Here is a 288,358-nt window from a genome sequence, read left to right on the forward strand (position 1 = left end):
CTCCTGCCTTGTGGAAGAAGTGGAGATGCCCTTATATAGATAGTGGTGAAGGTGGTTGTTCTAGTTTGCTAATGCCGCAGAATGCAAAACACCAGAGATGGATAGGCTTTTATAAAACGGGGGTTTATTTAGCTACACAGTTACAGTCTTAAGGCCACAAAGCGTCCAAGGTAACACCTCAGCAATCGGGTACCTTCACCGGAGGATGGCCAATGGAGTCCGGAAAACCTCTGCTAGCTAGGAAGGCAGCTGGCGTCTGCTCCAAAGCTCTGGCCTCAAAACGGCTTTCTCCCAGGACGTTCCTCTCTGGCAAGCTCGCTCCTCTTCAAAACATCACTCACAGCTGCACTCCGTTTCCTCCCTTTGAGTCAGCTCATTTATATAGCTCCACTGATCAAGGCCCACCCCGAATGGGCGGGGCCACGTCTCCAAGGGAACATCTCATCAAAATTATCACCCACAGCTGGGTGGGGCACATTCCAAGCAAATCTAACCAGCACCAAAATTTCTGCCCCACACAACACCACAAAGATAATGGCATTTGGGGGACCCAATACACTCAAACCGGCACAGTGGTGAACACATAAATATATGACCATACAGAGAACCATCTATTATTTACTTAGGATGGAATGTATGGTGTGTGAACAAAACCATATTAAAAAAAAAAAAAAATGGGTTGATGACAAAACCTCGAGGACAATATACTGAGTGAAATAAGCCAGACACATAAGGACAAATATTGCAGGGTCTCATTGATAGGAACTAATTATAATATGTAAACTCATAGACATGAAATATAAGGTTCCAAGATATAGGACGAGGCTTAAGAATGGGAAGCGGTTGCTTAGTATGAGCAGAATGTTCAACTAGGATGAACTTATATGTCTGGAAATGAACAGGGGTGTTGGTAGGAAGATGTGAGAATAACTAACAGTGCCGAATGGTGTGTGAATGAGGTGGAAAGGGGAAGCTCAGAGTCATATATGTCACTAGAAGGAAAGCTGGAGATCAAAAGATGGGAATGTATAAAACTGAATCCTTTGGTGGGCAATGTCCATGATTAACTGTACAAATATTAGAAATCTCTTCCATGAACCAGAACAAATGTATGACAATACAATTAGAAGTTAATAATAGAGGAGCATATAAGGAAAAAATATATACTTATTGCAAACTATATATTACAGTTAGTAGTATTTCAACATTTTTTCATTAACAGTAACAAATGTACTATACCAACACTACGAGTCAACAATTGAGGGGGGTTGGTTAGGGATATGGGAGGATTTGAGTTTCCTTTTCTTTTTTTCTTTTTTCATCTTTGACTTTATTTCTTGTCTGGAATAATGAAAAGGTTCTTAAAATTGAACAAAAATTAAGTGTGGTGATGGATGCACAGCTGTATGAGGGCACCAGGGGCAAATGATTGTTACGAATTCCCAAAAAGCAGACACAGGCTTTTGGTGACGATTGACCTTGGAGAGTGGGAGGACCTCTCTGGGAGGGAGGGGGAGCCCAGAAGACTGGGTGCTATCTCAGGCCAATGGGTGAAAGTGAGGGTGTCTGCAGACTTGGCCCTGAAGGAGGATTTCTGTCCCTTTTTTGGCTCTGTGGAGAAAGCCTCAGCCATTTTCAGTTCCCAATGCTCTGACCCAGACAAGGGTGGAGACAGCACAGGCAGAGAGACTATTTGAATGTAAATGACCTCTCCCCAGGGGGTGTATCTTCCCTAAGAGGAAGAAGGTGGGACCAAGCTCTACTACCTGCCTTCCATTCAGAACCACAACCCAGAGCCTGGGGGAAAACAGTCATGGGCCATACCTCCTTACATCAGTCTGGAGCTACAGGCTGACAGGTGCCACCTGCTGGGCAGAAAAGTATAGTGACTTGAGGTGTCACAGGGTGTATCGATCGAAGACACCCTCAGGGAAAAGGATGTTATTGCCTCCTTCTAGACCTGAGCCCCTTCTAGACCTGAGAGAACCTGACTGGGGTAACCAAGGAAACCAGATGCTCAGACAACAGAAAACTACAACCTACACTAAGAAAAACGAAGGTATGGCCCAGTCAAAGGAACAAACCTACACTTCAACTGAGATACAGGAATTGAAACAACTAATACTAAATCAATTCAAAAAGTTTAGGGAAGATATGGCAAAAGAGATGAAGCATATAAAGAAAACACTGGGCGAACATAAGGTAGGAATCGAAAGTTCAAAAAAACAACTGGCAGAATCTATGGAAATGAAAGGCACAACCCATGAGATGAAGGACACAATGGAGACATACAACAGTAGATCTCAAGAGGCAGAAGAAAACACTCAGGAACTGGAGAACAAGGCACCTGAAAGCCTACACACAAAAGAACAGACAGAGAAAAGAATGGAAAAATATGAGCAACATCTCTGGGAACTGAATGACTAGACGAAATGCAGGAATGTATGTGTCATAGATGTCCCAGAAGAAGAGAAGGGAAAAAGGGCAGAAGCAATAATAGAGGAATAATCAATGAAAATTTCTGATCTCTTATGAAAGACATAAAATTACAGATCCAAGAAGCGTAACATACTTCAAACAGAATAGATCTGAAAAGGCCTATGCCAAGACACACAGTAATCAGATTATCAAACATCAAAGATAAAGAGAGAATCCTGAAAGCAGCAAGAGGAAAGCAACCCATCACATACAAAGGAAGCTTGATAAGACTATGTGCAGATTTTTCAACAGAAACCATGGAGGCAAGAAGAAGTGGGGTGATATATTTAAGATACTGAAAGAGAAAAACCACTAACCAAGAATCCTCTATCCGGCAAAACTGTCCTTCAAATATGAGGGAGAGCTTAAAATATTCTCTGACAAACAGAGAATGACAGAGTTTGTGAACAAGATACCTGCTCTACAGGAAACACTAAAGGGAACACTACAGACCGAAAGGAAAAGAGAGGAGTGAGAGGTCTGGAACACAATTTTGGGAGATAGTACGCTGAACAAAGATGACTGTGAGTATGAAAGAGGAAGGTTAGGAGCCTGTGGGACACCAGAAGGAAAGAGGAAAGATAGAGACTGGGACTGAATAACTCAATGAAACCTAGGGCGCTCAATGATTGTAATAAAAGGTACAAATACGATTTTACATGAAGTATGTTCTAGTTTGCTAATGCTGCTGGGATGCAAAACACCAGAAATGGATTGGCTTTTATAAAGGGGGTTTATTTGGTTACACAGTTACAGTCTTAAGGCCATAAAGTGTCCAAGGTAATGCATCAACAATGGGTACCTTCACTGGAGGATGGCCAATGGCTTCTGGCAAACCTGTTAGCTGGGAAGGCATGTGGCTGGCATCTGCTCCAAGTTCTGGTTTCAAAATGGCTTTCTCCCAGGATGTTCCTCTCTAGGCTGAAGCTCCTCCTCAAAATGTCACTCTCAGTTGCTCTTGGTGTATTTGTCCTCTCTTAGCTTCTCTGGAGCAAGAGTCTGCTTTCAACGGCCGTCTTCAAACTCTCTCATCTGCAGCTACTCTCTCAGCTTCTGTGCATTCTCCCAAGTGTACCTCTTGGGTATAGCAAGCTCGCTCCTTCTGTCTGAGCTTATACACTGCTCCAGTAATCAAGACCCACACTGAATGGGTGGGACCATGCCTCCATGGAAATTATCTCATCAGAGTTATCACCTACCATTGGGTGGGTCACATCTCCATGGAAACGAAACACTCAAAGGATTCCATAATCTAATCAACACTAATATGTCTGCCCAAACAAGACTGCATGAAAGATAATGGTGTTTTGGGGGACATAATACATAGAACTGGCACAAGGTAGAACAAATGAATGTCAACATTGCAAGGTGTTAAAAATAAGGTGGGATTGGGGGAAAAATACAATCAATGCAAACTAGAGACTATGATTAACAGAAAAATTGTATGTGCTTTCTTTAATATAACAAAGGCAATATACCAAAGCTAAATGTATATGGGGGGAGGGGGGGACATGGGGGAAGGGTGTGGGACTCTTGGCATTGGTAATATTGTCTGACTCTGTTCTGCTTGGGTTTGATGCTATCTTTCCTTTTGGTGTTTCCTGGCTGTTATGTTCTTTTTTGGGTTTTTTTTTTTTTCTCTCTCTTTTTTCTTGCCTTTCTACCTTCTTTGACTCTTCCTCCTTCTTTGTGGAAGAGATGGCGATATCCTTATATAGATAGTGGCGATGGTGGGGAATACATAAATACGTGACTATACAGGGAACCATCGATTGTTTACTTAGGACGGAATGTATGATGTATGAACAAAACCGTTTCAACAAAAATGGGTTGATGAAGAAATCTCAAGGACACTATATTGAGTGAAATAAGACAGACAGGTAAGGACAAATATTGCAGGGTCTCACTGATAGGAACTAATATAATATGTAAACTTAGAGACATGAAATATAAGTTACCAGGATACAGAATGAGACTAAAGAATGGGGAGCAATTGTTTATTATGAGCAGAATGTTCAACTAGGGTGAACTTAAACATTTGGAAATGGACAGAGGTGATGGTAGCACATTGTGAGAATAACAACAGTGCTAAATGCTGTGTGAATGTGGTGGAAAGGGTAAGCTCAGAGTCATGTATGTCACCAGAAGGAAAGTTGGAGGTTAAAAGATGGGAATGTATAAAACAGTGAATCTTGTGGTGCACAATGTCCGTGAATAACTATACAAATATTAGAAATCTCATGAACTAGAAGATATATATGACACTATAACTACAAGTTAATAAGAGAGGGGCATACAGGAAAAAAATATACCTACTGGAAACTATATACTACCATTAGTAGTATTTTAATGTTCTTTCATCAACAGTAACAAATGTACTATACCAATACTATGAATCAATAATGGAGGGGGTGTGGTTAGGGGTATGGGAAGATTTGAGTTTCCTTCTTTTGTCTTTATTTCTTTTCTGGAGTAATAAAAATGTTTTAAAAATTGAATAAAAAAATTGTGATGATGTATGCACAAGTGTACGATGGTACCGTAGGCAACTGATTGTATACTCTGAATCTTTGGATAACTTTATGGTATGTGAATAATCTCAATTAAAAAAAAATTTTTTTAGTACAAAAAAAAAAAATCTAATATCAAAGACCTAACTGGACACCTAGAAGAACTACAAAAATAAAAAAAAGCAATAGAATTAACAAAACCAAAAGTTGGATCTTTGAGAAGATAAATAAAATTGACAAACCCTAAGCTAATCTGACAAAAAAAAGAGAAAAGACACAAATATATAAAATCAGAAATGAGAGGGTGGACATTATTACTGACCCCACAGAAATAAAAAAGGATTGTAAGAGGATACTACAAACAACTATATACCAACAAATTAGACAACTAGGATAAAATGGACAAGTTCTTAGAAACACATGAACAAACTCCATTGACCCAAAAAGAAATAGAAGACCTCAACAGACCAATTACAATTAAAGAGATTAATGAGTCATCAAAAACTTCCCAACAAAGAAAGCCCAGGACCACATAGCTTCCCAGGTGAATTCTACCAAACATTCCAAGGAGAATTAATACAATCCAGCTCAAATTCTTCCAAAAAATTGATGAGGCAACACTACCTAACTCATTCTATGACGCCAATGTCACCCTAATACCAAAGCCAGATAAAGATACTACCAGAAACTTACAGACCAATTTCTCTAAAGAATACAGATGCAAAAAATCTACAACAAAATACTTGCAAATCAAATCCAAAAGTACATCAAAATAATTATGCTCTGTGATCAAGTGGGTTTTATCCCAGATATGCAAGGGTGGTTCAACATAAGAAAATCAATGTAATACATCATGTTAACAAAATGAAGGCAAAAAACCACATGAGCATCTCAACTGATGCAGAAAAGGCCTTTGACAAAACAACACTTAGAAAAATTCAATGATGAAAGACTGAAAGCTTCCCCTCTAAGATCTGGAACACGACAAGGATGCACACTGTCACCACTGTTATTCAACACTGTACTGGAAAGTCTAGTCAGAGGAATTAAGGCAAGATTTATTCAACATTGTACTGGAAGTTCTAGCGAAAGCAATAAAGGCAAGGAAAAGAAATAGGAAAAGTAAAGTTTTCATTATTTGCAGGTATCATATATATATATATATATATATATATATATATATATATCACATGTATATATCATATATATATGTGATATATATATTTCTTGATCAACTTTGTAGTCCCTCCTCCACTGTGTTTCCGCTTCAAACAATATATATATTCCCTCCCCAAAAAACTACAACAAAGCTACTAGAGCTAATAAACAAATTCAGTAGAGGGATGTGGTAGAAGACCAACATACAAAAACAAATAGTGTTTCTATACATTAGTAATGAGCAAGCTGAGGAGGAAATCAGAAAAAACAATCTAAGAATAAATTTAACTGAGGATGTAAAGGAAAACTATAAAACATTGTTAAAGAAATCAAAGACCTAAACAAACGGAAGGACATTTCATGTTCATGGACTGGAAAACTAAGTATCATTAATATGTCTGTGCTATCCAAAATGATTTACAGATTCAATGCAATCCCAATCAAAATTCCCACAGTCTACTTTGCAGAAATGGAAAAGCCAATTATCAAATTTATTTGGAAAGGTAAGTGCCCCAAATAGCCAAAAATTCCTTGAAAAAGAAGAATGAAGTTGGAGGACTCACACTTCTTGATTTTAAAGCATATTACAAAGCTACAGCGGTCAAAACATCATGGTACTGGATGGAACAAGGACAGATTTATCAAACAATGAAATCAAATTGAGAGTTCAGAAAGAGACCCTCACACCAACAGTCAATTAATTTTTGACAAGGTGCCAAGTTCAGTCAACTAGGACAGTCCAGTGTCTTCAACAAATGGTACTGGCAAAACCGGATATACATATGCAAAAAAAAATGAAAGCAGACCCCTACCTCAAACCAAATACAAAAATTACCTCAAAATGGATCAAAAACCCAAAATACAACAGCCAGGACTATAAAACACCTAGAACAAAATGTAGGGAAGCATCTCCAGGACCTTGGTTTCCTTAGACTTGACACCCAAAGTACAAACAATGAAAGAAAAGAAAAGAAATGAGACCTCATCAAAATCAAACTTAAAAAAACTTTTGTGCAAGGTACTTTGTGAGAAAATATTTGGAAACTACATATCTGATAAGGGTTTAAAACCCAAAATATATAAAGAAATCCTGCAACTCAACAATAAAAAGACAAACAACCCAATTACAAAATAGGCAGAAGACTAAAATAGTTCTCCAAAGAGGATATACAAATGGCTAACAAGCACATGAAAAGATGATCAACATCACTAGCTATTAGGGAAATACAAATCAAAATCACAATGAGATATCATTTCATACCTACTAGAACAACCATTATTAAGCAAACAGGAAACTACAAGTGTTAGAGAGGATGTGGAAAAATAGGAAGACTCATTCATTGCTAGTAAGAATGTAAAATGGTACAGCCGTTGTGAGGATGGTTTGGCAGTTCCTCAGGAAGTTAAGTACAGAATTGCCTTATGACCTGGGAATTCTGCTACTCAGTATATACCCAGAAGATCTGGAAGTAGGGGCACAAACAGACATTTGCACACTGATTTCCATAGCGGCATTATTCACAATTGCCATACAATGGAAACAACCCAAGTGTCCAACAACTGATGAACGGATAAACAAAATGTGGTGTAAGCATCTGATGGAACATTATTCAGCAAAAAGGAATGAAGTCCTGAAGCACGCGACAATATGGATGAACTTTGAGGACACAATGTTAAGTGAAATAAGTCAGACACAAAAGGACAAATATTGTATGATCTCACTAACATGAATTAATTATAATTACATGTAAGCTTATACACATAAAATATAGAATATAGCTTACCAGGATATAGAATGTGGCTAAAGAATGGTGAGCAGTTGCTTAATATGTGCATTCAGAACGTTTAATTAGGTCAAAGTGACATGTCTGGAAATGGATAGAGGTGATGTAGCATGCCATTGTGAGAATAATTAATAGTGCTGAATTGTGGGTGAATGTGGGGTAAAGGGGAAGTGTAGAGTCATGGATGTCACCAGAAGGAAAGCTTTTCCAAAGCATATTGTATGCAGATCAGATACACTATATACAAAAGGCACTGACTATATATTTTTATATAGTATCCCTTGCCCATCACAGAAGAGTATGACTAGTAGCCAATTGCCTTCCAAATGTCTGGAAATTATCTCTGGAGCTTCAGAAAGGAAATGGCTCCAATGGGTAACATTTAGGGGAAAAATGTAAATATATATTTACACACATATTATTGTTTCCCCACAAGTAAATTTATAAGCTGCAGAACCACAAATAGTGACCTTCCCATTCACATACGGAAAAGAGTCTTGACTCAAAGGGCGTAAATGCAGAGAAACCAGACAACCTGTTTAGCTGATCAGTCCCGGTTTATTCTTGTTTTCAAGTATCATTATTAATAGTGCAGCCTCCCACCCACCCCCATATACACTCACATGTGGTCCAGATTGGACAATAAATTATAATTTATTATAACTTTGTTACGGAATTTTAAGGTTTGGCTATGAAGTTGGCAAAATTAGTACCATAATCTGTCATTTTCCCCTAAGGAAATGGATGGTCGAAGTGGTTAAATCACTCTGCCTTTTCCCTTACAGAAAAGACATGAATCTGGCAATGTAAACAAAATGAGGGCTTTAAATAACAAAAGAATCAGCTATTCTATATTCTTTTGACTTTGCTTTTCATAAAGAACTGGCCGTGACCATTTCTGAACAATGAGGATTCTCTTGCCAGCCACCAGGGACTTTAAATGCCACCAATACTTATGAGAAAATGGTCTCATTCATTTTCTTATATTTCCTTATCTTATCCCTGGGTTATTAGACAAAAAGTAGAAGTAGGGCTTTGAATCAGGAACTATTTATTTTTAAGTTGATAGTACAACTTTCCATCAAGCTATCTTTTGGGTGCTCTTCCTTAGTGAAGCACTCTTCCTCCCTTCCCCCCTTAATAGGAAAGTCATCTCCACAGAGAGAAAAGCTGACATTAAAGCATTTGCCTGAAATCCAGGGTTTCCTGCTACACTTTCCTCCTTTACTCTCCCTCTCCATCTTACTCTGAGAAAATTAGTGGAGCTATTGGAGATAGGGTAAGAGATTAGTCAGCATTCACGTAGGGCAGTAATTAGCAAGGCAGCAGATCTACTTACCCACACTCCAATAGCAGTCCCCTTACCCTGGGGATTGCCATGGATTCCAGAGCCCTAGTCTCCCACCCCTACAACTGTCCCAGCAAATTCTGGGCATGTGTGCACAAGTTCGAGTCCTGCAGGAAGCAATTCTCTCAAAGCATGTCTCAGAGTTCAGTCCCATAGATGGCCTTATAATATAAATATTCTTCTAAGCACTGGAGAGCATTATCATCCACCCTTGGGTCAAACTTGTTGGCCAACAAATGATGGTTCTGAAGCATCCACTGCAGGTCCCCAGTCCCATAAATACAAATAGCCTGCTGGTGGATTCCAGTGCAAGGTGCATAAGGTGCCCCCTCAATGATGTTTCCCTCACGGCCCTGCCACTTGACCAGCCTGGCAATGGCAGCCATGTCTGAGATGTCACACTTAGGATGGTAGGGAACAAAGCCAGGCATCCACAGTGCATGCTGAAGGGTGGCCCAGAGGTGCTCATCAGGGCTATAGGTATCTTTTACCCATTTTATCAGTTGTTGGGATTTGGGGTTCTCTGATGGATGAAGTCTCAAGAAGCCACAACACAGGCATTCCTTGTGAACATATGTAAATTATAAGGGGGAGGGTCCTTCTGCTTGCTGGTCTTAGACAGTGCATTGTTATCAAATAGTGATACAGCAATTTTTTTTGTATTCGGAAGGAATCTCTGACTCCATACTATTCTTCCCATTCAACATCTTGAGGGCCTGAACCATCTCGGCATTGGTCTTTAGAGGAAAGTCTGTCTCACATGTATTGAGGAAATACTTCCATGGCTCTGAGCTCTGGAGCAAGTCTTCTATGCAGGTGAGGTCAGCCTGCATCATAGACCAGGAGGCATAAACCACCCGGACCGGCTTACTGGCCATGAAGACATTTGGGAAGCATGAAATAATAGACTTGATGGTCTTTTTGAAAGTTTCTGGAGACTTCTCATCCACATGGATGCAGTATATGTTCTGTGGGGCATATACAGCTTGCAGCAGCCTTTTAAAGTTTTCAATCTTCTAATGGACCACCACAGAATATGCAATAGGGAAGTCTGATTCTTCTTTGCTCAAGGGGAACTGTATAAACTTCCTTTTGGCCTTAAAGTGCTCGCAGTCTCTAGTTAGGATGAGGTAGTCAGCAGCTGTGAAAGGCTTCTGCTTCTTCTTGGTCTCCAGGTTGTCCAGGTGAGCCTGGATCAATGCTGCCTGGCCCCTTGGATGATCCCAGAACAGTTGATGTACCTCTTTGCTGGCAGCTTCAGGGAGTTGTACAATATATCCCTATAATGCCGGCTTAGAAAGTCCTTGGATTCCAGATCAGATGATCAAAGTGAAATTTCAATTTGAGAGAAAGTCTCAGCGCAATGATGGCCAGCAGCATATAGCAGTCCAGACCCCACAGGTAATGTTTTAGGTAGGAGTTCTTCCTCCACAAAATCATCTTCATGGAATGGAGACCAGGGAGAGTCTGGACACAGAGAAGGAAAAGGAGAATGGAATCCTTTAATAGCTTCTTTCCTGCTTGGGGAAGATCACTTGCCAGGGTGTAAATCCATTTCCAAGGGGAAACTTATTGGGTTTCATGAAAGCAAACATGAACACCATTTTCTCTAGTCTTCTTCTAATCCCTCCAAAATATATACTGTTTGATAGTCACAGGATGTCTAGGAAACCGACTCCAGCTCCTCTTTAATATCTGTCAGGGAGGCACAGGGTGGATGGCCGCACAGGATGGAGGTCACAGGGACTGATCATGGTCCTTAGATCACTTCCAGGCCTCAAATAATGTGGTTCCAGCTCAGCAGATACAAGCTCTGTCTTGGAGCCATGTTTCCTGGCATGACCCCAGCCAGATGAGTTCTAGAGGTGCAGCCTGCATCAGCCAGAGTATGTACCTACTTTGGATAATTTATAGTTGGCTTGAGCCGATAGTGGAATGGTTGAAGAATCCAAGGAACCAAGTGAAATTGTAACTTTCTTTGTCCTTGGGAAGCTTCTGGATCCATTGTATCCATTTCATCTGGTTTTTTGACTTTGGAGTCTTGTGACCACTAAAGACAGCCCTAAAGTTTATTAATGAAGGGCCCTGAGTTAGCCCAGAACTAGCCCATCCCAATTCCAAAGTTATCTTGATAACTGAAGCTGGGTCTAATGAAAATGGGCCTGTCTGACAAACACAATGACAAACACAGTAGCTTTAGACTTTAACCTATAAATCATCTATTCCTCATTATAATACTAAAAATCATACCCATCATCATATTAAGGCCACCATTTTCTTACGTACGTTCTGTGACTAAACAAGTAATCAATCTTCATCTGCTCAGTAATTAAATCACCTCTAATTATATCATCTGACGGTATTGTGCTCATTATCCTAAAATATGCCCATCTTTTAGAACTATAAAACTATCAGAATTACTGCAGTTCAGGGAGACAGATTTTTAGGCTGACAGGCCATCTGCTCTCCTGCTTTGTGCTTAGCAATAAGCCAATTCTCTCTTTGAAAACCCGGTGTCTCAGGAATTGGTCATTTGAGTGCACTGGGCAGAGAATCCACTGCTTTCGTCTGGTATCAGTGTTAATTTAAAAACTATATTAAATCCTCTTTCAGATTACTGTTATTTCAACACTAAAACCAACTGTAGAAGAAATAGTCTCAACTTCCAATAGTTTAATCATGACTAGTTTAAATCAGTGATATTTCTAACTATACACTTAGATGAACAATATTTTTTAAAGCATGGTTTGTTTGTTTTTTTTTGAAATAAGAAAACTCTTTAAGAATTATGAATTTGAACTCATATGTAGGAGACATTAAGACTGCATGGAACTGTGCTTGCTTCAGCAGCACATATAATAAAACCGGAATGCTACAGAGAAGGTTAGCACAGCCCCGCTCAAGGATGATATGTAAATTCACGAAGTGTTTCTCAAGAACCACTCTCAGTACCAAGATCTGTATTAGTCAGGGTTTTCTAGGGAAACAGAACCAACAGGAGTTAAATATTATGAGGTTTCAAAAATAGGAATTGGCTCATGCAGCTGTGGGGATGGGCAAGTACAAATTCCATAGGGCAGGTCATAAGCTGGGAACTGGAATAAGTTCTTGATGAATTCCCCAGGGGAAGCTGGCTGGCTGAAGTAGAGAAGGCTTAAGGCCTTCAACTGATTGGATGAGACTTTTCTCATTGTTGAAAGCAAATTCCTCCTATTGATTGTACATGTAATCAGCCACAGATGCAATCAACTTACTGATGATGTAAGTCAGTAACAATCAGGACAATGCTTGCTTGACCAAACAACTGGATACCATAACGTGGCCCAGTTGACACATGAACTTAATCATCAGATTAGGAACAGAAGGAAAGTGCCTCAACATGATTAAGAGCATATATGAAAAACCCTCAGCTAACATCATACTTAATAGTGAAAGACTGAAAGCTTTCCCTCTAAGATCAAGAACAAGACAAGGATGCCCAATGTCACCACTGTTATTCAACATTGTGCTGGAAGTTCTAGCTAGAACAATTAGGCAAGAAAAACAAATAAAAACCATCCAAACTGGAAAGGAAGAAGTAAAACTTTCCCTAATTGCAGATGACATGATCCTATATACAGAAAATCCTGAAAAATCCATAAGAGAGCTCCTACAGCTAATAAATGCATTCAGCGAAGTGGTGGAGTACAAGGTCAACGCCCACAAATCAATATGTTTCTATACACTAGTAATGAACAATCGGAGAAGAAACTGAGAAAAAACTTCCATTTACAATAGCAACTAAAAGAATCAAATACCTAGGAATAACTCTAACCAAGGGTATAAAGGACTTATATGCAGAAAACTACAAAACATTGCCTAAAGAAATTAAAGAAGACCTAAATAAATGAAGGATGTTCCATGTTTAAGGACTACAGGACTAAATATTGTTCAGCGGTCAATTCTACCAAAAGTGATTTACAGATTCAATACAATCCCAAACAAAATTCTAACAGCCTAGTTCTGGGAAGATGGCAGAGTGGGTAAGGCAGAGCAGGCTTCTCCTCCATGAAAGAAACTAGAAAGGGGCCAGAGGATGCCCAGGACCGCAGTTTCGGGGTGTAACCAGCCATAAAGGGAACCCTACAGTATGTGGTGAGGATGCAGACAAAAATTCGGACAGACGGTGCCGTGAGGGACACTCCCAACTCTGCAAATAAATTCATCACCTTCCCCCCAACATGGGACAGGACCCCCCAGGTGAATGAGTCTCCCTGGTGACATGGGACACAGATTCTGGGAATGAGCCTGATCCTGGCATTGAGGGACTGAGAATGCCTTTTTGACCAAAAAGGTGTAAAAGGCAACAAAACAAGGTTTCCATGGCTAAGAGATTTCAAATAGAGTTGAGTGAGTGTCCTGGAGGTTACTCCTACAAAGTTTCAGCTAGATATGCCAGATGGCCACAGCATGATAAGCCCAAGTCAACAGTAGCCCCGTAACCCCTAAAGAATACCCGGATCCTTTTTGCATATATATTTCACAATAAGGAAATAACTGAAACTGTGGAACTGTAACCCATAATATTCTTTGAAATTTGCTCTCTAACTACTTGTTAAATTGCACTTGGAAAGTTATCACTCCTATGTATATATGCTATATCCCACAATAAAAAAATATGATTATATAAAAAAATTCCAATAGCCTTCTTTGCAGCAAAGGCAAAGCCAAACATCAAACTTGGGGTTAAGAGCCCTGAATAGCCAAAATCATCTTGAAAGAGAAGAACAAAGTTGGAAGACTAACATTTCCCAATCCTAAAACATCAGAAAGCCACAGTAATCAAAACAGCATGGTACTGGCACAAGAACAGACATATAGACCAATGGAATTGAACTTAAGAGTTCAAAAATCAGCCCTCTCATTTATGGCCAACTGATATATACCCTTTCCCTTTCTCTTCCCTTTCCTTCCAACTGATATATACCCTTTCCCCTTCCCACCCCACCCCACCCCACCCCACCCCACCCCACTCCATTCCATTCCATTTTTGTGATAGGTAATACTATTACTTTTATTGTAAACATGAGGAACCTAAGTCACAGGGAAGTTGAGAAACTTCTCCAAGGTTACAGGACTAGTAGGTGGTAGAGCAAGGATTCATCAGCAATATTTTGACCTCGAACCTTCTAAGTCTTCTTGGTTGATACTAATGGATTTTAGACAATTCTAAAATGTGACAGATGGATAAAACGCCTTCCAACAAAAGCAAATGAAGAGCTTCAAAAAGATTTAATAATACTGCTCTAAGCTACATATTTTTTTGTTTTTCACTCCCTATTCATTACCAACATCCCATCCTGTGGTAACCTATATTCTAGATTCTGACTCTATGAATTTGCTTATATTCTAAGCTATCTGACATTTAATGGGTCCCCACAGTTCTCATATACTGAGGTGGCACAGGGGCCAGTACTACTTTGCAGACTGATTGACCTCAGTTGTGACCATCAGCCTGTTTATGATGGACAAAAGCTAAATGAGTGGCAACTCTTTTAGGTTAAAAGAACCACTATAAAAAATAATAACCCTGACAGATTTTAATGCAAAGCTGTAGTGGATTTTTATAATAGTGTCTTCATTTACTTAAATGACTTCTAAGCTGGAATTTTCAAACACTGTTGCTTTTCCCAGCTCTGTGGAAGATGCTGTAAGAAAAATAAAGAACATTTGCTCTAATTTGTCCCCCAATTTTGTGGACAGAATAGATCAAGAAGACAATGACTAAATGTCAAACATTATATAATGCAGCCTAAAAGTGCAATGTGAATTTAAATAAAGGAATTCAGATTTTTTATTCCGTTTTTATAACTGTACTATTAACTATAGTCCATTGTTTATAATAAGCTTCTAAAATTTCCCCTTTTAATCACATTTACATATATAATTCAGAACTTATGGCCAACTTATTTTTGACAAGGGGCGAACACCATTCAATAGGGAAAGAATAGTCTCTTCAACAAATGGTGTTGGGAAAACTGTATCTCCATTTGCAAAACAATGAAGGTGGATCCCTATTTCACACCATATTCAAAAATCAATTCCAAATGGATCAAAGACTTAAATGTAAAAGGCAGAACTATAAAACTCCTAGAAGAAAACGTAGGGAAGCATTTTCAGGACCTTGTGTTAGGCAATGCTTTGTTAGACTTTACACCCAAAGAATAAGCAATGAAAGAAAATAGTAAATGGGACTTCATCAAAATTAGAAACATTTGTACATCAAAGGACTTTATCATGAAAGTAAAATGACAACCTACACAATGCAAGAAAATATTTGGAAACCACATATCTGATATGGGTTTAATATCCAGAATATATAAAGAAATCCTACAACTCAACAATAAAAAGACAAACAACCCAATTTAATAGACTTAAATAGACATTTCTTTCAAAGAATATATACAAATGGTCTAAAAGCACATGAAAAAGACATTCAACACCATTAGCCATTAGGGAAATGCAAATCAAAACTACAATGTGATAATATTTCACACCCACCAGAATGGCTACTTAAAAAACAAAACAAAACAAATAAACAAACAAACAGAAAATTAAAAGTATTGGAGAGGATGTAGAGAAATAGGAACACTCATTCATTGCTGGCGGGAATGTAAAATGGTGCAGCTGCTTTGGAAGACAGTTTGGCAGTTCCTCAGAAAGTTAAGTATAGAATTACCATATGACCTGACAATCCCACTTCTAGGTATATAACCAAAAGAACTGAAAGCAGGGACTCAAACAGATATCTGCACATTGATGTCCATAGCAGCATTATTCACAACTGCCAAAAGATGGAAGCAACCCAAGTGTCCATCAACTGATGAATAGATAAACAAAATGTGGCATATACACACAGTGGAATATTATTCAGCCATAAAAAGGAATGAAGTTCTGATACATGTGACAACATAGATGAACTTGAAGACATCACGTTGAGTGAAATAAACTATACACAAAAGGACAAATGTTATATGATCTCACTGTTATGAAATAAAAGACTAAGCAAACTAATAGAGTCAGAATCTATAATATAAGTCCTGGGATGGGGTGGCATTATGGAATAGGGAGTTAATGCTTAAATGGTACAGAATTTCTATTTGGGATGATGGAAAAGTTTTGGTAATGGATGGCGGTGATGGTAGCACAACATTATGAACATAAGTAACAGCACTGGATTAAATATCTGAATGTGGATAAAAGGGACATTTTAGATTGAATGTATGTTATTAGAATAAAAAAAGTTAAAAAAAATTCCATGGGACTGTAAAACACCATGAATGCTGAGGTAAACCATGGAGCATAATTAACGATACATTTATAAAAGTGTGCTTTCATCTAAACTTTGAGATGCTGATCCCCTAGCGTATGTTGTCACAAACATTGGGACTGGTGGTTTGATGTGCTGAGCCCTTGAGCATGGGACCTTGCCCTTATGAAGCTCATTACCACAAAGGAGAGTCTAAAGTTGTATGTAATGGTGCCTAAGAGTCTCCCCGAGTACCTCTTTGTTGCTCAGATGTGGCCCTCTCTCTCTCTAACTGAGCCATCTCGACAGGTGAACTCGCTGCCCTCCCCCCTACGTGGGACCCGACTCCCAGGGGTGTAAATCTCCCTGGCAACGCAGAGTATGACTCCCGGGGATGAATGTAGACCCGGCATCGTGGGACTGAGAGTATCTTCTTGACCAAAAGGGGGATGCAAAATGAGACAAAATGGTTTCAGTGGCTGAGAGATTCCAAATGGAGTCGAGAGGTCACTCTGGTTGGACATTCTTATGCACTATATAGATAACACCTCTTAGGCTTTAATGTATTGGAATAGCTAGAAGTAAATACCTGACACTACCAAACTCCAACCCAGCAGCCTGGACTCCTGAAGACAATTATATAATAATGTAGATTACAAGGGGTGACAGTGTGATTTTGAGGACCTTGTGGATCACACCCCCTTTATCTAGTGTATGGATGAATGGAGGAATGGGGATAAAAACTAAAGGACAAATGGGGTGGGATGGGGGGATGATTTGGGTGTTTTTTTTTTCACTTTTATTTTTTATTCTTGTTCTGGTTCTTTCTGATGTAAGGAAAATGTTCAGAGATAGATTGTGGTGATGAACGCATAACTATGTTATCATACTGTGGACAGTGGATTGCATATCATGGATGATTGTATGATGTGTGAATGTATTTCAATAAAACTGAATTAAAAAAAAAAAAAAAAAAAAAAAGTGTGCTTTCATCAATTGTGACAAATGTACCACACTAATCCAAGGAGTTAATAATAGGGTGGTGAATGGGAACTCTGTATTTTATGCATGATTTTTCTGTAAATTCACAACTTCTCTAATAAAAAGAATACATAGAATTAGTATTTGGCACACCATGCCCTAGCAGTTAATCCATCACTCGTAGGTTACTGGGGCAGGAAGCAGACGGTTCATGCCACTTAAGGACATCCCCCCAAGAAACCTTGCCAAGAAAACTTGAATGTCTGATGCTTTTAGATGGGAAGATGCTTACATTGAATCTGTTATTCAATGGGTGAGACTTATCTGGTTTCTGTGATCCTTTATTAAAGTAATCTCTTTACAATAAACAGGAACTCCAAAACTGGAACCAATATTAGCTCTTCAAAGTTCTTTGGATTATAATCCATCTTGGGTCAAGCTAACCCCAGATCAGTCCTCTTCTCAAATGTGCCAAGCTCATCTCTAATGTCTGTGTGGGGATGGGGAAAGCAGAGATGCTACTAAAGGAAACCAGGTCTCACTGCCAAAAACAGAGCTATTTTAATAGCAATCTGTTGTACAGTCATTTCTAAGATCCTCTTTTGAATAAAACTTTGGTGATTTAAGAAATCAAAGATTTTCCATAGTAAGAATTCTTGCTGACCATAGGCTCAGGAGGCATATACACAGGTCAGGCTCTGTAAGGACAGGTGTTTGTGAGATCAGTGGTAAAACATCATCAATAGAATCACCTTAAAACAAAAAGCATTAGGATAGTTCGATACCTTTTGTACACATCTTGAGACACAGGCAGAGATCATAGTTGTGGAGGTACCAGGACGAACTACTAGTGAATGTAAAGTAATTGCCACATCCTGAATTGGGGATCCAAGCAATGGTCCTAGGCAAGGGAAAAAAAATTGCATTGTATTAGGACTTCAATACGCAGTGAGGCATAATGGAGAAATGATAGGAAAGAAATGGGGAGAAAACACCAATAGTGAAGTGAGAATAAAGACTGAAATAATCCATAATATGAGGAGTGATTAAACAGTTAAGTATGATAGTAATGTTTATTTATTTATTTATTTATTTATTTATTTATTTTTGAGTACCTTACCTTGGAGGCATGCACTGTGAATTCCATTTTCAAGAGCCTCTTGTGAGGCCTGCAAAAGGTCTTCACTAATATTCTCAGCATACTTGATAACCGGCATAACAGATGATATTTCAAGTGGCCTTGCTTCTAGTTCTATAGTCACAAAATGCCGTTTGTCTCCTAAAGTTCTATCTAAGGTATCTGTAATCAAACAAATTGAATACAGTACCTCAGAGATTTTGTTCTAAAAGTGTCAGTGTTCTACAATTGGTGAAATTACAACCAACCAGTTCAAGATCTCATAGAGGATACAATGGGAAAAAATATTAACAATGGCATTAGCATAAGAAATCAGAGTAAACAGAAATTCTACCAAGAAACCACCTGCTTCCATGTTTATCATTGTTCAAAAACTGCTCTGAATTACCTGTTAATGTGTTGAGGCAAGCTGATCACACCAGCTTTATGATATACAGATTATATTTTAAAGTTTTTGAAAAACCTCTTATTTGATTGAAATTCTTTTAATTACAAATTTTCAAAGAAGTAATAAATAGTAAAAAATTTAAAGAGTACAAAGGATATCAATGAGAATTTAAAAGTTTACTAATGGAAATGTCTTTTTTAAGACTGAAAACAGTATCCATTAGCTAATAACCAAGAGCTGTTACCAACTGCTAATATTTTACTAAAACAAAACTATGCAGTATTTACATGAGTGACCATGTAAAGCAGTGACTCATGGCCTAAATTCAAAACTAAGAATTATAGTCTAAATTCTCCTTCATAATTCCTTTTATAGCTAACTTTTATATTATGAACTCTTTTATACTAAAAAAATATGCATAAGCTAAAAATAAAATGAATATCCTTGAAACCTAATAGATTACTAGTACCTAAAAGACTTTTGGCTATCATATTGTCTTTTTAAATCATTCTTTGATTTTCTTTAGAAAACGTATAATATGCATGTATCTCTAAACAATATAGTTTACCTATGCTTCATTTTGAATTTGTTATTATACTGTATGAATCCCTGCAACTTGCCTTTTTTTTGCTTCACTTTTGTAAGTCTTCTGGGTTGTGTGTTGATGTAATACATTGCCTTTCGCTGCAATAAAGTATTCCAATGTATGAGCACAATACATTTACCCATTCTTCTGTGTACAAATATTTGAGTTGGCTTTTTCCTATTAACAGTTTTTTTCCTTTTAAAATATTATGAAAATTCTTATACTTCTCTCTCGAAGCACGTGTAGGAATTTCTCTAGGGCATATATCTGAGAGTGGAATTGCTGATTTGTAAGGTGCACACATGTTCAATTTCGTAAGAAAGTTGCCAAATTATATATAATTATAATTATATAACCATTACAGTGGTAATATAACTTATATTCACACTAGAAGTTTGTAAGTTTTCTTTGTTCCATATCTCAGCAACACCTGGTATTGTCAGATTTTAATTTTGCCAATTTGGTAGGTGTAAAATGATATCCCTTGTACTTTTAATTGCTATGTCCTTAATCATTATTGAGATTGAGAATCTTTTAAAATGCTAACTCTTTTGGGTATCCTCCCGTGAAATATCTGTTCACTCTCTTTTGCTTACTTTTCCACTAGGTTGTTTGTTATATACTTACTGATTTTTAGAAGTTTTTATATATTCTGGATTCTAATCTTTCGTTAGTTTTATGTGATGCAAATATCTTCTTCTAGTTTTGAGCATGTCTTTTTGCTGTTATAGAGTATTCTAAAGAACAAATTCTTAATTTTAACATCAAATTTAGCAATCTTTTAATTTATGTTTTTAACTTCTATTTAAATCCTACCCTATCATGGTTAGTGAGACAATTCTGTATTTTCTTCTAAAAATGTCAGTTTTGCCTTTCATATTTAAGTCAGACTTTTTGTGTATATGTATCTATAGGCATTTCCTTCATATTTCTGTGCTCCAAGTGAAGTTTTGCAACTTATTTTCATACTCTTTAAAGCAGTTTTATTATTTTAACATATACAATCCATCTAGTCTACAATCAATGGTTCATGGCAATATCACATAGTTGTGGGTTCATCACCACAATCAATTTTAGAACATTTGCATTACTCAAAAAACAAACAAAAAACAAAAAAGCTGATCACATCCCACACCCTGTATCCGCCCCCCCTCACCCCATTATTGACTCCTAGCACTGGTGTTGTACATTTGTTATTGTTGCTGAAAGAGTATTAAAATATTACTGTTAACCACAGTCCCTAGTTTGCAGCAGGTGCATTTTTTCTATATATCTTGTAACAGAGTCGTATATTTGTTCTAGTAACGCCAAGAACATTTTTATATTTACACTACTAATCACAATCATCGCCTACCACAGGGGGTTCACTGTGTCATACTGTCCCATGTTTTGTCCTCTAACTTTCTTTCTACTGATATACTCGACTCTAAATCTCCTCTTTCAACCACAATCACACATAATTCAGTGCTGTTAATTACACTCACCAAATTGTGCTATCATCACCTCTATCCATTTCCAAACATTTAAATTCAACCTATTTAAAAATTCTACACATTAAGTATTTACTTCCAATTCTCTACCCTCATTCTATTTCCCGGTAACCTATATTCTAGATTTTTATTTTATATGAGTTTCCTTAGTAAAATATGCTTATACTAGTGAGATAATATCATAATTGTCCTTTTGCTTCTGACTTATTTCACTCAATATAATGTCCTCAAAATTTATTCATGTGGTTGCAATGCTTCAGGACTTCATTCCTTCTTACTGTTGAATAATATTCCATCATATGTATATACCACATTTTTTAATCCATTTATCAGTCAGTTGACAGAAACTTGGGTTCTTTCCATCTTTTGGAAATTGTGAATATTGCCTCTATGGATACCGGTGTGCAAAAGTCTGTTTGAGGCCCTGCTTTCAGTTCTTCTGAGTATATACCTAGTGACAGGACTGCTGAATCATATGGTAGTTCTATACTTAGCTTCCTGAGGAAATGCCAAATTGTCTTCCACAGCAGCTGCACCATTCTACATTCCTACCACCAGTGAATGAGTGCTCCTATTTTTCCACATCCTCTCCAACACTTTTTTCTTTTTTTAACAGCCGTTCTAGTAGGTATGAAATGATATCTTGCTGTGGTTTTGATATGCATTTCTGTGACAGTTAGTAATACTGAGCATCTTTTCATGTTTTCATCTTTTTAGGCACTTGTATATCCTATTTGGAGATATGCCTATTTCTCACTTTAAAACTGAGTTGTCTGTCTTTTTTATTGTTGAGTTGCAAGTTTTCTTTATTTATTCTGGATATTAAGCCCTTTGGCTATGTGGTTTCCAAATATTTTCTCCTGGTGAGAAGCTACCTTTTTGACAGTCCTTTGATGCACAAAAGTATTCAGTCTTGAGGAGGTCCCATTTATCTGTTTTTTCTTCTGTTGCTTGTGCTTTGGATGTCAAGTCTGAGAAACCTCCATCTCCCACAAGATCTTGGAGATGATTCCCTTCACTTTCTTCTAGGAGTTTTATGGCCTTGTCTCTTATAGTTAGGCCATTGATCCTATTTGAGTTAATTTTTGGATAAGATGTGAGAAAGGGGTCCTCTCCCATTCTTTCGGATATCGATATCCAATTCCAGAAGCAACATTGTGGAAAGACTGTTCTGTCCCAGTTGAGTGGACTTAGCTTCCTTGTCGAAAATCAATTGAACATAAATACGTGGTTCTATTTCTGAACTCTCAATTCCGTTCCATTGATCAACATGTCTATCTTTAGGCTAGTACCATGCTGTTTTGACCACTATAGCTTTGTAATAAGCTTTGAAGTCAGGCAGTATGAGTTTTTCAACTTCGTTCATCTTTTCAACATGTTTTTTGCTATTCAGGACCTGCTGCCCTACCAAATAAATTTGATAATTGGCTTTCCCATTTCTGCAAAGTAGGCCATTGGAATTTTGATTGAGATTGCACTGAATCTGTAAATCAGTTTGGATAGAACTCACATTTTAACTATATTTAATCTTCTAATCCATGAACAAAGAATATCCTTCCATTTATTTAGATCTTTGTTGATTTCTTTTATGAATGTTTTGTAATTTTCTGAATACAGACCCTTTACATTCTTGGTTAAATTTATACCTATATATTTGATTCTTTTAGTTGCAAATGGAACTTTTTTCCTCCTAAGAATGTTCATTACTAGTGTATAGAAACACTGATTTGTGCCTGTTGATCTTGTACCCCGCGCCACTTTGCTGAACTCATTTATTAGCTCTACCAGCTTTGTTGTACATTTTTCAGGACATTCATGTCATCTGAAAAATAGTGAAAGTTTTACTTCTTCCTTTTTGCTATTTAGATGCCTCCTCTTTTTCTTGCCTAACTACTCTAGCTAGCACTTCTAACACAATGTTGAATAAGAGGAGTGACAATGGACATCTTGTCTTTTTCCCGATCTTAAAGGGAAAACTTTTAGTCTTTCATTCACCATTGAGTATGATGTTACCTGTGGGTTCTTCATATATGTTCTTTACCATGTTGAGGAAGTTTCCTTCTAGTCCTATCTTTCAAAGTGTTTTTATTAAGAAAGGATGCTGGCTTTTGTCAAATGCTTTTTCTGCGTAAATTGATACAATCACTTTTTTCCCACTTCGATTTGTTAATATGGTATATGATACTGATTGATTTTCTCGTTTTGAACCACTCTTGCATACCTGGAATAAAACCCACATGATCATGGGGTATGATTCTTTAATGTGCTGTTGGATTTCATTTGCAGGTATTTTTTTGAGGATTTTTGCGCCTATATTCATTAGAGAGACTGATCTGTAATTTTCTTCTTTTGTAGTATCTTTCTCTGTCTTTGGTTTTAGGGTGATGTTAGCTTCATAGAAAGAGTTAGGTAGTGTCCTCTCCTCTTCAATCTTTCTGAAGAATCTGAGCAAGACTGGTTTTAGTCCTTCCTGGAATCATAGGGAAATTCACCTGTGAAGCCAAATGGTCCTGGACTTTTCTTTGTTGGGAGGTTTTTGATGACTAATTCAAAATCTTTCCTTGTGATTGGCTTGTTGAGGTCTTCTATTTCTTATGTGGCAGTGGAGGTTGTTCACATGTTTCTAGAAGTTTTCATTTCATCTAAGTTGTCAAATCTGTTGGCATACAGACATTCATAGTAAACTGTTTATTATTTCATGGGGTCAGTAGTAATGACCCCCTTTCATTTCAGATTTTAATTTATTTGCATCTTCTCTCTTTTTTCTTTGTCTATCTAGCTAAGGGTTTGTCAATTTTATTGTTCTTCTCAAGGAACCAACTTTTGGTTTTATTGATTCTATTGCTTTCTTGCTCTCAATTTCATTTATCTCCACTCTAATCTCTATTTCTTTCACTCTACTTGCTTTGGGAATAGTTTGCTGTTCTTCTAGTTCCTCCAGGTTTGTAGTTAGTTCTTTCATTTTAGTTCTTACTTTTTAAAATATAGTTGTTTAGGGCTATAAATTTCCCTGGCAGCACTGTCTTCACTGCATCCCATAAGTTTTGATATACTGCTTTCTCTTTTTCATTCATCTCAAGATATTTACTAATTTGTCTTGCCATTTCTTTTTTGACTCAATGATTAAGAGTATGTTGTTCAGTCTGGGAAAATGGAGTAGGTGAGGAGGAATGGGCTTCTTCTCCATAAAAGTTACTAGAAAGGGGCTGGAGAACACCAGGGACCGCAGTTGCAGGGTGTGACCAGCCACAGAGGGTCCCGCGCAGTATGAGGGGGTGACACCAACTAAAACAGAAGAGAGACGGCAGCCTGAGGGACACGGTGAGTTTGTTCCCCTTAGGACCACCTCCCGTGCCAGGAGTAGCGAGATCGCTGCCAGGCAAGAAGTGAGCAGTGGCATTGCATGCCCATGCACCTACCTTGGCAGTTAGCTGAGGAAGTCGTCCTCCACAGCCAGAAAACAGGGAACTCCTGTGAGGGAACCTGGTGAGCAGTGTTTGCTCTTCCCCCCACAGAAGTCCAGGGGTTTACAACAGTGAGAAGCAAGGAAGGGAGAGGCGCCATACTGACAATCAAGAGTCCCTCCCACAACCCAGAGACTCGCAGGTAGACAGCAGGCAAGATGAGGACAGGCAGGGCCCATGTTCCATCTCTGGGGTGTCCTTGAGTGGACTCCATGCCTACCAGCTCAGGGCCCATGTCACAGCCCCAGGACAGGCAGTCCCCAGTGTACATGGAGATCCAGTGCACGGATGGGCACCTCACCTGGCTTGGATTCCGCCCATTGCACAGGAGGAGTTCAGGGAAGACATACTTGAGAGCGCCACCTGCTGGTAGGATTGGGAAACTGCATTCCAGCAAGCTATAGTTTTACCAAATTCTATATAAATACTCAAATAATCCTGCATTTCCCAAAATAACCCTAGCAAGACAAGCAAATGCCCCAAAGCCAACAGAAAATCATAAAGCACTTGAAGAATCTACAAGATATGGATAAGCCAAATGAATGAATGAAAAAGCCAGGAGAGACACAAAATTTGGAGCAATTAATTAAAGAAGTACAAACAAATCTCCAAAACAACTTCAACGAGATGGCTAAAGATAAAGGAAATCAAGAAGACTCTACAAGAGCATAAAGAAGAAGAATTTGAAGGGGTAAATAAAAAATAGCAGAACTTATGGAAATGAAAGACACTATGGATCAAATTAAAAACATACTAAGACATAAAAGCAGATTTGAAGAGGCAGAAGAAAGGATTAATTGAATGAGAGCACACAAAAGAACAAACGGGATAAAAAAATTGAAAAATTTGAACATGAAGCAAACAAACAGAAGGATCATTGGTGTCCCAGAAGGAGAAAAGAGTTTGGTTAAAGCGCTAGGAAGAGTGTTTCAAGACATAGTTGAGGAAAACATCCCAAACCTTCTAAATGACATAAACATGCAAATCAAAGATGCCCAACCAACTCCAAATAGAATAAATCCAAATGAACCTACTTTGAGACATATACTGATTAGATTGTCAAATGCTGATGAGAAGAAGAAACTTCTAAAAACAGCAAGAGAAAAGCAATTCACCATATACAAGGGAAACAGCATAAGACTAAATACTGACTACTCAGTGGGTACCATGGAGGCGAGAAGGCAGTGATAAAACATATTTAAGATTCTGAGAGAGAAAAATTGCCAGCCAAGAATTCTTTATCCAGCAAAGCTCTCCTTCAAAATTGTGGGAGAATTTAAAATTTTCACAAACAAATGCTGAGAGAATTTGTTAACAAAAGACATACCCTGCAAGAAATACTAAAGGGAACTCTATCAGCTGAAATAAAAAGAAAGGAGAGAGAGGTCTGGAGAAGAACACAGAACTGAAGAGTATCAGTAACGGTAACTTAAAGGAAAAAAATTCATTACCCTCCCCCATGACACAGGACAGGGCCCCCCAGATGAATGAGTCTTCCTGGCAACATGGGATGTGGAATGAGCCTGACCCTGGCATCTAGGGATTGAGAATGCCTTTTTAACCAAAAGGGAGAAAAGAAAGGCAACAAAATAAGGTTTCATTGGCTAAAAGAATTCAAATAGAGTGAAGAGGCTGTCCTGAAGGTTATTCCTATGCAAGCTTCACCTAGATATGCCAAATGACCACACTATGATAAGCCCAAGTCAACAGTAGACCCGAAAACCTTAAGAATATCCAGATCCCTATTTGAGACTCTATAAAAGTTTCACTCACTACGTTTACTCTTCAGAAACTTAAATTCTTCAGAGAACTCCTATGCCAGTTAAGTCCCCAAACCCAGAGGCAATAGCCTCTTCAAGATCAACTAGATGTATCCCCTTTTCTCATAAAGTTGACACCCCTTTTTAATATAAAGAACTTAGGGTGGTCACTGCCTAGACATCCCTGAAGATTGGAAAGTGATTAAACTAGAGGAAGGAGTAGCAACAGACAAGATGGAATTTAACAAAGGATTATGAATGCTGAATCTTTATATAATTTTCTTTTTCTTAGTTGCTGGTGTATTAGAATAGCTAGAAGGAAAGAAATGAAATGGTAGAACTGAAACACACAGTATCCTCTGAAATTTGTTCTATAGTTACTTGTTAAACTGTAATTTGAAAGCTATCACCTTTTTGTATATATGTTATATTTCACAATAAGGAAATAATTGAAACTATGGTACTATAACTCATAACAACTTTGGAAATTTCCTATATAACTACTTAATGTAGCATACTTTGAAAGATATTACTTTTTGTATGTATGGTATATTTCACAATAAGGAAATAACTGAAACTGTGGAACTGTAACATAATATTCTTTGAAATTGTTCTCTAACTACTTGTTAAATTTCACTTGGAAAGATGACTTCTATGTATATATATTCTATAATAAAAAATATGATAAAAAAGTGCATTGTTCAACCTCAATATATTTCTCAATATTCCTGTCCTCCACATGTTACTTTCTTCCGGCTTCATTCCATTATGATCAGACAAAGTGCTTTGTATTATTTCAGTTTTCTTAAATTTACTGAGACTAGTTTTTTCACCCAACATGTGGTCTATCCCAGAAAATGATCCATGGACAGTCGAGAAGAATGTATATCCTGGTATTTTGGGGAGTAATGCTCTTAAATGTCTGTTAGGTCTAGTCCATTTATCATGCTACTCAAGTTCTTTGTTTCTTATTGATCCTCTGTCTAGATGTTCTATATATTGATGAGAGTGGTGTGTTGAAGCCTCCAACTGTTATTGCAGAGACGTCTATTTCTCCTTTCAGTTCTGCCAGTGTTTGCCTCAAGCATTTTGGTGCATATATATTTTTCATTGTTATTTCTTCTTGGTGGAGTGCCCCTCTTATAACATTTTTCCATTTAATGTCTATTTTATCTGATATTAGTATAGCTACTCCAGCTCTTTTTTGGTTATTGTTTGCATGGAATATCTTTTTCCAATCTTTTACTTTCAACCTATTTGTATCCTTAGGTCTAAGGTTGAGCCTCTTGCAGACAGCATATAAATGGATCATATTTTTTTTTTCTATTCTGCCAATCTGTGTCTTTTGACTGGAGAGTTCAGTCCATTAACATTTAGTGTTTTTACTGTAAAGGCAGTACTTACTTCAACAATTTTATCCTTTGGCTTTTTTATGTCAGAACTTACTTTTGTCTTTTTATTCTTTCAGTTACTCTTACTGATAATCATCATTTCTACACTCTACTCCAAGCCTCTCTCCTGTCTTTTTCTTTCAACTTGCCAGAACTCCCTTTATTGTTTCTTGTAGGGCAGGTCTCATGTTGACAAACTTTCTCAGTTTCTGTTTATCTGTGAATAGTGTAAATTCTCCCTCATTTTTGAAGGACAGTTTTGCCAGATATAGAACTTTTTACTTAAGAAAAGCAAATCAAATTGAAACTATTATACATATAAACATCATGAATTCTTGTATTTTGGAATAGAAATATAAAAACTACACTTTCTCAAGAATAACCACCAGCACAGGATTACCATATTTATTAAACAGTGAAACTAATCTGCCATTCACTTTATACAGTAAACATAACACATTGATTAAAATTCTTATACATTCTAGTAGTAAGGATTAGGATGAGCCATCCACTTCAGTGGCTTGCTCTATCCCATGACCACTGAAAAATACACTTGCTTGATGAGTGGCTCATCCAGCAGATGTTACAGGTGGTAATGGAATAGATTTTTCTGTGTTTTTAACAAAAGCATCCTAAAAAACAAAAAACAAACAAAAAAACTGTTTCCTCTGATGGAAGACACTAGTGACTATGAATACTGCTTTAAGCATCTAAACCAACAGATCCAGAAAACATACCATGGAAAGAGAGAAGACAAACAAAATATAGCAAGTCCTAAATGTTTTACTTTTTACCTGTAGCATGAACTGAGTTCAAGATGGTCTCTCTATATGCCACCTGGAGAGGCCCTAGATAGGTCTCCAGTCCATATTCCCTCTTTATTCGATCATGAATAATCTCAATATGTAATTCCCCCATACCACATAGGATAGTCTGGTTAAAAGAGGAAGTAAAACAAAGATTAGGAAAAAGTTACATTATCACAAAATACTATATAAACGTATGATGTCAGTATACATTTAAGTTATTTTTTATTAATTACAAACTGAGTTTCTTTTCCCTTTTGTTTTGTGCTCCTATATCTAAATACTGTTTTTCGTTTTTCTGATTGGAATAATAAGCCAATTAGAAGTGAATTACTTGTATGATTGTCATACTTCAATAAAAAGTTTAAAAAATGAATTATTTGGGGAAAAAAGCAAGTTATAGAATATTACAAATAGAATGGCTGTGTGTGTATATATATACAAATACATTATATGCATACATACATTGTACATTATATATGTATTAATGTATATAATGTATAATGTTAATGTATATAATGTATATATTCTATATATACACGTATTTATATACATATATTTGGAAAAAATCTGGAAGGCTAGTCACTAAGTTTTCACAGTGGCTACTTGTATAGGAAGAGACAGACACGGGGACATTAATTCTTTACTTTATAGTTGTTTGGTGTGGTTTTTTTTTTAACAACAGGTATTAAAATTTTTTAATCAAAGATTTCTAAAAAAAAAGTGTTTAGAAGTACTGCTATTGTAGCCTTCAGGTTCAATTAAACTAAATTACTACCTTATTTGTCTGGCATTTTTGGAAAATAAAGCATCTCATATTTTCCAGATTAATTAAATTATATTAACCCTTTTAAAGATAAAACTAATTTTTAAAGGAATTGTTTTCAAAATGTTATATAAACTTTTTCCCCCAAGAGACATTACCACTTAATTTTAATTAAAATAAACAGTTCAGATGCAGAAAAGGACCAGAAAAGTGATGAACACAAACTTATGAAAAACGACCTTTATATAAAAGAAAAAAAAAACAGAGCAGCAGAAGTCCCCAAAAGGAGCAGACTGTATTACTGCACTTGGATGAAATATGTTTGTTATGGTAGCATAATACTCAGATCACAGGTCACATAAGACAAGGAGAGGGGACAAACACAGAGGAGGAATTTCCATGCAGTATTTATCTGAATTCCAAACACTCCTGTAGTCTCAAAAATAATCAGCATCTTCAAAACGTTCAATAAGAACGCTTTACAAAAACAACTGCAGTGTCTTCAACACATTTTAGTTGCACACATGCACTTTGCTCCAGACCATGTTCATGCCCAATATATTAGCTCCACCTCTCATAAAGGAACAATACTGTGGCTATAGTTTACCCTTTTGTTCCAGGTTTGCTAATGCTGCCAGAATGCAAAACACCAGAAATGGATTGGCTTTTATAAAGGGGGTTTGTTTGGTTACAAAGTTATAGTCTTAAGGCCATAAAGTGACCAAGGTAGGGCATCAACAATAGGGTACCTTCAATGAATGAAGGCCAATGGCATCCAGAAAACCTTTGTTAGCTGGGAAGGAACATGACTGGCATCTGCTCATTCCGGGTTGTGTTCCAGCTCCTCTCTCAGCTCCTGTGCATTCTTCAAAATATATCTCTTATGGCGTTTTTCCTCTCTTAGCTTCTCCAGAGCAAACTTTGGGCTAGCATAAGTCTGCTTTCAAGGGCCATCTCCAAAATGTCTCCCTCAATTGCTCTCCAAAATGTCACTCACAGCTGCTGCTCTGAGGTCCTTCTGTTTGTGAGCTTTTATAGGCCACAGAGAACTAATCAAGACCCACACTGAATGAGCGGGGTCACACCTCCCTGGAAATAATCTAGTCAAAGGTATTACCCACAGTTGGGTGGGTCACACTTCCATGGAAACAGCCTAATCCAAAGATTCCAACCTAATCAACACTAATACATCTGCCCCCACAATATTGCATTAAAGAATATGGCTTGTAGAGGGATGTAATATATCCAAACTAGCACACCTTTCAAAACAAGCACCCTTGATTTTGGTCATTTATTTCTGAACATGAGAAAAAGTTAAGAGTAGTACAAGTGATTCCTAGGCTGTTGCTAGAAAACAAAAAGTCCCCTGCCACATTCATGAAGGTCGCAATAAGTGTAGGTATAAGAAAAAGACTGTACACTTGTAGAAAAGATGAACTTCAGGCTTCTAGACAAATTACAATATTGATTTCTGACTTTACCCTTGAGAGTTATACAGAAAAATGTAAACCTGTGGACTTAGCTACCAAAAAGAAACCTTAGCATCCTAGGCCGAGGTATGATCTTAAAGTGTGGCCTGAGCTAGTTTTATTTTCAAGTGTTCTCCAAGTTTGTCCATGAACTCAAATGTATTCAAATAGAATGTTTCACATTGGGTAAACCTTTAATGCAAGCAGCCAAGTCCTTGGTCATGGAACCAGCCTCAAGGGTCTCAACACAGACTTCTTCCAATGCCTTTGCCAAGTAGCTATGCTCTTTGTTGTTAACAAGGTTAGCTCTGTGCGCTAACCCTCTGGTGCAGGCAAAAATGGAAGCGATGGGATTGGTGGATGTCTCCTTTCTGGTACATGGATAGTGACATGCCACAGTCCCATGAGTAGCCTCTGCTTCTACTCTCTTGCCATCTGGACAAACCAGCACACTGGTCATAATGCCAAGAGAGTCAAAAACTTGGGCCATGGAGTCCAACTTATGTCACCATCATGGTTTTTACAGGCCGAGATGAATCCTCCCTCTGATTTCACAGCTTGGGCCACCATGTCATTGTTGAACCTATGTTCATACCACATCTTCTGGGCTTCAAATTGGAATTTATACTTTTTGTCATATATCTACTGAAAGATTTTTTAAAATGCCCATTGTATTTCTTCAGAAAAGGGATTTTGGTGCTCAGATACAAAGGTCAACCCTTAGATAGAGCCATCTGAAAAGAACTGTATGCAAAATCTTCAATGGACTTGTCCTGACTGTACATCCTCATGGCATCACCACCACACTCTTCAAAGTTATGTACTAAGTATGTCACCTTCTGGGCTCTATCACTTGTGTACAGATCATCTCTACTTTGCAGGCCTGGAAACAACAAAATTTTAGCTCTAGATTGATCCCCATAAGCGTGGCAACTTATGACGGGTTTTACCCACCCATTCACAAATTGGTGGATATTTTTGCAGATAACAGTTTTCATGAAGATGGTGCCACCCAGAGTATTTCAGATAGTGCCATTTGGTGAGCTTCACATTTGTTTCAACTTGAACTCTTCAACCCTCTTCTCATCAGGGGTGACGGTAGCACACGTGACACCAACGTTATACTTCTTTTTAGCTTCTGCTGCATCCTTGTGACCTGGTCATTGGTGGCATCACAATTCTCTATGCCCAAATCATAGCTGTGTAGGTCCAACTCCACGTAGGGTAAAATGAGTTTTTCTTAAATCGTGTCATTCCATCTCCTTGCATCTCTACTACAGAACCATCATGGATTTTGGGGGACATTTTGACTTTGATAAGCTAAACCTCTACAGTGAAACACCTCCTAATCACACCCCAACACCACTCAATTTTACAGACTCAAGTGAAGCAGAAGTGCGGTGGTGCCACAGCCACTCACGCTCAAACTCAAGAGCACACACAGGCAATCCCAGTGAGGCACAAGCTGTTTGCTTGTCTCTGCAGAAACCCTAAAATGTTATAAAAACTGTACTGTCTTCCTAAAAAGAGGATGCAAAATGTAACAATCTTTTCTTGAAGAACCAAGAACCACCATTCTTCTAGGTGTTATATACTTTGAAACTCTATCTCCTCCCACATGGTTAGACTGCAATCTCACTCATTTCATGTGCATACCTGTCACTAAAAGTTCCTGCCCATCCTCCCTCTAGTATGCTTCTTCTATAAGTCTTTGTATGACAGCCTTAATGCTTTGTTTTGAAGTTGAACCTTATCTCAAATTTTCAGAAAAAAAACTGTTGAAAATGGAGGGTTGAAAATGTTAGAAAGCAGTTTATGTAGGTAAGGTATAATTATATTGAGGAATTAGGAGACTGTGTTTGTTTAACTTGACAGTAAACATAAATAATCAGAAATGAGGAAACCAAAAAAAGAGAAGAAAAAACATTTTTCTTTCAATTGGACAGCGCAATCAATGTTTTAGATATATGCACTTACACACACACACACACACACAAATGCTATTACCGAAAGGCTTCTGAGGTTAAGGAATAATATGCTTACTTGTCCAGAGTCAGGATCTAGCCTCACTTTCAAACTGGGATCTTCACGTTGAAGGCACTTCAATGCATGATCCAAATCTATGGTATAGACAATAACAGTTAGCGTCACATTTCATTTTTTAGATAACTCATTCAACAAATACCCAAGTGCCTTCTGTATTCCTTGTCCTTTCTAAATGCTGTGAATATAGCTAATAAGACTGACAAATTCCCTGCTCTTCTGAGCTTATGTTCTAGTGGCGAAAACAGATGAACAAGCAAATTTTGAAAGAGAAAATTTTGCAGTTATAAATATTTTGCAGAGAATAAAACAAGGTGATGTGATAGTACAGGAGGCTACCTGAGATTGGGTGACCCAGGAAGGCCTCTCAGGGATGAGTTAGGTAAAGACACAAAAAATAAATAAGGAAACTGTAAACAAAATCCTGGATAAAAGGCATTCCAGGCAGAAGGAAAGGCTGAGCAAAGAATAGCCTGCTCTTCAAAAAAGAGCAAGAAGGCCAGTATGGCAAGAGATTGGTGGGCAAGGGGAAGAGTAGTATGAGCTACTGAGAGAGATGTGTGGCAGGGTTATATCATGAAAGATCTTGAAGGCCATGGTGAAGAGTCTGGATTCACAATGGGAAGCCACTGGAAGGTTTTAAGTGGGACAGTAACATGATCTGATTATGTTTTACAAAGATCATCACTCCAAGAGCTAACACAAAAGCAAAACCGCCTTCAGACACAGAGGCAATAATCAGAAACTGGCAAAAGGGGCTAAAAGTACATGCTGAATAAAGAAGCTCCTACATAGAAATGCTATGGTGTTCAGTCTATGATAAAAAATCAGTCATCAAGGAAATAAGAATATATTATTTGCATCCAATATGCCATTTAAAGTTAAGTGATACTTTAATACAATATATTAAGTGACAAGTCTACTTTCCCTCTTTAAATAAAAAAAATGTTAGACGTTCCACAGGCACAAAATGTAATGAAGAAAAGAGGTGAGCAATGGATTAATGAGCTAACCTTATCAGTAACACATTTAAGTGTTCTTAGGTATATAAACTAGGCCTTCTAGACCAGTGCTATCCAATATGGTAGCCACTAGTCATCTGTTCCTATTACTAGTCCAAACTGAGATGTGTTGTAAATGTAAAATAAACACAAGGTTTCAAAGACATAATATGAAAAATAAGAATATAAAATATGAGAATAATTTTTATATTGATTACATGTTGAAATAATGTTTTTGATGTATGGGATTAAATATTATCAAAATTAATCTCACCTTTTCTTTTTACTTTATAAAAAGTGGGTATAAGAAAATTTAAAATTATACATGTGGATCACATTATATTTTTACTGGATGGTGCCATTCTAGGCTCTGGATACACAAAAGTGTATCTAAGGACCAGCAGCAATGGCATCATCTAGAGCCTGGGAGATATGCAGCATATTAAGTACCAGACCGAATAAATCAGAATCTGAACTTTAACAAGATCTCCAAGAGATGTGTATTTCCACTGATGTTTAAGAAACATTGTTTTAGATAACATTTTATTTTTAAGCACTTACAGATAAAACAATGCTTGTGATACCATATGGCTTTTGTATTAAAAAAAAACAGTATTAATTTTTGTAAATTAAACAAATCTGTTCAAAAATATTTACAAAGAATATCCTTTAGGGAGTTTATTGCTGCAAAAACATTCACAGTGTTGGAGCACAGGGTATCAAGTGTTGTAACAGAAGAATGGGGCAAGTATAATCAAGCACTGAAAAAAGAACAGGTAGATCTGTTTGAAAGACTGTCTAAGTAAGGGATTTCTGGAAAATCCCCTCCTTTCTGTGGCCTAGACCCTCCAAGCTTATTAATGTTCATTAATAAGACCTTCTTTAGTCACCAAACTTTTTCTCCTAAATTACTTAAAGGCTTGAGACTTTGCATCTAAAACTGGCTGGTGTAACGTAATTGCAATTCTGCAATTTGAATTTAGGTGCCCATGCTATGTTTGAAATATAAACTGACTTTCAAATATATTTAATAGAATTCATAGGTTACTTCGTTTGGGCAGCCCCTGACCTTAAGTGTCTGGCCACTCTAGATGTAACTGGCTTGGTCAACTGTGATGTAATTGGGCAGCCAGATTCACATCACCTGGTACCTAGCTGGCCTCAGGGTAAGGCAAAGGTAAACTGCTGCTACACCCATTTAATGAAACAGTGCTCTTTCACCAACTAGAAAGTAGAAAAGACATAGACCCTACTTTCTTTAGTACTTGCTGGCTGTCTTACATCTGTACTCAGATTTCTTTTGTGCTGGCATGAATTCAGTGAACCTCATCTTGAGAGGTAAGAAACTAGAAGGCCTACTTGGCTAGGGATTTTCCTTTTTCTTTCCCAGTGGGTCCTCAAGAAGCCATGGAGAGGCAAAAAAGATTGCTTTTGTTTTAACTGTATTCTGTGAGTCCCACTTGTTTTCCAGGGATAAAATGGCTTCTAATGCCACCTCTAGAACTAGAAGGTTTGACCATAAATAGTCTAATATAGGAATTCAGTGAAGGTCTCATAAAGAAGTAATGCTTGAGCTGAGACCCAAAGGAAGGGTAAACAGACAAATTTAGGGGATACCATTATAATGCAGAAAGAACAGTTGAAAAGAAATGGAAAAGCAGAAAGAACATAGCATGTTTCAGGAAATCAAAACTATTATGGGAGTGTAAAGAGTACCGGGGTAGTAAATGTTTTTAATTTTATTTGGATGAAAGAAGAGGGTTCAGAAGGAAGGAGGAAGAAGTTTCAAGAGGTGAGGCTAGGCAAGAGGGCTGGTATGACAGAGACTGCTAGTAGCCTACAATCTCGTCTGCTACCACCTAGCTGCAAGACTGCATTTAACAGACTTCTTGCAACTTGGTGGCTACATGTCTAAGTCTTGACCAATGATGTGTAAGCAAACATAAGAAGCCTCTTAAAAGGGTAGGGGCACATCTTCTTTTCTCCTCCCCCTTACTCCTTTCTGCTGTCATGAACTCCAATGTGATGCTCAAGGCTCTAGTAGCCATTGTGAGATGACTGAAGATCAGTCTTGGCATTGAGAAAAGGCCAAGCAGAAAGATAGTTTCTCACCCTTGGGCTACAAACTCAAGGCTTAATGTTTACATGAGAGAGAAATAAAGTTCTGTCTTACTAAAGCAATTGTTATTTGGGAGATTTCTGTTATATGTAACCAAATCTAATTGTAAATGATAACAGCTGAAATCATAGGCTTTATATATCATACTAAGGAATTTAGGTTTGCCCTGTATGTAATAAGCCACTGAAGAATTTTGACATTAACCACAGTATATAAATATCTACACTGAGTTCTAGAGGTGACCTAGAAGATAAGGAAAAGTAGCATTTTTATACATGGTAGTGAGGACCTGAAAAGGTCATTGTCCAATCTGAATATACCAGAATGGTGGTCCTGAGACCAATTACTTAGAATAGCACCATAAATACAAGAGTATAGAAGGAGATAATGAGAGAAAAGTGGCCAAGATATAATAAAAGAAAAATCTGCAAGGAGTTGGTAAAAATAAAAACCATTAAAAAAAAAAAAAACCTGGACAAACCATAAGAAATGCTTATCAATAAATTCAGATAAAATTTAACTCAGTAACATCAAGAAATCTTTTGAAAGAATACTGTAATTTTTTAATATAAACTATCAGTGCATAATTAATTGATATGCCAATACTATTTGTACCTGCCTGCTTGGCCACTGAAGGAGGTTCTATAGTACAGAAAAAAACCGGTTCTGGAATCTCTACTCCAGCCAATAAAAGTCTCTCTGCTTCATTATTTTGCCTGCGCTTCTTGTCTCCCTCCCTTTCAGCTCGACGAGCTGCAGCTAATGCAGAGGACTTGGATGAGACAATGGTGTCTCCAGTGGCAGTCTGCAAGCAAACAAATTGGCTTAGAACAAAACAAGCTGTCACCAATCACTCAACCTCCATCAAGAACAACAAAATAAGAAAAATTTTAATAACACTTTCTTTTCATTAGAACTTAAAACAGAGATAAATCCACCAAGTTCAGTAAAATTTTGCATAAGCCAAGCTAACTTAATTTCCAAAGTTTAACAATTCTATCCAAAATATTGCTGAGATAAATTTTTTTAAAATGAAATAATAAAATACACACAAACAATATACATCAAAAATTCATTTGGTAAAACAAATGTCTCTCTCTAAATTTTTAATCATGTCAAGACAGGTTATGTAAAAGTCCAGTAAGAATTTATTACTGTTTAACAGAAAAGCCTTCATTAGCTAAAATATTAAATTAACCAGAATACCCTTGACCACATAGAACTGAAAGCTTGTTTGTAGACACTAGGTAATTTTTAAAACTGTAATTTCAGTTTGAAACTTTTATATCATGAACTTCTGTGCCCATTTCCTTCTCTGTAAAAATAGTCTTACTGAAACAATAGTATTTGTGTCGTTTCTTCAAATGTATACAAGGAGCTCCTGCCTTTGGTTGGACAGAGGAGAGACTTCAATGCTAGAAGCTCAATATCCAGACTGTAGGAATTTGCTACTAAAGGATCTTGAAACTTGCAATTAACCACAAAGAGTTACAAATGTTAAAAGTAACAATGTATCAAAGTTTAAGAAAACTATTTGACTTAATTCATACACAAGTGAAATACACTTAGTTTTAACCCACCAAAAACATATACAGCATCAAGTATTTTCATCCATTCATTCTATAAATAAGTATCTAGGGAGTATCTACTATGTATAATGCACTGATCTAGGCATTAAAGACAGAGCAGTGAACAAAATACACAAAAATCCTTGCCCACATTGAGCCTTTATTGGCAAAATACCTTTAGTTACTACCTGGTTAGTTACAAAGTTAGAATACATTGTCTGCAATGACCAAGGTAGGGGAAAAAACCTAAATGGGAATAACACAATATTTTACATTAACTTAAAATACATGTAAGTATCCATAAATAGTATATTTGATATACTATTGGTTTTGAACTTTGTATGAACTTTATATATGGATTTGAACATTATATGATCCATTGTTTGTATTTTCCATAATTTCCTTTTCTTTCTTTACATTATACTTATGAGACACACGTTGATGAACATGCCACAATATTCATTATTCTATTATTCACGGGCCATGTGGATTGTTTATGGGTATTTTGCTATTATAAAATACCTAGTTTTCAATTAAACATTTAACCTATTTCCCAGAGAAACCATTTGGTTACTTACGTGTTTAAGTCCAACAGTCAAAGCAATATTACCAGCAGTAAGAGAAGAGATTTCTACATGTTGATCAGCAAATGGCAAAAGCAGACGACTTACTCTCTCCCTATAAAACCGTGATTTATATTATTAAAAGTATTTTAAAGAAATGAATGCAGTTTAAAAAATAATCTAAACTTCTACTTACGTGCAGTTTCCATTAATATTATGGATGGCTAACTGGGGTTTTATTGTGCCAGAGTAAACGCGCATAAAAACCAATGGTCCACGTTGCTTGTCATGGAGAACTTTAAATGCCAGTGCACATAAGTCACCCTTATACCACTCCCTAAAATAAACATTACAGAAAGGTCTGTAAAATATACTTCCCATGCGGCAATACAGATCAGGTGAAAATCACTGCAGAAACTTAACTTGATGTCTTCCAAAGATCCCTCATATCTTCAGGTTGAGTTACCCAGGCCCAATAAATAATGTCACTACAACATACCTCTTTCTTCCTCTAGTGGACCAAATTCTTTAATGGAGATCTTACCATTAGTTCCTCAAAACTAGAAATAACAGATTCTCTTCCAAATATAACCTCTATTAAAATAACTCTATTGCCAAGAGCTCCCTCCTCAAAAAATTTACCAGGGACCATCACACCACTTTTCAAGAAAACTGCACGGCATAAACAAATAGGTACTTTCCAATTAACACTTTCACTCTCTTCCACTTTCTGTCCAGGTGCATAGTATAAATCTACATTATAAATTTGGACTTGTTTGCATAGTCAACATTTTTAGAGAATTATTTCTTAAATTGGCATTCATTGAGGATTCAGAATATTTGAATCCTCTGGAAACTGCCAAATTTTGTGCATAGGTGCATCTCTCTGAGGCGAGTCTCCATTTTTTCATTAATTTTCAAGGAGTGCATGACTCCAAGTAGATTACACTTCTACTAAAGAACTTCTCCAATATTGCTCCTACTCCCTCCAATCTTTAACCTTATTTAGCAAACACTTAGAGAGGTTACTATGAATGTCAGGCACTGTAACATGTGCTTTATAAATATTAATTCACTTAATCTTTATAACAACCCTAAAAGGTAGATCCTATCAGTCTCTATATTTTATAGATGACAGGTTAAGCAACTTGCCCAAAGTCACACAGTAAATGAAAGAGCTGGGATTTAAACCTAGATACTACAAAGTCCATGCTCATTGTCACCTCACCATGCTGCCTGTCCAATTTAGAGATATGAAACAAAGTTATTAATGTCTTAGTTAAGAGAACTAACGTCCACTTTGCAAATTTGCACAATGCTCACTCAGACGTTAGAGGACTTATATGCTAAGTACAAAACTGTTAGTGACGAGTAAAACAACCACTCTTCTTTATAGCCACAAAAGATCTGAGCTTATGAAAAATCTTGAAATCTAGATGAACATAAATATATCAACAGAACATTTATCAAGCAACCCCAGCATATTACTAGCATTTTTTTTTTAAACTAGGACATCAGGGTTAACATTTACACTTTTACACAGTGAAAAGTCAAATATTCTTAGCTTCATCTGTAATCATGACACATTACAACAGATATCAAATGTTCCTTTACAGTGACATCCTCTACCATTTTTAATTATTCAAAAAAGGTGATTTAACTACTCTTTGTAAATAAGACCTCCTGTTTCCCTACTTGTTTTTTAAAGGTTATGGAATTTTAATCTATGTGCTTGTATACTTACAGAAATTCATAGTTGTGCTCTTCAGGTGACGGTAAGTACATAGTAATAGCATCTAACAAGGGCTGTATACCTTTGTTTTTCAGGGCACTTCCACAAAGCACAGGCACTGCTGTCTGAGCCAGTGTTACTCTGCGTATTGCAGTCTGTAGCTACAAAACAGAGATATAAGCATTTTGTGTACAGAATACTGCCTTTGCCAAAACCTCTCAGAATTAAAGGTCTTCCCTAATCACACATCTGAAATACTCCTCTGCATACTTCCATCATTCTTTATTGTCTTATTCTTTACTTTTCTTTTTAATATTAATCACTACCTAACATATTAGAAATTCACTTATTACTTTGCTATTTTACCATTCACTAAATGCAAAATCCATTTGAACACTATAGTAATTCCCATAAAAACACTGCTACATCTCCAGAACCTAGAAAGTGCTCACAATATGGTAGGTGCTAAAATATTTCTTGAATGAATGAATATTCCTGTGACTTAACTTTGATGATCTAATAGAGAAACTAGTCAAAAATAAAAGATTGAATCTTAGTTAATAATTTCTACAAATGAATTAGATCCACACTAAACAAAAACCAAAGGAAAATAAGAAATCAAAGTAGTGAATTTTTTTTAAAGAACCTCAAAAACCAAGAAAAAGCTTAGATAGATCAATCTAACTTTAGATTGTGAGTGGTCTGAAAAATGAAATCATGTTATGCACTTATAGGACATAGTACCTATTACATTTAAGCATTCAAACACTAAACAAAAACTGACAAAAATGATGGCATTTCATTCAAAAGAAAAAAATAACTTTTTTTCCCACTTCTATCTTTAAGTGGCTCAAAAATAATCTATGTATCTTATATTTTCCTTTAATTCTTTTCTTGAATAATAACTGAATGAATTTGCTGGGCTCATCTTAGCCCCATTTTACATACCATCACTTAGAAACACTTTACTTGGCAACTCTTATGTTTCATAAAGGAAAAATAAATAGGAAGTTTGCCAAATTCATGGGGGAAGGTCCCTGGCAGAACAAAACAAAGATGCCTTGAAGAAATCAGTCATAATAGAATTATCATCAGTGCTTACTTGCCTATTCTCTGATATAGTACATTTCAAAAGAAAACAAAAAACCTTTAAAGTTATGCAATGAGTTTCCATTAAAAACAAAAACAGATTCAGAAAAAATGTTGAGAAAAATGATCACTGTTGTAGCCTGAAAAACCAGTAAATTTACTACGTGTGATTTCCCAAAAATCCTTACAGAAATAATCAGAATAAAAAGAAAAGGCTAAAGAGAATGAGAAATTACCTGATCCTGATACAATGTAAGTAAAAGAGAACTTCTGGTTTTATAAAGAATCTATATCAGAAAACAGTATATCATTGCTATTGTTTAAGTAAATGTATTAGAAGTGATTTTATCTTATTGCTCTTCTAATTTTTGTTAAGTCAGTATATTCTAATGGTATACAAAGTTTAAAAAAAAAAACACCACAGAAATCAAGCCAATCAAATTATATCTAATTAGTAAAACTTGGTCAAAGTAATTGAATAACAAAATTTACCTTTTCAGCTGGAAGCAAATCAAAATTTTCACTAAATTCTCCTAGAACTAAGTCAGCAAATTTGTCATCCAAATCTGCAACCTATAAAGAAAGGCTTTAGTTCTATAGCTTACATTTATTCTTGCAACTATAAGTCTAAATATCATAAATACACATTACCCAAATATTTCAAAATGGTTACATGATCTACCTTATCTGGGCCAAGCAACTCCTCCTATCTCCTAAAAAGATGAAGAAAAGAGTTTTTCTTTGAAAGAAAAAGAGATTAAAAACTAAAGATATGCTATTAAGAGTTTCCTGAATTCATGGGAAGCCAAGAGCCTGATAAAACATCTAAAGAAAGTAGCAGGTGTAAAGATAACATCTACATCTTTTGACTGTGCTCAAAAGAAATGAAAGAAAATGCACAATTTCAGCCAATGATAATACATGCAATGGGGTGCTGTTTTTAGGTTAATTTAGAGGTTTTAGTTCACACAAAAAGTTTCCTTTCAAATTTCTCTAATATTCTGAATGTCACCGCATCTCCCAAGACAGTCAAACTAAAAACTAATTTTACTGCTGTCTTGCACTGAAGCAATACATTTAAGTGAGGGGAAAAGTATCATTTCAATAATAAAAATGCATTCATCTTGCTTATCTTCTTTTCATGAAAACCTGCCTATACAAAATAAGAAGAGAATTCAGCTGATAAAAAAAATTAATAAGTCAGTTTCAGAAGTTTATAACAGTGCAAGGGAACAAAACATTCAAACTCAATGAGAGAAACACACTCGTAGAGCTAATTACAGTAGAATGAACCTATAACCACTCTTCTGACAGGAAAAATTCAAAGCTTTTTCATCTACATGATAGGTAAGAGCATAGCTTCTGGAGTCAGACTGCCTGGAAATGGCTCCACCACTTACTTACTTGTCCTAAGACTCTGATCAAGTTACTTATCTCTCTGCCTTGGTTCTTGATGGAGATAATAATAGTATCTATCTAATGGTTTGTCACAAGGATTAAATAACCAATTCAAATAATGTTTTCAGAATATGTTGCAATATACAATAACTATTATTATTATTATTGCTATTATTATCATTACTGTTTGCCTTTAGAACATAAGATGATTCTGGTCCACAATGATCTTTCTAATCTCTAATTTTATACATACTTATGCATTCCTTATAATTAGCAGCTTATTATTGATTATGGAATTTTCTTTATTTCCATTATATACTGCTACATCTAAAAGAATTTAGGATGTATGTGCAAATGTGTGTTCACTCCTCAACTAGATTATAAGATCCTTATTAAGTTTATCCCTATAGTTCTTTTATATTAAAACAAAACAAAAAATCTCAAAGACGGACGCATCCTTTGACCTAGTGATTCTACTTTTAGGTTTAACCCTAAAGAAACTCTTGCACATGTGTACAAGGAGATACATACAAAGAAGATCACAGCAACATTGTTTTTAACAGCACAAAAATAGGACACAACCTCAAAGTCCACCAACAGGAGTGTAGATAATAAATTATGGTGTTATTATATATTGGAACACTACACAAGATTGAAATTGAATGAACTACACCTATATATACCAACATGAATGAACCACCAACATAATGTTGAACAACGTAATAAAATACAAACAGTATCATTCCTTTTATGTAATGTTCAGAGCCTTGCAAAACTAAATCTTTAGGGATACAGTCATTTGTGGTAAACTATAAAGAAAAGCAAATGAAAGCTAAACACTAAAATCAAGATAGAGGTTATAAGGGGAGACAGATGATCAGTGGAAGGAGAGAAATGACCAGGAAGTGACACAATGAGTTTTAAAAGTATTCTATTTCTTAAGCTGGGTGATATATACATCAGTGTTCCTTTTTAAATTCATTATCCTTTACATATTCCACACAAAATTTTATCTAAAGTTTCACAATAACTAAGATATTTTTTAAAGCTTCTAAATACTTAAGCAATTTTAAAGTCAAAGCATTTGTTTTACTTGTTCAATTAAGGCATTTCTTGCTTCAGTTGTCTCTTTCAGTAATTCAGGATCACTAATTTCCAAGAGAGGTTTTCTGTCAAAGATTTTTCCATCATCTGAACTGGGATTCCAAAGAAGTTTTTCTTTACTTACTACATCCACCAGTCCTTTGAAAGATTTGCCTTCACCTACTGGTAACTGTAAGTCAGAATGAGATTAACATAATTAAATGATCACTAGATTAGAACTGCATTGCTGATAAAACATACCTAATCACACCACTTTCTCCCAAAATGTTTATTATTTTTATTACAATTCTCTATAGCTATTTTTATTTATATCCCATTTCTTCCAAAAAGGATTCGAGATAGCTTCAAAAATGTTTATGTCACTAATGTGAATTCTGTGAAAAATGTACAATGTTTTATACTGTAGAATGTAGGGGACCTAGAGATACCAATTAGTGGAGGGGGAATGATAATCTAATAAGAACAGATAAACTATGGAGGGTAATCTCAATGTTATGGGAATGCTCAGGAATGATTATGGTTTGTAAACTTTCTTGGATATAGTAAGATCATGTTGGAAGCAATAGAGTTATTTTAGGTTTTTTTTTTTCTCTTATTCCTTTGTTTTCTTAGGGGTTGTTAATTTTCTTGGGGTATGGTAGGAACATGTTGGAAGCAAAGTAGTTATTTTAGGATATTTGTTTTCCTTAATCCATTGCTTTGTTTGAAATGTTGTGGGGTTTTTTTGGTTGTTGTTTGCCTGTTTTTTTTTAATTTTTTGATAAACAAAGTTAAAAAATTGAAAAAAAATCAGCAGAAAAATGGGAGTAAAAACTAAATGACAAATAGGGTGGGATGGGGGATGGTGTGGGTATTCTCTTTTCACTTTTATTTTTTATTCTTATTCTGATTCTTTCTGATGTAAGGAAAATGTTCAGAAATAGATTGTGGTGATGAACGCATAACTATATGATCATACTGTGAACAGTTGATTGTATACCATGGATGACTGTATGGTTTGTGAATATATTTCAATAAAACTGAATTAAAAAAATAAATAAATAAATAAATAAATAAATGGTAAAAAAAAAAAAATGTTTATGTCACAATAAAATAAACCAATAAGCAAACTGAGAAGGACTTGTTCCTACCAACTAACCAATTTACCTGTAAAAGCAAAGGCTTTGCCTTCAACTTCTCTCTGATGCTCTCTACTGCATAGTTAAAACTGCAAAACGGAAAATTATTATAATTATAAATGTTAAGATCCTTAAAACAAGTGTAAGAATGTCTTCTAGAATCTTAACCCTTTTAATTCTTCCTAATGTTCAACATTTAATAGTTTTCTACAGCACAATATGTTGAATAAACTTTTAGTATCAGTTTCAGCTAACAGTGATTGTCTACCATAATCCTGCTGTACAAGTTTTTAGGATGTTATAACTGTGAGCTTCACAAAACTAAGTTAGGTTAAGGATACATGGATTGCTCAAAGTCACATGAGTAATAAATTGCAGATAGGAATCAAATACAAGATTTATGGTTACAAGTCTAGGATTCCTTCTTCTACAACTAGATTTGCCACCATACAAAGCTACTAGCTTTCTTCCAAGAGACAGTTTGATGGACTAATTTTCTATATTTTTAACTTAGGCATTCTTAATATCATATGCTAAGCTATTTATTTCTTTGCTAACACTGGGGTTCACTACCTATGGCACATGTGCTATCTTTGGCATATTGGCTGAATTATATTATATACATGCAGATTATTTTGGTCCCAATGTCTTTGACAATGAGCCTACTATCCAGTCATCTCCTGCCCCGCCATCATAGACACTGTCAGTCAGTACATAAGAAGTTACTTCCAAATACCTCAAGGAACTCCAGACAGAAAAGAGTCAGAGCTTGAGCCTAACACATTTTAAGGTTGCTTTACTACAATTACTAATCAAGGCAGAAGTTCTTTAAACAAATAGCTTTAAAATACTGTAGAGAGTTACAAAATGCAAAGCATACTACTGTGTGGTTTTAGGGGAGGATAGTTTATGTTTTGCTTTTGACTCTCACATTAAAGATCAAAATCGATCCCTAAAACATTTTCCCCAAATCCTTCATATTCTTGATTCATTGAATTCTGTTCCCTAGTGAACAATGTATTCATTTTGGATTACCTCTCTCTAAGTTTCTGAGCCTGACCGCTACTTCTCAGCATTAATTCCTTTGCTCTTTACGTAGATCTTACAACATCTACATTCTCCTCTCCCAGTTCCCTTTTATGGATAAACAGCAAGTTATCCAGTAGCTAAGGAACATCAGGAGAGAAGGAAGAACAGCCTTTCTCTGAGCCAACTGCAGGAAACAATTTTCTCTTCTCTAAATTTAACAATGATCCATGCAGAACCAATGGAGTCAGCAAGACATGACTTTGTCAGGATCCTAGAAAATATGATTGAGCTTCTCTATGTAGAATCAAGACAAAGCACCATCTCTCAGCTCTCTATTAATCCCAAACTGTTATTTAACCTATGAGTAAGCTGCTTTGAAATTCTTTTTTTAAAAATGGAAATGAACTGGAATTACACAGAATATTTATACCCTATAGGCTACAGTTGTTTTTAAATTTAAGTTATAGTTCATTAAAAGCTCAAATTGTATTCTCATTTTGATAAACCAAAGAAACACACTTTTAAATACCTTACTCCAGTTTTGTCCATCTTGTTTAAAAAACAGATTCGAGGTATACTGTGTTTATCAGCTTGCCTCCATACTGTAAGAGTTTGTGCCTAAAGCAAAGATAAGGAAAAATATATATATACTGAACATATAACTGTTACTAGACATGACATATATACATCCAAGAATCTACTGTAAAATGGAATTGGCCATTATTCTAGCACAGAATTAGTGCCACTGTCCTTATGCTTATAGGTTCAAATTTTTCTATCAAGTTATCATAGCTGAGAATGTGAAGAGTGTGCCTCTAACAGTTTGAGAATAGTACTTTGGGTGAACTATGTTGTCACCTGTGCTGGTTTGACTATATTTTATCCCCCAAAAAGCCATGTTCTTTAATGAAATCTTGTAGGGGCAGATTTATTAGTCTTCTGATTAGGGTGGGAATTTTTTATTGTTTCCATGGAGATGTGACTCGCCCAACTGCAGGTGATACTTTTGATTAGATTATTTCCATGGAAGTGTGGCCCTGCCCATTCAAGGTGGGTCTTAATTAAATCACTGGAGTCCTGTAAAAGAGCAGCTGAGGGAGACATTTTGGAGACAAGCTAAGAGCTGACACTGATGCTGACCTTTGAGGACGCCTGGAGATGTTTGGAGATGCTAGCCCAGAGTTTGCGCCAGAGAAACTAAGACAGGACCCCCAGACAGTTAGATGCACAGAAGCTGAGAGACACAAACCCAGGGACATTTTGGAGAATACCATTTTGAAACGCAACCTGGAAGCAAAGGAACAGCAGACACGTGCCTTCCCAGCTGAAAGAGGTATTCCAGATGCCAACAACCATTCTTCAGTGAAGGTATCCTCTTGTTGATGCCTTAGTTTGGACACCTTTACGGCCTTAGAACTCTAAATTTGTAACCAAATAAACCCCCTTTACAAAAGCCAATCCATTTCTGGTATTTTGCATAATGGCAGCATTAGCAAACTGGAACATTACCAAAGAGAAATGACACCTGGGAGGTATTTATTTAGAATCATGGAAAGAACATGTTCTAGTTTGCTAAACTAGACTGATGTCACACAATTCCGAATTTGTTTAATGTCAGTTTTCTGATCTTAGAAATATGGGCTTTACCTTAATTTACCAGGCAATTGCTGCAAAGTAATAGGAACAAATAAGAGTATACCATAAAAAGGTGATTATGATAAAAGTCATATTTTTTATGGTGAATGCTTGAATCTTCATGTAAACTAAAGAGGACTTGGGGGGTGGGGGGTGGTCAGACAGCACCTGTATTTAGAAGTTCCCATTCTCATAAGTTTTGCTTCTATTTGACTTCTTCCAATATCATTTTTGTACATTAAATATATATGGTTTGAGTCTAATATCTGTACCTACTTGAGTCCAATTCTTGAAGCAAAGCATACGAAGCCTAATGTGCTAACACTAGTTACAAAAGAGGTCAGTTTGTTGTTCATTTTGTTTTTTTAGATAAAATTAACATACAATAAAATATACAGATATTAAGTATATAGCTCAATGAGTATGATAAATGTATACATTTGTGTAACTTCTATCCTAATCAAGATACAGAACATTCTATCATTCCAGAAATTTTCCTTGTGCCCACTCCCCATAAATAAACTGTTCTGATTTCTATTACCAAAAATTCATTCTGCCTATTCTTGAACTTCTTCATATAAATAGTATAGCTTCTTTAGTTCAATGTACTGTTTTTGACTTTCATTCATGTTGTTAGTATATTGTTTTTTTTCTTTTCTTATTGCTATATTCCTTTATATAAACGTACCAGTTTCTTTCCCTATCTTTCTGTTGATGGACACTTTGGTAGTTCCTAATTTGGGTTTATTATTACTTTAGCTGCTAAAAAATTCTGAACAAGCCTTTTATGGACAAATGTTTTCATTCTCCTTGAGTAAGATATTGAAATAGAACTATTGTATTATGGGGTAGGTGTATATTTAACTTCATAAGAAACTGCCAAACAATTTTCCAAAGAGATTGCATTATTTTACACTCCCACCAACAATATATGACAGTTCCAGTTGCTCCACATCCTCTCCAACATTTGCTATCGGTCTTTTTTATATTATACACTCTTGTGGGTATGTAATAGTATCTCTTTGTATTTTAATTTGCATTTCCTTGATAACTAATGATATTGAGAACCTTTTCATGTGTTTACTGGTCACTCACAGGTCATCTTTGGTGGAGTATCTGTTCTAAGTCTTTTGCCTATGTTTTTTTTCTGGGTTGTTTACTTTTATTATTGATTTGTAAGAATTTTATATTCTGGATACAATTCTTTGGTCATATATATATTGTACAAATTTCAGCATGTATGACTTAAGAACAAGGATAATCTCTTACATAATCAAATATTACATTCAGGAAATTTAACATTCATATGATACTTTTATCTAACATTGCAAATATTTTCTCACAGTCTGTGGCTTGCCTTTTCATATTCTTTACAGTTTTAATGAGCAGAAGTTTTAATTCCAATAAGGTTCAATTAATTAATTTTCTTTTATGTTTTATGCTTCTTGTGTCCTTTCAAAGAAATTGTTACCTACCCTAAGGTTGTGACAATAGTTCATTATTTTTCTAGAAGCTGTACAGATACAGCTTAAAACTATGATCCACTAAAAATTAATTTTTGTTAATGGTATGGGGTAGGCGCGTCCAGGTTTAATATTCCTGTGTATTTATCAAGTTTTTCAGGCACTAAGTCAAGTTGTTTAAATGGGTATAATTATAATACACTCCCAGATTGGTATTAGTAAATGAACATACATTATAAATTTCCTAAGAATAAAAAACATACTAAAAACAAATCAAACAAAAAAAACTCCCATCATCCCCCTGCCAGCTAAAAAGCCCATTTATTGCTTTAGTAAACAAGACTTCTGCTTCTTGTTTATAATGCAATCTGTCTGAAAGACAAAGTGTCAAATTTATGTAAAGAAGCTATAATGACAGAAAGAATGCAACCATTAGGAAATAGTAATCAGAAAGAAATAGAAATAACAGTTTATAATTAACCTTAGGCCTCAGTGTTTGTCTTTTTATCAAGCAAATGCCACTGGCTGTCTATTAAGGACCAAAGGAAATCCAGTCAAGTAAAAGTCCTTAATTACCAGTTCAGGGGACTCAGGCAAGGTTTTCAATAATTGTACTATTTCCCCCCTAACATTTCATTTGGGAATTTTCAAATCTACACAAAAGTTAAAAGAATAGTACAATAAATATCCATGTACTTCTCACGAAATTCCCCAAATGTTAACAAATTACCACATACGCTTGTTTTCTCTCTCTCTCTACACACACATGCACATGGGTGCATTATATATGTGTAGTGGCTGTGAAAATGCACCACCCAGATCTGCTACTATGAGGAGCATAACAACTGATCGCCCCAGTTGCTACCCTTGTGGATCCACCACTATGTTCTCGCCAAGCCCAGCCTCCTATGGACTGCTTCTAGCTAATAACTCAGCACAGTAGAGGTACTCATATAGGCCTATTCCTGCAAGCCAATGGACTCCCCTAACAGGTGACTTTGATTCAGGGACTCCCTATCTTGGCTAAATCTTTTCTGGAACTGTGCTGCAGTCCTAGACTCTTTCTTTCTCAATCTGCCTTCCTTCTCCCTCTCCCTCACAGATGTCAGACCTGCACTGTACTCTGAATGCTCCTCCCCCTTCTCTGCTTCTTTCCCATCTTATTTTTTACAGGCATTTCCCCCAATAAATCTCCTGTACATATAATCTTATTTTGGCATTTACTTCTCAAAGGACCTGAACTAACATTATGTGTGTATGTGTTTGGGGTGGACAGGGGCTGAATAATGACAGCAAGTTGAAGATGCTGTGACACTACAACCCTAAACATGTGTTTCCTAAGGACTTTCTCATACATAACCAATTACAATTCTCACATTCAGAAAATTTTAAATTTGAAATAATACCTTTATTTACAAAATACAGTCCATATACAAATTTTCCTGATTTCCCAGTGAAATTCTTTGTAACTTTTTGGGGGGGGGGATCTAGGATCCAAACAAAAATCGTATATTACATTTAGTTATCTTGTCTCTTTGAAGAAACTTTTAATCTACAACAGTTCCCTAGTCCTCCTGCTTCCAATCATTCATGATGCTACAATGAAAGAAAAATTCAGTGTTTGAAAAGTCCTGGCCAGTTGTTTTGTGGAATGTCATTCAATTTAGATTTGTCTGTTTTCTCATGATTAGATTTAGGCTAAACATTTTTTTTGGGGGGGGGGGACAGGAATACAACATAGGTAATGTTGTATCTCTCAGTACACCCTATCAGGAGGCGCTTAGGGTCAATCTGCCCCATTTTTGGTGACGTCAATTTTGATGACTTAGGTAAAATAGTATTACTTTTAGTATTTTTAGGATTAGAAGAGCTAATGTGGGTTCTACATTCAACATAAAGCTAATCTTGAGATTACAGGACAATGAGGCATCAGCTAAAGAGAGCATAACAATAAATGAGTAAGTTGATTTTCAAAATTTATTTATTACTTTTTATTTATATATTATTTATTAACTGCTGGGAGACAATTCTTCATGTTTCTCATGTTTCTGAATGTTTTGGGAGAAGTCACCAACTGCCAGTGCTCTGGACTATCTTTTCAAGGGTGTTTCTATAGTGAACAACCTTGAAAGACAGAGATTGTGTCTACTCTGGAGCAAAGGGCAGGGATGCTTATGCACATTATAAAATATCTGCCTTCTATAAGCTCAGGATTCCTCTCCTGTAACACATGAGAAGCTGTCACCTGGCTCTCTTCATGTCACCCTGTGGGGAATGGAGCTCTGGGAAACAGGACAAGAAAATGCTGATCATCTGGCTACTGCTATTTCTACAAGTAATAAAAGTCCTTTGTCTCTGACTCAGGAGTCTCATGTTTTCTGCCAGAATCTACAAAACCATGGCAAACTAACTTACTTGTTAGCTTCAAAGTAGAGTAGAATCTCAGACCCTTCACAGTTTGACACTAACTTTATTTCATACAGAAAAACAAATTTTATTTTCCTTTTACAATGAAATAACTGAGATGAGAAATAGATCACATCTCAATATTAAATTTCAACTTCCTTTAGCCATAATTTGATTTATATGAACTCACCAAGTAAAGAGTTATAGTTAACTAAACCTAATTTAAAAAAAAAAATCATGCTGTTGTATCTTTACTTTGGCAATATTATTTTTACCTCTACACCAGCAGATGCATCAAATACAGCCACTGCACCATCCAACACTCTAAGGCAGCGCTCAACCTCCAAGGTAAAGTCCACATGACCTAAGAAAAAAGTAAGAAATGTAACACTTAACATATTTTACGAAAAACAAAAACAAACAAAAACCCCAAAATGAAGCAGCACCTTTGCACTGTCAGAAAAGCAGCATACCTGGTGTATCAATTAGATTGACTCTATACCCCTTCCAATCAAATGTGACAGCAGCAGATTGAATAGTAATGCCTCTTTCTCGCTCTTGAGCCATGAAATCTGTCACTGTGTCTCCATCATCAACATCTAACCAGGAAAAAGATGATGTGACATAATTTAGTCTTAATGGCAAATGCATTTTATTGGTACTCGATATCTATCTGGCATGATTTAATGCTTTAAAAACCCCTTCATAAATTATTTGGTTTAATATTTAAAAGTTCTTAATCTTTCTCTAAATAAATCCTGATTCTAGAAAAAAATTTTTTCAGTGAAATTAGTAATTTTGCTATCTAAATAATTTTTCTTTAACAAATAAGATGAAAATCTCAGTTTAAATATTTTAATTTTACTGAATCATATACTTCTCTTCCATTTTTCTCTTTCTTTGATTTTGATTATCCCTTTTTTATTTGATTTTCCTTACTCCTAACCCCTTTACAAGAGGCAGAGTAGTGTAGTGAAAGAGCCCAGGTATTTTTTGAGGTCAACCAGATGTAGATTTAAACCTAAACTCTACCACTTATTACTCTATGATTTTGAGCAAGTTATTTAATTTAGTTTGCAAAATAAGGCTAATAAAACCAACCTTGCTGGGCTGTTATAAGGATGAAATGAGACAATCAATCAATAAATCAACAGCCTGTACATAGCCTGGTAGATGATTAATAAAAAGTAGTTATATGGAAAAAGGTAGAGAAAAAATTCTTCCAAAGTTTAAATTATCCTTTACAAACCCTCATCATACTAAATTTCCCCCTGAAAAGGGATTTCCTTATACAAATGCAAAAGAAGTCTTGGTAGAAATTCTACAGCACAAAGTTATGGATGAAATTCATCCTATCAAAAAGTTTGCTTAAATTACTCTGCAGTAAAATTCTCGAATTATGCATTTTGTTCTGATTAAATTTTATTCTGACAATAAAATAAATTTGAAACAGATGAATTTTACCACACAAAATCTAAGAACACAAGTTATCATGGCCTACCATTATGTCAGCATTGGACCCCCAAAATGCCTTCTAGTTTTCCCATATCATGTGTGTATGTGTGTGTATATAAATATACACATATATAGTAATTTATACACTTAATACTTAATAATTTAAGTAATTTAATTAAGAGGGGGAAATAGCAGGAAAGACATATTTGTCAGCCACTCCAAAAGAATTAAAGGACTGTATTAGTGTTGCCAGTCATTCACATTACCAAAGAAAGCAAACACCAACAAGGAGACAAATGCCAAATAAATAATAAAAAGTTGTAAATGAGGCAGTCAGTTTTTAAAACACTTATATGATAATAGCAAGGTTTTTCAGAAGGACAAAGATCTTTTTTTCCTATAATCTCTTTATGGTTACTCATATGACTAAAAAAATAATCTTGGATGAGCAAGCTCTGCCACAATTTGGGTAGTTCTAGGTCTGTGGCCTGAACCAGAAGAGGACCTCAAAGATAACTTTAAGGTTGCCTAAGGCTTGCCTCGTCTGGAACCTCACTTCAGGGACACCAACTGGGGATATGAGGAAAAGAGTCTCATCAGATTTGTGACACAACAGAGAAAGTTAAGTAATGTTCCATGTTTTCCTATTTGTCATATCCCCATTCAAAATAGCAATAATTCTATTAATTCTAATAATTCTATGAGAAATTAAGATGCTTATATATTTAAGAACTTATCATCATGAAGATTCTAATCCCGGGTGTCCTTTTCCTCAATAAACATCACATTACATTTCAGTGAATTCTAGGCACCTACTGAATCTTAGTTTCCAGAATGGGGATAGGGCATCATTATTTAAAAACAAAACAAAACAAAACACTAAAAACAAAAACAAAAAAACACTGCCATAGGGGATTCAAAGTGCATGCCTGAACAAGAACCCCACATTTTGAGAAGTTATAGTTAAAAAATAAATTTAAAACTTAAATACTACTGTACCTGGGTTAAACATCAATGAAATCTTTTCCTTTTTTGCATAAGAATTTAACTTTCCAGTTCTTTTCTCCTAGAAACTTGGTAACAGAGGTATGTCAACTAAGTTGCTAAGCAATGTATCATATGGAAAAATTAACTTGATCACAAAACTTCATCTGAATTGGGAAGAACTATAAATGAATTATAAATACTTAATGGAGACACACAGCTTTGGGCTTCCCTGAATGGAGTATGGCATGTCCCTTGCGAGGCACTTGGAAGCTATGCCCAGGGGCTGTAAAAAGAGTTGTTCATTCTGTGGGGAATGAATCTTCTAAGCTCTAGATGTAAACCTTGTCACCCAACTCCTAAGCTATCACTTTTGTGGGGGCCAAAGAAGATGGTTCCCAGACAGGTATGTGGACTACTAAAGGATTCCTAAACAAAAGAAACACTTAAAGCTAGCCTCCTGGTAAAAGGTTCTATATCTTTCTGAGTAGACTAATCCTGAATGTTTAGGTGAATCTTTGAAGACCCTTTGATGGGTATTGCAACTACCTTATCTTTATGTTGTGGTTTAGTTTTCAGTGTCTCCATACAATATGCAAGGTCTCTAGGCTGATTTCTTAATCAAAATGTTTTCCAAAGCTGCTTCTGCTAATGAGGGTTGGGGACAGGAGGAATCCATTCTAACCTCCCAGTGATCTTGTGTATCCAGAATAATACAATATTCTTTCTGTAGTGGTAGTTTTGCCTGCGTCGATATGGGCCATAATTCCAATATTACGGATTCTGTTTAAAAGGAAAAAAAACATGCCTTATAAGATGGACATTACTAAAATTTTAAAATCCAAATATCAGTGTTGTGCAAATTTCAAAGCTAGTTAGGATTTCTATAGTTTATATAATGGTGTAAACACTAGAAAAATGGAAAGGATATTTAGAGTATGCCCTACCACATTATTCTGACAAAACAGCTAAATAAAAAATGAGGTAACTACAATCTTGAGAATATATTACATTTATTTCCATGAAATCTGTGCTGTTGCTACATTAAAAATTTTTAGGATTGAACCAAGAAAAGAAAATAGCTTTAAGATACATATCAACATATAATTACCTAGAGCAGAAAGTCACAGAAATTATAGCATTCTCTAATAATATTGAATCAAGTTCATGAAAGAAAACTTGTAACTTTTCATTGTAGCCTATAGAAAAGAATTATCAATGATGGTACTTACTTAGCCATAGGAGGACTGATGATAGAATGAAGGGATTTGATATCATTTCCTGGTAAGACTAATGAAAAGAGGGTTAAAATTGGACTGCTAAATTAAGAAATTTTCCTTTAATGTAAAAATGAAAGAATTTTAAATAATCTTTAAGCAAGTATTATAATTCCAAATAAAGTAAAAACCAAGTTAAATAAAACTCCCATTTATCTAAAATTTGTTTTCCTACAACCTATATGGAAAGGCTATGGATGATAAAACAAGCTAAACATTTTCAAACATCATTTCTAGGTCATATCCTTAGAAAAATACAGATTTACCCCAATCTCTTCCAACTTTTACACCTATATTTATAGAACTGTACAATTAAGATTAATTTTCATAATGATAATTTTAAGGCACTGTCAGATCCTGAATCACAGAAAAATGCACAGGCCTGTAAACCTGTATTTTCCCAAGACTAGCGATGAGTGATCCTTGCATCAGCTGATAATGAAATTTTTACCAGTCCCAGGAACAGTATCTTTAAAGACAGCCTAAGAGGTATCACTGAACAGAAGTTATAGGAATCTAATACTTCTAAAAGACCAAGTAGTATTTCTAGAATAAGAAAAGCCCATAATGACTTACTCCATGTTTACAATATGCTTTATTAACAAATGATATAAAGCAACAACGCAGTCATAGTTGTAAGTTTAATTTATACCTTCCTGCTAGGTAAACCAGTTCTCTTAAATTTCTATAATAACCCAAGAATTTTATTATATATTATAAACCCTATGGCTGTTTGAGATTTCAAAGATAATCTATACTGTTACAGTTAAATTCATGTGGGCAAAAACTAGAAACCTAAGTACATATCAATTACGCACATTAAATCCTTGCAAGTCAATAGCCAATCCGCATTTTTATTCTATTATTCTTACATGACAAACATGGTAGTGAGAACAGAATTAAACTAGCTGGAGTCTACTCTATGCTTGCTTACTTCAAATTCAAGGTCATTCAGAATTATAGTCAGCTCCTCAGCCATCCAGCTTCTAATAGACACACACCTAACCTAAAATATCCATGATAAATGTTTACCTAAATTACTTTTAAAAACCTTACAAAAATTATTCTGGTAAATCTCTGACATAAAACACCTCTATAAAAACCAGAAAAAGACTAGAAAAATATTTTACAGCACGGGCACTTTACAAGTAGACTTAATGCTAAGCTAATGAGCCAGCCACTAAAGCCACCAACCCTTCCCTTTGCTCATTAGCACGTCCAGCAGATGAGGAACACACCTATACTGGTGTCCCCTCCTGGCTTCTATCACAACACTGGGACCCACAGTTTACTTTTAGCAGATTATTCCCATAGTAATCTTCAGGAAACAGCCAAGAAGTAAAAAGGAGCTACTCTTCACAAAATAGTTGCAATTCCAATTCAAGGGAGATATTTATAAACAAAGGAAAGGAGGAGAAAGAGAAAAAGAAAAACCAGGAAGCAAGCAGTTTGGGTAAAATGAGAAGAATCTAACATTTGTACCTGGTACGGAACTGTAATTTCTTTCAACAGGTATATGCAGCTTTAATCTCTTTAAATTTGTTTTTATGTTACAGCAACACATATTCTAGTGAGGAGAAAAAAAACCTGACATTAATTTCATTTTAGCATTGTAACAATGATTTGTCAGAGCATAAAATACTTCACATTTTCTTAAGGTAGTCCTAACTTACTAAAGCCAATTCTTTTAAAAACTGACAACCCAAAATTATACTACAGGAAAGAATAAGGATAAAATTAACACTGATTTAATATTTTGAGCTAATCTTAAAGGAATGGTTCTCCCAGGTTAGCAGCATTAGCATTATGAGGGAACTTGTTTGAAATGCAAATTTTAAGGCCCCAACCCAGACTTACTTAGTCAAAAACTCAGTAATCTGAGTTTTAACAAACCATCCCAGTGATTCTGACGATTAAAGTTTGAGAACCTTGGCCCTAAAGTTTAGATAAGAGGAAAGGTACTCAGAAAGGTTAAGTAAGATCCACTGAACCTGGATATTCCTTGGTTATCCTCCACAATACTAAGAGCTCTAAAACCACTAGCTGCTTATAGGGCTTATAGCAGTAGCTACATACTAGAATCACCTGGAAGGCTTTGTTGTTTTAAATACAGGAGCAGGAGAATGAAGGCCGATTAGAGAAACTGGGCACTGGCATTTTTACAAGTTCCCAGGTATCTCCAATGTAGGCTTACAATTAAGAATCAATGAATTGGAGCAGGTCTGCTTAAGCCTAATGCCTACCTTTTATCACAGGTGCTTCCTTTATCTTCTCCTAATGTTCCCAATTAAGGGCTGAATGTTTTCCAGCCCAATTTATCCTAGACCACTAGATACACATAGTAGGAACCAACATAGTAGGAATTATTATAGTTGGTCCATGTATGATATTGTAGAATGCATGCCTGTGTGTTCTATATTATTTCTACATTAGTTACCAAGTTTTTGGCAATGATACTCTACTCTCCTAAGTAAATACATGAGAAGAAACTAAAGCTATCTAAATCTTCACTGCATAATGACTGGGTCAGAAGACCCCAGTATCTACCAGTAACGGAGTATATAGTCTGAAAGTATCAGTAATAAAATCACTGAAGAAAATCTATGCAATTCCTTTAGCCACTATGACTTCAAAATGAAATATAGATATATTCTTCAAAATGCTACACAGGTGATTTTAAAGTAGGAAAAATGAATTTACAAACTAATGGTAAGGCATGCTTCTTCTTGGTTGCAGGTTCTCCCATATTCCCTCCCTGTTAAAAAGCCAGTGAAGTAAAAGAGAAATGGCTCAGACAAACTTTAGTCTGTCACTCAACTGTAAATAATAAAGGGCATGATTTTGAGGTTAATATCTCTAAAGTACACTAAAGGTGTGACAGTTTACAAAATAAGTTATAGTACTTTGGAGGGGCTTCAGGAATGAGACCAAAACTTAGAGACTAAGACTACATTCCTGAAATAAGACTACCCAAGAAGTTAGCTTCCAACAGGTCTCCAGAAGACCAAAAGTAGTTTTATTATACCATCCACTGCATGGTGACTTGTTATACCTTGACATTAATTGATAATACACTTTATTTTACAGGAGTCTCACACTGTGGATAACAACAACATATGGGTATAAAGCACATTTTTAGTTAGTTGTTTAAAGATGTGCATTAAATGCTGTTATTCTTAGAAGAGACATAGGGTCCCCCAACTCCAAGAGGATGCTGCAGCACCTTAGCACTCCATGAAACCAGCACTTTATCTTTTTTTTTTAGGTTCTTTTTTGTTAAATTGCTTATTAAATTAATATAATTTCTTTTAAGTCAGTTTGCCTCGAGAAATGGCTCCAGAGAGGGAATGATTTTACTAATCCTGAGTAAACTTAAGTTTGGAATCAAAAGCTGATGAGATAAAGTAGGCCTTTTTGCAACTAGGGTTGTTGAAATACATTTAATTTATATGAAAAGCTCACATTATTGTGCAATCTGGATATTTTCTGATGAGTCACTGCAAATATTCTCAAGTTGGACAACATCTTGATCCTCTGAACTGCAATTCTAAGAAAAAAGAAATATGCAAAATTATAAAACCGAGTTTATGTACTACACGTCAGTAAGGCATTTGTAAGTAAGGCATACGTAATATACATGGTAAAAATTAATGTCTTTTAAAAAGTAAGAACAGTATATCTCGCTATTAAAAACTCAATGCATCATTCAGAAAATGAAGATTCTAACTATATACGAGAAATATGGTTCTCAAGCTTAAAATGTCCTTTATTGTTCAACATACTTTAATTCTAAAAAAAAGATATGGAGATACTGTAGAAACAGATTTAACTACAAAAAATATATCATAACATCTAAAATGCACTTTAATGTAAATGTATACAGAATTAAGTATAGAAAGGTAAGCAGATCATATTAGTGGTAATTTCTCATTAGTATAACTTTTATCTGTATATTCTGATTTTCTACCATAAACATTTTAAAAATAGAATCATGTAAAAAATACACAAAAGCAAGTCCTCTACCTCTACTGATTACAGACACTAAATATCTTTAGTTTAAAAACATTTACTAAATACTCGCTTATGTTTCAAGTATAATGCCAAAGCTATGAGAGAGGCACAGAAGCATCTGAGCCTGGTTGGGAAAGACAATTAGTGTCAAAACACTGAACTTCGTATTATGGGAGAGACCCTGTCAAACTCATTATCCTTCCTAAATCTACTCCTTTCTATGTATTTTAGGTAAGATAGAAACATTCACTATCCTTATTTAGGAAGTCACCAAATCTTTTTAGATTTTATTTTCTAAATATATCTTGAATCCACACCCTCCTCTCCATTCCCAATGCCCAAGTTCAGGGCCTCATCATCTCTCTCCAGTTACCTCTGTTAACTGTTCCTATAATCCTTTGTTGTCAACTACCTGGCAATGATTTGGTTTGTCACAACTGGGAGGTGGGGGAGCAGATGCTACCGGCACACAGTGGGTAGAGGCCAGGATGCTGCTAAACATCCTACAATGCACAGGACAACCCCCCACAACAAAGAATTATCTGGTCCAAAATGTCAGTAGTGCCAAGAATGAGAAATCCTGCAATCCAGTGATTCTCAAAGTGAGATCTACATTAACCTTAAGTTCCTAAGACCTTTCAGGGGATCTGAGAGGTCAGAACTATTTTCATAATAATACTAAGATCATAAATGCTTTTTCACTATGTGGAGATTTGCACCTATCCACACGTGTGGTGGGCAAACAGCTGGTAACTTAACTAATCTAGGCAGAGGCACCAAAATGTACTAGCAGTAATTGTATTCTTCACCACCAAGCACTTGCAGTTAAAAAAAAAAAAAGTTTCATTTAGGAATGTTTTTGATGAAGCAGGAAAACTTATTGTGTTAAATCTCAACCCTTGAGGGCACAAGTTTTTTAAGAGATGGTGTAACAGAATGGGAAGGACAAATAGTATTTTCATGAACACCATTTTTTCTTGAAAGACCAACTGACAGACTACGTTATTCAGACTTGAATATTTAGCAGACATTTCCTTTAAAACTAACCAATTAAGGCTATCAATTCAAAGAACACAGATGACAGTATTTACTGCCATTGATAAAATTCAAGCTTTCAAATAAAAATTAGGATTTTCAAAAATTGAGATCTGCCATTGGGAGCTTCACAGTTTACCAATACTTACAGACTTTTCTGAAGAAATTAGTGGTAACATTGGTCAATGTTATTTTTTGATACTGTACAATGAAAGGTGTCAACATTTGAAAGAGATGCATAACTCGGTCAACCAATACTCTCTAAGTGACCATGTAAGGGTAAAGATCCATTCTAAAATAGACCAATGGAATGTAACATAAAGTACAAAAGGTTCACTAATATGATTTGATTCCATATTGTAACTAGCCTTTAAGCAACTACCACTTGTCAAAGTTTGGTATAGTATCTAAGAAGTTTAACCACAATTTTCTAAAAGGCTATTAAAATATTACTCCTTCTTCCAACTACATGTCTGGGTGAGGCTGAATTTTCTTCATATATTTCACCACCCACTCCCCCACCCCCAAAAAATATAACAGAGTGAATACAAAGGTGACAGCTGTTTTCTACTAAGCTAAACATTAAAGAGACTCGCAAAACTGTAAAACAATGTCACTCTTCAAACTAAGCTATTTTATTTTGGAAAATTATCATAAAAATATATTACCATCTAATGAGTTTATTATTTTTAAATGAATTAACAAACTATTTAAAAATTTGCTTCATTTTACTTTCTAACATTTAAATATCAGACATAACTGACATAAACAAAACTCTTTGGAGTCGTGAATCATTTTTATGAGTGTAAAGGGGTCCTGAGACCAAAAGTTTGAAAACTTATTCCAACCTTGTGTTTTCCAGTGTGAACTGTCCATGATTAGTTAGGTCATAGATAGACAAAACTCACTCATTTTGATATGATAAAAGTCTTAAAAGGCTCAAATCACCAAGGTGGGAAACACTACTTTAACCCATTCTACATACATATCCTTCAAATGAACAACTTTATCTCATCACTTACCTATTTTAAAACTTTTAAAGGTTTTTCATACAACAAATCTGTTCCCTGCCCCCAGACTTTTATAGCCTAGTACGCTCCCCTTCCATACTCTATACCTGGAACTCTATCCAAAATTCCCGACACACCATATTCTGACACCTCCACAATCTTTGCAAATAATGTTACTACTGCCTGAAAGTCATCCTGGAATCCCCAAACTTGGTAAAATGTCTATTGACCCTTCAATTCCCAGCTTGGAAGCATTTTCTATTCTCCTAGAATCTTCTCTGTGTTTTTCACAATACTCGGAACTCATACCTACTTAAGACAAATATGACAAATTATTTCCACTATTGTGAGCTCTCCAAGAATAAGGATCTTCTACTAGTAATGCCTAGCATCTTTTTTTTTTTTTTTTAATCTATAAAGTTATTTATGGTTCACTGATGTTTTTCTTCTTTCCCAGGGGTCAATGAGCTTCAAGGAAAATGTTTTCTTACTGGTGCTATCAAGTTAGTTATTTATAAGGCTCAGACCTCCTTAGGCCTTGGAGAATACACACATGCTTACCAATAGTTTTAAGACCTGATGTCATAAGGACAGTGATGAGAAAAAAAAAAGGATAAATAACCATTCTACCTTATTTAGCAACAAGTAACACTACCAACAAACAAGAATCATCTATGGACTATTAAAAAAAAAAATCAATGGATTATCATGCCAGTAAGTCTTTACACACAAAAACATGAATCACAGGACACTTAAAGACAATCACAAAATACTTACGCAAGCAAAGCATCAAGTCAAAATCGTGGGCATTTGCATATGATATTGTTACTGCAGGTAGTAATTTCTCCTACAAAACAAGTAACTTTTCCTAAATTAGAAACTTCATTTCAGATTTGGGTCACAGCCAACGTTCTTAGAAAAGTATCAGCTAGTATGAATTAGGTCAACATGTTCACTACCAGTTAATGTCAATCCTTAAGAATTTTTTTTGCTTTTTCCTCTTTATGTTAAATAGATCATCTCAAGTTATCAATCTACAAACTAGTTTTTTCATTACAAAATTTATTTCTGACATAAGTTCTAAAATAAGTCATTTCATCTTTATTTTTAAATTTAGTTTTAGCCTTTAACTTCATTTGAGAAAAAAGTTTCTCAAATTAATATTGATTTGCTAAGAAATGCTCGGTAGTTAAGAATATACTCTTAAATTTAGGTCAACTTGACAGATAAAGCATCTTCCCATTCCCTTGTTCATCTAATGTTTACTGGAGCAACACAAGGACTCAGTTATTAGAAACATAAAAATGAGTAACGTGATTCCCAACTTCAAGAAATATGTTACCGTTAAAAATTCTAGACCATCTCCTGTATGTTACAGAAGACAAACAGACCATTCAGAATACTTTTTGCAAATACTACTGCATCTGTTCCTCCTCTTTACCAAAAATTAACTTGATTCACTTACCATACACAACCAATTAATAAAGGAGCCCCCACATTCTCATGGTTTATCACTTGTAATCTTATCTGTTGCAATAAATACAATCTAATGTTTCATCCAGACTAGAGGTAGACATTTTTATGCTTCCAGTTGCCAAAATGCAAAGACTGGGTACCTAGTATAGTGATGACAGTCAATTGGCTACTAACACGTATATAGAAAGTGATTTTTTTAAGAGATCTGTTTGGTCCATTTTTTATCCCAAAATCAGAACTGAAAGTAAGAACAAATGACAAACATAGCAAACCAACCACTCTGCCTCTGTATTCTATACAAATCAAGGTATGACCATTGCTTAATCTTTAAAACTTCATTTCTTTTTCTATTTCTGATTCAGAATTTTAAAAGGGCACTAGTGGGTCCCGGGGCAAGATGGTGGCATAGAGAGGAGTGGAAGCTTAAGTAGTCCCCCTGGAACAACTAAAGAAAACCAGAAACAACTAGTAAATAATCCAGAATAACTGTGGGGGGACAAACGAGACCATCCACTCATCATACACCAACCTGAATTGGGAGGAATGCCCAAGATCACAGCATAAACTCTGTAAGTAAAACCTGTGGATCCAAGTCACGAGACCCCCCTCCCTCATAGCCTGAGCTGAAAAGCCTTGTGGTGCCAGAGAGAAGCTCTCTCCCAGCAAGCCAATATAGCTCAGCTAAGCTCCAACTGGAGTTTTAAGTAGTGAGTGTGAACTGCTCACTATAGGTACGAATCCCCAAAAAACAGACAGAGGCTTTGGGTGACGACTGACCTTGGGGAGCCAGAGGGTCGCCTTGGACTAGGTCTGAAAGGGACTATCTGTTTCTCTTTTGGCTCAGTGGAGAAAGCCCCAGTCATTTTCAGTTTCCAGGGCTGTGACTCAGAGAAGGGTGGAGACAGCACAAGCAGAGAGAGAGAGAGAGAGACAGAGAGAGAGAGAGACCACTGAAATGCTAATGACCTCCCCCCAGGGGGTCTATCTTCTCTAAGAGGAAAGGGGTGGGGCCCTTTCCATTCAGAACCAGACCCCAGAGCCTGGGGGAACACAACCACACCTCCTCACACCAGTCAAGAATTATAGGCTAACAGGCATCACCTGCTGGGCAGAAAAGCACAGTGACCTGAGGCATCACAGGGTGGAGCAATTTTCTAAGACACACCCTCAGGGAAACCAGATACTGAATATTTTTTCCCACTGGGACCTGAGCCTGTTCTGGTCTGGGAAAACCTAATTTGGATAACCAAGGAAACCATGCCTAGACAACAGAAAATTACAACCTACACTAAGAAAAACAAAGTTATGGCCCAGTCAAAGGAACAAACGTACACTTCAACTGAGATACAGGAATTTAAACTAATGCTAAATCAATTCAAAAAGTTTAGAGAAGATATTGCAAAAGAGATAGAGGCTGTAAAAAAAACACTGGGCATACATAAGGCAGAAATTGAAAGTTCAAAAAAACAACTAGTAGAATCTATGGAAATGAAAGGCACAACACAAGAGATGAAAGACACAATGGAAACATACAACAGCAGATCTCAAGAGGCAGAAGAAAACACTCAGGAACTGGAGAACAAAACACCTGAAAGCCTACACGCAAAGGCGCAGATGTTGAAAAGAATGAAAAAATATGAGCATCGTCTCCGGGAACTTAAGGATGAAACGAAGTACAAGAATGTATGTATCATTGGTGTCCCAGAAGGAGAAGAGAAGGGAAAAGGGGCAGAAGCAATAATAGAGGAAATAATTAATCAAAATTTCCCATCTTATGAAAGACATAAAATTACAGATCCAAGAAGCGCAGCGTACTCCAAACAGAAGAGATCTGAATAGGCCTACGCCTAGACACTTAATAATCAGATTATCAAATGTCAAAGACAAAGAGAGAATCCTGAAAGCAGCAAGAGAAAAGTGATCCATTACATACAAAGGAAGCTTAATAAGACTATGTGCGGATCTCTCAGCAGAAACCATGGAGGCAAGAAGGAAGTGGTGTGATATATTTAAGATACTGAAAGAGGAAAACCGCCAACCAAGAATCCTATATCCAGCAAAGCTGTCCTTCAAATATGAGGGAGAGCTCAAAATATTTTCTGACAAACAGACAATGAGAGACTTTGTGAACAAGACACCCGCCCTACAGGAAATACTAAAGGCAGCACTACAGAGCGATAGAAGACAGGAGTGCGTGGTTTGGAACACAATTTTGGGAGATGGTAGCACAACAATGTAAGTACACTGAACAAAGATAACTATGAATACGGTTGAGAGAGGAAGGTGGGGAGCATGTGAAACACCAGAAGAAAGGAGGAAAGATAAAGACGGGGACTGTGTAACTTGGTGAAATCTAGAGTGTTCAACAATTATGATAAAATGTACAAATATGTTCTTTTACGAGGGAGAACAAGCAAATGTCAACCTTGCAAGGTGTTAAAAATGGGGAGGCATTGGGGGAGGGATGCAATCAACATAAACTAGAGACTGTAACTAATAGAATCATTGTATTATGCTCTCTTTAATGTAACAAAGGTGATATAACAAGGTAAATGCAGATAAGAGGGGGGGATAGGGAGGAATGTTAGACACTTGACATTGGTGGTATTGTCTGATTCTTTACTCTACTTTGATTTAAGGTTATTTTTCCTTTTGCTGCTTCCTAGCTGCCATTTTTTTTTCCTCTTTCTTTTGCCTCTCTACCTTCTTTGACTCTCCCTCCTGCCTTGTGGAAGAAATGTAGATGCCCTTATATAGATAGTGGTGAAGGTGGTGAACACATAAATATATGACCATACAGAGAACCATCGATTATTTACTTAGGATGGAATGCATGGTGAGTGAACAAAACCATACAAAAAAAAAAATGGGTTGATGACAAAACCTTGAGGGCAATATACTGAGTGAAATAAGCTAGACACATAAGGACAATTATTTCAGGGTCTCACTGATAGGAACTAATTATAATATGTAAACTCATAGACATGAAATATAAGGTACCAAGATATAGGACGAGGCTTAAGAATGGGGAGCGGTTGCTTAGTATGAGCAGAATGTTCAACTAGGATGAACTTAAGGAAAAAAAAAAGTGCACTAGTGGCTTCAAGAATTACAAATGAAAAATGTGATGAGTTCACAATTAAACCAATTTATTAAAACTTTCCATAAACTGAAAGACCTACAACTACAGGCAACAATAAGGATAAACTTCACAATATGAAGGAAAGCAAACCAACACAATAGTGTTCAAACTATACAGTTCCAATTATGTAAAGTATAAAATAGGCAAAACTGATCTATGTTCTTAGAAGTCAGGATAGCACTTACTTTTGGGAGTCATGATTGGAAAAAGGCTTGAGAAAGGCTTCTGTGCATACAAGTTAATGTAATTTCTTGATCTGGTTGCTGTTTACATGGGTGTGTTCAGCACTTGAAAACCCAGTAAAACATACACATATAGCATATGCAGTTTTCTTCCTATACGTTATGCCTTAATAAAAAGGTTTTTTTTTTTTAACTTTCCATAATTCTTGATTATTGAAGATGATTGTATAACTATACAACTTATATGGTGTGACCATGTGTTTGTGAAAACCTTATGGCTCACACTCCCTTTACCCAATGGACAAATGAGAAGAAAAATGGGCCAAAAAGTAAATGAATAATAGGGGGAGAAAGGGTATGAGATGTTTTTGGTGTTCTTTATTACTTTTCTTTCTTTTTTTTTTTTTTTTGGAGTAATGAAGATGTTCAAAAATGACTGTGGTGATCAATGCACAACTGTATGATGATACTGTGAACAACCGTTGTATACTTGGATGACTGTATGGTATGTGAATATATTTCAATAAAACTGCATTTTAAAAAAACGGGGGGAAAAAAAAAACTCTCCATGAACTTGATTACAATAAAAATGTCAGGTGAACACTTTTGGTATGGTGGAAAGACAAGACTAGGCTTTATATTCAGAGAACTTGCTGGAGTCCCAAGTCTTCTGGGATTTTGTATAAACCACTTAAAATCTGAGCCTGAGTTTTCTCATCTATCACATCACAGAACTGGTATGAGAACTAAATGTATGTATTCATTCACTCAAAAAGAATTTATTGAGTTTCTATGATTGCTTTTGAGGTGATGGTGTTAAAGCAGTGAACAAAAGACAACAATCCTTGCTCTCATACTGTCTATATCCTAGTCAGGAAACACAGATAAGACTTAACAAAATAAATAAATGCATAGTATCTCCTATGGCAATAGCACTTCAGAGACAAATTAAGCAGGAAAGGGAGACTGTGGCAGTTGCAACTGCAAGTGAGAAGGTCAAGGAAAGTCTCACTAACAAAGTGACATTTTTAAGCAAACAGCTAAAGTAAGTGAGGTAATACCTGTATTCCAGGCAGAGGAATAACAGAATTGAGTGTACCTGTAAATACACAACTGCTAGTTATATTATTTCTGGCTTTGGATAAAGCTATAAGATCACATTAGAAGACCAGGTCTCAAATTCAACACTAAGACTTAGGGTGATGAGAAATTTGGCTTCTGGTACATAGCAAACTTTGAGGTAATTAAGGGAACGTCTGTGACCCTGCAGTAAAAACATAAAAGTGACAGTCTTCCCAGATGTACTTTCTTGACATAAAAGTGACAGTTTTCCTAGATGTACTTTCTTGTAGTATATCACTTCCTTTATAGCACTAGAGGGCCACTAAATCCAATTCCAATCGGCACTTGTCCAGTGCACCAAAAGGCCCCAGGGATTTCTGAAATTAATCCTGAACCTCCAGAAAAAAACAGAACGTTGCTTTCTTCTTGTCTGGCATTGGTAAGGCCCAGTAGTTTTAGTTTCCTGTACACTAAGTTTTCGTTCCCCTGCGACCTTCTCAATCGTGTGCACATTACATACAGTTACAGGAAATTCGATCGGTTCGATCTGGCCGAAGAAGAGAGAGAAAAATCCACAATTTGGGCAGACACTGAGGAACGCGGGAGGCCCTGCTGTCCTCCTGCGTGGCCGATGGTGTCTGTCGCAGCCTCCAAGGTCAGCGGTGACCAGCGCGGATAGGGTTACAAGGCCCGTGGAAGAACCCTAGGTCACGTACCTGAGGATGGCTTTTTCCCGCCAGGCAGCTGCGACCGAGGGACGCGGGACCCTAAGCTCGTTCCTCAGTCAGTAACTTGTAATGAGCCTTTCTCGCTCTTCCTCCTTTGGCCGCCGAACCTCACGACTTCCGGCAGTGCACCCGCCAAATGCCACCTGCCAGCAACTTCCGCTTCTCTAGCCAAAAGCAGGAAAGAAAGGCCCGGAACGGCTGCATTGAGCTTGCGTTTGACTCGGCTGTTTTGCAACGTGGCCCTTTCCTATCGCGTGTTTCGTGGAGTCGGTTTGTGGGTCTCAAAGACCCGAAAACTGACTGCTTTTTCGCTACCCGGCGGCTGCGACTGGCGGCTCTGCGGCGACCATCATGGTAAGGAGGTTGCCTCGGACCCACGTGTCTGAGTGAGTCGAACGTAGGGGCTCCATGGGTGGTGGGGTGGAGGTGGGAGGTGGCAACCAGGAAGTGAAGAAGATAAGGATGGATTCTGGGGTAGTTAGTTTCTGTAGAGTGAAAATATTTCACTTTGGAGAGAGAGCTTGGGGTACTGGCCAGAGCACAGGCTTTGGATCGAGACAGGTTTCTCTTTGTTAAATTCCTGGTTTCTCGTGTTGTGTGCCATCAATGCCAGAGCTTAGTGGCTGAACCTTATGATAACCCTTCACCGTGAGTGTTAATCCCGCTACTTCATTTTAACTGCTGAGGAAACGGAAAATGTGCCTTTGCCAAAAGCCAAACTGCTAATGAATTGCGGAGTCAGGCTTACAGCCCCGATTTATCTAACTGCAAGATCCTTTCTCTTTGTACTACATTTCTAATCTCTGTGTGCAAAATGTCATTCCACATACCTCGTGGTTGCTGTGAAGTTTTTGCGATGTGTTGAAAACTCTACACTGGATACTTAGTATCCTTTGAGTGTAGTCAGCGGTCTCCTTGCTGGAGTTGGCTTTGCATCATTACAGTCTAAAAATACAAATGGACTCAGGATTTATGTTTAAAATAAAACTGGTGTTTAAAATAAAACGGGCATTTAAAATGCAAAAAGGATACCACATACTGCTGGTGGAAAGGTAAAATAATTCATTCACTTTGGAAAACAGTTTGGCAATAAACATATGTCCATACAAAGACCTATATGCAAGTGTTTATTGCAACTTTATTCATAATCACCAAAAACTAGAAAGAACCCAAATACCAGCTGATGAATGGATGAACAAATGGTGGTTGGTCTATCCATACAACAATAAAAAGGAATGAAGTACAGATAGATGCACCAAGTCAGTGAATTTCAAACACCTTATGCTAAGTGACAGAAGCCAAACCCCAACGTCTATACTGTACATTCCATTTATGTTTCTTTCTGGAAAAGGCAAAACTATCAGGACAGAAATCAGATTGGGTTGGAGAAAGGAGTTAACTTCAAAGGGGCACAAGAGAGTTTATTGATGTGGTGAAAATATTCTGTATTTTGATTATGGTGGTGGTTACACAACTATAATTTGTCAAAATTCAGAACTGTACATCTACACTTAAAAAGGGCACGTTTTATGTAAATTACACTTTGATAAAACTAACTTAAATTTTTAAAAACAAAAAGTATAAAATGGTGATGTTACAAAAAAATAGTTTCCTTGTGTTCTGGGTGGGGGGCGGGGGTGTGTGTGGATCCTGTGATTAGATTATCATTTTTGTGATCCAGTAGATTTGGGGCAATTCCTTTGATATTAAAAATATATTTTTTAAATGCTGAAGTACCTTATATTCAATGATTGTTAGCTTTCACTGAGATTATTACAGTTATAAAACCTGATGCCTCATGTCTGGTTTCAAAATTTATTGTGATGTGAATAAGCTTAACAGTTTGTTATTTATGAAAGTGAACATTTGGTTCATATAGGGTCTTCTATACTTTATGTGCTGTGTAACAGAAAGTATTTTAGAATAATTAAGTACTTTTTAAAATTAACTAACACCTCTTTATCTTTATAGCCACAAAATGAATATATTGAGTTACACCGTAAACGCTATGGATATCGTTTGGATTACCATGAGAAAAAGAGAAAGAAAGAAAGTAGAGAGGCTCATGAACGTTCAAAGAAGGCAAAAAAGATGATTGGTCTGAAGGCTAAGCTCTACCATAAACAGCGCCATGCTGAGAAAATACAAATGAAAAAGACGTAAGTAGTCCCATATATTTATTTGTTGCAACGAATAAACTTACCATGTATCAGGTAATAGTTTTTAAAACTGATAATCTTACCTTGAAGGCATCATGTTGAGTGAAATAATCCAGACACAAAAGGACAAATGTTGTATGATCTCACTGATATGAAATAATTAGAATAAACAAACCTATATAAAGTAACTAGAATACGCAAATTCATGGAGACAGAAAGTAGATTACAGGGTCCCGGGGGCAGGGAATGGAGGAGTTAATGCTTAATGGGTACAGAGTTTCTGTTTGGGGTGATGGAAAAGTTTTGGAAATGGATAGAGGTGATGGTAGAACAACATTGTGAAAGTAATTAACATCACTGAATTGTATGCATAAAAGTGGTTAAAATGGGAAATATTATGTTGTATTTAGTTACAATAAAAAATTTTTAAAACTGATAATCTTGCGTGTTTTTCCTTTCTGAAAGTATCAAAATGCATGAAAAGAGAAATACCAAGCAAAAGAATGACGAGAAGACTCCACAGGGTGCAGTACCTGCCTATCTGCTGGACAGAGAGGGACAGAGCCGAGCTAAAGTACTTTCCAATATGATTAAACAAAAACGGAAAGAGAAAGCGGTAAGCAATAAAAATTGAAGTCTATTTCTTTGTTCTTTAGGAGAATTCCTTAATTTAAATATGAGTAGTTTTTTTCAGTTTAATTTGAAACATAAAGTCCAACTAATATTCTTATTTAGACATTGAAGTCCTTGTAAATTTTGTCATGTACCTTTTTACTTTGTATAAAATGTTCAGATAATAATAAGCCTTGCTTTCTTATTATCAGGTTTTGGCATTTAATGGTTTTTTTTAAAAATTATTAGAATGCCGCACATCTTTTGTTTAAAAAATTATTTAAAACCAAAAAGCTAGTTAGTAAACAGTGAATTACAAATCCAGTATTTAACGGCTTCCAGTATTTGACAAATCATAAATGCTGTGGTGTAGAAACAGAAACAATTGCTTCTTGTTTTTGCTGCCCTTCAGTGCTAAAACTGGCTAAAGAGTAGAATAGTGGAAAACACCCTAAGTGATTTGACTTAAATAAAAATAAAGCAAATTTCTTTTTTAATACCCCTGAATATGCTTGGTGTTCAGTTATGCTAAATACTGTTAAAAACAAGAGAAAAAGATATAGATATTTTTTAAACACTTGTGGATAGACTGGCAGATATCCAGATAGCAGCAAAATATGTGGTATCTAAATTTAAAGAGCTTATAGTCTCCAAATTTGATTTAAAATTAGTAGTGCTTTTCTGATACGTAAATAGAAAAGAAATGAGAATGGTTGAACTTTAGCATTGAAAGAAGCTTTAGAGATTATCTATCTATTTTAACACCCTCATTTTACAGATGAAGAGACTGGAGCCTAAGAGGTTGTTAATCATTTTTTATGGTCACATACCTATGAAATAGTAGAGTTTCTCCTAGAAACCTGTCTTAGTAACAAGTCCACTATTCTTTCTACTGCCTTATTCTACTTCCGTTTTTTCAAAGAATTTGCATTCTAGGAAGATAAAAATTATCTATTGATGGCTTTGTCTTCCCAGTAATGTAATCTTAGGATCCATCTGAAGTAAAAATATAAAGATACAGACTTCCAGTTTTATGCTGTTAACTCTTTATAGTAGACATGCTGCTTTTAGAAGTCACTATTTTATACAAGTGGTATTTTTAGTTCAAGCAAATGGTTTTATTTACTGTACCCATGATGTATAAACATAACTATTTCTTCCTCATTTGGGGCTTGTGAGGAGACAGTACAGTTCTCTAGAAAAAGAGTTGTGCCAAAAATGTGTGGAATAGTCAGGAACAGAAGTAAATCTACTACCTTGTACAACTAAAGCCTATTTGATTTTTGTTTTCTTTGTTCTTGACTAATACTATAAATTTGAATTGTGGTGTTTTTAGGGGAAATGGGAAGTCCCTCTGCCCAAAGTTCGTGCCCAGGGAGAAACAGAAGTATTAAAAGTTATTCGAACAGGAAAGAGAAAGAAGAAAGCTTGGAAGAGGATGGTTACTAAAGTCTGCTTTGTTGGAGATGGCTTTACACGAAAACCACCTAAATATGAAAGATTCATTAGACCAATGGTAAATGATTTGCAAGAGTGTGTTGGCTTAAATATTAGTTCCTGTGTTAAACTTATAAAGTATATTGCAATTTCCTGAAATTTCCTACAATTGCTATAAAAATCAGGTTGAAGGATGGTGTTTTCATGTTATTTTTGTTACTTTAAGTTATTAATAGGGGTTATTTCACACTTTTCCCACTAAGGTCAAGAATCTTCTTCAGCTTTATAAGACATTGAGATGAAAAAGAATTTTCATAACAGGCATTGTCAATAAATCCTGACTTTTAAACATTACCTATTAGAATCTTCATTTCTGCGTAAGAGTTAATATTTTACTCATTCAACAAATGAGTGTCTGCTATATGCCTGACACTGTACTAGTCCTCAAGCACTTGTCTTTGAGGAGAACTGTGAGAATGCTCAAGTAGGACTTTTTTCAAGAGTCACCTCAGGTTTAGTAAGTGAAGTACCTTACCCTTTTGAAAATATTCAGCATGCAATCTTTAATGGATTGAAATGTCCACAAACCATGTTTGTAAATAAAGCCTTATTGGGACACAGCCATGACTATTCATTTTAAATCAATTTGCATATTGCCAATGCTGCTTTCTGGCAAAGTGGAATAGTTGCAAGAGACCAAATGACCTGCAAAGCCAAAAATGTTTACTGTCTGCCCTTCACAGAAACCACTTGCCTAGCTGTGGATTACATTTATCAACTCCTCTTGTTTTGATTCCATACTCATAATCCTCTGAATACATTTTGGTAACTATCAGTTTTACAGAGAGAGAATATACTAGTCAAGCTGTTCTGGGTTAATTGTAGCTTGGCAGGTAAGTTTCTCATTGTGAATTAATCATGTGGCCTTCTGAATGGTGTAAGTTTCTTTTAAGCTTGATAAATAAGTTACAAAGAAGCTGATTTAGTGTCCTCTGTCCCTCCCCTACCAGGTAGAAATCCAATTTAAGAAACTGCAAAGCATTGTGGCTTTCAAAGTACCACACCCCCCAAAACCCATATCTAGGTGATTGGGTGGGGCTCAGATCTCTCTAGGCTCTCTCCAGTTTTTGACCAATATTACCAGAAATGCAAAGAGAGCTGACAGTCCACCCCTTTTTTATCATAGATGGTAGATGAGGTAACTAAAAACTTAGGTTTGGGGAACCTAGGCTTGATTCCCACATACCACACACCATTTACCATAGAATCAAGTCATTTAACCTGCCAATTCTTGTTTCACCATTAAAAAAGAAAAAAAAAGGCGGGGTGTTATAAGGTTGTCACGTTTACAGGAGTATTTTTGTTAGCTCTAGTATAGTGCCTGGCATATAGCAAGTCCTCAGTGGATGTAATTAACTGGACAAAGTAAAATCTGAGTATTTTGCTAGCTAGCTGTTACATGGTTTCCCTCACATTTATCCTGTAATTATCAGTTTTTTAGTCTGTAAAATTAATTTTTTGTGTGGTACCTTAAGATTTGACATAATTTGATCCATATTTTTTGTTAACAAGTTGGAAAAGATAAGCAAAATGTACCACTCCCCTTCATTGTTAACATTTTGGAAACAGACATTTTTGCATTTGACTTAATAGGGCTTACGTTTCAAGAAGGCACATGTAACACATCCTGAACTTAAGGCCACCTTTTGTCTGCCAATACTTGGTGTAAAGAAGAATCCCTCGTCGCCACTGTATACAACTTTGGGTGTTATTACCAAAGGTACTGTCATTGAAGTGAATGTGAGTGAGCTGGGCCTTGTGACACAAGGAGGCAAGGTTATTTGGGGTAAGTACATTTTTTTAATAGGGGGCTGCTACTGTTCTACAGTCTTAAAATAGAAATACTTTCAAGTTGACGTAAAATAAGCAATTTTTTTAATGCAGAAAAATTTAATGAGTTAAAAACATATATATAAAAATCAGATTTGAAAGAATACTGTTTTTAGAAAAAGTTGTGAATGCAATTCTTTTTTAAATTTGGTTTATTGGTTTCAGTTTACATAAGGTGTCACTATATTCTACTAGATTTATTTGAAGCTTTTTAATAAAAATAAGTCATTTATTATGAGAGCAGGTGCAAAATATGGCATGGTAACAAAAATATTGGAAGAAAATATAAGTTAACCATAGGCAGGGAAGGAAAACATTTCAAACATAACCACACTATTTCAGTGATAAGTAAAACTGAAATGCATCATGTAGCAGTTTTAAATTTTTTTTCCTCATTTTCTCAGTTCTCTTTTAATACACAGATATTTCTAAATTTCTAATGTTCTTTGAATAAGGGAAGAATATATTCTGTATAACTTCCTGATTGATACATTGGCTCATACTTTATGTTGGCTGATCTTAATTTTAAATGGGGTTGTTATATTGCTTCAAACCTCCTTTTTGCTAAGAATCCTGTGAAAAAATAACAATGCTCAGCTCAAAGCACCAAGAACTAATAATACAATGTACTAACAGAATGGAACTGACCACCATTTATAAAATCAGAGTTTATATAAAAATTGTATTCTGAACTCAAGCTTTGTCTTAATTTTGTGAAATCTCATCCTTATCATGGTTCATTTTTAATTTCTTAAAAGTGAACTATTAGAAATATTTCAGGCAAAGGTTATATTTTTTAAAATTAATTTTTCATGAACTAACATCCCTTTTTTATCTCCCCTCCCTGCCCCTAGGGAAGTATGCCCAGGTTACCAACAATCCTGAAAATGATGGATGCATAAATGCAGTCTTACTGGTTTAACAACTGTTTCATACAAGTAACTCTTTTTAATTGTTGAAGACTACATACCAATCAGGAAAACCACCATTACTCTCATGTTTCTGAATACTATCAGAATCTTATATTTTTGTCATCACCAAGAAAACTATTATGTTGTAAAAAAGAAAAAACATTAAAGTGACCCAGTTTTACAAATTGTTCTTTATTTTTGGATCTGTTTACTTTTTAGATGTTCAAAATATTGAATGATTAAAATTTTTTAAATATCATACTTCATCAGCATCTGCATTGAGTAGTCAGCAGTGCAAATCTATCATTACTGGAAAAACCACCAGTGCTAGTTTAAAACGCCTTTTTTTTCCATACAAAAAGGTTAGCATATACTTAAATATGGGGCCTAAGTTAAGAAAACTTTGTCATGTCTGAGACCTTTTCTGTGAGCTCTTATTTAGATACGTATTTTCACCTTCATGATTAATCTTTAGTGACTTCCCTATACATTAGATCACTGAATTTTTCTTCTTCTCATTTATCATTTCTAGTAATTAATATCTGCTTGGAACTATATTTTAAATTACATATCAAAAAGATGAAAAATATACCAAAAAGTACTTGTAGCATTTTCTGTCTTTCAAACTCAGGCTGGTACTTTTATATTTTCAGAATTAAAAATTTGTTTAAATTATTCCAGTTTAAATAGTTTTAAAAAGACTACAAGAAATTTAATTGCAGTTACTTAATGTAAAAAAAGGTAATGTTTCAGGGTTGGAACTTGCTCAAAGCACTTTTGTGATCTGTCCTATATGCTTGTGGCACATTACTTTGAGTTTTAATGTATCTATACATTACATTAATCTATAATGACCACAAAATTGTTTTAAATTGTTTATTTTTTTAAGTCTGTCTTCCAAGTACAACCAATGTGATTAATTGTGCCTTTAACAAAATCATTCAATATAAACAAATTCAATATCGAAACACATTTCATCAACTAAATTAGGAAAACGGAAATAATTTCAAAACACAGACCAGGAAGCAATCACAAATATAGATGTAATTACTACTTTTAAACCATAAAAAGAAAAACTACCAAGAAAACAAACAGAAGTATTCCAGAAAGACTTTCTATTCTGAATTAATATAACATCATTTCTAAACAGAAGTTTATAAAACACCTACAGACACTTAGGAAAAGAAAGGCTAGTTCCTTGGAATTGATGATCCAGTATGTCAGTCACTTAGGATGATACAGAAGCTTAATCTTTCTTACAATTAGAATTTAACAAATAACTTGGTCATTACAGAGAAATGGGTGATATGTGAATGACAAGTTTTGAAAGGTGAAAAAAAATCGATTGCAAGTAAGCATTGGCTACTATAGAACTGAGGTTTGCCTATTTTTTAGAATCAAAATCAACAAATTAATGTCTTGTAAAGGACAAAGAACACTTAAAATTAAGTATGCAAACATAACCATATCATTTGTAATTGATTGCACCCATGAAAGACTGGATCACACTTTAAACACCATACTGCTACTAGCGGACATACAAGGCAGAAATTTATTTCTAAAATACTGTTACATAGATGAGTAATGTTAATATAAATTCTTTATTTACAACAAGACCTGTTTCAGTTTGCTGGTGTGACTAATCATTAGAATGGTAATCCCAAAAGGTAAAGAATTTAATAAAAGCAGATATTTAGATACTAGATAATGGCTCAATTCAATGCAATCATAAACCTTCATAAATATTTTTCAGAAGTCACTGAAACTATTTAAGGTAGTGTTCTGGTAGTCTGCTAAAAATGAACCACAGATCATTATTAACTGTTATCTTTACCATAGTAATTCTCTACATTGAATGGAAATACCATTAATATAGACACATTTTAAGTAGAAGAATGACATTCTAAATCATGCTCTTTGATTTTATAAAAAAATCATATAGACCCTCTCACCTTTAAAAGTTGTAGAGAGGGATTATAATAAATTCTTGAATATACTAATTTCTGTGATGTCTAGCATTTGAATAATTTAAAACTGGAAACTAGAACTTAAACTAGAACTTAAATTTTGCTAATAACTATTCTGTTTTATATTACACAAGGAAATATATATGTATGTACAAACTGAAGTGAACTCCCTTCTCCACAAACAAGACTTCTAAACAAAAAAAGCAACTCACAAAGGACCATGTAGAATGTGACTGGACGCTCAGCAACTAGTAGGTTGGGATCAGATTTCAGTCCTCTAATTCTGAAAGGTTTTCTAACACCTTGCAAAAACTACAAGTATCTGATTAAGTTTATATTCCTTACTGAGGATGTTCTGTTATAAATTGTGTACTTATTTAAGTTACAGAACATTAAAGTTAAGTATTTCCATGTGACCTAATTTTTCTCTACCATCTATAAACCCCGAAATATTTTCTGTCAGGTAAGACATAAAAGTTTTGTTGTGTCTTTAACAAAAAGTTTTGAAGTAACTTAAAATTCACTTACTGTTTAAGAATAAACCAACCATGAACAAGGTTATACTTTCAGTCTTCAGTGGTCATATATGAATAACTTGCACATTTCTTTTTTATAAACTCAGCAACTATTCATGCCACATCAAGTTGTCAGTAAACTTGTATCTTTTAAATAAAGTACTTTAAAGAGAATAATGAGCAGTCCCAGTAGAAAAAGTAAACTATTTAAATATTAGAACAGGTTTTTTTAAATCTGTTTCAAGAAATGAAAAGTGGAAAGGTTAGGAATTTACCAAACATTAGCAGAATCTTGTTATTTCCCTAAATATAAGCAAAGTATCTCATGAAATGAGTAAAACAGGCATGAACATGTGATAGACACAGTAATATTAGTCTTACTTCTTCTTAACTTCCACTTAATTAGCATTTGTTGAGAAAACAAATGTTCAAAGCTCTTTAATTTTCATTTAGAGTGAAATAATCTGGCTCTATACTTCACAGGTGTGCAGTCTCTACCTAAAGCTTCACTTTAATCCTGCCACTGCCTGAATTCTGAAGAACAAAGAAAACATAGATAATACAAGTGTTCAAAATCTTACACAGATAGGAGGGTTTGCCTGTTTTAATAATTTTTAACTCAACTAATGAGATCTTCCTAAATATATCAACATCCAAAAATGAAATTTAGTGATATGACTAAAAGAGTTATGCTAATAAAGCTTCAACACGGATCATTAGTACCTCAAATAATGATACAAAATCATAACATTTTTTCACACAGGGACCAAGCTGTTACGAAAAATCTAAAGGGGCTCAAAGCATTCTCCAATTTAAGTGCAGATTCAAATACACTTGATACTTTCAAAGAGTAGGACTGTTTCAAAATTCAGTTTGAATTCTAAGAATAATCATTTTGTTCATTTTTAAATAAAAAATTACTATACAAAAGTTGAGGGACTTTTTTTTTTTAATTATTAAATATTCCTAGGCAAAGACCTTTGCTGTGGCAGCACAATGTACACATACAGGCTAGCATACAACCTGTTCTCACAAAACAAACCATGAATGACCAGGACCAAAAAGGCCAACGATAGCCTCCACCATGATTTAAACTTGTGTAACTATAGCTCCTGGGGCAGCTTTACTCCTGCCATCTAGGCCTAAGATTATGCGGCAGTTCAAACATACCCAAAAATGGACACCAATGGCATAACTTAACATGTAGGAAGATCTTTTGACAGGAGAATCACTACATGAATTAGGGAGGTAGACAAAAGCTGAGAAGAATATAGATAGGATTCCAGAATTTCGGCATTGGCAGGATTAAAGAGAAGCCTTAGGAAGGGGCCTCACATTTGTGAGATGTTAACTGGGTGGGGACAAAATATAGCCCCCAGCTCTATCTAGCCTTGTGATCAGGACCAGATAGTCCAAGTTATAACAAATTGTATCCCAAAATTAATTAGTTGGAAGTTTACCTGATTAAAGCGAAAGCATACTCTAAGCCTGTAAGCATCTGTGAATGTGGAGAAACTAAAATTTAAATTGATAGCAAACTAATACTTCAAATGAAATTTTAAATAACTTTATTATATTAATGTCTAGATGACAGAGTTAAGTCCCTAACAGTAATGCCGATAACAGATGATACAGTGAGCTGGAAACAGATTTTGTTTGTCTTTTCCACAGGCATTGAGGCTGAAGGAAGAAACTGCATCTACAGGTAGAAGGATTAGAGGTCAAAATATCACCAAAAACCTTTGATCATAAATTCTGTATTTGTGCTGTCACTCACTTGAAGCTATATTTATTCTAATTTATGGACACTTATTTTTGTTTAGGCATGACTACCTTTTTAAAAATGGTCATTAACTTTGAAATTTAAGAAAAAACTTCTAGAACCCTCACTAGGTTTACTATTAAAACCTTTAGTATAAAAGATTTCTGTGATCCTTACAAGTAATGAAAAGCCTACTGCTTTGACAGGCGTTTTTTACTTTTTTAAACATGAATGGTCAGATGCCCCCCCTGCTGAAGATGAAAATATAGTATGATCTGGTTTCCCAAAATTGAAACATGGTTAGTAAAAATAAAAAACTGTATTTACACAAAATAGCCTGAAAAATTAAAAAGAATGGTGAATCCTAGGTCCTAAGAGGGGAGAAAAAAAGAGCTTATCATAAACAAGTTCAAATTGAAAATTTCAGAAATTTTGTCCTGTGCCCCATGCTATTTATTAAGTACCACCTTTTAAAAACAATAATTATGTTACAAAGAAGAGGATTTATCATCAGAATTTCTTCTTCACTCAGGTTAGCTTGGCTTTCTTCTTAGCAGGTCCTTTATGCCCTTTGGCCTTTCTTCTTAAATTCCGCCTGTCTACAACAGGCACTTCCACTTCTATTTCTTCTGAACTACTATCTACAGCTTTTTCTGCTGATGGTGTAAACTGATCCAGTTGCTCAGAAGATGCTTCAGACTGCTCCTCTGACTGGTTTTTCTGTACTGCATTCTGTGAAAATGGCACGTCTTCAAGTTCAACCTCTATCAAAGAACTCTGAGGAAGAGCAGCAGACGTTTCCTGGGGCTCAGGAACCCCCTCCTCACCTGGATCTTCCAATGAGGAAGTAGTGTTGGGTGATAAATTTTCAGAGATCGATTCTTCAGAAAACTCAGTTACCAAAGAATTTGGAAAACCACTGTCAGATCTTTCCTCATTTGAGATGGTAGCAACATTGTCTGAACTCCCAAAATGTGCTTTCTTTCTTGAAACTAGTGGTAGTTTCCCTTCAGTATGTCCCTTTTCATCAGATGGGCTTTCTTCTATCAATGTTTCTGTATCAATTGTATGTGTGGTCTGAAAATAAAAAACCTGGTGAACAAACAAACTTTACAATCTAGTTCTAAAATAAATTAATGTCAAGGCACTAATATGCAATGACAGTGACCCACAAATTGAAAGAATTCAGTACTCATTACTTTTGTTAATCATGTGAACACATTCTGAATACAAATTATTGTCTCACATTATAATTTTGTACACTAAGTTCTTGCTTTAAAGATACAATAAAATTTCTATTTTTACTTCGAATAGTACTTATGATATTTTAACTTCACATCCAGATTCTTTGAAACTGTGAATTCACTCTGGATTTAGATTTGCAGGGTTACTGGAGCCAAAACCAAGAGTTCCTTGGGATTTGACCCTAAGCCACCTTTGGCTGTGGTTTCACTCGATAGGTAAGGGCAATGGAAATTTTATTCACCTACTTATGCAATACAACTACACAATAGCTTTTTAGCTTTAAATTGGCTTTTAAAATACTCTGTTCAAGTTTTTCCCACTAATCTAAACTCTCTAATTTTAAAAAAAATTAAAATTACTATATTGGCCATAACCTATGGTTAAGTAACAGGTACTCAAATATTTGGTAAATAATGCTTTATTTACTTTTCTAATTTCCCTAAGTCTACAAAAGAAAACACAATTTATTACCTTAAGTCAGATATGAATGAATAAGGTTACAAATATCTGAATTTATGGGCTATTACTGATTATATTTTCTTAAAATACTAAATCTAGTGTAAAAGTTAATTTTCCTGAAATTGGGGCAAAACACACACACACACACACATATCCCAATGTCACCAACTTTAGAAAAAATTATTTTCCCCTTACCTTATCTTGTACAACAACCTCATGGGGCTTTGAAGAGTCTACCACCAGTGGAATAAGATTAGTAGAGTCTTCACTGGAATTAAAAGACTGCAATTTTAATTCTTCATCTAAAACATCACTAGTGGAGTCCTCTTCAGGTGTAAGTGAGGTCTTAAGAGTATCAGCCATTATCTCACCGTTCATAGGCTCTAACGCAGATTCCTACACCATCGAGGAAAGAAAGTAAGTCAAAGCACAATTACAAACCAATATATCTCTCATGCAAGATGGGTCCCTTTTCAGTACCTACCTGTCGTGTACCAGGACTAGAGAGAAATTCCATTAACATCATAGAGCATGGGTTAAGGAATAGTCTTACTGGGGGAAAGAGGATACTTATAAGGCAAGGACAGCAAAAGGAAAGTATGCATAGGTACCCCATATACCCATTGTTGTCCTAGAGAGGTGTCCTCTAGACAAAGTGTAGATTGCAGATTCAGTGGAGAGACACTGCCCCCTTCATGTTCTTCCTTCTTAAAAGGTCATCATGGGAAGAACTTTTTCAATGAAAAGGTACCAGAAGTAGTCTAAATTTAGTGCCAACTCTTTACGGGACACCAGCTGTCCAGCACTTGGAGTCTTTGGGGCCTGTGGGAAGTTGCAATTTACCTTGCCAGGGAAAGCAGGCTTCCAGTTTCATGGTTAGTTGAGCTTGGTGTAGCCCCTCCTGCTGGGGTAAAAGAGCCCCTACCTCAGCTAGCTCATGGTTTAGTCAACCCTTGGTAACTTTTGAACAATCCTGCTCCCTGCATCACATTATAGTAAAATATGGAAATGCTATCTGACAACACAACCCTTTAATTTCTGAAACTATTATTTCAGTGTTTATCAATATACAAGACTTGAACTTCTAATATTTCTAATTAATCCTAGTGACATTCTATTAGAGGGCATTTTAAAAATTAGAAAACTGATGCACCCAAGTGTTCAGAATATATTGGGCTAGATTATATAGAATCCCTGAAAGGATATAAAGGAAAAATTTCCAAGGGAAAACTAATCTGCTACACTGTATATAGAATAGATTGTAAACAGAATGTAATTATATTAAAATCCATAAAAGAACCAATTAGGGAAGGAGAAATGTTAGAAGGAAGGAAATGAGAAAGCTATTGCAAAAAAGGCTAAAAATATACAGAATTTTGGCAAGTAGCTAAAAGTGATAAGCAACAGCAAAGAAAAAATCCCCCAAGGTTTTAGGGTTGAGAATAGAATAAAGGATAAAATACAAGAAAACAGACTCAATACAGAAATAATAAGAAAGAATAGAGATTATGTTGCATTTAAGTTGATAAAAGACACCTGTCTAAATAGAATATCCAATAAGAAAATAATATAATGGGGCTGGAGTCTGTAACAATACTGAGAACCAAAGCTAGTGGTCATCCACACAGAAGCCATTAGATTGGATATGTTTTCAAAAAAGACAGCATGAACCAAAGATCAGAAAGTCAAGAACTGAGTCTTCCAGAATGTCCACAATAAAGGAAAATCAGGAAGGAGAAGAGCCAAAAGACAACCAAAAAAACTTCAGAGATTGAAAAACTAAGAAACCAAAATACAGTGATGTTACAAAGTCAAGGGACTGCAGAATTCTGAGGAAGATAAAGTAGTCAATCTAAGAAAACAAAGGCTATTGGAAGTGAAAGGTAAGTTGTCAGTGGGGCCCTACAGGAGTTCTGTTCTTGATGTATTGATGTATTATTGGATGAATGAAACAGGTTATGTGAAGATACGCACAGTATAATCTTTTTTTTTTAAATGAAGGATTTTTTTTTATTATGTAAATAATTTAAATCATATTAAATAGAAAAGATTCTGCGACTTTATATAATCACCACACACATGTCACCTCCCTGTAAATAAGCTATAATCAGGAATCTTGGCTTAAGATCATGGAATACATTTTTGGCCAATTAATTGCCATTCATTTTGTAAATCCAATTATTATAACAAAAAATAATCACATGGCATTTTATCATTAACTTAAATAACAGGCCCGCAAAGATTAGATTTCTTTGTATTTGCTAGATAGCAACTGAGTACATGGTGACTATACTACAAAAGGTAATGCACATGATATATGGTAGCATTGGTACAGTATAATCTTAGCTTTTTAAAAGAAAAGCTACAAACATTTCTATAAACATGTAGAAATATATAAACACTTTTTTTATTTCTATTTCTTTGTATGTGATTTGTTTCCCCAAATTTCTACAAGAATATGCCATTTAAAAAAAAAATACAGTTTCACAAGGTAGACGCAGCAGAAGCTAAATTGGAATAGGTTAAGACAAAAAAATCAGTAACATTTATTAAGATGGTGACTGGACTTAGCAAACAGGTAAAGTTTTTTTAATAAACTTAAATACATATGAAAGAAGAAGTAAAGAACCTTTAGAGAGGAAAGGAGTGATGATATTGAAGAAAATGACATAATATAGATAAAGAGGAGGTAAAAAGAAGATAGGAATAAATATTTGAGTGTATGTACAGTATAGCTATTTTTCCAAGAATTTCCAAGATCAACTGTGGTCATGTAATTTTTTTCTATAGGATTATTAATTCCTATCCTCTGCCAAAATAGGGGTGCAATCTAGGGCTCACTGGACCTGAAGGCATTCAAATTGGTTCTATAAGGTAGCCCTGATAGTCATATCATTTGTGTTTCTTCTTACGTGTGTTTAATTTCAAAAATTAATTTACACTTTAAATACACTGAGGGTGGTCCTTACTACTTAGTTTATCTTTTAAGTCAAACTTTTATGAACTCACTTAGTTTGAAATATAAAATTATACTTGTAATTTTATCTCTCCCAACCCCAGTACCTATTTATTGCATAGATATGTTTTTTTAACTCTAAACATAATTTCTACTGACTCTAAAATATATTTTTCTAACAATATATAAGAAAGTTAAAACCTACTTTAATTTCATTCATTTTCTTCAATAACTGATCTCAGACCTTTTCACCAAATTGCTTCTCCAGGCAAGAGTATTCATTTTATTCAAAAAGATAAGGGGCTGACCATGAAAGGCCTTGAATGCCAAGGCAGTACACTTGATTTTCTAAGCCATAGAGAACCATAAAAAATTTGTGTGCTAAGCTGTTGTAGGCACAGATATGTGTATTATTCATTTTGTTTAGAAAATGATTTCATACCTTTTCATCATCTCGTTTCTCCAGGCATGGCTGGGTTTCTGGTGCTGGCCGTGCATCTTTATCACTGCTTTCATCTTCAAATTCAATCACACTCTCTTCGGGTTCTTCTTCCAGGAATTCTTCTGAGCTCTCTGATGTGCGTGCAGTGGACTCCAATCTCGTAATAAAAGAAAACCAATTTTATACTTATTTTATTAAGGATAAATATAAAATGTCAGGAATCCTTTCTTAACAAAGTAACACTAGAGAATCAACAAAGTGTTGTTTAGTCAACAACATCAGACTTTACTAGTCCAAAACCAACTTTTTTTACAAACTTAAACTTTGTTGTCTTGTTCTCTGGTTCAAATAATAATATCACTATCTTCCCAATCACATAAGTTAGACCCTACTTTTATTCTATCCCTATCCATATTTTATTGGATCTTACTCTATCAGAATGGGCATACTTCCCAGTTTCCCTGGAACAGTCCTAATTTGCAGCTTTTGTTCCAGCACTGGAATGATTATAATAATGCCCCTTTTTCATTATCAAAAATATCAGTTTGGACAATAAATCATATGGTTTAGTTCTACCTCTGAAATGCCTTTCAAACATCCCCACTGTTCTGTCCTCATAGTTGAGGCTCCAATTCTCTGGACCACTTTACCTGCTTCCCAACTCATCTTCAAACATTCAGCACATTCTGTATCAAGGCTTTCAGAGCTGTCTTTCTAATACACATACATACCTGTGCCTGTGACGGCACAGATCAGAAACATTAGATGGTTCTCTAAGGCTTAGAGAATAAAGTGTTGTCCTTGGCATTCAAGCCTTTATTTGATCAGACTCTTAGCTTTTTATCTCTTTTAGATGCTACATTTACTTATACATCAGTTATCCTTACCAAAATTTCTTGTAGATCTTTCTTTTGCTCATGTTATTCCCCTAGTCTAGATCTCACGGTTTAATATAACAGCCATAAGACACATGTTGCTATTTACATTTAAATTAATTAAAATTCCATTAACTTAGAAATTTAATTCCTCAGTTGCACTAGCCACATTTCAAGGACTCAATAACCACACTGGCCAGTGGCTACCACGTTGGGCTAATGCAGATACAAAACAATCCCATTATTATTGCAGAAAGTTCTAATGGACAGCCCTGGTGTAGATTAGGGGTTGGCAAATTTTTTCTATAAAAGGACAGATGCTTTAGGCATTGTGGGCCACACAGTCTCTGGCACAACTACTCAACTCTGCCACTGTAATGAGAAAGGAACCATAAATAATACATAAACTAGGATGTGTTCTAATAAAACTTTATTTACAAAAACAGGCAGCAGGCCTGATTTGGCCCTCAGATCATAATTTATAGATGCTAACTCTTATTACATTTCTACTTATCTTTGAATCCCTGATCCAAACAATTCCCTCCATTCCCCCAATAAGAAAGATCACTCTCTCCTCCGCATCCACAAAACTTTGTACTTTTGTTATTGTACTATCACAATCCACCTTGTAGTACTCTTAACTGTGTGCATGTCTGTCTTTACTACTCAGCAGTCAATTCTTCAAGAACAAAGATAATTTGTTCTTCACAGTGTCTGAGTAAACAAGCATTTTATCTTATTGTTACTGTTCTGTTTATGAAAAGCAAATAAAAATCCACAATTCTGGGATGTTCAATTTAAAATGTTGTTACATTATCTTCTAAAAAGGGTTACTACATTAAATTATTGCTCAGTGACTAAACCACAACTATCTGAACTCTTATTCTTTTCACAGCTTATTAGATGTAAATACTTACTCATATTTGCCTTTAATGTTTAGATTTTCTCATCAAAACATTTACATAATTACTCAATTATCCAAATTTAAATTCATTTACATAATGAAAAAGACATAGCTACAGAATTCTCTACCTGACTACAATAATTAGACAGCAAAATGACAAAGCTATGAATTAATTAAATGGTTGACTCAGGAACAGATGGTAGGACTATTAGGGTAAAATTCAAACAAAAATAAAGGATAAAGGTTTGACTCAAGGGTTCTATAGATTCAGTTAGATAATTTCCTGGATTAACTGAGCTATCTATGGTTACTATTAATTTATAAATTATATCCAATAGCCCAGTAAATTGAATCAGCTATAAAGTATAAAACTGAGGGTTTTTAAAAAATTGACTAAACCTTAACATCACTAAAACCCATAGTTACCATTAAATTCAAAGTTGGTGATAATGACTTATATGGGATAATATAATCATTAGAATACTGAATTTTCATACATCACTAGGATGAGAGAGTAAAATAGTGAGTTTATTCCATTCTCTTACTATTAACTTCTTCCTACAAAAAAAACCAATGTCAAGGTACGCTAACGGCACTGGTAAGTATAAGCAATAATTCTGGAGAAGAATTCAAATACAAATTCCTACTCCAAAGTCATTTGCTACACCAACAATGTAAATAATAGCCTCCATCTTATATACCAACTATAATAATATGAAAATAAGAATAAACAAAATAATGAAAGTAAAATAAATAATACTTTACTTGTTTATTGAACCTGTAGGTGAAATCTGGGGAATCTTTTCATCTTCACCTTGAGAACTACTAAATTCAGAATCCTGAAACCTCTTTCCAATTTTTGGACGTTTTAGATGACTGCTTCGCATGCGAGTAGAAACAGGTGTTTTGTCATGACCTAAAAAAAAAAAAAAAAAAAAACAAAACTGCATTCAAAAGATTGCCCATTAAAATGTTCAGAAAAACAAGAGCTATGATAGTGTACATGTATTTTTACCATTATACAGGTTTGCCCTCCCCTCATATAAGTCAGGATAAGAAAACAATGCCAGGTTCTTTTTCTAAAGTATGAAATAACTTTGTCAAAATTCATTCCTCACATTTCCATGTTACCCTGAGTTTTGCAAAGTGGATTTTTACATATATTCCTTCCAGTAATCTTCAGGAAAAAAACAAAGAAACATGGAAAAGAGAGATACGGTAGCTTATTCAGTATATCCACACAGCACAATAAGTGGCAACTGTGGTATTAGAAACCAGATCTGAATTTTAGAGCTGGAAAAGTCTTCTCTTATTCTAAGTGATATATTAATACACATTCCTAATTCAGAGAAATCATCTAAACTTCTTACCTTCAGAAGTACTTGCAAAGGTATCTTTTAGAGAATCAATCTAAAATAGAGGTAGAGATTAAAATTTAATTTTAGATAATTTTTTCTCTATATAGACCTACTTCATTCAGAGCTTTAAAGAAGAACTTTTTAAAAATGTTTTTCAAATAGTACTTTTTATATTCACTATTACATCAGTTTCATAAAAAAGGTTCTGTGAGCCATTCATTGTATATTTTGGATGGATTCTATGGTATGTGAATACATCTCAATAAAATTTTATTAAAATAAAAAAAGTAAAAAATTTAAAAAATAAAAAGTTTATATTATAGCTTCAGTTTAGTATGACCTTAAGAATTTATCAAGCCATCTAATATGCTAGCATCGTATTCATATAGCATCGTTTCCTATATTCTGCCACCTTCTTCTCAGACCACATGCTGTCCCTGTGTAATTTTTTCTACTAACTTATCTACCACTTTAACTTCTATTTGCTGATGAATCCAAATATATGACTTAAATTCCCCAACTTCTTTCTCCATTTCCAAAGCTCTATTGACAATGGAATATTTCCTAGTGTATATTCCATCCAATTCTACATCCAACATGTCCTAAACTGAACTCGTCTTCCCCAGTCTTAATTCGTACTGTGGTTAATGACAATAACAATTCAGTGAGTCATTTTGGCCAAAAATGTGAATCAGTAATGACTTCTTATTTGTCTTTGAATCAATCACATAGCCTGTCAACTTGTAACTCCAAAGAATCTCTTAAAACTGCCCATCATCTGTATTATCATTGCTTTAGTTCGAGCCTTTATCATCTTTAACCTGAACTATTCCAATAGCCACTTCATTGGAATCCCTCAATCTAATCACATTATTTTTCTAGTCCTCTCCACTCTAATGACAAAATTATGTTTCTAAATCACAAATTTTGCCAATCCTTTGCTTTAAACAAAGAAAAAACAAAACCAAAAAACAAAACAAAAAAAACTCTTTAGTGGTTTGTCACTATTATCCCTGTTTGGAATTCAAACTCTCAAACTCTTCAAATGGTCTTACGTAACACAATCACTCTTTAGTCCTCCAGGTTCTTTTCCTACCATTCACCGACAAGCACCCAGGACTTCAGCCATATTGAACTACTTGCAGTTCCTTTCAAACTTTCGTGTTTTTCTCCATGCAATCTTGTTTGGCATGCACTGACAACCTTTGCCATAAAACTCCCACTTACCCTTTGAAAGTCACCTTAGTCACTATTTCACCTATTCAAGTCTTCGGCAGAGTTAGTCACACTCTGCTATGCGCCCTCCATCATTTGCTCTAAACCCATCCTGTAAATATTTGTTTATCATCCGTTTCAAAAGATGGACCACCTATCCTCCATATGTATAAGAACCATTTCTTATCTATGTCCAGTGCTTAAAATAGTATCTACTTTATTATATTTATAAACAGGAAACTGCTCTCCATTCAGTCATCATCCATCACACAATATTGAAACCTTACAATATGGTAAACACATGAACCTCAAGAAGGTCTATTTATAGGACACAAACAGGGAACAACTGTGAAAGATAAGATAAAAATCCTATCTTGCAGAAAACTTAGTTTGATTAGAAAAGGTTAAGACAGATTATTAGAATAAATAAAAGGTACAAACAGCACTTTATAAGAAAGCATATGTAATGTTCTATGTACAAAAAGAGGAAAAAGCAAATAGAAATACTACCACCTACAGAATAAATCATGTAGTTAAAAAAAAAAACAAGCAAAACCACTTCCCTTTCTGATTGCTCATTTTAAAAAGATACAAAATAGTTTCATATGAGAAATAAATATTTTCCTTGAATTAATTCAAATATTAAAATAATACAAAAACTATTAATTCTAAAATGAAGTAAACTTTAATTTATGCTACCAAACTAATGAAATGATTCCATTATAAAATATTCTCACTAAAACAGCACATTTAAAATCATTTGCTTAATGTAAAAATAAATCATTGTTCTCATTAAATGAATGGGAAGAGAAGATTTTTCTACCTAGAATACCTTCCTTGAGTTTTGTATCTGGCAAATCCTAAAGGAAATTGAGTATATCTGAATAATTAGAACTGCAATATAACAGAACACAGGCTTATTTTTAAGTCTGACGTTCCAAATGTAGAAAAAATAAAAACAAAAATCTAACTTCTTATAGTTATTATATTATCCCTTAAAACATTTCAAAATTTTCATTCAAATGTATGAAATTTGATTCTAATGCTAACTGAAATAGGAAATAAAAAGCACAAATAATTCCCGAAAGCACTTGCTCTCTAAAATGCATACACATTTAAATACACATATTCAATAACCACTACAAATATACTCAGATACCCACATACAAAACAAATATGTTTGTAACCAATCCCATCACAATAAAACTCTGCATAAAAATAAGACTAGCAGAATCCTATAATTTAAGAACCAAAAAATATCGTTCTAAAAAAGGACCTGGTAAATCTTCTGAAGTTCAATGTAATGGAACCTGTCCTACTATTCAAGATACCTAATATTTTAAAAGTACTTACAGTTTATTCAGTGAAAAATCTCTATTTTCTGTAACACACTATATAATTTAACTTTTATGGTCAGTTTATACAAACACCATTATTACATGGAACTTTGAGTAGGGAGAGAGATCTACTTGGTTTGTACAGGTTAGTGTGAAGCCCCAATACATCCCACAGTAATTTGGGCAGAGAATAAAAATGTATTTGCAAAATCCCCTTGAGGGGCTGGGGAAAATGTGGAAATATAAAACTTCCCCACCTGGCGAATTACTGATATTCTCACAAGCATTGGGGACTACCAATTTAGAAGGCCGAGCCCTCAATCTTAGGGCTTGCCCTTATGAAGCTTGTTATTGCAAAGGAGAGGCTACACTTACATAAAATTTTACCTAAGAGTCAACCCCATAGAACCTCTTTTGTTGGTCAGATATGGCCTCTCTCTCTAAGCCAACTTGGCAGGTGAACTCACTGCTCTCCCCACTATATGGGATGTGACTCCCAGGGGTGTAAATCTCCCTGGCAATGTGGGACATGACTCCCAGGGACGAACTTGGACCTGGCATCGTGTGATTGAGAAAGCCTTCTTGAGCAAAAGGGGGAAGACAAATGAAACAAAATAGTATTAGTGGCTGAGAGATTTCAAATGGAGTCAAGAGGACATTCTGCAGGGTACTCATATATGTTATATAGATATCCCAGTGTAATGGAATAGCTAGAAGGAAATACCTGAAACTGCTGAACTGCAACCCAGTAGCCTTGATTCTTGAAGACGACTGTATATCCATATAGCTTACACTGTGACAATGTGATTGTGAAAACCTTGTGGCTCACACTCCCTTTATCCGGTGTACGGACAGGGAAGCAGAAAAATGGGGACAAAAGTAAATAAATAAAAGGGAATGATGGGGGGTGGGGGGTGTTCTGGGTATTTGTTTTCACATTAATTTTTTTTAAAACTGAGATTATTCACATAGCATACAATTATCCAAAGATCCAAAGGGTACAATCAATTGCCCACAGTACCATCATACAGCTGTGCATCCATCACCACAATTTTTTTCTATTTTTAGAACATTTTCTTACCCCAGAAAAGAAATAAAGACAAAAAAACGAAACTCAAATCTTCCCATACCCATAACCACCCCTCCTTCACTGTTGACGCATAGTATTGATATAGTATATTTGTTACTGTTGATGAAAGAACGCTAAAACACTGTTAACTATAGTATTTAGTTTGCAATACATATATTTCTTTCCCTATATGCCCCTCTATTATTAACTAGTAGTTATAGTGTCATACATTAGCTCTGCTTCATGAAAGAGATTTCTCATATTTGTACAGTTAATCACGGACATTGCCCACCACAAGGTTCATTGTCTTATACATTCCCATCTTTTTTTTTTTTCATCTCAACAGATTTTTTTTATCTTCATTTTATTGAGATATAGTCACATACCACGCAGTCATACAAAACAAATTGTACTTTCGATTGTTCACAGTACCATTACATAGTTGTACATTCATCACCTAAATCAATCCCTGACACCTTCATTAGAACACACACAAAAATAACAAGAATAATAATCAGAGTGAAAAAGAACAATTGAAGTAAAAAAGAACACTGGGTACCCTTGTCTGTTTGTTTCCTTCCCCTATTTTTCTACTCATCCATCCATGAACTAGACAAAGGGGAGTGTGGTCCTTATGGCTTTCCCAATCCCATTGTCACCCCTCATAAGCTACATATTTATACAACTGTCTTCGAGATTCATGGGTTCTGGGTTGTAATTTGATACTTTAAGGTATCTACCACCAGCTACCCCAATTCTTTAGAACCTAAAAAGGGTTGTCTAAATTGTGCGTAAGAGTGCCCACCAGAGTGACCTCTCGGCTCCTTTTGGAATCTCTCTGCCACTGAAGCTTATTTCATTTCCTTTCACATCCCCCTTTTGGTCAAGATGTTCTCCGTCCCACAATGCCAGGTCTACATTCCTCCCCGGGAGTCATATTCCACGTTGCCAGGGAGATTCACTCCCCTGGGTGTCTGATCCCACGTAAAGGGGAGGGCAGTGATTTCACCTTTCAAGTTGGCTTAGCTAGAGAGAGAGGGCCACATCTGAGCAACAAAGAGGCATTCGGGAGGAGGCTCTTAGGCACAACCATAGGGAGGCCTAGCCTCTCCTTTGCAGCAACCGTCTTCCCAAGGGTAAAACCTGTGGTAGAGGGCTCAACCCATCAAACCACCAGTCCCCTATGTCTGTGGTCATGTTAGCAACCATCGAGGTGGGGTAGGCAAATACCCCTGCATTCTCCACAGGCTCCTCAAGGGGGCACTACATCTTTTTTTCCTTGTTTTTCTTTTTTTTTTTTTTAACTTTCCCTTCTTTTTTAAATCAACTGTATGAAAAAAAAGTTAAAAAGAAAACAAACATACAATAAAAGAACATTTCAAAGAGACCATAACAAGGGAGTAAGAAAAAGACAACTAACCTAAGATAACTGCTTAACTTCCAACATGTTCCTACTTTACCCCAAGAAAGTTACCTAATATAGCAACATTTCTGTGAACATGTTCCTACTACATCCATCAGAAATTAACAGACCATAGTCATTCCTGGGCATCCCCAGAAAGTTAAATAGCTTATCTGTTCTTCTTGGATTATTGTTCCCCCTTCCTTAATTGCTCTCTATTGCTAGTTCCCCTACATTCTACATTATAAACCATTTGTTTTACATTTTTCAAACTTCACTTTAGTGGTAGCATATAATATTTCTCTTTTTGTGCCTGGCTTATTTCGCTCAGCATTATGTCTTCAAGGTTCATCCATGTTGTCATATGTTTCACGAGATCGTTCCTTCTTACTGCCGTGTAGTATTCCATCGTGTGTATATACCACATTTTATTTATCCACTCATCTATTGAAGGACATTTGGGTTGTTTCCATCTCTTGGCAATTGTGAATAATGCTGCTATGAACATTGGCGTGCAGATATCTGTTCGTCTCACTGCTTTCCGATCTTCCGGGTATATACCGAGAAGTGCAATCGCTGGATCAAAGGGTAACTCTATATCTCGTTTTCTAAGGAACTGCCAGACTAACTTCCAGAGTGGCTGAACCATTATAGAGTCCCACCAACAATGAATAAGAGTTCCAATTTCTCCACATCCCCTCCAGCATTTGTAGTTTCCTGTTTGTTTAATGGCAGCCATTCTAACCGGTGTTAGATGGTATCTCATTGTGGTCTTAAATTGCATCTCTCTAATAGCTAGTGAAGCTGAACATTTTTTCATGTGTTTCTTGGCCATTTGTATTTCCTCTTCAGAGAACTGTCTTTTCATATCTTTTGCCCATTTTATAATTGGGCTGTCTGTACTATTGTCATTGAGTTGTAGGATTTCTTTATATATGCAAGATATCAGTCTTTTGTCAGATACATGGTTTCCAAAAATTTTTTCCCATTGAGTTGGCTGCCTCTTTACCTTTTTGAGAAATTCCTTTGAGGTGCAGAAACTTCTAAGCTTGAGGAGTTCCCATTTATCTATTTTCTCTTTTGTTGCTTGTGCTTTGGGTGTAAAGTCTAGGAAGTGGCCGCCTAATACAAGGTCTTGAAGATGTTTTCCTACATTATCTTCTAGGAGTTTTATGGTACTTTCTTTTATATTGATATCTTTCATCGATTTCGAGTTAATTTTTGTGTAGGGGGTGAGGTAGGGGTCCTCTTTCATTCTTTTGGATATGGATATCCAACTCTCCCAGCCCCGTTTGTTGAAAAGACCATTGTGACTCAGTTCAGTGACTTGGGGGGCCTTATCAAAGATCAGTCGGCCATAGATCTGAGGGTCTATCTCTGAATTCTCAATTCGATTCCATTGATCTATATGTCTATCTTTGTGCCAGTACCATGCTGTTTTGGCAACTGTGGCTTTATAATAAGCTTCAAAGTCAGGGAGTGTAAGTCCTCCCACTTCGTTTTTCTTTTTTAGAGTGTCTTTAGCAATTCGAGGCATCTTCCCTTTCCAAATAAATTTGATAACTAAGCTTTTCCAAGTCTGCAAAGTAGGTTGTTGGAATTTTGATTGGGATTGCATTGAATCTGTAGATGAGTTTGGGTAGAATTGACATCTTAATGACATTTAGTCTTCTTATCCATGAACATGGAATATTTTTCCATCTTTTAAGGTCCCCTTCTATTTCTTTTAGTAAAGTTATGTAGTTTTCTTTGTATAGGTCTTTTACATACTTGGTTAAGTTTATTCCTAGGTACTTGATTTTTTTAGTTGCTATTGAAAATGGTATCTTTTTCTTGAGTGTCTCTTCAGTTTGTTCATTTCTAGCATATAGAAACATTACTGACTTATGTGCATTAATCTTGTATCCCGCTACTTTGCTAAATTTGTTTATTAGCTCTAGTAGCTGTATCGTCGATTTCTCAGGGTTTTCTAGATATAAGATCATATCGTCTGCAAACAATGACAGTTTTACTTCTTCTTTTCCAATTTGGATGCCTTTTATTTCTTTGTCTTGCCGGACTGCCCTGGCTAGCACTTCCAGCACAATGTTGAATAACAGTGGTGACAGCGGGCATCCTTGTCTTGTTCCTGATCTTAGAGGGAAGGCTTTCAGTCTCTCACCATTGAGTACTATGCTGGCTGTGGGTTTTTCATATATGCTCTTTATCATGTTGAGGAAGTTTCCTTCAATTCCTACCTTTTGACATGTTTTTATCAAAAAGGGATGTTGGATTTTGTCAAATGCTTTTTCAGCATCTATTGAGATGATCAATTGATTTTTCCCTTTCGACTTGTTAATGTGTTGTAATACACTGATTGATTTTCTTATGTTGAACCATCCTTGCATGCCTGGAATGAACCCCACATGGTCATGGTGCATGATTTTTTTAATGTGTCTTTGGATTCAATTTGCAAGTATTTTGTTGAGGATTTTTGCATCTATATTCATTAGGGAGATTGGCCGGTAGTTTTCCTTTTTTGTAGCATCTTTGCCTGGTTTGGGTATTAGATTGATGTTAGCTTCATAAAATGAGTTAGGTAGTGTTCCATTTTCTTCAATGTTTTGAAAGAGTTTGAGTAAGATTTGTGTCAGTTCTTTCTGGAAAGTTTGGTACAACTCCCCTGTGAAGCCATCTGGCCCTGGGCATTTATTTGTGGGAAGATTTTTGATGACTGATTGGATCTCTTTGCTTGTGATGGGTTGGTTGAGGTCTTCTATTTCTTCTCTGGTCAGTCTAGGTTGTTCCTATGTTTCCAGGAAATTGTCCATTTCCTCTACATTATCCAGTTTGTTGCCATACAGTTGTTCATAGTATCCTCTTATAATTTTTTTAATTTCTTCAGGATCTGCAGTTATGTCACCTTTTTCATTCATTATTTTGTTTATATGGGTCTTCTCTCTTTTTGATTTTGTCAGTCTAGCTAGGGGCTTGTCAATCTTGTTGATCTTCTCAAAGAACCAACTTTTGGTGATATTTATCCTCTCTATTGTTTTTTTGTTCTCTATGTCATTTATTTCTGCTTTAATCCTTGTTATTTCTTTTCTTCTACTTGGTTTAGGATTGGTTTGCTGTTCATTTTCTAGCTTCTTCAGTTGATCCATTAGGTCTTTGATTTTGGCTCTTTCTTCCTTTTTAATATATGCATTTAGTGCTATAAATTTCCCCCTTAGCACTGCTTTTGCTGCATCCCATAGGTTTTGGTATGTTGTGTTCTCATTTTCGTTCGTCTCTATATATTTAGCAATTTCTCTTGCTATTTCTTCTTTAACCCACTGATTGTTTAGGAGTGTGTTGTTTAACCTCCAGGTATTTGTGAATTTTCTAAGTCTCTGATGGTTATTGACTTCTAATTGTATTCCATTGTGGTCAGAGAATGTGCTTTGAATAATTTCAATCTTTTTAAATTTATTGAGGCTTGTTTTATGTCCCAGCATATGAACTATTCTGGAGAAAGTTCCGTGAGCACTAGAAAAGTATGTGTATCCTGGTGATTTGGGATGTAATGTCCTGTATATGTCTGTTAAATCTAAATCATTTATCAGATTGTTTAGGTTTTCAATTTCCTTATTGGTCTTCTGTCTGGTTGATCTATCTATAGGAGAGAGTGATGTGCTGAAGTCTCCCACAATTATTGTGGAAACATCAATTGCTTCCTTTAGTTTTGCCAGTGTTTCTCTCATGTATTTTGTGGCACCTTGATTGGGTGCATAGACATTTACGATTGTTATTTCTTCTTGTTGAATTGCCCCTTTTATTAGTATGTAGTGGCCTTCTTTGTCTCTCAAAACATCCCTGCATTTAAAATCTATTTTATCTGAGATTAATATTGCTACACCTGCTTTCTTTTGGCTGTAGCTTGCATGAAATATTTTTTTCCATCCTTTCACTTTCAGTTTCTTTGTGTCCCTGTGTCTAAGATGAGTCTCTTGTATGCAACATATTGATGGTTCATTTTTTTTGATCCATTCTGCGAATCTGTATCTTTTAATTGGGGAGTTTAATCCATTTACAATCAACGTTATAACCGTGAAGGCATTTCTTGAATCAGCCATCTTATCCTTTGGTTTATGTTTGTCATATTTTTCCCCTCTCTCAATTAATATCTTTTATTGTACCCATACCGAATCTCTTTAGTACTGAACCTTTCTCCAAGTCTCTCTGTCCTTTCTTTGTTTCTCTGTCTGTAGGGCTCCTTTAGTCTCTACAGTAGAGCAGGTCTCTTGTTAGCAAATTCTCTCAGCATTTGTTTGTCTCTGACAAATTTAAGCTCTCCCTCAAATTTGAAGGAGAGCTTTGCTGGATAAAGTACTCTTGGCTGGAAATTTTTCCCACTCAGAATTTTAAATATATTGTGCCACTGCCTTCTCGCCTCCATGGTGGCTGCTGAGTAGTCACTACTTAGTCTTATGCTGTTTCCTTTGTATGTGGTGAATTGCTTTTCTCTTGCTGCTTTCAGAACTTGCTCCTTCTCTTCTGTGTTTGACAGTGTGATCAGAATATGTCTCGGAGTGGGTTTATTTGGATTTATTCTATTTGGGGTTCGCTGAGCATTTATGATTTGTGTATTTATGTTGTTTAGAAGATTTGGGAAGTTTTCCCCAACAATTTCTTTGAATACTCTTCCTAGACCTTTACCCTTTTCCTCTCCTTCTGGAACACCAATGAGTCTTATATTAGAACATTTCATATTATCTATCACATCCCTGAGGTCCATTTCGATTTTTTCAATTTTTTTCCCCATGCTTTCTTTTATGCTTTCATTTTCCATTCTGTCATCTTCCAGATCACTGATTCGTTGTTCAACTTCCTCTAGTCTTGTACTATGAGTGTCCAGAATCTTTTTAATTTGGTCAACAGTTTCTTTAATTTCCATAAGATCATCCATTTTTTTATTTAGTCTTGCAATGTCTTCTTTATGCTCTTCTAGGGTCTTCTTGATATCCTTTGTATCCCGTACTATGGTCTCATTGTTCATCTTTAGTTCTTTGAGTAGCTGCTCTACGTGCTGTCTCTTCTGATCTTTTGATTTGGGTGCTTGGGCTTGGGTTATCCATATCGTCTGGTTTTTTCATATGTTTTATAATTTTCTGTTGTTTTTGGCCTCGTGGCATTTGCTGAACTTGATAGGGTTCTTTTAGGATTTGTAGACCAATTGAAGTCCTTATCTCTAATTTATCAGATCTACAGCTCCGTGGAGTACACTTTCTCTAACTAACCAGCAGGTGGCATCCACGAGCCACCTGTTCTCCACAAGCCAGTTCTCCCCTGCTTAGCCTTTTTGGTGAGTGGGGGAGTGAGTCTTGTGGGGTCCAATTGGTGTACCAAGCTTGCGTGTGTAGTTGGTGTTGCCTGCCCTGTATATGGGGCGTGTTTCTGGGCAGTCAGGGAGGGGGGTGGCTCTAACAATCAAATCTCCCTGGTGATCCTAGAGTTTTAAAGCTGCTGCAACAGTCTAATCCTTCAGTTCAGTCCTGCCACAGTTTGTCTCTGCCACTGACCCACAAGTCCTTGCTATTGGCGTATGGCTCCTGAGACTTGCAAGTGGGCCCCTCTTCCAGGCTGTGCACCCCGGGTCCTCTGTTGAGGGATGACTGTGCTATGTCACAGGTGAGTGCGGTCCCCCCAGGGCAGTTCTGGGCTGCTGGGCTGTGTAGGGAGGCTCCCAGTCTGCTGAAATGATGACTGAATGGGGCTTTGTTAATTCACGCTGTTCCACCTTCCCAACTGCGGGACAATCAGCTGAGGTTGCAGGGAAGGCTAATGTCCACGCCCAGTTTTGTGGTGTGTACCTGTTATTTGAAGCATTTCCGTCACACTGGATTGTCTGGGGCAGCTCTGGGCTATGGGGCTGGTGATGGGCAGGAGTGTTTCCTGTCCACCAGGATGATGGCTGTGAGCGAACACCCCCCTTTTCTTGGGAAGTTGTGGTGTTTAGTGAATTTTCTCAGCCACTGGATTATTGCCTTTTGTCTCAAAGCTCTCTTAGTTCTGCTCTTGACTTGACCTGCCCAAATTGCAAGTCTTTGAAGCTTTCTGTATTGGGCTTCTTAGAGTAATTGTTTTAGAAAAAGAAAAAAGGATTAAAAAAAAAGGGCCATCCTCAGAGATCTAATGGGCTATTGAAATGCTAAGAGACAAAGCAATTAGGGCCATTAAGGAAAGGTCCACAGGGTAGAGAGATCAGCTTTTCTTCAGGATTTGCATATGAGCCTCAGGGCCTGAGCTCTGCCCTTCCCCTTTCTATGTTCACCAGAACTCCAAAAATCCTCCGCTTTTATTTTGGAGTTTTTCGTGTTGTTTTTTTCTATGCCTGTCTCCTCTCTGCTGGGCTGGCTGCTCTCAGATTCTCTGGTGTCTGGTCTCAGTCTATCTATGGTTGGAGTTCGGATTAGTAGAATGAGTTTCTGATAAGGGCTGCCACTGCAGTTCTCCCTTCTCCTTCCTGGAGCTGACAGCCTCTCCTCCCACGGGACTGAGCCTGGCAGGGAGGGGTGCGGGTCCCCTGGACACAAAAACTTACAGATTTCGCTGATCTCAGCAGTTCCACGTTTTCATGAGTGTTGTATGAAGTATGCCCAAAGTCAGATTGCTCTGTGGTGTCCAGTCCACGCAGTTCCTGGCTTTCTACCTACTTTCCTGGAGGAGTAACTAAAACATACAGCTCCCATTCCCATCTTTTAACCCCCAACTTTCCTTCTGGTGGCATACGTGACTATGAGCTTTCCCTTTCCACCACATTCACACACCATTCAGCACTGTTAGTTATTCTCACAAAGTGCTACTGTCATCTCTGTCCATTACCAAACCTTTAAGTTCAACCTAGTTGAACATTCTGCTCTTAGTAAGCAACCACTCCCCATTCTTTAGCCTCGATCTATACACTGGTAACTTATATTTCATGTCTATGGGTTTAAATATTATAATTAGTTCAAATCAATGAGACCCTGCAATATTTGTCCTCATGTGTCTGACTTATTTCACTCAATATAGTGCCCTCAAGGCTTCTTCATCACACACCATACATTCCGTCCTGAGTAAACAATTGATGGTTCCCTGTATAGTCACATATTTATGTAATCACCACCATCACCACTATCTATGTAAGTACATCTCCATTTCTTCCACAAAGCAGGAAGTGTCAAAGAAGGTAGAGAGACAAAAGAAAAAGAGGAAAAAACAAAAGAAAACATGACAACTAGGAAGCAACAAAAGGAAAGATAGCATTAAACTAAAGTAAAATAAAGAATCAGATATTACCAATGCCAAGAGTCCCATAACCTTCCCTTATGTCCCCCTCCTATATGCATTCAGCTTTGATATATTGCCTTTGTTACATTAAAGGAAGCATAATACAATTTTTCTGTTAATTATTGTCTCTAGTTTGCATTGATTGTATTTTCCCCCAATAACTCCTTATTTTTAACACCTTGCAAGGTTGACATTCATTTAGTCTCCCTCATGAAAAACCATATTTGTATATTTTATCACAATTGTTAAACACTCTAGGTTTCACTGAGTTATACAGTCCCAATCTTTATCTTTCCTTTATCCTTCTGGTGTCCCACATGCTCCTAATCTTCCTCTTTCAGCCATACTCACAGTAATCTTTTTTCAGTGTACTTACATTGCTGTGCTACCATCACCCAAAATTGTGCTCCAAACCTCTCACTCCTGTCTTTTCCTATCTGTCTGTACTGCTCCCTCTAATATTTCCTGTAGAGCAGTTATCTTGTTCAAAAATTCTGTCATTGTCTGTTTGTCAGAGAATATATTAAACTCTCCTCATATTTGAAGGACAATTTGCCGGATAGAGGATTCTTGGTCGGTGGTTTTTCTCTTTCAGTATCTTAAATATATCACACCACGTCCTTCTTCCCTCCTTGGTTTCTGCTAAGAAATCCGCACATAGTCTTATTAAGCTTACTTTGTACGTGATGGATCACTTTTCTCTTGCTGCTTTCAGGATTCTTTGTCTTTGACGTTTGGAAATCTGATTAAGTGTCTTGTCACAGGCCTATTTAGATCTATTCTATTTGGGGTACGCTGTGCTTCTTGGATCCCTAATTTTATGTCTTTCATAAGAGATGGGAAATTTTCATTGATTATTTCCTCTATTATTGCTTCTGCCCCTTTTCCCTTCTCTTCTCCCTCTGGGACACCCATGACACATACATTCAAGCGTTTCATGTTGACATTCGACTCCCTGAGACATTGCTCATATTTTTCCATTCTTTTCCCCATCTGTTCTTCCATGTGTAGGATTTCGAGTGTCTTGTTCTCCAGTTCCCAAGTGTTGTCTTCTGCCTTTTGAGATCTGCTGTTGTATGTCTCCATTGTGTCTTTTATCTCTTGTGTTGTGCCTTTCATTTCCATAGATTCTGCCACTTGTTTTTTTGAACTTTCGATTTCTGCCTTATGTATGACCAGTGTTTTCATTATATGCTTCATTTCTTTTGCCATATCTTCCTTAAACGTTTTGAATTGATTCAGCATTAAGTTGCTTCAATTCCTGTATCTCAGCTGAAGTGCAAGTTTGTTCCTTTGACTGGGCCATAACTTCGATTTTCTTAGTGTATGTTGCAGTTCTCCGTTGTCTAGGCATCTAGTTTCCTTGGTTACCCCAATCAGGTTTTCCAAGACCAGAACTGGCTCAGGTCCCAGAAGGAGGAAATATTCAGCACCAGGTTTCCCTGAGGGTGTGTATAAGAAGACTGACACACCCTGTGAGGCATCAAGGTGCTGTGCTTTTCCTAACCTGCCCAGCAGGTGGTACCTGTCAGCCTGTCACTGCCAATAGGTATAAAGAGGTGTGACACCTTTAATTCTCTGCTTAAGTTGTTTCTGGTTGGATTTGTTTTCCCCAGGCCCTGGGGTCTTTGTTCTGCATAGAAGGCGGGTAGTAGAGCAACGCACCACCTCTTTCCTCTTAGAGAAGATACATACCCTAGGGAGTTTTTCATTTGCTTTTAAATAGGTTTTTGTCTCCCTGCTATCTCCACCCTTGTCTGGGTCAGAGCACTGTGAACAAAAATGTCTGAGTCTTTCTCCACTTCAGAGTGCTGCGAAATGGAAATGGCTGAAGCTTTCTCCACTGAGTCACTCAGGTTGACAAAGAGAAAAAGGGACAGAAAGCCCACTTTCAGGGTCAGTCCACAGCCCCCCGTTTCACCTGTCAGCCAAAGATAGCACCTGGTCTTCTGGGCTCCCCGTCCCAAGAGAGAGAAGTCCCCTGGCTCTTCAAGGTCAGTCGTCACTAAAAGCCTCTGTCTGCTTGTTGGGGATTTGCAGCTTGCATTGATCACTCCACATTTGCCAATTAAAACCCCAGTTGGAGCAGACCAAGGTATATTCACTTGTTCAGAGAGTGCTGCTCTCTATCTCAGCAAGGCTTTACAGTTTGTATTGCCATAGAGGGATGGGGCTTCCGGCTCACATCTGCAGTCTCTACTCACAGATTCTGCACTGCAATCTCAGGCATTTCTCCCAATCCAGGTTGGTGCACGATGTGTGGACAGTCACAGTTGTCGCCCCGCAGTTATTCCAGATCATTTACTAGTTGTTCCTAGTTGTTTTTTATTGATACAGGGGGACTCACTAAGTTGCCCTCCTCTTTACGCTGCCATCTTCTTCTGCCTCTAATTTTTATTCTTGTATTTTTTGTGTGTGTGTGTGGTAATGAAAATGTTCAAACATTAATTGTGGTGATGAACGCACAACTATATAATAGTACCGTGAACAACTGATTGTACACTTTGAATTATTGTACGGTATGTGAAAATATCTCAATTGAATTTTTTTTTAAAAGTACATTACATTCTACAAAGACCTACCATGTGTAGCCTGGAACATTCCACAATAACGTCATAGGCTTTCTCCTACTACTAATTTCATTTCTAGGGATTTATGTACACAAGGAAATATGTATATACACACAAACACTCATGTATAAATGTATTCACTGATGGGCACTTATAAATGTAAAAAATTTAAATATCCTACATTAAGGAAATAAATGATAATATTTACACATAATAGAAGTGTGCTGCTATTCAACAATGTTTAAAAAGGTAATGTCATGGAATATGCTTATGATATTATATTAACAGAAAAAAGCTGTAAGAAGCAGCATAAAAGAATAAACAAAAATAAAATATATGTAGATACATGTACTATATATAATAAGTATACATTCTATAACGTTAACAGTGGCAATATCTGGGTAATGGAACTACGCATTTTTATATTCTTCTATGTTATTTTATGTATATTCCAAATTACCCCTAATTAGACTATAGAACTGTTAATATCATTAAAATTCGTTTTCAAAGAATTTTAAATCCTTAGTAATTCTGAACTTTTGGGCATATCACTGGAAATCATAAAATTGGCCTGAAAGAACTAACTTTTCCGCCAGGGTAATCAATTGACAGAAGATGCCAAGAAAATTAACACAACAGAAATTTATTGGCTGTTAAATGACTTATAACATTTAAGAATTTAAATACAAGCTGAATCTATTTTTAAGAAGCACATAAAAATTATTTCCTAAAATCTACCTATTGCATACTAAGGACTATAGTAGGAATACCATACCAGTACCACACAAGTACTAGAAACAAATAATCAAGGGCTGACAAGAGCTACGAGGTGTTATGGGTCATGAGAATTGTTTAAAATGGAGAGTGATGAGGACTGCACAACTAAGTGATGATAATGTAAGATATGGATGGGTTATCGTGGACAGAACATATGCTATGTGAACTTAGGAATCTCCCTACTTTATAAGTCAAGCCCTTGATCCTGAGGCTTGCTTTTGTGAAATTTATGGTTGTAAACGGGAGGCTAAGCCCACCTGTAATTATACCTAGGAATCATCTGCAGAGAATCTCTTTTGTTACTCAAACTTGGACTTTCTAAGCCTAACTCTGCAAATAAATTCATCACCCTCCCCCTGACATGGGACAGGACCCCCAGATGAATGAGTCTCCCTGGCAACGTGGGACAGGGATTCCAGGAATTAGCCTGACCCTAGCATCAAGGGATTAAGAATGCCTTTTTGACCAAAAGGGGGAAAAGAATGGCAACAAAATAAGGTTCCAGTGGCTAAGAAAATTCAAATAGAGTCAAGAGACTGTTATGGAGGTTACTCCTACACAAGATTCACCAAAACAAGCCAAATGACATATGATAAGCCCAAGTCAACAGTAGTCCCAAAAACCCTAAAGAATACTCGGGGTCCCTATCTGAGACTCTATAAAAGTTTCACTCACTAAGTTTATTCTTCAGAAATTTAAATCCTCCAGAGAGCTCCCATGCCAGCTAAGTCCCAAAACCCAAAGGCAATAGCGGCTTCAAGAATATCAACCAGATGTATCCCCTTTTCTCATAAAGTCGACACCCATTTTCCACATGAACAAGTTAGGGTGGTCACTGCCTGGACAGCCCCAAAGATAAGGAAGGTGAGTAAACTAGAGGAAGGGGTGGCAACAGACAGGATGGAATTTGACAGAGGATTACGAATACTAAATCTCTATATAATTTTCTTTTTCTTGGTCGCTAGGGTATTAGAATAGCTAGAGGGAGAATCAAAATGGTAGAACTGTAATGCATAGCATTCTTTGAAATTTGTTCTACAGTTATTTGTTAAATTGTAATTTGAAAATTATCACCTTTTTGTACATGTCATATTTCACAATAAGAAAATAACTGAAACTATGGCACTGTAACTCATAACATTTCAAAAATTTATTATATACCTTTGTTAAATCATACTTGGAAAGATATTACCCTTTTTGTATATTTCACAATAAGGAAATAACTGAAACTATGGAACTGTAACCTTTAATATTCTCTGAAATTTGCTAACTACTTGTTAAAATCAACTTGGAAAGTTACTATATATATGTTATATCCCACGACAGAAAATCATGATTAAAAACGTTATTTCCTTAAAAAAAATTAATAATAATAGTGTGTACCTACAGTTAGCTGCACCTCACTAGACTGATTGTCTCCAGTTCCTGCTTCATATTCTGGAACAGATCGAAGACCATATTCTCCAGACATATGTCTTGTAGCCTCATTTTGAGAAACTGCTGTATGTAAAAGAATTTTAAAAATTGTAATCCAATTAGTATTTGGCTTTAATTCTAACATTATTTATACTGAAGTTCTTAAAAGCCCTGAACCACCCTGGACAGAAGGACACTGAACATTTAGGTGTGGGATGTTTCCATTACTAATATCTTATAATGAGACCTTGCAATTATTGCAAGACCTTATAATGAGATCTTAAATAGTGATCTGTATTTAGTGACACTGGAGAGAGATGCATGAGATTGGGAGCTACCTTTGCTCCTGATGCCTGTACTATGCAGTCTTAGAAATCTGCGTCTATTTCTTACCCATCAGTGCCTACTGGGCTGCTACACTGAGGTGTACTATTCTAGGTCCCCTTATTACTAATGACTCAAATGTCAATTTATACTAGAATTTCAACCTTTAGACAAGAGGCTCTACTATTAAAGAGATCACATTACATTCTACTACTACTCTAGGCACCATTAGGCATCTATTTTTAACCTGGACTTTCTCATGTTTAAATACAAATCAGTCTCACCTATAATTTTCAGTGCCTCTCTCTGCAATGCTCTGGTGACCGGTATTCGCTGGTACCAGTGTCCAACACCTTCAACTTCCCAGAGGAGTTCATGATCTCCTGGATACTTTTCAAAGTATTGCTTGCAAGCTGAACAACATAAAAGAATAAAAGAACTTTCTAGAAATTGCAAATTTCAATTGTTCCAAAGAACAGAATAAAGATGGAAAATAAACTGACCAATTAATTCACTTAGTGGGGCTACCATAACCTTGATACCAAAACACCACGAAAGCAATTCAAGATGATTATACAGCAACCTCATTTATGAATCAAGGCCCTAAATAAACTGTGACTAAAAGTAGTAACATGACTGAGTAATAAAAACCCTAATAATTTAATAAAATGTAATTTGAAGGACATAAAAGAAAAACTGAATGAAAGAATGGCCACACTCCATCAATAAGGTAAATACACAATTCTCACCAAATTAATCTATAAATTCCATAAAATTCCAAACAAAGTTTATTTTTTAGTGGAAATTGACAAGACTTGATCCTAAATTCCAAATGAAAGAACAAAAGGGTCAAGAAAGAATATTCAAACCAAGTTTGAAGAGGAAAAGATGGGGACTTGTCCTAGCAGGTACCAAAAATCATAACAAAGCAACAGTAATTAAAACAATCTAATATAAACATAAGGATATGTAAACAGAACCCCACCCCCACCCTCACCCCTCCAAAAAAAAAAAACCCATAATACAAATAACAGGAAAACAAAGATCAGGAAAGAACCACACATGTACTAAAAAATGGCAAATGACAGAGGAGGAATTACATTTCAGCAGAGAATGAATAAACTATTCAATAAATGGTGCTGGAACAGAAATTCATACACAGGAAAAAAAATTATCTCTTGACTTCATATCACTCATAAGAGTAAATACTACATGGATTACAAGACAATATGAAAAGCAAAATGTTTCAAGAAAAACACAGGAAATATCCCTAGGACATTAGAATACCAAAAGATTTCTTATAAAAGCCACAAAAATCATATTTCATAATGAAAAAGTATGACAAACCTGGTAGGTCTCTGTCATAACAAATCAACCACATCATTCCAGGGCAAAGAAGCCATGGACAATATGTAAATAAACAAGCATGACTATGTTCCAATAAAATTTTACTTACAAAAGAGTTGACAGGCCAGAGGGCCACTGTTTGCTGACATTTATACAGATCACTATGCAAATGAATGCAAAAGAGATATATAATTAGATATACAATGAGTACGACCAGATACCTGTCATGGAAAAAATAAATGGACCTATACCTCACATGGTACATAAGGATGAACTCTAAATGGATAAAAGTTTTAAAATTAAAAATAAAATGAAACCATAGGAGATGATTGTGGGAAGATGGTGGAATAGGGTACTCCAGGATACAGACCTTCCACCAGATCATCTAAACAGGTAAGAACGACTGCAACAACTATTCTGAAACTCCGGAGGACAGTAGAACTCCGTAAAGCATCCAGGGATGAGTGGGAGGAAGAGACCGGCAAATTACGGTAAATACCAGTAAACGGCTCTCTCCACGCAGTGGTTACCAGCACCCATTCCCCACTCTCATAGCAGGCCACTCTGCAATTCAGCCACTGGCTAGCCCACCAGTGACAGAAAGGGACATAAAAATCCTCTTCACCAAGACCAGGTGCGGGCATAGTCTACGGTTGATCACGGCTTTTGATTAGCGACTTTGGATCGCTGGGGGCCCAACTCTGAAGGTGGCCACTGTTCTAACCCGCCCTGGAAAAAGACAATGGCAAAGGAGACACTATGGTTCCTCGGGGCTGTGGGGGACGGTTAGTAGAAAGGCTGCCTTTGCTGGGCAAGTCAAGAAAACTCACCCATGGAAGAAGCCCTTGGGGCCCTTCCGGATCCCTATTCCAGGGAGCTTTGGAGCAAGTCAGTGCCCCCTTCAGGGTCCCTGGCCCTATTTCAGCTGGGAAAAACTGACTTGGGAAACTCCTCTCTGGTGTGCCCCACCTCCCAGAATTTGGCTTCCAGACAAAAGCAGCCTGAGACAAAGAAAGGAATATAAAAACTACAAAGGAGGAAAGACTGGGGCAAAGGCTTACCTACTTTAAACACTCAGGAGAGAGAGGTCTGCATCCTGAGGAAGAGAGGAGGCATTCAAACTCCTATAAACAGGGGAACTTCAAACAATTAACAAGAACAACCTCAGGAAAATACACAGGCCCTGAAAAGACAGCAAGGACTCTGCACACTGCATTCGCCCTGGGCAGACTGTCCTGACACAAGGGCTGAAGCTCAAGAAAATCCCTGTCTTATCACCAGCTGTTTACAAAATCAAGAAACAGACATCTCAGGGAAGAAATTCCAGATTTAATATTTTTAAAATATTAAAATGTATAGTATGAAATATGAGTAAGAAAAACAGAAACAGGAAATAATGGCTCATCCAAATGAAGAGGATAAAGGAAAAAGACCAGAATGTGGACATACCAAACGAAGACTTTAAAAATGATCTTAAAAATGCTCAAGGAGATGAAGGAAAATACAGAGTAAGAACTAAAAGATATCAGGAAAACAATGAATGAGAAAACAACATACTAAAACTTATGCAATGCAGAACAAACAGTCTCTAGAGGAGAATTTACAGCTCTAAGTGTTTACACTGAAAAAAAAAAGAAGGCCTTCAAATCAGAAACCTAACCTCAAAACTAGAAGAACTAGAAAAAGAAGAACAAACTAAACACAAAGCCAGGAGAAGGAAGGAAATAAGAAAAATCAGAATGGTGATAAATGAGACAGAAAAAACAAAAACCATAGAATCAACAAAACCAAAAGTCAGTCCTTTCAAAAGATCAACAAAATTGACAAACCTTTAGATAGATGAAAGAAAAAAAAGAGACAATACTAATAGAAAAATCAGAAATGAAAAGGAAGACATTACCTCCAACCTTGCTGAAATAAAAAAGGCTTCAAAGAGGATACAATAAAAATATTTGAACTTCCAGGAAGATGGTGGAGTGGGTGAGGTGGAGCAGGCTTCTCCTCCGTGAAAGAAATTAGAGATGGGCCGGAGGATACCCTGGTCAGCGGTTTCAAGGTGTGAAAGGCCACAAAAAGACCCCTACAGTACGTGGTGGGAATGTCAGAAAAAAAAAAAAAAATGCAGACGGCACCTTGAGGAATGGGGTGAGTTTGTTCGAGCTAGGACTGCCTCCAGGGGTCAGCAGGGGCAAGAGAGCCGCCAGTCAAGGTAGTGAGCAGTGGCTCTCCACTCCTGTGCACCCAACTTGGCAGTTACCTGGGGAGGTGATCCTCCACAGCCATACAGCCAGAAGCTACTGTGAGGGAACCTGGGAGGCAGCATTTACTCCCCACCAACAGAAGTCCGGAGCGTACACCAGTATGAAGCTGGGATAGCAAAGGGCGCCATATGGAGGCATCAGGAGCACATTCCACACCCCGGAGGCTCATGGGTGCTTGGCAGGCAGGGAGTAGGGCATGTTTATGCTAGAAAGTGCCCTTGAGCAGACTCCCTGCCAAACTGCACAGGGGCCACATCGGAGTCATAGGGTAGACAGTACCCAGTACACATGGAGAACTGGTACACTGACTGATTTCCCACACTGTTTGGGCTCCACCCAGTTTGAACCCCACCCAGTGCATAGGAGAAGTTCACGAACACCAGCCTGAGAATAAAAGGCAGCTCAAGACATCCACCTGATGGTAGGATAGGGAAACTGCACTCCAGGAAGCTATACTTCTGTCAAATTATATACAAATGCTCAAATAATCCTGCATTTCCCAAAATAACCATAGCAAGACAAGCAAATTCTCCAAGCCAACAGAAAACCATAAACCACTTGCAGAATTTAGAAGAAGTTGACAAGCCAAACAAATTAAAAAGCCAGAAGAGCCACAAAACTTTTAATTAAAAAGTACACACAACTCTACAAAACAACTTCAAAAGACGGCTAAAGAAATAGAAGACAGCAAAAAGACATTACAAGAGGATAAAGAAGAATCCGAAAGAGTAAATAAAAATAGAGTAGATCTTATCGAGATAAAAGATACTATTGATCAAATTACAAACATACTAGAGACACACAATAGCACATTTGAAGAAGTAGAAGGAAGGATAAGTGAAGTTGAGGCCAACAATTGAATGCAAACGCAAAAGAACAAATGGTGAGCCCGGAACCTCCCTTGGGGGATGGCACTCACCTGTGATGTAGCACAGTCATCCCTCAGCGGAGGACCTAGGAGTGCATGGCTTGGATGAGGGACCCACTCTCAAGTCCCAGGGACGATACACAAATACTAAGGACTTCTGGGTCAGCGGCAGAGACAAACTGTGACAAGACTGAACTGAAGGATTAGACCACTGCAACAACTTTAAATCTCCAGGAACACCTGGCAGATTTGATTATTAAAGCCACCCTCCCTCGTTAATCGCTCACACACACACCCCATAAGCAGGGAGGGCAACACCAACTAGACACACAAGCTTGGTGCACAAATTGGACCCCACAAGACTCACACCCCCACTCACCATAAAGACAAAGTGGGGGAGAAGTGGCTCGAGGGGAATAGGTGACTCATGGAAGTCACCTGCTGGTTACTTAGAGAAACTGTACTCCACGAAGCTGCAGATCTGACAAATTAGAGATAAGGGTTTGAATCGGTCTACATATCCTAAAAGAACCCTATCAAGTTAAGCAAATGCCAAGAACCCAAAAACAATGCAAAATTTTAAAGTATATGAAAAAACCAGACAATATGGATGACCCAAGCCAAAACACCAAAACTGAAAGATCAGAGGAGACACAGTACTTGGAGCAATTAATCAAAGAACTAAACACGAACAACGAGAGCATGGCACAGGATATAAAGGACGTAAGGAAGAGCATGGCACAGGATATAAAGGACATGAAGAAGACCCGAGAAGAGCATAAAGAAGAAATTGCAAGAGTAAATTTAAAAAATACACAATCTTATGGAAATAAAAGAAACTGTTAACCAAATTAAAAACATTCTGGATGCTCACAGTACAAGACTAGAGGAACGTGAACAGCGGAGGATGACAGAACGGAAAATGAAAGAACAAAAGAAAGAATGGGGGAAAAATCGAAAAAATCAAAATGGACCTCAGGGATACAATAGATAAAATAAAACGTCCAAATATAAGACTCATTGGTGTTCCAGAAGGGGAAGAGAAGGGTAAAGGTCTAGGAAGAGTATTCAAAGAAATTGTTGGGGAAAACTTCCCAAATCTTCTAAACACCATAAATACACAAATCATAAATGCTCAGCGAACTCCAAATAGAATAAATCCAAATAAATCCGCTCCAAGACATATTCTGATCATACTGTCAAATATGGAAGAGAAGGAGCAAGTTCTGAAAGCAGAAAGAGAAAAGCAATTCACCACATACAAAGGAAACGACATAAGACTAAGTGGTGACTACTCAGCAGCCACCATGGAGGCGAGAAGGCAGTGGCATGACATACTTAAAATTCTGAGAGGAAAATTTCCAACCAAGAATTCTTTATCCAGCAAAGTTCTCCTTCAAATTTGAGGGAGAGCTTAAATTTTTCACAGACAAACAAATGCTCAGAGAATGTGCTAACCAGAGACCTGGCTACTTGAGATACTAAAAGGAGCCCTACTGACAGAAAAACAAAGAAAGGAGAGAGAGAGATGGAGAAAGGTTCAGTATTAAAGAGAGTCAGTATGGGTATGTTAAAAGACAGGAAGAGAGAGAGGGAAAAAATATATCTGACAAACATACACCAAAAGATAAGATGGCTGATTCAATAAATGCCTTTACAGTAAAAATGTTGAATGCTAATGTATTAAACTCTCCAATCAAAATATATAGATTGGCAGAATGGATCAAAAAAAAAATGAACCATCAATATGTTGCATACAAGAGACTCATCTTAGACACAGGGACACAAAGAAATTGAAAGTAAAAGGATGGAAAAAAAAATATTTCATGCAAGCTACAGTCAAAAGAAAGCAGGAGTAGCAATATTAATCTCAGATAAAATAGACTTTAAATGCAAGGATGTTATGAGAGGCAAAAAAGGCCACTACACTAATAAAAGGGGCAATGCAACAAGAAGAAATAACAATCATAAATGTTTATGCACCCAATCAAGGTGCCACAAAATACATGAGACGAACACTGGCAAAACTAAAGGAAGCAATGGATGTTTCCACAATAATTGTGGGAGACGTCAACACATCACTCTCTCCTATAGATAGATCAACCAGACAGAAGACCAATAAGAAAACTGAAAACCTAAACAATCTGATAAATGAATTGGATTTAACAGACATATATAGAACATTATATCCCAAACCACCAGGATACACATTCTTTTCTAGAGCTCACGGAACTTTCTCCAGAATAGATCATATGCTATAACATAAAACAAGCCTCAATAAACTTTAAAAAATTGAAATTATTCAAAGCACATTCTCTGACCACAATGGAATACAATTAGAAGACCATAACAATCAAAGACTTAGAAAATTCACAAATACCTGGAGGCTAAACAACACGCTCCTAAACAGTGGGTTCAAGAAGAAATAGCAAGAGAAACTGCTAAATATATACAGACGAACGAAAATGAGAACACAACATACCAAAACCTATGGGATGCAGCAAAAGTGGTACTGAAGGGGAAATTTACAGCACTAAACACATACACTAAAAAGGAAGAAAGAGCCCAAATCAAAGAACTAATGGATCAACTGAAGAAGCTAGAAAATGAACAGCAAACCAATTCTAAACCAAGTAGAAGAAAAGAAATGACAAGGAATAAAGCAGAAATAAATTACATAGAGAACAAAAAAACAACAGAGAGGATAAATAACACCAAAAGTTGGTTCTTTGAGAAGATCAACAAGATTGACAAGCCCCTAGCTAGACTGACAAAATCAAAAAGAGAGAAGACGCATATAAACAAAATAACGAATGAGAAAGGTGACACTACTGCGGATCCCGAAGAAATTAAAAACATTTTAAGAGGATACTATGAACAACTGTATGGCAACAAACTGGATAATGTAGAGGAAATGGACAATTTCCTGGAAACATACGAACAACCTAGACTGACCAGAGAAAAAACAGGAGACCTCAACCAACCAGTCACAAGCAAAGAGATCGAATCAGTCATCAAAAATCTTCCCACAAATAAATGCCCAGGGCCAGATGGCTTCACAGGGGAATTCTACCAAACTTTCCAGAAAGAACTGACACCAATCTTACTTAAACTCTTTCAAAACATCAAAGAAAATGGAATACTACCTAATTCATTTTATGAAGCTAACATCAATCTAATACCAAAACCAGGCAAAGATGCTACAAAAAAGGAAAACTACCGGCCAATCTCCCTAATGAATACAGATGCAAAAATTCTCACCAAAATACTTGCAAATCGAATCCAAAGACACATTAAAAAAATCACACACCATGACCAAGTGGGGTTCATTCCAGGCATGCAAGGATGATTCAACATAAGAAAATCAATCAATGTATTACAACACATTAACAAATCAAAAGAGAAAAATCAAATGATTATCTCAATAGATGCTGAAAAAGCCTTCAACAAAATCCAACATCCCTTTTTGATAAAAACACTTCAAAAGGTTGGAATTGAAGGAAACTTCCTCAATATGATAAAGGGCATACATGAAAAACCCACAGCCAGCATAGTACTCAATGGTGAGAGACTGAAAGCCTTCCCTCTAAGATCAGGAACAAGACAAGGATGCCCGCCGTCACCACTCTTATTCAACATTGTGCTGGAAGTGCTAGCCAGGGCAATCTGGCAAGACAAAGAAATAAAAGGCATCAAATTGGAAAGAAAGAAGTAAAACTGCCATTGCTTGCAGATAATAGGATCTTACATCTGGAAAACCCTGAGAAATCAACAATACAGCTACTAGAGCTGATAAACAAATTTAGCAAAGTAGCGGGATACAAGATTAATGCACATAAGTCAGTAATGTTTCTATATGCTAGAAATGAACAAACTGAAGAGACACTCAAGAAAAAGATACCATTTTCAACAGCAACTAAAAAAATAAAGTACCTAAGAATAAACTTCACCAAACATGTAAAAGACCTCTATGAAGAAAACTACATAACTCGACTAAAAGAAATAGAAGGGGACCTTAAAAGATGGAAAAATATTCCCTGTTCATGGATAGGAAGGCTAAATGTCATTAAGATGTCAATTCTACCTAAACTTATCTACAGATTCAATACAATCCCAATCAAAATTCCAACAACCGACTTTGCAGACTTGGAAAAGCTAATTATCAAATTTATTTGGAAAGGGAAGATGCTTCGAATTGCTAAAGACACTCTAAAAAAGAAAAACGAAGTGGGAGGACTTACACTCCCTGACTTTGAAACTTATTATAAAGCCACGGTAGTCAAAACAGCATGGTACTGGCACAAAGATAGACATATCGATCAGTGGAATTGAATAGAGAATTCGGAGATAGACCCCCAGATCTACGGCCGACTGATCTTTGATAAGGCCCCCAAAGCTACTGAACTTAGACATAACAGTCTTTTCAACAAATGGGCTGGGAGAGTTGGATATCCATATCCAAAAGAATGAAAGAGGACCCCTACCTCACACCCTATACAAAAATGAACTCAAAGTTGATCAAAGATCTCAGTATAAAGGACACTACCATTATCCTAGAAGATAATGCAGGGAAACATCTTTAAGATCTTGTATTAGGCGGCCACTTCCTAGACTTTACACCCAAAGCACAAGCAACAAAAGAAAAAATAGATAAATGGGAACTCCTCAAGCTTAGAAGTTTCTGTACCTTAAAGGAATTTGTCAAAAAAGTGAAGAGGCAGCCAACTCAACGGGAAAAAATTTTTGGAAACCATACCTGATAGAAGACTGATATCTTGCATACATAAAGAAATCCTACAACTCAATGACAATAGTACAGACAGCCCAAGTATAAAATGGGCAAAAGATATGAAAAGACAGTTCTCTGAAGAGGAAATACACATGGTAAGAAACACATGAAAAAATGTTCAGCTTCACTAGCTATTAGAGAGATGCAAATTATAAAAAAAAATATGTAGTGCCCCCTTGAGGAGCCTGTGGAGAATGCAGGGGTATTGGCCTACCCCACCTCCATGGTTGCTAACATGACCACAGACATAGGGGGCTGGTGGTTGATGGGTTGTGCCCTCTACCATAGGATTTACCCTTGGGAAGACGGTTGCTGCAAAGGAGAGGCTAGGCCTCCCTATAATTGTGCCTAAGAGCCTCCTCCCGAATGCCTCTTTGTTGCTCAGATGTGGCCCTCTCTCTCTAGCTAAGCCAACTTGAAAGGTGAAATCACTGCCCTCCCCCCTACGTGGGATCAGACACCCAGGGGAGTGACTCTCCCTGGCAACGTGGAATATGACTCCCGGGGAGGAATGCAGACCTGGCATCATGGGATGGAGAACATCTTCTTGACCAAAAGGGGGATGTGAAAGGAAATGAAATAAGCTTCAGTGGCAGAGAGATTCCAAAAGGAGCCGAGAGGTCACTCTGGTGGACACTCTTATGCACCCTTTAGACAACCGTTTTTAGGTTCTAAAGAATTGGGGTAGCTGGTGGTGGATACCTGAAACTATCAAACTACAACCCAGAACCCATGAATCTCAAAGACAATTGTATAAAAATGGAGCTTATGAGGGGTGACAATGGGATTGGGAAAGCCATAAGGACCACACTCCACTTTGTCTAGCTTATGGATGGATGAGTAGAAAAATAGGGGAAGGAAACAAACAAACAAACAAACAGACAAAGGTACCCAGTGTTCTTTTTTACTTCAATTGCTCTTTTTCACTTTAATTATTATTCTTGTTATTTTTGTGTGTGTGGTAATGAAGGTGTCAGGGATTGATTTAGGTGATGAATGTACAACTATGTAATGGTACTGTGAACAATCGAATGTACAATTTGTTTTGTATGACTGTGTCGTATGTGAATATATCTCAATAAAATGAAGATTTAAAAAAAAAAAAAGACACAATGAGATACCATCTCACACCAATTAGAATGTCTGCCATTTAACAAACAGGAAACTACAAATGCTAGAGAGGATGTGGAGAAATTGGAACTCTTATTCACTGTTGGTGGAACTGTATAATTGTTCAGCCACTCTGGAAGTCAGTCTGGCAGTTCCTTAGAAAACTAGATATAGAGTTACCATTCGATACAGCAATTGCACTTCTCTGTATACACCTGGAAGATCTGAAAGAAGTGACATGAACAGATATCTGTACGCCAATGTTCACAGCGGCATTATTCACAATTGCCAAGAGATGGAAACAACCCAAATGTCCTTCAACAGATGAGTGGATAAATAAAATGTGGTATATACACACGATGGAATACTACACGGCGGTAAGAAGGAACGATGTCATGAAACATATGACAACATGGATGAACCCTGAAGACATAATTGCTGAGCAAAATAAGCCAGGCACAAAAAGAGAAATATTATATGCTACCACTAATGTAAACATTGAAAAATGTAGAATAAATGGTTTATAATGTAGAATGCAGAGGAACTAGTGATAGACTACAATTAACGAAGGCGGAACGATAACACAGTAAGAACAGATAAATTTAACGTGGGTAAACTTAACGTTCTGGGAATGCCCAGAAATGACTATGGTTTGTTAATTTCTGATGGGTATGGTAGAAACAAGTTCACAGAAATGTTGCTATATTAGGTTATTTTCTTGGGGTAGAGTAGGAACATGTTGGAAGTAAAGTAGTTATTTTAAGTTAGTTGTCTTTTTCTTACTCCCTTGTTGTTATGGGTTCTTTGAAATGTTTTTTTATTGTATTTTTTTAATATACTTAATTTAAAAAAAAATGAAAAAAATATGCAGAGCCTCCTTAAGAAAACAAAAAAGAACAAATGGTGAAAAATTTGAAATGGATCTCAGGGAAATGATGGACACGAAGGAAACAAATACAAGAGTCACTGGTGTCTCAGAAGGAGAAAAGGGCTAGGAAGAGTGTTTCAAGACACAGTGGGAAAAAACTTCCCAACCCTTCTAAATGACATAAAGATGGAAATCAAAGATGCCCAATGAACTCCAAATAGAGTAAATCCAAATAAAACACTCCAAGACAAATACTGATCAGACCATCAAATGCTGAAGACAAGGAGAAAGTTCTTAAAGCAGCAAGAGAAACGATGCACCACTTAAAAGGGAAACCACATAAGAATACTACTTATGACTCAGTGGGCACCATGGAGGCAAGAAGGCAGTGGGATGACATATTTAAGGTTCTGAAAGAGAAAAACTGCCAGCCTAGAATTCTTTATCCAGTAAGGCTCCTCTTCAAAATTGAGAGAGTGCTTAAATTTGCACAGACAAACAAATGCTGAGAGAATTTGTTAACAAACAAATGCTGTGAAAATTTGTTAACAAGAGACATGTCCTGTAAAAATTACTAAAGGGAGCTCTACCAGCTGAGAAAAAAAAAGAAAGGAGAGAGAGGTCTGGAGAGGTTACAGAACTGAAGAGTAACAGTAACTTAAAGGAATAAAAGAGAGAGAGGGAAAAATAGATCTGACAACTAAAAACCAAAGGATAAGATAGCTGGATCAGGAATTCCCTTTACAGTAAAAACTTTGAATGTGTATGTATTAAACTCTCCAATTAAAAGATACAGACTGATAGAATGGATTAAAAAGTATGACACATCGATATGCTATTTACAAGAGACTCATCTTAGACCCTGTGACACAAAGACTGAAAGTGAAAGGATGGAAAAAAAATATTCTATGCAAGCTGCAACCAAAAGAAAAACAGGGGTAACTATACTAGTAGCAGATAAAATAGACTTTAATGCAAAGATGTCATAAGAGAAAAGAACACTATATATTAATAAAAGGGACAATTCACCAAGAAGAAATAACAATCATAAATGCTTATGCATCCAATCAAGGAACTCAAAAATACATGAGATGAACATTGGCTAAACTGAAGGGAGCAATAGACATGTCTACAATAATAGTAGAAGACTTCAATACATCACTCTCTTCTATAGACAGAGGACCAATAAGGAAACTGAGAACACAAACAATATGATAAGTGAATTAGACTTAAGAGATATATATAGATTGTTACATTCCAAAGTACCAGGACATATATTCTTCTCTAGTGCCTATGGAACATTATCCAGGAAACACCATATGCTGGGGCACAAAACAAGTCTTAATAAATTTAAAAAGACTGACATTATTCAAAATACATACTCTGACCATGATGGAATGCAACTAGAAATCCACAACCACCAAATATCCAGATCTTTCACAAATATAAGGAGGTTAAACCACAAACTCCTAAACAACAAGTGGGACAAAGAAGAAATTGCAAGAGAAACAGGTAAATATCTAGAGACGAATAAAAACGAGAATACAACATATCAAAACTTGCAGGATGCAGCAAACGCAGTGCTGAGAGGAAAATTTATAGCTCTAAAGGCATACATCAAAAAGCAAGAAAGAGCTAAAACCAAAGACCTAACTGAACAACCGAAGAGGCTAGAGAATGATCTGCAAACTAACCCTAAAACAAGTAAAAGAAAAGAAATAACAAAGATTAAAGCAGAAATAAATGATCTGGAGAACAAAACTATAGAGAGAATAAATAAAACCAAAAGTTGATTCTTTAAGAAGATCAACAAGATTGACAGACCTTTCCCTAGACTGACAAAGTAAAAAAAAGATAGAAAACCTAAATACACAGAATCAGAAATGACAGCGGTATAATTACTACAGACCCCGAGGAAATAAATAAAATCATAAGAGGACACTATGAACAACTCTATGTCAACAAACTAGACAATTAAGAGGAACTGGAATTTCCTGGAAACATGAAAAATCAAGACTGACCCACAAGAAATAGAAGACCTCAACAAACCAATCACAAGAAAAGAAATCCAATCAGTCATCAAAAATCCACCTACAAATAACAGCCCTGGGCCAGACAGCTTCACAGGGGAATTTTGCCAAACTTCCCAAAACAAAACTTTCACCATTCCTATTCAAACTCTTTTAAAAAATTGAAGAAAATGGAATACTACCTAACTCATTTAATGACACTAATATCACTCTGATAACAAAACCAGATAGAGATACTACAAAAAGGGAAAACTATAGGCCAATCTCACTAATGAATATAGATGTAAAAATCCAAAACAAAATACTTGCAAATCAAATCCAAAGGCACATTAAAAGAATTATACACCATGACCAAGTGGAGTTCATTCCTGGCATGCAAGGGTGGTTCAACATAAGAAAATCAACTAATGCAATATAACACGTAATACACTGAAAGGGAAAAAATCAAATGATCATCTCGAGACGCTGTAAAAGCATTTGACAAAATTCAACATCCCTTTTTGATAAAAACACGTCAAAAGACAGGAATTGAAGGAACCTTTCTCAATATGATAAAGGGCATGTATGAAAAACCCAAAGCCAGCATAATACTCAACAGTGAGAGGCTGAAAGCCTTCCCCCTAAGATAGGGAATGAGACAAGGAAGCTGACTGTCATCTCAATTATTCAACATTGTGCTAGAAGTTCTAGCCAGAGCAATCTGGCAAGACAAAGAGATAAAAAGCATCCAAATTGGAAAGGAAATAATTGCCATTATTTGCAGATGACATGATCTAATATTTGGAAAATCCTAAGAAATCGCCATCAAAGCAACTTGAGCTAATGAACCATTTCAACAGAGTGGCGGGATACAAGATTAATGCACGTAAATCAGTAATGTTCCTATACATTAATAATGACCTAACTGAAGAGGCAATTAAAAAAAAAATCCATTCACAATATCAAGTAAAAAATCAAGTACCTAGGAATAAACTTAACCAAGGACGTAAAAGATCTCTACAGAGAAAATTACAAAATTTTACTAAAAGGAATTAAAAAGGACCTAAATAGGTGGAAAAATATTCCGTGCTCATGGATAGGTAGGCTAAACATCATTAAGATATCAAGTCTACCCAAACTGATCTACAGGTTCAATGCAATTTCAATAAAAATTCCAACAACCTTCTTTGCAGACTTGGAAAAGCTACTTATCAAAATCATTTGGAAGGAAAAGGGGCCTCGAATTGCCAGAAACAGAAGAACAAAGTGGAAGGACAGACACTTCCAGATTTTGAAGCCTACTATAAAGCAACAGTGGTCAAAACAGCATGCTACTGGCACAAAAACAGAAGACATATTGATTAATCAAATTGAATTGAGAGCTCAGAAACAGACCCCCAGATCTACGGTTGACTGATTTTTGATAAGGCCCCCAAATCCACAGAACTGCAACAGAATAGTCTCCAACAAATGGGGCTGGGAGAACCAGATATCCATAACCAATAGAATGAAAGAGGACCCCCTACCTCATACCCTATACAAAAATTAACTCAAAGTGGATCAAAGACCTCAATATAAGAAACAGCACAATAAAACTCTTAGAAGATAGTATAGGGAAACATCTTCAAGACCTAGTAATAGAGAGTTAGCTTCTTAGACCTTACACCCAAAGCACAAGCAACAAAAGGAAAAATAGATAAATGGGAACTCTTCAAAATAAAAAGCTTCTGCACCTCAAAAAACTTTGTTAAAAAGGTGACGAGGCAGCTAACTGAATGGGGGAAGTATTTGGAAACCATACATCTGATAAGAGACTGATAACCTGCAGATATAAAGAAATCCCACAACTCAATGACAATAGTACAAGCAACCCATTATAAAACGGGCAAAAGATAAGAAAAGGCAATTTTCCAAAGAGGAAATACAAATGGCTAAAAAAAACATGAAAAAATGTTCATCTTCACTAGCTATTAGGGAAATGCAAATCAAAACCACAATGAGATAACATCTCACACCAGTAAGAATGGCTGCCATTAAACAAACAGGAAACAAGAAACATTGGAGAGGATGTGGAGAAATTGGAACTCTTATTCATTGCTGTTGGGAATGTACAATGGTAAAGCTTCTGTGGAGAACAGTCTGGTGGTTCCTCAGAAAACTACATATTGAGTTACCCTACGATCTGGCAATTCCACTTCTCAGTATATACCCAGAAGATCTGAGAGCAGTGACATGAACAGACATTTGTACACTGATATTCGTAGCAGCATTGTTCACAACTGCCAAGAGATGGAAACAATCAAGTGTCCTTCAACAGAAGAGTGGATAAACAAAACGTCGTATATGGCAGAATACTATGCGGCAGTAAGAAGGAACAAGGTCCTGAAACATATGGTAACATGGATGAACCTTGAAGATATAATGCTGAGTGAAATAAGTCAGACAGAAAAGGAGAGATATTGTATGTTACCACTTCTATGAAGTCCCTGAACAATGTAAAATCAACGTCTTATAATGTAGAATACTGGGGACCTAGTAATAGACAGAAGCTAGTGGAGGGTGAATGATAATCTAATAGGTTCACAGGGTGAATTCAAAGGTAGGGAATGAATAGGGGTGATGATTGTTTGTTAATGGGATTTTAAGTATCAGAGCTATATTGAAAATGACTAGGATTGAAAGGGCTCATACATCCCACAGATCAGCACTACAAATATAGATAGGTATTTGCATGCTATCCTTCTAAGGTATGACACTAGTACAGAGAGTTGAAAACAGAATGGTATATGGGAAAAATCTACCTATTGCATATGAGGAACTATAATTAACAGGGATACATTACTAGTACCAAACAAATATGAGGGACAAATACTTAAGGCCTGAAAAGAGCTATAGGGTGTTTTGGGTCATGAGAACCGTTTAAAATGGAGAGTGATGAGGATTGTACAACTAAGTGATGATAATGGAGATATGGATGGATTATTGTGGACATAATATATGCTATGAGAATTTAGGAACCTCCTACTTCATAAGTCAAGCCCTCTATCTTGAGGCTTGCTCGGGTGAAACTTATGGTTGTAAAGGGGAGGCTAAGCCCACCTATAATTATGCCTAGGAATCACCTCCAAAGAACCTCTTTTGCTTTTCAAATGCGGACTTTGTCTAAGCCCAACTTAGCAAATAAATTCATCACCCTCCCCCCGATGTGGGACAGGACACCCCAGGTGAGTGAGTCTATCTGGCAACGTGGGAAAGGGATTCCAGGAATGAGCCTAACCCTGGCATTTAGGGGTTGAGAATGCCTTTGTGACCAAAAGGGGTAAAAGAAAGGCAACAAAATAAGGTTTCAGTGGTTAAGAGAATTCAAATAGATTTGAGAGGTTGTCATGGAGGCTACTCCTTTACAAGCTTCAGCTAGCTATGCCAAATGGCCATAGCATGATAAGCCCTACTCCATAGTAGTTGCCAAAACCCTAAAGAATACTGGGATCCCTACCTGAGATCTATAAAAGTTTCACTCACTAAGTTTATTCCTCAGAAACTTAAATCCTCCAGAGAACTCCTAATGCCAGCTACGTCCTTGGGGAAGAAATGGAAATGTTCTAATATAGATTGTGGTGGTGAATGCACGACATGAATGCATAACTGATAGTTCACTTAAGATGGATTGTATGGTGTATGAATATAACTGAAAAAAAAATTAAAAGATACAAGTGCTGGAGAAGATGTGGAGAGAGAGATATATACCTATTCACTGTTGGTAGGGAAGTAGAATGGTACAGCCCCTCTGGAGGACAGTGTGGTGGTTCCACAAGAGGCTGGATGTAGGGCTGCCATATGATCCTGCAACCCTGTTATGTGGTGTATACTTGGAAGAACTAAAAGCAGGGATACAGATAGCCATTTTCATACTGATGATTATGGTGGCAGTATTCACAATTTGCAGTGGATGGAGGTGGATGAATGGAGGGGTGAACTGTGGTGTATACATACAACAGAATATTGAGTGGCTGCAAGAAGGGCTGAAGTTGGGAGATATACAACTAGGTGAATGAAACTTGGGGACATTATATTAAGTGAAATAAGCCCAAAATGAAGGAACAAACATTGTTACGTCCTCACTAATATAAACTAATTATAACAAGCAAACGCTAAGAATTGAAGTTGAGAGCATAGTTATCCAGGAATAGAACAGGGGCAGAAATTGGGCAACTGATAATTAAGGAGTACAGAATATTCAATAAGGGTTATTGTAAAGGTTCCTAGACTGTAAACTCTCACAGGAGCCACATCTATTCCTGAGTTTCAACTGTTATTTCTAAATTCTGAGCTCTTTGTGTATAACCTAGTAGTTCCCTGGAAATTTGGTTATCTGTGTGACACCTGAGACACTGTAATATGCTTCCGTTAATTTTAACAAAGGCAATATACCAAAGCTAAATGTCTCAATATAAGGTAGGAGTATGGGATTCTTGACGTTGGTGTTTTTGTCTTTTTTTATTGTGTTTTATCTTTTTTTTAAATTTAACTGTATTGAAATATATTCACATACCATCACTCATCCAAAGTGTACAACTGTTTACAGTTTCATCATATAGTTGTGCATTCAACCCAATAAATTTTTAAACATTTTCATCACTCCAAAAACTAAAAATGAAAATAAGAATAAAAGTAAAAGAAAACACTCAAAGCATCCCACATCCCTCCTCTTCATTTATTTTTTAATTGAAATATATTCATATACCAATCATCCAAATATCCCATTTTATCTGCATTTTTCTTTTGTTGCTTTTTATTTATCATTTTTTTCTTTTTTTTTTTTTTGCCTCTTCCTCTTTGTGGAAGACATGGAAATGTCCTTATATAGGTAGTGGTGGTGAATGCATAGCTATGTGATTATACAGGGAACCATTAATTATTCATGATTTGTTGTATGGTGTGTGAATAAAAGTGTCTAAAAAATAAACAGAGGAATACAAGTGCTGGAGAAAATGTGGAGAAAGGGATGTGTATCAGAGTTGGTGGGGAAGTACAACGGTGCAGCCAATTTGGAGGGCAGTGCGGTGGTTCCACAGGAAGCTAAGCATGGGATTGCCATATGGTCTTGCAAACTGGTTACTGGGTATATACTTGGAAGAACTGAAAAGAGGGACACAAATGGACATTTGCACAGTAGAGTTGATGGTATCAGTATTCACAATTTTCAGTGGATGGAGGTGGCCTAAGGGTATAATGACTGATGATCAGAATGGCGAACTGTGGTATGTACGTACAATGGAATACTGAGCTGCTACAAGAAGGAATGAAGTTGTGAGGTGAATGGACCTTGAGGACAGTATGTTGAGTGAAATAAACCAAAAATGAAAAGAAAAACATAATACCTCACCATATTAATATGGACTAACTATAATGTACAAACTCTGAGAGCACTGATTATCAGGAGAAGGCTTATTGTAAAGGTTCCTAGATTGTAAGCTCTTACAGCAGTTACATTCCTGAGTTGTAATCGTTATTTCTAAATTCTGAGATGCTGAGCTCTTTGTGTATAACCTGGTCAGTCCCTGGAAAACTGGGTATCTGTGTGATACCTGAGACTCAGAGCCAGAGTCTAGAAGCTATGAATGTCAGCATCACCCCATACAGCAAATATTAAGGAGTCTGAAAAAAGAGATCAGGCTTCAATTAGAGATATGAATGAAATGGACTTGGTTAGGACAAAGGTAAATCAGACTAAAGGGTAAAGGACAATAGTGATGGTGTTTTTAAAACTTCAACTTCTGCATGAGACCAAAGGAAGAGATGCTTATTAGGTGTAAAATCTATATATTTTTAACATTATATAATTTATCTTGGATGGTCAGTTTATTCAAAACATAATTACATGGAATGTTGAACTAGGAGTAAAATCTGTTTGGTTTGTACAGCTTACTGTGAAGCCCCAATACATCCCAGAGTAATTTGGGCAGAGAATAAAACTGTATTTGCAAATTCCCCTTGAGAGACTGGGGGGGAATGTGGAAATACTAAACTTCCCCACCTGGGAAATTACTGATATTCTCACAAGCATTGGGACCTACCAATTTAGAAGGCCAACCCCTCGATCTTGGGGTTTGCCCTTATAAAATTTATTACTACAAAGGAGAGGTTAAGCCTACTTAAAATTGTGCCTAAGAGTAACCCCCAGAGACCTCTTTCGTTGGTCAGATGTGGCCTCTATCTCTAAGCCAACTCTGCAGGAAAAGTCACTGCACTCCCTGGCAAAGGACATGACTCCAGGGGGTATAAATCTCCCTGGCAATGTGGGACATGACTCGCAGGGATGAACTTGGCCCTGGCACTGTGGGATTGAGAAAGCCTTCTTGGACCAAAAATGGGAAGAGAAATGGAACAAAATAAAGTTTCAGCGGCTGAGAGATATCAAATAGAGTCTTGAGTTCATTCAGAAAATTATTCTTGTGCATTATATAGACATCCCTTTTTAGTTTTAGTGCACTGGAATAGCTAGAGAGAAATATCTGAAACTGTTGAGCTACAACCCAGTAGCCTTTATTCTTAAAGACAACTGCATAACAAATAGCTTATACTGTGTGACCAAGTGATTGTGAAAACTGTGGCTCTCACTCCCTTTATACAGTGTATGGACAGATGAATAGAAAAATGAGGACAAAAAGTAAATGAATAATAGGGAGGGATGGGGGGGTCTGGGATGCTTTGGGTGTTCTTTTTTACTTTAACTTTTATTCTTATTCTTTTTTGTGTGTGGTAATGAAAATGTTCAAAAACTGACTGTGGTGATGAATGTATAACTATATAATGGTACTGATTGTACACCATGGATGACTGTATGTTATGTGAATATATCTCAATAAAATTGAATTTAAGAAAATCCATGGAACTATACCACACATACATGGAACCCTAAATTAATCATGGTCTTTAGTTAGTGGTACAAATGTAAAATGTGCTATCATCAATTGTAACGTATGTTCCACACCAACTGCAAAGTGTTGGTGGTAGGGTGGTATAATAGGAGTCCTGTATTTTATGCACAAATGTTATGTAAACCACAACCTCTTTTTAAAAAGTGGGGGGCATATATCATATGAGTCCACTTATATGAAATGTCCAGAATAATTCACAGAAACACACAGTAGTCTTTGGTATCCAGGAGGTGAGAGAAGGGAAAAATGAGGAATGACTGCTAATTGGTAAAGGGTTATTTTTAGGGTGATCTAAATGTTCTGGAATTAGTGAAGATGGCTGTACACCTCTGTGAATATACTAACATCACTGAATTATAAACTTAAGAGGGTGAACTTTACATTATGTGAATTATATCTTTTTAAAAAATGTACCATACCCCCCACCCCTAAATCCACATACACGAGGTAAGGGCACATTTGTGAAGTTAAGCCCCAGAGAGCCAGAGAATCCAAATTCATTTGATATCAATGTAAGCATATTTACAATCACAGTGACACAAGAGTTTAACATTTTTAACTCAGTCCATTTACCTGTGTACATGAGAGAGGACAGCGGGTACCGTAAACCAAGTGCATCTTCCGTAAAGGAATCAACAAAGTCCTCCAGCATATGAAGCCCAAAATCTTTGCCTCGATACTTCTTCCTCACAAACACTGTATCAAGAACTGGCAGTTGGTAGCTCTGGGTAAGAAATGAGGCACATATGCTTCCTGCAGTCGTAAGAACAGAAACCAAACAATTCTTCACCTTACAAGTCCATATGTATACATTAAGTAAACATGAGTTGATGGTCTTTCTAAAAATGTTTAGATTTTCCTTATGTCAAAAAGAATGTTAAAGAAATTTATTAACTTTATAACACAAAATGCTTTATAACATTTAAAATATATAGCTACTTTTACACAACATAATCATCTGTGTGATGAGAAGAGCCGTATTTTTTATATTTGCTAACAGAATTATCTGATATATGACAAATAGCTCATTACTATTTTATGAAATATGTATCACTAACTCTAAACTTAGACTAACTTTCAAAATCATCAATTACCAAATTTTCACATTCAAAGAGTATTTGATGACGATATACATGAAGTATCTAATTCCAACCTTGGTACCCAAACATTCACCTTTTCCCTTTACTTTTTCTCCAGTGAGTATACTTTCATTCTGATCTACTTAATGATGGCAAAGAACTGAATAAGCAGTATCCAAATTTTTAAGAACTATGGATTACAATTAACTGGAGAAATTTCTATTTTAGAGTGGGCAATTCAGCAACCTTTTTGCTATGGATATATTTCTAAATCTATCTTGAATGTTTAAACAGGAGAAATAAATTTGAAGCAGTGTCTAAATATGTCTCTCCATATAATATAGCCATGTTGATTCATCTTTTAAAACATCTGCTGTATATTTGGGTTCTGACCATCCAAATAGTTATGTTACCTCCTTCAATATATCTTAAGATTGTTTACAAGTTGAGGGAAATCATGATGGAGGTTCCTACTCTCCTACATGATTCCTACTTTCTATTAATTTTTAGTATTAATTCATGATTATCAGTCAATAATCTATTTTTCTCAATCAAATTATTCTAATAGTAAGTTCAAAGAAGAAACAAAACTTCAGGTAACAAACATTTCACAAATTGACTTTTAGGAATCATATACCTGATGAGTTAATCAATATAACAGAACTTTTTTTTAGTTCAACCACAAAATTAGTATTATTTATAATTAAATTGGAGAATTTCAATAACATTTTCAACAGTCACCAAGACTATCAACCAATTTACATTTAGAATAAGTAACATGCATTGCTACATACTTAAATCTTATAACATTGAAGCTAAATACTTGCTGACATGGAGTTATTTCTCTGGGTCTAAATTTCTTGCATGACTCTAACAGGTAGTTTCACCAACAACTAATACTACTATTAACAGTTTTTATGCCTTGAATTCAAGATTTTTCTCATAGTAACTGCTAGTAGTCATAATGAAATTAAAAGACACATGACTTTATAAGTAGTAGTAGTTCAAAGGGCAAAGCAAAAATAAGCATAAAGAGAAAGCACTACCTAGTTTTAGTTCTCAATACAAAGTCTCGGGATCTATGATTGTTTACTATTGTCAATGCTTCAGGTCCCTTATAAAAGAAAACTACTTATATGAAGGAAATTTTCCCAAAATTGCATATTTTTCCTGTTTTCATAGAAACATTCCATCCAAAAGAGAAAAAGTAAATTCCAGCATCCAATAGTGTTACACTGATCAATTGAGGAACTCATCTACTGTTTAAGAAGTTTAAAACGTCCCATGCTACCAGAGATTCTTCAGATATATCAACAGCTGCAGGCAGCAGCACAATTACATAGTAAAGCACAAATCACAACCTGCTGCCTTAGCTGATATTTTCACACAGTAGACTGAATATTTATATTCCTCCAATTTCCATCTTTGGCCTCCTTTCTATACATTTTCTCTCATCTACTCCCAAGACTTCTACCATTTATCCGAATGCTGATTACCACTAATTTCTATCTCTAGTTTCTGTAATGCATGAGACTTACTCCAAGTTCAAGTATGGAAAATCTGATATAAATGTAAATGAAACAAAAACCACATTTCATCTCAATAAACACATAAAAAGCATTTGACAAAATCCAACATTCTTCCACAATAAAAGTACCCAATTTCCTCAACCTGATTAAGGGCACCTATGAAAATCTCACAAATAACATCATACTTCAGGGTGAAAGACTATCTCTCCCTGAGATCAGGAAAATGACAAGGATGTCCCCTCTCATCACTTCTATTCAACGCTGGAAGTTCTAGCCAGGTCAAGTAGGCAAGAAAAAAGAAATAAAAGGCATCGAAATCAGAAAAGAAGAAGTAAAACTATCTCTCTTTGAAGACAACATGATCTTTTATACAGAAAGTCTTAAGGAATCCACTAAAAAACTATTAAAACTAATAATGGCGTTCAGCAAGGTGGCAGGATACAAGATCAATGCAATAATTAATTGCATATATCTATCCACTAGCAATGAACAATCTGAAATGAAATTTAAAAAACAATTCCATTTACAAAAGCTTCAAAAGGAATAAAATACTTCGGAATAGGTTTCACAAAAGAAATGCAAAATTTTTATAATGAAAATTACAAAACATTATTTAAAGAAATAAAAGATTGCCTAAATAAATGGAAAGACACCCCATGTTCATGGATTATAAGACTTACTCTTGTTAAAATGGCAATACTACCCAAATTGACCAACAGCTACAAAGTAATCACTATCAAAATCCCAGCTGACTTTGACAAGCTGATTCTAAAATTCATATGGAAATGCAAGGTACTCAGATGGCCAAAACACTCTTGAAAAAGAAGAACAAAGTTGAAGGGGCTCTGATTTCAAAATCTATTACAAAGCTTTAGTAATCAAGACAGTGCGGAGCTGGTGTTAAGGATAAATATATAAATCAGGGGAATAGAATTGAGAGTCCAGAAACAAATCCTCACATTAATACATTTATGGTGAACTGATTTTCAATAAGTGTGCCATTTCAATAGGGAAAGAATAGTTTTTTTCAATGAACTGGGCTGAGACACTAGACATTCACATACAAAAGAAAGATTTTGAAACCCTCTCCTTACACCATACTTGAAAAGTAACACCAAATAGATCATAAAACTAAGTTAATACCATAAAACTCTTAGAGGAAAACAGGAGTAATTCTTCATTGCCATGGATTAAGCAAAACCTTTTATACACCATCAAAAGCAAAAGCAACAAAAGAATTAGATAAATCCGGACTCCATTAAAATTTAAAACTTTTGTGCTTCAAAGGACATTATCAAGAAAGTGAGAGAACGACCCACAATTTGGCAGAAAATACTTTCAAATCATACACCTGATAAGAGACTCATATTCAAAAAATATAAAGAAAATTTACAATTCAATAATAAAAAGACAACTCAGATAGAAAGTAGATTAGTAGTTTCCGAGGGGTGGGGGTGGTATGGGGGGAGACATTTTAAGAGAAATGGGGAATCGAATGCTAATGGATACAGGGATTCTTTCTGAGGTGATGCAAATGTTCTGGAATTACAGTGGTGATGGTTGCACAACTTTGTGAATATACTGAAAACCAGTGACTCATACACATTAAAAGAATGGTTTTATTGTATATGAATTATATCTCAATGAAAAAATAGGATAGATAAATCTCAATATCATTATGCTGAGTGAAAGAACTTAGATAAAAAAATACATAATTGTATTTATATAAAATTCTTTAAAAATGCAAGTTAATCTATAGAAATAAGTATTAGATAAGTGTTTAATGGAGGACAAGGAAGGGGAGGGAGAGATGGATTACAAAGGGTCACAAGGAAACTTTGGGAATACGTTCATTTCCTTGATTGGAGTAATGGTTTCACAGGTGTATACATGTGTCAAAATGCATAAAATTGTAAACTTTACATGCAATTTTTTGTTTTTGTTTTCTATATAACAAAATAGACAAAAAAATTTTAAAAAGACAAATAACCCAATTAAAAAGTTGGCAAAGGATCTGAACAGACATTTCTCCAAAGACACATAAATGGCCAATAAGCACATTAGTGATTAGGGAAACACATATCAAAACCATAAGATATCACTTTACACCTACTATGATCCACAAGCTATCACTTCACACTTAAAAAAAAAACCAAAAAAACAGAAAATATCAAGTGTTGACAAGGATGTGGAGAATTGGAATCCTCATGCATTGCTAGTGGGAACATAAAATGGTGCAGCTACTGTGGAAAACAATTTGGTAGCTCCTCAAAAAGTTAAAACACAGAATTACCATATGACCCAGCAATTCCACTCCTAGGTATATACCTAAAAGAAACCAAAAGCAGGAACTCAAATAGATTTACCTGTATACCAATCTTCATAGCAGCACTATTCACAATAGCCAAAAGGTGGAAACAATCCACATGACCATCCACAGACAAATGGATAAACCAGGTACTTTCTAACTTGTGGCTTCTCCATCCTCTAGATCCTCAAAGTCGTTTACATTTAGCAAACAGATGAGGAAAAGGAATGCTTCTCAACCCACTCTAACCCAAAGTCACACTTATAACTGTATGAATAAGTCACACAGCCCCACCTAGTTGTGAAAGTGTTTGGAAAATAAATCCAATTAGGCAGCTACTGGCCAATGACTACAATGTAGAAAAGAAAGCACAAATCTTTTGTGGAAACTAGCCTGAGCTAATTTTCCTTTCACTTATCTTCCAGTAGATCAAGATTTCCTTGTTAACTTTCAGGTAATCAGTGATCAGGTTTGGTCACCCAATGCTGTTTTCAGTAACTTACATCCTTGCACCAATACTCACAAACACACATACTCGTTTTGACTGATCTCACCCAAATTTTAAAATTACACTGACTTCTAGGGCCCACATAAATACCCTACCTCTCCTGTGTGCTTCAGACTTATTTTTATTATCAAACCTACTCTTTCTTTAGTATTATCTCCCACCATTACCTAGACACACAAACTAAAACCTTCAAGCTGGTTCTTCCCCTTTCCTCCCTTCACACTGGCAGTTGGGTCACTGCACTCTCTCCACCCCAAAATGGCCCTCAAATCTGTTTCCTTCTCTATTCCTACCGTCTCTTTCCTAGTTTTTGGTCCTTCTTTCACCTATACTACTAAAATAGTACCTTTCACTGACTTCCCTGACTTTGGTCTACAATTTTCCTACCCATCACCCAAGTGCTGCAAATTATCTAACATATTTAACCATGCCACCCCTACGTAAATTCTTTGATTGCTTCCTTACCTATAAAATTCTAAACTTCTTAGTGTGACATTTAAGACCCTTCACAATTGAATCTCACAGTCTTCACCTCTCTCCACTCCATAATATCTACCCTCTACTCCCACCAGCCTCTTTTGGGCACAGCCCCAAATACATCCTGACTTTTCATGACCCTGTGTCTTCCTTCATATACTTATATTCCTTTTACCTACCTAGCATGTTCTTTCCCTTCCCCTTTTTCTTCCTACTGAAACCACTTTTTTTCTTATTTTTCTCATTTATTTTAATTCATTTTATTGAGATATATTCACATACCATGCAGTCATACAAAACAAAGCGTACATTCGATTGTTCACAGTACCATTACATAGTTGTGCATTCATCACCAAAATCAATCCCTGACACCTCCATTACCACACACACAAAAATAACAATAATAATAATTAAAGTGAAAAAGAGCAATTAAAGTAAAAAAGAACACTGGGTGCCATTGTTTATTTGTTTGTTTGTTCTTTTCCTTCCCCTATTTTTCTACTCATCCATCCATAAACTAGACAAAGGGGAGTGTGGTCCATATGGCTTTCCAAATCACATTTTCACCCCTCATAAGCTACATTTCTATACAATCATCTTCAAGACTGATGGGTTCTGAGTTGCAGTTTGATAGTTTCAGGTATTCACTGCTAGCTACTCCAATTCACTAGAACCTAAGAACGGTTGTCTATATTGTGCGTATGAGTGCCCACCAGAGTGACCTGTCGGCTCCTTCTGGAATCTCTCTGCCAACTGTAGCTTATTTCATTTCCTCAAAGCCACTTTTAAATACTACTTTCTCAGTGACACCTTCCAGCAGGCAAACTTAACTGATTACTCTTCAGCAACTACCACTGTTGATATCTAAATACATTATTTATGAAACTGAATTATGATTAGCTGTTCACTGACTATAATTTTCTGGAATTTCAGGGGCTTTGAGGACTGAACCCATGACCAGTCATCTTCCTGCCTCCACTGAGAATGAGGTCCGCTTTTTAAAACAGCTAAAATTTCATCTGAACAAAGTAGCTATCTGGTTTCCCAATGACACATTTCAGATAGCCCCAATGATTCAATCATGCCGCTGTTCATTTCCCTACGAAAAGGTTTACACCTACACCAACCAGAATCCTAAAATATAGTCTCAATCCTTCTCCGGCACAAACATCAGCTATATTTTGCCTTCAGCTATGCTATCAATTCTTATCACACTGTTTATTATTCCTTAAAATAATCTTAAAACAGGACCAGAAATCTGAACTTTAGTGAATAGGAAGTGAACGATCTATCCAAAAAATAGGGAAAGATCATGGATATGGCTTCAGTAAAAAGTCTGCGAGTAAAAGAATGCCGACTAGCAAATGAAAATACAGGAAGAAAGGTTATATTAAAAATTGCATTTCAAACAGAGATCAATAAATAACAAACATGTGTTCCCTAGTACTGGGCATAAGTCCCTTCAGTATTGAGTCAACAAACTGACTTACATTAGTTGTTGATGACATTGTTCTTCTCCAAAATGCTTCTTTGGCTGTGCTTTCCCAAGATTTCAGTCTTCAAATTGAATCAAGGTAGTTCACAGTTGAAGCCAAGTAACAGTGGCTTATTATTAGGAAATAATAAATACAGTCTTCTCAATTTTGTTTTTCTCTTAGCTTGTCTACACTAAAATGTGAAATCTAACTTACATAAATTTATGTACTTTATTTCATGCCATAAGGCAAAAAGTTACAAAACTTCCACTGAATTAACCAATAATTTTTTGTTTTGTTTTTAATAGTGTATGAGACTTTTTCTTTAGCAGCTTTCTTATTGGAGACCTTTTAATAGGTGGCCCTGATCATTATATGTCCCATGAAGATTATGAAGTTTAGCTAGTTTTGTGATAGACATTGACTAAACTTCAAGAACAGTAGTTCATTTATTTTTTAATCTTTACTTTTTGTTTTTAATCAAAGTTACACACGTACTTTGTTGATACTATAATACTTCTGTAAAACTTGTTGGAAAAAAAAAAAGCAGTCCCCTTGACCATCCTCCCTAATCTACACACAAAAACATACCTTCCACTCCCCAGAAGTAATCATTTTGAAATTGTTTAACTGATCTTTTTTGGTATTACTTCCACATCTCTAAATAACTTACTACCTTTGGATTTCTACTTCTTGATTTTTCCATTTTAGGTATAAAAAGTATGGAAGATGAGAATTTAGTTCTTACATACTAAAGTTCTTACATACATGTACCCCAAGCCCAACTCCACCATGTAAGTACACTTCCTATACCCCGTATTCCCATGATCCTAATATAGTAATTTATAATTTTGGTGAGATCAGGTTTCAGTATTTACATGGTCATGTAAATGCTTTTGACAAATATCATGTAGTATATCATGATTATTTTTCCTTTCCTGCACTGCTTTTTGATTTGCCTTAACAATGGCTTATCACTAATGATTTGCTATTTATCTCTAATTTATCCTCCAAATTCTCCCATCATTGTGTAAATCTTATCTTGATAAGTTCGAACACATCACGTATTCTATCAATTCCATATTTTTCAATCAGTCTGTTCTGACCGGTTCCAATCTCAATCATTCAGCTGCTAAGAAAACTGCTGTCTCCACAGAAATGAGTGTGATGAGAGAAATGTTCTATATCTACTCTGTCCAATATGGTAGCCACTAGTCACATGTGGTTATTGAGCATTAAAACACGGATAGTGTAACTGAGGTAACAAATTTTTAAATTTCTCTTTTAATTTAAATAGCCATACATGGCTAGTGACTACCACATTGGACAGTGTAGCTCTAGAACTATTTCACAGCTATGATTTACATCTCCTATCTCTCCTTTTATTTTACCTCCCGTTTCCTGATTCGTTATCTTTCCTTCTAGATTTACTTCCCTGTTTTAGTAGAGCACAAACTTTACTAGTTTCCTAAGAAAGAGTAAGTAAGAAATAAATTGTTTTGAGACCAACCATCTAAAAGTTTCCTTCTTTTATTTTCACACTTCATTGATAATTTGACTGGATATATTACATTGGAAATCATTTCCCCTATGTATCTTAAAGGCATTGCTCCACTTCTAGTTTTCAGTGTTGATGTTAAGAAATCCACTATATCATTCTGATTCTAGATCCTTTACATAAATCCTTCTCACTCTCTGGAGGCCTACAAAGTTTTTTCTCTATCACAAATATTCTGAAATTGCACAATAATCTATCTTGGTAGGGGTCTCTCTTAATCCACTGTGATGGATGCTCAGATAGCTCTTTTAATTTAGAAATGCATGGTTCTGTAGTTCTAAGAAAGTTTCTTGAATTATTTTATTGGTGAATTCTTTCCTCCATTTTTTCTATTCTCCCTTCCTGGAACTATTATTCCTACTATTCCTCTAATTTCGCCTTTTTTATTTTCCAACATTTAAGGTTTGGTTTGTTTGTTGTTATGTTTTTGTTTTTTGCCCTCTTTTCTGATCAATTTCTCTCAACTTTATTTTCCTTCTATTACATTTTTAATTTGTGCTCGTTTAATTTCCAAGAGCTCTATGAACCTTCTTCTTACTGTATCTTATTCTCATCTTGAATGCAATGACTGACTTACTTTTCCAAAAATGTTTTATGCATCATATTTGCATCATATTTCACCTCTATTCTTTTTGTTTTGATCTCCATCTTTCATATCATTCCTCAACTATGGCTATCTGTTTGTACTTAAGAATGAGACATTAAAAAGTTGATTAGTAGCTCTGTGTGCATGGTGCAGCCTGGGGACCTGAGCTTCACATTAGCATGATCTGGCTGGCTCATTTCCCAAGGGAACCACTTATATTGGTATTTATAATTTTTTTTTCTCTTGGACCAAATTCCTCAAACATAACATTTTTGCTCCTGTAACCCCTAAAATAATTTTGAAATATTATGTATTCATACATCTTTGGTGAAATCTAAAATTTTCATTGTAAATTTCAACAATTATAAAAGAAACAACTTCTGGCATATTGTCAGTAGTAACTTTTTAAAAAAACTATTTTGAAAACAACTATAGACTTACAGTAAAGTTGCAAAAATATTGCAATGAATTCTGCTACCTCCTTCACCCACTTTCCCCTAATGTTAACATCTGACATCACCAAAGTACTATTACTAAAACCAGGGAATTAGCATTGATACAAAAGTACTAACTAGTGCACAGAACTTATTCAAAGTTCACCAATTTTTCTACTACTGTCCTTTTACTGTGGCAGAATCCAATCCTGGATCCCATACTGCATTGAGCTGCATGTCTCTTTTGTCTCTTCTGATCTTTGACAAACCCTTCTACCTTGACACTTTCGGAGAGTACTAGTCAATTATTCTGTGGAATAACCATCAATTTTGTTTTGTCTACTGTTTTTTCATGATTAAATTGAGATTATATATTTTGGGCAAATATGCAGCATAAATGATGTTGTGCCCTTCTCAGTACATCATATCAGGGGGTACATTATGTCGCTATATGTTACTACTGGTGATGTTAACTGTGATCTATTGTTTAATATGGTGCCTCCCAGGTTGCTCCACTGTAATGTTACTATTTTTCCTTTTGCAATTAATAAACCAAACTGACCTAAAGAAAAAAAACTATTACATCATTCTTAAATGTATCAAATGGACTCCAAAAATTACAGCAATTTGATACCTACCATGACCCACTGAACAAATACTCCTTAAACTGAAAAATAGTATCTTAATACTCAGAAATTTTACATTATTCCTTTTACTTCTTGAATTTCTATTACTATTATATTCTACAGAATGTTATCTTGATGCAATGTATTATTATGCTTGAATGTTTACTGATTATTCATTGTTCTCTGCAAGAATGTCTATATATAAACATAACTCTTAAAATTTCCTGTGACCATAGGGATCTACTGTAAATCCAGAAGAAATTTTGACTTATCATTATAATTAATAGTATTTCACAAGTGATCAAAACAAATTTTTTATACATTTCGAAACAAATTATTCAAGAAAACATAAACTCTTAATGTATTTTTTATTTTTATTTTTAAAACTTGGTTTATGAGTCCATAAATAAATACTATTCACTACTACAATGAAATAGGGTTCAGCATTATTCTATTCCTACTTTTTCTTTTTATAGATATAAGTGCTTAAGAACTTAAGCAAAAGGGAAAAGTTTTATCATAGCAACATTACTCAATTCTGTGAGCTCTCTTAGATTGGTATGCCAGATATACAGTGATCTATCATAAAACACTATGTTTAATAATCTTTAATTTAACAACTCAATTAGATCCTCTTTCACATTTGTAAAAAGCAAACAAAATCACCTGAATTGAAACCCCCTCGTCATTAAGCTCAATCACTTTCACCATCGCTACAAAAGTATTTAGAATCTACCACCTCATACTTTTTTTGTTTTCTTTTGGTGGCACTTTTAGAGGTCTTTACAATTCCAGGAAAGTACACAACGGGAAAATTTAGGGTGGATGAAGGTTTATCTGCTTTTCATAAAGTGGAGGAAGAAAGACTATAAAAAGAAACATTTTGTCAGCAAGCACTTTCTCAGAAGAACGAATTTTAAATAAGAGTCAATACAGCTGTTGTAAAATTGGTAATTAATTCCCCTAAACTATGCCACCATTCCTGAAAGACTTCAGCTAAACTAGGACCATGTCTTTTACCAAAGTGAGACTGGGACAATTGTCCAGCTATGCTGTGTTAGGCAAGGGATCTTTTTTTTTTAAAACACATTTTTTATTGTGAAATATAACACATACACAGAAAGGTGATAACTTTCAATGTACAATTCAACAAGTAGTTACATAGATAATTTAGGGAAGGGACTTTTAATCAAACTTTCCATTTTTAGCCTCATCTTCCAGAAATATCTGGTATTAAAAATAAACGAATCTTCTGAAGGTTCTGCTAGTTGCTTCCTGTTTTTCTCTATTGGCATCTTACAATTCAGCTACCACATGTCCTGCTTTCCAGCTTTTAAAATTCTGTTTCTCTTGCCTCATTTTCTATTCACACTGCCATTTTGGAATTACACTTTTTAAAAGTTTCTTTACTGTCATTCTGGTGGGGGTGCAAGTGGGAGTAGAGGCTTATGCGTTGTTCAACATGACATCATTAACCAAGGTATCAGAGCTGTAATCAAACCCCGATCTAGCCCCAGCTAATTTAAGCTCTTCGATGTGCCATCCAAATTTTAACTATAAAACTTTGCAAAAGGATGTATGCGACTCAATGTCCAAATATGAATGAAACTTAGATGGGGAATTTGAATTCAAAGCCTAAAGTGAATGAATTCTGAAAGCTGTCATGAATGAACTTAAAAATATTATATAATATACAGTATAGCAATTACTGTGAAACTCTGTGTAGATAATTCTTTATTTCCTTTACCCTCTTATTTGTCACATGCTATCTTTCAATGCATTTTTCATCCTATTGTAAACTATTTTTTGAAAAAAATTCTTTGTTACATATAGAGTACACAGATGGACAACTAGAATAATATCAAGAGTTTGCAATAATCTTTCATACACTATCTTTCTTTGAGTCTTTAGTGCTATACTACAATAAAAGGTATTTATGGATTTAGCATCTGTGGTTTCTTGTGAATACAAGGGCCCACGCAGAACCATGCAGGACAAAGACAGGCATTAATTTGTAATTTTTCTAAGACACAGATCTGTTCTCTATTTGCAATGACAGTCACATTTTACAAAGTTACTTATACACTATAGGTGAAAAAGGAAAGTAATAGGAACAAGATGGCAATGTAAGATGCTCCAGGTTCCCACAGAATCCCTGAAAAGCAAGCAGAAAGCAGCAGTACCATGTTCCTCAGAACTGTCGAAAACAAAGGGTTGCAGTATCTAGGCAAGCAGCAAATCAGGAAAATGCGGCATAAAAAAAATAGAAGCTTGTAGAGCCCTTCATCTCCCCGTAAGCAGCCCCCATCTGGTGTAGTATGGAGCAAGTCTGCACTCCCATTGTGGGTCCCTGGCCATGTTCCAGAGGGAGCATGTTCCACTGTGCACATACTCGGTGCCTGTATGTCCCTGTAAATCTAGCAGGCAGCAAACGGAAAGACTCAACCTGGAAACCCACCACTGGCTCTACCTCCCAGAACTTGCCCTACAGAGAGAAGAAGCTTACAGACAGCTAAAGCAGTATAAGAAACAATTAAATAGAAGTGGGCTGGAGCAAAGAATTACCTATTTTAGGACATACAATAGAGCCCCAAGAGAGGGAGAAAGAGGGGATAATGGAATTCCTATTCATAAGACCAGGAGCAAGCACGTATCAGGACTAGAAACAGGCTCAGGAAAGAAAGAAGATCCTGCCTTCACATATGCCTCAGGATGACCTTTTTGATAGGAGGCAAAACTCTGAAGGAAAGTACCAGTAAAGGCACAACTACTTTGAAAAGCCTGTTAAAGATGACTTCGCTTCATTTGTTTAGATTTGTTAGCTCCTGGCATTCAAAGAAATCTCTGACATATCTCAACCTGAATACAAACTCTAGAAGAGACAGTTCAGGGACTAAAAACCAGGGTTAACACTTTAAAATATTAAATGTAAAGTGGGCAAGGAAAAATTACAAAACAAACAAAAAAGAAGATATGGTGGCCCATACAAAGGCACAAGATAAAAATCCACAAACCATCAACAAAGACACCAGACTTCGGACACATCAGACAAAGGCTTTAGAACAGTGATTCTCAGTATGCTCCAGGAGATAAAGAAAAACATAGAGAAAGATCCAAATAATGATGATGATGATGATGATGATGATAATAATCAGGAAAACAATGAATGAACAATATGAGAATCTCAATAAAGAGATAATAATTTAAAAAAGAAACCAAACAGAAATACTGGAGTTGAAAACCACAATAACTGAAATGATAAATTCCCTAAAGGGTTTCAACAACAAATTGGAGCTGGAAGAAGAATGAATCAGTGAATTCAAAGACAAGACATTTGAAATGATTCAGGGTGAGGAGCAGAAAGAAGAAAGAATGACAGCTATTTAAAAAATGAAAAAATAATAATTGTTGGAGAAACAGATGTGAAGAAATAGGAACACTCAGTCATTGTTAGTAGGAATGTAAAATGGCGCAGCTGCTGTGGAAGACAGTTTGGCAGTTCCCCAGAAACCTAAAAACAAAATTATAATATGACCCTGCAATCCCGCTTTTGGGTATATACACAAAAGAACTGAAAGCAGGGACTCGAACAGGTATTTCCACACCAATATTCATCGTGATATTATTCACAATTGCCAAAAAATGCAATCAGCCCAAGTCTCCATCACCTGGATGACTGTGGTATAAACACAAATGTGGTATATACACACAATGGAGTATTATTCAGCTGTAAAGAAGAATGAGGTTCCAATATATGCTACAACGTGGATGAACCCTGAAGACATCGTGCTCAGTGAAATAAGCCAGACACAAAAGGACAAATATTGTATGATCTCAGTGATATGAAATAATTAGAAAAAGCAAATTCAGGAGGATCTAAGATGGTGCATAGAGAGGAGTGGAAGCTAAGTGGTCCCCCTGGAACAACTAAAAAAAACCATAAACAACCAGCAAATAATCCGGAATAACTGCAGGGGGACAGATGTGACCATCCACTCATCATACACCAACCTGAATTGGGAGGAATGCCCGAGATCACAGCATAAAATTTGTAAGAACGAACTGCGGCTCCAAATCGGGAGACACTCCCCCCCCCCACAGCCCGAGTTACAAAGCCTCCTGGTGCCAGAGAGAAGCTTTCTCCCAGCAAGCAAATATAGCTCAGCTGAGCTACAACTGGGGTTTTAATTAGCAAGTGTGAACTGCTCACTACGAGGTACGAATCCCTAACAAGTAGACAGAGGCTTTGGGTGACAACTAACCTTGGAAAGCCGGAGGTTCGCCTCGGACTAGCTCTCTTCCTTTTTCGACTCAGTGGAGAAAGCCTCAGCCATTCTCAGTTCCCAGTTCTGTGACCCAGACAAGGGTGTGGCACAGGCAGAGAAAGACCACTGAAATGCTAATGACCTCCCCCTAGGGTGTCTATCTTCTCTAAGAGGAAAGGGGTGGGGCCCAGCTCTACTACCTGCCTTTCATTCAGAACTTACACCAGTCAAGAATTATAGGCTAATCTTTGCATCAGGCAGTGAGCACCCCTGCACAGCCCGGGGCTTCCCTTGAGGGACGACATGCACTAGTGACGTAGCACAGCCTTCCCTCAGCAGAGGTCCTGGAAGATCACAGCTGAGAAGGGGGGCCCACTCGGAAAACCCAGGGACGCTATGTCAATGCCGGTGGTTTGTGGGTCAGCGACAGAGAAAATCTGGGGCAAAACTGAAATGAAGGCTTAGACTCTTGCAAAAGCCTTGAATCTCCAGGAACACCTGGGAGGTTTGAATATTAAAGCTGCCCTGCCTCCCTGACCACCCAGACACACGCCCCGCATTCAGGGCGGACATCTCCAACAACAAACCCAAACTGAGTTCACCAACTGAACCCCACAAAAATCATTTCCCCACACACCACAGAGACAGAGTTGGGGAGAACTGACCTGACGGGTATAGGTGGCTCGCAGAAGCCATCTGCTGGTTAGCTGGAGAAAGTGTATGCGACCAACTTATATTTCTGAAAAACTAGATTGGTATGTTTTCTTTACAACTTGAAAGAACGCTAGCAAGCAAAGCAAATGCCAAGAGGCCAAAAACAACAGAAAATCTTAATGCACATGATAAAACCAGATGATATGGAGAACCTGATCCCAAACACCCAAATCAAAATATCAGAGGAGACACAGTACTTGGCACAATTAATCAAACAATCACAATCGAGGGATGAAAACATGCCACAGGATATAAAAGACATGAAGAAGAGCACGGCACAGGATAAAAGGGACATAAAGAAGACCCTAGAAGAGCATAAAGAAGAAATTGCAAGAGTAAATAAAAAAATAGAAGATCTTATGGAAATAAAAGAAACTGTTGGCCAAATTAAAAAGACTCTGGATACTCATAATACAATATTAGAGGAAGTGGAACAACGACTCAGTGTCCTAGAGGTCCACAGAACAGAAAATGAAAGAACAAAAGGAAGAGTGGAGAAAAAAATTTTAAAAATAGAAATGGATCTCAGGGATATGATAGATAAAATAAAACATCCAAATTTAAGACTCATTGGTGTCCCAGAAGGGGAAGAGAAGAGTAAAGGTCTAGAAAGAGTATTCAAAGAAACTGTTGGAGAAAACTTCGCAAACCTTCTACACAATATAAATACACAAAGCATAAATGCCCAGCAAACTCCAAATAGAATAAATCCAAATAAATGTACTCCGAGACATAGTCTGATCAGACTCTGAAATACTGAAGAGAAGGAGCAAGTTCTGAAAGCAGCAATAGAAAAGCAATTCACCACATACAAAGGAAACAACATAAGACTAAGTTGTGACTACTTACCAGCCACCATGGAGGCGAGAAGGCAGTGGCATGACATATTTAAAATTCTGAGAGAGAAAAATTTCCAACCAAGAATACTTTATCCAGCAAAACTCTCCTTCAAATTTGAGGGAGAGCTTAAATTTTTCACAGACAAACAAATGCTGAGAGAGTTTGCCAATAAAAGACCTGCCCTACTTCAGATACTAAAGGAAGCCCTACTGACAGAGAAACAAAGAAAGGAGAAAGAGATGCAGAGAATTTTAACAGACATGTATAGAACCTTACATCCCAAATCATCAGGACACTCATTTTTCTCTAGTGATCATGGATCTTTCTCCAGAATGAACCATATGCTGCTGGGACATAAAACAAGCCTCAATAAATTAAAAAAAAAAAAAAAAATTGAACATATTCAAAGCACAATCTCTGAACACAATGGAATACAAATAGAAGTCAATAATTTTTGATCTGTAACTCCACTATTTACTTCCTACATGATACAAAATACACAAACTCTAATGACAAATCAATGGTTTGGAACTCGATGCAAAATATGTGATTTTTGACAAGAACTATATAAATGTGGGGGGAATGGAGGAGTATAGGTACATAGTTTATGTGTCCTATTGAAATTAAGTTGGTATCAAAGAAAAACAAGTTGTTATGGATTTAAAAGTCTCATTTTAAGCCCCACAGTAAACACAAAGAAATTATCAGAGAATATGACCACAGAGATGAAAAGTAGTGTATGGGTTAAGAGAAATGGGGAAAGGGACAATGGGGAGTTAAGAAATGAGTATAGGGTTGCAGTCTGAGGTGAAGAGAAATGTCTAGTAATGGATGGTGGGAAGGTGATAGCATTACAACGTTCTAAATGTGATTAATGCCACTAATGGAAGGCTAGGCAGGGGGTGGAATGGGAAGATTTAGGCTGTATATATGTTTCCGCAATTGAGGAAAAAAAAAAAAAAAGACAGACTAAATAGATGACAATTGAATGCCAAGGATGAACCTGGATGGGATCTGAGGATGGAGGACAGGAGGTTCAAAGGGACACAGTTGAGACATAAGGAAAAGGAAATATAGAATGTAAGCTTTGTATCATTGTTGAATCTCTTATACTTCTTAGCTGTGCTTCATGGGATTGCACAAAAGAATGTTCTTGTTCATAGGAATTGTATATGTGAATTATACTGTTTGTTCAAGGATGTGTGCAGCTAGCTCTCGTATGTTCAGAATACAGAGCAACAGATGATGGATGATAGAGAGGGAGGTAGGGAGGGAAAGAAAGAGCGGTGTGACAACATGTTAATGTTAGTGGATTGGGATATCAGGGGAGGGGGGTCAGGGAATGCTGGAGTTCTGTGTATGGGGTTTGTATTGTTTTTGCAACTGTTCCTATAACTTTGAATTTATTTCAAAATAAAATTAAAAAAAAAAAAAAAGCTAATTCAGAGTCAGAAACTAGAATATAGGTGACTAGGGACCAGGGTAGGGGTTAGGGAATGGGGAGTTAACGCTTAATTGGTACAGAGTTTCTATCTGGGGTGATGGAATAGTTTTAGTGATAATGGTGATAAAGGTAGCACACTATCGTGAATGTAATTAACAACACTGAATTTTATGTTTGAATGTGATTAGGAGGGGAAATTTTAGGTTGCATACGTTACCAGAATAAGTAATTTTTTAAATAAACATTGGACTGTACAATACATACAGTGAATCCTAAGGTAAACTATGGACTGTAGTTAATACTATAATTATAATAATATGGTTTCCTCAGTTGTAACAAAGGCATTACACTAATGCAAAGTGTTAATAATAGGGAAAATTCTACAGGTGAGGGGAAATATATGGGAACTTGTATTTTCTGCATGGTTTTCCGTAAACCTACAACTTCTCTAATGAAAAACAAATTTTAAAAAAGTTAAAGTAATAGTGAGGTTCCCCTCGTCAAACAGAGAACTAAAATGACCATAAAACAAGCTAATAATAGATCTAAACAAAATCATTGTCCCTCAAAACTATATAAATAAAATCTTGCAGGCACCTGAAGATGATGTGAACCCATGAGTAAATGTAGTTCATCTTTCCAAAGAATATATGTTGGCAATATTTTGCAGTGGAGTGTTTCTAAAGACTGGCGGTGGATCCTTGTAAAAATTTTCTTCTTAAAGATAACTAGGATAAAAGCTTGTTAGTCACCATGTATTTTTGTTTTTAACACAGAACTTGATTTGAAATTTAGACAATATAAAGTTTTGTTGCTCTTCTCCTGGCAAGATAAAGGCATGCTTTTTTCCTTGGAGCAGGGGCAGGATATTCTATTATAATAAGCGAATATTTGAAAATTGGACGATATCAACTAATACATTTATCTCCAAAAAAGAAAAAAAGTATCATCAGACATTTTCCTTCCATGGTAAAAGCAGACTCAAGGAACAGCCTGTTTGTGGTTTGTTTAAAGAGTAAAAGAAATATAATTCTAATTTATTTATGAACCCCAGAATTGACTGAAAATAAAATGAATATAATATATTCCTGTGATATATTTCTATAATTGAAGGTTAAGGATTGAAAGCAACAATAACAACAACAAAAAATAGATAAATGAGACACTTCCATCACAAAGTGTTCTAGTATTTTGTACGGACATTTTTTCCACAATATTGTAATTGTCTTTGGATTGCCTTTGTAGAGAAAAGCACTTCTTGGACGAATTAAATGGTTACTGCTTGAAAACCTAGTGTAAACACAGCTACTTCCACCGTAATCAGGTAGGTGAGAGTCACAGCTTATGGGGGTTAACAAGTTAAAAAACTAGTAAGGATGTAAAGCAAAATAACAGAGAAGTATGCAAAGTGCTACAACTGGTAAATACAGTAGCACTTGGAAGCTCAAGGGTAAATAATGGAGTGAATGATCAGAACAAGCAAAAATAGAGGCAGGTCCAAGAGGAAAGGAGGAGTCTCAAAATGCACATAAAATGAAAGGCAACCCACCCCTGAATCAAATATTGATCAGAAAGTACTCAAAGAGGAATTTTATGTCTTTTAACTATTGTATTTTTCATCAAAAGCAAGCCCTAAATAAAAAGATACAAATTAATATATGCTCCAAATATCTCTGAGTGAGTTTCAGGTAGTAAACTCCCCTGGAGTCTGCCCGAAAAACTTTTAAAAGCCTACAATTCCCGAGGCGGGGCAAGATGGCAGACTGGTGAGCTGTATGTTTTAGTTACTCCTCCAGGAAAGTAGGTAAAAAGCCAGGAACTGCGTGGACTGGACACCACAGAGCAATCTGTCTTTGGGCATACTTCATACAACACTCATGAAAACGTGGAACTGCTGAGATCAGCGAAATCTGTAAGTTTTTGCGGCCAGGGGACCCGCGCCCCTCCCTGCCACGCTCAGTCCCGGGGGAGGAGGGGCTGTCAGCTCCAGGAAGGAGAAGGGAGAATTGCAGTGGCTGCTCTTATCGGAAACTCATTCTACTGATTCAAACTCCAACCATAGATAGACTGAGGCCAGACACCAGAGACTCTGAGAGCAGCCAGCCCAGCAGAGAGGAGACGGGCATAGAAGGAAAACAACACGAGAAGCTCCAAAGTAAAAGCAGAGGATTTTTGGAGTTCTGGTGAACACAGAAAGGGGAAGGGCGGAGATCAGCCCTTGAGGCGCATATGCAAATCCCGAAGCAAGGCTGATCTCTCTGCCCTGGGCACCGTTCCTTAATGGCCCTGGTGGCTTTGTCTATTAGCATTTCAATAACCCATTAGATCTCTGAGGAGGGCCGTTTTTTTTTTTTTTTTTTTTTTAAATCCTTTTTGCTTTTTCTAAAACAATTACTCTAAGAAGCTTAATACAGAAAGCTTCAAAGAATTGCAATTTGGGCACGTCAAGTCAAGAGCAGAACTAAGAGAGCTCTGAGACAAAAGGCAATAATCCAGTGGCTGAGAAAATTCACTAAACAACACAACTTCCCAAGAAAAGGGGGGTGTCCGCTCACAGCCACCATCCTGGTGGACAGGAAACACTCCTGCCCATCGCCAGCCCCATAGCCCAGAGCTGCCCCAGACAACCCAGTGTGACGGAAGTGCTTCAAATAACAGGCACACACCACAAAACTGGACGTGGACATTAGCCTTCCCTGCAACCTCAGCTGAATGTCCCAGAGCTGGGAAGGGGGAGCAGTGTGAATTAACAGAGCCCCATTCAGCCATCATTTGAGCAGACTGGGAGCCTCCCAACACAGCCCAGCAGCCCAGAACTGCCCTGGGGGGACGGCACTCACCTGTGACATAGCACAGTCATCCCTCAACAGAGGACCCGGGGTGCACAGCCTGGAAGAGGGGCCCACTTGCAAGTCTCAGGAGCCATACGCCAATACCAAAGACTTGTGGGTCAGTGGCAGAGACAAACTGTGGCAGGACTGAACTGAAGGATTAGACTATTGCAGTAGCTTTAAAACTCTAGGATCATCAGGGAGATTTGATTGTTAGGGCCACCCCCCCCTCCCCGACTGCCCAGAAACACGCCCCACATACAGGGCAGGCAACACCAACTACACACGCAAGCTTGGTACACCAATTGGGCCCCACAAGACTCACTCCCCCACTCACCAAAAAGGCTAAGCAGGGGAGATCTGGCTTGTGGAGAACAGGTGGCTCGTGGACGCCACCTGCTGGTCAGTTAGAGAAAGTGTACTCCACGAAGCTGTAGATCTGATAAATTAGAGATAAGGACTTCAACTGGTCTACAAATCCTAAAAGAACCCTATCAAGTTCAGCAAATGCCACGAGGCCAAAAACAACAGAAAATTATAAAACATATGAAAAAACCAGACAATATGGATAACCCAAGCCCAAGCACCCAAATCAAAAGACCAGAAGAGACACACCTAGAGCAGCTACTCAAAGAACTAAAGATGAACAATGAGACCCTAGTAAGGGATATGAAGGAAATCAAGAAGACCCTAGAAGAGCATAAAGAAGACATTGCAAGACTAAATAAAAAAATGGATGATCTTATGGAAATTAAAGAAACTGTTGACCAAATTAAAAAGATTCTGGACACTCATAGTACAAGACTAGAGGAAGTTGAACAACGAATCAGTGACCTGGAAGATGACAGAATGGAAAATGAAAGCATAAAAGAAAGAATGGGGAAAAAAATTGAAAAACTCGAAATGGACCTCAGGGATATGATAGATAATATGAAACGTCCAAATATAAGACTCATTGGTGTCCCAGAAGGGGAAGAAAAGGGTAAAGGTCTAGGAAGAGTATTCAAAGAAATTGTTGGGGAAAACTTCCCAAATCTTCTAAACAACATAAATACACAAATCATAAATGCTCAGCGAACTCCAAATAGAATAAATCCAAAAAAAACCCACTCCGAGACATATACTGATCACACTGTCAAACATAGAAGAGAAGGAGCAAGTTCTGAAAGCAGCAAGAGAAAAGCAATTCACCACATACAAAGGAAACAGCATAAGACTAAGTAGTGACTACTCAGCAGCCACCATGGAGGCGAGAAGGCAGTGGCACGATATATTTAAAATTCTGAGTGAGAGGAATTTCCAGCCAAGAATACTTTACCCAGCAAAGCTCTCCTTAAAATTTGAGGGAGAGCTTAAATTTTTCACAGACAAAGAAATGCTGAGAGAATTTGCTAACAAGAGACCTGCCCTACTGGAGATACTAAAGGGAGCCCTACAGACACAGAAACAAAGACAGGACAGAGAGACTTGGAGAAAGGTTCAGTACTAAAGAGATTCGGTATGGGTACAATAAAGGATATTAATAGAGAGAGGGAAAAATATGGCAAACATAATCCAAAGGATAAGATGGCCGATTCAAGAAATGCCTTCACGGTTTTAACGTTGAATGTAAATGGATTAAACTCCCCAATTAAAAGATATAGATTCGCAGAATGGATCAAAAAAAATGAACCATCAATATGTTGCATACAAGAGACTCATCTTAGACACAGGGACACAAAGAAACTGAAAGTGAAAGGATGGAAAAAAATATTTCATGCAAGCTACAGCCAAAAGAAAGCAGGTGTAGCAATATTAATCTCAGATAAAATAGACTTCAAATGCAGGGATGTTTTGAGAGACAAAGAAGGCCACTACATACTAATAAAAGGGGCAATTCAACAAGAAGAAATAACAATCGTAAATGTCTATGCACCCAATCAAGGTGCCACAAAATACATGAGAGAAACATTGGCAAAACTAAAGGAAGCAATTGATGTTTCCACAATAATTGTGGGAGACTTCAACACATCACTCTCTCCTATAGATAGATCAACCAGACAGAAGACCAATAAGGAAATTGAAAACCTAAACAATCTGATAAATGAATTAGATTTAACAGACATCTACAGGACATTACATCCCAAATCACCAGGATACACATACTTTTCTAGTGCTCACGGAACTTTCTCCAGAATAGATCATATGCTGGGACATAAAACAAGCCTCAATAAATTTAGAAAGATTGAAATTATTCAAAGCACATTCTCTGACCACAATGGAATACAATTAGAAGTCAATAACCATCAGAGACTTAGAAAATTCACAAATACCTGGAGGTTAAACAACACACTCCTAAACAATCAGTGGGTTAAAGAAGAAATAGCAAGAGAAATTGCTAAATATATAGAGACGAATGAAAATGAGAACACAACATACCAAAACCTATGGGATGCAGCAAAAGCAGTGCTAAGGGGGAAATTTATAGCACTAAACGCATATATTAAAAAGGAAGAAAGAGCCAAAATCAAAGAACTAATGGATCAACTGAAGAAGCTAGAAAATGAACAGCAAACCAATCCTAAACCAAGTACAAGAAAAGAAATAACAAGGATTAAAGCAGAAATAAATGACATAGAGAACAAAAAAACAATAGAAAGGATAAATATCACCAAAAGTTGGTTCTTTGAGAAGATCAACAAGATTGACAAGCCCCTAGCTAGACTGACAAAATCAAAAAGAGAGAAGACCCATATAAACAAAATAATGAATGAAAAAGGTGACATAACTGCAGATCCTGAAGAAATTAAAAAAATTATAAGAGGATATTATGAACAACTGTATGGCAACAAACTGGATAATGTAGAAGAAATGGACAATTTCCTGGAAACATATGAACAACCTAGACTGACCAGAGAAGAAATAGAAGACCTCAACCAACCCATCACAAGCAAAGAGATCCAATCAGTCATCAAAAATCTTCCCACAAATAAATGCCCAGGGCCAGATGGCTTCACAGGGGAATTCTACCAAACTTTCCAGAAAGAACTGACACCAATCTTACTCAAACTCTTTCAAAACATTGAAAAAATGGAACACTACCTAACTCATTTTATGAAGCTAACATCAATCTAATACCAAAACCAGGCAAAGATGCTACAAAAAAAGAAAACTACCGGCCAATCTCCCTAATGAATATAGATGCAAAAATCCTCAACAAAATACTTGCAAATCGAATCCAAAGACACATTAAAAAAATCATACACCATGACCAAGTGGGGTTCATTCCAGGCATGCAAGGATGGTTCAACATAAGAAAAACAATCAATGTATTACAACACATTAACAAGTCAAAAGGGAAAAATCAATTGATCATCTCAATAGATGCTGAAAAAGCATTTGACAAAATCCAACATCCGTTTTTGATAAAAACACTTCAAAAGGTAGGAATTGAAGGAAACTTCCTCAACATGATAAAGAGCATATATGAAAAACCCAGAGCCAGCATAGTACTCAATGGTGAGAGACTGAAAGCCTTCCCTCTAAGATCAGGAACAAGACAAGGATGCCCGCTGTCACCACTGTTATTCAACATTGTGCTGGAAGTGCTAGCCAGGGCAATCCGGCAAGACAAAGAAATAAAGGCATCCAAATTGGAAAAGAAGAAGTAAAACTGTCATTGTTTGCAGATGATATGATCTTATATCTAGAAAACCCTGAGAAATCAATGATACACCTACTAGAGCTAATAAACAAATTTAGCAAAGTAGCGGGATACAAGATTAATGCACATAAGTCAGTAATGTTTCTATATGCTAGAAATGAACAAACTGAAGAGACACTCAAGAAAAAGATACCATTTTCAATAGCAACTAAAAAAATCAAGTACCTAGGAATAAACTTAACCAAAGATGTAAAAGACCTATACAAAGAAAACTACATAACTCTACTAAAAGAAATAGAAGGGGACCTTAAAAGATGGAAAAATATTCCATGTTCATGGATAGGAAGGCTAAATGTCATTAAGATGTCAATTCTACCCAAACTCATCTACAGATTCAATGCAATCCCAATCAAAATTCCAACAACCTACTTTGCAGACTTGGAAAAGCTAGTTATCAAATTTATTTGGAAAGGGAAGATGCCTCGAATTGCTAAAGACACTCTAAAAAAGAAAAACGAAGTGGGAGGACTTACACTCCCTGACTTTGAAGCTTATTATAAAGCCACAGTTGCCAAAACAGCATGGTACTGGCACAAAGATAGACATATAGATCAATGGAATCGAATTGAGAATTCAGAGATAGACCCTCAGATCTATGGCCGACTGATCTTTGATAAGGCCCCCAAAGTCACCGAACTGAGCCATAATGGTCTTTTCAACAAATGGGGCTGGGAGAGTTGGATATCCATATCCAAAAGAATGAAAGAGGACCCCTACCTCACCCCCTACACAAAAATTAACTCAAAATGGACCAAAGATCTCAATATAAAAGAAAGTACCATAAAACTCCTAGAAGATAATGTAGGAAAACATCTTCAAGACCTTGTATTAGGAGGCCACTTCCTAGACTTTACACCCAAAGCACAAGCAACAAAAGAGAAAATAGATAAATGGGAACTCCTCAAGCTTAGAAGTTTCTGCACCTCAAAGGAATTTCTCAAAAAGGTAAAGAGGCAGCCAACTCAATGGGAAAAAATTTTTGGAAACCATGTATCTGACAAAAGACTGATATCTTGCATATACAAAGAAATCCTACAACTCAATGACAATAGTACAGACAGCCCAATTATAAAATGGGCAAAAGATATGAAAAGACAGTTCTCTGAAGAGGAAATACAAATGGCCAAGAAACACATGAAAAAATGTTCAGCTTCACTAGCTATTAGAGAGATGCAAATTAAGACCACAATGAGATACCATCTAACACCGGTTAGAATGGCTGCCATTAAACAAACAGGAAACTACAAATGCTGGAGGGGATGTGGAGAAATTGGAACTCTTATTCATTGTTGGTGGGACTGTATAATGGTTCAGCCACTCTGGAAGTCAGTCTGGCAGTTCCTTAAAAAACTAGATATAGAGCTACCATTCGATCCAGCGATTGCACTTCTCGGTATATACCCAGAAGATCGGAAAGCAGTGACACGAACAGATATCTGCACGCCAATGTTCATAGCAGCATTATTCACAATTGCCAAGAGATGGAAACAACCCAAATGTCCTTCAACAGATGAGTGGATAAATAAAATGTGGTATATACACACGATGGAATACTACGCGGCAGTAAGAAGGAACGATCTGGTGAAACATATGACAACATGGATGAACCTTGAAGACATAATGCTGAGCGAAATAAGCCAGGCACAAAAAGAGAAATATTATATGCTACCACGAATGTGAACTTTGAAAAATGTAAAACAAATGGTTTATAATGTAGAATGTAGGGGAACTAGCAGTAGAGAGCAATTAAGGAAGGGGGAACAATAATCCAAGAAGAACAGATAAGCTATTTAACGTTCTGGGGATGCCCAGAAATGACTATGGTCTGTTAATTTCTGATGGATGTAGTAGGAACAAGTTCACTGAAATGTTGCTATATTATGTAACTTTCTTGGGGTAAAGTAGGAACATGTTGGAAGTTAAGCAGTTATCTTAGGTTAGTTGTCTGTTTCTTACTCCCTTGCTATGGTCTCTTTGAAATGTTCTTTTATTGTATGTTTGTTTTCTTTTTAACTTTTTTTTCATACAGTTGATTTAAAAAAGAAGGGAAAGTTAAAAAAAAAAAAAAAGAAAAAAGACAAACAAGGAAAAAAAAAAAAAGATGTAGTGCCCCCGTGAGGAGCCTGTGGAGAATGCAGGGGTATTCGCCTACCCCACCTCCATGGTTGCTAACATGACCACAGACATAGGGGACTGGTGGTTTGATGGGTTGAGCCCTCTACCATAAGTTTTTACCCTTGGGAAGACGGTTGCTGCAAAGGAGAGGCTAGGCCTCCCTGTATTTGTGCCTAAGAGTCTCCTCCTGAATGCCTCTTTGTTGCTCAGATGTGGCCCTCTCTCTCTGGCTAAGCCAACTTGAAAGGTGAAATCACTGCCCTCCCCCCTACGTGGGATCAGACACCCAGGGAAGTGAATCTCCCTGGCAACGTGGAATATGACTCCCGGGGAGGAATGTAGACCCGGCATCGTGGGATGGAGAACATCTTCTTGACCAAAAGGGGGATGTGAAAGGAAATGAAATAAGCTTCAGTGGCAGAGAGATTCCAAAACGAGCCGAGAGATCACTCTGGTGGGCACTCTTACGCACACTTTAGACAACCTTTTTTAGGTTCTAAAGAATTGGGGTAGCTGGTGGTGGATACCTGAAACTATTAAACTACAACCCAGAACCCATGAATCTCGAAGACAGTTGTATAAAAATGTAGCTTATGAGGGGTGACAGTGGGATTGGGAATGCCATAAGGACCAAACTCCACTTTGTCTAGTTTATGGATGGATGTGTAGAAAAGTAGGGGAAGCAAACAAACAGACAAAGGTACCTAGTGTTCTTTTTTACTTCAATTGCTCTTTTTCACTCTAATTATTATTCTTGTTATTTTTGTGTGTGTGCTAATGAAGGTGTCAGGGATTGATTTAGGTGATGAATGTACAACTATGTAATGGTACTGTAAACAATCGAAAGTACAATTTGTTTTGTATGACTGCGTGGTATGTGAATATATCTTAATAAAATGATGATTTAAAAAAAAAAAAAAAAAGGGAATGAAGGAACTTTCCAGGGCGATGGAAATGTTCTGTATCTTGCTTTAGGTGGTGGCTACACGGTGTACACATTCAATAAATAAACATCATTAAATACTAAAGATCTGTGCATTTTACTGTTATCATTGTTACACTTTTTTTTAAACTTGGGCAAGTTAAATAAAATATTATCTATAAACTGAAAAAAAAAAAAAAAAGCCTACAATTCCCATGGGAATTACCTTTTTATAAAATAAACCATAAAGCAGTTAAATTACACTCCAGCTTCAAACTTAAAATATTTTAAAAAGGAATGTTGCCTTTTATGCAATGCAGCCTCCATTTAACAAGCATTATGATTTTCCCACGTACAACTATAACTTTCTAAAGTTACATAAATTATTGGCTCTATTTCAGATTTACACAAAAATAAAATAGCAAATTAAAGGAACCCCAAAGTATTTACTATAAAACAAAACCATTTAAAAGTATATATCACAGTTTTTTATTCTTGTGGAAAAGGGACCTTCCTTTTATTGTCTACATACACTAATTCTCATCATAAATGTGCACTGATTATGATTAAGGTACCAGTCACAACTGCTCTTCAAATCAGCAGTGAATTTGGTGTGCCGTTTAGACTCGATCTGGAAAAGTTAAGTTTGGAAGGTTTAAAATAGAGAGAAGAAAGAAGGATGTCAGTGTTCTCTGTGAAAGGTCTTTGGTCAGGTACAAAAGAAGGCAGACTTTTTTATTTGGTGATTGTAAGGCGTGAGTTGTAGGAGCACAGAGTAAGCAGGTTAGAATAAGACAGTAGCTAGAATCTATCCTGGCTCCAGTAGCACTTAGGAAGCTCTAAGAATTGGAAAACATGTAAAGCAAGTGTGAAGTTGTACTAGCCTGTTAGGGATAGGGTACAGTTGGGTCTTAGGGTCAGAAATCCATACTTTAGAACCTAAACAATTTCAAAGAGGTCTGTATGTTCAATATATATTAAAGAACTTTGTTTTTCTATGTAATTAGTCAAGTTTCTCTTTAATATATCAACCTGAATCAGCCGTGGTAAGCAGAAAAGGACTGTGAGTTTGGTCCACAGGTGGACTGGCATTTTAAAAGAAGCCAGCAATAGTGATAGCAGTAGGAATCAAAGTAAACAATAAGATTTAAAAAAAAGGAAGGAAGTAGAGAGCAGACAGACAAATTGGAGGCTCAATTGTACAACTCTCTCTCCGCATATGTGGAGAAACCTTCCTCTCTGTTAAATTTTAATTTTGTTTTTTAAAAACACTTTCCTAACAATCCTCACTTTTACAGTTTGGTAGAATCAAAATATTTCCAAGAAATACTAAGTAAAATCACCTCAATTTGCACTTGATATTAATTTAACAGATATTTACACAGTTGAGGGTCTAAAAGGGGGGTTTTCATAATATACGGTTTAAAGAACTTTTAAACACTCACCTGTAGGCTTAACTGAATAAAACCCAATGGCCTCTCCTTTCTTCCACAGAATCTTAGCATAATCAGTACTGCTATGACACAGGAATGGGATCTCATTTCTCTCCATTTCCTGTTTTCTATAAATAATTCGATTCAGAACATACAGAACCACTCTCTCCCCAAGAGTGCTCACCTACAAAGAGAGTCAAACACCAGGCACAGCAGTTATAATATGCATCAATTAAGAGATGCTATTTACCTTGTTCCCTGCTCCAACACCTCATTCTAGCATTCAAAGCAGTTCTGATACATTTTAAATGATTTGTAGAACATTTTATTATCTCAGAGATAAGACTTATCATTCATACCAGTAATAATCCATTTTTATACACACATATTATGCATGGAATACTGCCTCTCAGCAAAATTCTAAAACAGGCAAAAACTGGTTTCCAACGTACCAATTCCCCTGTCTCCTCTTTCAGTACTCAGTGTTTTCTTTCTGTTTCCAGATACCCAGACACAGGATCTTCCTCACCCTATACTGCTTCATCCCTTTTTCACCCCTTTCCAACCTCTAAATAAGGAGTAAAATAAAAAAACAAAATAGCTTACTGTTATCCATTTAAGACTTTAAGACAATTCCCTCATTTGATGAGGGAAGCCAAAATTATCCTCTTGGGAAAAGAAACTCAGTTTTTCAAGGAAAAATATTTACTTGACAGCCCTATCTTTGCTATTTAACTATAAGGAATAACCTTCCACCCCACATACATACTACTTTCACACACCCATCTGCCAGACCAGATAAAAGATGTCAGTGACATCACAGAAATCTTGTGAAAATATATCATGGGGCAGTCATAGAATGGAAACAGACACATACTTCTTACACGCAGTTACACTGTCACATGGAAACCTCCCTTCCCTGACTTCCTGACATTAAATAGTGTTTCCCACCCCCACCCCACCCCAAAGACATCTTTCATTGCTAAAAGAAAAATTTCTGTCCATAAAATATATTTTTCCCCAAGTCCCCTTAAAGGAGAAGTTTGCCTTCTAATTAGCTGAGCAGAGGGAGAAATGATTAACCATACATATGCTACTCTCAAAAATATCCCCAGTAGGAGTATCTCCCAGATCAAAAACACACAGGAAATGACAAGGAGTTCATTAGCTTACAAAGCAACCTAGTCCATCCTTGGGCAGCTCTAAAATTCTTCCTTACACTGAGCTGAAATTTATTTCTTCAAACTATACTTTTATATTCTGGAGCCACACAACCTACAAAAATATGAGAAGACAGCCATGAAGATCTCCTAAATTTCACACCAAAGCTAAACATAAGAACAACAGCAAGAAAGGCTAACATAATACAATGTGGAGTACTTCTGCCATTCTAGTCTTCTCCCTTGATATTACTCCAGATCACTAACATCTCTCTTCATGTCCAGCATGCAAATGTTGCAGATATACACACTGAAGATATTGCTGTGACAATGTGGTTTTTCTATATAAACTTCTAATTAACTAAATGTCAAATTGCTTTCATATGTGCTGCTGTTTCAGTATGGCCTTCACTGTATACATGACAGTTTTTTAGAACCTATATGTATTATTTTACATTTTACCCCATTTAATTTCATCAGGTTAGATCCTTCCCTTTGTTTCTTAATTCCATTTTTCACAGCTCAGTTTCCCCATTCAGCAGTGTGTCACACAGAATTGATAAGCATGCCATCTAAGTCTTCATCTAAGTAACTGATAAGATGGTGACCAGGGCAGAAAAAAGGACAAAATTTTGCAGCATGCTATTGAGGACCTTCCTCCACTAACTGAGCAGTACATTTCAGACACAGGGTTATGATCTTTTATCTCATTCAATTTTCATCACAACAATGTGAGGAAGAAGGAAATAAAGTTTGTAGGAAAAAAATCACTTGCTCAAAGTCATGCACTTGTTAACAGAAGAATAGTCACTCCCTCCTGTAACTTGATCAGCCAATTCTTCCTCATCAGCCAGGCTTTGACTAAAATAGCAGTCTCACTTCACTGATTTCTCTACTTCTCAAGAAGTGATGTTGTCACAAAGGTAATTAAGGTGGAAGGATACCTACTGTGTGCGTCCAAACAGCTTCAGTCTTGTTTTTGGTTTTGACTCCTTCTCCCGTTCCAATCCAATCTCAAGTTTTCATGGTTTCCTCACTTGGCTAAGAGAGGCTATAATATACTACCATAATATTTCTCTTTAACCCTCACACCCAAATGTCCTCTACAATGTGTTAAACCTTAGTCGTGTTTCAACACTTCAGGATGTTTATTTTCTTGACAACATACTTCCTTTCACTATCAGGTCTACTCTTGAAACAAGTTTTACTCTTCTATTGCTATCTACTCCTCCAATTTTATGGCTTTATGCAGGTTTTTAATTCCTTCCTCACTTCATTTTATGGTCAAAGGTCTTTATCAGACTGGCAAATCTCCATCTGTACACATTCTTCCTTCTCTTTGTGAGATGTGCCCATCACTCTGGTATCTCAAGACACAACCCAAAAGAATTAAGGCAACATCCATAAGTAACAATACTGATAGTATTATTCTCATATTTTCCTATCTCTTTCAAAGTCCTAAACTCAAAGGGGAAGAAATGAAAATACTTTCCTATCTAGGAGTTTCATTGTTTCTCACTTTCCTATCATGATGTCATAATCTCTAGACATGCTTTCCTTGTTTCTTCTAATTGTTTCAACTACACCACAAAAGTCACTGGCATTTTGCTATTTGACAAGTTTTCACAGATGTGGTCCATCCTAGAAACGTTCTAGAGAAAGACAGGGTACGTATAAATTTCTGTGAACTCCATTCTCTTCAGCTAGGGTTTCTTCTTCTTAGGTTTAATTAACAGGGATCCTGGTACATGCTAATTTCTATGAATTCTCTAAATTATTCTGTAGAGAATGGAGTAGCGCTTTACCCAAAGAAAGAAAAAAAGAATAAAAAATCCATATTCTCCTAAGCACAAAGAGTCTAAGATGCCTCTACCAAGTCAGTTTCTTATACCACCACTTAACTGCAAATTATGCTCTTCCAGACACCAAAGATCTCAACACTTTTTTATTTTGCCCTGCTCTCTTAAATATTTCACATCTTGGTTTCTGTGGGTTTTCCCACCCTATGCTATTTATCCTCTAATACCCAGAACACCAGAGATGTCTCTTAAACCCTTTCATCTCTAGCATGAAAACTAACTTCCCTTCTACTATAATCCTAGAGGCTGAAAACTGCTTTTTCATGAACCTGGTCCTGTTTAGAACACTGTATAATACTAATAAGCAACTTTCCTAGAGACACAAGCTAAGTATCCACATAAAGAACTAGGTTTTCCTCTACAGAATAAGAAAATAGGAAGCTAAAGTTAAGTATAAGCACCTACTCTCAACTAACCCACAAATATTCATTCTTCCTCACTCAAATCCCAAATACCTTAAGAATCATATAAAACTTAGAAAGCCAACCTGATTGCTAGCTGCTTTATAAGAATAAAACTTCAAGTATTTAAAACAACCTGGTTATATGAAAATGGAAATGAGCCCAATAACTTCAAATACCAATACTGTTTATGAGAAACATGAAACTGCCTCATAAGAAGCACTTTTAAAATTACAGAATCTTGTTACCTGCTTAAGCCCCTCTCTAGAAAGGACAGATGTTTTCACAATATCATCAATAGCCCACCATTGGTCAGCAAGGTAAAGTGCCACAGCTAAAAAAGAATAAATCATTGTTAACATTAAAGTCTTAAGTCTTAATGCATATAATATTGCAATTTGGTAGATGAGGTTTATATATAAATACCCTTAAATATACACCTGTAATTTACAATACAATGTATACCACTTATATCATTTTTATTTTACTTTATTTCACCCATTAAACATTTAATTATAAGCAACTGAGAATCACATTTTCTTAACATTACAGTTTAAAACAAGTTTCTAAAACAAATTCCTCCACATAGCTACTTTTAATAAATTTCTAACAGTTTGGAGAAAAACTCCTCAACGCAAAACAAATCAATAAAGAGACCTGTGAGCGAGTCCTCAGGTGCAAAAAGAGCAAGAATTTTCTGGGTCTGGTCACCACCATAAAGTGGTACAAAGCCTACATTTGACAGGCTAATAGGAATCTGAAATGACAATTTATTCAAATTAGTGAAGAGTCTATCAAGAGAATGCACAACAAAAACATGACACTTTTACAAAATTATTAAACTTTCTCTACATTAATTTTAATTATACATTTCATTTCATAGAAGATGGTATGTCTGGTGTCTAAAATAGTAGTACACCTAGATAGACTTCCCTTTTGGAGGGATTTTATTGTCTTTGGGAAAAAAAGAAAATTTATTTCAATAAATATGACTAACTCTAGCCACACATTTGAATAAAGACAAAAACTGTGAGATGGCCCATAAGTCTTTCAAAAATAATTTTAGTTTATCACCTGTTATTTAGACTACTTAAAAGAAAAAAATTATAGTTTCTAGTAAAACAAGACTCAGTAAATTTATTTTTCCTACAAGAAACATGTAATCATTTAAAACTGCCTTCATTAGTCCAACACTAATTCCCCTTTTACAGACAATATTACAATTCAGAGAATTATAAAATATTAGTACTGGAGAAGACTTTAAAGGATCCTTTAAATCAACATCATGGTCCAGAAGAAAAATCTGAGGCCTACAAAGATTAGGGAATTTGCCTACCAGTGGAACGCTACTGATTCCAAATCTAATGACATTTCTATCATAATATATCACAAATTTGAAAAATCTGATCTTACTATTTTAAAACAAGAGAAAAAGAGCCATGACACAAAAATGTGTAATTTAGTGCTTTGTGTTTTTTTTTTTTAATTAAAAATAATCTCCAAACGTACAAATTCCAAATCTAAAGTAAATCTGAGTGAGGTCAATAATAACCAGTCTTAGTAAAAAAGGCCAACTACTTATGCATAATTTTAAGCAATAAGCTATGGAACTTGTCATTTTAAAAATTGATCATACTGCTGAGTTAACCAATATTTATCCATTTTATTGAAAATACTTCTGATAAAGATTTCAAAAATGAATGATTAACACTTTAAAGTGAGAAAAATAAAAGAATAATGGTTTCATATATAAACACAAATTTAAAAATTAATAAAATCACTGCAGAATATGTCTTACCGTAATATTGAAAAGAGAAAAGTACTCTGGATTTTCAGGGTCCCCACACCTTAGATCTGACATGTAATCTTCAGCAGAATTTTCCAATTCCTCATGACTGCAATTATCCAGCATATCCACAGGGAATGCCATCCTCTTTAACAAACAACATGGAACAAAAAGGTTCAGAATATGAAACGCCATCTTGCTTTACTAATGGGAAAAAATCACTTTTTGAAATATTGCAGTATTTTATTTTAAGTATTTCACCATGCCAAGACAGGCTACAACTTGGGCCTGCTGATTTAACCATGAATCACAAACATAGATTTTTTTTTTTTTTTTTTTCCTCTCATTTTTTTTTATTGTAGAATATAACACATATACATAGAAGTGATAACTTTCTAAGTGCAATTTAACAAGTAATTAGCAAATTTCAAAGAACATTATAGATTACAATTCCGCAGTTTCAATTATTTCCTTATTATGAAATATATACAAAAAGGTAATATTTTTCAAAGCATGATTTAACAAGTAGATACATAGGAAATATATATCCAATGTTTATCACTAATGGACTTTTTTTTTTTTTTAATCATCATTTTATTGAGATATATTCACATACCACGCAGTCATACAAAACAAATTGTACTTTCGATTGTTTACAATACCATTACATGGTTGTACATTCATCACCTAAATCAATCCCTGACACCTTCATTAGCACACACACAAAAATAACAAGAATAATAATTAGAGTGAAAAAGAGCAATTGAAGTAAAAAAGAACACTAGGTACCTTTGTCTGTTTGTTTGCTTCCCCTACTTTTCTACACATCCATCCATAAACTAGACAAAGTGGAGTTTGGTCCTTATGGCATTCCCAATCCCACTGTCACCCCTCATAAGCTACATTTTTATACAACTGTCTTCGAGATTCATGGGTTCTGGGTTGTAGTTTAATAGTTTCAGGTATCCACCACCAGCTACCCCAATTCTTTAGAACCTAAAAAAGGTTGTCTAAAGTGTGCGTAAGAGTGCCCACCAGAGTGATCTCTCGGCTCGTTTTGGAATCTCTCTGCCACTGAAGCTTATTTCATTTCCTTTCACATCCCCCTTTTGGTCAAGAAGATGTTCTCCATCCCACGATGCCGGGTCTACATTCCTCCCCGGGAGTCATATTCCACGTTGCCAGGGAGATTCACTTCCCTGGGTGTCTGATCCCACGTAGGGGGGAGGGCAGTGATTTCACCTTTCAAGTTGGCTTAGCCAGAGAGAGAGGGCCACATCTGAGCAACAAAGAGGCATTCAGGAGGAGACTCTTAGGCACAAATACAGGGAGGCCTAGCCTCTCCTTTGCAGCAACCGTCTTCCCAAGGGTAAAACTTATGGTAGAGGGCTCAACCCATCAAACCACCAGTCCCCTATGTCTGTGGTCATGTTAGCAACCATGGAGGTGGGGTAGGCGAATACCCCTGCATTCTCCACAGGCTCCTCAAGGGGGCACTACATCTTTTTTTTTTTTTTCCTTGTTTGTCTTTTTTCTTTTTTTTTTTTTTTTAACTTTCCCTTCTTTTTTAAATCAACTGTATGAAAAAAAAGTTAAAAAGAAAACAAACATACAATAAAAGAACATTTCAAAGAGACCATAGCAAGGGAGTAAGAAACAGACAACTAACCTAAGATAACTGCTTAACTTCCAACATGTTCCTACTTTACCCCAAGAAAGTTACATAATATAGCAACATTTCAGTGAACTTGTTCCTACTACATCCATCAGAAATTAACAGACCATAGTCATTTCTGGGCATCCCCAGAACGTTAAATAGCTTATCTGTTCTTCTTGGATTATTGTTCCCCCTTCCTTAATTGCTCTCTACTGCTAGTTCCCCTACATTCTACATTATAAACCATTTGTTTTACATTTTTCAAAGTTCACATTCGTGGTAGCATATAATATTTCTCTTTTTGTGCCTGGCTTATTTCGCTCAGCATTATGTCTTCAAGGTTCATCCATGTTGTCATATGTTTCACCAGATCGTTCCTTCTTACTGCCGCGTAGTATTCCATCGTGTGTATATACCACATTTTATTTATCCACTCATCTGTTGAAGGACATTTGGGTTGTTTCCATCTCTTGGCAATTGTGAATAATGCTGCTATGAACATTGGCGTGCAGATATCTGTTCGTGTCACTGCTTTCCGATCTTCTGGGTATATACCGAGAAGTGCAATCGCTGGATCGAATGGTAGCTCTATATCTAGTTTTTTAAGGAACTGCCAGACTGACTTCCAGAGTGGCTGAACCATTATACAGTCCCACCAACAATGAATAAGAGTTCCAATTTCTCCACATCCCCTCCAGCATTTGTAGTTTCCTGTTTGTTAAATGGCAGCCATTCTAACCGGTGTTAGATGGTATCTCATTGTGGTCTTAATTTGCATCTCTCTAATAGCTAGTGAAGCTGAACATTTTTTCATGTGTTTCTTGGCCATTTGTATTTCCTCTTCAGAGAACTGTCTTTTCATATCTTTTGCCCATTTTATAATTGGGCTGTCTGTACTATTGTCATTGAGTTGTAGGATTTCTTTGTATATGCAAGATATCAGTCTTTTGTCAGATACATGGTTTCCAAAAATTTTTTCCCATTGAGTTGGCTGCCTCTTTACCTTTTTGAGAAATTCCTTTGAGGTGCAGAAACTTCTAAGCTTGAGGAGTTCCCATTTATCTATTTTCTCTTTTGTTGCTTGTGCTTTGGGTGTAAAGTCTAGGAAGTGGCCTCCTAATACAAGGTCTTGAAGATGTTTTCCTACATTATCTTCTAGGAGTTTTATGGTACTTTCTTTTATATTGAGATCTTTGGTCCATTTTGAGTTAATTTTTGTGTAGGGGGTGAGGTAGGGGTCCTCTTTCATTCTTTTGGATATGGATATCCAACTCTCCCAGCCCCATTTGTTGAAAAGACCATTATGGCTCAGTTCGGTGACTTTGGGGGCCTTATCAAAGATCAGTCGGCCATAGATCTGAGGGTCTATCTCTGAATTCTCAATTCGATTCCATTGATCTATATGTCTATCTTTGTGCCAGTACCATGCTGTTTTGGCAACTGTGGCTTTATAATAAGCTTCAAAGTCAGGGAGTGTAAGTCCTCCCACTTCGTTTTTCTTTTTTAGAGTGTCTTTAGCAATTCGAGGCATCTTCCCTTTCCAAATAAATTTGATAACTAGCTTTTCCAAGTCTGCAAAGTAGGTTGTTGGAATTTTGATTGGGATTGCATTGAATCTGTAGATGAGTTTGGGTAGAATTGACATCTTAATGACATTTAGCCTTCCTATCCATGAACATGGAATATTTTTCCATCTTTTAAGGTCCCCTTCTATTTCTTTTAGTAGAGTTATGTAGTTTTCTTTGTATAGGTCTTTTACATCTTTGGTTAAGTTTATTCCTAGGTACTTGATTTTTTTAGTTGCTATTGAAAATGGTATCTTTTTCTTGAGTGTCTCTTCAGTTTGTTCATTTCTAGCATATAGAAACATTACTGACTTATGTGCATTAATCTTGTATCCCGCTACTTTGCTAAATTTGTTTATTAGCTCTAGTAGGTGTATCGTTGATTTCTCAGGGTTTTCTAGATATAAGATCATATCATCTGCAAACAATGACAGTTTTACTTCTTCTTTTCCAATTTGGATGCCTTTTATTTCTTTGTCTTGCCGGATTGCCCTGGCTAGCACTTCCAGCACAATGTTGAATAACAGTGGTGACAGCGGGCATCCTTGTCTTGTTCCTGATCTTAGAGGGAAGGCTTTCAGTCTCTCACCATTGAGTACTATGCTGGCTGTGGGTTTTTCATATATGCTCTTTATCATGTTGAGGAAGTTTCCTTCAATTCCTACCTTTTGAAGTGTTTTTATCAAAAACGGATGTTGGATTTTGTCAAATGCTTTTTCAGCATCTATTGAGATGATCAATTGATTTTTCCCTTTCGAGTTTTTAATGTGTTGTAATACATTGATTGTTTTTCTTATGTTGAACCATTCTTGCATGCCTGGAATGAACCCCACTTGGTCATGGTGTATGATTTTTTTAATGTGTCTTTGGATTCGATTTGCAAGTATTTTGTTGAGGATTTTTGCATCTATATTCATTAGGGAGATTGGCCGGTAGTTTTCCTTTTTTGTAGCATCTTTGCCTGGTTTTGGTATTAGATTGATGTTAGCTTCATAAAATGAGTTAGGTAGTGTTCCATTTTTTTCAATGTTTTGAAAGAGTTTGAGTAAGATTGGTGTCAGTTCTTCCTGGAAAGTTTGGTAGAATTCCCCTGTGAAGCCATCTGGCCCTGGGCATTTATTTGTGGGAAGATTTTTGATGACTGATTGGATCTCTTTGCTTGTGATGGGTTGGTTGAGGTCTTCTATTTCTTCTCTGGTCAGTCTAGGTTGTTCATATGTTTCCAGGAAATTGTCCATTTCTTCTACATTATCCAGTTTGTTGCCATACAGTTGTTCATAATATCCTCTTACAATTTTTTTAATTTCTTCAGAATCTGCAGTTATGTCACCTTTTTCATTCATTATTTTGTTTATATGGGTCTTCTCTCTTTTTGATTTTGTCAGTCTAGCTAGGGGCTTGTCAATCTTGTTGATCTTCTCAAAGAACCAACTTTTGGTGATATTTATCCTTTCTATTGTTTTTTTGTTCTCTATGTCATTTATTTCTGCTTTAATCCTTGTTATTTCTTTTCTTGTACTTGGTTTAGGATTGGTTTCCTGTTCATTTTCTAGCTTCTTCAGTTGATCCATTAGTTCTTTGATTTTGGCTCTTTCTTCCTTTTTAATATATGCGTTTAGTGCTATAAATTTCCCCCTTAGCACTGCTTTTGCTGCATCCCATAGGTTTTGGTATGTTGTGTTCTCATTTTCATTCGTCTCTATATATTTAGCAATTTCTCTTGCTATTTCTTCTTTAACCCACTGATTGTTTAGGAGTGTGTTGTTTAACCTCCAGGTATTTGTGAATTTTCTAAGTCTCTGATGGTTATTGACTTCTAATTGTATTCCATTGTGGTCAGAGAATGTGCTTTGAATAATTTCAATCTTTCTAAATTTATTGAGGCTTGTTTTATGTCCCAGCATATGATCTATTCTGGAGAAAGTTCCGTGAGCACTAGAAAAGTATGTGTATCCTGGTGATTTGGGATGTAATGTCCTGTAGATGTCTGTTAAATCTAATTCATTTATCAGATTGTTTAGGTTTTCAATTTCCTTATTGGTCTTCTGTCTGGTTGATCTATCTATAGGAGAGAGTGATGTGTTGAAGTCTCCCACAATTATTGTGGAAACATCAATTGCTTCCTTTAGTTTTGCCAATGTTTCTCTCATGTATTTTGTGGCACCTTGATTGGGTGCATAGACATTTACGATTGTTATTTCTTCTTGCTGAATTGCCCCTTTTATTAGTATGTAGTGGCCTTCTTTGTCTCTCAAAACATCCCTGCATTTGAAGTCTATTTTATCTGAGATTAATATTGCTACACCTGCTTTCTTTTGGCTGTAGCTTGCATGAAATATTTTTTTCCATCCTTTCACTTTCAGTTTCTTTGTGTCCCTGTGTCTAAGATGAGTCTCTTGTATGCAACATATTGATGGTTCATTTTTTTTGATCCATTCTGCGAATCTATATCTTTTAATTGGGGAGTTTAATCCATTTACATTCAACGTTAAAACCGTGAAGGCATTTCTTGAATCGGCCATCTTATCCTTTGGATTATGTTTGCCATATTTTTCCCTCTCTCTATTAATATCCTTTATTGTACCCATACCGAATCTCTTTAGTACTGAACCTTTCTCCAAGTCTCTCTGTCCTGTCTTTGTTTCTCTGTCTGTAGGGCTCCCTTTAGTATCTCCAGTAGGGCAGGTCTCTTGTTAGCAAATTCTCTCAGCATTTCTTTGTCTGTGAAAAATTTAAGCTCTCCCTCAAATTTTTTTTTTTTTAATCATCATTTTATTGAGATATATTCACATACCACGCAGTCATACAAAACAAATTGCACTTTCGATTGTTTACAGTACCATTACATAGTTGTACATTCATCACCTAAATCAATCCCTGACACCTTCATTAGCACACACACAAAAATAACAAGAATAATAATTAGAGTGAAAAAGAGCAATTGAAGTAAAAAAGAACACTAGGTACCTTTGTCTGTTTGTTTGCTTCCCCTACTTTTCTACACATCCATCCATAAACTAGACAAAGTGGAGTTAGGTCCTTATGGCATTCCCAATCCCACTGTCACCCCTCATAAGCTACATTTTTATACAACTGTCTTCGAGATTCATGGGTTCTGGGTTGTAGTTTAATAGTTTCAGGTATCCACCACCAGCTACCCCAATTCTTTAGAACCTAAAAAAGGCTGTCTAAAGTGTGCGTAAGAGTGCCCACCAGAGCGATCTCTCGGCTCGTTTTGGAATCTCTCTGCCACTGAAGCTTATTTCATTTCCTTTCACATCCCCCTTTTGGTCAAGAAGATGTTCTCCATCCCACGATGCCGGGTCTACATTCCTCCCCGGGAGTCATATTCCACGTTGCCAGGGAGATTCACTTCCCTGGGTGTCTGATCCCACGTAGGGGGGAGGGCAGTGATTTCACCTTTCAAGTTGGCTTAGCCAGAGAGAGAGGGCCACATCTGAGCAACAAAGAGGCATTCAGGAGGAGACTCTTAGGCACAAATACAGGGAGGCCTAGCCTCTCCTTTGCCGCAACCGTCTTCCCAAGGGTAAAACTTATGGTAGAGGGCTCAACCCATCAAACCACCAGTCCCCTATGTCTGTGGTCATGTTAGCAACCATGGAGGTGGGGTAGGCGAATACCCCTGCATTCTCCACAGGCTCCTCAAGGGGGCACTACATCGTTTTTTGTTTTTTGTTTTTTTTTCCTTGTTTGTCTTTTTTCTTCTTTTTTTTTTTAACTTTCCCTTCTTTTTTCAAATCAACTGTATGAAAAAAAAAGTTAAAAAGAAAACAAACATACAATAAAAGAACATTTCAAAGAGACCATAGCAAGGGAGTAAGAAAAAGACAACTAACCTAAGATAACTGCTTAACTTCCAACATGTTCCTACTTTACCCCAAGAAAGTTACATACTATAGCAACATTTCAGTGAACTTGTTCCTACTACATCCATCAGAAATTAACAGACCATAGTCATTTCTGGGCATCCCCAGAACGTTAAATAGCTTATCTGTTCTTCTTGGATTATTGTTCCCCCTTCCTTAATTGCTCTCTACTGCTAGTTCCCCTACATTCTACATTATAAACCATTTGTTTTACATTTTTCAAAGTTCACATTAGTGGTAGCATATAATATTTCTCTTTTTGTGCCTGGCTTATTTCGCTCAGCATTATGTCTTCAAGGTTCATCCATGTTGTCATATGTTTCACCAGATCGTTCCTTCTTACTGCCGCGTAGTATTCCATCGTGTGTATATACCACATTTTATTTATCCACTCATCTGTTGATGGACATTTGGGTTGTTTCCATCTCTTGGCAATTGTGAATAATGCTGCTATGAACATTGGCGTGCAGATATCTGTTCGTCTCACTGCTTTCCGATCTTCCGGGTATATACCGAGAAGTGCAATCGCTGGATCGGATGGTAGCTCTATCTCTAGTTTTCTAAGGAACTGCCAGACTGACTTCCAGAGTGGCTGAACCATTATACAGTCCCACCAACAATGAACAAGAGTTCCAATTTCTCCACATCCCCTCCAGCATTTGTAGTTTCCTGTTTGTTTAATGGCAGCCATTCTAACCGGTGTTAGATGGTATCTCATTGTGGTCTTAATTTGCATCTCTCTAATAGCTAGTGAAGCTGAACATTTTTTCATGTGTTTCTTGGCCATTTGTATTTCCTCTTCAGAGAACTGTCTTTTCATATCTTTTGCCCATTTTATAATTGGGCTGTCTGTACTACTGTCATTGAGTTGTAGGATTTCTTTATATATGCAAGATATCAGTCTTTTGTCAGATACATGGTTTCCAAAAATTTTTTCCCATTGAGTTGGCTGCCTCTTTACCTTTTTGAGAAATTCCTTTGAGGTGCAGAAACTTCTAAGCTTGAGGAGTTCCCATTTATCTATTTTCTCTTTTGTTGCTTGTGCTTTGGGTGTAAAGTCTAGGAAGTGGCCTCCTAATACAAGGTCTTGAAGATGTTTTCCTACATTATCTTCTAGGAGTTTAATGGTACTTTCTTTTATATTGAGATCTTTGGTCCATTTTGAGTTAATTTTTGTGTAGGGGGTGAGGTAGGGGTCCTCTTTCATTCTTTTGGATATGGATATCCAACTCTCCCAGCCCCATTTGTTGAAAAGACCATTATGGCTCAGTTCGGTGACTTTGGGGGCCTTATCAAAGATCAGTCGGCCATAGATCTGAGGGTCTATCTCTGAATTCTCAATTCGATTCCATTGATCTATATGTCTATCTTTGTGCCAGTACCATGCTGTTTTGGCAACTGTGGCTTTATAATAAGCTTCAAAGTCAGGGAGTGTAAGTCCTCCCACTTCGTTTTTCTTTTTTAAAGTGTCTTTAGCAATTCGAGGCATCTTCCCTTTCCAAATAAATTTGATAACTAGCTTTTCCAAGTCTGCAAAGTAGGTTGTTGGAATTTTGATTGGGATTGCATTGAATCTGTAGATGAGTTTGGGTAGAATTGACATCTTAATGACATTTAGCCTTCCTATCCATGAACATGGAATATTTTTCCATCTTTTAAGGTCCCCTTCTATTTCTTTTAGTAGAGTTATGTAGTTTTCTTTGTATAGGTCTTTTACATCTTTGGTTAAGTTTATTCCTAGGTACTTGATTTTTTTAGTTGCTATTGAAAATGGTATCTTTTTCTTGAGTGTCTCTTCAGTTTGTTCATTTCTAGCATATAGAAACATTACTGACTTATGTGCATTAATCTTGTATCCCGCTACTTTGCTAAATTTGTTTATTAGCTCTAGTAGGTGTATCGTTGATTTCTCAGGGTTTTCTAGATATAAGATCATATCATCTGCAAACAATGACAGTTTTACTTCTTCTTTTCCAATTTGGATGCCTTTTATTTCTTTGTCTTGCCGGATTGCCCTGGCTAGCACTTCCAGCACAATGTTGAATAACAGTGGTGACAGCGGGCATCCTTGTCTTGTTCCTGATCTTAGAGGGAAGGCTTTCAGTCTCTCACCATTGAGTACTATGCTGGCTGTGGGTTTTTCATATATGCTCTTTATCATGTTGAGGAAGTTTCCTTCAATTCCTACCTTTTGAAGTGTTTTATCAAAAACGGATGTTGGATTTTGTCAAATGCTTTTTCAGCATCTATTGAGATGATCAATTGATTTTTCCCTTTCGAGTTTTTAATGTGTTGTAATACATTGATTGTTTTTCTTATGTTGAACCATCCTTGCATGCCTGGAATGAACCCCACTTGGTCATGGTGTATGATTTTTTTAATGTGTCTTTGGATTCGATTTGCAAGTATTTTGTTGAGGATTTTTGCATCTATATTCATTAGGGAGACTGGCCGGTAGTTTTCCTTTTTTGTAGCATCTTTGCCTGGTTTTGGTATTAGATTGATGTTAGCTTCATAAAATGAATTAGGTAGTGTTCCATTTTTTTCAATGTTTTGAAAGAGTTTGAGTAAGATTGGTGTCAGTTCTTTCTGGAAAGTTTGGTAGAATTCCCCTGTGAAGCCATCTGGCCCTGGGCATTTATTTGTGGGAAGATTTTTGATGACTGATTGGATCTCTTTGCTTGTGATGGGTTGGTTGAGGTCTTCTATTTCTTCTCTGGTCAGTCTAGGTTGTTCATATGTTTCCAGGAAATTGTCCATTTCTTCTACATTATCCAGTTTGTTGCCATACAGTTGTTCATAATATCCTCTTATAATTTTTTTAATTTCTTCAGGATCTGCAGTTATGTCACCTTTTTCATTCATTATTTTGTTTATATGGGTCTTCTCTCTTTTTGATTTTGTCAGTCTAGCTAGGGGCTTGTCAATCTTGTTGATCTTCTCAAAGAACCAACTTTTGGTGATATTTATCCTTTCTATTGTTTTTTTGTTCTCTATGTCATTTATTTCTGCTTTAATCCTTGTTATTTCTTTTCTTGTACTTGGTTTAGGATTGGTTTGCTGTTCATTTTCTAGCTTCTTCAGTTGATCCATTAGTTCTTTGATTTTGGCTCTTTCTTCCTTTTTAATATATGCGTTTAGTGCTATAAATTTTCCCCTTAGCACTGCTTTTGCTGCATCCCATAGGTTTTGGTATGTTGTGTTCTCATTTTCATTCGTCTCTATATATTTAGCAATTTCTCTTGCTATTTCTTCTTTAACCCACTGATTGTTTAGGAGTGTGTTGTTTAACCTCCAGGTATTTGTGAATTTTCTAAGTCTCTGATGGTTATTGACTTCTAATTGTATTCCATTGTGGTCAGAGAATGTGCTTTGAATAATTTCAATCTTTTTAAATTTATTGAGGCTTGTTTTATGTCCCAGCATATGATCTATTCTGGAGAAAGTTCCGTGAGCACTAGAAAAGTATGTGTATCCTGGTGATTTGGGATGTAATGTCCTGTAGATGTCTGTTAAATCTAATTCATTTATCAGATTGTTTAGGTTTTCAATTTCCTTATTGGTCTTCTGTCTGGTTGATCTATCTATAGGAGAGAGTGATGTGTTGAAGTCTCCCACAATTATTGTGGAAACATCAATTGCTTCCTTTAGTTTTGCCAATGTTTCTCTCATGTATTTTGTGGCACCTTGATTGGGTGCATAGACATTTACGATTGTTATTTCTTCTTGCTGAATTGCCCCTTTTATTAGTATGTAGTGGCCTTCTTTGTCTCTCAAAACATCCCTGCATTTGAAGTCTATTTTATCTGAGATTAATATTGCTACACCTGCTTTCTTTTGGCTGTAGCTTGCATGAAATATTTTTTTCCATCCTTTCACTTTCAGTTTCTTTGTGTCCCTGTGTCTAAGATGAGTCTCTTGTATGCAACATATTGATGGTTCATTTTTTTTGATCCATTCTGCGAATCTATATCTTTTAATTGGGGAGTTTAATCCATTTACATTCAACGTTAAACCGTGAAGGCATTTCTTGAATCGGCCATCTTATCCTTTGGATTATGTTTGCCATATTTTTCCCTCTCTCTATTAATATCCTTTATTGTACCCATACCGAATCTCTTTAGTACTGAACCTTTCTCCAAGTCTCTCTGTCCTGTCTTTGTTTCTCTGTCTGTAGGGCTCCCTTTAGTATCTCCAGTAGGGCAGGTCTCTTGTTAGCAAATTCTCTCAGCATTTCTTTGTCTGTGAAAAATTTAAGCTCTCCCTCAAATTTGAAGGAGAGCTTTGCTGGATAAAGTATTCTTGGCTGGAAATTCCTCTCACTCAGAATTTTAAATATATCGTGCCACTGCCTTCTCGCCTCCATGGTGGCTGCTGAGTAGTCACTACTTAGTCTTATGCTGTTTCCTTTGTATGTGGTGAATTGCTTTTCTCTTGCTGCTTTCAGAACTTGCTCCTTCTCTTCTATGTTTGACAGTGTGATCAGTATATGTCTCGGAGTGGGTTTTTTTGGATTTATTCTATTTGGAGTTCGCTGAGCATTTATGATTTGTGTATTTATGTTGTTTAGAAGATTTGGGAAGTTTTCCCCAACAATTTCTTTGAATACTCTTCCTAGACCTTTACCCTTTTCTTCCCCTTCTGGGACACCAATGAGTCTTATATTCGGACGTTTCATATTATCTATCATATCCCTGAGGTCCATTTCGAGTTTTTCAATTTTTTTCCCCATTCTTTCTTTTATGTTTTCATTTTCCATTCTGTCATCTTCCAGGTCACTGATTCGTTGTTCAACTTCCTCTAGTCTTGTACTATGAGTGTCCAGAATCTTTTTAATTTGGTCAACAGTTTCTTTAATTTCCATAAGATCATCCATTTTTTTATTTAGTCTTGCAATGTCTTCTTTATGCTCTTCTAGGGTCTTCTTGATTTCCTTCATATCCCGTACTAGGGTCTCATTGTTCATCTTTAGTTCTTTGAGTAGCTGCTCTAGGTGTGTCTCTTCTGGTCTTTTGATTTGGGTGCTTGGGCTTGGGTTATCCATATCGTCTGGTTTTTTTCATATGCTTTATAATTTTCTGTTGTTTTTGGCCTCGTGGCATTTGCTGACCTTGATAGGGTTCTTTTAGGGTTTGTAGACCAGTTGAAGTCCTTATCTCTAATTTATCAGATCTACAGCTTCGTGGAGTACACTTTCTCTAACTAACCAGCAGGTGGCGTCCACGAGCCACCTGTTCTCCACAAGCCAGATCTCCCCTGCTTAGCCTTTTTGGTGAGTGGGGGAGTGAGTCTTGTGGGGCCCAATTGGTGTACCAAGCTTGCGTGTGTAGTTGGTGTTGCCTGCCCTGTATGTGGGGCGTGTTTCTGGGCAGTCGGGGAGGGGGGGTGGCCCTAACAATCAAATCTCCCTGATGATCCTAGAGTTTTAAAGCTACTGCAATAGTCTAATCCTTCAGTTCAGTCCTGCCACAGTTTGTCTCTGCCACTGACCCACAAGTCTTTGGTATTGGCGTATGGCTCCTGAGACTTGCAAGTGGGCCCCTCTTCCAGGCTGTGCACCCCGGGTCCTCTGTTGAGGGATGACTGTGCTATGTCACAGGTGAGTGCCGTCCCCCCAGGGCAGTTCTGGGTTGCTGGGCTGTGTTGGGAGGCTCCCAGTCTGCTCAAATGATGGCTGAATGGGGCTCTGTTAATTCACACTGCTCCCCCTTCCCAGCTCTGGGACATTCAGCTGAGGTTGCAGGGAAGGCTAATGTCCACGCCCAGTTTTGTGGTGTGTGCCTGTTATTTGAAGCACTTCCGTCACACTGGGTTGTCTGGGGCAGCTCTGGGCTATGGGGCTGGCGATGGGCAGGAGTGTTTCCTGTCCACCAGGATGGTGGCTGTGAGCAGACACCCCCCTTTTCTTGGGAAGTTGTGTTGTTTAGTGAATTTTCTCAGCCACTGGATTATTGCCTTTTGTCTCAGAGCTCTCTTAGTTCTGCTCTTGACTTGACGTGCCCAAATTTCAATTCTTTGAAGCTTTCTGTATTGAGCTTCTTAGAGTAATTGTTTTAGAAAAAGCAAAAAGGATTTAAAAAAAAAAAAAAAAAAAAACCGGCCCTCCTCAGAGATCTAATGGGTTATTGAAATGCTAATAGACAAAGCAACCAGGGCCATTAAGGAAAGGTACACAGGGCAGAGAGATCAGCCTTGCTTCGGGATTTGCATATGCGCCTCAAGGCCTGATCTCCGCCCTTCCCCTTTCTGTGTTCACCAGAACTCCAAAAATCCTCTGCTTTTACTTTGGAGCTTCTCGTGTTGTTTTCCTTCTATGCCCGTCTCCTCTCTGCTGGGCTGGCTGCTCTCAGAGTCTCTGGTGTCTGGCCTCAGTCTATCTATGGTTGGAGTTTGAATCAGTAGAATGAGTTTCCGATAAGAGCAGCCACTGCAATTCTCCCTTCTCCTTCCTGGAGCTGACAGCCCCTCCTCCCCCGGGACTGAGCCTGGCAGGGAGGGGCGCGGGTCCCCTGGCCGCAAAAACTTACAGATTTCGCTGATCTCAGCAGTTCCACGTTTTCATGAGTGTTGTATGAAGTATGCCCAAAGACAGATTGCTCTGTGGTGTCCAGTCCACGCAGTTCCTGGCTTTTTACCTACTTTCCTGGAGGAGTAACTAAAACATACAGCTCACCAGTCTGCCATCTTGCCCCGCCTCCACAAACATAGATTTTTAAAAATTATTTATGCATATCAAAAACAGGCAATGGAATAGGAATTAATGCATACTAACTTAAATTATAAAATAAATGTTTATACTGTTACAGTATACACTATAAACAAATACACATACAAACGTACATATAAATACACCCTCATCTACCCCTCAAACTAAAATCCACTAAAAAAGAACACAAGAGAACTTTCTGGAGTAATGGAAATGTTCTTCAACCAGATTGTGGTGATGGTTGCACAAATCTATACATTCATTAAAAATAAAAACCATTGAATTTTAAAGTTAAAATGGGTAAATTCATGGTATATAAATTATATCTCATTTATATAGCCATTTTTAAAAAACCATCCCCTTAATGGGGAAATACTAGAAACTTTCTCACTAAAGTAAAATATAAAAGCAAGTAGAGGTATAACTGGGTGAAGATAGGGATAAGGTGGAACTAATTCTACCTCAATTTGCAAATAATATAATTACTCGGAAAACCTAAAAGACTCAATGGAAAAATTATTCCAAACAATAAGAAAACTTAGTAAAACAGCAGGACATAAAATTAACATACAGAAGTCTTCATGTATACCATACCAAGCAAGAATAACTGGAAAAAAATGAAAGAATAAAAAAAAAAAACACCCCATTTACAACAGCAAAAAATAAATAGGCTTAAATTTAACAATAACAAATATAAGTATAAAACCCATAAGGAAATCTATAAAATATACCTAAAGGAAACAATAGGAAAGACAAACCATGTTCTTAGAAAGAAAATTCAGCATCACAAATGTACCAATTCTCCTTAAAATAATCTATTAATTTAATGCAATCCATATAAAATACCTTTAGGGCTTCTTTTTTTTTACCCCTCAAGCAAGATAAATTGATTATCAAGTTAATTTGAAAAACTAAACAATCAAGAACACCTAGACAAACTTTGAAAAGGCAATACGACAACTGGGAGAAGGGGCTAGCCCTGTTAGATTAATAAAACATCCTATAAAAATTCTACAATTAAAACAATGAGATATAGACATGTAAATAGACAGAACAATGGAACAAGATAATAGAAATATACCCTACTGTCTGTAGAAACTGAATATTTGATAAAGGAGATAATCTCAATAAGTAGGGAAAAGGACTATATAATAGGTGGTAGTGTTTCATTGGTCTCTTACAGGATGTTTAAATGAGACATTAATTTTACTCATTTTTGATCTTCTTATATCTGAAATCATACAGAATGCTCTCTATTATGTCAACTTTTTCACTCAGCATTATTTCTGTGAAAAACATGGATGTAGATACAACAAGGTAATTTGTTCCTTTTGTTGCTATATAGTATTCCATCATATGCAAATGTAATTTATTTACCCATTTTACTGTTGACAGATATTTGGGCTGTTTCCAATATCTGATGATTACGAATAAAGCAACTATGAACATTAATGAACATCTTTTGGCAGACATATGCATTCCTTTTCATTAGGTCTATATACCCATGCTAATCAACTCTTCTAACAGTGAGACAAGCAAGTATTATATGCACCCTGATACGATACAACAAGAAAACTGGACCCAAATATAACCAAGCTTCTAGAACTAATTACCAGGTTGTTTACCAGAAATACGAAGAATAAAACATGTTAAATGATCCCTTAGGCATGCAATGCAGTAAGCCAAATTTAGAATAACTCAGTTTTTTCAACAAATATATAGCATGGAGTTAAAAAAAAAAAAAAAAAAAAAGGAGGGCAGAAACAAATATAAATTAAAAGAAATAAGATATACTAATCAAATAAATTGTGCAGGAAATTCTGATGTGTACACCTTAAAATTTTCATGATAAAAAATTAAATAAAAAATAAATCTAAGGTCTATGCCAACAGTAAGTATAAATGAAGCTAGTATAAATTATCTTGTTTAAAAAGCTTCCTATTTCATATTTATCCAATATAAAACTGCAAAGCCCAACTACTATATTTTTCAATAATCTCTTCAATCTTGATTGGAAAAAAAAACATTTTATGAAAGGCCAAAAGAAAATCAACTGATCAACCAAAAGTTGCTTTTCTTTGAAATGGCTTTCAAATCCATTTTATGACAATAAAAGTATTCGTAGACAAGGAATTGAAAATCTAATGGAAAGATGAGATAAGTACATATAAGACAGGATATGGACAGTAACAGTCATAAAAGTTATACATTTTTCTGAATTTTGAAGACACATGATGAAGAGAGGAATCGTTGTTTTTCCATAATCTGAAATCTTGGTCCTAAGAACTTTAAGAACCTAAGAACCTGTATAACAGGTTAAGAGCCATATTTATATATAAAAAATATTCTACACACATATAACAATTTTTAAAATTAAATAGAAAATGCAAATTCAGTCCAGCTATTAATAAAAGTCTAAATAAAAGGAGAAAGCAAGAAAGATTTGTGGTAGTTTAAATGAAACCAATCTACTACAGGGTTTCCAGGCAAATTAAAAAAGGAAAAGATTTTTAAAGCCTATGATTTTCAAGAGAAATCAAGAGGGACTTATGCAAATACTGTTATAGTTAGAACAGGACCACAAAATAAGACGGTAGCACTACTGTGAATGACGGTTGTTGGATTTGGCAAACCTTTATATAACTATTATAAATTAAATATGTAAAAACAAACCGGTAAGAAATACATTATCTATGTTCAGATCTAAATATGACAGACATTAAAATTTTAGATGAAATGAAAACCACAAAACGGTCAATAGTGATAAAAGAAGCATAATTAACACTTATTAATAGAGTGTGTTAACTGTTTTCCCGCTCTTATAGACAAGACCACAGTTTTTTACCCAAGTAAAATATCAAGACACGTTTAATATACCATACTGTGATGGTTTAGAACTGTATGTACCCAGAAAATCATGTTCTTAAAACAAATCCATTCCTGTGGGAGTAAACCCATTGTAAGTAGGACCTTTTGATTAAGTTACTTCAGTTAAGGTATGGCCCAGGGTGGGGTTTAATTCTTACTGGAGTCCTTTATAAAGAGGATGCATACAGAGAGAGAGGGAAAGCCAGGGAAGCAAGAAGCTGAAAGCAAAGAAACCTAGAAGAGAAGGGAGATACCAGCAGGCGTCCCCACATGCCTCGCCACATGACAGAGAAGTTCAGAATCACAGGCAGCTGGTCTTCAAGAAGAAAGTATCATCTTGATGAAGCTCTGATTTGGACATTTGCATGGCCTCAAAATTGTAAGCTTGTAAACTAATAAGTTCCCATAGTTAGAGCCAACACATTTCATGATATCTGCTTTGAGAAGCTTAGCAAACAACCTCATGAATAGGGTTGGCATTTCCCCCAAAGTGAGTGAATAATCATTGTACACAAGTGTAGAATATTTTTAAAATATATATATATAGATAGATAAAAATATAGATATATGGTTCTTAACCACATATACACCAACTTTTAAAGCTCTTAGGACCAAGATTTCAGATTATGGGAAAACAACAGTTCCTCTCTACATCATGTGTCTTCAAAATTCGGAAAAAATGTATAACTTTTATGACTTTTACTGTCTATGTCTGTCCTGTCTTCTACGTATTTATCTCATCTTTCCATTAGATTTTCAATTCCTTGTCTACTAATACTTTTATTGTCATAAAATGGATTTGAAAGCCATTTCAAAGAAAGGTAACTTTTGGTCAATCAGTTGATTTTCTTTTGCCTTTTAAAATGTTTTTTTCCCAATCACTGAAGAGATTCTTGAAAAATACAGCAGTTGGGCTTTGCAGTCTTATATTGGATAAATATGAAATAGGAAGTTCAAGAAAGGTTAGTATCACAGTATGCCCCATAAACCAACACAAAAGACTCACTTGAAAATTAAATTCTAAAACAAGGTATAAAAAAAATTTTTAATGCCATTTAATAAGAGTAATCATGACTCAAAAGATGGAATATGAATTAATATTTGAAGACAGCTGCCCAAAATTGGTCTATAAATGCACAGTTAAGCTATTACGGAGATGCAAATCAAGACCACAATGATACATCATATCACACTAATAAGAATGGCTGTCATTAAACAAACAGGAAACTACAAATGCTGGGGAGGATGTAGAGAAATTGGAACTCTTATTCATTGCTGGTGAGACTGTATAATACTACAGTCACTCTGGAAGACAGTTTGGCAGTTCCTGAGAAAAATAGGTATCAAGTTTCCCTAAGACCCAGCAATTTCACTTCTTGGTATATACACAGATCTGAAAGCAGTGACACGAACAGATATTTGCATACCGATGTTCACAGAAGCATTGTTCACAATTCCCTAGAGATGGAAACAGTCCAAATGTCCTTCAGCAGACAAGCGGATAAACAAAATGTGGTATATACATACGATGGAATACTCCACAGCAGTAACAAGGAACGAGGTTGTGAAATACATGCCAACACGGATGAACCTTGAAGACATAATGCTGAGTGAAATAAGCCAGACACAAAAGGAGAGCTACTGTATTTTACCACTAGTGTGAACTGCATAAAAAATGTAAAATAAGTGTCTTATAATGTAAAATATAGGAGACCTTGAGATAGACAGAAGTTAGTGAAGGGGGAATGATAATCTAATGGGTACAGATATGACAATGAGAGTGAACTTAATGGGATGGGAATGGTCAGGTGTGACCATGGTTCGTTAACAGGATTATAAGTAACAGTGATGCATTGAAGGCGAACATGTTCATAAATGGTTATTTAAAGGCATGTAACCCACAGAGTAGCACCACAAACCTAAATAACTGTTAGCATGATATACTTACAAGGTATGACACTGGAGCAGAGTGTTAACAGAGTGGTATGGAAAAACTACCTATTACATATTAAAGCCTATATTAATAGGAGTATCTTACCAACACTACACTAATACTAAGGATGGATAATTAGCAGCTGATAAGAACTCTGTGATGCATTATGTTACGATAAGTGTTTAAAGTTGATAGTGATGAGGATTGTACAACTAAGTGAAGATAATGTTAAGAAACTGAACTTTTATCTTGGGACAGAATTTACATTAAGTGAAATTAGGAACCCACTAAATAAATCAAGCCCTCAACTTGAGGCTTGCTCTTGTGAAACTTAGGGTTGTAAATGGCAGGTTAAGCCCTCCTATAATTATGTCTAAGAGGCACCTCCAGGGAACCTCTTTTGCTGCTCAGATGTGGCCTTTCTCTCTCTAACCCCAACTCAGCAAATAAATTCTTTAACCTCCCCCGCAAGAGGGACATGACTCCCAGGGCAACGAATCTCCCTGGCAATGTAGGACATGACTCCCAGGAATGAGCCTGGCCCTGGCAGTGAGTTGATTGAAAATGTCTACTTGACCAAAAGGGGTAAAAAAGAAAGGTAACAGGATGTGGTCACAGTGGCTGAGAGATCCCAAATAGAGTCGAGAGGCTATTCTGGAGGTTTCTCTTATGCAAGCTCCAGCTAGACATCCCGAATGGCCACAGTACACCATGGCCTTACCAAAAGTAGTCCCCAAATACCTAGGTTCCTACCTGAGATTCTATAAGAGATTCACTCACTAAGTTTTAGCTCTCAGAAACTTAAATCCACCAGAATGTCCTATGCCAGACAAGTCCTAAAACTCAGAGGCAACAGCCTCTTTAACAACAACGATCAGATGCAGCACCCTTCCCCATACTGTCAACAGCCCCTTTCAATATGAATGAGTTAGGGTACTCACTGCCTAGACACCCCTGAAGATGGAGACACAGATTAAGTGAGAGGAAGGAGTAGTAACAAACAAGATTTAACAAAGGTCTATGAATACTGAAACTTTATACACACACACACACACACACACACACACACACATATTTAGATGCTGAGGTGTTGGAATAGCTGGAAAGAGGTAAATGACATCACGGAACTGTAACCTATAACATTCTTTGAAATCTGCTCTATAGCTACTCATTGAATTGTGCTTTGAAAGTCTTTACCTTTCTGTATATACCCTATATTGCATAATAAGTAAAGAAATGAAACTGTGGAACTGTAACCCTTAACAATCTTTGAAATTACCTATATGACTGCTTGTTGAGCTGTATATGGACAGATGACACCTTTCGGTATGTATGTTATAGTTTACAATAACGAAAATAGCTGAAGTTGTGGAACTGTGACCCATGACGTTCTTTGAAATTTGTTCTCTAACTACTTGTTAAATTGTACTTTGAAAGTTATCACTGTTATGTATATATGTTAAACTTCAAAATTAAAAAGGCACTAAAAAAAGCATAGTTAATTATAACCACATAAAAATAATATGGTGGTCTGGACAAAGACTATAAAGTGAACATACATAAAAAAATTTGATAGAGCAGCAAGTATATGGTGATTTTTTTTTTCTTTTACATCTACTGTTACTATGATACTATAGTTCTTAAAGGATTTTAAATGCCAATGTCAGGTTTAAAATTCTAAATCTGCATTTTTCATTTCCATGATTTTTAAATTCTCCTCTCTGAAGGGCTTTAATTCTCATAATAATACTTTGTGTTAGATGCTACTATTATCTTTATTTTACAGCTAAAAATGGAAGCTCAGAGAGGTCAAGTAACTTCATGGTTGCACAGCTATTAAGTGGCAGAGAATGATTTCCAATAGAGATTTGTCTGATTCTAGGTCATCTAATCTTAAATTGCATTGCCATGTTTTTATTTTCATGAGGTAGAATATCAATATTACGTTATAGTCACTGGTATCAAAACCCATCTCTCTCCTACCTCTTTGTTGCTCAGATGTGTTTCTCTCTCTCTAGCTAAGCCAACTTGGCAGGTGAACTCACTGCCCTCCCCTCTACGTGGAACCTGACTCCCCGGGGTGTAAATCTCCCTGGCAACGCAGGATGTGACTCCTGGGGATGAATCTGGACCCGGCATCGTGGGATTGAGAACATCTTCTTGATCAAAAGGGGGAGGCTAAATGAAATGAAATAAAGTTTCAGTGGCTGAGAGATTCCAAATGGAGTCAAGAGGTCACTCTGGTGGACATTCTTACGCACTATACAGATAACCCTTTTTAGGTTTTAATGTATTGGAATAGCTAGAAGTAAATACCTGAAACTACCAAACTCCAACCCAGTAGCCTTGACTCTTGAAGATGATTGTATAACAATGTAGCTTACAATGGGTGACAGTGTGATTGTGAAAACCCTGTGGATCACATTCCCTTTATCTAGTGTATGGATGGACGAGTAGAAAAATGGGGACAAAAACTAAATGAAAAATAGGGTGGGACGGGGGGGATGATTTGGGTGTTCTTTTTTTATTTTTATTTTATTTTTTTATCCTTATTCTGATTCTTTCTGATGTAAGGAAAATGTTCAAAAATAGATTGGGGTGATGAATGCACAGCTATATGATGGTACTGTGAACAGTTGATTGTATACCATGGATGATTGTATGGTATGTGAATATATTTTAATAAAACTGAATTTAATTTAAAAAAAAAAAAAAAAAGCTTTACTATTAAAAGAAGAAAATTCTATTAAATTAGCAAACAGTGACCTAAATAAAGAACCCAATGGCATAACCAAGAATCAGAGAATTACAGGGTGGCAAGTAGTCTTAAAGGTCTTGGTCTCTCATCTAATATGAGTTAGATGAAAGTCATGTACAGGCCCACCACATAAGTTCACGGCAGGAGTGAGACTGAACATAGGCCAGTGTCTCCCTAGTCCACTGATCTCCCTCAATCCCCACGTAGCCCAAACTTCAGTCACATGCATACCATCAACATTTTTCCAGTGTGTCAATTGCCCATACGTCTACCTAATTAATATTTTTCTCAACTTAACTTTTTAAAGAACATTTCATTCATCCTAAACTGTTAAGTCCTATGAAACAAGGAATCTGATATGTAAGATTATAAATTTTTCTAATCAGCCTTAAAATTCCTAAATATTATAAGTTAAATGGTCACCTGAATACCATCTAAAACATCTCCTAAATCACTAGTTGTATGAAAATGCTGCACTATACTTACTGCCATAAGAAGACAGTACTACAGATCAAAAGTAAGTAGAACATGACTAAAAGTATAAAAACAGAAATTCATTATCCTTTATACTTAAACCTACTTAGATTGAGGTCTTTTTTTTTTTCCCTTCTTTTTTTTACTATCCCTATTCAACATGCCTTTATTATAAAGTAACACTTGCAGAGCACAGGTAAGAATGAACACCATGTCTGGGTTTAATCTATAGCACCAAAGACACGGAAGGACAGGGAGCAGCAGGCAAGAGAGCAAGCAGACAGCAGCAGTGGCAAAGCAGCACAGACCAAAACCCTTGGTCTTACGACCAGCTGCGACCAAGAACGCAGAAGGGTCAGTATAGATCTGCTGGAGCCCCTCCTCAGATTGAGGTCTTTTAGGAAAATAGGAAAAACAATAGCTTCTGGGTTTACATTTATTATTAGTCAAAGATTATTCCTTTATTTATATACAAAATGAAACAATCCTGTTTCCCTGAAGTATGACAATTTTGATACCCTCAAATTCACGTGCAGAAGAGCATTACTGGGGACAAACCTATTTATTTAGAAGGTATAATTTCTGAGTATAGTTTTAAAACAAGTAAATCCAAAGTTTTTAATATGAAAAAATTTAGAAAATATTTCCCTAATTTCAAAAGGCCCAGCCTTTGTTTAGAGGATACACACACACCCCTCTCCCAGAATATTTTTGTGTTTGCAAATCTGCACTACCTTTACTGCCAGTCACTCTCAGTATCCAACAATACTGACTAAACAATTGCCTAATAGAAGTTAATAGAAGATAAAAGAGCTAGAAATCACTATAAATCATTAACAGCAGTAGGTATCAATCACCAAAAAGTGATTATATACCAGACTTTAAAGAGTTTGTCACATTGAATATCTAACAAAAGTACTTCTGTAGACTTCACCAACATCATACACTACTGGTGCTAGAAAAATATGAATCCAGCCAATCAGATATACCTTGCAATAAAACTATTTTTACTCAATATGCAAAATCAAATATCACAGGATTTGTTACGGTTATATGAAATTTCCTTTTGTAAAACACTGTAATAATGTCCTTGTTATGAAATATTCTATTACACCAGGAAAAGCAAGGGAATTGGAATTCTGTGACCTGGTCCTTGGTTCATTTCTGCCACTCACTAGCTCTGTGACCCTTGGCAAGTTAGTTATCCTCTTTAACTCTTCTGCATTCTCAATGGTAATGTGATGCAACTGGACAAGATAATCCTAAGGTTCTTTTCACCTCTAAAATTTTATATTTGTTTAAAGGGTTAACTTAAGACTACTTAAATCACCAGCCTTCTGGAAATTCTGCTAAAATTTAGAGAGACCATGAAAAGAGTGGGAAGGTTCTGAAAAGAAATACAGCAGTCAATGAGGCAATGAAGAAATCACTCACTTCTTCCTCTTTTTGGTTGTTTTGAAGCTTCTGTTCCACGTTACATAACTGTAAAGCTGTCAGATCCAATTTTTCAAGTACTTTAAGTTCTGCCCATTAGATAAACCAAAAGGCCTAACTAGACTCTACATGAATGAGAAGCTTAATGTAGCCTTAAGCAAACTAACTCATCAAAAACTTTATGCAGAATGGACAGTGAAGTGTAAAAAGTGTCCAAATTAATTTATAAATTAAGCAAATGGTATGCTCATTAATCCTGGCTAACTTGGATAAAAACATAATACCCAGACATCTTACATAAGAGCTCTAAGAGCCCATCAGCATCAACTATATCAAATCTACCTTTTAGTAATTTCATTCCTTTGTCCTGAAAAATTGCATAACTATCGGAAAGAACGAATGCTCCTAACAAGAAAATATGAGTTAGAAAACAAATTCCTATTGTAGGGATTATATATTTTTATGTTTTCGCATTATATATTTTATAAACATATTTTTATAAATATTATATATGTATTATGTATTTTTCTTTTGGTCACTGGATGTCAGCTATACTCTAAAAAGTGAGGAACATATTTTACTAGTTCCTAAATTATATTTCATGATTCTTATAGATTATTGCTATTGTTCGATTTTTTGGTGTTTTTTTTTCTTGGGGTGGGGGGGTCTAAAAGAAAGTATGCAAATTTTAGGGCTGGAAGACATCTTAAAGAAAAATTAATGATCTCAACCAATCCAAGTCATGATTCCTTTCAAGACTGTTCCCACAATATCTAGAAAAGGTTATGCACTCGGGAAGCAATGTTCCCAACCTTTTACACCAAAAGCCTGTTTCTGAACCTTGTTATGATTCTTCTCTTGATTCCTTTTCTCCCCAACATCAATTCCTTCCCTAACTAACCTAGGTCCTGCCCTATATCACCTCAACTTATCTTTTTATCTTATTTATCTCTTATTCTTCTATCCCTCCTGCCCTACTACACAAGGCCCTAAACCTGGTTTAACACCCTCACATATCTTCTCTACTCAGAGATGGGTTGTTGTAGCTGACAAAAATGAAACAACTGAATAGTCTTCTATGACTATCAAACTCTCAGGTGGGCCTGAATTCTGCTCAGCAATCCTTTTCTATATAAACAATCTTTCCTAATCCCCGGGATAGAAAAAAGTTTTAATTACATATGGGTAAGGACTGCCTATAATATTGTAATAGGCAATGAAGAAGGAAGTTAAACCAAGCACATACCTGTTTCCTCCTTTCATTTCAAATAGAAAGCAAAATCATCTTTTGAAATAATAATAGCTGATCCTATAGGGGACTACGTACCAGCTTCTAATCTAAGCACTTCACATGTATTTCCTCATTTAATTCTTATCAAAAACCTATGAGAGAGGTACTTTAATTGTCTTCACTTGGCAGTTGAGTAACTTGTGTGAAGGCACACTACTAGTGATCTACAGAGCTAGTATATGAACCCAGGCAGGCCAAGGACAATTCTTTGCATCACAGTGCTATGTTTGAAAGTATAACATCTTAGACCTAAAATGGATGGAATAGCTGCTGTGAAGAACCTGACTGGGAACTTTCAGGAACAAATAAGAATACTGTAGTTAAGAAAATTGTAATATAGAAACCCTGAGCAGGCATTAAATGGACTTTTTTTTTTCAATTTCAAAGAAGATATAGCACAGGTGTTGTTATAACAACATGTGAAAAAAGCTAAAACATTTGAATACTAGGACTGCTAACATGTTAAAGGAGGGGAAAGCATTTGCTATATTTCCTTCTAATCCAATGGCTATAGATTTCTGATTGTCATAATAGGAGGGAGGTGTGAGACATCTAATGGGTGGTGCCAGGGATGCTGCTAAATGTCCTACAATGCACAGGACAGCCCCCTACAACAAAGAAGCATCTGGCAAAAAATACCACTAGTGCCAAGGTTGAGAAACCCTGCTCTAGTCGTACATGGCTGTGTTATGGTCATAAGACTATTGTTGATTCTTTTCATGATTTGACAACGGTGTCCCTAAAAATCTATATAAATAGTTTCAGTAGGATGATGACGTAAAAGCCAGACTGATAAGTGGTGTAAACAGAATTGAAAACATGGAAAGCAAACTTCTTTTAAAAGTTTGGCAAAAGGGGAGGCTCTAAGATGGCAGCATAGAGAGAAGTGGAAGATAGATAGTCCCCCCGGAACAACTAATAAACAACCAGGAACAACCAGTAAATAATCCAGAATAACTGCGGGGGGAGAAACTTGATTGTCCACTAATCATACATCAACCTAAATTGGGAGGAATACCCCAGATCGCAGCATAAAATCTGTAAGTCAAAACTGCGGATCCAAGCCGGGAGCCCCCTCCCCCCACAGCCTGAGCTGCAAAATCTCGTGGTGCTAGAGAGCAGCTCTCCCCAAGCAAGGAAATACAGCTCAGCTGAGCTCCAACCGGGGTTTTAATTAACAAACGCAGATTGCTCAATATAAGCTACGAATCCCCAACAAGCAGACAGAGGCTTTGGGTGACAACTGACCTTGGAGAACCAGAGGGTGGCTGAGGACTGGCCCAGAAGGGGACTTTCTGTCCCTGTTTCAGCTCAGTGGAGAAAGCCCCAGCCATTTTCAGTTCCCAGCGCTCTGACCCAGACAAGGGTGGAGATAACATAGGCAGAGGGAAACCACTGAAATGCTAATGACCTCTCCCTAGGGGGTCTATCTTCCCTAAGAGGAAAGAAGTGAGGCCTACTACCCACCTTCCATTTAGAACCAGACCCCAGAGCCTGGGGGAAAACAGCCATGGACCACACCTCCTTATACTAGTCTGGAGTGACAGGCTGACAGGTGTCACCTGCTGGGCAGAAAAGCACAGTGACCTGAGGCCTCACAGGGTGTACCACTTTTCTAACATACACCGTCAGGGAAACCACATACTGAATATTTCTTCCTTCTGGGACCGGAGCCTGTTTTGGTCTAGGAAAACCTGACTGGTGTAACCAAGGAAACCATGCCTAGACAACAGAAAACTACAACCTACACTAAGAAAAATGAAGTTATGGCCCAGTCAAAGAAACAAACCTACACTTCAACTGAGATACAGGAATTTAAACAACTACTACTAAATCAATTCAAAAAGTTTAGGGAAGATATGGTAAAAGAGATGGACCATATAATGAAAATACTGGGCGTACATAAGGTAGAAAGAAAAACCAACTGGCAGAACCTATGGAAATGAAAGGCACAACACAAGAGATGAAAGACACAATGGAAACATACAACAGCAGATCTCAAGAGGCAGAAGAAAACACTCAGGAACTGGAGAACAAGGCACCTGAAAGCCTACACACAAAAGAACAGACAGAGAAAAGAATGGAATAATACAAGCAATGTCTCCGGGAACTTAAGGACAAAACGAAAAGCAGGAATATACATGTCATTGGTGTCCCAGAAGGAGAAGAGAAGGGAAAAGGGACAGAAGCAGTAATAGAGGAAACAATCAATGAAAATTTCCCATCACTTATGAAAGACGTAAAATTACAGATCCAAGAAGTGCAGCGTACCCCAAACAGAACAGATCTGAATAGGCCTACACCAAGACACTTAATAATCAGATTATCAAATGTCAAAAATAAAGAGAGAATCCTGAAAAGCAGCAAGAGAAAAGCAATCCATCACATACAAAGGAAGCTTGATAAGACTACATGTGGATTTCTCAGTAGAAACCATGGAGGCAAGAAGGAAGTGGGGCAATATATTTAAGATACTGAAAGAGAAAAACCACCAACCAAGAATCCTATATCCGGCAAAACTGTCCTTCAAATATGAGAGACAGCTTAAAATATTCTCTGACAAACAGACAATGACAGAGTTTGTGAACAAGACATCTGCTCTACAGGAAACACTCAAGGAAGCACTGCAGACAGAAAGGAAAAGACAGGATTGAGAGGTTTGGGAAACAATTTTGGGAGATAGTAGCACAGCAATGTAAGATCACTGAACAAAGATGACTATGAGTATGGTTGAAAGAGGAAGGTTAGGACTGTGTGGGACACCAGAACAAAAGACAAAAGATAAAGACTGGGACTGTATAACTCAGGGAAACCTAGGGTGCTCAACGATTGTAATAAAAGATACAAATATGTTTTTACATGAGGTAGAACAAATGAATGTCAACATTGCAAGATGTTAAAAATAGGATGGGATTGGGGGGAAAACACTATCACTGCAAACTAGAGACTATAATTAACAGAAACATTGTATTATGCTTCCTTTAATATAACAAAGGCAATATACCAAAGCTAAATGCATATTGGGGGGGAGGGATATAGGGGAAGGGGATGGGACTCCTGGCATTGGTGATGTTGTCTGACTCTTTATTCTACTTTAGGTTAATGCTACGTTTCCTTTTGTTGCTTTCTAGCTGTCATGTTTTGTTTTGTTTTTCTCTCTCTCTTTTCTTTTTCTTTTGTGTCTCTGCCTTCTTTCACTCTTCCTCTTTCTTTGTTGAAGAAATGGAGATGTCCTTATATAGACAGTGGCAATGGTGCTGAATACATAAATACGTGACTATACAGGGAACCAACGATTGTTTACTTACAACTAAATGTATGGTGTGTGAACAAAACCATCTTGAAATGGGTTGATGAAGAAACCCTGAGGGCACTATACTGAGTGAAATAAAACAGACACATAAAGACAAATATTGCAGGGTCTCACTGATATGAACTAATTACAATATGTGAATACATAGACATGAAATATAAGTTACAAGGATATAGAATGAGGCTAAAGAATGGGGAGCGGTTGCTTATTATGAGCAAATGTTCAACTAGGGTGAACTTAAAACATCTGGAAACGGACAGAGGTGATGGTAGCCATGTTGTGAGAATAACTAACCATGCTGAAAGGTGTGGGAAGGTGGTGGAAAGGGTAAGCTCAGAGTCACGTATGTCACCAGAAGGAAAGCAGGAGGTTAAAAGATGGGAATGTATAAAACAGCGAATCTTGTGGTGGACAATGTCCATGATTAACTGTACAAATATTAGAAATCTCTCTCATGAACTAGAACAAATGTATGACACTATAACTAGAAGTTAATAATAGAGAGGCATATAGGAAAAAATATATATACCTATTGCAAACTATATACTATAGTATTTTAACATTCTTTCATCAACAGTAACAAATGTACCATATCAAAACTATGAATCAGTAATGTGGGGGGTGGTTAGGGGTATGAGAGGTGTGCCGGTTTGAAGGTATTACGTCCCCCAGAAAAAGCCATGTACTTTGATGCAATCTTGTGGGGCAGATGTTACAGTGCTGATTAGATTGGAATCCTTTGAGTATTTCCATGGAGATGTGACCCACCCAACTGCAGGTGATAACTCTGATGAGATAATTTCCATGGAGGTGTGGCCCCACCCATTCAGGGTGGGTCTTGATTACTGGAGCAGTATATAAGCTCAGACAGAAGGAGGGAGCCTGACACAGCCAAGAGGGACACTTTGAAGAATGCACAGGAGCTGCAGATGAGAGTCTGAGGATGGCCACTGAAAGCAGACTTTTGCTCCAGAGAAGCTAAGAGAGGAAAAACACTCCAAGAGCAACTAAGAGTGACATTTTTGAGGAACTGCAACCTAGAGAGGAACGTCCTGGGAGAAAGCCATTTTGAAACCAGAACTTTGGAGCAGATGCCAGCCACATCCCTTCCCAGCTAACAAAGGTTTTCCAGACACCATTGGCCAACCTTCAGTGAAGGTACCCAATTGCTGATGTGTTACCATGGACACTTTATGGCCTTAAGACTGTAACTGTGTAACCAAATAAACCCCCTTTTATAAAAGCCAATCCATTTCTGGTGTTTTGCATTCTGGCAGCATTAGCAAACTAGAACAGGAGGATTTGAGTTTCCTTTTTTTGTCTTTATTTCTTTTCTGGAGTAATTTAAAATGGAAAAAAAATTAATTGTGGTGATAGATGCACAGTTGTATGATGGTACCATGGGCAACTGACTGTACACTTTGGAACTTTGGATAGCTGTATGGTATGTAAACAATCTCAATAAATATATATATATATATATATAAAAGTTTGGCAGAGGGTGAATTTTATGGTATATTAATTATATCTCAATAAAGCTATTCTTAAAAAATAAAGTTTGACAGATCGTGTTAAAAAAAAAAAAAAGACATGGTGGTACCCTGAAGGGCACGTATGATCAAAGAAAGAAATCTAAAGGATATCAGACTGGATCAGATCTGTAGGCTAAAAGAAGACAATGGGGTGAAAGGACAAGAATAAAGAAAACTGAAATGCAGAAGACAAAGAGGATAAGTAGAGTAAGATTCCAGAATGGTCAGGAAAAAACAGAATCCAGTGGGGGGGGGGGGGGGCAAAGAGCTAGAGGGACATAAGAATGACCACCAATATAAACTTAAAGTGAACTAGAAAATGGGATAAGAAACTTATGGCCTCCATTTCTGTTATTTAGAATATATTAAAAGAGTGCTGGATAGAAGGACAGGGTTTAAGAAGTATAGTAAAAATAATGAACAGCCATCATGGGCTATGGGACACGTGGTTCTCTAGAGACAAGTCACTTAATTGATACACAACAGTGAAGGCTGGAAACCCAAAAGTATAGTAGCATTCCAACAACAGAATTACAAGATTTTCCTCTGCAATCACATAATTCACAGAGCAAAGGCAGAGAAAGCAACTCATTGAATTCATCTCTGTTTGGGGTGAAGTGGGCAGAGAAGAAAAGGCTCCTGGTGAGAGCATGGAAGCAGTAAACCATGGGATCCAGACTAGGTAGAGAAAGAAAAAAAGAGAAAAGTCAAGGATCACAAGTAAAAGAAAATGTTTGTTGAAGTAAAAGAAGACAAACAGGAGTTTGTATCTGAAGAATAGCATTTCCATATTCACTTATTTTAGAGGCAGAACACAAAATGAAGACAGGACAAGGGTTTAGTCAAGAAAATACATTGTTGAAGTAGTTTAAAAGTCATTTATTAACTAAATATTTACCAAGCAACTTCTGTTGTCCAAATACTCTACTTGTTGGACATTGTCATAGAGACACAAGAAAGGTAAACATGAAATTAACTCAGAAGAGTGTGAATGCATGACTACACAGGAAAACTGCCCACCTGAATTATCCCTCATATTCACACTCCTCAGAGTCCCCAACAACAACCTGATCTGCTGAACATACACCTCTTCAAAGATCTGTTCTTCCCATTAGAAGTCCCTTACATCTTTGGTTAACATACATGAGTCACTTAGACTGATCCTAAAAGATACCCAGAATATGAAAAAAAAAACTTAATGAACTCAGATTAACAGGTAACACCCAGCACTACAATAATAACAGATCAAAGTGGAGCGCTATTCCACAGAAAAGGAGACTGTTACAGAATGAGCTTGAGTTATAAAGTTTTTGAAAACAAAGAAAAACATTTATTCAATGATTCTTTCAACAAATATTTATATGAGCATTCACAACACACCAGACATGACTCTAGATATTGGAAATAGGTAAACAAGACAGACAAGGACTCTACAGAGCCCACATTTTGTCAGGGGGAGACATACAGTAAAACAAGTAAAAAAAAAAACATATTAAAAAGATAATGTTGGATTGTTTAAAGATGGTTGGGAGAAAATTAATTTGATTGATGTGAACAATGGGATTCAAACTGAGTCATCAAGAATGGCCTCACATCAAAAATAAAGAGAAGAAAGATGGTGGAGCTATTTCCAAAAATAGTTTTAAAAGCTTCCTGAGGATTAACAAAATATATTGTCATCAAACTCCTATAAACAGAAAAAGTCCTATCAGTGGTTAACCTAGGGCAAGGACTGGAGCTAGTGGGGAATGAAAGTAGAGGGGCATGAGGGAACTTTCTGGAGTGATGGAAATGTTCTACATCCTGAGTGGGATGGGGGTTAGATGGATATAAGCATCTGTTAAAACACATCAAATTGAACCCTTAAGACGTGTGCATCTTATCACACGTAAATTATATCTCAATGAAGTTGATTCTTCAAAAAAAGAAAAAAGCTATCAATAATTCCAACAGTACTGACTACCATGTAACTATATCCATTCACTATCCCTGGCATAGTAACTAAGAGAAAAGGAACTCAGCTATTCCTCTCTTCAGTCACCTTTTAACTAATTACACTAGAACTGACCTGAACCAAGGGTCCTAAAAATCAAGGCTTTTCCCCAAATGGACTTAATTTACGACATAAGTATGTATGTGTCAATGTGTAATGACTCAAGACTTCAAAAAATGGTGGGAAACATCTTTTTAAATGTTAAGTTTTTTTAAATAAGTCACAAAGCTATAGCCAATCCAATAAAATACGAAATTGAAAAACAGCTGGATAACTAGATAAGCCTAGGAAACCCAAAGGAATAAACAAAAATTGTATTATAATTAATAGTTTCAATTCAATGTTTCAATATGAGATAAATATACTTGAAAATAAAAATGACTTAGAAATGCATATTAATAACAAATTTATAAAGCAATTACTTACATAATACTATATGTCAAGCACTGTTCTAATTGTTTTATAAATAAATCATTTTGCCCTCATACTAACCTATTAGATAGGTACTATTATTATCCCAATTAACAGATAAGGAAACTGAGGCAGAATAAAATTAACTTGATCAAAGAAAATAGACCACTAAGACAAGGTAGATTCTATTCAGAGTTGTTCACTTTGTAGTGAAGGCTCTCTTGGATGCCTCTGATTGGCAAATCTTAGGTTATATCTCTGCATCCTAGTTTCTAGGAAGATGGAATGTGAATGAGGCAAGGGAGAGAGTTCTATCTTGGGGAACAAAACAAGACTCCTAAAGGCTAGAATGAGACTAAAATCAACACGCTCAAAAGTTGCTGGGCAGTCACAACATAATAAATATCCACTAAATTATGAAATCCAGAAATGGATGCTGAAGTCTTTTCTTAATATCTGTACACTACAAACAGGTTTTAGAGAGAGCTACTTATGCTCCTCAGATACATTTGCAAAAGCCTTACAATAAATTAGCAGATGATATTTAAGAACAAAAGAAACAGAAATGTACTTATAACTGAAGCTTCCACTTGACCCTAAAATATACTGTACTGCAGTAAAGAAAAGAATATACTTCCTCTTTGCCAGCAACCACATTACCTCATGACCCAGATTACTGAACACTGCTCAGGAAAGACAGAGTAAGAACGATTAAAGGAATACACCGTAAAATCTTGTCTTTCCTTTCAACATTAGATAATTAATCTAAACTTATTTTATACTTGGCTTCTTTATCATATAATATTCTGACTTTATACTGCTTTACTCAACTTAACAGGAGTTAGGTATTGTAAACCTCAAGATGCAGGAAATTTTTAGAGAGAAGAGTCTAAACAATATAGGCACTGTTGTAGATACTTTTAACATATAAAGCATCACAGGTTTGCGTCATTCAGAACCATGAAGAAGACTGATACTTTAATATTAAAGGAACCCAGATCCCTATCTGAGCCTCTACAGAAGTTTCACTTAGGTTTATTCTTCGGCAACTAAAATCCTTCAGGGAACTCCTATGCCAGCTGAGTCCCAAAACCCAGACTCTATTAACTTAAGCTAAATAGCCTCTTCAAGAACATCAATCAGGTATGTCCCCTTTTCTCATAAAGTTGACACCCCTTTTCAACACGAACAAGTTAGGGTGGTCACTGCCTAGACATCCCTGAAGATCAGGAAAATGATTAAACTAGAGGAAGGAGTAGCAACAGACAAAATGGAATTTAGCAAAGGATTATGAATACTGAATCTCTATATAATTTTCTTTTTCTTAGTTGCTAGGGTATTAGAATAACTAGAAGGAAAGAAATGAAATGGTAGAACTGTAACCCATATCATCCTTTGAAATTTGTTCTATAACTACTTGTTAAATCATACTTTGAAAAGTATTATCTTTTTATATATGTTATACTTCCCAATAAGGAAATAGCTGAAACTGTGGAACTGTAACCCATAATATTCTTTGAAATTTGCTCTCAACTACTTGTTAAATTGCACTTGGAAAGTTACCACTTCTATGTATATGTTTTATTCTACAATAGAAAATATTAAAGGAATAAAGCCTAGCTCAAAACAAAAGCAGAAACAAAAGAAAACTTGGTGCTTAACTTGGGTATATTATTTATGAAATATCCTGCTGAGTCGCAATCACCACCACCACCCAAGCCCGTTCCCTAGTGTTTTCACTGCACAACCAAGAAATGTAACACCAAGAGTAACAGGGTATCATACCAACTTGGAAAATCAGCAGCCTCTTAACCACAGGCTAGCTAGCCATCTCTTTCCTTTCCAGCCCTCTCCAACTTTGCACCAAGCCATGGCCCCATATACACATCTGCTCTTAAAACCCTCTTGCAAACTGAAGTGGGGCTGCACACTCAGTTTAAGTGAAATCCTTTTACCTTCCATTGGCAGCTGGCCCATGGGGACAAGCAATGAAAGACAGCAGTTTTCCTAACTGACATCAGTACAGCTTTACTAAATAAATGAATCAGTTAATGACAGAATAACCGTTTATATAAATAAACCACACACCGATGTTATGAGGAACAGCTGCCACAGATATGACAGGTAAAATTCTGTGAACATTCAAAGACATGCTGCTAGATGAAAAGCAACAGACAGTCTGTGAACAACACAGAGGGAAGACCCTATAAAGAGACGGCATATGCTAAACTGAAGCCAGAAAGCATGGTGAGAATGTCAAGTAGCTGGATTTCCAAGAGTTAAAGTATATAAGGAGAAGTGGTGGTAGGAATGCTGGCTAAATAAATGAGAACAGAAACACAGAAAGCCAAGAATAGGTGACTAAAAAGTTTGGACTTTATTTGGTGGTACACAGGGAACAAGCCATTTTAAGATCTAGATCAGGGAAGAGATTCAAGACTATGCTTTAAAAATATTTATTAGGCAGCCATGTGTAGGACGGACTGATAGGAAGACTTGAAGGGAAATGAGACAAGTTGGGAGACTATATATCTTGTGCATACTTTTTTTGTTATCTTTATCTCTGACAACATTTATTTTTCATCTGTCTATACTACCAAGCTTAGTACTCCAGGAACGCAGAATTCATTTTTTTCTACACATGTAAACAGTGAGGACAAGCCAAATGATTTCTGAAGTCTTTTCTATTAATTTGTCTACACTTACGTGTACTCAAATGAAAAACAAAAAACTGAGTAAAGTGAATTAAGTTCTTTATTTTAGCGATTTTAGCAAAATCTCAGGAATATAACATATAAAGGAGATAATTTTTAAATTTTCCATTATATTTAGCATCTATTAACCAAAGCTTAAAATTTTATGGTTACGTAAGAGCTTTTACCTAAGATTCATTTAAGGACAGTTATTTGGCTTCTGAACGTTTGAAAGGATTTTTTAAAATAAGTAGCACTAGTGTAGTTGATTCTCTAATTCCTAACTTTGATAGTAATCTGAATATACTACATTTCATTTCTGAATTGCTTTTGAATTCATGAAAAATTAGCTATGAAAAATTAGTATTTTTCTTAAGTTATATATATTTGGAACGTCTTAGCTTGCTTCTCTTGTGCTGGTCCTACTGTTTTTCTTTCTATATATTTATATCTAGCTTTTGTATATAACTTGTCTAGTACTCATAAAATGTGATTTGTAAAATATATTGTTAAAATGAAAGGAAAAAAAATAACTTTCCTTCAAAGCAATTACAGCTACTCAGAAAGAGAAAACAAGAAGAAAGGTCCTAACTTACAAAGTGTTTGTTTCCTGAAAATTCATTTATAATCATATTTTGATGATTATGATGATGATGATAGTGACAGAACTACCATTTATTGATTGTTCACCTTCCACTAATCACTGTGCCCAACACTCTACACATATTATCTCACTTATTTCTCACGTACCATGAGACAAGTACCCTATACACAGAGAGGTTAAGTAAGTTGCCCAGGATCACACAGCTAGCAACAGCAGTCAGGCTCTGAACCAAGGCAGTCTGTCTCCAGAGGGATTTAACCTGGTGACCAGATTCCAAGGTCAAGACAAAAGACCAATATAACCCTTGGATATATCTCTGTGTATTAGTTATTACAGGATATAACCACCAGTATGTAGGCACTCCATAGGAGTTAGATTTTTTAAACCTTACAATGAATAGACTTTACATGTCTGTTCTAATCATTGTGATCCAACTTGATCAGAATTTTTAAATGGTTACTACAGACTGAAAACAAGGCCAAATGTTTTAAAGCTAAAGTTAAATAAACAAATAAAAGGGATACAAAAAAACTAACAAAGGAAAATGCCTGTCAGATACTTCTTTAACAAATTACTCCAAAACAGAGCTAAGGAAAAACTGGAATTCACTTAGTTGTATTATATTTTAATTATCCATTGCTGAAGGACAAAGACAAATACGAAATTAGCTTTACTTTCTCATTTTAAAAATATATTGTGAATTACCCAGACTTGTCATTCAAAGCTTTTGATCTGCATGAGATAAAGTACAACCACAATGAAGTGAGTTGAAAGATTTCTAGTTAAGAATAAAGAATATCTTCAGCTTTTGTTACTTTACACATTAATGCAGGGAAAACGTATGCTTTTTGAAAAACTTAAAATAATTCATGTTAACCCTCTTGGTTACCTTTTGTGGATCCTGAATTGAGAATCTATTTTTTAATTTTGGATCTGATCCTGTTTTCTTAAGTGAAAAATATAGCTAAATTTAGCAAAAGGCAACTCAATGTTCAAAATCCTGTTATTTGGCTTTGGAATAGAATATATATCTGAAAATTCTTGATATTAATTTCAAGGATGAGAAGGTTTATGGGTTATTTTCCAAACCATGAGAGAAGAAACTGAAGGGATTTTGAATAAATTTAGTTGGGAAAATACTAACTTCTGTATATGATTAACTTCTAAGAATGGAAAAAAAAAAAAAGTCATAGCTTAGTTTTACAAAATGATTCCTGTTTTTTTAATTTCATATACAAATGACCACTTAACTGAAGTCTATGGACTCTTGGCCCTCTTGCAGAATTCTCTGACATTGGCTTGACCAAATTTCTGTGAGAGACAGAAATTTGCGGAATATCTCATTGGGGAAGGGAGGTAAGAAAGCTACCCTTCATATTTGAAGAGTCAACACCCTGGTGAAAACTTGGTCCTATTCTGTATATCCCTGAAGAGCAAAAAACTGGGACTTATCAACAATAAATTCTGCCCACAAATTAATTACACTGCATGAAAATAGGGACCATTCTACTAGCTGGTCAAAGATTGTCAGTTGCAGCTGGTATGCTTCCAAGTAAGGAAAGGAGAAAGACATGTAAAGTCTGAAGAAACTATATTACAAGGTTTTAAAAATCTAACTCCTACGGAGTGACTACACAATATGGTTGTTATATTCTATAACAATTGTAATACATATAGCTATAATCAAGGGTTATATTGGTCTTTTGCCTTAACCTTGGAATCTGGTCACCAGGTTAAATCCCTCTGGAGATGATGAGCTTGATTTCTCATTGTACCATGAAGAAAGCCCCTACAAAAACATGATTGATAAAGTAATAAACTGAACTAATAAGGAATGTTACAGTCTAAAGTCATTTACACATACATACATAACAGCCCTTTAAAGGTTGAATACACCCCTTATACACCTGATGATCTTATTAACCCGATGATATCTGATGTTATTATTCAGAGGCAATAGTTATTATTAACAGTAGTTATTATTCAGAGGCAGTACAGTTCCACAATTAGGCCAAACAGACCTATGTTTGAGCCCTGGCTTTGCTGTTTCTAGCTGTCTGACTTTTAAGATACTTAAATCTTTCTGGGTCTCAGTTTCTTCATCTGCAAAAGAGTAGTTGTAACAGAGCTTATCTCAAAAAGTTGTTCGAAGAATTAAACGTAAAATATGTATCTAAATGTGTGCTACTGACAGTATTATCATCAATGAAATTAGAACAGTTTTTAGTATTTACTTTAGTGATCTTTTTCTATTTCCCGCTTTATTATTACCCCCTCTACCCATACTACCTATGTTGAGGTACATTTCAAAGTAATACTTTACTTTAGACTGTTAGCATTCCTTATTAGTTCAGTTTATTACTTTATCAACCATGTTTCTGTAGAGCCTTTCTTCATTGTACAATAAGAAGTCAAGCTCATCATTGTCTTTTTCTCCATTCCTATTAATTCCTAAATCGGCTTCTTCCCTCATTACTATACTGATAATTCTCTTAAGGCATGCAATAACCTCCCAACTTCCAGACGTAATGGACTATTTTCATTCCTTGATCTCAGATAGGGTCCAGCCAGATGATGGACAATCCTGAGAAGACGAAGTTTGCTCATTTAAGTTCCCAAAACCCAGACTCATCTCTAAATGTGCAAGTTCCCTGTCACTTCCGTAATTCTCCCCACAGCACACACATGTCATTAATACGAGTGATGACATTTCTGCCAGGGATGATTTATGATATGGAATCACTTGTTTGTAGAGAAAATTAGTAGAAGAGTCTTCAACTAATCGGAAAAAAGTATAGATTAATTTAATATGAAGGGTGACTTTGAAATTTTACACACAAAGACATTCAATTACAAAATACTTTTTCTCCAAATCAGAGTTAAACCTTTTGTTTGATGTATATTCCACATTAGAGAAATGATACCATTTTTAATGACCTGAATACTATTTCAAGTCAGACTAATTTGAAACCTTTTAGAACATAAAATCCACAGGTAAAGCACCTTAAACTCTAATCTCTCATGCAGAAGGCCAATGTTGCTACTCATTTCTAAGTTCTCCAAACTAATCCTTATCATAAATGCAAATAGAGGAGTCCACTATGGCAGCTACAAGCTTTCAGTGAAAGACTGTGATATTTTATCTTTGTAACAGAAATCTTACCACAACAGACTTATCCCAGGCCTCTCTCTCACCACCTCCTCTCCTTTCCCCACCAAAAAAACAAGCAAAGGTCAAAACAAAACCTTAGTCTGGTCCATATTAGTTCCTAAAAATCTTCCCCCCTGTAAATACTTCATAGTAGGAAAACAAAATGTAGTTTGCAAGGATTATCTGCACATTTTATGACGTGCAAAAAAAAACAAGCAGATGCTATTTGGCCCATCAAACCCAGAGCCATTTTGGTGAGTTCCCTCCAGAGGCTTTACATGTATTATGCAATTGCCACCATTCCAAATTTTAATCCCTGTTTGTGATGCAGTCATAAAATACAAACGGCACGGATATAATCCACTCCGTACTTGAAATCGGACACAACAAATTAAAACAAGAATTACCAAATTCTTTGGAACCTTGAAAATGACAAAGTGTGTAACAGGTCAGAGAAAACCACAATTACAACTTTTCCTTCAGGTCATCTTTTAGCAACATGTCCTTCCCGTTCCAACCCCCTCAAATATCCTCAAACATGAGCTTTCTAATTTAGGTTTTGAAAGGATCTTCCAAAAGGGCAAGGGAGCCTGCATCAGGTGGTTCCTGCATCCGGAATCTACTAGTGATCAAGATACCCAACACCAACTTCCAGATGAAAAGCCAGTGAGATGCTTTATCATTTCTCCCCAAGGACAATAAACGAGTCTAAAAAGTAATCCAGACCGCTGAGGTATAAACCATGTAGAGCTTAAGGCTTCGTTCATCCATCTCCTGGGGCACAGGCCTCTTGAAAAATTGCATACTGGACAGCTAAGAATTAGAACAAAATTACAATGACCTGAATTCTAAAAGAGAGGGAATCTACACGATACCTATTCCAAAAGTAGTTAAAGGTAAAGAAAGCCAGCCACTTGCTTGGTTAAACCCGAGTCTAAACGCTTAAGTTTTGCACCTCACCACGTCCGTTTTTTCACCAAGCCAACGCAATCGGAGTAAACGGAAAGTTCCAGGTGGGGAAAAACGGGAGGGGACAGGGCTCAGCAAACAGCACCTGGGAAACCGAATGCAAAAATCTGAGGCGAGGGAAGGAGAAGGAGGCATTCCCTCACACAAAATGGTGGCGCTGACGCGGAGGCCAGCGCACCTGGGGGCGCGCCACACACCCCTCTTGGGACCCGGCCGGCCGCCCGCAGTTGGACGCTCGCCTGGGGCCCAGCCCGACCGTGCGGACAGGAGCGGCGCGGGCCGAGTCTGCAGGGGCCGCCCGCATCGCCCCCGCCGCCCTCGGGGGGCGCAGGGCCGGTAAGGCAGCCTCGGCCTCACCCAGCGGGCCCAGCTCCAGACGGGCTGCGCACTCACCTCGGACGCGCCCCCGGAGCCGCCGGAGCCCAAGAAAGGAGGCGGAGCCGCGGGAATGAATGGAGCCGGCGGCTGCTCGCTGGCTACCCCAGGCCGATCTCGGGCCGCGAAGTTCGCGGCTGCCAGGACTGATGCAGCCGCTTCTCCTTCGCCCAGGACGCCGGGCTCCTCGTCGGCGGGTCGGCCGCAGCCCACCGTGCCCTCCGCCGGCGTGACGCACTCGCGCCGCAGCGCCTCCAGCCCTTGCAGCGGCGCGCGCCCGCGCCCACCGCGAATCCCCCCGCCCCTCGCGGCGCGGCCCCTCCTCGGCGCCCCGGACGCCGCCCTGTCTCCCTCAGGGCTCAGCCTTCAGGCCGCCGCTGGACAGGTACGAGCCAGACCGTCCGGGGGGCGCCACGCGGCCCTCCCCTCTCCACCGGCGCCGTCACCAGGCAGAGCGCGACGCCCCAATCCAGAGCTATACGACCCGGTATTAAAGAGTGACCTTGGCTTAGATATAAAAATAGATGCGAGTAATCTGCGAGGTTAGGACGCTGAATTTGCTTTTCCTTTTAATGTCAACATTCGCGCAATTCCAACTGCACACCCCAGCGGAATCCCCCCTCTCCTGTCGCGTCCTACAGGCTCCATCAGCCAGGCGCGGGCCCTCCTGGAATTTACACAGAGTGAGCGCGCCGACCCCGGCCTCGAGACAGGGATACGGAGGACGCCGGCGAGGACCCCGGGCGTCTACCTCGCCACCCCCTTCCTAAATTCACAGCCGCCTAAAGGGGTTGCAAAGGAGGCGGGAAACCATGGGCTCCATTCATAATCTGCGAGACGCCCGAGAGCTCGGACTTCCATCTTGAGAAGGAATCACCTAATTCCTGCATTGACCTTTTCTCTTCAAGAATCAAGTCACATACGAACTAATCCTAACCCAGAAGGATGGCGGGCTCCACCTTGCTTTCCTTCCCACTCTTTCGCGTCCCAGCTCCCTTTATCCGTCTTAGGGCTCCTGGTTCTTTTGCTAATTAACACTACCGGAGAAGAAAGATAAACTCTCAAGCATTTAAAGCATGGTAGAATTTTTTTTTTTTTTTTGGTAATGTATTCAATGGTTTAAACATTAAGTAAACGTCCTCGAGAAAGAGTATTCAAATAATTTTAATATCTCCTTTTATACATAAATCCAGGGAAATAAACTCATCATCCAAGAGCCTTCGCTTTGTTTTCAGCACATAAAAAAAAGTTTGAAATTGCTTCTTTCATTCCTAGGAAATATTTAGCAATTACAACACCAACCTTTCATGAGGTAATTAATGAACAGTAAGATTAATAAATACTTGTTGATATAGCTAGATATATTTGTGGGTTTTTTTTAACACAAATAGGCTTTTCGGCTTGGGATTGCTCGTAAGAATTATCCTCATCTCTGTAATATTCAATATGTAATATTTAATTAGCAGAAATCTTGAATGTTACACATCAAACATTGACCATTTTCAGTGGAACTTAATGAACTAGAGTTAACAGCAAGAATGTTGAATAGTTGCGTTCCATCCACAGCCAACCTTGAATAAATGAATGAAGTTATAACTTTTGAACTTATATTTTTAGTACTGTATGTAAGTAGGAGTCCTCAGGGTAATCCCAAACAATTGCCACTTTGAGATGTTTTTTTTGGCCATCAGATTGTTCTCTACAGTTGTTAAAACCTACAGACCTTAATTGAAAGACTAGCCAATGAAGCTTGTTTATATCTGAAATCCATGAGTGTGACTGGCCTTTAGCTATTATTTTAAAAATCTGGGAGTACTTGTGCATGTACAGCCGGGGTTCCAAATGTCTGGCCACTCTAGCAGGAGTTAGAACTAGACCCACATGGCCCCACAAAGAAAGGGTCCAATGGCTACCCTCCAGGCAACTAAACCCAGCTTTCTCAATCTTTGTTGCAAGAATCTTATCTACTGAAAGCTACTGGCGAAGTGCTGTACTTATGTGAATAAGGAAGGCAGGACCCACCCTCCATGAGGACATTCTGGTTTCAACCTCTTTTCTCTGCTTGCAACATGGTCCAGACCCTGCTTTGAATGTTTAGAAAAACAAGAGACAAAAAATTCATCACCATTTACTTCCCTCTTTGGCTGAGACTACATTAAAGCTTGCTTGTGGGGTTTACCCAAACTGAGGTTCTGTGAGAGCTTAATAGGAAAATATATGCTGTAAATCACTACCAAATATTTTTAAGTTGGGGGCTTTTGTCTGAAAAGTTTTGTAGAGAGTAAAAGGATTATTGCTCTTTGCTGTTGTTGCATATGCTTGCTTTATTATTTTATTGTGTTATAAACAAAAGGAAATATGTTAAGTGTTATGACATTTTTACTAGATGTTTAAAGAGTGGGACCATCTTAAATAAGAGAAGCTTGACACACACTTTTTTTTTGGAGCTTGTTGATATAAGTAACCCAGAAAAGAGTCCTTGATTTGGCACTGGGAAAGAGGAATTCTTAATGGCTAAAATAATGGCTAACGGTTCTGAATTGCTAACAAATTGCTAGGCACTCTGCTAACTTCTTTGTGGAAATTAACTTATTTAATCCTTATAGCCACCCTTTCAGGTACATACCAATGTTGTCCCCAGTTTACCTAAGAAGAGATTGAGGCAAACAGAGAAGCTAAATACTTTGCCTGTGGTCACACAGCTAATAATCTTGGCAATTTGGCTCAAGAGCACCCTCCCATAACCAGTATTCTATACCACCTTTCACATACACAAAATCTTGGATTTTGTTCTTGAAGTCCTAAAACATACCTAATACCTAGTACCTTTATATTTAAGTGACTTCTTAGATCTAGGATCATTATCTGGACATGCAATAAACTTAGTTTGAGAGCTTTCCCTGCTATATATTAAGCAAAATTTTATCTTTTTTTTTTTTTTGAAAAGTCACATTTTTCTTTTCAAATCTTTTAAGGGTAATTGCTCTGCAAATTTTTTTTCCAGTTACCAGGACACAATTATAGGTGTTATTTATATTTATTTAATGAATTGAGGAAACATATTTCCTCAGAAAGTGTTCATAGCCATTTTTGACCCTTGATTAAGGCTTAAAATGTCTGATTAGTATCCATTGTATATGTTTTAAAATCGTAAAATTATAGTGAGAAGGTTCCAATGACTGAGGCACCCTGGAGACTTCTAAATCTAAACTATTAGTGTGCTAGCTAGTTAGCTAATAACATCAGCCATGGCAATGGAGAAAAGAGAAGGCAGTCTTCCCTTCCGACACTAAAAGAAGGGGAACTCCATATCCTAGAATAGTTTATTTCTTCCCCTGGTATATATGAAAACATGTCACAGGAATCCTTTCAGGACTAAAAGCAGTATTTTGATTGGGTTTTCCTGGTCAAACTCTGCAACTATCTACAGATTTCAAATTCCTGAGTGATAACGTACACTGAAAGTAAAAGAAGAAGAACCTGACAAACAAGAGAAATAACAGGACTGAGAAGCCCAGTTGTTTTTGTTTGTTCTGGTTTGGTTTGGTTTAGTATGAAGTAGAAGTTTGACCAGTATTCAGTAAGTTTAGTTTGGGTTTAAGAGAAATAAACATGTAGTATTTTTCATATTAGTAATGAAAAAAACTACATATTTGTATCCATGCAGATCTCACAAGTTACCTAGTCAGCATCCATTCTCTCCTTTTTCCCACCAAAACCCTATTTTGTTCAGGGTGGCAATGTGCCCAACTAAAAGTATTTCCTCCCCAGATTCGCCTTGCAGCTAGAATGACCAAATGATCATGGGATATAAGCAGAAGTTTATTAGGTGGAGCTTTCAAAACAGCTTTTGTTTTTCTGATTTAAAAACAAAAAAGAAAAGGCACACTCAACTGACATATACAAATGACCTTTTGCGATTTGCACTTTTTTCTTCTTCCTGCCTGGAAGGAGGACTTCTGGGAAGTAGAGAAGCCATCTTGTAACCATGAACCCACTAGGAGAATGAAGGCCCTGCCTTACGTGGAGCTGAGAGATAGGAGTCTGGGACAACGATGGCATTGTGGAGCCGCTACATCAATTCCACACTACCTAGCTCCAGTCTTCCCTGTTATTTGCAGCCAAGTGCAATCCCTAAACAATAGTTAAAGGAAAACACTTCTCCTTTAGCAAGCTGGTGTGTGTGAGTGTATATATAGAGGAAGTATATAGTATGTGTGAGTATATATACAGAGAAAGAGACTATTCTTTGATTTTACTGCTATATTCAGTAACTGCCCTTTGCAAAAACTAGTGTTCTCTGTGACTCACCTCCATAATGTTTGGTGAAGAAAACACACCAACTCCTGACTATGAAAATAATGATAACTATGTCTATTCATATAGTGCATTTGATTTTACACATTTCACATTATCTCAAGTCTCTATTGTTAAAGAAGACAAGTGGCTGTAGTCTAGAAACAAATTTTGGTCCAAGTTATTATCAAGTACATAAAGAAGTCACAGAAAAATTTGAGTATGTTTTTCATTTTTAATGAAAAACAACTAGAAGAATCAGGATATAGAGAGATCTTAAAATTAGAATGTGTAGTCTGGACTTTATAGAAAACAACCTGGCAATACATAACAAAAGCTGGAAAAATATGAATGTGTTACCTATAATACCACTCCTGGAAACTGATTAGAAGGAAACTTTTAGGAAGAAGAAAAATGTTACATGCATGAAGGTATCACGGGAGCATTTTAAAATAAAGCTAAAATTTACAAACAGCATGAATATCTAATAATAAGTATATTGCTGTTAATCAAAGTGTGATGGTTAGGTTTATGTGTCAACTTGGCCAGGTGATGGTACCCAGGTGTCAAATCAAGCAAGCACTGGCCTAACCACTACTGCAAGGACATTTGCGGCTGGTTAATAAACCAGAAGGCTGGTGTATTAAATCATCAGTCAATTGATTGCATCTGTGGCTGATTGCTTCAATGAAGGGCGGGTCTTCTGCAATGAGAGAATTCAATCAGCTGGATTTAATCCAATCAGTTGCAGACTTTTAAGGGAAAAGAGAAAGAACATTCATTTCTTCCTCAGCCAGCCAGCCTCTCCTGGGAAGTGTAACAAGGACCTTCATCAGAGTTGCCAGTTTGCTGCCTGCCATACAGAACTAGGATTCATGCATCCTGCCCTAGGGAATTTGGACTTGTGCCTCCCCACAGTTGTGTGAGACATTTTTATAAAATCTCGTATTTACAGATATCTCCTGTTGGTTCTGTTTCCCTAGAGAACCCTGACTAATACACAAAGAAATACAAAATTTTCACCTCACTTGCTGTGGGAGTTAAGGGGTAGTTTTTAAGTTTCTAACAGCAACTGGCAAGGTTTATTAAAAGAGCTACAAACAATACTGAATAGCACGGAAAGTGGAACAATCCCTCTATCTGGAGGCAATGGGTCATGATCACTGTTGAGGTTATTGCTGGATTATATTTATTAAGCATTTATATGTCAGGCATTGCACTGATTATTTATTTAAATTATCTCATTTATTCCTCACAATATCTATTTGAAGTAGATAGTTTCAACCTCATTTCACTGATGAGAAACTAAGGCTCAAAGAGGTTAAGAAGTTGACCCATGGTGGTGGAGCAGTAATTTGACCCCTAGAGTCTAGTCTTCAGAGACTAGAATATAGATTAAACTATACTGCTTTTCAACTAGTATGTATCAAGTTTCCAGAAAACATTAATATTGTATAGGTATTAACTCAATGCATGCCTTTTTTATTTTAGTGTTTGTTTTTATTTAATGCGTGCACTTTGAAATATCTGTTATGCTAGGCATGGTGCTAGGTAGGCACAGTGAGATGATGTGATGAACAAGACAGGCAGAGCCAACAGGATATGTGGATGTGGCCTGGAGAATGATGGCTTACTAGTAGAACTGAGAAGAAAACTAGGGCTTAGAGCAGAATGTGGGGTGTGATGAAATGAGGCTAGATAAATAGGCACAGTCAGTTAATTTTTTTTTTAAGTCCTTTCAACCATGAAGTAGACTATATACTATCTACCAGTATATAAACACTATATATATAACCATGAAGTACAGTATATACTAGTCTACTAGAATATATACATATATATGTATATAATTAGTATAGACTATAATCCCAATGGCAATGGGGAGCCATTTAAGGAGTTTAACTGACACAACCAGATTTGCATGTTAGCAAAATTTCTCAGACTGCAATATGGAAAATTAACAGAAAAGAATAAGACTGGAGGCAGGAAGCAAGTATGGAGCTGATCTGGTAGTTTGGGTGAGAGATGACAGTCTGATCTGCAGGTCGCAATGAGAATGGAAAGAAATAATAGATTCCAGAGCTGGAAGGCAGAAAGTGGAACCAAAAGGACTTGGCAAAATGTGCAGAATAATAGAGAAGACAAGCAAGAATGTCAGGTCTTTTGCCACCAGCTAGATGATGGCTCTGTTTATTGAAATAGATATCACTGGAGATTGAGGATTTAGGGGTAAAATCCCGAGTTCCATTTTGGCTATGTTGAGTTTTATCTGCTTGTGAAACATCCAAGTGTAGACATCTGCAAATAGTGAAATCTTTAGGATCCAAGTTCAAATGATACATCTGGACGAAAAGTATAGATTGGGCATCATCTGCATAGGGATGGTAGTTGAGGCCATGGAATGAGTGAGTTTGCTGAGGGAATGGAGAAAACAAAGCACAAGCCCAGATAAATTCTAATAGGTCCTGGAGAAGATCCTGCATGGGAACAAAGACATGGCCAAAGAGAAAGTGGGGAGTATAGTATCATAACAGCCAAGAAATAGAGTCAAGTTGTCAATGGAGTTAAATGTCTCTTTCAAAATTTATCCAAAGGAACTAATTAAAGATGAGCACAAAGAATTGCCTACAAGACTATTTCAATATTGTTTATAATGGGAAAATATTGGGAAGGGAAGACCGACCATATGATAGTTGTTAAATAACTTATGTTACAGCAATACAGTGGAACATTATATGGTCTTTAAAATCACATTTCTGAAGACTATTTAATGGCATGTGAAAATGTTAAGTAGAAAAGGCATGTGTTTATATAGTATGATCTCACTTTTGCTTTAAAAGTTATGCTTAATCATACATACATATTCACAGAATATTTGGACTGTAAGGATTTACACCAAAATATTCATACCAAAATGTGGAGTACGGATTAGAAAGAAGCAAGACAGGGGGGGTAGTAGGATTATTGGATGGGTGGTTTTTACTGTTTATTATATTTTTCTCATTTTCCATTATGAACTTATAGTCCCTTTTTTCTTTTTCTTTTTTTTTTTTCCTTTATTAGAGAGGTTGTGGGTTTACACAACAATGATGCATAAAATACAGGATTCCCATTCACTAACCCACCACCAAAACCTTGCGTTGGTATAGAACATTTATTATGATTGATGATAGCACATTTTTATAACTGTACTACTAACTAAAGTCCATATTTTAACTTACGATTCACTGTTTGTAGAACATGTATTCCTTTTATTATAAGAGAAATCTTAATGAGTTTTTGGTTAAGTGATTTATGGCACACAGTATCCAGTGATTAAATATACTTCTGAAGACTAAGTAGCAACATGGAAAAATATATGTGCTATAAATTGAGTTCTATAACTCTATATAGAAAGAAGCTTACCTAGGAACTGGATAGAAGAGGCCAAGGTGTCCAAGATCAAAATGTGGGAACAAATCCAGGAAGGCTGAGTAATTCTTCCTGCACAACTAGGCATTGCCCATTCATCACGTAATAAATGAATCCCTGTATTGTAATCCTTGTCTACTGCCCCAGCAGAGTCAACCTGTAGATGAAAGAGGTCCTGGGAACACCTGACATGTCCTTGTTCCACGGCCTCTGCCCATAATTGGGCCTAGCACAAGGGTACATACCAGAGGGCGCACAAGAAAGAGCTGAAATCCAGCCCAAACTGTGTGCACCAAGCCAAGCACCCTAAATCTAGACTTCATCAACCAGAAGGAGGGGAGCCTTCTTCTAATTTGTCTACCGAGAGGGAGCATCTTTTTCTAACTGGAGCGAAGTATCCTGTTAGGTTCAGGCCCTGGGCCCTCACCCACCCCCACCTTAGGAACAATGCAATAGAGCCACCGCCCCTCACCCTGCCCTAGGAACCCTGCAGGTCTGCAGTAAGCCACAGCCCCCCACCCTTAGGAATCCTGAACATTTAAAATTTTAAACTTTCCCTCTCCCAAGCCCCCCCCCCCCCGCCCCCGCTTTCAAACCAGCCAATGGAAACTTGCCAGCTACCCCCTTTCCCAAAAGTAGCCACTGAGAAACTGCCACACCTGCCAGTCTCCCCTTCCCTGGACAAAGAACTTCCCGCCAACCATCCTTTATAAGCCCTACTGTCCCTTGGCTTGGGACTGTCGCCATTTTCTTAGGCTTCAGTCTGCCTGCGCACGACCAGACAATAAAATTCCCTCTGATCCAGCTTTCGTCTCTTCTCTACTCCATTGAAAAAACTAACAGTTACATTTCAAGGTTGTAAGAAAGGAATAAGTTTCGTTTTCACATAGAGACAGCATGGAATAAGGGAAATGGAGGCAAAACCAGTTTAAACAAGCCCCAGACAAAGAGAAGAGAGAATCTGCCTGATGTAAAGAGACATGAGGTAGTATCAGAGGTGGGAACTCACAGCAAAAAAATAAAATAAAATAAAATAAAATAAAAATTTGGGGGGGATTGGCTAATCAGTTCAAAATCTCAATAATGAGCTAGTTGGCTCTCTGGGATTGGCTGTACAAATTAAAATCTCAAAAGATGAATTAGTTAGTGTTCTCGGATAGGTTGTAACCTCTGTAGTACCCAGTCAATGGGGAAACAGGGGAGGGACTTGCGAATTAGGAGTAGGAGATTTAAAGATCGCCATTCTCTTCCTCTGGGGCGCCAGCCTTCCGCGTGTTTGGCTGGACGCCCCATCTTGCAAGATCGTAAATAAATTCTTTTCTCCTCCAGAACCGAGAGAGCGTTTATTCCCTTACAGGTACCGCTTTATTTCCGACAAAGGTGACCCAGCTGAAGATTAGCTTAGGGATTTTCAACCATGGAAGCAAATCTAAGATAACTAGGGGTCACCCTCAATGGGATCCTATAACAAGACACAACTCATTTTAATTAAAAATGAATTTCAGCACTTTTTTTGGTGGCATATTCCACACTTTGAGAACACTGTTATGGAAGCACTCTATTATCCAAAATTTATACAGTATGTACACCTGTAAGTGTTTACTAAAGATAAGGAGGCATTATAATCCCAACCCCCTCACCTCCATTCACTCTTCCACTCCCAACTTCATTTACCTGATTTAGAAAACTATTGCAAACCAGAAGGCAGCAATATAACTGTTTGGTTTCCCTCAGGTCAATTTAGTTACCCAAACAAGGGATTTGATTAGCAGCTAAGTTCTGTCGTGCAGATAATGTTAGAACTAAAAAGGCTTTCAAAGTAAAAATTTGCATATGGAAGGAAAATATGTTATAATCAAGAAAAACATAAAACAAAGACTCCTATTTCTTTACTCCAATTTCAAAAGCAAAAATCAACCAACCAACCAATCTGTCAAACCAAATTCTCCAGCATGTCTAGGATGACTGGGGGAAAAAAAAAAATCAGGCAAGACACAATTCTTTTATAATGGAAAGAAGCAAAAAGGAGAGACAGGAACAGAGATGAACTTTCAACCCAAACAAAGGCAAATCCAGCTGTGAAAGACATGTCCTTCTGAGGCTTAGAGGAGGGACCGTCTCTGCTTCCCCCACATCAAGGCTGAAACAATACACAATGTCTCTCGATTTTTCAGCTTGGCCTTGGTTTGAAAATGCTACACTGGAACTGATTAGAGCTGGAGTGGGGGATGGAACTAGGCCCTCAGTGTGGTGCCAACTGCCGTGCATTCTCCATGTTGCACTTGTTCTCAAGCTCCAGTGTTAAAAATGCGGGGTCTCATCCTTCTAAAGATTCCAATCCAACAGATCCAAGACGGGACTAAAGAATCTACATTTTAAATAAGCACCACAGGCACTATCTTATCCAAAACACTTTTGTGGGAGCCCCAGGCCCAGGGCCTTCCCTAAGGGCCTTGAAAACTGTACACACAGCAGGTCAGTTAAGGTTGAACTATCCTCCTGGTAAATCCAGGCCTCCTGCACCAAATGTAATCTATAGCTTACCTCCTTCCTGAACTCCCTGAGACACTATCACTCTTGTTGTTATCTACAAGATAACCTATAATCCCCTCTTTCCTGTTGAATACAATCAATTCTTCCCTATGCCACAAGACCTCAGTTTCTGTGCTTATGCTCTTACACCCATTGGAATGTCTTTCTCTCAAGCCCCTTAACCGGCTTGACCAGTCCCCTCCAAAGGGCAGAGTACCTTCACACTGAGCTCTGAACCAGCCACCATTCAGAGCAGCTGCACTGACTTCCTGTTCTATTCCTGTAAGTAGCCCCCGAATAAAAGTTCATGTCAAACCTTGCCTGGTGCCTTCTTTAGTCCTTCGGATGCAAAAGCCCCCTTGGGCTGTGACACCTTTAGAGCTGGTGAGATTCCTAATTAACATAATAGAGAAACTGAGACAAAATGACATGCATCTATGTCAATTTGAAGGAATTTAAACTTTCACTGAAGCAATGATGGCAGGGTGATTTAGTGGGTGCTGTGATGTGCTGCCCAGACCCTGCTTATTGTCCCTGCCGCTGGGAGTGCTGCCAGCAGATAGTTCTCAAGCTGTCCAGGAATTCTCCAGGAATTGTCTAAGCCATGCTCCCATCTGGGAGGTGGCCTGCATTCAATGACTGTCAATATGAGTATATAAAGACATGGCAATGTTACCCCAGTTGAGGACAACTCTGAAGGGCCATCCAGCTTCAGAGCTTCAGAGCTCCCAGGGGGGTTGGCTATGACATTTGTTACGACTGCCTCTCAGACCAAGCTCTCCTTCTCTTCTCCACAGATACTGATCCCAAATCTCTATCTCAGACACCACTTCCCAAGACACCTAACCTGTACCAGATGGTAAACTGGTGCAACCACTTTGGAGGGCTATTTGGCTGTATCTATCAAAGCTTTAAAAACACACAACCCAAGACTTTCATACTGTATTAGTCAGGTTCTCTGGGGAAACAGAACCAACAGGCGATATCTGTAAATATTGTGAGATTTTATAAAAGTGTCTCATGAACAGCGGGGATGCACAAGTCCAAATTCCATAGGACAGGCTGCAAGCTGGCAACTCTGATGAAGGTTTTCAATGAATTCCCCAGGAAAAGCTGGCTGGCTGAAGTAGAGATGAGAATTCTCTCTTCTGACTGCTGTCATCACGTCTCCTTTTAAAGCCTTTAACTGATTGGATTAAATGTCTCTCATTGCTGAAGATACTCTCCTGAGTTGATGGTAGATACAATCAGCCATAAATGCAATCAACTTACTGATGATTGAAGTCTACAGAATGTCCTCACAGTAATAGGCCAGTGCTTGCTTGACCAGACAACTGGCCACCATTACCTGGCTGAGTTGACACATGAACCTCACTATCACACATACCTAGGAATTTATCCAGTGGAAATATTCAGTGGTACTTAGCACTTGTGAGAAAGCATACGACAGATCTGTTTGGAATGATTTGGAATGATTTCCTAGACATATTCTTTTTTTTTTTTTTTTTTAATCATCATTTTATTGAGATATATTCACATACCACGCAGTCATACAAAACAAATTGTACTTTTGATTGTTTACAGTACCATTACATAGTTGTACATTCATCACCTAAATCAATCCCTGACACCTTCATTAGCACACACACAAAAATAACAAGAATAATAATTAGAGTGAAAAAGAGCAATTGAAGTAAAAAAGAACACTAGGTACCTTTGTCTGTTTGTTTGCTTCCCCTACTTTTCTACACATCCATCCATAAACTAGACAAAGTGGAGTTTGGTCCTTATGGCTTTCCCAATCCCATTGTCACCCCTCATAAGCTACATTTTTATACAACTGTCTTTGAGATTCATGGGTTCTGGGTTGTAGTTTGATAGTTTCAGGTATCCACCACCAGCTACCCCAATTCTTTAGAACCTAAAAAGGGTTGTCTAAAGTGTGCGTAAGAGTGCCCACCAGAGTGATCTCTCGGCTCGTTTTGGAATCTCTCTGCCACTGAAGCTTATTTCATTTCCTTTCACATCCCCCTTTTGGTCAAGATGTTCTCCGTCCCACAATGCCGGGTCTACATTCCTCCCCGGGAGTCATATTCCACGTTGCCAGGGAGATTCACTCCCCTGGGTCCTAGACATATTCTTAAATATCCTTGCCTGTGTCTGTTAGGATTGTGGGTTAGAGTCCCACCTGTCCTTTGGTGTTAGGGTCCCCTTCTAGGAGCAGGGAAGATCTTTTGTTGGGTTAAAATCCAAAGATTAAAGACAATATAAGAGATTTTATCCACAGAGCTGCTCCCATTGGAAAGTCTTAAAGGTACCCAAGTTGGAACATCTTTGTAAGAAATTATAACTGTGAATAATGTTAATGATATACCTGACTGCAATCCTTTAGGAGCCAACGAAAATGAAAAAGATGATTTTCTTTTGTAACGTGACCTGGCCCCAATATAAATTAAAATCAAGGGAACACTGGCCTGAACATGGATGTTTAAGTTATAATACTATCCTACAACTAGATGTATATTGTAAAAGGGAAGAGCAATGGGATGAAATTCCATACATTCAATCTTTTATGTCTTTGTATCAGAATAAGAATTTACAGAAAAACTGCAAAATTATGGTTTAAAGGGAAGCAACTCAGGTGAATCAGACAAAGCCTGTGTTGCCAGATTCCAAACCAGATGTTGATCTACTCCTAACCCTTGATGCCTGCTTCAGCACCCCACCATACATGGGGGGAAGCTGGATTGAAAACACAGGGGCATCCACTAAGCTGCCAGGGGCCACTGATCTGACCTTATACTCTTGTTTACCTATTGGCTGAAAAGGAACTGTCTTCCCCTCCCATACACAACAGGGCACTCAATTCAGCCTGGGGAATGCTCAACCCTGGCCAAGGCAATTCTACTCAGACAAGTCCCTGTGGGACTGGATGATCAAGACAATCCTAGAAGATTTATATATACACATTCTCTCTTCTCCACCTCCAATCTATATAATTGGAAAAAGAATATGCCCTCTTACCAAGATGACCCTAAAAAGATGAAGAATCCCTTTATTTTCATTTTTGCTACACATAACCCACCTGGGCAGACATTCTGTGCTCATGAACACCCTCCTCACACCCAAGGAACACAGAATAGTTTTTGAAAAAGATTGCCAGGAGGCTAATAGACTGCATGTATTATAACCCAATAACTTAATTCAAACATCAGCAGTATTGGCTATCCCAGGGGCAGAGCCCGTGTGGGACCCAATGATCCTGGGGCCTGGGCCAAACTAACTATTATAAAGAGCGTACTATAGCGGGGATACAAAAGGGAGTTCCAAGGCCAGAGAGTTTAAAGAAGGTTCAGGAGGTACAACAAGAGCCAAAAGAATATCCATCCACTATTCTTGAAAGAGTGTTTGAGGCATATAGACAATACACTGATTTGGACCCAGAACACCCAGTTAATATGAGCCTAGTCACTATTATGACTTTAGTCAAAGTGCCCCAGATACAAGGAAAAAGCTACAAAAGCTGGAGGGAAGATTAGGAATGACTATACCTCAATTAATAGAGATTGTCTTTAAAGTTTTCAATAACTGAAATCAGACCAAGGAAAAACAAAACCAGCAAGATATGAGATGCCAAGTCACTCTGCTCCCCACTGCTTTAAGCCACAACCTGCTGAGGCCAAAGAAGACATCAATGGATGAAAACAGATGATCACTGGTAAAACCCTTGGGCACCCAGTGCCTAACCAAGAGAATCACCCTTTGATAGGGCTGCAACAATGTGTCTATTGCAAACAAGAAGGTCATTGGAAGCAGTAATGTCCTAAACTCCCAGAAGAAAATCAAAGGCCCTCTGCAAGCCTGTTTATCAAATGCTCCAGCTTGCCAAAAGCTCCCAGGACTGATGGGGCCCAGGGGCACCTCTCAATCCAGCTAATCCCACTAACATTTCCCACGAGGAGTCCTGGGTAACTACGATGGTGGGAAAGAAGCTCATAAATTTTTTGGTAGACACTTGAGCAAACTACTCCATTCTAAACAAAAGGCAGGGTCCTCTTTCCCCAAGAACCAGGGCTCATACTGCAGTATCAAGGGAAACACCCCATAAACCCCTTCTGCAACCCCTTGAGTGCCAACTGGGAGAAAATAGTCTAAGACAGTTTCCTTTATGTTAGGTTTTTCAATCAAGAAGAGAAGAGATGAAAACTCCATCAAAAGGAGTTTTATTATCCTGCTATGTGCTGAAGCCTAAGAAAACAGCAGCTGCCCAAGCCAAGGGAAGAGCTGGGCTTATAAAGGATGGTTGACAGGAAGTTCTTCATCCAGGGAAGGGGAGACTGGCAGGTCTAGGTATGCAGTTTCTCAGTGGCTACTTTTGGGAAAGGGGGTAGCTGGCAAGTTTCCATTGGCTGGTTTGAAAGCGGAGGGGCGGGGCTTGGGAGCAGGAAAGTTTAAAATTTTAAATGTTCAGGATTCCTAAGGGTGGGGGCACTGGCTTATTGCAGACCTGCAGGGTTCCTAGGGTGGGGTGAGGGGCGGTGGCTCTATTGCAAAATTCCTAAGGGCGGGGGTGGGGTGGAGGCTCAGAGCCTAAACCTAACACTTTATATGCCTGAATACCCTATACCATTGCTGGGAAGAGACTTACTAACCAAACTAAATACCCAAGTAACTTTCTCATCAGAGAAAATAAACATTGATATTCCTCCTGAATTTCAAGCCACTTTGCTACAACTAAATGGAGAAATACAACCTGGAATTCCTGGTGAGATCCTGAAGAAGGTGAGGCCAGAGCTGTGGACTAATGGGATGCTGGGAAGGGCAAGGATGGCTAAACTGGTTCAGGTAAAAGTCCACCCTGGGGTAAAAATTCCTAATTTAAGACAGTAACCTCTATAAAGGCATGGATTTGGATATGGCTGATGAATTGGGATTTTACATAAACCCTCAAAACCCCAATGAGGAACCTTATAGAATCACCAAGGAAGAATGGATTTATAATGAACAGGGAATCATACTAGCACCAGAGCATTTAATAGAAGGGGTCATCACACATTTACATCAGGGAACCCATTCTGGGAGAGATGCTATGTACCAATGGCTATGAAAATTCATTGTTTGCCTGAACATACAGAAGATTACTCACAAGTGGTCCAAAATTGCTTAATCTGTGCCAAAAATAACCCAAAGATGAGACCTCCTCTCTTATAAAGGGAACAGAACCATGAGAGTACTGACAAATAGATTTTACCATCATGACAAAGGCCAGGGGGGATTATAAATTCCTACTGACATTTGTAGACACCTTCTCTGGATGGGTAGAAGCCTTTCCCTGTAGAAAAGAAAAAGCCTCACAAGTAACAAAGAAATTACTCCCTGATTTGGACTGCCATATTTATACGGGGTGACAATGGTGGAGTTTTCATTGCTAAGGTGACCCAAGAGGTAGCTGGAGCTCTAGGAATACAAAGGAAGTTGTACTATTCATGAAGGCCTTAGTCCACAGGAAAAATGGAAAAGAAAAATCATACCTTAAATGAGACTAGCAAAAATCTGCCAGGATACTATCTTGAGATGGACAGAGCATTGCCAATTGCACTGGTTACGGTAAGAATAACCCCCAGAAGCAAGCTCCAATTAAGCCCTTATTAAATGTTTTATGGGAGACCTTTCTTTAAGTCTAAGTTTTATTGTAATCTGGAAAATGGTCCTATTGTAAAGAAACTAGATACTTACAATGTGTACAATCTTTTGGTGCTACCTAGTCTGCTATTCACCAATTTGCTTCCAGTTACCTTATGTTTCCAATAGATATGCTCCTTCACTGTTTAGGTCCAGGGGACTGGGTGCTCCTTAAAACCTGGCAAAGTCAACACCCTGAAGATCATTTATGACCCCAGTGGAATGGACCTTACGAGGTTTGGCTGGTTACTCACTCTTCTATTAAGTTATAGGGCATCAAACCATGGATCCATCATTCACGGGTAAAGTTGATGCCCATCCACCAAAACTACTCCAGATCAATCTATGGAATCAGAGAGGAAACCATCCCCAAGGACAACAGGAAACTAATGGACCAAGAAGCCCTAACACCAGATGGGCCTGGAATTCTGCTGAGAACTTCTTGTCCCCTGAGTGCTCTTGTGAGCTGGTGACTGACCTTAATCTGCTTTTCAAGAAAAAGAGGCCACAACATAAGTAATGACTGACCCTTGGTTCCAGATTTTAACTGTGTATGCTTGTCTTCTTACAGTTCTTTATCTCTTAATGTGCCTTTCTAAACTGCCTGATGGATTTAACCGTTTTCTTTATAATCACCAGGGATAGAAAATATCCCTTCTTTTTATCATTTCTATGCTTATGTTAATTCCAGACTCCACCTCTGGGTCCATGAGTAATTAGAAAGCTAATTCTTTAGTAAGACTGTCCCAGGTGGCAGTCACTGGGAGACACTTACAGGACTGCTGGGTATGTCACCCAAATCCTTATACCCAGCCTGACTCATTCTTAGCCCTCCTGGCAAATAACTTTTCTCAGTTTCCAGCGATGATCCCTCAGATTTGAGCTCCCCATTGAAGAGAAGCTGCTTACGAGAGGCCCCTTTCCCTTCTTTAACCTCACCCAAGTAAATATCAGTACTGGACTGAAATATGGATTCCTACTTCTAGAATCGTCTCTTAGGCCAAAGCCCCCAGATAATGGAACAATATGGATTTTGATAGATGATTAAAATCAGACAAAATGCAATCACACCATCAATGGAGGCCTAAATAATTCAGCAGTATGCCAACAACTGAATGGCACTACTAGCAGGTCCCTGGATATTGGTAGGGTTAATTAAACTGTATACACTTATACAAAACCTGAGGCAGAACAGATGTGGGCCCCTTGTCAGCTCTATGTTGTAACCCCAACATGACCCTAGATAGTTTCAGAACTATTACGAAAGATTAAATCCCTGAATTCTTCTGACTGGGAAACTTTATGTGCCCCTAGGGACTATATGTTTATCTGTGGAAACACAGACAGCCAACTGCTCTATAAAAAAATCAAATAGCTCCTATAGTACCTGGCTTAGGTTACTCAATTACTCAAATAGTGTTTGGATTAAAGGCCAATGCACTCTAGGGTACTTAAAGCCTGACATATCTATTTTCAAGCCCACAAATGATACTAGGTAAAAAAGAACCCTCAGAATGATAGTTGCAGGAATTGGATTCACCCTCAGCCTATTGGCCCCCTGGGGAGGCTTTGCATACCATGAGGCCACAAAAAGGAACCTCAAAGCCTCAATAGAAAAATTGGCAAATTCTACTGCAACAGCCTTAGAAACTACTCGAATACCCATAGACACTGTGGGAGCCCCGGGCCCCCAAGTGTCTCTGTACATAGCAGTTTGCTTGGCCTAGGACAGTTAAGTTTTGGCCTATTCTTCTTGCAATATCAGGTGCTAGATGTAATCTATACCCAAAACTACTTCCTCCCTGAGACTCCCTGAGATACTGTTATCTACAAGATAATCTATAATCCTTCCCTCCTCCCTGCTGATTACAATCAGTCCCTCCCTATGTTGCTCCCCGCCTTATGCTATCATACCGGTTGGAATTGGGAGCCCTTATAAACAACTTATTTAGCCCCTCAAAGTGCAGACTATTTCCACGTTGTGCTCTGAACTTGCCACCATTCAGAACAGCTCCTGAATCCATTCAGAGAAACTCCTGATTTCAGGGCAATATGAGTTGACATCCCCCCCCCTCCCCCTACCCCATAGGTAAACCCCATAATAAAAGCTCATGTCTCAGAACGTGTCTGGTGCTTTCTTCAATCCTTCGGCTGCAAAAGTCCTCTTGGGCCATGACAGACACATTGGCAAATGTTGTCATGGACAATTGTTTGTCCTTAGATTATTCTATCACATAGCAGGGAGGAGTTTGTACAGTGGCTGATACCTCCTGTTGTGCTTGGATTAATTCCTCAGGTCAAATAGAATAAAACGGACAATTTACAAACAGGTCACATGGTTACATGAGATCAACAACTCTTCTACAGACTCTATCTGGGAATCCATAAAAAGCTATTTCCCCAACATGACATGGCTATAGTCACTTATAAGCCCCCTAATCATGATCCGTCTACTTCTCTTTTTGAACATATAATTTTTAATTTACTTATCAAGCTTACCTCTCAGAGACTTGAAGCTTCTCTGGATTGTTCCTATGCCAATTAAGCCCAAAACCCAGGGGTACCAATGTCTCTAAGAATTGCAACCAGGAACTCATGAGTATCATCAACTCCATGCCAGGGAAGCCCAGTTCTCCAATACTGATCTGAAACAGCCAGAGCAGTCATCTTCCTGAATCACTCAGGACTGAGGAATGTTCAAAACCTAAGGGGGTACTGAAATCATGGGCAGGCTAAAACTGGTTTGCCGTGACTTCCTTTTTCTGCGACCTTATCTTCTGAGCTTGTTTTGTAGGCAGCCAAGCTCATACACAAGCTTCATAATTCAAGTATGCACGGAAACACAGACCTCTGTCCTTTACATGATCGTTGTAACACTGGGAACTAAGATCACCTTCCTCGGAACTAAAACTATGAGGACAAAGAGACAGCAGAAGAAAATCAAATGTGAGAGGTCTTCAATAAGGAAGATCCAGCCTTAAGTCCACTCTTAGACATATGGACGTCTCTATAATTAACCAATTGGACTATGCCAAGTCAAATCCCCCACTTCTGTCCCCTCCTCCCACCTCCCATTTCCATGAAACTTCCTTTAGCTCTTAGATCAGGGAGACAGATTTGAGCCTTTCCTCCTGTTTCCTTGCTGTTCAACCTTGCAATAAAACTCTACTTTTCTCACAGTTCTAGTGTCATAGTATTGGCCTGTGTGTGTGTCAGGCAGAGCCCTTGCTTGGTAACATATCCTCTTTTGTGAAGGGCCTATTCAAGTCTTTGCCAACTTAATTTTCTTATTTTTGTTTTTTTCTTATTGATTTGTAGGAGTTATTTATATATTCTGGATGACTTTTCCTGGTCTGTAGCTTCTCTTTTTCACTGTTTAGTGTCTTTTGATGAAGAGAAGTTCTTAGTAAGTTCATATTAAGTTCAATTTATCAAAGCTTTCTTTCATGGATTAGAGCTTTTTCTTATGCTCTGTTTAAGAGTTCTTTGCTTACTAGTAGTAGTGTTTTTTTTTTTTTACACAGCTTTATTATGATAATGACTGACTGATACATTAGATACAGCCACTTTGTTCTCCAAAGTGGTTTTGTTAACTTGCACTCAAATCTATAGTGTTTTACTTTTCCTATTGCTTCACATCCTCCCCTTTTTAAACTTTTTTTTTCTTTTGATAGGCTGATAGATGTATTTTACTGTGGTTTGAATATGCATTTCCTAATCACAATGAAATTGAGAATAATTTCATGTTTATTGACCATTTGGGTCTATGCTTCTGTTTAATAACAGTTCATTTCATGTGTGCGTGTGTGTGTGTGTGTGTGTGTGTGTGTGTGTGTATATATATATATATATATATATATCCTTCTGTTTGTTTGAAATATTCCAGAACAAGTTTAAAAAGGAAAAGAAACTTGCAGAACAATGAATATAGGGATACATACACACGTGTGTGTCCTTATTAATATGCAATATGCATATATCTGTATGTGCTTTTACATTCATAGTATATATATAAACTATTTTAAAAGAATGTGAAACAATAAAGTTGGGAGGGTTATTTAAAAGACTTTTAAACATTGCTAGAATTTTGGTGATAATGAGGAGGATGGAGAGTGTCAGGCAGATGGACAAGCGAAATGATCTCAAGTGAATCCATGTGAAGTCTTTGATCTCCCTCTGGTAAAGGATTTCAAAGGAAATACCCTTGGGATATAAGCCAGTAAACTTTAACTCTGGTGCATGCTAGCATCACCTGATTTGCTTTTAAAATAAGGGCCTAGGCTTAGACCAAATGAATCAAAATTTCTGTGGGTAGGTTTGGCAGCTGTTTTGTTTTGTTTTGTTTTAACTGAACTGGTGATTCTAACTGGCAGACAAGGTTGAAATCACACAAAGTAGATGCTTTAAACCATGGGCTAGATAGCCGGGAGTTACAAATTATTGGAATTATTGTCATCATTAAAAATCAGGATTCAGGACAAAACCTGTTGATCAGGATTTCTTCCCCTCTCATAACTAAAATTCTTTCCAGAGCTTGTTTTACAAGCAGTCAAACATAGCCTCAGGTAGTCAACCAGAGCATGCAAGAAACAGAGATAATCCCTGAGACACTAGGAGCAAGAATCACTCTCAGAACCAAAATTACAGGGATAAGGAGTTGTGGCAAGCAAATGAAATGTGAAGCATCCCTCAACAAAAATGATAAGATCTGGCTCACAGGCATACTTTTACCATAGATAGATGGTTCTATAAACATACCATCAGAACATGCCAACCTGAATCCCCTTCACTGTCCCCACCTCTCTGTGTTTCCATTCTATAAATCTCCCTTAGTTCTTGAATTGGGGAGACAGATTTGAGCTTGCCTCCTGTCTCCTTGCTGGGAGATCTCACAGTGAAACTCCTTCTTTCCTCAATATCCTGGTGTCAAAGTTTTGGCTTCTGGGCATATCAGGCAGTGAGCCCATTGCTCAGTAACCTGCTGATAGGCAGATAATCATATGACACTGTTTAGGAAAAGAAGATTTTATTTTTTGGCATGCAGTTTTTATTACTAGTTTTTTTTGTTGTTGTTAAGTATAATGAAATTAGGAGAAGCTTGTGGTTGTATGATAAATGATATCAATAGAGAAAAAAGGAAAATTACAGCTTTAAAAAGGTTTCTATCTCAAAATAAGGTTCTTTTGAATGGTTTCCATTCAAGGAGCATTTATTGAGAATCTATGATATGCAAAGCCTTGTGCTATAATTATGAGGTTTTTTTAAATGGCTAGGAAACAGTTCTTACTCCCAAAGATGTTACACTCTGGTTAAGAGATGTAAATAACTCATGATAGAACTAGGCAGGTAACTCTAGCTAGGAGGCTGAGAATGGGGAGGCTTTCTGGGGAAACCAGGGCTTGAACTCAGCCTTGAAAGAGGAGCAGAATTTCAGAAGGTAAAGTGGGGGGTGGGAGGCCATGGAGGAGGGAGGATTCCATGTATGGGGAAAAGTAGGAGCAAAGCCGGAGCAACAAAAAAATAAGGTAATTCTCAGGTAATTCTCACCTCTTTTCTCCTGGATCTACTGCAGTGACCTTGTAACTGATCTCCAGCCTCTTCCCACCTCTGCCCTCTTGCAGCCCGTACTCCCCCCCTACATTGATGCCACAGTGCTCTCATTTTTCCGTAGAATGTTGGATATTTTACTGAGATTGTAAAATTTGTTATCCTACATTTGCATAATATTCCCTTAAATTTTTATGCTTTTGAAATTTTTATATTACAAAGTCAGTGTATGCTCTCATACCAAATTCAAACAATACTGAAATTGAAAGTCCCCCCTCCAATCCAGCCCTTGGAGGTAACCATCGTTAACAGTTTGAGTTAGGTATCTGTGACGGTTGGATTCATGTGTCAGCTTGGCCAGGTGATGGTGTCCAGGTGTCTGGTCAAGCAAGCACTGGCCTAACGGTTACTGCAAGGACATTTGTGGCTGGTTAATAAACCAGAAGACTGGTTTGTTAAATCATCAATTGGCTGCAGCTGTGACTTATTACATCAATGAAGGGTGTGTCTTTCACAATGAGAGAATGCAATCAGCTGGATTTAATCCAATCAGTTGAAGACTTTTAAAGTGAGACAGACAGAGGAACTTCATTCTTCTTCCACTAGCAAGCAAAGCGTTTTCCTGAGTTCATTGGCGTTGCCAGTTCACTGCCTGAGGAGTTCATCGAACACGTTCACTGGAGTTGTCAGTTTGCTGCCCGCCCTATGGAATTTGGACTTGTGCATCCCCACAGTTGCATGAGACACTTTTATTAAAACTTTTATTTAGATATCTCTTGTTGATTCTGTTTTCCTAGAGAACCCTAACTAATACAGTATCCATCCAGTTTACTCCATCGTTCTCTTTCTTTCTCTCTTTCTCTCTGTTTCTCTATGTTTCTGTTTCTCTTTATCTCTCTCTTTCTATATATGTATATTTTATATGTATGCATACATAAACATACATGGATATTATATTCTCTATATAACACAACACATACGTATGTATATATACACTATATGTGTGTGTATATATATACTCAGTCTGTAGGAGTAAACTAATTATTTTTGTATATATTTATGATATATATTTGATAAACATATAGGGAATCTAATATCTCTAAATATAATGCCTATCTATGCACACACATATATGTTTGTGTGCGTGCATGTGTCTTTACTCTCAAATGTGTTTTTTCAAAAAATGAAGGAATTGCTTCCCTGCCTAAAACCTTTTGCTGACTCCCCATCACATACCAGATTAGGTCCAAGCTGTTTAGATGTTGTACCAAGTCCTCCAGGGCCAGGCCACTGCCTGTCTCCATATCCAGACTCTCTTCAGCCTCTCTGGCCACTTTCAGATATGTCCACAGTGCGGGGAGGAGAAGAAAGTGTTCCTCCTGAGAAAGTTCTTCAAAACTGGGGCCCTTTCAGCAACTTTTTTCAAGATTAACAAGATGACATGACCACTGTTAATGGCAATGATGAAATGACATGCCGGGCAGCGGTGTGAAAGTGGATGGTGACCATGCAGAGTGCAAATCAAAGGGCAATGGCTGGGCACACCCCTCCCAGAGGGACACCACCCCTATGTTAGATCGTGTTTAAATTTCTTCGAATAATCCAAGCTGTTTCCTGTCCCTGTTTTTACACATATTCATTCCTCTAGCTGGAATGCTCTTACTTGCTATGGACTGCTAGGAAAACTCTAATCACCTTTCAAAACTCAGTTCATGTAACATTGTTTTTTTTCTGTATGGATGCCACAGTGAAATGTCTTCCATATAGTAATTTAGAAATAAGGTTGCCACAGAATTAGACAAGCAAACTATGAACACCAGGGATGTTATTAGCTCTCTGGAGGAAAAAGACCAAGCAATTGTCTTTGTAACTGAAGACTCTGGAAACTCTCCAACTTTCAAACAAGGAGAAGTGGGAGTTGGGTAACCTCAGGGAGAGAATATGGAAATAATTGCAATTTAACAAGCAGAAACATAATTAATTGTATCTGTCTTGTTTACAGAAGACCATGTAAAGGGTAGGGTTGGGTAAACCCAAGAAGACAGGTATGGGGAGACACAGGTTGGCAGATGTTTTCAGTAGCCATCCAAAATAAACCAAGCTCCGTGGGTATTCTCATACATTTCTCCTTGTGCTCATGAGCTCTTGTTTTCCAGAGTATACGCAGAGGAGTGCGATCACTGAATTACAGGGTGGGCTTGTTTGACTTCACTAGATAGTATAAAATTGTAAAAGTTGTGACAGTTTACACTTCTACCACCAGTATAACACTTCAGTTGTTTTGCACTCTTACTTATACTTGATATTGTCTGATTTTTAAATGTTCATCAATTGGATGAAATGAAATTGTTATCCCATTATTGTTTTACTTTCATTTTTCGGACTTCTGCTGAGATTGCATATCTTTCTAAATGTTTACTGGCCACTTGGGTTTCCTCTTCTGTTCATAAACTTTGTCCATTTCTCTATTGGTTTGTTTTTATTCTATTTACTGTTTTGCCGGAATTCCTTATATGTTGCCAATCTTTGCTGGTTATGTTTTGGATATATTTTCCTGGTCCATGGATTATTTTTAAACTTAAAAAAAAAAAAATAAACCTCTCTGTGCCTCAGTTTTCTCATCTGTATATGGAGATAATATTATTCAACAAGTTAATACATGTAAAGTGCTTAGAAGTGCCTTTGTATATATTTATATTCATTATTATTATTAGTGTCTTTTGATGAATAGAAGTTTAAGATGCTTTGATAGCATCTTTTAGTGAATAGAAAAATTTAATTTAATGTCTTAATTTATGTATCTTTTCTCTATGGTTTGTGCTTTTGGTACTAACACAAAATTCTTCCCTATCTTCACATGATAAGGTTAATATCCAGAGTGACCTTTTATTCTTACTCTATGTTTTGCCCTTTTTATGATTGTTTTTACTAATTGAAAAGTTTCCCATCAAGTATTCTAGAACCCATTACAATGGGGAGAATAAGGAGAACAGTTACATCATTTCCTCTGTGTTTTAAAGGATGATGGTTGCTTTTCTAGACATTATCATAAATACTGAAAATACACTTTACTTTAGTTCACTTAATACAACTGACTTCATAAAACAAGACATTTATCATGGTGAATTATTCAACTTATATTAATGGTCCTTGAATGGTATCTTAATTTCAAATTTTTATTTTTTGTGATTTTTCCGTTTTCCTTCCTACAGTTACTCTTTTTCCCCAAATGCCAGTATTTTACAGATTGTCATAATTACTCTTCCTTCACTCTCATAAACCTTACTATGCCCCAGCAAATACATGAATGTTTTACCAAACCGCATGTCTGTCCAGTGAACTGAGTTGATTAGCTGTTGTGTGAAATAAAACTTCACACATCACATTAGCTAAGTATTGTAGTTATCTTACAGTGTCATTCTTCATGAATAAAATTACTTCCAGGCTCCTCTGTGGTCCATTATTCCTTTCTGCTCTATTGAAGACATTGTAATTCTTGTTGGGAAAGTTTCATGGCTACAAAAGCAGTCGCAGTCACTATTCAGTGGAAGTGCTGGCAAATACAGAGCAGCACTGTCCAAAGTTGGTGAGAACAAGATGGGCTAGAAGCCACAGAATTTAACTTCGCAGGACAACTTAGACAGCTAAAGTAAATACTGGGAAAATTCCAAAGCTTCTTCCTGGAGAAAAGTCCTGCTTTGCCTAGATAATCCTGGGGTTCTTCAGCCTAGCCAAGAATATTGAATTAGGAGCCTCCTGGGGTTTACAAAGAAGAGTGTTTGAACTCCAAGCCCTCTTCAGACAGTATATACCTGAATTTTCTTTCATTCAATTTTATCAGAAATCTAGCTCAAAGAAGTGATACTCAGGGAAGATACTTATGACAATCGGTTTTCAAATTTTGTTTTGGTCTTGAAATCCTTACTCGAAGACAATATTATGCAGAAGCTATTCTTGTTGAAGTGGGGAGAGGGTGACATTTAGAACATTAGTTTCATGAAGGAACTGATATACTTATTTCTTTCCAATAGTGAGAGACTTATAATAAAATATGTCCCTTGTTTCCTTTACCAGGAAGCTCAAAATTCAATTTAAATTTCAGTCATAGCATCTATGTTATGTTTATCATTAGCACATATGCATTGTAATATAAGTTTATATTTCCCTTGGTCCTGATTTTCTATTCTTATTTTCCTAATTTACTACTTATGTCCCAAATGTCAGTCTACAGTTTAGATCACTCTCCAAAGATTTGGAACGCCTTTCTCAACATCTCAATTTGGATTTCCACACAAATCTCTAATTCAAAATGTCTAAAACAGCACTTAATTTCCCACCTAGAAAAACAAGCAAAACGCAGCCCTTCAACCCCTGCTTTTCCCAACTCCAGAGAATGTCAAACCATTCATCCAATAACCCAAGTCAGAAATCTTAACAATCCTTGTTTCTTCTCTTTTTCTTACCCTCTACCTTTGTCAGTATATGTCATGTTATGCTTCAGGCACAAACGACCCCCAACTCTCAGTGGTTTAACACAGCAAAGGTTTATTTCTGACTACTAGGTCAGAGCCGAGGGCTCTGCTCCACTTGGTCAAACTGACTCCAGAACCCAGGCTGATGGAGGAGCCACTATCTGGAACATTTTTGGTGACCATAGCAGAGGGAAAAAGCGTCTCATCCAGGCAATTTAATGCTCAGCCCAGAAGTAACACACATCCCCTCTGCTAGAGCCGATCACTTGACCCAACCTTGCAACCACAGGAGGCCAGGAAGTTTAATCCTCACAAGTGCCCAGGAGGCAGAGAGTAGAAAATTAATGAACAGCATTAATGACCACAACTCTGTCAGAGGATGGAGTCCCCAGAAGCAGACCGAGATACAAGGATTTGTGTGAAAATGATTTACTATAAAGTGTTGCCAGGAAAAAACAGCAAGGGAGTACTGAAGAGAGACAAGGAAGGGGAGGACCTTGAGCAAGTATAAGATGTCAAACAAAGTCCCGCAGGGAGTAATTTAGGTGTCAATTCCACAGAGGCAAGGAAGTTAGAGTATTTATACTTCTTCACCAGAAGTCTTTGGCTAGAGCTCTCCCAGGGAAATGTAATTTCCCAGGAACTTCTGGCTCTCCTTGCAGGTATTGGCTATTGGAAGTGAGCACAGCATGAAAATGGTAAAGGGATCCAAAATGACATCATCTTCTCTACAAATCTCCCAAATCCAATAAATCAAGGCATCATATTAGCTGTAGCTTCCAAGCATATCCCAAATTGTCCCCTTTTTCTCCACCCCCTTGTTGCCTCCTCCCCCAGCTACCCCTTGAGGCCCCCATCCTTGATGTACTGCACCAATGCATTCAGGATACTGATTTGCAGCCTTGACATCTCTAATCTATTCTTTACACTATAGTCAGTTCTTTTTGATTCAAGTGGCCTTTCCCTGGTTGACACCTGAACTTTGCCATGCCCACTTTCCATTCAAGATACAACCCACCATTTTGCAGATGAGAAAACTGAGGCTTGTTGAAGTTATGCAACTTTCCAATGGTCATTCAGTTAATAACTGGTAGAGCCAGAATATGAATGTAAATCTATATTCCCCAAAGCCTTTCCCATTATACTTCACTGTTTCTGGATGATGATTCGGCCCGCTTTGCCCTGGTTACTATTGAATTTTATAAGCCTCAACTCAATTAGTTGAAAATCAAATTTATCATCTTCCTTACTTCCCACCCCAAACGTCTCTGCTTCACAGTGCCCAATGTCAACAATAGTCCTGCCATTCTTTGGAGTCAAACTTAACACTTCCTTCCCCTTCACCCTTTGTTTGTAGTTATTTCCACATTTATTGTATGAACACATTTATTCCCATCCATTGCAGATACGGCTGGCTTTATGTACTCCAAGATGTAGGAGATTCTGGAGCTGTGTCCAACAAAGGCTCATTAATAGTGGACATCATTCCAGTGATATTCTGTGCCAAAGAATGTGATCAGAATCCAGGGAATGAAGCCAAATTTGGCCAGCTTGCCCAGCTGGAAGATCTTAGACATGGTTATAAGCAAAGGGAAAGGCACCAGAAGAGAGGGAGAGACTGACTGATGATGGAAATGAAATAAGCAGTAGTAGATGAAGCAGGGTCCTGAGGGGAGGCAATGAAAGAGGATGCCATAGCACTCCTTGGGAGAGGGCTGGCTCTAACATTGGGGTCTTGGGAGGAGGGAAGTATGGGCATGTAACAGATACTCAAAATAGTATTGAAAGGTCTTAATGAAAATATCTGTCCCCTATTCCCTGGAGGCAACTATTTTGAACTAATTTAGGTTTATTTTTTTTTTAACCTGGCATTTCCATCTTATTCCTAAGTAATGTACTTCTATTGTTTTTCTTGATTTATCAGTTCAAAACTATCTATTAACTTCCTGATAAATAGATGACAATTTAGTCTGTTTTATTACCACCATCCACTTTCCCTTTTCTTCAACCTCAATATAAAAAAAAAACTCTAGAAAAATCAAGAGTCAATGTATTATGACTATATAAATATGGTTTAGTAATGAGCCTAGTAATTATATATTGTATCTTGTGCAATTTTAATTTTTCCTGGAGTTAATAATTTCTTCATTTTAAAAATTCTATTTTCTACATACCTGTATTTAGTATTTTCCAAAATGAACCATCTGCTCAGTCATATTTTTCTCAATAGTATTTTCCCTTCCCCACAATGCTCAAGCATATTAAGTAATCTATAATTTCCATTTTTTTCTTCGCAGCCTCCCTCTCAAAGCACCCCACCCTACCACTGCAGTCTGGATGGATTGCCCTAAAGCCCTACTATATAACTGTCATCTTGAGAATTCCCTTCCCTATCAAATTATTTCTTTCCTGTGTCTGCCTCTCTTCCTGGATTCAATGATATCTTTTTCTTTGGTTTGCTCCCTGTTTTTACCAGCGAACAGCCACCAATGTTGGGGAAGTGTCAATCTACCTTCACACTAGCTTCATGGCTTGGCTGGGTAATTTTAAAGGCATTGCTCCATTATCTTTTACTATCCAGTGGTGTTGAGAAGTCTATTGGCATTCTGATTCTCATTATTTTGTATGTGACCTGTTTTGTTTCTGAAAGTTTTTAAGATTGTCTCTTTACTCCAGATATTCTAAGACATTGCCTCCTTATGGCTATTTTGCCATTCATTATGCTAGACACTTAAAGAGCCCTTTCAATCTGGAGGCTCTGTCTTTCAGTTCTGAAAAATTTCCTTGTATTTTTGTTTGGAAAATTCCTTATTTTCCATTTTATTTGTTTTCTCTTTCTAGGATTCCTGATCTCCTGTATTGATCCTTCACGACCATGTAACCCACCCTGTTCTGTTCTACTTTCTGTCTTCTTTCTTTTGGTTCCATTTGCTAGAAGATAAACTTGACACTTTTCAACCCTTCTATTATCACTTTCTATTTCAACATTCACATTTTTAATTTCCAAGAGGTCTTTCTTGGTGTCTGTTTTTCATAGTATCTTATCTTTGTAAGTGGGTACAATATTTCTATCAATTTTCCAAGAATATTATTTATAGGTTGGTTTTGTTTCCTTCTGCTCTTGTTTGCTTCCACTAGTTTCCTTTTTTTTCTGTTTTTTTTTGTTGTTGTTCTGTCTTTTCATGTTGAAGGCTTTTATCAAACGATTGCTATTTCTGATATGCACTGTGCAGAATCCAGGCAGATACCATTTAAATATCCATATGAATTGTGACCGAAAAATAGGAAAAAATGAAAAGATACTGAATGCTTAGGTTCAAAGAGGTTTAGTAAGAATACTATATGTGCATGAAGAAACCTATGCATTGTCATCAAAATGGTTTTTGAATTATTCAGAAAGATATTACAGTGTCCTAAGAGAACTAAAGAAATGTGACATCTAAACAAGGAATAAATAAGCAAGTATTTTAGTTTGTTAAAGTTGCCAAAATGCAATATACCAGACATGGGTTGGCTTTTACAATGGGGATTTATTTACTGAGAAGCTTACAGTTCTGAGGCTGTGAAAATGTCAAATCAAGGCAGCATCGAGGCAGTACCTGGACCCTGAAGACTGGCTGCAGCGATCCTCAGCTTCTCTGCCACATGGCAAGTGACATACATGGTGGGTCTACTGGTCTCTCCCCTCTCTCCTGGGTTTCTTTGCTTTCAGCTTCTGGCTTCTCCATCTGCAGCTTCTTTCTTCTGTGTCTTTTTCTCTCTGTCTTCTGTGTATTTCTCTTTTTCTTCCTGTTATAAAAGATTTCGGTAAGAGGATTAAAACCCAGCTGGGGCATGCCTCAGCTGAAATAACATAATCAAAGAGTCCCACCCACTGTAGGTTTTCACCCACAGGAATGGATTAACTTTAAGAACATGATCTTTTCTGGGGTACATAACAGCTTCAAACCATCACAGCAAGCTACAACCTATGTGGAGTGTAGAGTAGGTGGAGCATGGAGTGGGGTAGCACATTCAAATTAGAAAAAATAGGTAATGTGGGAGGCAAATCTAGGGGATATGTTAGCTCAAGATCATTCCTTTTTAAGATACAGAGTCCTATTAAAAGGACTTATAATATCTCATTAGTGAATCACGAAAAAATCAAATCCTGTGTCCTAGTTTAAAATCTCTCTGGTCAATATTTGACCTCAGTTGGCTGAGATGAGATTGCTTAGATTGTATACTTGTTTTATGGCTATCTTTTGACCCTAGGAAAGTTAAAATTCAGTGAAAGGTAAATCATACCCATACTATTAATATTCTTGTGTTAAGAATAAGAACGTATTACTTACCTATTGTGTAAAAAATTACCACGAACTTAGTGACTTAAAACAACACACATCCGGCTAGATCCTCTGCTCAGACTCTTACAAGGCGCCAGCTGGCTATGTTCTCATCAACAGGTTCAACTGAGGAAAAATCTATAACCAAGGTTGCTGGCAGAATTCACTTCCTGGCCATTGTATGACTGACAGCCCCAGCTTCTTGCTGGCTGTCAGCTGGAGGCCCCCCTCTCAAGTTCTAGAGGCATCCACGATTTCTAGAGAAGACTACAGTTCCTTGCCATGGGCTTCTCCAACATGATTGTTTACTTCATGAAGCCTGCAAGGAGACGCTCTCACTCTGGTCTGCTAAAACAGAGTCTTACATAATGTAATGTAATCATGGAGTGACATCCCGTCATCTTTGCCCATCATATTGGTTAGAAGCAAGTCACAGAAATTATATAAAGGCATGGATACAGGAGACGGGAAATCACTGGGGGTCACCTTAGGCTCTGGCTGCCACAAGGAATCATCTTCATATGTGAGATATTTAAGGATTTATAATATTTAAGAAGATTTGGTAAACTAGGGTATCTAACAGATTTGCTTTGTGATTACAGTTTGAAATGTTTAAGTGAGTAACTGATTTAGATTTGAAAATTTAGATTAAAAGGATATGAGAATTTTAATAAGTTTGTAAATTATATTGGACCATTTATAAGAACTTAGGGTCCTTCACTCTTACATGTCTAATTGATTAGAAATATTAGAATTACTAAAGTACTTGAAAGGGTGGCAGTCAGTCTCCAAAAACAGCCATCATTATTTCCTACCCTCCTTGTATGCGCAAACTGCACCTCACAGCAAGAAGAGGAGCTTACTTTCCCTTGCCTTGAATCTGGACTGGCCTTGTAATTGGCTTTGATCAAGAGAATGTGGCAGAAGGGCCATTCTGGGACCTAAGTCCAGTCCTTAAGAGGACTGGAAATTTCTGTTTTCTGCCTCTTGAAATGCTCTTTCTTGGAACCCAGCTGCCATCTGTGAGGAAGCCCAAGCACCCACATGGGAAACCAAAATGCAGGAGAACTGGGGTGCTATGGTTGATAGCTCCAGCTGAGTTCACAGGTGTTCCGGTTTGCTAATGCTGCCATTTTGCAAAACACCAGAAATGGATTGTTTTTTTTTTTTTTAAATTGAGATTGTTCAGATACCATACAACTATCCAAAGATCCAAAGTGTACAATCAATTGCCCATGGCACCAACATACAGCTGTGCATCCATCAACAAAATTATTTTTTTTTCAATTTTTAGAACACTTTCACTACTCCAGAAAAGAAACAAAGACAAAAAAAAAAGAAACTCACATCCTCCCATACCCCTAACACTGCACCCCTCTCCATTACTGATTCATAGTTTTGGTATAGTACATTTGTTACTGTTGATGAAAGAAAGTTAAAATACTACTAACTGTAATATATAGTTTGCAATAGGTATATATTTTTTCCCTACATGCCTCTCTATTATTAACCTCTAGTTATAGTGACATACATTTGTTCTAGTTCATTAGAGAGATTTCTAATATTTCTACAGTTAATCACAGACATTGTCCACCACAAGATTCACTGTTTTATACATTCCCATCTTTTAACCTCCAGCTTTCCTTCTGGTGACACACGTGACTCTGAGCTTACCCTTTCCACCACCTTCACAAACCTTTTAGCACTGTTAGTTATTCTCATTACATGCTACCATCACCCCTGTCCATTTCCAAATATTTAAGTTCACCCTAGTTGAACATTCTGCTCATAATAAGCAACCGCTCCCCATTTTTTAGCCTCATTCTATACCTTGGTAACTTATATTTCATGTCTATGAGTTTACATATTATAATTAGTTCATATCAGTGAGACCCTGAAATATTTGCCTTTATGTGTCTGTCTTATTTCACTCAGTACAGTGCCCTCAAGGTTTCTTCACCAACCCATTTCTTTTAAGATGGTTTTGTTCAAACACTATACATTCCGTCCTAAGTAAACAATCGTTGGTTCCCAGTATAGTCACATATTTATGTATTGAGCACCATCGCCACTCTCTATATAAGGACATTTCTTCCACAAAGACAGAGGAAGAGTCAAAGAAGGCAGAGAGGCAAAAGAAAAAGGCAAGACAAAGAGAGAAAAATGAACAAACAACAAAATAAACTTGATAGCTAGAAGGTGACAAAAGGAAAGATAGCATTAACCTAAAGTAGAATAAAGAGTCAGACAACATCACCAATGCCTGGAGTCCCATAACCTTCCCCTATTCCCCACCCCCCCATAAGCATTTAGCTTTGGTATATTGCTTTTGCTACATTAAAGGAAGCATAATACAATGTTTCTGTTAATTCTAGCCTCTAGTTTGCATTGATTGTATTTCCCCCAAATCCCACCCTATTTTTAACACCTTGCAATGTTGACATTCATTTGTTCTACCTCATGTAAAAACATATTTATACCTTTTACTACAATCCTTGAGCACCCTAGGTTTCCCTGAGTTACACAGTCCCAGTCTTTATCGTTCGTCTTTTGTTCTGGTGTCCCACATGATCCCAGCCTTCCTCTTTCAACCATATTCACAGTCATCTTTGTTCAGTGTACTTACACTGCTGTGCTACTATCTCCCAAAATTGTTTTCCAAACCTCTCAATCCTGTCTTTTCCTTTCTGTCCGCAGTGCTTCCTTCAGTGTTTCCTGTAGAACAGGTTTCTTGTTCACAAACTCGGTCATTGCCTGTTTGTCAGAGAATATTTTAAGCTCTCCCTCATATCTGAAGGATAGTTTTGCCAGATACAGGATTTTTGGTTGGTGGTTTTTCTCTTTCAGTATCTGAAATATATCACCCTACTTCCTTCTTGCCTCCATGGTTTTTATTGAGAAATCCACACAGTCTTATCAAGCTTCCTTTGTATGTGATAGGTTGTTTTTCTCTCCTGCTGCTTTCAGGATTCTCTCTTTATCTTTGATGTTTGATAATCTGATTATTAAGTCTTGGCGTAGGCCTATTCAGATCTATTCTGTTTTGGGTACGCTGCACTTCTTGGATCTGTAATTTTATGTCTTTCATAACAGATGGGAAATTTTCATTAATTATTTCCTCTATTACTGCTTCTGCCCCTTTTCCCTTCTCTTCTCCTTCTGGGACACCAATGACACCTAAATTCTTCCTTTTCATTTTGGTTTTAAGTTCCTGGAGACGATGCTCATATTTTTCCATTCTTTTCTCTATCTGTTCTTTTGTGCGTAGGCTTTCAGGTGCCTTGTTCTCCAGTTCCTGAGTGTTTTCTTCTGCCTCTTGAGATCTGCTGTTGTATGTTTCCAGTGTGTCTTTCATCTCTTGTGTTGTGCCTTTCATTTCCATAGATTCTGCCAGTTGGTTTTTTGAACTTACAATTTCTACCTTATGTACTTCCTGTGATTTCATTATACGGTTCATCTCTTTTGCCATATCTTCCCTAAACTTTTTGAATTCAGTTATTATTAGTTGTTTCAATTCCTGCATCACAGTTGAAGTGCAAGTTTGTTCCCCTGACCAAGCCATAACATCATTTTTCTTGGTGTAAGTTGTAGTTTTCTGTTGTCTAGGCATTGTTTCCTTGGTTACCCCAATCAAGCCTCCCCAGAACAGAATGGGCTAAGGTCCCAGAAGGAAGAAATATTCAGTATCAGGTTTCCCTGAGGGTGTGTCTTAGAAAATTGGTACACCCTCTGATGCCTCCGGTCACTGTGCTTTTCTGCCCAGCAGGTGGCGCCTTTTAGTCTATAATTATTGACTGGTGTAAGTTCTGAATGAAAGGCAGGTAGTAGAGCTGGGCCCCACCCCTTTCCTCTTAGAGAAGATAGACCCCCTAGGGGGAGGTCATCAGCATTTCAATGGTCTCTCTCTGCCTGTGCTATACCCTTGTCTGGGTCACAGAACTGGGAACTGAAAATGGCTGAAGCTTTCTCCACTGAGTTGAAAAAGGAACAGAGCTAGTCCGAGGCAACCCTCTGGCTCTCCAAGGTCAGTCATCACCCAAAGCCTCTGTCTGCTTGTTGGGGATTCATACCTTGTAGCAAGTAGTTCACACTCGCTGATTAAAACCCCAGTTGGAGCTCAGCTGAGCTATATTCACTTGCTGGGAGAAAGCTTCTCTCTGGCACCATGAGGCTTTGCAGCTCAGGCTGTGGGGGAGGGGTCTCCCCATTTGGATCTGCTGTTTTTACTTATAGATATTATGCTGTGATCTCAGGCACTCCTCCCAATTCAGGTTGTTGTATGATGAGTGGACAATCACTTTTGTCCCCCTGCAGTTATTCCGGATTATTTACTAGTTGTTTCTGGTTTTTTTTAGTTGTTCCAGGGGGACTACTTAGCTTCCACTCCTCTCTATGCCACCATCTTAGATCCTCCTCAGATTGGCTTTTATAAAGGGGGATTCTTTGGTTACAAAGTTACAGTCTTAAGGCCATTAAGTGTTCAAGGTAAGGCAACAACAATAGGGTACCTTCAATGTAGAAAGGTCATTTGCATCTGGGAAACCTCTGTCAGCTGGGAAGGCACATGGCTGGTGTCTGCTTGTTCCCAGGATGCATTTCAAAATGGCATTCTCTAAAATGTCAGTGTCAGCTTTCAATGGTCATCTTCAAAATGTCTCTTTAAGTTTCTCTGAGTTCCTTCTGTTTGTCAGCTCTTTAATATGGCTCTGGTGATTTAATTCAGACCTATCCTGCATGGGTGGGGTAACAACTCCATGGAAATTATCCAATCAAAGGTCTTGCCCACAGCTGATTGAGTCACATCTCCATGGAAACACTCAATCAATAGGTTCCAATCTAATCAACATTAATATGTCTGCCCCTACAAGATTGCATTAAAGAACATGGCATTTTTGGGGACATAATATATCTAAATTGGCGCAACAGGCAACAGCCAGCACCAACTGCCAGTCATCTGAGAAAGTCATATGAGACACTGCAGTCTAGTAAAGCCCCCAGAAGAATGCAGCAATGCAGCCCCAGCTGACATCATGCAGATCAGAACTGTCCAGCTGAGCCCAGCCAACCCACAGAATTGTGAAAGATGTTATTTTGAATGATTAAATTTTGGGGTGGTTTGTTATATAGTAATCAACAGAGGAACATTTTGTTTATAAATGCTTTAAAATGAAAACTGAATACTTTAAATTTATTTCTAAAAAGTTTAAAGTATTTGAGGAAATTTAAATTTGCGTGTGAGCCCACATATTAATCAAAAGCCCCTTTAGAGAGAAACTAAGATGGCGGCTAGGTGAGACAGGGCAAAGGGACACCTCCGTGAAAAACACTAGATAAAAGCCAGAAAGTGACCCAGAATACCAGTTACAGCGATGCGCCAGCTGGACGAGGTCTCCTAGATCCACAGGGGCCGTATACTTGGTGAAACCAGGAGTCTGCCTTCTGAAACAAGTGAGTAAGCTGGCTGGAAGACCCACAGCCACATGGAAGTCTGAGGAAGCCAGGGTTTGGCGTTTGGAGACCGACGGGCTCTTTTAAAAAAAAAAAAAAAGGAAAAACCCAGGAGCAGCTGCAGTTGTGATAGTGGGAACCATGCAGTAAAACACAGCAAGAGGGGGCTGGGCCAGCCTCTCGGTGTCTGGCCTGGAGGATAGTCCGCTGCAGATACCCTCGGGGCCAGGGAAACAGAGGGGAGAGCTGGGAGAAGAAAGAAACCTTGTGGCTAGCAGCTGGCTCCCCAGAGGGCTGGATAAACTCCTGCCCAGGGTCGTGCCCATAGCCCAAAGCCCCACCAGTTGCCCTGGAGCTGGGAAGGAGGAATTGTGCGAGGAGGGGGCAGTTGAGACACCCCGTTTAGCCATCTTTGCATCAGGCTGAGAGCGCCGCTGCACAGCCTGGCAGCCTGGGGCTTCCCTTGAGGGATGGCATGCACTGGTGATGTAGCACGGCATTCCCTCAGCAGAGGTCCTGGAGGATCACGGCTGGGCGGGGGGACCCACTCGGAGAACCCAGGGACACTACGCCAAGTCTGATGGCTTGTGGGACAGCAAGAGAGAGGGTCTGGGGCTGAAATGAAATGAAGGATTAGACTCTTGCAGCGGCCTTGAATCTCCGGGCACACCTGGGGGATTTGAATATTAAAACTGTCCTTCCTCCCTGGCCATCCATACACACGCCCCACATTCAGGGCGGACGGCTCCAGCAACACACACAAACTGATTTCTCCAACTGAACCCCACAAGAATCATTTCCCCACACACCACAGGGACAAGGTTGAGAACTGACTTGAGGGGTGTAGGTGACTCACAGACGCTATCTGCTGGTTAGTTAGAGAAAATGTACACCACCAAACCGTGTTTCTGAAAAATTAGATTGGTATTTTTTTTTACAACCTGAAAGAACCCTATCAAGCAAAGCAAATGCCAAGAGGCCAAAAACAACAGAAAATCTTAATGCGTATGATAAAACCAGATGATATGGAGAAACCAACTCCAAACACACAAATCAAGATATCAGAAGAGACATAGTACCTGGAAAAATTAATCAAAGAACTACAATCGAGGAATGAAAACATGGCAAAGGATTTAAAGGACATCAAGAAGTCCATGGCCCAGGATACAAGCGACATAAAGAAGACCCTAGAAGAGCATAAAGAAGACATTGCAAGAGTAAATAAAAAAATAGAAGATCTTATGGAAATAAAAGAAACTGTTGGCCAAATTAAAAAGACTCTGGATATTCACAATACAAGACTAGAGGAAGCTGAACAACGTCTCAATGTCCTAGAAGTCCACAGAACAGAAAATGAAAGAACAAAAGAAAGAATGGAGAAAAAAATCAAAAAAATTGAAATGGATCTCAGGGATATGATAGATAAAATAAAACATCCAAATTAAGACTCATTGGTGTCCCAGAAGGGGAAGAGAAGGGTAAAGGTCTAGAAAGGGTATTCAAAGAAATTGTTTGGGAAAACTTCCCCAACCTTCTACACAATATAAATACACAAAGCATAAATGCCCAGCGAACTCCAAATAGAAAAAATCCAAATAAACACACTCTGAGACATATTCTGATCAGACTGTCAAATACTGAAGAGAAGGAGCAAGTTCTGAAAGCAGCAAGAGAGTAGCAATTCACCACATACAAAGGAAACAACATAAGACTAAGTAGTGACTACTCAGCGGCCACCATGGAGGCAAGAAGGCAGTGGCATGACATATTTAAAATTCTGAGAGAGAAAAATTTCCAACCAAGAATACTTTATCCAGCAAAACTCTCCTTCTATTTAGGGAGAGCTTAAATTTTTCACAGACAAACAAATGCTGAGAGACTTTGCCAATAAAAGACCTGCCCTACTTCAGATTCTAAAGGGAGCCCTACCAACAGAGAAACAAAGAAAGGAGAAAGAGATATAGAGAATTTTAACGGACATATATAGTACCTTACATCCCAAATCACCAGGCCACTCATTTTTCCCTAGTGATCATGGATCTTTCTCCAGAAGGGACCATAAGCTTGGACATAAAACAATCCTCAAGAAATTAAAAAAAATTTTTTTTGAATATACTCAAAGCACATTCTCCAACCACAATGGAAAACAAATAGAAGTCAATAATTTTTGAACTGTAACTCCACTATTTACTTCCTATATGATATAAAATACACAAACTCTAATGACAAATCAGTGATTTTGAACTCAATGTAAAATATGCAATTTTAGACAGCTATATAAAGGTGGGGGAATGGAGGAGTATAGGAACATAGTTTATGTGTCCTATTGAAGTGAGGGTGGTATCAAAGAAAAACAAGATTGTTATGGATTTAAGAGGTTAATTTTAAGCCCCACAGTAAACACAAAGAAATTATCAGAGAATATGACCATAGAGATGAAAAGTAGAGTATGCGTTAAGAGAAATGGGGGAAGGGGCAATGGGGAGTTAAGAAATGAGTGTAGGGTTGCTGTTTGAGGTGAACGGAAATTTCTAGTAATGAATGGTGGGAAAGAGCATTACAACATTCTAAATGTGATTAATCCCACTAATGGAAGGCTAGGGAGGGGGTGGAATGGGAAGACTTAGGCTGTATATATGTTTCCACAACTGAAAAAAAAAAAAAAGACAGACTAAATAGATGACAATTGAGTGCCAAGGATGAACTTGGATGGGACTGGAGGATGGAGGACAGGTGGCTCAAAGGGACACAGTTGAGACATAAGGTAAAGGAAATATAGAATATAAGCTTTGTATCATTGTTGAGTCTCTTGTACTTCTTAGCTGTGCTTAATGGGATTGCATAAAAGAATGTTCTTGTTCATGGGAAGCGTATACGTGAATTATAGTGTATGTTCAAGGATGTGTGCAGCTAGCTCTCATATGTTCAGAAGACAGAGCAATAGATGATGGATGATAGATAGGGAGGGAGGAAAGAAATAGTGATGTGACAGCATGTTAAAGTTGGTGGATTGAGCTATTGGGGGAGGTGGATCAGGGTATGATGGAATTCTCTGTATGGTGTTAGTATTGTTTTTGCAACTGTTCCTATAACTTTGAATTTATTTAAAAAAAAAAAAAACAAAACTCAAAAAAAGCCCCTTTAAAAATGTTTGCTAAAAGTTACTAGATTTATACATAGAATAATATTTAGAATATTTAAAATTATAAAGAAAAGTAGATTTTGAATTTGTAATGTTAATAAATTGAAAACCTGAACTAATTTTTTGAGCTTTCTATTGAAGTATAAAAGTTATAGCCACCTGTCTTCCAAATATAACCACCATCCTAACTCACAAAACCATAGATTTATTTGTCGGGTTTTTGAAATTTATGTAAATGAAATTACATAGCATTTACTCATTTGTACCTGGTCTTTTTCACTCAATATTATGTTGGTGTGATTTGCTCATCTTACTATATATAGCTGTAGTTTGTTTTTCTCAATGCTATATAGTATTCTACACTATCACAATTTATTTATGTCCTCTACTAATGATGAGCATTTGGGTAGTTCCTAGGTTTTGACTGGGATTGTGCTGTTATGAACCAATATCATAGTGCATACAGGCATACCATGGAGATATTGCAGGTTTGATTGCAGATCACCACAATTAAGCAAATATTGCAAAAAAGTGAATCACATGAATATTTGGTTTCCCAGTGCATATAAAAGTTATGCTTACACTATACTCTAGGTTATTAAGTGTGTAATAGTATTTATGTCTAAAAATGTAATGTATATACCCTAATTAAAATGTGACAGAGACATGAAGTGAGCAAATGCTGTTGGAAAATTCGTGCTGATAGACTTGCTGTGCAAGTTTGAATGTATTGTGTCCCCCAAATGCCGTTATCTTTGATATAATCTTGTGTGGGCAGACATTATCAGTTTTGATTAGATTTCCTTGAGTGTTTCTTTGGAGATGTGCCCCACCCAGCTGTGGGTGATGACTCTGATTGGATATTTCCATGGAGGCATGGCTCCACCCATTTGGGTGGGCCTTGATCAGTGGAACCATATAAATTAGCTGACAGGCAGAGGGAACTCAGTGCAGCTGTGAGTGATGTTTTGAAGAGGAGCTACAGCCAAGAGGGACACTTTGAAGAAAGCACAGGAGCTGCAGATGAGAGACATTTTGAAGACAGCCGTTGAAAGCACTCTTGCTCTGGAGAAGCTGAGAGAGGACAAATACCCCAAGTGCAACTAAGAGTGACATTTTTGAGGAACTGCAGCCTAGAGAGGAACGTCCTGGGAGGAAGCCATTTTGAAACCAGAACTTTGGAGCAGACACCAGCCACGTGCCTTCCCAGCTAACAGAGGTTTTCCGGACGCCATTGGCCATCCTCCAGTGAAGGTACCCGAGTACTGATGTGTTACCTTGGACACTTTATGGCCTTAAGACTGTAACTGTGTAGCCAAATAAACCCACTTTTTATAAAAGCCAATCCATCTCTGGTGTTTTGCATTCCGCAGCATTAGCAAACTAGAACAGTTGCTCAACACAAGTTTGCCACAAACCTTCAATTTGTAGAAGATGCAATATCTGCAAAGCACAATAAAGCAAGACACAAGAAAATGATGTATGCCTATATTGTCCAGGACTGTGAAAAACCTGAGATTTTACCCTACTTGCAAGCCAACAGGCCAGCCTGCCAGTTTCATGGAAAACTTAAGACTCTTGGGTCAGAGATGAAGGACAATTTATCATTATAGCACTAGCAATAACCAGAGCATAGCATTTTTGAGCCAATTCCCTGAGTCACAGTTCCCACAGGGTGACACAGAGAGGGCCAGATGACACCTGCATGGGCAGTGAGTTGCATTACAAGAGTGAAACCCTGAGTTTAGGGAACCCAAATCTTCTATGATGGTAAACATGCTTGACATTTTCTCTGGAGGGAGACACTATCTCTTTCTTCCAAGGCTGTAACAAACTTGCTCTTTGCCTGGGATGGAAACACTATCTTCATCTCTTGTTGGATGTTTGCTATACTAAAGTCCTTTAAAGGATAGTTAGAATGGAAGAGAATCCAGAGTCCAGAAATCAACACTTACTTTATGGAGAACTGATTTTTGACAAAGATACCAAGGCAATTCAATGAGGAAATAATAGTCCTTTCAACAATGGTACTGGGAAAATTGAATTTCTATATACAAAAAAGAGGAATTTAGACCCACATACCATATACAAAAATTAACGCAAAACAGATCAGAGACCTAAATGTAAGAGATATATTTTAGAGGAGAAAATCTTCATGCCCTTGAGTTATGCAAAGAGAGATATGACAACAAAAGCATCCATCAAAGGAAAATTAGTACATAAGAATTCATCAAAATTTAAAATGTATTCCCTCCAAAAGACATCTTTAAGAAAATTTTTTATAAAGGTCATAAGTAGAGAGAAAACATTTTAAATTATACGTCTGATAAAGTATTTATATACAGAATATATAAAGTACCATTAAAACTCAGTAATAAGACAAACAATGAGTTAAAGAAAAAAAGGACAAATTTCTGAACAGAACTTTTCACTAAAGACAATATAAAAGTGATTAATAAGGACCTGAAAAGATGCTTAGCATCATCAGTTATTATGGAAACGCAAATTAAAACCAAAATGAGATATCATTTCACAGCCACTAGAATGGCCATCATCAAAAAAACAGATGATAACAAATGTTGGTGAAGATGTAGAGAAAATGAAACCTTCACACATTCCCGAGACAAATGTAAAATGAGGTAGCCACTTTGGAAAACAGTATGGCAGTTTCTTTAAAAAGTAAACATACATTTACCATATGGTCCAGCACTTCCACACATAGGGATTTGCCCAAGTGAAAGGAAAACCCATTTCCATGCAAAGATTTGTCTAAAAGTTGAAATAAAAAGGATTGAACTATTGATATATGTTAAAACATGGATGACTAAACATAATTTTGTTAAGCAAAAGAAGCCATTCACAAAGGACCATATAGTATATGTTTCAATTTATAGAAATGTCCAGAAGCGGAAAATCTGTAGCGAAAAAAAAGGTCTATTGTGGTTGCCTGGGGCTGGGGTAGGAACAGGGATTGACTGCAGATGGGCACAAGGCTTCTCTTTGGGTTGATGGAAATATCCTAAAACTGGGTACAGTTGATAGTTGTGCAGCACTGTAAATTTACTAAACATCACTAATTCATACACTTAAAACAGGTGAATTTTATGGTGTAAATTAAACCTCAATAATTCTATATAAAAAAAATAAGAAAGTCTGGAAAAGGCAGGTGGTGCCTTGCTGCTGCATGCAGGATGATAATATGCTGTTTCAGAGGAAATGTAGTGCACTATGCATGGTGGTGGTGGGGTCCGTTTTCAGTTGAAGTCTAAGCAAAAAAAAAGTCCCCCTCCCCACCACCACCACGGCTCTCTCCCAAAGGAAGGAGCTGTAAACACCTCTCCCTTGATCCTGCACTCAGGGAGATTAAGTAAGAGTACAGCTGTCAGACAGGATCTCTGATCCTAGTGGAGAAGCCCAGGTACGATGCTGAAGCAGTAAGCAACCACTTCCAGAGCAACAGCTGAGAATTTTGTGTCATTTTTAAATGAGATCCCTGGAGTAAGAAGGCAGTACTATATCTACCACACCACATGAAAGAGAAGTTCTTTGGGACACCCAAGAAGCAATCCTGACCGGACCAAACAGTCTGTACAGATACAGTGAATTCTCCTGTGTGGAACCCGACTTCCTCCACGGTTTGTTGTAAGTGAGCGTAGGGGGAAAGGTGTGTTTCAATGGCAAATGATGCTTTCGCTGCTTCCGCGTTATCTGATTCTGATTTTACAGGAGCTATTTTACATCTCTGTGAGTTGTACATAACAATCAGCAATGTAAAATATTCTTGTCTATAGACATAAAAATGCTGTCCTGTCCAGTGGAGGTGCAATCAACTTCCCTCTCCCACTGCGGAAGAAGTTAGTTTTGCCTCCACAGGTACATTAATTTCGATATTTCTGCTGTATAAATGTGTTGTTGATTTCTCCTTTGTACCAGTTTTAACATCTGCATGATTACCTAATTCTGAGTAAAATAAATTATTTAATAGGTTCATTTTTTTCTGAAGGGAAGTCATGATATCTTTTTATGTAAATTATCTTTAACATGTTTAAAAATTATCAACGAGTCTTTTGTCATCTTCATAAAATATCAATGTAATGAAACTTTCTAGGTATCTAGGTATTATCCTGTCTAGATACATCTAGGTTCTGATCTCCTAAATGTGTAAATTCCTCCTGTCCTTTCAGAATTCAGCCTTAACACAGTATATTTCTGCTTCAGTGTCCCACATGTAAAGATTCCATCCAGAGGTCAGCGAGAATCATTAGAGAGCCAAAAGAGAATGTTCCCCTTTCCAAATCTCTTTGTCATGCATGCTCATATCCTTATGTTTTATTTCATAAAAGAACTGAATCACATACTGACTTCAGTTCTACATTCCACCTAGCTGCTAGTCATCCACCAAGCTCATAGTCATCAGAAACTTCCTCTATTCCTTCCTTTATTTGTTTTTGTATTCAACAAATACCCATCAAATGCCGACACTGGGCAGACATAATAGTGGACCCTGAAGAGACAACGATTGATGAACACTGTCCCTTTCCTGTGGGGCATTTGATAGGTAGTAGAGGACACAACAATCACATAATCACACAAAAATGTCATAAAAAAGTGCTATGAAAGAAACCCCCAAGTGAAAACCAGGACCCCTAGTTTAGCTGGAGTATGGGATGGATCAGGGAAGGCTTCTCTGAAGAAAGGGCATTTGGGCTGAAACCTGAAAGATGAAGGGGTGTGTGTGTGTGTGTGTGTGCATGTGTGTGCATGTGTGTGTGTAGGGGCTGGGCATGGAAATTGAGTAGACTGAGTAGGCAGGGGAAAAGGAAAGGTGAGTCTTTGAGAAGTGTTTTAGTTTCCCAGCTGCTATAATAAATACCATATAACAGGTTGGCTTAACAATAATAATTTATTAGCTTATAGTTTCAGAAGCTAGAAGACTTGCTTCCTCCTTGGTTGTTATCTTCTGGCCAGCTGGCAATCTTTGGGGTTCCTCGGCTTTTCTATAACACTGTGTGCTGGTTTAAATCTGTTACGTATGTTCTTTTTTTGTTGTTGTTGAACTCTTTAATCATTTATTTTATTTTATTTTTTTATTATTAAATTCAGTTTTATTGAAATACATTCACACACCATTCAATCATCCATGGTATACAATCCACTGTCCACAGTATGATAACATAGTTATGCGTTCATCACCACAATCTATCTCTGAACATTTTCCTTACATCAGAAAGAACCAGAACAAGAATAAAAAATAAAAGTGAAAAAAGAACACCCAAATAATTCCCCCCATCCCACCCCATTTGTCCTTTAGTTTTTATCCCCATTTTTCTACTCATCCATACACTAGATAAAGGGGTTGTGATCCACAAGGTCTTCACAATCACACGGTCAGCCCTTGTAATCTACATTATTATATAATTGTCTTCAGGAGTCCAGACTGCTGGGTTGGAGTTTGGTAGTTTCAGGTATTTATTTCTAGCTATTCCAATACATTAAAGCCTAAGAGGTGTTATCTATATAGTGCATAAGAATGTCCACCAGAGTGACCTCTCGACTCCATTTGAAATCTCTCAGCCACTGAAACTATTTCGTCTCATTTTGCATCCCCCTTTTGGTCAAGAAGATTATGTATGTTCTTTTAATCCGCTCTTGCGGGGGCAGACCTATTGTGGGTGGGATCTTTTGATTAGGTTGTTTTCATGAAGATGTGACCCACCTAATTTGGGTGGGACCTTTTAATTAGATTATTTCCATGGAGATGTGACCCTGTTCATTCAAGGTGGGTCTTAACTGGTTTACTGGAGTCTTTAAGAGAGCTCAAGGAGACAAAGTGAGCTCAGAGCCAATACAGACCCAGACACTTGGAGATGCAGGTAGAAAGACATTTGGAGAGCCAGGCTAAGAGATGAAGTCCAGAGTTTGCCCCAGAGAAGCTAAGTGAGAACCCACAGATGTTTAAAGAGAAAGTCACTGGAATTAGAAGCTGAAAGCAATACAACCTGGGAGCAAAGGACCAGCAGATGCCAGCCATATGCCTTCCCAGCTGACAGAGGTGTTCCAGACACCATCAGCCTTTCTTCAGTGAAGGCATCCTCTTGTTGATGCCTTAGTTTGGACCCTTTTATGGCCTTAGAACTATAAATTTGTAACCTAATATATCCCCTTTATAAAAGCCAATCCATTTCTAGTATATTGCATTCTGGGAGCTTTAGCAAACCAGAACACATGGCAATATGCGTGGTGGTGTCTTTTCTCTTCCAGCTTCCATTGACTTCCAGCTTCATCAAAGGGTCCTATTTACAATCACCAAGTCCTATTGATTCTGTTTCCTCAATAGCTGGAAATCAACCCTGTCATCTCTAGCTTCACGTTACTGCCTCAGTTCAGCATGGTTGATCAGGTTCTCATTACATCTTTACCTGAATTGCTGTAATAACAATTGCATCAGTATTGTGTTTGGCTGCACACAACAGACACAAACATGGTAGCCTAACCAAGTAAAAATGTGTAGTACAGAGCTGGTGCAGCAACACAAAGAAAGTTATCAAGGACAGACCCCAGGCAGGAAGGAATGGTGAGGAAGGAGGGTGGTACCTTGATCAGGAAAGCACAACATTTCTAGACATTGCCAGCCAATTTCTACTTTTGCAGAACTGTAAGGCCAATATAGGAAACAGATATGTAGCAGAATTTTTTATAAGGAAGACAGGAGAATGGAAAAGGATGGATCACTAGTAGCCTCTGCCAAAGCTGCCTAACTGGTTTCTCTGTTGCTAGTCTAAGACATCATTCTAAAAACAGATCAGTTACGCTCTTGCTTAAAATCCTTCAGGGTTATCCACGGCTTTCAGGATAAAATTCTGATTCCTGGCTTAGAACACAAGGTCCTTCAAGATCTGACCCTGGGCCCCTCTCTGACCTTACTTTCCTCTCTCTCCTGCAGGTCCCATTGCTCCAACCACACCTGCAAGTCCCTGAATTTAGGATGCTGTTACAAATCCACATACTTCCGCACATTTCCTCTGCCTGGATTATCTTTTCCCCTTTCCTCCCAAATGCCTGGTTTTCCTTCAGATTTGAACTGGTGTATGATATCCTTTCAGACTTTCTAAGTCTCCTCTTTGATCCTCCTCTTCTATTCTTTCCTGAATCTTCCTCTGTCTTACATGGTATTTCTCACAGGACAGTATGACCACTGGTTTACCGGATCATGAGCTCTTCAAGGGTGGACACCAGAACTCACTCAACTCTGTTTACAGCAATGTGGGCTATCAGTGTGTTTTTTCTGAAGGAATGATTACAACTCCATGTCCCGTTTCATTAGTAACCTATTACCTCACATCCACTTTTCTCATCTCCACCTTCATCCACTGCCAATTAGACATGAAGTTACACAGACTAGAAAGGAAGACATCTGACTTCTAGCTATTGCTTGTGTCAAAGATAAACTGAGGTAATTTAAAAATCTTGTTGAAGCTTATTTGAGCAACAAAATGTTTCACAAATCAGGCAGCGCCGTAAGTAGTGAGAGGTCTGTGGAGGGAGTGGGAAGGGGAAGTTTTATAGGGCAAATGCAGAAGCAAACAAGGAAATGTTCTGACTGGTTGATGTTAAGCTTCCATTTTATATAGGGGGGGGATCTTACAGAGTGGAAAGCAGATACATGCTGATTAATACAGTATGTCCATTCTGATAAGATATCTCTTCTGGACCAAAACTAATTTGTCACTAGGTGTTGCTTATCTGAAATTCTGTAGGGTGTGTTCCATTGTTCTGTTTTCTCAGAAAATCCCTGCAGGTCAATTGTTTTTGTCTTCTAGAAAATCCCTTCTCTGAAAGGGTCCCCCCTGGCAACACCCAATGCAGGTGACCGTTTTATTTTCTGGAACACTTGTCGCTCTCTGTTATGTTGGTTCTCACAAGGTACTCATTAATGGCTGGCTTTGTTGGGAAATTCATTTCAAAGCCCCTGGTCTTGCCCTTAAAGGGGGACTTTGGAGTTATTGTTCCTTTCTATAGTGGATGGATGTGGAGAGGGCTGTGATAAGATATATTTGACAACCCTGGTAGAAAATCAGAGATGGAGACAAGTTGAATGCTTCAGCATGGTCTTCCATTATGAATCACTGCAGTGGCTAAAAGCTTCAAACTACTCTCCCGGAGAATGTTTTTCAAACCAAGAGGAAAATAAAAATTTTCTGGAGTCTTAACTTTCTCTCCTTAACTTGAATGTCCAACCTATGGTGGAAATTCCAAAAGACAGTAAAGTAAACAAAAACCAACTCCTGCATTAGTGAGAAGTGAGTAAAGACTGTGCCTTATTCTTTTTTGGAGACTCCACAGCCTTTGGAATATGCTCTCTACATAATGGGTAGTCAATAAATATCTGTCAAAAGTGTGTATACATAATGGTATGTGAATAAAAAGGAGTTCGATTAAAAATAGCTATCTCTGAGAACTGTGATTATAGGTAATTTTCATTTTTGTTACTTACATTTCTGTATAATTTGAACTGTTTACAATGTATGTCTATTACATTGTAAGGATTTTTAAAAGCCATTAAAAAGCCATAGATCACAAATGGCTTAGATGGCTTGCTATGCAGGACAGAGTAAAATGGATTGAGGAGACAGTGTCCTGGAACTTAGAGCAGCAGATACATCCCATGTGAGCTGCACATGTTGTCTCCTGTCACTCAAGGCAAAGCCATCTGTTCAGTTGAATTTCCTCAAGTCTGCTTAGAGATGTTAGGATAGATGCCACAGGAGCGAGCATGGCGAGGCTAGGGACACTGTCTAGTCTTGTCCGTCATATTTTTAGTGCTAGGACAGTGGCACAGAGCAGCAAATATTTATGTGTTGAGTTAAATAAATAAATGTCATCATTCTATAGTTAAATATTAAGAAAAATCCCAATTCCAGACTTGAAGTGATTGAATTTATCTTGAAATTTAAGACTGAACGAACAAGCAGAATCAAGTTAGAGGAAATTTTGGCAGGGAAGTGAAAGAGGGCAGGGGTGGAGGACAGAGGAGTAAACTACTTTTAACACCTGCCTTTCTGAATTATTGAACTACAGTCTTTTTTCTCTTTAATAATTTTTGTTAGTGTCAGAAACCATTTCTTATGAAGTCAGGACAATTGTTTGGAGTCTCTAGCATCTGAATTAATGAACCTGTACAGTCATGAAGATCTTGACGGGTTGAGATTTTTTAAGCTCAATAAATCTTATGTGCTAGGGCCCTCTTCTGGTGCTCTGTGTACTTTATCAGCACCCAGAACAGCACACACACGCATGCACATATACACACACAGAAATGAAGTAATTGTTGTTTGGAGAATATGTAAAAATGTTATTAAGGGTTAAAAATGTAGAAATACAGATGGCCAATAAACATCTAAACAATTTTCAGTATCTCTAGCAATTAAGGAAATTTAAATTAAAGGTTGTGTACATGTGAGTATTTAGCACTGAACTTTAAAGAGGGTTATACACAGTGTGATGGTTTGAAGATGATGCTCTTTTAACCCATTCCTGTGGGTGTAGACCTATTGTGGGTGGGACCTTCTGATTAGGTTATCTCAGTTGAGGAGTGCCTCAGGGTAGGTCTGAATCCTCTTAGTGGGGTCCTTTATAAGAAGATAAAAGACAGAAGACACAGAAAACAACAACAACAACAACAACAACAACAACAACAACAAACAGAGAAGCTGAGAGCAGAAGCCACTGAAGCCAGAAGCTGGAAGCAACAAAACCTGGGAGAGAAGCACCAGCAGACCTTGCCATGCGCCTTGCTACCTAACAGAGGAGCCCAAGCTCACTGGTAGACAGTCTTCAGGGAGAAGGTATAGTCTTGTTGATGCTTTAATTTGGACATTTCACAGCCTTGGTACCATAAGCTTCCAAGTTAGTAAATCCCATTGTAAAAGCCAGTCCATTTCTGGTATATTGCATTTTGTCAGCTTTAGCAAACTAAAATATCCAGTATGAGGATGAGGTATAGGCTCCCCCGTATGCCTGATGGGAGTGTACACTAACACGACAATTGGCACAACCACATTTTGGAGAGAAATTAGTCCTCAGAGTTGCTTTAAAATATTCTCATTTCCTCATCCAACAATTTCACTTCTATGAAATTTTCCAAAAGAAATAATTAAAGGTATAGATAACTTTTGTCTATAGGATTTTCATCGTTATATATAAAAAAAGGAAAAGTGCAAAAGTAGGAAGATAGCTAATTAAATGAGGATTATACATATAATGGAATAGTACTTAAACATTTAAAATTATATTTTCAAGTAATATTTTTTGACATGGAAGAAAGCTTATCATAGTAAGAGAATAAAGCAGAATTACAATCATTTATACACTCACACACACACGGCAGGCAGAGAGAGAGAGAGAGAGAGACAGGAGATGCTAACAGGTATTATTTCTGTGGGGAAGTGTTATGAGTCATTTTTAATTTATCTTCTTAAACTCTTCTGTATTTACCAAAATTTAAACAATGAACATTATATTAAAAAATTAAAAAAGTAATAAACGGACGTATTCTTTTTATAAAACATTAATTTGGGCGTTAAGTTTTTTTTACCTGAGACCCACAATATATACATTGTTCTAAAACTAGTTTTTCTAAATGTACATTTTAAAGATATCTCTATGTTGGTATTGATAGTTCAAACTCATTCAAATGAATATTAATTTTTATCTAGGAAAAAGATCATTATTTTAAACTGAAAATGTATTGTTGCTATTAGTTCAGTTTCAGATACATCCTTTCAGGGGAAATATTATTTCTAACAGAAGAGGATATGAGAAGTTTGAGGAGGTCAGCTATTTCTCTCTAATGAGGATATAAGATTATATCTTGAAAATAGCTACAGTGCTTGGTGAGCAGATAAAAGATTCGAGAGCGGGATGCTTATGTCCATCTCTGCCCATGACTTTGCTGTCCTTGTTCAGGCTCACCTTTGTGAAGCTTGAAGGTTAGTGTTCAGCAGTTAAATGAGTTATTTAAAGGGGAAGATTGTACAAACCTAAAGAAGTATGATTGCAATTTGTAACAAAAAATATATTATTTAACGCATTTGCAATAGAAAACTAGAAGTAGGAGCCCCTTTCAAAAAATTAGATAGATTTTTTTTTTTTAATTAGAAAATGATGTATATACACATGGCAAAATATTCAAGCAATATAGAAGTACTGTCCTTCTACCTCAGCTCCCCAGTGGACCATTCTCTCTAGGGGAGACTACAATAGCAGTTACTGATATATTCCAGAAGTAATTTATTTGTATAAAACTAGTAAACACACACACACACACACACATTTTCTTTTTTTCTAAAACACAAGTGGGAGCACACTATATGCATCCTCTTCTGAACCAAGTAATTTTATAAAAATCTGACAATATATCTAGTAGACTTTTTGAACAGAGTGGGACTTCAGTAGAATTTAAAAGTAAGTTGGGAAAACTTACATTTCTGGCAACATGATAAATATATATTCTGAAAAACACTTCTGCTAGAAAACAGCTAAAACTTCTGGATAAAATACAAAAAATAAGTTAAAAGTGTTGCTGAACAGGTAAGTGAGGGACACCCTCAGAAGTCAGAAATGAAACAAGGATAGGGCTCCAGAAAGATGAGTGAGTGGGGAAGGTGGCTGCCCTGAAGGAATCTGCTGGCCACTAGGCCATAGAGCTCCTGTTTTAACAGCTGTGTAGGTGATAGGACACTCCCTGCTTTTTAGAGACCACTGTAAAAAGCAGGGAACAGGAAGGCTACACACTTAGTAAAAGGGTGAACTAGGAAAACATCTGTCCCATAGAAGAACAGTGAAAACACTCATCTTTCTTGACCTAGCCATGAGTGGAGAGGAAAAGTCTATCATGAAAATGTTTATAACTCATTTTAGAAAATCACAGCCAAAAAAATATTCCTTGAGCCTGGCCCTGGCAGCAAGAGACTGAAAGTGCCTACATGATCAAAAGTGGGGGGGGAGGGGGGGAAGAAAGGTAACAAGCTGAGATCATGGTGGCTGAGAGATCCCAAATAGAGTTGAGAGGCTATTCTGTAGGTATCTCTTATGCAAGCTCCAGCTAGACATCCCAAATGGCCACAGTACACTATGGCCTTACCAAAAGTAGTCCCCAAATACCTAGGTCCCTACCTGAGATTCTATACAACATGCACTCACTGAATTTTATCTTTCAGAAATTAAATCCACCAGAGTGTTCCTATACCAGACAAGTCCTAAAACCCAGAGGCAACAGGTTTTTTAAGAACAACTAACAGATGCAGCCCCCTTCCCCATACTGTTGACACCCCCTTTCAATATGAACAAGTTAGGGTGGTCACTGCCTAGACACCTCTGAAGATGGAGAAAGAGATTAAGTGAGAGGAAGGGGTAGCAACAGACAAGGTAGGATTTAACAAAGGTCTAAGAATATGGAAACTTTTATATGATTACGTACATATTTTTTGATGCTGGGGTGTTGGAATGGCTGAAAGGAGGTAAATGACGTGGTGAAACTGTAGCCTGCAGCATCCTTTGGGATTTGCTCTATAGCTTCTCAATGAATTTTGCCTTGAAGGTCTTCACCTTTCTGTATACCTTGTGTTGCATATAAGGAAAGAACTGAAACTGTGGAACTGTAACCCATAACAATATTTGAAATTAACTATATGACTGCTTATTGAGCTGTATGTCAAGAGATGACACCTTTCTGTATGTATGTTATATTTTACAATAATGGAAATGGCTGAAGTTGTGGAACTGTGACCCATGACATTCTTTGAAATTTGCTCTCTGTTTGTGAAATTGTACTTTGAAAGTTGTCATTGTCATGTATATATGTTAATGTTCACAATAAAAAAATTAGTAAAAAAATGATATTCCTACCAACTTAAATGTAAAGTCTCCACCCTACCTGTTTTCATCACATCCAACTATTCCAAAGCAATAATCACAACTGCCCCTGAATGTATGCTCTTTAGATTGTTTGCCTTGCAAGTCAAGGTAATGATGCTTCAAATGTTTCTCAGATGATTTAAGAAACTTCACTACCACAAAGCAGATTCTATTCTGTTCAAAACTTATGAAGATCTCTTGCAAAGCTCTGTTAAATGCCATCTGATTTGATGTCAATGAAGGTGTGCTTTTTGTTGTCCATGGTCCAGGACAGCTGAGCTGAGGACCAGAACTGCTACTGTGTATGTGGGTTATGGTGAGCCTGACAAGATGATTCTGGATATTTATATGTTTAGTAACATGATTTGAAAGATGCAAAGCAAAACTTGATCTTAATACAAGGATTAATTGACAAACTCACATCACAGTGGGGGATTTTAATACACCTCTCAATAACTCTTTTTTTTTTTAAATGAAGCAACATCTTATTTATTTATTTATTTATTTTAAATTTATTTTGAAATAAATTCAAAGTTATAGGAACAGTTGCAGAAACAATACAAACCCCATACACAGAACTCCAGCATACCCTGACCCCCCTCCCCCGATACTCCAATCCACCAACTTTAACATGCTGTCACACTGCTATTTCTTTCCCTCCCTATCTATCATCCATCATCTATTGCTCTGTCTTCTAAACATATGACAGCTAGCTGCACACATACTTGAACAAACACTATAATTCATATATACAATTCCCATGAACAAGAACATTCTTTTATGCAATCCCATTAAGCGTAGCTAAGAAGTGCAAGAGATTCAACATTGATAAAAAGCTTACATTCTATATTTCCTTTTTTTTTTCCCCTTATGTCTCAACTATGTCCCTTTGAGCCTCCTGTCCTCCATCCTCAGATCCCTTCCAGGGTCATCCTTGGCATTAAATTGTCATCTATTTAGACTGTCTTTTTTTTTTTTCTTTCAATTGTGGAAACATATATACAGCCTAAATCTTCCCATTCCACCCCCTCCCTAGCCTTCCATTAGTGGGATTAATCACATTTAGAATGTTGTAATGCTATCACCTTCCCACCATCCATTACTAGAAATTTCCCTTCACCTCAAACAACAACCCTACACTCATTTCTTAACTCCCCATTACCCCTTCCGCCATTTCTCTTAACCCATACTCTACTTTTCATCTCTATGGTCATATTCTCTGATAATTTCTTTGTGTTTACTGTGGGGCTTAAAATTAACCTCTTAAATCCATAACAATCTTGTTTTTCTTTGATACCAACTTAATTTCAATGGGACACATAAACTATGTTCCTATACTCCTCCATTCCCCCACCTTGTCAAAAATTACATATTTAACATTGAGTTCAAAACCACTGATTTGTCATTAGAGTTTGTGTATTTTATATCATGTAGGAAGTAAATAGTGGAGTTACAATTCAAAGATTATTGACTTCTATTTGTATTCCATTGTGGTCAGAGAATGTGCTTGGAATATGTTCAATTTTTTTTTTTAAATTACTGAGGCTTGTTTTATGTCCCAGCATATGGTCCATTCTGGAGAAAGATCTGTGATCACTAGAGAAAAATGAGTGTCCTGGTAATTTGGGATGTAAGGTTCTATATATGTCTGTTAAAATTCTCTATATCTCTTTCTTCTTTCTTTGTTTCTCTGTCAGTAGGGCTCCCTTTAGTATCTGAAATAGGGCAGGTCTTTTATTGGCAAAATCTCTCGGCATTTGTTTGTCTGTGAAAAATTTAAGCTCTCCATCAAATTTGAAGGAGAGTTTTGCTGGATAAAGTATTCTTGGTTGGAAATTTTTCTCTTTCAGAATTTTAAATATGTCATGCCACTGCCTTCTTGCCTCCATGGTGGCCGCTGAGTAGTCACTACTTAGTCTTATGTTGTTTCCTTTGTATGTGGTGAATTGCTTTTCTCTTGCTGCTTTCAGAACTTGCTCCTTCTCTTCAGTATGTGAGAGTCTGATCAGACTATGTCTCAGAGTAGGTTTATTTGGATTTATTCTATTTGGAGTTCGCTGGGCATTTATGCTTTGTGTATTTATATTGTGTAGAAGGTTTGGGAAGTTTTCCCGAACAATTTCTTTGAATACTCTTTCTAGAACTTCACCCTTCTCTTCCCCTTCTGGGACATCAATGAGTCTTAAATTTGGATGTTTTATTTTATCTATCATATCCCTGAGATCCATTTCAATTTTTTTCTATTTTTTTCTCCATTCTTTCTTTTGTTCTTTCATTTTCTGTTCTGTGGACCTCTAGGACACTGAGACGTTGTTCAACTTCCCCTAATCTTGTATTATCAGTATCCAGAGTCCTTTTAATTTGGCCAACAGTTTCTTTTATTTCCATAAGTTCTTCTATTTTTAAATTTACTCTAGCGATTTCTTCTTTATGCTCTTCCAGGGTCTTCTTTATGTCCCTTATATCCTGTGCCATGCTCTTCTTCATGTCCTTTGTATCCTGTGCCATGTTTTCATTCCTCGATTGTAGTTCATTGATTAATTGTGCCGAATACTGTGTCTCTTCTGATATTTTGATTTGGGTGTTTGGGATTGGGTTCTCCATATCATCTGGTTTTATAACATGCATTAAGATTTTCTATTGTTTTTGGCCTCTTGGCATTTGCTGTGCTTGATAGGGTTCTTTCAAGTTGTAAAAAAACATACCACTATAATTTTTCAGAAATACAAGTTGGTGGCATACACTTTCTCTAACTAACCAACAGATGGCGTCTGTGAGTCGCCTATACCCCTCAAGTCAGTTCTCTTCAACTTTGTCTTTGTGGTGTGTGGGGAAATGATTCTTGTGGGATTCAGTTGGTGAACTCAGTTTGGGTGTGTTGTCAGAGCTGTCCGCCCTGAATGTGGGGCGTGTGTCTGGGTGGTCAGAGAGGCAGGGCAGCTTTAATATTCAAACCTCCCAGGTGTTCCCAGAGATTCAAGGCTGTTGCAAGAGTCTATGCCTTCATTTCAGTTTTGCCCCAGATTTTCTCTGTTGCTGACCCACAAACCACCAGCATTGATGTAGCATCCCTGGGTTTTCCAAGCAGGCCCCCTTCTCAGCTGTGATCTTCCAGGACCTCTGCTGAGGGAAGACTGTGCTACATCACAAGTGCACGTCATCCCTCAAGGGAAGCCCCAGGCCGCCAGGCCATGCAGGGGCGCGCTCAGCCTGATGCAAAGATGGCTGCATGGGTCATCTCAACTGCCCCCCTCCTTGCACAGTTCCTCCTTCCCAGCTCCTGGACAACTGGTGCAGCTCTGGGCTGTGGGCATGGCCCTGGGCAGCAGTGTCTCCAGCTCGCCGGGGAGCCAGCGGCAAGCAGCGGGGTTTCTTTCTCCTTTTGGCTCTCTTCTCTGCTCCCCTGGCCCAGAGGGAATCTGCAGTGGGCTATTCTCCATGCCAGACACCAAGAGGTTGGCTCAGCCCACTCCTGCTGTGCTTCACTGCGTGGTTCCCACTGTCACAACTGCAGCCACTCCTGGGTTTTTCCCTTTTTTGGTTCTTTTTTTAAAAGAACCAGTCCATCTCCAAACACCAACCCCGGCTTCCCCACACCGCAGTGTGGCTGCGGGACTTTCAGCTGGCTTACTCACTCATTTCAGAATGCAGACTCCCAGTTTCACCAAGTGCATGGTACCTGTGATTCTAGCAGACCTTGTCCAGCTGGTGCATCGCTGAAACTGATATTCTGGGTCACCTTCTGGTTTTTATCTAGTATTTTTCATGGAGGTGTTTTTTCCCCTGTCTCACCTAGCTGCCGTCTTAGGTTCTCTCAATAACTCTTAAAGCAGGAAAAAAGATCAGTGAGCATATAGAAGAGCTGAGGAACACAATTATACAAGTCCATATAACTATGAAATCAACCATCAAATGGAGAATATACATTTTTGAACACATATGAAGCAGTTGTGCTCTCAACCAGAGGTCTACAAACTTTTTCATAAAGGCTTTGAGGACCAAATGGTCTCTCTTGCAGCTACACAACTCTTACCTACGTGGAATGAAAGCAGCCATAGTCAATATGTAAATGAGTGAATATGGTTGTGTACCAATAAAATTTTATTTTTAAAAACGGGCATCTGACCACATTTGGTCCATGGGCTGTAGTTTGTCAACTCTCCTTCTAATCCATATATCAAGTCTCAACCTATTTCAAAGACTCTCATGAAGACCTTGCTCTCTGACCTCAATACCAATAATAGAATAGAAATCAATAACAAATAGATACTTTAACAGCAACAAAACCTGTATTTTGGAAAATTTTCAAACAGACTTCCAAATTCATTGTTTTTTATGGCTACATAATGAATAATTCCAAAATTTAGTGGCTTGTGATCAACCGGACAGGTCTTCTGGCTTGGGTTGGGCTTGGCTGATCTCGGTAAGGCTTGCACGTGCATGTCTGGTGAGTTGGTATGTTGACTGGGGGCTGGCTAGTCCTAAAGGCCTGACTATAAATAAACTAAACAAGAAGACAGGAATTAGAAAAAGAGTAACAAAATAAACTCAAAGAAAATAGAGGGGATAAAAACAAGCCAAAAGCAGGAATTAATGAATATCAACAAAGATAAGATAGAAACAATAAAGCCAAAACATTGGTTCTTTAAAAAGACTAATAAAACTCACAAATTTTTGGCAAGAATGATAAAGAGAAAAAAGGGGCAGGTAGAAATGACTATACGAGAAATGAAAAAGTGGACATAGCTAAGATACAGCAGAAATTTAAAAGATAATAATAAGTATGAACAATTTATGTTAAAAATCAGAAAGCTGAGGCTTCCAGTTGAACAAGATAGTGCTGTAACATGCTCTAGGGTGCCATTCCCCCACAGAATTTTATAATGATTAGCAAAAACTGGCAGAACCATCTTCCTCAGAATTCAGGGAAAGAGTTAAAAGGTTGCAGTAACTGGTGTAGAGGCAGCCTGGGCTCCCATTGTGAGTCCCTGGCCCTGTTCTGGAGGAAGCAGAGTAACTCATATGAGCATACTGGAGTTTCTGTAATGTCAGCACCAATCTACCAGGTGGCAGCCTGAAGGACTGAACTAGGAAATTTATCTCTGGCTTGCCCTCCCAGGACCTGCTCTAAGGCAGAAGCAGCTTGCAGACAGCTAAAGCAGTGTAAGAAGCAATTAAATCAAAGCAGCCTGGAGCAAAGGATTACCTGCTGTAAGTCACACAATAGAGCACCCCTGAGTGGGAGAAAGTATATTTCATAGGGAGAAGAGGAGGCATTTGGATTCCTGTAAATGGGAATTCCTAAGACCATGAAAAAGCCTATGAACAAGCCCATGGCAAGGCACAGGCTGAAGAGAGACAGAGAAGACCTGCACTTTACATTCTCCTTGGACTGATCCTTTTCATAGGGAGGCTAAACTATGAAGGAGAGCATCAGCAAACACACAGCCAATTTGTGAAGACCATGAAAGGTTGCATTGGTTGGTTTGTTTTTGTTAGCTCCCGGCACTCAAGGAAAACTCTGTCATATCACTACCAGATACAAACTTGAGGAATTAAGTAATAATTTTACAATAGGGCCCAGATCAGAACCGTAAGCAATAACTTGATGCCTGGCAAGTAGGGAACACAAGTCATAGCTCCCTGAGAGGAACACTGGTAGAGTGGTCCAAGAATGTCAACACCACCCAAAGCTCGGCGTACAGTTTTGTCATTTATGAATGTGAATGGCTGGAGTTTCCTCACTGCTTAACAGAACAGTTCCATCTGGTAAGGCCTGGGTGATGAGAGAAGCCAAAGAGTACAACATGAGAAGTAATTTACCTTTGAGCTCTGACCAATGCACTAGGTGTGAGTGCTGAAGTCCGGCTTCAGGCTGGCGGCTCTTCAGCAGGGCCTCTTCTGCCCATGCTTTAAGTCTTCTGCACCCATCATGCAGGGAGAAGCTCGGGGGGGCTCTCGCTGTAGCACTACTTTGCTATGGGATCCCTATTGCTGTAAAATTATTTATTGGATATCTTTGGAGTAGTGAGAAAGTGATAGTGTTTTGTGTTGGAAAATGCCTTGCCTTCTAGTTCAATATATTCAAGGAAATTATTTTTATTGTCATTGTTCCTGTTTTCTTACATCTTGAATTTCAAGAGTTAAATTATCCTTTTGCCCAGATAAAATGTTTTGTCTCTTAGAATGTGGATTTTCTCTTTAGGGGGCTATTTTCATTTTTTTTCAACAGCATCTTCAGGAGTAGGCCTTGAACGCCAAGGAATTAACCATGTCCTGATACATAAAATTACCTGAAAAGTCAAAGACATTGCTCCATTCTAATTCTATGCAAAATTTCAAGCAGTTGGCACCACATGCACACAGGTTCTTTTCTAGTGGTACTCGGATGTGCTTGTATATCTCTGTGAGAGAATGGTTTAATCAGAAATTTCAACTTACTGTCCTGGAGGACTCTGTTCTCATTTCCTTTTTTTTTTTTTTTTTTTTTAATCTTCATTTTATTGAGATATATTCACATACCACGCACCCATACAAAACAAATCGTACTTTCGATTGTTTATAGTACCATTACATAGTGGTACATTCATCACCCAAATCAATCCCTGGCACCTTCATTAGCACACACACAAAAATAACAAGAATAATAATTAGAGTGAAAAAGAGCAATTGAAGTAAAAAAGAACACTGGGTACCTTTGTCTGTTTGTTTCCTTCCCCTATTTTTTTACTCATCCATCCATAAACTAGACAAAGTGGAGTGTGGTCCTTATGGCTTTCCCAATCCCCTTGTCACCCCTCATAAGCTACATTTTTATACAACTGTCTTCGAGATTCATGGGTTCTGGGTTGTACTTTGATAGTTTCAGTTATCTACCACCAGCTACCCCAATTCTTTAGAACCTAAAAAGGGTTGTCTAAAGTGTGCATAAGAGTGCCCACCAGAGTGACCTCTCGGCTCCTTTTGGAATCTCTCTGCCACTGAAGCTTATTTCATTTCCTTTCACATCCCCCTTTTGGTCAAGAAGATGTTCTCCGTCCCACGATGCCAGGTCTACATTCCTCCCCGGGAGTCGTATTCCACGTTGCCAGGGAGATTCACTCCCCTGGGTGTCTGATCCCACGTAGGGGGGAGGGCAGTGATTTCACCTTTCAAGTTGGCTTAGCTAGAGAGAGAGGGCCACATCTGAGCAACAAAGAGGCATTCGGGAGGAGGCTCTTAGGCACAACGATAGGGAGGCCTAGCCTCTCCTTTGCAGCAAGTCTTCCCAAGGGTAAAACCTGTGGTAGAGGGCTCAACCCATCAAACCACCAGTCCCCTATGTCTGTGGTCATGTTAGCAACCATGGAGGTGGGGTAGGAGAATACCCCTGCATTCTCCACAGGCTCCTCAAGGGGGCACTACATCTTTTTTTTTTCCTTGTTTTTCTTTTTCTTTTTCTTTTTTTTTTTTTTAACTTTCCCTTCTTTTTTAAATCAACTGTATGAAAAAAAAAGTTAAAAAGAAAACAAACATACAATAAAAGAACATTTCAAAGAGACCATAACACGGGAGTAAGAAAAAGACAACTAACCTAAGATAACTGCTTAACTTCCAACATGTTCCTACTTTACCCCAAGAAAGTTACCTAATATAGCAACATTTCTGTGAACTTGCTCCTACTATATCCATCAGAAATTAACAGACCATAGTCATTCCTGGGCATCCCCAGAACGTTAAATAGCTTATCTGTTCTTCTTGGATTATTGTTCCCCCTTCCTTAATTGCTCTCTATTGCTAGTTCCCCTACATTCTACATTATAAACCATTTGTTTTACATTTTTCAAAGTTCACATTAGTGGTAGCATATAATATTTCTCTTTTTGTGCCTGGCTTATTTCGCTCAGCATTATGTCTTCAAGGTTCATCCATGTTGTCATATGTTTCACGAGATCGTTCCTTCTTACTGCTGCGTAGTATTCCATCGTGTGTATATAGCACATTTTATTTATCCACTCATCTGTTGAAGGACATTTGGGTTGTTTCCATCTCTTGGCAATTGTGAATAATGCTGCTATGAACATTGGCGTGCAGATATCTGTTCGTGTCACTGCTTTCCGATCTTCCGGGTATATACCAAGAAGTGCAATCGCTGGATTGAATGGTAACTCTATATCTAGTTTTCTAAGGAACTGCCAGACTGACTTCCAGAGTGGCTGAACCATTATACAGTCCCACCAACAATGAATAAGAGTTCCAATTTCTCCACATCCCCTCCAGCATTTGTAGTTTCCTGTTTGTTTAATGGCAGCCATTCTAACCGGTGTTAGATGGTATCTCATTGTGGTCTTAATTTGCATCTCTCTAATAGCTAGTGAAGCTGAACATTTTTTCATGTGTTTCTTGGCCATTTGTATTTCCTCTTCAGAGAACTGTCTTTTCATATCTTTTGCCCATTTTATAATTGGGCTGTCTGTACTATTGTCATTGAGTTGTAGGATTTCTTTATATATGCAAGATATCAGTCTTTTGTCAGATACATGGCTTCCAAAAATTTTTTCCCATTGAGTTGGCTGCCTCTTTACCTTTTTGAGAAATTCCTTTGAGGTGCAGAAACTTCTAAGCTTGAGGAGTTCCCATTTATCTATTTTCTCTTTTGTTGCTTGTGCTTTGGGTGTAAAGTCTAGGAAGTGGCCGCCTAATACAAGGTCTTGAAGATGTTTTCCTACATTATCTTCTAGGAGTTTTATGGTACTTTCTTTTATATTGAGATCTTTGGTCCATTTTGAGTTAATTTTTGTGTAGGGGGTGAGGTAGGGGTCCTCTTTCATTCTTTTGGATATGGATATCCAACTCTCCCAGCCCCATTTGTTGAAAAGACCATTATGACTCAGTTCAGTGACTTTGGGGGCCTTATCAAAGATCAGTCGGCCATAGATCTGAGGGTCTATCTCCGAATTCTCAATTCGATTCCATTGATCTATATGTCTATCTTTGTGCCAGTACCATGCTGTTTTGGCAACTGTGGCTTTATAATAAGCTTCAAAGTCAGGGAGTGTAAGTCCTCCCACTTCGTTTTTCCTTTTTAGAGTGTCTTTAGCAATTCAAGGCATCTTCCCTTTCCAAATAATTTTTTTTTTCCAAATAAATTTGATAACTAGCTTTTCCAAGTCTGCAAAGTAGGTTGTTGGAATTTTGATTGGGATTGCATTGAATCTGTAGATGAGTTTGGGTAGAATTGACATCTTAATGACATTTAGTCTTCCTATCCATGAACATGGAATATTTTTCCATCTTTTAAGGTCCCCTTCTATTTCTTTTAGTAGAGTTATGTAGTTTTCTTTGTATAGGTCTTTTACATGTTTGGTTAAGTTTATTCCTAGGTACTTGATTTTTTTAGTTGCTATTGAAAATGGTATCTTTTTCTTGAGTGTCTCTTCAGTTTGTTCATTTCTAGCATATAGAAACATTACTGACTTATGTGCATTAATCTTGTATCCCGCTACTTTGCTAAATTTGTTTATTAGCTCTAGTAGCTGTATCGTCGATTTCTCAGGGTTTTCTAGATATAAGATCATATCACCTGCAAACAATGAAAGTTTTACTTCTTCTTTTCCAATTTGGATGCCTTTTATTTCTTTGTCTTGCCGGACTGCCCTGGCTAGCACTTCCAGCACAATGTTGAATAACAGTGGTGACAGCGGGCATCCTTGTCTTTTTCCTGATCTTAGAGGGAAGGCTTTCAGTCTCTCACCATTGAGTACTATGCTGGCTGTGGGTTTTTCATATATGCTCTTTATCATGTTGAGGAAGTTTCCTTCAATTCCTACCTTTTGAAGTGTTTTTATCAAAAACGGATGTTGGATTTTGTCAAATGCTTTTTCAGCATCTATTGAGATGATCAATTGATTTTTCCCTTTCGACTTGTTAATGTGTTGTAATACATTGATTGATTTTCTTATGTTGAACCATCCTTGCATGCCTGGAATAAACCCCACTTGGTTATGGTGTATGATTTTTTTAATGTGTCTTTGGATTCGATTTGCAAGTATTTTGTTGAGGATTTTTGCATCTATATTCATTAGGGAGATTGGCCGGTAGTTTTCCTTTTTTGTAACATCTTTGCCTGGTTTTGGTATTAGATTGATGTTAGCTTCATAAAATGAGTTAGGTAGTGTTCCATTTTCTTCAATGTTTTGAAAGAGTTTGAGTAAGATTGGTGTCAGTTCTTTCTGGAAAGTTTGGTAGAATTCCCCTGTGAAGCCATCTGGCCCTGGAATTTATTTGTGGGAAGATTTTTGATGACTGATTGGATCTCTTTGCTTGTGATGGGTTGGTTGAGGTCTTCTATTTCTTCTCTGGTCAGTCTAGGTTGTTCATATGTTTCCAGGAAATTGTCCATTTCCTCTACATTATCCAGTTTATTGCCATACAGTTGTTCATAGTATCCTCTTATAATTTTTTTAATTTCTTCAGGATCTGCAGTTATGTCACCTTTTTCATTCATTATTTTGTTTATATGGGACTTCTCTCTTTTTGATTTTGTCAGTCTAGCTAGGGGCTTGTCAATCTTGTTGATCTTCTCAAAGAACCAACTTTTGGTGATATTTATCCTCTCTATTGTTTTTTTGTTCTCTGTGTCATTTATTTCTGCTTTAATCCTTGTTATTTCTTTTCTTCTACTTGGTTTAGGATTGGTTTGCTGTTCATTTTCTAGCTTCTTCAGTTGATCCATTAGTTCTTTGATTTTGGCTCTTTCTTCCTTTTTAATATATGCGTTTAGTGCTATAAATTTCCCCCTTAGCACTACTTTTGCTGCATCCCATAGGTTTTGGTATGTTGTGTTCTCATTTTCATTCGTCTCTATATATTTAGCAATTTCTCTTGCTATTTCTTCTTTAACCCACTGATTGTTTAGGAGTGTGTTGTTTAACCTCCAGGTATTTGTGGATTTTCTAAGTCTCTGATGGTTATTGACTTCTAATTGTATTCCATTGTGGTCAGAGAATGTGCTTTGAATAATTTCAATCTTTTTAAATTTATTGAGCCTTGTTTTATGTCCCAGCATATGATCCATTCTGGAGAAAGTTCCATGAGCACTAGAAAAGTATGTGTATCCTGGTGATTTGGGATGTAATGTCCTGTATATGTCTGTTAAATCTAATTCATTTATCAGATTGTTTAGGTTTTCAATTTCCTTATTGGTCTTCTGTCTGGTTGATCTATCTATAGGAGAGAGGGATGTGTTGAAGTCTTCCACAATTATTGTGGAAACATCAATTGCTTCCTTTAGTTTTGCCAGTGTTTCTCTCATGTATTTTGTGGCACCTTGATTGGGTGCATAGACATTTACAATTGTTATTTCTTCTTGCTGAATTGCCCCTTTTATTAGTATGTAGTGGCCTTCTTTGTCTCTCAAAACATCCCTGCATTTGAAGTCAATTTTATCTGAGATTAATATTGCTACACCTGCTTTCTTTTGGCAGTAGCTTGCATGAAATATTTTTTTCCATCCTTTCACTTTCAGTTTCTTTGTGTCCCTGTGTCTAAGATGAGTCTCTTGTATGCAACATATTGATGGTTCATTTTTTTTGATCCATTCTGTGAATCTATATCTTTTAATTGGGGAGTTTAATCCATTTACATTCAGCATTATAACCATGAAGGCATTTCTTGAATCAGCCATCTTATCCTTTGGTTTATGTTTGTCATATTTTTCCCCTCTGTCTATTAATATCCTTTATTGTACCCATACCGAATCTCTTTAGTACTGAACCTTTCTCCAAGTCTCTCTGTCCTTTCTTTGTTTCTCTGTCTGTAGGGCTCCCTTTAGTATCTCCAGTAGGGCAGGTCTCTTGTTAGCAAATTCTCTCAGCATTTGTTTGTTTGTGAAAAATTTAAGCTCTCCCTCAAATTTGAAGGAGAGCTTTGCTGGATAAAGTACTCTTGGCTGGAAATTTTTCTCACTCAGAATTTTAAATATATCGTGCCACTGCCTTCTGGCCTCCATGGTGGCTGCTGAGTAGTCACTACTTAGTCTTATGCTGTTTCCTTTGTATGTGGTGAATTGCTTTTCTCTTGCTGCTTTCAGAACTTTCTCCTTCTCTTCTGTGTTTGACAGTGTGATCAGTATATGTCTCGGAGTGGGTTTATTTGGATTTATTCTATTTGGGGTTCGCTGAGCATTTATGCTTTGTGTATTTATGTTGTTTAGAAGATTTGGGAAGTTTTCCCCAAAAATTTCTTTGAATACTCTTCCTAGACCTTTACCCTTTTCTTCCCCTTCTGGGACGCCAATGAGTCTTATATTTGGACGTTTCATATTATCTATCATATCCCTGAGGTCCATTTCGATTTTTTCAATTTTTTTCCCCATTCTTTCTTTTATGCTTTCATTTTCCATTCTGTCATCTTCGAGGTCACTGATTTGTTGTTCAACTTCCTCTAGTCTTGTACTATGAGTGTCCAGAATCTTTTTAATTTGGTCAACAGTTTCTTTAATTTCCATGAGATCATCCATTTTTTTATTTAGTCTTGCAATGTCTTCTTTATGCTCTTCTAGGGTCTTCTTGATTTCCTTTGTCTCCCGTACTATGGTCTCATTGTTCATCTTTAGTTCTTTGAGTAGCTGCTCTAGGTTCTGTGTCTCTTCTGATCTTTCGATTTGGGTGCTTGGGCTTGGGTTATCCATATCGTCTGGTTTTTTCATATGCTTTATAATTTTCTGTTGTTTTTGGCCTCTTGGCATTTGCTGAACTTGATAGGGTTCTTTTAGGATTTGTAGACCAATTGAAGTCCTTATCTCTAATTTATCAGATCTACAGCTTCGTGGAGTACACTTTCTCTAACTAACCAGCAGGTGGCGTCCACGAGCCACCTGTTCTCCACAAGCCAGTTCTCCCCTGCTTAGCCTTTTTGGTGAGTGGGGGAGTGAGTCTTGTGGGGTCCAATTGGTGTACCAAGCTTGCGTGTGTAGTTGGTGTTGCGTGCCCTGTATATGGGGCGTGTTTCTGGGCAGTCAGGGAGGGGGGGTTGGCTCTAACAATCAAATCTCCCTGGTGATCCTAGAGTTTTAAGGCTGCTGCAATAGTCTAATCCTTCAGTTCAGTCCTGCCACAGTTTGTCTCTGCCACTGACCCACAAGTCCTTGGTATTGGCGTATGGCTCCTGAGACTTGCAAGTGGGCCCCTCTTCCAGGCTGTGCACCCCCTGGTCCTCTGTTGAGGGATGACTGTGCTATGTCACAAGTGAGTGCCGTCCCCCCAGGGCAGTTCTGGGCTGCTGGGCTGTGTAGGGAGGCTCCCAGTCTGTTGAAATGATGGCTGAATGGGGCTTTGTTAATTCACACTGCTCTACCTTCCCAACTCTGGGACAATCAGCTGAGGTTGCAGGGAAGGCTAATGTCCACGCCCAGTTTTGTGGTGTGTGCCTGTTATTTGAAGCACTTCCGTCACACTGGGTTGTCTGGGGCAGTTCTGGGCTATGGGGCTGGCGATGGGCAGGAGTGTTTCCTGTCCACCAGGATGATGGCTGTGAGCAGACACCCCCCTTTCTTCAGAAGTTGTGGTGTTTAGTGAATTTTCTCAGCCACTGGATTATTGCGTTTTGTCTCAGAGCTCTCCTAGTTCTGCTCTTGACTTGACCTGCCCAAATTGCAGGTCTTTGAAGCTTTCTGTATTGGGCTTCTTAGAGTAATTGTTTTAGAAAAAGAAAAAAGGATTAAAAAAAAAAACAACAAAAAAAAGGGGCCCTCCTCAGAGATCTAATGGGTTATTGAAATGCTAAGAGACAAAGCAACCAGGGCCATTAAGGAAAGGTCCACAGGGCAGAGAGATCCGCTTTTCTTTGGGATTTGCATATGCGCCTCAGGGCCTGAGCTCGGGCCTGAGCTCTGCCCTTCCCCTTTCTATGTTCACCAGAACTCCAAAAATCCTCCGCTTTCATTTTGGAGTTTTTCGTGTTGTTTTTTTTCTATGCCTGTCTCCTCTCTGCTGGGCTGGCTTCTCTCAGATTCTCTGGTGTCTGGTCTCCGTCTATAGATTTCGCTGATCTCAGCAGTTCCACGTTTTCATGAGTGTTGTATGAAGTATGCCCAAAGTCAGATTGCTCTGTGGTGTCCAGTCCACGCAGTTCCTGGCTTTCTACCTCCTTTCCTGGAGGAGTAACTAAAACATACAGCTCACCAGTCTGCCATCTTGCCCCGCCTCTCCTCATTTCCTTTGAAATGGCTGTGTTCTACTCAGCCATGGTACAAAGGGAACTTCAGAAAAATCATAGGACGCCTCATCTCCTTGTCCCATTGGAGAAACCCTGCATTGTCAGTTCTTAAATGGAGATACATTAGCAGCTTGCTGTATGTCTTCATTCTTTATTGCTTTCAGCTTCTGCAGATGTAATAGGTTCAAATACTAGGTTGCCCTATCCTTTGCAATTTAAATAGTTCATAGTTTATGGTTTAAAAACAAGAAAAGAAAAACCCAACTGTGATGTTATGTAAAGTTCATGTGTCAACTTGGCTAGGTTATGGTGTCCAGTTGTTTGACAAAGCAAGCATAGCCTGATCGTTACTGTGAGAGTATTTCATGAATTTAAATCATCAGTAAGTCTATTGCATCTATGGCTGATTATATCCACAACGAATTAAGGAGATTGCTTTCAACAATGAGAAATCTTGTTGAGTCAGTTGAAGGCCTTAAAAGGAGAAGTATGATTTCAGCTGTCAGAAGGAAGAATTTTCATCTCTACTCAGCTAGCTGGCTTCTCCTGGGGAATTCAACAAAAATCTTTGATGTTCCCAGCTTGTGGCCTGCCTTACGGAATTCAGACTTGCCCATCTCCACAGTCTCAGGAACTATAAGGTTTCTTAGAGAGTAAACAGTCAGGCAGTGGCCTTTTTTTTTAAATTTAAAAAAATTTTACAAACACACTCCCCTTTCCTCTTCTCCCCCTCTCCTGGTAACCTCTTATTTGCTTTCTACATCTGCGAATATCTTTCTAGTCATCTTTATAAGTGATATTATACAATTTTTGTCCTTGTATGTCTTGCTTATTTCACTGAGCAGATTTTCAGAGTTCTTCCACGTTGCAGCATGTTTCATAACTCCAGTTTTTCTTGTGGCCGAATAATATTCCACTATGTGGAATACATAGCAAAATATGTATATATTTTGCTAATCCATTCAGTTGCTGATGGACACTTTTTGGCTATTGAGACTAATGCTGCTATAAACATTGGTGTACAAGTATCTGTGACCCTGTTTTCACTCTCTTTAGGCATATACCTTTAGGCATATAGGTGGCTGCACTGGATGGTAATTCCATATTTAACTTTTTGAGCAACTGCCATATCACTTTCCACAGAGGTTGCACCATTTTACATTTACACCAACAATGCATTAGAGTTCCAATTTCTCCACATCCTCACCAAAATTTATTATCTTCCATTTTAAAAATAGCAATCATCCTAGTGAGTGTGAAGTGGTGTATCATTGTGGTTTTAACTTGCATTTTCCTATTTGCTGGTGATGTTGATCATCTTTTCATGTGTTTATTGGCCATTTGTATATCCATTCTGGAAAAATATTTATTAAAGTCCTTAAAAATTTTGCACCAAAAGACTTCATTATGCTTTTAGGGACTGGGGAAAAATGTGGAAATATTAAACGTCCCCAGCTGGGGAATTCCTGATATTCTCACAAGTATTGGGGGCTACCAGTTTAGTAGGCCAAGCCCTCAATCTTGGGAATTGCCCTTATGAAGCTTGTTACTACAAGGGTGAGGCTAAGTCTACTTATAGTTGTGCCTGAGAGTCACCCCCTGAGAACCTCTTTTGTTGCTCAGATGTGGCCTCTCTCTCGAAGCCCACTCAGCTGGTAAACTCACTGCCCTCCTCACTACGTGGGACATGACTCCCAGAGGTATAAATCTCACTGGCAATGTGGGACGTGACTCCTGGAGATGAGCCTGGACCCAGCTTCATAGGATTGAGAAAACCTTCTGGACCAAAAGGGGGAAGAAAAATGAAACAATAAATTTTCAGTGGCTGAGAGATTTCAACTGGAGTTGAGAGGTCATTCTGGAGGTAACAATTATGCATTATATGGATATCCCTTTTTAGTTTTTTGTTTATTACAATAGCGAGAAAGAAATATCTGAAACTGCTGAACTGCAATCCAGTATCCTTGATTCTTGAAGTTGATTGTATAACTATATAGCTTATATGGTGTGACAGTGCGATTGTGAAAACCTTATGGCTCACACTCCCTTTCCCCAGAGTATAGACAAATGAGTAGAAAAATGGGGACAAAAAGTAAATGAATAATAGGGGGAGAGGAGGGGTATCGGATGTTTTGGGTGTTCTTTTTTACTTTTATTTTTATTCTTATTTTTATTTTTATGTTTTGGAGTAATGAAAATGTTCAAAAGTTGATTGTGGTGATGAATGTGCAACCATATGATGACACTGTGAACAACTGTTGTACACTTTGGATGATTGTATTGTATGTGAATATATTTCAATACAATTGCATTAAAAAAAAAACCTGTGTAACTGCAAGTTTAAGCAAAGAACAGTGCTTGCAAAATTATGGAGCAGCGATATGTATTTGGCTTAAAATTATAGTGTTATCCACTACTTATTTATTTAGTGGTTCCAGGTGTTCATTCTGTAAATTACTTTGATATTTAAATAAATGTATTGAAATGCAAAAACAAACAAACAAACAAAAAACCTTTGTTATGAAAGTAAAAAGACAAGCTACAGTATAGAATAAAATATTTGGAAATCCTATATCTGATAATGGTTTAATATCCAGGATATATAAAGAAATCCTACAATTCAACAAGAAAAGACAAACAACCCAATTTAAAAAATGGGCAAAAGAATTGAATAGACATTTCTTCAAAGAACATATACAAATGGACAAAAAGTAATTGAAAAGATGTTTAACGTCATTAGCCATTATGGAAATGCAAATCAATCCACAATGAGATTTCCTTTCATACCCACTAAAATGGCTACTATTAAAAAAATGGAAAAGATGTGGAGAAGTAGGGAAACTCATTCATTGTTGGTGGGAATGTAAAATGGTACAGCTGCTGCAGAATACATTTTAGTGGTTCCTCAGAAAGTTAATAGACTTACCACATGACCTGGAAATCTACTTCTAGGTATATATCCAAAAGAATTGAAAGCAGGACTGGAACAGATTTTTCACACTAATATCTATAGGTGCATTATTCACAATTTCCAAAAGATGGAAGCAACTTAAGTGTACATCACAGATGAATGGATATACAAATGTGGTATATACATACAGTGGAATATTATTTAGCCATAAAAAGAATGACGTTCTTATAGCTTCAACCACAGGGATGAACTTTGAAGACATCATGTTGAGTGAAATAAGCCAGATTTCAATAAATATTGCATGAGCTCACTAACATGAAATAATTAGAATAAGCAAATTCATAGAGTTAGATATAGAATAGAGGTTACCAAGGGGCCAGGGTGGGGATAGGGAATGGGGAGTTAATGTCTAATTGGTACAGAGTTTGTGTTTGTGATGATGGAAATGCTTGGTAATGGATGCAGTGATGACAGATGTGAATTACATTCACAGTTAACACAACTGAGTTCTATATTTGAATATGTTTAAAAGGGGAAATTTTAGGTTGTTTATATGTTACTAGAATAAACATTTAAAAAAACACGTAAGACTATACAACACAAACAGTGAACCCAAATGTAAACTATGGACTCTAATTAATAATATAATTATAATTATATGTTTCATCAATTATAAGATAGGTAACATAATGCAAAGTGTTGCTAATTGGGAAAACTGTATGTGAAGGGGTTATATGGGAAGTCTGTATTTTCTGCATGATTTTTCTGTATGCATACAATTTCTCTAACTAAAAGAAAATTTTAAAAGCAAAATGTAGTCCATAAAAGCAAATGAGTGAAAACAGTTATAGCACTAAAGCCTTACATCCAAAACATTTAAAACAATACACTAGGTGTGAAACAATGTATCGATGACAATAAATACAAATGATTTAAACTCTTCTAAAATCAGAAAACTTAGATGACATGGAGAATTTTATTTAAAAAAATCTTATCAAATCTGACTCAGAAAGAAATGGAAATTGTGAATAGTCATAAAACCATTATTCTCACAAAGAAAATACCAGGTTGAGGTGATTTTATGGTTGATTTCTACAGTGTTAGTTACTTATTGTTACATAACACTTTATCCCACAACTTAATGACTTAAAATAACAATGATCATTTATTGTTTCATGGTTTCTTGTATCAGGAATTCAAACATAGCTTAGCTAGGGAATTCTACTTTGGGTCTCTCAGAAGGTTACAGTCAAGACGTAGGCAAGGAATGCAATAATCTGAAGGCTTTATGGGGGTGGAAAATTGCTCCCAAAGTGGCTTCATTGCAATCCTGGTAAGTTGTGTTAGCTATAGAAGAGAGAACTCAGTTCCTTTCCACTTGGCCTTCTCCAGAGGGCTGATTGAAAGTCCTTATTTCATGGATGCTGACTTCCTCCAGAGTGAGTGATCCAAGGGAGCAGAGCAGAAACTGCAATTATCTCTTATGACCAAACCTCAGGAGTCACACATCATCATTTTTATAATATACTGTTGGTCACGTAAGTCAGCCTTCAGTTTGTGAGTGAACTATACAAACACATGAATACCAGTAGGTGGGCATCATTGGGGGGCATCTTGGAGGCTGTCCATTACATCCAATGTACAGTCGAGAAACAAATCATTCCAATCTACCAGGCCATTCTATGAGGATGACATAATCTGAATACCAAAGCTAGATAAGGAACGTATGAAAAAGGAAAATCGTAGAACAGTTTTACTCATAAGTAGAGATGCAACGTTCCTAAACAAAACATTTTATACCAAATCAGAATATATTTTAAAAGAGATCACATTGTGACCATATTGGGTTTATCTCTGGACGGGGAAGATGATTGAATATTAGAAAAATCTATTGGTGTATTCATCACATAAAGAGATTAAGGAAGAAAACCTATATGATCAATCCAATAGATGCAGAAAAGTTGCTCAAAAAATTCAATATAGAATAGCTTGACAATCTAGGTACAGAAGAGAACTTCCTTCCTCTGATAAGTTATCTACGAGCAATCAACAGTGAGCATCATGCTTAATGATGAAGCATAATACCTATTTATTCCCTTCAGATCAGGTCCAAGTTAAGGATGCCTATATTACCATTTTTATTCTCTACAGTAATGGCATCTCGGTCGGAATACTAAGTCAAGACAAAATAAATAAAAGTTATAGGAATCAGAAAGGGAGAAACTCTGTCATTTGATTAATTGATAATATGATATCTATCTAGTCAACCCAGAGATTCTACCGACAAATTTTTAGAGTGAATAAGAGTTTAGTAAAATGTTTGTATATCAAAATCAATTGCATTTCTCTAATACAGAGATTACATGATTTTTTAAAATACCATTTAAAATAGCAACCAAAAAATAAAGTGCCTAGAAATAAATCTAATAAAAGATGTCAAAGACTGTAGGGAGAAAATTATCAGCTTTGTTGAAAAACATTAAAGAAGACCTAAATAAAAGAGTTAATACATTCGTAGACAGAATGAATATTGTAAAAGTGTTAATTCTATCCAAACAGATGTATAAAGTCTATCAAATTCCAATTAGAGTCCCAACAAGTTTTTTGTGAAATTTGACAAGCCAATTCCTGGAACACTACAAGTCTTGGAGAAGATGAAGAAAGAGGAGAATGGGTTGTGGCACTTGCCCTGCTAGACATCAAGGATTATTTTAAAGCTAAAATTATAAGAAGTGGGGTATTGAATCAACTATAGAAAAATAGACCAGTGGAACAGATTATAGAACTCAGTTATAGATTCACACCTATATGGGAATTTAATATAATAGTTATGGCAATGAGATAAGAGGGTAGAAATGGACTATTCAATAAATGGTGTTTGGACAACTAAATTATCCATACAGGAAAAAGAACAAATTGGCTCACTAATTCACAGCATATTCAGAAATCAATTCCAGATGGATTAAGGATCATATTTTAAAGCCTTTTTTTTTTTTTTTTTTAATGAATAGGAGAATACACTTGACTACCTCAGGGTAGGAAATAATTCTTAAATGACAAGCAAAACATGCAAACAAAATCTATTAAACTGATAAAACTAAAACTAAAAAAATAATAAAACTAATAACTTCTTTTCATTAAAAGATACATTTAAAGAGTTAAAAGATAAGCCATACACTGAGAAAATATATGATCACCAAAGAATTGTTTTCCAGAATATGTAAGTATTCTAAAAATCAGTTTTTAAAAAGACACAAAATCAAACAGAAAAATAATAGGCAAAAGATATGAGCAGGGGTTTCACAGAAGAAAAAATACCAATGGTGAATAAAAACATTTTAAAAACCCCTCAAAAGTCAAACTTATAATCATCAGGGAAATGCAAATTCAAGCCATAATTTGAACCACTTCAAAATCACTAGAGTGGGAAAATCAAGAAAAGCTTGAGAGAATAAAGTGTTGGTCAAGATTTGGAACAATGAAGACTTACATACTGTGAATGGGGTATAAATTGATAAAAACATTTTGGAAACATTTTTCCAATTTACTGAGTAAATTTGAAGGTGGGTATGGTGGTTTGAAGCTGTATGTACCCCAGAAAAGTATATTTTAAAGTTAATCCATTCCTGTGGGTGTAGACCCATTGTAAGTAGGATCTTTTGGTGAGGCTAATTGAGACGTGACCCACCTCATTAAGGTTGGGTCTTAATCCTCTTACTGGAGCCCTTTATAAGAGAATGAAATTCAGATAAGAGAGAGAAACCACAGAAGCAAGAAGCTGAAAGCAATGAAATCCAGAAGAAAATGGAGAGACCAGCTGACGCCGCCATGTGCCTCGCCATGTGACAGAGAAGTCCAGGATCGCCAGTAGCCAAGCTTCAGGAAGAAAGCATTACCTTGATGATGCCTTGATTTGGACATTTTCATGGGCTGAAAACTGTAAGCTCATAAGCCAATAAATTCCCATTGTTAAAAGCCAACCTATTTTATGGTTTCTGCTTTGGGCAGCTGAGAAAACTGGAACAGTGGGCATATCATAAGACCCTGAAATTCCACACCAGACCATACAGCCTAGGGAAAATATTGCAATGGCAGCATTGTTTAAAGGAGCAAAAAATTGTACATCAACAGAAGAATAGATAGATTAAGTAGTAATTATACAATGGGAATGTTATCTAGCAGTAAAAATAAAAGAACACATTCCAATATAAAGCCATTTATTTTACATTTTAAATAATACTATAATAAAAGTATATTGTTTGGGTCACAAACATATGGGCTAAAACCATAAAGCATAGTTAAAGAATGATAAATTCTCTGTAAGAGTTAACAAATAATTACAGTCACTGAATCATTATATAGATACTTTCTAATGCTTTCTGCACAGCAAAAAGTAAATACATACCTGAAACTCCTGAAACTCTCTGAACTATAACCCAGATGCCTGTTAACCTTTTGACGTAGTCAGAAGCAAATATCTGTAACTTTTTTAACTCACTGAACTGTAACCCAGATGCCTCAATCTTTGGATGCTGTATTGTGTAACTATATAATCTTTACCTTGTAAGTGTAAAGCCTTATGATAATTCATGACTGGCCTTGCTTATACTCCCCTTATCTTGTTTTGCAACTTTTAAGTCTTGTGATCATGCAGACAGCCCCTTAATGTTTATTAATGAAGGAACTTGACTCAGCTCAGAACTAACCCATGCCAATTCCAAGGCTATCTTGATAGACGAAGCTGGATCTAACCAAAATGGGACCTCCTGACATGTGCAGTAGCTTAAACCTTAATCTATAGGTGACCTATATCTCATTATAATACTAAAAATCATGCCCATCATCATATTCAGGCTGCCATTTTCTTACATACGTTCTGTGACTAAGCAAGTAATCAATCTACGCATGCTCAATAATTAGGCTATCTCTAACTTCGTAATCTCGAGCCATTATACTCATTATCCTAAATCTGCCTGTCTTTGAATACTACCAAACAGAGTTATTGCAGTTCAGGGAGACAGATCTGAGGCCTGCAAGTCTCCTGTTCTTGCATTGAGCTTTGCAACAAAAGCTCTTTCTCTCTTTGAAACCCTGTTGTCATAGATTGGCTGTTATGTGCATTGGGCAGCAAGCCCAGCCTGGCAGCAGGACCCAGAGGACTTCAAAGATAAGGGTAATTTTAATTTCTTAAATGATTGATGAGTACAATGTTCAGGTATTAAAACTTACATACTTAATAAATATATAATATCTTCATGATTTTGTATTGAACAATAGAAAATAAAATTTAGTAATAAAATAAAATAAAAACAGGGGTATTGCAGCATTTTAGGTGAAAGATGAAGGTCTCTTAGGAAAAGAATGACAATAATAATTGTAGCTTAGGAAAATGAGTTTATAATTAAAGACTATACACACATATTTTTAGACATGAATGGGTATTGAAGTCAGTGAGTAAAACATTTTTACAAAATGTTTCATGTTTACAAAATTTACAAAGTTACCATGTTTCCAGCCTGGGAATAAGCAGATACTGGATATTACAAAGAAATTCCTCTAAGTTTTATGGTTTGTGTGAATTATGTAATTTAAAGCAATAAACCAAGACTAAATAAATGGTTGGAGTCAAACCTATTCTTAAGGGAATGAAAGAAAATGAAAACAGTCTAATCCCCTTTAAATATTATCATATTTAGCTATCAAAAAATTAAATGTGTAAGTTGCCCAAATGAAGTCACTAATGAAATGACTAAAGATCTAAACACTTTTGTGTTTAATGAGGAGTATTAATTATAGGTATGAGATTTTGCCCTGGTTATTACCATGCTGTGCTACGTACTTTTTTTTTTTTTTTTTTTAATCATCATTTTATTGAGATATATTCACATACCACGCAGTCATACAAAACAAATTGTACTTTCGATTGTTTACAGTACCATTACATAGTTGTACATTCATCACCTAAATCAATCCCTGACACCTTCATTAGCACACACACAAAAATAACAAGAATAATAATTAGAGTGAAAAAGAGCAATTGAAGTAAAAAAGAACACTGGGTACCTTTGTCTGTTTCTTTGCTTCCCCTACTTTTCTACACATCTATCCATAAACTAGACAAAGTGGAGTTTGGTCCTTATGGCATTCCCAATCCCACTGTCACCCCTCATAAGCTACATTTTTATACAACTGTCTTCGAGATTCATGGGTTCTGGGTTGTAGTTTAATAGTTTCAGGTATCCACCACCAGCTACCCCAATTCTTTAGAACCTAAAAAAGGTTGTCTAAAGTGTGCGTAAGAGTGCCCACCAGAGTGACCTCTCGGCTCATTTTGGAATCTCTCTGCCACTGAAGCTTATTTCATTTCCTTTCACATCCCCCTTTTGGTCAAGAAGATGTTCTCCATCCCACGATGCCGGGTCTACATTCCTCCCCGGGAGTCATATTCCACGTTGCCAGGGAGATTCACTTCCCTGGGTGTCTGATCCCACGTAGGGGGGAGGGCAGTGATTTCACCTTTCAAGTTGGCTTAGCCAGAGAGAGAGGGCCACATCTGAGCAACAAAGAGGCATTCAGGAGGAGACTCTTAGGCACAAATACAGGGAGGCCTAGCCTCTCCTTTGCAGCAACCATCTTCCCAAGGGTAAAACTTATGGTAGAGGGCTCAACCCATCAAACCACCAGTCCCCTATGTCTGTGGTCATGTTAGCAACCATGAAGGTGGGGTAGGCAAATACCCCTGCATTCTCCACAGGCTCCTCAAGGGGGCACTACATCTTTTTTTTTTTTTTTTTGCCTTGTTTGTCTTTTTTCTTTTTTTTTTTTTTTTAACTTTCCCTTCTTTTTTAAATCAACTGTATGAAAAAAAAAGTTAAAAAGAAAACAAACATACAATAAAAGAACATTTCAAAGAGACCATAACAAGGGAGTAAGAAAAAGACAACTAACCTAAGATAACTGCTTAACTTCCAACATGTTCCTACTTTACCCCAAGAAAGTTACATAATATAGCAACATTTCAGTGAACTTGTTCCTACTACATCCATCAGAAATTAACAGACCATAGTCATTTCTGGGCATCCCCAGAACGTTAAATAGCTTATCTGTTCTTCTTGGATTATTGTTCCCCCTTCCTTAATTGCTCTCTACTGCTAGTTCCCCTACATTCTACATTATAAACCATTTGTTTTACATTTTTCAAAGTTCACATTAGTGGTAGCATATAATATTTCTCTTTCTGTGCCTGGCTTATTTCGCTCAGCATTATGTCTTCAAGGTTCATCCATGTTGTCATATGTTTCACCAGATCGTTCCTTCTTACTGCCGCGTAGTATTCCATCGTGTGTATATACCACATTTTATTTATCCACTCATCTGTTGAAGGACATTTGGGTTGTTTCCATCTCTTGGCAATTGTGAATAATGCTGCTATGAACATTGGCGTGCAGATATCTGTTCGTGTCACTGCTTTCCGATCTTCCGGGTATATACCGAGAAGTGCAATCGCTGGATCGAATGGTAGCTCCATATCTAGTTTTCTAAGGAACTGCCAGACTGACTTCCAGAGTGGCTGAACCATTATACAGTCCCACCAACAATGAATAAGAGTCCCAATTTCTCCACATCCCCTCCAGCATTTGTAGTTTCCTGTTTGTTTAATGGCAGCCATTCTAACCGGTGTTAGATGGTATCTCATTGTGGTCTTAATTTGCATCTCTCTAATAGCTAGTGAAGCTGAACATTTTTCATGTGTTTCTTGGCCATTTGTATTTCCTCTTCAGAGAACTGTCTTTTCATATCTTTTGCCCATTTTATAATTGGGCTGTCTGTACTATTGTCATTGAGTTGTAGGATTTCTTTGTATATGCAAGATATCAGTCTTTTGTCAGATACATGGTTTCCAAAAATTTTTTCCCATTGAGTTGGCTGCCTCTTTACCTTTGTGAGAAATTCCTTTGAGGTGCAGAAACTTCTAAGCTTGAGGAGTTCCCATTTATCTATTTTCTCTTTTGTTGCTTGTGCTTTGGGTGTAAAGTCTAGGAAGTGGCCTCCTAATACAAGGCCTTGAAGATGTTTTCCTACATTATCTTCTAGGAGTTTTATGGTACTTTCTTTTATATTGAGATCTTTGGTCCATTTTGAGTTAATTTTTGTGTAGGGGGTGAGGTAGGGGTCCTCTTTCATTCTTTTGGATATGGATATCCAACTCTCCCAGCCCCATTTGTTGAAAAGACCATTATGGCTCAGTTCGGTGACTTTGGGGGCCTTATCAAAGATCAGTCGGCCATAGATCTGAGGGTCTATCTCTGAATTCTCAATTCGATTCCATTGATCTATATGTCTATCTTTGTGCCAGTACCATGCTGTTTTGGCAACTGTGGCTTTATAATAAGCTTCAAAGTCAGGGAGTGTAAGTCCTCCCACTTCGTTTTTCTTTTTTAGAGTGTCTTTAGCAATTCGAGGCATCTTCCCTTTCCAAATAAATTTGATAACTAGCTTTTCCAAGTCTGCAAAGTAGGTTGTTGGAATTTTGATTGGGATTGCATTGAATCTGTAGATGAGTTTGGGTAGAATTGACATCTTAATGACATTTAGCCTTCCTATCCATGAACATGGAATATTTTTCCATCTTTTAAGGTCCCCTTCTATTTCTTTTAGTAGAGTTATGTAGTTTTCCTTGTATAGGTCTTTTACATCTTTGGTTAAGTTTATTCCTAGGTACTTGATTTTTTTAGTTGCTATTGAAAATGGTATCTTTTTCTTGAGTGTCTCTTCAGTTTGTTCATTTCTAGCATATAGAAACATTACTGACTTATGTGCATTAATCTTGTATCCTGCTACTTTGCTAAATTTGTTTATTAGCTCTAGTAGGTGTATCGTCGATTTCTCAGGGTTTTCTAGATATAAGATCATATCATCTGCAAACAATGACAGTTTTACTTCTTCTTTTCCAATTTGGATGCCTTTTATTTCTTTGTCTTGCCGGATTGCCCTGGCTAGCACTTCCAGAACAATGTTGAATAACAGTGGTGACAGCGGGCATCCTTGTCTTGTTCCTGATCTTAGAGGGAAGGCTTTCAGTCTCTCACCATTGAGTACTATGCTGGCTGTGGGTTTTTCATATATGCTCTTTATCATGTTGAGGAAGTTTCCTTCAATTCCTACCTTTTGAAGTGTTTTTATCAAAAAGGGATGTTGGATTTTGTCAAATGCTTTTTCAGCATCTATTGAGATGATCACTTGATTTTTCCCTTTCGAGTTTTTAATGTGTTGTAATACATTGATTGTTTTTCTTATGTTGAACCATCCTTGCATGCCTGGAATGAACCCCACTTGGTCATGGTGTATGATTTTTTTAATGTGTCTTTGGATTCGATTTGCAAGTATTTTGTTGAGGATTTTTGCATCTATATTCATTAGGGAGATTGGCCGGTAGTTTTCCTTTTTTGTAGCATCTTTGCCTGGTTTTGGTATTAGATTGATGTTAGCTTCATAAAATGAGTTAGGTAGTGTTCCATTTTTTTCAATGTTTTGAAAGAGTTTGAGTAAGATTGGTGTCAGTTCTTTCTGGAAAGTTTGGTAGAATTCCCCTGTGAAGCCATCTGGCCCTGGGCATTTATTTGTGGGAAGATTTTTGATGACTGATTGGATCTCTTTGCTTGTGATGGGTTGGTTGAGGTCTTCTATTTCTTCTCTGGTCAGTCTAGGTTGTTCATATGTTTCCAGGAAATTGTCCATTTCTTCTACATTATCCAGTTTGTTGCCATACAGTTGTTCATAATATCCTCTTATAATTTTTTTAATTTCTTCAGGATCTGCAGTTATGTTACCTTTTTCATTCATTATTTTGTTTATATGGGTCCTCTCTCTTTTTGATTTTGTCAGTCTAGCTAGGGGCTTGTCAATCTTGTTGATCTTCTCAAAGAACCAACTTTTGGTGATATTTATCCTTTCTATTGTTTTTTTGTTCTCTATGTCATTTATTTCTGCTTTAATCCTTGTTATTTCTTTTCTTGTACTTGGTTTAGGATTGGTTTGCTGTTCATTTTCTAGCTTCTTCAGTTGATCCATTAGTTCTTTGATTTTGGCTCTTTCTTCCTTTTTAATATATGCGTTTAGTGCTATAAATTTCCCCCTTAGCACTGCTTTTGCTGCATCCCATAGGTTTTGGTATGTTGTGTTCTCATTTTCATTCGTCTCTATATATTTAGCAATTTCTCTTGCTATTTCTTCTTTAACCCACTGATTGTTTAGGAGTGTGTTGTTTAACCTCCAGGTATTTGTGAATTTTCTAAGTCTCTGATGGTTATTGACTTCTAATTGTATTCCACTGTGGTCAGAGAATGTGCTTTGAATAATTTCAATCTTTTTAAATTTATTGAGGCTTGTTTTATGTCCCAGCATATGATCTATTCTGGAGAAAGTTCCGTGAGCACTAGAAAAGTATGTGTATCCTGGTGATTTGGGATGTAATATCCTGTATATGTCAGTTAAATCTAATTCATTTATCAGATTGTTTAGGTTTTCAATTTCCTTATTGGTCTTCTGTCTGGTTGATCTATCTATAGGAGAGAGTGATGTGTTGAAGTCTCCCACAATTATTGTGGAAACATCAATTGCTTCCTTTAGTTTTGCCAGTGTTTCTCTCATGTATTTTGTGGCACCTTGATTGGGTGCATAGACATTTACGATTGTTATTTCTTCTTGCTGAATTGCCCCTTTTATTAGTATGTAGTGGCCTTCTTTGTCTCTCAAAACATCCCTGCATTTGAAGTGTATTTTATCTGAGATTAATATTGCTACACCTGCTTTCTTTTGGCTGTAGCTTGCATGAAATATTTTTTTCCATCCTTTCACTTTCAGTTTCTTTGTGTCCCTGTGTCTAAGATGAGTCTCTTGTATGCAACATATTGATGGTTCATTCTTTTTGATCCATTCTGCGAATCTATATCTTTTAATTGGGGAGTTTAATCCATTTACATTCAACGTTAAAACCGTGAAGGCATTTCTTGAATCGGCCATCTTATCCTTTGGATTATGTTTGCCATATTTTTCCCTCTCTCTATTAATATCCTTTATTGTACCCATACCGAATCTCTTTAGTACTGAACCTTTCTCCAGGTCTCTCTGTCCTGTCTTTGTTTCTCTGTCTGTAGGGCTCCCTTTAGTATCTCCAGTAGGGCAGGTCTCTTGTTAGCAAATTCTCTCAGCATTTCTTTGTCTGTGAAAAATTTAAGCTCTCCCTCAAATTTGAAGGAGAGCTTTGCTGGATAAAGTATTCTTGGCTGGAAATTCCTCTCACTCAGAATTTTAAATATATCGTGCCACTGCCTTTTTGCCTCCATGGTGGCTGCTGAGTAGTCACTACTTAGTCTTATGCTGTTTCCTTTGTATGTGGTGAATTGCTTTTCTCTTGCTGCTTTCAGAACTTGCTCCTTCTCTTCTGTTTGACAGTGTGATCAGTATATGTCTTGGGGTGGGTTTTTTTGGATTTATTCTATTTGGAGTTCGCTGAGCATTTATGATTTGTGTATTTATGTTGTTTAGAAGATTTGGGAAGTTTTCCCCAACAATTTCTTTGAATACTCTTCCTAGACCTTTACCCTTTTCTTCCCCTTCTGGGACACCAATGAGTCTTATATTCGGACGTTTCATATTATCTATCATATCCCTGAGGTCCATTTCGAGTTTTTCAATTTTTTTCCCCATTCTTTCTTTTATGCTTTCATTTTCCATTCTGTCATCTTCCAGGTCACTGATTCGTTGTTCAACTTCCTCTAGCCTTGTACTATGAGTGTCCAGAATCTTTTTAATTTGGTCAACAGTTTCTTTAATTTCCATAAGATCATCCATTTTTTTATTTAGTCTTGCAATGTCTTCTTTATGCTCTTCTAGGGTCTTCTTGATTTCCTTCATATCCCGTACTATGGTCTCATTGTTCATCTTTAGTTCTTTGAGTAGCTGCTCTAGGTGGTGTGTCTCTTCTGGTCTTTTGATTTGGGTGCTTGGGCTTGGGTTATCCATATCGTCTGGTTTTTTTCATATGCTTTATAATTTTCTGTTGTTTTTGGCCTCGTGGCATTTGCTGAACTTGATAAGGTTCTTTTAGGGTTTGTAGACCAGTTGAAGTCCTTATCTCTAATTTATCAGATCTACAGCTTCGTGGAGTACACTTTCTCTAACTAACCAGCAGGTGGCGTCCACGAGCCACCTGTTCTCCACAAGCCAGATCTCCCCTGCTTAGCCTTTTTGGTGAGTGGGGGAGTGAGTCTTGTGGGGCCCAATTGGTGTACCAAGCTTGCGTGTGTAGTTGGTGTTGCCTGCCCTGTATGTGGGGCGTGTTTCTGGGCAGTCGGGGAGGGGGGGTGGCCCTAACAATGAAATCTCCCTGATGATCCTAGAGTTTTAAAGCTGCTGCAATAGTCTAATCCTTCAGTTCAGTCCTGCCACAGTTTGTCTCTGCCACTGACCCACAAGTCTTTGGTATTGGCGTATGGCTCCTGAGACTTGCAAGTGGGCCCCTCTTCCAGGCTGTGCACCCCGGGTCCTCTGTTGAGGGATGACTGTGCTATGTCACAGGTGAGTGCCGTCCCCCCAGGACAGTTCTGGGCTGCTGGGCTGTGTTGGGAGGCTCCTGGTCTGCTCAAATGATGGCTGAATGGGGCTCTGTTAATTCACACTGCTCCCCCTTCCCAGCTCTGGGACATTCAGCTGAGGTTGCAGGGAAGGCTAATGTCCACACCCAGTTTTGTGGTGTGTGCCTGTTATTTGAAGCACTTCCGTCACACTGGGTTGTCTGGGGCAGCTCTGGGCTATGGGGCTGGTGATGGGCAGGAGTGTTTCCTGTCCACCAGGATGGTGGCTGTGAGCGGACACCCCCCTTTTCTTGGGAAGTTGTGTTGTTTAGTGAATTTTCTCAGCCACTGGAATATTGCCTTTTGTCTCAGAGCTCTCTTAGTTCTGCTCTTGACTTGACGTGCCCAAATTTCAATTCTTTGAAGCTTTCTGTATTGAGCTTCTTAGAGTAATTGTTTTAGAAAAAGCAAAAAGGATTTAAAAAAAAAAAAAAAAACAAAAAAAAACGGCCCTCCTCAGAGATCTAATGGGTTATTGAAATGCTAATAGACAAAGCAACCAGGGCCATTAAGGAAAGGTGCACAGGGTAGAGAGATCAGCCTTGCTTCGGGATTTGCATATGCGCCTCAAGGCCTGATCTCCGCCCTTCCCCTTTCTGTGTTCACCAGAACTCGAAAAATCCTCTGCTTTTATTTTGGAGTTTTTCGTGTTGTTTTTTTTCTATGTCTGTCTCCTCTCTGCTGGGCTGGCTGCTCTCAGAGTCTCTGGTGTCTGGTCTCAGTCTATCTATGGTTGGAGTTTGAATCAGTAGAATGAGTTTCCGATAAGAGCAGCCACTGCAATTCTCCCTTCTCCTTCCTGGAGCTGACAGCCCCTCCTCCCCCGGGACTGAGCCTGGCAGGGAGGGGCGCGGGTCCCCTGGCCGCAAAAACTTACAGATTTCGCTGATCTCAGCAGTTCCACGTTTTCATGAGTGTTGTATGAAGTATGCCCAAAGACAGATTGCTCTGTGGTGTCCAGTCCACGCAGTTCCTGGCTTTTTACCTACTTTCCTGGAGGAGTAACTAAAACATACAGCTCACCAGTCTCTACGTACTTTTAATATTTATTGATATTAAAAGTATACTTATTTCCTAAGAGTTTTTACCATCTTAGCTCTTTTGAGAAATTTCACTATTTGGGAGGTCAACATTACCTCAAAATGAAGTCTCTCTCTCTCTTTCCCCCCACTCCCCCTCCCCCACTCCCCTGTGGCAGTTTTAAAACTGAATCAATGATATCAAGTGTGCAATTTTCCTTTGTCCAATTTTCAAGTTACTCTCAAGTAGTCAAATATATTTGTGACTTTGAGGGGTTTACATGATGTTTCCTGTTCTCAAAAGCAACCCTTTCTCAAAATTAATTCTTTAATATATCTTGAGAGGAACTTGTAGAAGCAACAATAGTGAGATTTTTATGAAACATCTGTGAAACTTTCGGGACAATTCAGTGAAACTTCAGCATTTTCAGAAGTTCAAATATTTTTCCAGACTTCCCCTGGGCAATCACTGACCAGAGTTTTTTAAAAGGTGAATACAGCTTTGGAAAGGACAGGTTAAACGGCACCACACAGTGTTGTAGAGATGGGAGTTGGGGAAGAATATGGATGGAATCTCATTTATGTAGACATTCAAGTGTTTACTGGAATTGGGTGGTGAAAAACATGGGAAGATGAAGTACAAGAATAATGCAACTCTTATGTCATAAACTTTGGAATCAACAATAACATAAAAATACTTCAACTTCCAGATTATTTTATGTAGTCAGCAATTTTTTCAGAGTAGGATTCAAGTACAAAATAAGTTGAAGAATACCTATATAGGTTATTACAAAAATCTTACAAAGAAAGCTTTACCTACTGTGAGGGTATTTGCTGAGATTCGACAAGGCTTTTCAAATGCACATACACAAGAATATCCAAAACAAATAAACACCTTTCAATTCTTTCAGGGTGATCCAAAAGGTGGCATTCAGGAAAAAAAAAAAAAAAAAAAAAAAAAAAAAAAAACCCAAACAAACAAAAAAAAACAATTTTTTTTACTGACTATCAAAAAAGAAAATAATGACTAATAAGAACAGAAGTCTTAAAATCTTAGAACAGGAAGTTCACAGGTAGAAAAATCCTCATATTGAAAAGTTCATTTTGATAGTATTGTAACTACTATTTTGTTGCCATCGAGCATCCCCCTACTGCCTCTAAATAGACACAAAATAGACTTCAAATGACTAAGGCGTTGAACTGAATTTCAACTCTTAGAAGACTGAAAAGAATCACATATGTCTTGGGCAGTTAGCAATCTCATAAGCTTAAAAGAGAAAGATCTGAAAGATTTGTAGGGCACAATGGGAAATTATCTTTTTCACCTCTAGATGGTGCAAGCTAAAAGTAATTTCTGTTTTTCATGGTTTGTGAGGTGATTTGTAGTACCTTCAAGTTTATCTTTTCTGTGTAACCCTACAAAGGCAGTCCTGGCTTGATTTATCATCACTTGTTTATTTTATTTTTTAATGTATGTATCTATGATATATAGCAGGCCTCAATAAATATGGAAGAGAAATTTTACTAAATGTTCCTAATGATCATTTCCTTCCAGATTCAATTGAATTAAGTTTCTAATGCAAAACAATTATATTAGTCTAATATATATTCTGAAAAAATATCTTTTTTTTTTTTTGCTTAAAGTAATTTGACATTAAAATCTAGTAGAACCCTCTTAGAACATAATTCAACACAACATATTCCAATTTGCTAAAGGTCAAAATATTATCATGGGTTAGAAAACTTTTCTTGTAAAGAAACGGAAAATACATGACTCAGGCTCTGTGGTAGCACAAAAGCAGCCACAGACAAAATGAAAATGAATGAGCATGGTTGTGTTCCAATAAAATTTTATTTACAAAAGCAGTAGCAGGCTGAATTTGGCCCATGGGGCTGTAGTTTGCTGGTCCCTGATATATATGACAAAGAGCCTGATTTAGTGTGTCACAATTATAAAAACAAAGCAAATTTGGAAGCCTGAATCCATTACAGGCTACATATTTATTTGGATTTGGCCACAATATTCAAAATAGTTTAACTCACATAAAAATCAAGAGATTTCCATATGTTTTGAAAAACAAAAAACAGCCAAAGACCTGGAAACACTGAGCCCAGATAATGAGCTAGGGCCAAATATTGGGTACCCCCTGTGAGGGGCATGTGCTGTTCAGCTGTCATTGTCCCCTCCAGGTCAGGCTTGCTCGCTCACCTTCCCAGCCATACTGGGCATTTGAATATGCATTCTGAGGCCTCTTGCAAAAAAACTACGTTAATTCTTTCTAACACTGTTCCTTAATGCCTTTTCACTGAGTATCCATTCATCTTCTCATACTTTTGCCTATGCTTTTCTATGATTCAACTCAGAATATATTTTTTCAAATTTTATTTTAAAATAAATTCAAACTTACAGGAACAGTTGCAAAAACAATATGAACCCCATACACAGAACTCCAGCATACCATGACCCCCCTCCCCTATAACCTGATCCACCAACTTTAACATTCTGTCACACCACCATTTCTTTCTTTCCCTCCCTCTCCCCCTCCCTCCCTCCCTCCCTATCATCCATCATCTATTGCTCTAGCCTCTGAACATATGAGAGCAAGCTGCACACATCTTTGAACAAACAATATAAATCACAAATACATTTCCCATGAACAAGAACATTCTTTTATGCAATCCCATTAAGTGCAGCTAAGAAGCTCAAGAAATTCAACATTGGTACAAAGCTTACATTCTATGTTTCCTTTTTTTTTTAATGTCCCATCTGTGTCCCTTTCGGCTTCCTCTCCTCCATCCTCAGCTCCCATCCAGGATCATCCTTGGCATTTAATCGTCATCTATTTAGACTGTCTTCTTTTTTCCAATTGTGGAAACATATATACAGCCTAAATCTTCCCATTCCACCCCCTCCCTAGCATTCCATTAGTGGGATTAATCACATTTAGAATGTTGCAATGCTATCACCTTCCCATCATCCATTACTAGAAATTTCCCTTTACCCCAAACAGAAACCCTACACTCATTTCTTAACTCCCCATTGCCCCTTCCCCCACTTCTTGTAACCCATACTCTACTTTTCATCTCTACGGTCATATTCTCTGATATTTTCTTTGTGTTTACCATGGGGCTTAAATTTAACCTCTTAAATCTATAACAATCTTGTTTTTCTTTGATACCAACTTAACTTCAATAAGACACATAAACTATGTTCCTATACTCCATCATTCCCCCACCATTATGTAGTTCTTGTCAAAAATTACATATTTTACATTGAGTCCAAAACCACTGATTTATCATTACAGTTTATGTATTTTAGATCCTGTAGAAAGTAAATAGTGGAGTTACAAATCAAAAATACAGTAGTATTGGTATTAATATTTACAATGTGATCTTTACTAGAAATCTTTATTTCTTCACGTAGTTTCAGTCAATTGTTCAGTGTCCCTTCCTTTCAGCCTGCTCAACTCCCTTTAGCATTTCATATAGGACTGATCTACTGGTGATGAAGTCCCTCAGCTTTTGATTATCTGGGGATGTTTTCATCTCCCCTTCATTTTTACCCTCCAGGTGTTTGTGAATTCTCCAAGTCTCTGATGGTTATGGACTTCTATTTGTATTCCACTGTGGTCAGAGAATGTGCTTTGAACAAATTCAATTTTCTTTTCTTTTCTTTTTTTTTTTAAATTTATGAGGCTTGTTTTATGTCCCAGCATATGGTCTATTCTGGAGAAAGATCTGTGATCACTAAAGAAGAATGTGTGTCCCGGTGACCTGGGATGTAATGTTCTATATATGTCTGTTAAAATTCTCTATATCTCTCCCTCCTTTCTTCATTTCTCTGTCAGTAGGGCTCCCTATAATATCTGAAGTAGGGCAGGTCTTTGATTAGCAAAATCTCTCAGCATTTGTTTGTCTGTGAAAAATTTAGGCCCTCCCTCAAATTTGAAGGAGAGTTTTGCGGGATAAAGTACCCTTGGTTGAAAATTTTCCTCTCTCAGAATTTTAAATATGTCATGCTACTGCCTTCTCACCTCCATGGTGGCCACTGAGTAGTCACTACTTAGTCTTTTTTTTTTTTTTTGAAGAAAATGAATTTTATTTATTAAAATTTTACAAATAATTTTGCTGTATGTTATATTGCTTAAAGTGCAAATAAGGGTGAGGGAAAAAGAACCTAAGAAAGTCAATTGAGAGCATGACCAAGTTATTCATTTGTTTGTTTTTCATCTTAACAGTCAAACCATGATTTTTATGTTAGACTGAACCAATATTTTCTATTGGATTTTACCTGGTTCCTTCTGTAAGTATATGAAAATTGAGGTAGAGAAGACTTTCACATGTCAGTAAATTTAGAATTCAGGCAGTCTTTACTTTTATTTTATCTGAATAGTTTGCCCATCCTTAATTCTTTTTTTTTTCATCTTCATTTTATTGAGATATATTCACATACCACGCAGTCATACAAAACAAATCGTACTTTCGATTGTTTACAGTACCATTACATAGTTGTACATTCATCACCTAAATCAATCCCTGACACCTTCATTAGCACACACACAAAAATAACAAGAATAATAATTAGAGTGAAAAAGAGCAATTGAAGTAAAAAAGAACACTGGGTACCTTTGTCTGTTTGTTTCCTTCCCCTATTTTTCTACTCATCCATCCATAAACTAGACAAAGTGGAGTGTGGTCCTTATGGCTTTCCCAATCCCCTTGTCACCCCTCATAAGCTACATTTTTATACAACTGTCTTTGAGATTCATGGGTTCTGGGTTGTAGTTTGATAGTTTCAGGTATCTACCACCAGCTACCCCAATTCTTTAGAACCTAAAAAGGGTTGTCTAAAGTGTGCATAAGAGTGCCCACCAGAGTGAACTCTCGGCTCCTTTTGGAATCTCTCTGCCACTGAAGCTTATTTCATTTCCTTTCACATCCCCCTTTTGGTCAAGAAGATGTTCTCCGTCCCACGATGCCGGGTCTACATTCCTCCCCGGGAGTCATATTCTACATTGCCAGGGAGATTCACTCCCCTGGGTGTCTGATCCCACGTAGGGGGGAGGGCAGTGATTTCACCTTTCAAGTTGGCTTAGCCAGAGAGAGAGGGCCACATCTGAGCAACAAAGAGGCATTCGGGAGGAGGCTCTTAGGCACAACCATAGGGAGGCCTAGCCTCTCCTTTGCAGCAACAGTCTTCCCAAGGGTAAAACCTATGGTAGAGGGCTCAACCCATCAAACCACCAGTCCCCTATGTCTGTGGTCATGTTAGCAACCATGGAGGTGGGGTAGGCCAATACCCCTGAATTCTCCACAGGCTCCTCAAGGGGGCACTACATCTTTTTTTTTCCTTGTTTTTCTTTTTTTTTTTTTTAACTTTCTCTTCTTTTTTAAATCAACTGTATGAAAAATACTTAAAAAGAAAACAAACATACAATAAAAGAACATTTCAAAGAGACCATAACAAGGGAGTAAGAAAAAGACAACTAACCTAACTGCTTAACTTCCAACATGTTCCTACTTTACCCCAAGAAAGTTACATAATATAGCAACATTTCTGTGAATTTGTTCCTACTATATCCATCAGAAATTAACAGACCATAGTCATTCCTGGGCATCCCCAGAACGTTAAATAGCTTATCTGTTCTTCATGGATTATTGTTCCCCCTTCCTTAATTGCTCTCTATTGCTAGTTCCCCTACATTCTACATTATAAACCATTTGTTTTACATTTTTCAACGTTCACATTAGTGGTAGCATGATATTTCTCTTTCTGTGCCTGGCTTATTTCGCTGAGCATTATGTCTTCAAGGTTCATCCATGTTGTCATATGTTTCACGAGATCGTTCCTTCTTACTGCCGCGTAGTATTCCATCGTGTGTATATAGCACATTTTATTTATCCATTCATCTGTTGAAGGACATTTGGGTTGTTTCCATCTCTTGGCAATTGTGAATAATGCTGCTATGAACATTGGCATGCAGATATCTGTTCGTGTCACTGCTTTCCGATCTTCCGGGTATATACCGAGAAGTGCAATCGCTGGATCGAATCGTAACTCTATATCTAGTTTTCTAAGGAACTGCCAGACTGACTTCCAGAGTGGCTGAACCATTATACAGTCCCACCAACAATGAATAAGAGTTCCAATTTCTCCACATCCCCTCCAGCATTTGTAGTTTCCTGTTTGTTTAATGGCAGCCATTCTAACCGGTGTTAGATGGCATCTCATTGTGGTCTTAATTTGCATCTCTCTAATAGCTAGTGAAGCTGAACATTTTTTCATGTGTTTCTTGGCCATTTGTATTTCCTCTTCAGAGAACTGTCTTTTCATATCTTTCGCCCATTTTATAATTGGGCTGTCTGTACTATTGTCATGGAGTTGTACGATTTCTTTATATATGCAAGATATCAGTCTTTTGTCAGATACATGGTTTCCAAAAATTTTTTCCCATTGAGTTGGCTGCCTCTTTACCTTTTTGAGAAATTCCTTTGAGGTGCAGAAACTTCTAAGCTTGAGGAGTTCCCATTTATCTATTTTCTCTTTTGTTGCTTGTGCTTTGGGTGTAAAGTCTAGGAAGTGGCCGCCTAATACAAGGTCTTGAAGATGTTTTCCTACATTATCTTCTAGGAGTTTTATGGTACTTTCTTTTATATTGAGATCTTTGGTCCATTTTGAGTTAATTTTTGTGTAGGGGGTGAGGTAGGGGTCCTCTTTCATTCTTTTGGATATGGATATCCAACTCTCCCAGCCCCATTTGTTGAAAAGACCATTATGACTCAGTTCAGTGACTTTGGGGGCCTTATCAAAGATCAGTCGGCCATAGATCTGAGGGTCTATCTCTGAATTCTCAATTCGATTCCATTGATCTATATGTCTATCTTTGTGCCAGTACCATGCTGTTTTGGCACCTGTGGCTTTATAATAAGCTTCAAAGTCAGGGAGTGTAAGTCCTCCCACTTCGTTTTTCTTTTTTAGAGTGTCTTAAGCAATTCGAGGCATCTTCCCTTTCCAAATAAATTTGATAACTAGCTTTTCCAAGTCTGCAAAGTAGGTTGTTGGAATTTTGATTGGGATTGCATTGAATCTGTAGATGAGTTTGGGTAGAATTGACATCTTAATGACATTTAGTCTTCCTATCCATGAACATGGAATATTTTTCCATCTTTTAAGGTCCCCTTCTATTTCTTTTAGTAGAGTTATGTAGTTTTCTTTGTATAGGTCTTTTACATCTTTGGTTAAGTTTATTCCTAGGTACTTGATTTTTTTAGTTGCTATTGAAAATGGTATCTTTTTCTTGAGTGTCTCTTCAGTTTGTTCATTTCTAGCATATAGAAACATTGCTGACTTATGTGCATTAATCTTGTATCCCGCTACTTTCCTAAATTTGTTTATTAGCTCTAGTAGCTGTATCGTCGATTTCTCAGGGTTTTCTACATGTAAGATCATATCATCTGCAAACAATGACAGTTTTACTTCTTCTTTTCCAATTTGGATGCCTTTTATTTCTTTGTCTTGCCGGATTGCCCTGGCTAGCACTTCCAGCACAATGTTGAATAACAGTGGTGACAGCGGGCATCCTTGTCTTGTTCCTGATCTTAGAGGGAAGGCTTTCAGTCTCTCACCATTGAGTACTATG

General features: G+C 37.2%; 3 protein-coding genes, 1 non-coding gene and 1 pseudogene across 8 annotated transcripts; 2 read left to right on the top strand and 3 right to left on the bottom strand.

Annotated features, from left to right (window-relative positions):
- Positions 1-8,964: 8,964 nt before the first annotated feature.
- On the bottom strand, positions 8,965-67,591 carry GFM2 (GTP dependent ribosome recycling factor mitochondrial 2). Its single transcript, XM_037802062.1, is given in 24 exon segments — positions 8,965-9,804; positions 9,807-9,934; positions 9,936-10,488; positions 10,491-10,601; positions 10,604-10,745; positions 18,333-18,448; positions 18,668-18,847; positions 28,559-28,697; positions 32,849-32,925; positions 36,584-36,773; positions 38,115-38,214; positions 38,296-38,436; positions 39,844-39,992; positions 41,413-41,493; positions 43,412-43,591; positions 44,569-44,629; positions 46,099-46,187; positions 51,349-51,437; positions 51,547-51,672; positions 54,198-54,295; positions 54,745-54,802; positions 56,272-56,356; positions 58,252-58,336; positions 67,424-67,591. Coding segments are annotated over 23 exon segments (3,345 nt in total). The 5' UTR covers positions 58,315-58,336; positions 67,424-67,591; the 3' UTR covers positions 8,965-9,415.
- On the top strand, positions 12,113-12,218 carry LOC119508648. The gene has a single exon (XR_005211546.1). It is a non-coding gene; the product is annotated as a U6 spliceosomal RNA (small nuclear RNA).
- LOC119508473 lies at positions 30,838-32,110 on the bottom strand (annotated as a pseudogene).
- Positions 67,592-67,636: 45 nt separating the features above from the next.
- Positions 67,637-74,639, top strand: NSA2 (NSA2 ribosome biogenesis factor). The gene is made up of 6 exons (XM_037802070.1): positions 67,637-67,789; positions 69,407-69,594; positions 70,060-70,210; positions 71,543-71,722; positions 73,297-73,489; positions 74,388-74,639. The coding sequence occupies exons 1-6, from the start codon at positions 67,787-67,789 to the stop codon at positions 74,453-74,455; spliced, it is 783 nt and encodes a 260-aa protein (XP_037657998.1). The 5' UTR covers positions 67,637-67,786; the 3' UTR covers positions 74,456-74,639.
- A 667-nt stretch (positions 74,640-75,306) lies between these two features.
- On the bottom strand, positions 75,307-198,440 carry FAM169A (family with sequence similarity 169 member A). 5 transcript variants are annotated; one of them, XM_037802066.1, is made up of 13 exons: positions 198,206-198,440; positions 158,586-158,720; positions 157,445-157,544; positions 157,036-157,121; positions 153,380-153,551; positions 125,094-125,273; positions 104,612-104,740; positions 103,975-104,084; positions 86,940-86,979; positions 86,335-86,485; positions 83,791-83,947; positions 80,588-80,788; positions 75,307-79,765 (listed from the first exon to the last, which is right to left on the bottom strand). In XM_037802066.1, the coding sequence occupies exons 2-13, from the start codon at positions 158,715-158,717 to the stop codon at positions 79,217-79,219; spliced, it is 2,007 nt and encodes a 668-aa protein (XP_037657994.1). In that variant the 5' UTR covers positions 158,718-158,720; positions 198,206-198,440; the 3' UTR covers positions 75,307-79,216. The 5 variants fall into 5 exon arrangements, with proteins under 5 accessions (XP_037657994.1, XP_037657991.1, XP_037657992.1 ...); XM_037802063.1 differs by having other exon boundaries at positions 103,975-104,087; XM_037802064.1 differs by lacking the exon at positions 198,206-198,440 and adding an exon at positions 197,719-197,795 and having other exon boundaries at positions 103,975-104,087.
- Between the last annotated feature and the right edge of the window lie 89,918 nt (positions 198,441-288,358).

This window comes from Choloepus didactylus, chromosome 13 (genome assembly GCF_015220235.1).
Source record: "Choloepus didactylus isolate mChoDid1 chromosome 13, mChoDid1.pri, whole genome shotgun sequence".
Taxonomy (NCBI): domain Eukaryota; kingdom Metazoa; phylum Chordata; class Mammalia; order Pilosa; family Megalonychidae; genus Choloepus; species Choloepus didactylus.

What these genes read in the sequence shown, in the direction of transcription:
- NSA2 (XM_037802070.1), top strand. An exon ending in AAAATACAAATGAAAAAGAC is followed by an intron (nt 69,595 to 70,059) that starts GTAAGTAGTCCC and finishes CCTTTCTGAAAG; the next exon opens with TATCAAAATGCATGAAAAGA. An exon ending in AGGAGGCAAGGTTATTTGGG is followed by an intron (nt 73,490 to 74,387) that starts GTAAGTACATTT and finishes CCCTGCCCCTAG; the next exon opens with GGAAGTATGCCCAGGTTACC.
- FAM169A (XM_037802063.1), bottom strand. Translation starts at nt 158,717, where the DNA reads ATGGCATTCCCTGTGGATATGCTGGATAATTGCAGTCATGAGGAATTG. An exon ending in CCTACAGGTTCAATAAACAA is followed by an intron (nt 83,948 to 86,334) that starts GTAAAGTATTAT and finishes TTTTATTACGAG; the next exon opens with ATTGGAGTCCACTGCACGCA. An exon ending in AGAAACGAGATGATGAAAAG is followed by an intron (nt 80,789 to 83,790) that starts GTATGAAATCAT and finishes TCGATGGTGTAG; the next exon opens with GAATCTGCGTTAGAGCCTAT.